We start from the raw sequence: 244620 nt of genomic DNA on the forward strand, positions 1-244620 counted from the left end.
ATAGGCAAATTAATGCTTATTAACACACGATTGATAATCTCGACCCATTGATACATGCATGAAGGAATGTTATGGAAATAAGTTCTAATCATGTGCTATGAGAGCGTGTTCAACTTTATGCCCTTAGAATTACGTCACGTTCTTTCTTGCTTTTAAACCCATGTTCTAATCGCCATCGGATGTCAATAATTAACTTCGATGAAATATTAACTCTAAATGTTTCTTCCCGATTATATCGAACAAACTACACACAATAGGAAGTCAAACTAAATTGAATAACATAAATTGGTTGTCCATCAAAGGGGAATGAAAGTATTCAAGACTGCTCATACACATTATTTTTGTTGAGTTTTTTTTATTTTTTATTTTTATGATTGGATAATAATTTTTGCAACAATCTAAGTGATTTTGTTAGAAGAATTAGTGATCCCACTTAATATTTCATGTTCAACATGTAAGATAAAAGAATATCAAATCTATTGCTTTGACTTAATATTTCACATTTAATAAATTAAACTTTAATAATTAACATTATCATCTCGAAATTATAAATTTGACCTAAACTTTATCTTATAGCTGAAACTAATTAATTTTAATACATCATAAAATATAAGCATGGGCGAGCCTTAAATCTTTATATTTAAACATTATATAACAATTTTTAGGTATTTTTATTATAGGGGATGAAATTTAACATTAGAATGGAATACATTTGGGCCCTCCAGCGGAACAAATCGCAAAAAAGATGAGATTTGGATTAGACCAAGAGCTAAAAAAAATTATCCAGAGTTAGCATATTTTGCATGTGACATATTTGTTGGACTTAATTTATCATTCGAATAAATTTTAATACCACAAGATCACAAATTTTGACTAGATGCCCATCTCAAATAAAATGTAACATTTGATACAAAAATAAGGCTACATATTTCAACAAGATAAACATGTGAATTATTTAATTAAAATAAAATGAAAAAAAAAAGAAGAAGTAAGAAACAAACAAGAAAATGCTAGGAAATTAGCCATGTATAGATGGTGTTCGTAGGTGATAGGCTTTTCTACTTCAACCGTCACCGACTGAGATCACATTACCAAAACTTTATAATATAAATAAATTAATGATATCCAAAAGTAACAAAAATGTTTGCCCAGAAACCGGGTCGGTGTAAAGGCTAGGGCAATCGAGGTACCACGTGTCGTGTCTTCACATCTGGGCTAGGGTTTGACTGGTCAACCTACCATTTGTTCATGTACCTCTTCTCTCTTGCAAAACAGTGCTTTGTGAGAGGATTTTGGCTGTAGTTTTGTGAAGAATACAAGTTAGTATTTTATTTGGTAGTTTAATGCTGAGGGGAAATGATAAAGAAACATGGTATTGCGTGTAGGGACTGACACAGAGAGAGAGAGAGAGAGAGAGAGAGAGAGAGAGAGAGTCATCTCTCTGTATTGTAATACAGCCCACTTGAGATCAGACCCCAACTTGGGAACACACACAACAGTATGGCGTATCACTGGAACTTTGATTCTCTCTTTTCTCTCACACCCATACAAATCTCTATTTAAATACAAGCTTAGCCCACTGCTTTCTTCCATGCACTTGTCTTCTCCACTCCCCAACACCCACTACTTGTGTTTTTGTGCTCTTTCCTTTTTTATCTTCTTCTTCTTCTTAAGAGAGAGCCACCATTGTGGTCTCTTTCCACCTCCATAAATTGTGTGTCTGACACTTCTGTTTCTCTTCACTTTCTTCTTTCTGACATTTTCTTTTCCTTCTCCTTCTTCCCATTTGTCTCGATCTCTTTGAATACTTCTCCATTTGTCTCTTGACTTCGTCTCTTCTCTAGTAATTACATTAGATTTGAGGTTACAGGGTAAGATGTCTAGCAGAAGATCACGCTCGAGGCAATCCGGAGGTTCCAGGATCACGGATGACCAGATCAATGATCTGGTTTCCAAGTTGCAACAGCTTCTTCCTGAGATTCGAGGCAGGCACTCGGACAAGGTGTGTATTTGTACACTTCTCCTTCACCCTTTAATGTTGGTTTATGTTTTGTTTTGTGAGCTCTAACTTCTCCCTATATATATTTGGAGAGAGTGTGTGCTTTGGAACCAAATAGCCGTTGTAATGATCTCTCATATTCCATTTCAGTTTGTTAAGGAGCAAAGTGGAGTTTAGAGAATAGATTTGTCAGTGATTTTAGCACAATGATCTCTATCATAAATCAATCCCATCTCACCTTGACCTTAGAAAGACCAAACCGTGAAAATGAAGGTGAATTCAAGAAGGCAGCAAATGGCTCCATCTTCTTCCCAAACGAAACTTTCCTTAAAAGGGGTTTTTTTTTTTTCAGAGACTTATAAAGAAACCAACTTAGGATGAAAGCTAGAACACATTTTTCTTTCAGTCTCAACCAGAATACAGCTGAACAGTATTGTTCATTTTTCGTTAAGTGCTTTCAGGAGACTATATATATAGCTAGTTTCAGATCAAATTCAATTATTTAGTTCATTAGAGAGATGGGATTTGCTCATCAGAATTATAACTAATGAACATTTGATTAATCTTTGTGGACAGGTCTCGGCAGCTAAGGTCTTACAGGAGACATGCAACTATATTAGAAGCCTGAACAGAGAGGTTGATGACCTAAGTGAGCGATTGTCCGAGTTATTGGCAACAACAGACTCTGCCCAGGCAGCCATTATTAGGAGTCTACTTACGCAATAGGCCTTTGTCTTTCTTCTTTTGTTCTCTCCCCTTTATCTAGGGCTTGTTACCAGACCCAAAAAAGAGAGTTGCAGTTGAGTTGCAAAGCTCTGCTAAGTTAAGGAATATAATAAAAAGGGCTCAAGCGCTTAAAAGGCCTCTCATTTTCCGACATAAAAAGCCTCTCATCCTCAGTTTTAGCATATTAAAGTACTATCTTCCATCAAGCATTCCTCAACCGATCATATCCTCTAATGGATCCATAACAAAGGGTTTTAGAATTATATTACTACTTAATGGTTGCATTGAACAATATTGTTGACGATTAATACATCACATATCCCAGGAAAAAAAAAAAAATTGTTTTCAGAGCTTAATATGCCCTAAAACCCAAGAACTCAGAGCTAAATCTTGTCTTCATACAACTGAACTAATCAGCTGCATGCTTGAGTTCTTTCTAGAATGTAACCTGTTATCGATCCATAATATCATTATCAGCTGTTTTAAACAAGAATCACATTCATCATGCCTTCAATATATGCCCCTTTCTCTCAATATCAATTTGAATTTTCCTCATATTTGGCAAGTCTTCCTGGATGTGCATGTACTTCTCATTACAAATTGAAAAAGTAAGTTTAAGAACTTTTGAACTTTTGTGTATGATTGTCCCAAAACTTGTTATCTTGTCGGAGTACTCGGCTCCACTGGAATTATAAGGGACATGAATTTAGGAGTTTGGCAGCTTGACACTGGTTCAATAAATAACTAAAAAAATTAGTCCTCATGAAGCTTTTCATAGAGCTTATATAAAGAGAAAAGTATGTAGTATACCATCTTGAGCAGCTAGCTTAATTGCCTAACTAATGGGCCACCACCTCTACTGCTTATTAATTAATCTCCCTTTAGAACTGATCATCAGAGGAGTGACATCAAATTAAACACCACATTCTTGGAAAAGAAAGGAAGCCCTACTCTATTCTTATTTGGAAGTATGGGCATTCCTGGTTCACGCACTCACAGGAAGCACAAAAGCGGGAAGGCGATAACCAACATTGACTTTTTGCTCCACTACCATTTGTAATCCACAGAAGATAAATAATTTTAAAGAGTGCTTACTGCATGCTACTTCATGGGTGAATGACACTCCATCCCTAGCAGATACCAAATAATTGTATATAGGGCTGAAAATGATAGAGGACCACTGTAATAAATGTTGGTCATCAATCAACTTCCAGAAGTAAATGAATGGAGCTAGATATATCATAGGTGTGAGAAGAAAAGACTTGTATAGTTTGACATAATTAAACCCTCAGATTCTATGAAAACCTAGAGTCTACTGCAGTCATCGGTATCCCTTCTTTAAATTAAGCAACTGAAAATTTTAAATTTTAGCCATGGAGCATGAAACCTAGGGACATACGACCAAATAGATTGCATGGCAAAAAGGGAGAAAAATATAATTAATATTAACATATATAGATTTGTAATATGGCCTAAATTAATTAAAATCTTGTGACTCCTTTAATGAAAGGGTATAGTCTTCCTCTTCATGCAGTTTTATGTATAGGTCTCTAACAAAATCCTTATCTTTGAGAAGTACATGCTTATATTTTGATACTAATATTGATAGGTGAAAGGATTAATAGACTTAATTATTACTAAACATTTTTTATTTTATGTAAATAATATTGTAAGAACAGAAAAAAAAAAAAGGCACAAACTGAATGGACAAGGGGATCGATGCTTGACGACAATTGTGAATTTATTCAGGGTTGTATACGGTAAGTTAATTTTAGAGGTTTGTATTGCTCCTCCTAATATTAATAGTGGGGATAAGCAAAAGCTATTTAGGAAAGGGAATGTAGTTCCTTCTTGTAAATATTTAAGCTATGTTTAGTTCTTAGAAAATTTGAGGAAAAAAGTAAGGAAAAAATAAAGAGGAAAATTAAAAATTAAAAAAAAAGTTTAAAATCAATAAATTATTTTTATATTCTTTTTCAAACTTATTTTACTTATTTCTCTCTATTATATAAATATTAAATAATTTTAAAATATTTAATTTTTAAATTAATTTTAATTATATTTTATTTTATTTTATATTTTTCACAGTAAAACCAAATAAGATAAAAACCTTTTTTTTTTTTTAGTACTTTTTAAGAATCAAACCTAACTTTCACGTTTTGAAAGATGGTGTGGTTTGTTAAAGCCTACGAAAGATTTGAAAGCAAATGAAAACCATGTCAACTCTCCATGTGAGAAAGGTTTCCTTTTAACATGAAAAATCACTCATGAATCTTAATTTGTTTGGAATCGACGATCCTCCTACTTGTATCATGATTGGTACTAAGATGCATGATAGCACACAAGTTTTCCTCTATATACATACCGAATTCTTGTGCAAAACTTCATTTCAATTTTTTTTTTGTTAATTAGTTTTAATCCAATATTTTTCTACATTATGTGATTCAAAGGGAAGATAATGTGAAACGCATAAGAAAAATTCTTCCAAATCATGAGTTCACCAAATGGAAGCATGTTGTCATGTGTTAATCAGATTGGCATATATCATTGGTCATTCTCCAACTGCCGTAGTTTAGCCCATGGTTTTACAATGCAGTAAGGATAAGTTAATTGCTGCTATATTTAATTTTCTTCTATAGCATACAATTCTAGCCACAATTTAATTTAATCGATTCAAATCATCGATTAATGAAAACATGTCCTCATTCATAAGTCATTGGAGAAAAGATTTGCGGTTGCTATCAGCCTATCACTCCCTTTCTACTTGGACTAGATTGATTAGTGTGGATGTACTGCAGATGCTTGCAATTGGGGCCTGTTTAAACCACAGAATTAAGGTTAATTCCATCTTAGTAAGGGGAGCTGGTCTTTACCATCTTAGTAAGAAGCTAGTTTTATACGTAGCTGTAAACTCAGCCCATGGTTTTGGCTCCCTGTTTATGGCTTATGGATTACTCCAAGGATCCTTGCTGTCACAGTAGAGGTTTTGGAAGCAGTGTTGTCAAGTTGATGAAATAAAACAAACTCAACTTCATGCATGCATGCAAGACTGCAAGTAGCTACCCATTTCTGAGACTAGCTGCTAGGTATATAGTAGAAAGTTAAGCAGATTCTACATGATAAGGTAAGAGGTCTCACTCCATCGTGCGTTGATTCCTCGTATCTTTTGCATGGCACATTAGAAAGTTACACATGGACACCAACACCTTTCAAATAGTAAATAATAATAATAATAATAACTAATGGGATGGCTGCTGTGGAGCAAAAGTTTTGGATACAGTTCCATGGACATTACAAAATCAAGGGCATAAGAAATGGACAAAGGGAGAATTGGAAAAAGGATGAGAAAATTGAGAGATGAGATGTCTATGGAAAACTCAACTTGCTTCGTAGGTGAAGAGTAAGACAAATTGGCAGGTGAAAGGATTGTGTAGGGCGTAGGGCGGGCTACCAAACAAGCTAGAATATTAATTTCAACGAAGTAGATGAAGGGTTGCTTTAGGTTGGGTAGTCTTGTGTTGAGGGTGCAGTAGGTTTGGTAACGATTTTCGAAAATAGTTTTTTAATTTCATTTTTTTTTTTTAAATTAGAAAACATCTTTAAGAATGCATCAAATAATTTTCAAATCTTAAAAATAGAAGATAAAGCACTTGAGAATTATTTTTTAAAACAATTTTTTATCCTTCAAAACAAAAAGTATAGAAAATATGTTTAATAACCTAAAACTATTTTATATTTTCTGTTTATTCTTAAGAATAAAAAAATAGGATATTTTTTTAAAAAAATTTTAAGTGTTTTTTGTTATTTTCATTTGCTTTCTAAACACCGTTTTAAAAAAAATTATATAAATATGTAAAATAATTAAAAATAAAATATTATATATAAAAATTATTTTAAAAATATTAAAAACATATGAAGTTTCTAAACATACTTTTATTTTACAAAAATCAAAAAACAAAATTTTAAAACCAATTTTTCAAAACTGTTTTAAAAAACAGTTATCAAACAAACTCAAAGCATTTCAAAAAAACATCTTTTAGTTATTTTTATTTTATTTTCTAAGATTTATTATAAAAATTAAAATGCATAATTAAAAATAAAATATTATATATATAAATCATTTTTTAAATATTTTTAAAAATATAAAAAACTAATTAAAAACATTTATTTTTACAAAACAAATTAGAAAACAGTTTTCAAAAACTATTTTTTAGAATTATTTTCGTAAATAATTACTAAGGTGATAGGATTTGATTAAGCTTTTTAAAACAATTATTGAAAAATAGTTTTTTAGAGGTGGTTTTCAAAAACAATTTATTGACATTAATTTTTAAAAATAAAGGTTAGTTTGAAAATATTTATATTGTTCTTATATTGTTTTTTATATTTTCAAATATATATTTTTGAAATATTGTTAAAAAATGTTTTTTTATAAATATTATTAAAATATAATTATTTAATAAATAAATAAATACTTTCAATCACTTCCCTTAGAAGTCATATCCTTGAAAGACTGAGTTAAATTTTTTTTTTTTTTTTGTAGTACACATTGACTCATTCCCTTTATTGTGTACTATGAGAATACCCACTTTCATCAAATCAGTTAATAACTTGGCAAGGCTCCGGGGTGGAAGGGGCCTAGACGCTCTAATAAGTGAAGACTAGCCTTTTCACTAGTCTTTCCCTTTCATCTTATAGCAAAGAGTCAAAGATCATATCATGTCTATTATTACTATTAAAAAACGCTTCCTCATATAAAAATAAAGTCATTAGTGTCACAACTTCCTTTCTTAATCCCAATCGCGACATTGGTGATCTCGTATCTGATAACCAATCTAGTTCGATTCACTTCACGTGCAAAGAGTATTCAAAATCTCATTCTTATTAAAGAATTTCTCATTCTTTAACAACCTTTTTTTTTTATAAGTGTGAGTTCACTTTTTTACATTAAACTTATCTTTTGAAAAAATAAGTTCACTTTTACATTAAACTCATCTTTTTAAAAGATGGATTTTATTTGAAATTCAAAAATATTATAATTTTAAAATTATTTTTTATATTACGATTTTTTTTTTAAAATACACCATGACAAAAAAAACCTTTAAAAATGTTAACTTCATTTGTTATATCATTTGACTATTGGTTTTCCATCCTTTTGGAACATTGAAACTAAAGTCTACATCTTTATTTTTAACATTAGAATGAGTTTGTATGGCGCTCCTTTCAAATGATGTCTAAAAATTGGCCAGAGAATTTTTTTTAAATAAAAAAAATGATTTTATCATGTTTGATTTAATATTAAAAAATATAATTAAAACTAATTAAAAAATTATATATATTTAAATTATTCATTGTTTTTTACATAGAAGAGGAAAAATGAATAAAACAATTTGTAAAAAATACATTAAAAAATTATTAATTTTAAATCTACTTATTATTATTTTTATTTGATATTTTCCTCCAAATTTCCAAAAACCAAATATAGAGTTAATTTTTTTAATTAATCTCTTTTACCATATTGTTTCACTCAAAGGTAGGTAATGTAATAGATAAACATGCTTTCAAAACATCAAATAATATCTTATTGAGAAGGATACCAACCTCAAGACAGCAATGGGAGCTGGTCATACTTATATCCCATTGGAGCATTGCTTATTTTCAATGGCAAATGCCATCCATTCATTTACTGAAGAACCTCATAATTTATATACCAAAATAAACTAAAAGGAAAATAAAAAGAAAAAACAAAGGCCCACTGGCCCAGCAGCTTAATCCAATTGACGTATGTGAGCTGTGCCCTCTTGAGCAGAGCCCATGTGGTCCAGCCCAAACCCCATTTGGAACAAGCCCGAATCAGAGCCGCCATAGAAGGGGTTCTATAAACTCAAGATTATATTTTTGAATCCTTGCCTGTACTTGCATTTCATGATACTTTAATTCAAGTAAAAGTTTACTGTGGGAAGAGGCTTCTAGAGCAGAAACAAGACCAACCCATTCAGTATGGCTTGAGAGAGACCTTCAAGCCAACTGCCTATATCCTTCTTCTTACTCTTTGGTTTCTTTAGTTCCTTTTTACACCACGCACAAGCACAACTGCCTCCATCCATGCCAGTGTGGGTGATGGACTCCATACCCTGAGAAAGGAATTTAAGTATAGGCGTAAGTCCAATTTAACGATTTAAACAAATTTTAAATTAAATAATACTTAAATTATTAATTTAAAACTTATTACTTAATTTTTATTTTAAATATTAAGGTTATTTTATAAAATTAATTTAAAATTTATTATAAATCATCAAATTGACATAGTTATCCTCATAAATTATAATTAAAGCAAATGAAATTGAGTAACAATAAAAATCGTGGAGTAATAAAAAACATTGTGAAGATAATTAAAATAAATGAAGGTAAAAAAATAAAAATGAAATTATGGACTTAAAATTTAAGTCATTGTTTTGCTTATTATTTATTAAGTTGTTTTTTACTTTAAGTTATACTATTAAATTATTTTATCAAACATACTTAATTTACTTAACTTAAATTAAGTTATTTTAATTTATTAAATTGGTTTATTAATTTTGCAAAGTACATTACTTAAATACCACACCTTTAGCCTATATTATGAATCCACTTGTAATTTCAAGCACATTAATTTCCACCCCCACTTATGAATCTTTTGGGATTTCCTCTTTAGAGAACCAACATTATTATTGATATGTGGGGCAGATCCAAATGTTACAAGTTACCAAATAATGGCTAGACAAATATTGCACTAAAAAAACAGCCCATCATTAATATTATATCCAGAACTAATTAATTAGTTGGGTAAAATTATGGTTGCTAAAATGGCCTTTAATTGCCTGCATCTAAATCATATTTGGCCACCATAATTTGAAAGAATCCAAATTAATCCACTTTAATATGTGTGAAATTAATAAAATTATCTATTGACAATGCTTAAAAATTAAGGGTTTGTTTGGAAACTGGTTTTTGAAAACAATTTTATATTCTCTAAAATAAAAATATAGAAAATATGATTTATAATAAAAAAAAATGTTAATAGTTTTTTGTTCTTAAAAATATAAAACTGAATATTTTAAGAAATAATTATATAAATATATACAATAATTATAAATAAAATACTAGATATAAAAACTATTTTTAAAATATATTTAAAAATATTAAAATAGATTAAAAATATTTTAAGTTTTCAAATAAACTTTTATTCTAATAAATGATTAGAATAATTTAAAAAAAAATATTCTCAAGAAAATATTTTTTTAATTATTTTTTAAAATAGGTACTAAACATGCCTTAGTATTTGGAATTTAAAAGCAACCATCTAATGTAATTCATTTGGTTGTAATTAAAATTTTTTAATGATGCTTAATTTTAATTTTAAACACACCCACACATCACGTCTCATGTGGAACCCACCTTTTTTTTCTGATACAAACACCCCGTTGTTTTATGGCAGCTGCATAGTCAAAAGTATCCCTCTCCACAGCCAAACTAAGTGCTAAAAAATTCAGCCTCACCAGGGTAAAATCGTCTTATCAATATGACAGCAACGGCTCCCAGCGGAGAAAATTAAGTGAAAACATGCACACCATTTTAGTCCTCACAATTACAACTAAACCCCGCTAAAACGTACGTTCCCCAGGGGTATTTTGGTAAATTAAGTACCGTACTCATATTTTCCCTTCATCCCTCTCGCTCTCAATATCTGCTGTAGATTTGAAAAAGGCTTCGTGTTCTTCGTCCCTCCTACAAAGAGGTGTGGTGTGAGAAGAATCCCTCAGAAGAAAGAGTTGAAAACTCGAAAACCTCATTGGTTGACAGATTAGAAGTAGGGGATAATCACAATGGGCAACTGCTTCAAGGCTCGTGCAAAAGCTAACGGCCATGAGAACGCTGTCACCAACCCTGCAGGTATTGTTTCCGTTCGTCTTCTTTACCGCATGCAGTCATATATCTTTTGTTTTTAGGGTTTATCCAGGTTCAAAAATGTGTTATCTTTGTGAATTCTGATGGCTATGCGTTTCTTTTCCTTTTAAAAAGATTTTCCTCCTGGAATTTGCAGCAAAATGAGAAATTTTTTAAGAGTTTAACCTGATGCAAAAGTGGGAATTCTTGGTGGCTGTGAGGTTTCATCGTCCTTTTTTTTTTCGTTCAAAGGTTTTGATAGGGTTGAGAAATGAGAACTATTTGTGGGTTTTTTCTGTTTTTACCAGGGAGGGTTTCGATCTCTCGTTTTCATGCATCAAAGCAAGAGCGGTGGATAGTGTTCTTTTCTTTCTCTCCTTTTCTCTCTCTTTCTCTCTCTCTCTCTTTTTTTCCTTCCATTTTTGTGGTTGGTTTTAATGATTTATTTTCACTCAATAGCTTCTCATTGCTTTGCTCACTGTGCTTTCTTTTTTTAGTTCATAATTCAGTATAGAAATCTAAGTCAGATTTGAATTCTAAAGTTGTGGGCATTCTACATTAATTTATGGACATTGTTAGGATTGTGTAAGCTTGCTTTTGTATGTTGTCTTCTTTGTTAACTTCATTTGTAGGTGTTGATCTCTACATTCATAAGTAGATATGAAGATGGATTTCTTGCTAGTTTTGATGGATTGGTTGCTACTAGCAAATTACTTTCTCCTATGGATAAGCATTAATTTATAGCTTTTGAGAGATGTTGATGGATTTTCCTTTTTATTTTTCAAAAAAATTTAAAATATATTATTTTAGTATATTTTTTAGTTGCTTTAACTTTTAAGTTTTAATTTTTAAAAATATTAATTAAATTAATTACTAAATTTTAATTATAATATATTTATAATATAAAAAGTAAACTAAAAATTTAACTTTATGCTTGTTTACGTTTCTATTTAATGTTTTAATTATAAAATATTGTTAATTTATGTAATAAAAGATATAAAATTTTATTTATTTATTTATTTAACTTTTTTGACTATATAATATTTATAATTTAGAATAGTTTTTTATTATTTTAAAATATAAAATTAATAAATTTATATGAATGAAACATGATTATTTTGAGTCCATCAAACAATCGATTCATTTTGACACAACTACATAAACAAGCTCAATGAATTCATCAGTCAAAGATAATACACGACTCATTTATTAAACATAGTATATGGGTTGAACATATACTTTTTCTTTAACTAATTTTATTGTATAGTATTAAAATTGTCATTTTTATTGAAAAGGTACCATAAAGTACAATTGTATCACATGTGTATTTAGATCTCATTACTTTGTATTTATTATTTTGTACTTTGGTTTTATTCTTTTATATTTGACTCCTATTTTTTAGGAGTTTCATTCTAAAAATTGAAATTTACATTCTGCCTCTTTTTATCTCATTTCAAGAAAAAAATATTCTTGCCATTTTTTTATTTTTTATTTTTTAAAAAATAATATTTTCTTTGAAAATCAACATGTAAATACTTAAAATAATAAAAAACATTTATGTAAAAAATGAGTTACTTTTCTAAGTAAAAATATGGAAAAGGTTAGGATTCACAATTTAGGAATTATCTCATCCCTAGCCAAATATTTCAATTTTTTCTTAGGCTTACTTGGAAATTAGAAGTTTGGTAGGAATCATACCTTAGTTTTTCACCGTGGGCTTCAGTTCTTGTTTCAAATTCCAATGGCCTGATCTCATTAGTTGGGTTTAGGCCCATCTATATGGTGGCCCGAGACCACTTCTTATCAGTGTTTGGGCTTCGGCCTACTTGGGTTTTTGAACCGATCTCTAGTTTAAGTAGGAGGTTTTGAACCATTTTAAATCTCCGGTCCCGTTAAGAAGGGAATAATATTTCAACACCATTCTATTCCTCCTTGTTCCTAATTCCTCTTCATCTTCGATCTTCCCCCAGATTCTAACCCTAATCTCTTTGCTTCCTGTTCTTCCTCTTCCCCATTTCCGTTCATTCCATTCTTTTTCTCTAGTTTAATTTCGAGAGAGAAAAAGAGAGGGAGCAACATGACCGCTGTGATGGTTAGTTAAAATTGAAGTGGGAGAGAGGAATAAGATGAATGGAAGGCGAAGAGGATGGGTAGGTAAGGGGGGAAGAAAATGGAAGTAGGAGTACGATAGGAGTGTGAGTGGCAGATGAAGACAAGTTTTTATTTTTGATGAAGATAGAAGATTAGAATCAGCTTTTCCTTCCTTTTTTTTTAACTCTGGAAAGATTTTTGGTGTTTCCCCAAATGAGTTCGGAACTTTGAGTTGCAAGAAGTGGATTTCTCCCTTTCGAGGTATTTTCCATTTGCTATATATTTTCTTGGTGTTAAAGATCGATGGTTTTTCCTTTAATTAGAAGGGTTTTCGATGTACATCTTGTGTTTTGTGGTTGATTGACCTATGGTCCTTTGTTCTTCCATTTTTTACTTGCTATTCTTGGTGGCTTTTTGTTTGGAAAAAAACCCCTATATCTTGTATAAGATGGGAGGGGCATTGCTTCGCATTAGGAAGTAGTGTTCGCTTTGGGCATAACTGGGAATGAACTGTAGTGGGCCAACTCACGAACATTCCCAGCGAGATGCTTCAATGGGTTTTTAGAAAATAAAGACGTCAATTTGGCTAATGTGTGGGAATGTGTTTCCACACATTACTTCTACCTCCTCCCATATTTTAACGGCTACATGATCAAGCCAAAAATGGTATTGGATTGAATGTGTTTCCGACGTGACTGCATTTTAAATACTGGTATAGTGATATGCAGCCATAAATTTTCATCATAAGATGGGTAGAAAAGGTGGCATACTCTGGTAAATTAGTATGTCCTTTGGATGTGATGGCATTGTGAATGTTGATGGTCATAAAAGGTCAAGGAAGAGGACAACCAATTTAAAAGGAAAAAATTTGATTTGTCTACAATCCGGCAACATTTGCAATATGGGTACACAATTGTAAACTTTCAACAGTGTGATGGTTGGAGAAGGAGTTGCTTGCTCTTATAGATTGGTAATTCTATGGGGGAAAAGACATTTTGAGTATTAATGGGAATCAGATGGAGATTCTAAGATTTGAGTTGACTTAATTCAATATGGCCATCTAATAAAAGTCAAGAATTTGCAGAAGCAAAGCAAGTGGGTGGGTGAGAGAAAAAGAAATTGGATCAAGCAAACAAAGTAGATGCAAAGAGACAAAAAAAGATGGGACTGTTGAGTTCACTAGGTTCTCTCATATAAGAATAAAATCTGGGAGTTAAAGAACAACAAAACAAAATAACAAAGATTTTTCTTAGTTGCATTGTCATTTCCTTTTCTTTTTTTCCCAAAATTTCCAAAATTTGTTTTCTAATTGTTGTGTGCCATGTAATTACACAACTTACTATTCTCACACCTCTTCCAATCACCCCATTGTACACACCACTAAGCACAAGCACCTTATTGCCTCAGCCATCCTACCACCTTATGACTGCCACCTATTTGTCACAACCACCTCCATCCACCACCATCACCCTGTTGCCACTGCCATTACCCATCTACAAAACAATTAGAAAAAAAAAAAGGTTTCATGTACCTTGTCTAAATATGCTTTTAATGTAAGGATTTTAAGTGGAAAATGATCATGAATAATAAACTTGTTTCATCATCTAAAAATAGAAAGAAAATGAAACGAAAAATAAATTTGTTTTTCCTATTTTTAAAAACAAAATAAAAGGCAAAGCAACCAAACACTACTTGAATGTTTTGATATGGAAAACAAGAGATATTGCTAACTATGCAATGCTATTCACTAGAGAAGTCAACACTTGTGGATTGCCTTTCTCTAATACCGAGGAGAGGGAATGTTAAGTTTATAGATTTATTTTATTAGCAATTTTTTCATTGATACCATAGAAGAATGAAATTAGGAAAGCCATAGTTGTATATTGTAATTGAGGAAGGATTTAGACACTCCTAAGAGGATATGATGTAATGAGGTTAGGAAAGTTCCTATTTTGGTGCTAGGAATATTTGTATATATGTATGGGTCTCTGTACAAATTAAAAATCAATGAAGAAATTTATTCTTTTACCTTCCAATTCTTTAGATTCTACATGGTATCAGAGCTTGGGTTGAAGATTTTTGGAAGAGCCAAGGAGAATAGAGCACACCAGATGATGATAAAAGGAATTTTTGTGTTGAAGGTGAAGTCGATTGTTCTTTTGTCAAATGTGATACAAAAATGCGTATCTTGGAGATATTGGAGATTAATTTAATGGAATTTGATTTAAGGTGAAAATTGTTGGAAAGTGTCTCAAATTCCCAATTAGTATAGATTTCTTTTGTGTAAAGGATATTGTGTAGAATATTTCCTAATATTCATTGGTCATTGTAATATTAGATTTCCTTATAGAATAAGGAAAATCATTAGGAATGTTTCTATAAATATTCTGGGCGAAGAGAGAAGAAGGTTATGAGATGGAGATGAACTTGTAAAGACTATATGGGGTGGATGGAGATGTGAGGAAGAATAGGACACCTGGTGAAGCGAGGTGGCTCGTGGTTCAAGGTGAAAATACAAGGAGTGGGGAAACATGAGATGTTTTGGGAACCTAATAGGTGTGTCTGGTTTTATCCTTTGTAATATTCTTTATGGTATAGTGAAATAATTCTCTCTCATCCATTGATGTAGGCATGGTTGGCCGAACCATGTTAAAACCTCGTGTACCTTTGTGTGAATTGTTTTATCTTTGTGTTCTTAAATTAACATTGTTTGTATTAAAACTTTCACCGGCACAACAAACTGGTATTAGAGCCCTAGGCTCATAAATCTAGGAATTGTGAAGGAATTTTCTTTGGCCTTCAATGTCGAGTTCAAAGTTTAGTGTTAGCCTTCATTGTTGATCTTTAAAGGTTTCTTGTTGTCTGTGTGGAAGAAAGGAATTAGGAAGGCCATATTTGTATAATTGTAATTGAGGAGAGATTTTGATAATCCCATAATTAAGGGGATTTTATGTAATTAGGTTAGGAAAGTACCTATTTTGGTGCTAGGAATATTTGTATATATATATGAGTCTTTATATAGATTAAAAATCAAGGAAGAAATTTATTCTTTTACCGTCCAATTCTTTAGATTCGACAGATACAATAATTTAAATAGATTTTTTTGAACAAAGAATGAAATTAATATGAAGTAGTTATCATTAAATTTTAACCAATATAGGCAACCCAAGTTAGTCTCTTTATCAATATTTCATGATATATGAGTACTAATGCAATGTATCTTACCTTCTTTATAATAATCAGATATGAAGACAAAATCGGAGGAAAGGAGTTATAGAGAAAGGTCTGGTTTTCTTTGGGATTTGACCATGTTAAATAACATAACTATTGCCAAAATAGTTTATTACAATGATGGTTTCAATAAAAAAATTAAATAGTTATAAAAAAATTTGCTATCTATGTTAGCTAACTGGAATCTCTTAGTTGGTAAAGTATGCAGAATATAATAAGAAAAACTATTATTCCATTTGACCAATGGCTAAGTGGACTTTGTCTGATAGTTCTGAAGGTGAAAGGCGGTGCCATAGTGCAAAGGTCGCTTGAGATCTAATAGGCATAAAAAGATGCATAAATTACCTTGCCTATTGACCATGAGTTGTGCAATTTGTAAGCCTTAAAATGTTCTATTTTGTTAATCTATCACTTTAAGGTGTATTGATGATGTGGTGCAAGTTTTGCAAGAAAATGGGACAAAAAACATGCAGGAAGGAGAAAAGTTAAAAGGCTGCCAAGTTTGCTAACCCCTACATCAAATTGATATGTTTGTTGTCACCATCATCATCAAGATCTAGGTGAAAGTGCAACTAAGGAATATGGTTGAGTGAAGAGTTCTTTTTAGGGCCAAAGGATATTTTTTTTGCTTTCACTTTTTTTTAGGGCTAAAACCAGGTTGCTTTTCCTTGAGAGGAGAAAAGATGAGGTGCACCTCTACGACAAGGTGTGTGTCTTGGCATGCAAGTTGCCATAGGTGGGTAGTCGCTACCCATTTGGCCTAGGCATGTTGAAGCGTGGCTTTAACAACTATGCTTTGTTGTGATGGGCTAAAGCCTAAAGGCTTTGATCATGTGGTCCACTTTTACAGTCACCCTCAAATTAATGCTATTGAGAACAAAAAGGTCAATTTGGTGGTAAGAAAATTGTGGCAAGGTTGCAAAATTGCTATAGTGAGGAGGTCTCCAATTGATTATGAGAAAAAAAATCAGGGATGGAAAACCCCTAAAAGGAGATGTGGTAAAATGAAATGATAATCTACTTGAATGTGCCCACTATGCTTATGAAATATAAGGTTCTTAGTGGACACTTCAATTAGAGAGGAGTAAAGTTAAAAATATAGTACGAAGAGGAGTTGAAGAAGTCATGTCACCCAACTACTAGCACAAGACATGGATATTTGCTTTGATTTAGTAGAAGATTTGAAGACTGAAGCCCTACTTATTTCAGTTTCAAGATTCAAGTGATGTGACTAAAACCATACACCGACCAATTATAAATTTCCATGTTTCCGAGCATTCAATCCTCATCTATAATTGTTCATATGGAAGTGGAAATAGAGGAGCACAAGATGCCACAATCATGAGTCAAGAATATCGTGAAGATAATGAAGAATCCAACATACCTGTAAGAGCTTGGTATTGTTGGACCTATCCTAGTGAATAAAGACCGAACTTCCAACAAGTTATTGATATAATTGAGTTAGTAGATGACTTTTTTTTTGTTTTACAAAATTTGAATTGTAACTTTATTAGCATATTAGTGTGTGCTTAGAATTGGTTGGAGAGACCAAAGGGGATAAATCCTCACGATACTCTCTTTCATGGACCTCAAATCTTTCATTTTGAAATTGCTCATTAGAGACTTTTTAAAGTGGAAATATTGAAATGAACTTTTCTTTAATAATCATATTATGATAGAGAATTAAGCCAGCGTCAAATTTCCCTATTTTTTGAGTCAACATTGAATGACCACGTGAAATTTGGTATAATTGTATATGAAGGAAAGTATTGGAAATTCTATACCATGCATCTGGACATGTTCAATCCATAGAGGGATTTTCAATTAAAAGTTTGTAGATTGCCTAGAGTATTTCTAGGGGTGGTTGCTTAAAAATTGTTTTTGAAGGTCCCCATGTGAAGGAATCTTTTTCTTTCTTCATTTCTTCTATATCCATTTTGACAAATAAATCAATTTACTGTGGCAACAATTGGTAGTACAGTGTGAAATATAATCATTTCAGCAACAAGCATGAATTTCTCTTCTTAATTAATGCCATATTTCTATTTAAAGGCCTAAACTATGAGATTAGTGTTGCATTTTTTTAAAAACTTCCATCAGATTCCAACTTGATAGAGCATACACATTTATTGCCAACCATCAATGCTCTAGCAAGCTGTGGAACACACTAAACGAGTCAAAATGAACAACACTTATCGTCAATTAACTTATTAATGGAAAAAAAGATTATTTTCTTAAGTAATAAAAATTTGATCATACATGCACTTGGTTGAATTAGGACTTTTGGCACTCTTGTATCTGTCCCATATACTTTGGTGCATCATTTTTTTATAGGTTTTAATACATTTTCGGTCTACTTATTAACAAAAAAAAGAAAAAAGAAAAAGAAAAACAATTCACAAGGTTGAATTGGGCTAAGATTATGTTTCATAGTATCATATAGTTAAGGGTGTAAGTGAAAACCAATCAAAAATCAATCTAACCCAATTAAAACAGATTAAATCAATTCCGTTTTTCAACAACTATAAAGGTCAGTCCGGTTTGAGGATTTTGAAAATTGACATTATTGGTTGGTTTTTAAATTAGTTCTATTTTCAACAATTATAAAGGTTAGTTTGGTTTGAGAATTTTGAAGATTGACTTTATTGGTTTGGTTTTTAGTTTCTTTGTTTCCTAACTAATAAAAATGGAACCAAAAATTGACATTTCAAGACTTTTATCTCTTGTGATTTATAATCGTTCAATGTTAGATGAGTTTTTTTAACATTTATCATTATATATGCTTTGTACACAATTAAAATAATTTATTGTTCTTAGATTATGGTCAAATTAGTTTCTAAATGCATTCATTATATTTTAGACTAGAAATTTTACATATAAACTATGTTAGTTCAACTAATTTTTCCTTCAAAACCCAATCAAGCCGCACCTTTTAACACCCTTACATATTGTTTGGTTGGAAGCTCTAACATGTGTGGGTAAAAAACAAGAGGTCATGAAGGTATGAAGGCTAAAAGAAACAAATTGTTGCTTGTTTGGACTAATCTTAGCATTTTGCTCGAAGGCTATAAGATATATCTAGAGATGACATGCATGTCTCACTTGTAAGTAACAACAATAAATTTTCTTCTTGTAATTCCTTGATATATGCCTAAAACTTTTACGAACTTAGCATCCTGATGTAATTTTCAGAGCTAGATTTTCAGATATAGGGTTAAGAATAATTTGCATCTTTAATAACATGCAATGAGATTGACACATGTTTATTCTTTCAAAATTCATGAACACCAATATCAAGACCTAGAGGTTCTTCCATATTCAATTGATCCACCTACCAAGCTCTATTCCAAGCCCTTGATTCATAGATACAAGGCAAGTATGAGCATCTTGTATACCTTGATGATCCAAGAAAGTGAGGTTGTTGTACATCATTCAAAATCGTGGAACAATAAATGAGCCAACCATTATAATAATTGTACACTATCTTATTCCCCTCCCTTTATTTAACTAATTTAATATCAAACTGAAATTTCTTGGCCTTACTTGTTTGGTGATATGTGATAGTGCTTCTTTGGATTATTCCAAATTCCTGAGGCATTAGCAAATGGTTGTTAGGAAAGATTATTGTTGGGTTTGATGAAATAAGTATCCAGGTAACTAACAAAGGATTATTTTGGGACTATGTGGTTATCGCATTATTATTAATGGCAAGGTTTGTGATAGTTCCATGAAGATATCCTCTGAGAATTTAACCCAAGTTTTTGAGGTAAAAAAATTGATCTTCTATAGGTTTTTTGTCATTTAAGTTAAGTATAATGGTCATGTTTGTCCATGACAGTTGGAAATGCAAATAATTCAAGTTGCGGTTAAAGAAAATTAAAGGGCAACAAAACTGAAGTTTTGATGCCCTAATAAAATTTGAGGACAAAGAAGATGCAATGTTGTGACAACTTGGATCAGATCATTGGCAAAATAGTTAGGTTTCGCATTGGAGTATGGGACTGAATAGATGGGTGAAAGGCTTTTAGAATGGAGATGATAATGGTAGCTGAAACTTGGGGATAATCCTGCAAATACTTTAGAAACTTAGGGTTGTCGGAGATGGATTAACAGAAAGGAATCATGGAAGTAGTCCTACTTTTCTAAGAGTGAACTTGCTACCTAAAATTAGCTTATTGGGCTCTCTTATAGCTGGTGAGCATGCACAATTTAATTAAGTTTTGTATGGGAAACATGTACCCTTTTGTCTGATGGTTGAGTAGGCTTTGGTTTACTAAGCTAGACAGCCTAGATCACATCACCCACGTCTACATTTATTATAGATTCATTCCCCACCATTGACACCCCGTGCCCTTATGAAAATGAATTCTTGATTTGATCTTCTATTTATGCATACTATAGCTTAGCATGTAACTAACGATAAGAGTTGTTCTTAAGTCCTCGAACAATTATGCTACGGTCATATTAAATTTCAGACTGCCGCCATATGGAAGCTGGGTTATGTTGCTTAGATTGTTCTAAAACTTAAGATAGGAGCCGATTGAGGTAAAATGAGCAGTTGATAAGAGTTGAATTGTCAACCTCTATCTTTCACATATGGTAAATTTATCCCCTGTCATCAAACTAACCATTTATGTTGTAATCAATTTTGCTAAGCATGGATCATATTTAAGATTCTCAAGATCAATTTAATTTCGTACGTATCCAACAAGGAGTACTTAGCCTAACCTCTTCCCTACCTTTTATTTTGTCACTTGCCCACCTAATTAAGAATTAAGGATGATAGTAAGGCTGCTTTTTTATTTATTTTATTTTTTGTGTTGTTAGGTTTGACCTCCTTCTAATAAAACGGATTTATGTATAGCCTCTAAGTAGGTTAGGGGTTAGGTTTGGGCCAAGGTATGGTATTGTTTTGCCTTGCCCCATTCTGTTCTAGATGGGTTGTGATTTTGCGTCATTACCTTTATTTTTCATTTCATTATAACAATGCTTTTATAAATACCAACTGTTGCTCAATTTTTTTCTCTTGTTGCTATCGCTCTTGTCACACTCATATTACTTCAACTGTTTCCATTTTATATATATATACACCATGCCCAAAAATCTTATTCGCAAAGCACGACTACTAGAAGATAGATGAAAGACTATGGCCTTAACTAGAATTGGTAATGCCAATGTAGCTGCAATGGTGGGAGCACTAAAGATCAAGAGCATAGCTTTAAGTACCAAATGGTTATTAATGGATGCTAGAAAAAGGGCAGTCTTAATAGGTTTTTTGTTTTGTTGTAAAAGTTGGATGAAATGCATTATTTTATACATCCTTCTTTAGAGGCACTATTGATCCTCTTTTCTCCTGCCATGATTGGTAGCATATTCCATTAATAAGTTGTTGCCTTCTTTACATTTGGCATTAGGGACATGTAAATTTTGGGACTAAGATCTTAACCTACCTGTTCTCTTTGCAAAATAAGATCAATCCTTCATCGGAAACAAGCTCTATTCAGAATGAAAAAATTGGCTTTAAGCCTTTGACAAAAATAAATCGAGTAGGTTTTCCAGATTTAGGGTGCTTCATTCTGATCCGTTCTGATCCAGCTAGATATATGAAGTGAGGTGACAGGTAGGAATGGGATTCGTAAACCTCTGTGCCTCTCTAAGTCTGAGCAAGAAACGGAGACAACATTCATTTGCTCTCATATTTTCTTTTCTTATCCCTTTATCTCTGCTTCTCTCATCTCTTATCTTTGAGAGGATAGAAGACCTCTCTACTCTCTGTGCTTCATTCTGATCTATCCTGATCCAACTAGATATATGAAACAAGGTGATAGATAGTGTAATGACCGGGTTTTTTTTTGGCCATGTTAGAAATTCTAGTTTGAAAAGTCTTCTTTTGAGTGGTGGTTGAAAAGTAAAAAAGAAAAGTGTTTGGGGAACATGTGTTAATTTTATTGGCGAAATTCGAATTATTTTGTTGGTTAACTAAGCGAGTTGAAAATTTTGTGCCACATCAGCCTTATATGGTAGAAAATTTCTTAGGATTTTAGAAATTGAAAATTTCCAGAAACGAAAAACTAAAACGAAAATGAAAAAGTGAATTAATTAAAATTAATTAGAATTAATTAAGTAAAAATTAAATTAAATTGCTTATTAATAAAATTGAGAAAATTAAATTTTTGGGTTGGTGCTTAATAAATTAATTTGTGTGTTGTAAAAAAAAAATGAAAAATGAAATGAATTGGAAATGAAACAAAGCAAATGGAAATAAAAGAAAAAGAAAATTAATTCAAATGGGCTTTTGGGAGTTGGGTCGTAGCTATGGATGGTTAAAAGCCAAGAAAGGGGGCTTGTGGTGGCTGGTGGTTAAATTAAAGAAAAAAAAAAGGGAAAGGAGTTAAAAAGTGGCAGAAGGGGGAGAGAGCCTCGGCGATTGTGGGAGAAGTCATCCTGTTGGAACTTTGGCCAACCATTTGGACGGCTGAACGACATCCGTTTTGCCTGAAAAATTGAGGAGGTGTTCTACTCGACAAGAGGAACGATTCTACGGTGGGCGATCATGATTTTAATGGTCGGATTCTTAGACCTGTGGTAGGGGAACCTAACCCTGAAACTTTAATTAAATGCGTTTTTCCTTAGAAAAAAATTATAAATCTTGTTATTATGAGTTAAGTAGGTAATATTAGTGTTGTAGGAATTTTTTTGGATGATTTGGAATTTTTGTAATTTCGGGAATTTCTTTTTGGTTAATAAATAATTGTTTTGGGTTGTTAAAAATTATTGGAATTGTTGGAATATTCCGAAATTGTGGTCTAATTTCAAATTTTTTGATATGTGAATTTTTGAGAATTTGTTGGAATATTTTCGAAAATTTTATTGTGGAAAATTTATTATTTTCGAATATTGGAAATTATTATAATTTTGGAAAATTCCAAAATTGTAGTATAATTTCAAATTTATTGATATGTGAATTTTTTAGAATTTGTTGGACTATTTTCAGTAATTTTATTGTGGAAAATTTATTTTATTGGATTTTTGGGAATGTTGGAATTGTTGGAAGATTTTGGGATTTGTGGCGTGATTGTAATTCCAATGATATTGGTGATATATGAATGAGAGTAATTAACCTCATGACATTCATTTGCATCATGGTTGTGTGAAGAAAGGATAAAAATTGTGAAAAGTGTATGAAATGGAAAAAAAAGAAAGAAAAAATGAAATAATGATGAAAAGTAAAAGCCCGTGTGAGGCAAATTAAGAAGGGAGAGAGATCCCTAGGGTGAAAGATCCAAAAGTTTACCATGGGAAGACTCCAAATGGGGAGTGTATTTGGGTGCGAATGCATATCCTTCGATGAAAGCCCGAGAATGACAGTGCATTGTATGACTGAGTGTCACACGTTCATATGCATTTCATTTAATTGTTGAATATTGTGGAATTGTGTATAATTATAGAGATTAATGTATGTGACTTGATCAATGTTGTTGAAATGCTTCTTTGTGTTCTTTGGAACTTAGTAATCCCCATTATCCCTTGGGTGTTAAGCACCCTATTGAGCAATGTGGAATGCTCACCCCTTTCTTTTTACATATTTTTAGATGCAGATATCACTCCTGAGGATCCACATGTGGGGTAGGGAGGACTTCAGGATGCTCCTAGAGCGGCCTAGTGAAGCGTATTGTATTTATTGTGTTTGTGGTATTGGGACTTGTTTTAGCAAACTGCGAACTATGGATTTGTAATGAAACCCTAATTTGATTAAGTTGTTTAACTATGAACTTTTATTTTTGGACTGTAATGATAATTAATATATCTTGTTGCTTTTGAGTAGTGTTTGGGATATTGTTAGTTGGTGAGAACTCTAGTGTGAGGTATGTGTAGAAAAAAAAAAAAATTCAGAGTGTTTTAGTTGACTGCCAGCGTGGAATAGGAGAAACCCTTAGGATCAAACCTTTGACCTGGGGTCATGGCTAAATTTTGGGTTGCTCGGAATTTGGGTCATGACAGCGTGGTATCAGAGCCAAGGTTGCAATAATACCTTGGGGTTGGTGTTTGTGGGTGTTTGTGTGTATTGTTATGATTTGTTATGTTATGATTTTCTGTATGTGTTAGCTAACGAGCTGATTATTAATTGAATTATTTAATTGTTGATTCTTGATGTTTGAAAAACCTTGTTTGAGATTGTGTGAAAGTGAAAGTTTTGATAGTTGTTGAAGTTGCTAAATGGTTACGTATGAATTTGTTTTGCTTACCTTGGAAGTGTGGTTGGATTAGGGCTTGTTCAATTTGAAATGGCGGGAAGGACCAGAAGAGGAAGATTTGAGAGAGATGAGGAGTTGGAGTCGGTAAGAGAAGAACTCCGAGAAGTAAGAAGGGAGTTGAGAGAGATTGCCCAGTTGATGAGAGGTCAGGGTTCCAGGAGGTCTGGAGGTACCCAGGGCCAAGAGGATTCAGATCACTTGCATAGGAGGAGCCGCTCTGAGAGGCCAGTAATGAGCCAGATGGAGGCGATGAAGAGATTCATGGTGATGCAACCTCCATCTTTTAATGGAGAACCCAATGCGGAAGCAGCTGAGCATTGGTTGAGGAGGATTAAAAGAATTCTGGTGGGACTAGACATACCTGAGGTAAGGAGGGTAAGTCTGGCGGCATACATGCTTGTTGACAAAGCTGATTTTTGGTGGGAATCAATGAAAATAGTGTACAACACAGAAGTGATGACCTGGGAGGAATTTGAGAGAATCTTCCTAGGCAAGTATTTTGGAGAGGTGGCTAAACATGCTAAAATGATGGAGTTTGAGCACCTCATCCAAGGAACTATGTCGGTGTTGGAGTATGAGTCACGCTTTTCGGAGTTGTCCAGATTCGCCTTGGGGATGATCAATGAGGAAGGAGAAAAAGCTAGGAGGTTCCAGCAGGGGTTGAGGCTTGCCATTCGGAATAGATTAGTCCCACTGGCAATAAGGGACTATTCTGAGTTGGTCAAGAGGGCTTTGTTGGTGGAGCAGGACATTGTGGAAACCAACCAAATTCGGGAGCAGAGGGGGAATAGAAAAGTGAAACAAAGAATGGGGGAAAGTTCCCAAAGGAGATCCCAGGGTCCGCAGCAGAGGCAGAGGAGTCAGCAGTTTGAGGGGCATTCTTCGTTCTATGCAAGAGGTGAGCAGAGTGCTCAGATGGTGGCTACTGCTAGAGTATGTTATAGTTGTGGAACGGGAGACCACTTATGGAGGGCTTGCCCATTGCGGGGCGCACAGCAGACTCGACCTCAGTCTCAGGGAGGTTCTCAGCAACAGTCGGTAGTGCCTTTCCAGCCCCCTCAGTTTCAGTTGTCTTACTACCAGACGCCACATTTACCCTCAACAGCGTCGGGAGCCAGGACAACTACCATGTGTAGTCAGACCCATTCTTCTCAGGGGTCGAATGCTAGAGGTAGGGGGAGGCAGGCAGCAGGAAGAGGTTTTGCCTTGACCCCAACAGAGCCAGAGGAGGACTCCCTTTTGGTGGAAGGTATGATTTTGGTATATAGTACTTGAGTGCATGTTTTGTTTGATAATGGTGCAACTCATTCTTTCATTTCTGCATCTTGTGCTAATGCATTGGGGTTGAAAACGGAAAGGGTAGGAAATCTGTTACTTATCGAGTCCTCTATGCGTACAAATTCTAGAGTTGATAGAATATGCAAGGGGTGCGTTATTACTTTGGCGGATAGAGCACTTAAGGTGGATTTGAGGATTTTGGACATGACTGGGTATGATGTTATTTTGGGAATGGATTGGTTGACGGTGTATAGAGCGCTTATTGATTGTCATCGCCGTAGGATAATATTTTGTCTACCAGATGGATTTGAGGTTTGCTTTGTTGGAGGGAAGTGTGTTAGTTTGCCTTTTTCGCAGTCCGATCCATGCTATCAATACGTGTTGAGGAAGGGATCAATAAATTTCCTAGCTTGCCTTCGTAGTAAGGAGAAAGCCCAAAAGGACATTACAGAAATTTCAGTGGTGAGAAAGTTCCAGGATGTATTCCCAGATGAGTTACCAGGTTTACCACCACATAGAGAGTTTGATTTCTATTGAAGTCTACCTAGGAACGGATCCTATTTCAGTATCCCCCTATAGGATGGCTCCTCTTGAGTTGAAGGAGTTGAAAACTCAGTTAGAGGAATTGCTGAGTAAGGGTTTTATTCGTTCGAGTACATCGCCATGGGGAGCCTCGGTGTTGTTTGTGAAGAAGAAGCATGGCACCTTGAGGTTGTGTATTGACTATAGGAAGTTGAATAGAGTTACTGTGAAGAATAAGTTCCTCTTCCAAGGATAAATGACTTGTTTGATCAGTTGAAGGGTGCGAAGTATTTTAGTAAGATTGACTTGAAAACTGGGTATCATTAATTGAGGGTTAGGGAAGAAGATGTTCCTAAAACCGCTTTTAGAACGAGATATGGGCATTATGAATTCTTAGTCATGCCTTTTGGGTTAACTAATGCCCCCGCTACTTTCATGGATTTAATGAACAGAATTTTCGTACTTACTTGGATCAGTTTGTGATTGTCTTTGTGGATGACATCTTGATTTACTCAAGGAGTTTGGAGGAGCATAAGCAGCATTTGGTGACCACCCTTAGAACTTTAAGAAGACATTAGTTGTATGAGAAGTTGGACAAAAGTGAGGTTTGGCTTACTGAAGTGAATTTCTTAGGCCATGTGGTTTCTAAGGTAGGAATAGCAGTGGACCATTCCAAGGTGGAAGCTGTGCAGGAGTGACAAAGGCCTACTAATGTATTTGAGGTTAGAAGTTTCTTGGGGTTGGCTAGATATTATAGGAGGTTTGTGGAAGACTTCTCTAGGATCGCAACACCAATGACTCGGTTGACTAGAAAAGGAGTGAAGTTTGAATAGAAGGAGTAGTGTGAGAATGCTTTCTAGGAGTTAAAGCGGAAATTGACCACTGCCCCAGTGTTAAGTGCTCGTATTAGTGGAGAGTTGTTTACGGTTTATTGTGATGCTTCTGTAGTGGGGTTAGGGTGTGTGTTAATGCAGCAAGGCAAGGTGGTAGCTTATGCCTCAAGACAATTAAAGCAGTATGAGCGGAATTATCTGGCACATGATTTGGAGCTTGCAGCAGTGGTGTTTGCCCTTAAGACTTGGAGGCACTATTTGTATGGAGAGATCATCTGTATTCTTCCAGTGGTGATCACAAGTAATAGTCATTCATTTTTACAACGTAATGACACTTGTGTTTGTGTTCATGTTATATAGGAGACCATCTGTATTCTTCTCCTCTTCCAGTGACTACATCTGGTTTTTGTCATGTTCTGAACATGATTTTAGTTCAAATGTTGGACCAGTCACATTCTTATTCTCTTTCAGGGGCCTACAAATCTCCCAATGAAAAAGGCCAACGTGACTGCAAAAAACCCAAAGCTAGAAGTTGCCCTACCTCAAGATCTGAAGTTGAAATTTTATCTTCATCAAATTTGAAAGCCTTCTCATTTAGTGAACTCAAATCTGCCACCAACAATTTCCATCTGGAAAGTCTTCTTGGCGAAGGAGGTTTTGGTTTTGTTTACAAAGGCTGCATAGATGCTGATACTCTTGGTGCTGCAAGGCCTGGATCTGCTATGGTTGTTGCTGTCAAGAAGCTCATACCGGCAGGTTTCCAGGGTCACAAAGAGTGGCTAGTAGGTTTCGTCCATCATCAATAACACTTATTTATTTTTTTCATCTTCTAATATTTGGCTCTGCTGACTAACTAACAACAATTGATTGCAGGCTGAAGTTAATTTTCTCGGCCAGCTGCAACATCCAAACCTCGTCAAGCTACTTGGGTACTGCTTAGAAGGGGAGGACCGGCTTTTGGTCTATGAATTCATGGCCAGAGGCAGCTTGGAGAATCATCTGTTTAGAAGTAAGTCAACATTATTCCTAACATATTCATTGAATCACAGTTCTCTTTTACTTCTATTGTTACTTTGTGCATGTAAGCTTCTATTTTGCTGTAACCCCGTTTCCATAATTTGGAAACGAACTGACCAAGTTATTGTGTGGATATCATGAGATTTCTGGTTTTAATCCTGCAGGGTATTGGTGTTCATTATTTTGTCGTGTCTTATTTGCAGGAACAGTCCCACCACTTTCTTGGGAAACAAGGATTAAGGTTGCTGTGGGGGCTGCTCGAGGGCTTGCCGTCCTGCATAACTCCCAGCCAGAAATAATCTACCGTGATTTCAAAGCTTCAAATATTTTGTTGGATTTGGTAAGCTGAATTAAAACCTGTTTGGTATAGTGAGCAGATGAACTCAAGAAGGCAAGCTGACATGAGTTTGTTAAACGTGAATTGGTTATTTACAAAAAATTAGAAGTCAACATAGCATGTTTTTCTGTCCTTTTAACTTTGTACCTTACACATAAGATCCAGATTTGGCATGTGCAACACATTTTTTTAATGGATGTAGGAGTTCAATGCGAAGCTATCAGACTTTGGATTGGCAAAGGAAGGACCAACTGGTGATCGGACTCATGTTTCCACTCAAGTGTTTGGAACACAGGGCTATGCTGCACCTGAATACATAGCTACAGGTTTTTTTGCCTTATCAATAACTTGTTCTGTTTGCATTGCTTTATGTTTATGGATATTTTGCTATCAGAACTTCCTTATTGGCTTTTGATTTGGATCTAATGCTGTTAGATAATAGTTTTCCAATGATTACTGCACTTACTGATATGGTCTCTCGAAGCTCTGATTCATAATCTCATATAATTTCCAGTGCTATTAGACTCCTGTTATCTAGGTAGTCTAGTCATATAGTGTTAACCAATCATCAATCTGATTTTTTGTTGTGCATTTTTTTAATGTTAAGGTCAATGGATAACCACCCCACTGTTATATAACTTTCTCCAGATTGGGACAACTCTTACCCACTTGACTACCCATAGAAATGGTCATCGATATTTTTGCAAATCCTTTTCTTCTCTTGGTCTGTGTACTTACTGATGTGTATCCTTTTGTGAATGTAAAAGGTTTCAAGTCATTTGAATTGTGCTAACAGATTTTTTAAAATTAATTGAATCTAATTCTGAAGATTTTTTCTAGTAGTTGTCATTAGGACCGAGTGTTTTATTTTAATCATTTACAAGAAGCCTATTGACAATTCTTTTGGACCAGAATTCATATCAGGAATAAATACACATTGAGCCATCTCATTATTCAGTAAAACTACTGCAACTTCAAACGGTTATTCAGATCAGTAAAGTTGGTGGAACATGCACCAAGGTTTGCGAAAAATTGCTTCTTGACTGATACAAATTCTACAGTATTGACTATTTTCTATGGTATAGTGCACTGGTATGAAATTGTTTGACATTCCAGTCATCTTGAGTTAATCCAATCATTCCTATAATTTGACCACCCCAGAACCATTAAATATTTCATGGGAAATTATCAGTTAAAACTTTAGTATAATTTATGGTGCTACTTCAATTGTTTGCAGAAGCTTCATCTTTGTTTTGTAAAAGTTTAATTTTAAAGCTTGGTTTTTCATTGAATCGATCTTCCCTTATTGAACAGGTCATCTGACGACCAGGTGCGACATCTACAGCTTTGGGGTTGTGTTGCTCGAAATACTATCAGGACGGCGTGCAATAGATAAGACAAAACCTCGTGCCGAAGAGAAATTAGTAAGCTGGGCAAGACCCTACTTGAATGACAAGAAAATGTTTTATCGAATTATGGATAGCAGGATGGAGGGTGGGTACCCAAAAACCGGTGCTTATATTGCTTCAACTCTGGCACTACAGTGTGTCTGTCATGCCAAAAATCGGCCAACGATGAGTGAAGTTGTGAAAATTCTTGAACGGATCTTGGCTGCCACAGACACTGCAGGACCATCCCAATCTGCGCAGCAATCAGCACCTAGTCCTGTTGGCAGGTCCACGGTGGGAAGCGGTAACCCTTCACCTCTTCCTCTATCCCCCGCAGAATCCCCATCACCTGCCCATTCTCCTCAGCCTCCCCAACAGCTAGGATGAGGGAGAGAAAATTTTGTATCAGGCTAGGAATTCAATGTCAAAGCTTTAATTATTTTCGTTATTTTTTATCTAATAGTTTTGTATAGGAAATTCCCTTTCGCCAAGCTTGCCAGCTTAGCATTTTTTGGTCATATAGATATGGCCGGTATCTGAGTATCACAGACAAGGTGGTGATGTCAAGAAAAGAAATATACGAGGTGAAAATCTCATTGAGGCTGATCCAGAAATTTCCCACCAGTCCAAGAAAGTGAAAATGCAAGTTGCTTCAGTTATTCCTTCATCCCATGGAAAATAAAGTACATATAGAGACAGATTTCTGTTGTTTGTCAAGGAATTTTTCCTAAATTCATAATAGGCAATTCCTTGATATTGCTTTGGAGAAATTGTCACACCTCATCCAAGACTTGAGAGATTTTCTAATTTGAGCTAAGCTAAAGGTAAGGTTTGAAAGAAGTTTTAAAATTATATTTTGGGATATCATTATGGATGATTTATATAGACCCAAAAATTAAAAGAATTATTTGATTAAAAATAATAAAATAATTAGATATAGTATATATTTCAATTTGAAAAGTAACCCATTTTTTATATTTTTAAATTTTAATGTGAAAGTGATTACTTTTACAATTCAAATATTATTTCATCATTTTAATCAAATAACTCTTATATAAACCCAAACAAGCTTATCGTGCTTAGTTTGATCACTTCTCCACTGTGATTAGATTTCTTGGCTTTCAAAGTATACATGATTATATACATAATTTGATTGGTAATGATCTTTCAAATGAGTTGCGTAGACAGTTTGAAGTGAAATATATTTTTGGCATTGCGGCTGTCTCTTCACCACATCATTTTTGATAATATCCAAACATGTTGTCTGCGTACGTCAAAGAGCTATCATTACTGACATTGAACCAGTTGATATACTCCATCCAATGGTGTTTCTTAATCTGACTTTAAATCATACTATTGTTGGAAGCTTCTACCTCACAAATAAATGGTTTGATATTGCATATGCAGCACACATTGTGAGTTAATTTGTCTCTTTCTAGGTGACTATCATTACTTTCTTGAAAATTTCTCAATGCTTGATGTTATAACATCTAAGTTTGTTGCAGTGTGTTAGACATATATATAATTTATGAATAATATTAAAAGGGTAGTTTATGTATAATTAAGGATTATGTAGTTTAATTTTTTTTGTGTTAAGAACATTGTATGCATATCGAATTTAAATTCTATATATTTTAAGAAAATTAATAGTTTAATATGCTATTAGAATTTGGTTTGACGTGAAATTGATAATTTACATGTTTGTAAAGAATAAAAAATGACTATTTACATTTGTTTACCTCTCTCTCTCTCCACGTGTGGTCTCTCTCACTTCACATATGTGAATTGTTCGCTCCTTTTGTATAGTTTTCCTCGCACTTGCATTAGGTGGATTTGTAAAAAGGTATGTCCGAATCTTTGTGTTTTCGGTGACTAAGTTAGCTTGAAGAGAATTTTTGACAAAGTTTCTATAAAAGTGGATTTGTAAAACTTGATCCTTATTACTTAACAATTTAAATTGACTTTAAGTTAAATTATTTTTAAGTTGTTAGCTTACAACTTATTATTTATTTTTGTCTTTAAACATTGAAATTGTTTGGTAAAATGATTTTAAAATTTATTTTAAATCATTAATTTTAACAAATATTTATCCTGATTGATTTTAATTCATATTTATTTTATTTTAAGCAATAAATTTATTTATAAAACATCTATATTTAAACAATTGTAGATACGCAAGATAACCATAAAATATTTATTATAAAAAATGAATTATGGATATAGAATTATAATTTGAAAATATACTTTCATTAGTGTAGGTAAATGACATAAATAGAATTTGAAATTAAGAATAAATTAACTATTTTGATTCTATACTTAAAGTTTAAAATAACTTTAAATTATTCTACTAAATATACTTAATCTACTTAATAACTTAAAATAATTTATTAAATTATATAAAATCATTAAATTGATTTACCAAACATCCTCTAAATTATTTATCAACATGATTAATCCACTTAATGATCCACTTAATAATTTAAATTAAATTATTAAGTCATATTAAATCATTAAATTGATTTACTAAACACCCTCATAGTTTAACTACTATCATATTAAAGAATCATATCATTTGAATTAGTTTTTGTCTTTTTTTTTTTTTTTTTTTAAGTTTAATGGGAATTTATCATTTATGGTAAAATTATTGGAACAAGAAATTTACAATTATATATTTTTTAATAAAATTGAAAAAAAAAAAAGAAAAAGAAGGAATTTAAATAAATAAATAAACCTACATGGGAGTAGGTAATGTAGATTTTTAAGGGCTTTAAAAAAAGTTGGATTAAAAATCAGTTTAATCCAATGATGCTAATCAATCATATATGCCATGGACCTTCTGTTAAACACCTTTGGAAAAAAAAAATGTGATATAAATCGTTTGAGTTCTGGGCGTTTGATGGGTGAGTTTGGACTTTGGGCATTGAGGTGTCCCTGACTCCTGAGAGAAGCAGAGAAGAATGGTGCTGGTGTTGGCCTTAGGGGATCTTCATATCCCTGATAGGGCTCCTGATTTGCCGCCAAAGTTCAAATCCATGCTTGTTCCTGGCAAGATCCAACACATCATTTGCCCTGGGAATTTGTGTATCAAAGTCAGTGCTTTTTCTTCTTTCTTTTCTTCTTTCATTCTTCTGTTGCTATTCCAGTTATTTAAATACTATTCTGGACTTGGGTTGATGAGCAAATGTAGGAAGGGAAAGGAAATCAAGATTTATGGGTCTTAGGTTTTTTCAGTGTTTGAGAGCTGAGAAAATTAACCTCCGCCCGGCCAAGCCTTGTAATATAACTATTGGGTCTGTTTTTTTTTTTTTTTTTTTCATTTATTTCTCAAGAAACTGATACAATTGGTAACATGGGATCTGAATTTTTTAGTCATTTCATTTTGTAAATCCGTCAAGGGATTCGGGAATCAGTGAAGGGATGGCGAAGTTTGGGTGTCTTTTTGAAATCGAGTTACCCCATTGACTTTTATATAGAATTTGATATGATGAATCTGATCATATTTCTTGACAAGTCTTTTAAAGAAAAAGAATTGATGTTCAGGATTACAATACAGGGATGATATTCTATGAGGATCACCCAAGTACTCTTTGTTGAATTTACCTTTCGAGTGCCTTATTTGTTGTGGCAACTGCTCTTAAGTTGTTTTTTGTTGTTAAGAATTTAAAATGAAAATCATGAGATGGTGTATATGAGTAGTCTGGTTGTATGTTCTTTTGTTCCATGTGAAGGTATATTTGGGTCTCTTGCTGTCTCCCTCTTTGGGAGATTTGATGCAAGCAACTGGTGTCCTCTCATCCCCTACCTCACCATACCACATGCACATAACAGACACAGGGCCTTTCTTGCAAGCTTTTAAGTTGATCTTCTTCTATGCACCCAGAATATCAGAAATTTTTAAATGTTGATTTGTGGGATAGATGAATGGAGTTGTGATAACTTTAAATTTCCTGGTTTACACTGCATTCATATATAATCTTGTTGTAATTTGGTTACTTAAAGCCATCCTTGGAACGAGTTCCATTAATGCCCAATTGTTGGGAACACTTTCTTGTTATCCTAGTGGAAGACTCTGAACATCAGTATTGTTGGATGTACAGTTCAAGTTGATTAAGGAAAAAAATAATAAACATAAAACATAAAACTGTATTGTTAAACTCTTTTCAGACTACCCTTTTTTCTTTTCTCTATCTTATTTATTTATTTATTTATTTTAAGGACTCCTTGTTGTGTATGCTGCACGTATTGAAAAGACTTCCTAATAACAGTTTGATGTGACTAGGTTTTTACTCAGACATGAAATGTGTGTGTTGGATGACTGTGAGCATCTGATTTATTAACTCTGTTCCTTGATGCAATCCAGACGATCACATGTTAACGGTTTGAATCTTCTTAATGGCCTTTTCTTTTGGGCATCTATGATATCCTTCTTAATACACATCTCTCTTTTGTCTTATGATGAAATAGGAAAGGAAATAGAATGTTATGGCCTGTTTGGTTTGGTAACGGTTTTGAAAATAATCCTTAAAATTCAGTTTTTGAGAGCAATTCTTAAAAACAGTTCTCTATTGGTTTCACAAACAAAATTTTTTTTGGAAACTGAATTCTAATAAATAACGAAGGGGGCTTTAGGGTTAGAGTTAGGGTTAAGTAAAAGTGATTTCTTTGTGTTTAACATGGACCCCTTAATTTTTCTCCAAATGGTTATGGTAAACAGCCATCTTTCTTCTAGCTTCATCTGAATTTTCATTAAGAACTATTACTGTATTCATTTGCCTTAGGCCCTATTATCCAGCCTTCCCATCAATGCAGATGTGAGGTAAGGGGGGCATTTCCTGCAGTTTGAAGCTTGTTGGTTTCTACCTGCTTTATTTTTCCTCCACATGTAGATGTTGCAACTTTTTATGCCTAGACCTGACATCTTTCTCATATATATACTCACTCAAATATTTATTGCATTGGCCAAGTTCTTACTTTCTTTGCCATATATAACATTCGACTTTGGGTTTAGGTGTATGTAAATTGGTTTTGGGATTGCTCTATCCATGTTTTGTTGTAGTTTACTTGATGTAAAACCTGATGTAGAAAAAGTGACTTCATTACATTCTAATGATGGTTTGCAGGAGGTTCATGATTACTTGAAAACCCTTTGTCCTGACATGCATATTACCCGAGGTGAATATGATGAGGAGACACGTTACCCAGAGACCAAAACACTGACCATTGGTCAATTCAAGCTTGGAGTATGCCATGGTCATCAGGTTCGATTTTCATTCCCTATTGGCATCTTTTCTTGATGATCACAAATCTGTGCATGTTTCTTACAAGTAAAACATCGAGATTCTACTGGATATGGATGGAAGTTAGACTAAGATTTTACTCTTCTGATTGAAATTTGGCCTCATGCACAACTCAACTTGACCTGGCTGCCTGATCTAAGTATTTGTTATCAAGTTCATGAATCTTTTTTCACACTTCTTATATATGGCCATATTCTCTTTTCAATGTAATATACATGTCTGTACTCACTACTTGAACCCATTTTCTGGTTGGTCTTCCCCGTATCTTTGCAGCACCTTCAATCTAAACCATATCACTTATTTTAGTGTGCCATCATTGATTCATTGGTCTTCATTTGATGCAGATGGCCAAGCCATCTCAACTTTGTTCAGCTTGTCCCTAATAGGTGCACCCTTTACTTTCTAACAAATGCATTATGTCATTTATTATCTTTTGGGTGCCGTTTATTTGGCTCAAGATCCTCATATCTGCCTTTAAAAATGTGTTTTTTGATTGCGGATATTCCATACTGTAAAACATTTACAGTTTTATGCTGATCCTGGAAAACTTGTCTTTTCAACTGAGTCATTTTGCAATTCATCTGTTCATTCCACCTTTCCTTGTTCAAGCTCTTGAAACACTTGTAAATAATGGAAGGGAAAAAAAAGTATGGGCCAAAAATTTATGCATATAGAGAAAGGTCAGGAAGAGTCTGTATTTAGAGCCTACAAAGTGTTTAGAGAATTTTATCACCCTTGTTTGTTGCAGAAAATTCACTTTCTGCTGATATAGCACCAAAGCAAAATTTTCATCAGCATGCCCTTTTCAGAATATTTACTAGTTTTCCATCACTCTGATGGTTTTCCCTGTTTTGTGAAAAATTCTGGAAAGAGGAGAAGCATGTTCACTGCCTTATAACTTTCCACTTGCAGCCAGTCTTGTTCTCATAAGTGATCAGGTGTTCTCTTCTGAATTTCTCATATTTGATTCAAATCACAATTAAGTTCTGCGTGGCTTATTGTTCTGAAGGTTATTCCATGGGGGGACTTGGACTCACTAGCCATGCTCCAGAGGCAGTTGGATGTAGACATCCTTGTGACAGGTCATACCCATCGATTCACAGCTTACAAACATGAGGGTGGCGTTGTTATTAACCCGGGTTCTGCCACTGGTGCCTTCAGCAGCATCACCTATGATGTTAATCCTAGTTTCGTTCTCATGGACATCGATGGTCTGCGTGTTGTCGTCTACGTCTATGAACTCATAGATGGGGAGGTTAAGGTTGACAAGATTGATTTTAAGAAAACAGCAGCCACAACTCGCTCTACTCAATGACAACAAATCTTTCTTTTGGGTGTTATGGACTGCCCTTGGGTTTTTTCAGAATCTGACTAGTCCGGTATATGTGATCTCGTTGTTTTTCCTGTTGGGAGTGGTGGAAGCTTTTGTTTTCATAGAGATTGGCCCAGGAATGATTTCTAAAGGCCAATCTCTAGTGTCCTTTTCTAGTTTCATAGTTAAAGCTGATAATTTGATGGTTCTTTTTCAAGCTGCAATACCCAAACTGTTTGGATATAACTGAACTGGAACATAGTGTTCAGACTTGATATAGAGATTCAATACTCTTGAAAATTGAAAAATTCTTCTCTCAGGAACTCCATTCATTTTCTATGTGCAGCCATAAACCATATGCAGGGAGGCTATGAAACCAAAGGAGAGAACTTTTAGGCTATGTTTGGTTATTGGAATAAAAAATAAATTTAAAATAAATAAATTATTTTTATTAACTTTTCTCTATTAAATAATTTTAAAATATATTAATTTTTTTATATAATTTTAATTATATATCATATTTCATATTTTTTTTGCATTTTTCTCATTAACATTTTTATGCTTTTCTGAGAACTAAATATGGTTTTAATATCTAGTCCACTCCATATTTGTTTACTTATCGATGGTTAGTGGTTTTTCATGTCCAGTGTTAGCATCCCAAACATTTTCTGTTTTTTTTAGAGCAGAAATTTATTTTTAAAAAATGTTCTAAATAGGCTTTAATTTTCTAACTCAAGAGAACATGTATGGTAAAAAAAAAAAAAAAACAAAAACAAAAACAGTTTATTTTTTTATAAAAACTTAATCTGAAAATAGGTTGTTTTTTAAAAGAAATCTTACACATAATTACATAGTAGCTTTATGGAGAACAAGTTGAGAAAGCTATTTTTCATATTTTAAAAAATAATTAAAGTATGTTCTTCACAATTAATTTTTTGAAACCTAATTTCAAAAGCCTCAAAAAACAAACCTTTAGGAGTTACTAGGAAATGTTTTCAAAAACAGTTTTTGAGAATTATTTTAAAAAACGGAAGTATATGTGGAAACTTGGGATGTTGTGGATCTACGTTTTGTATTTTCAAATATTTTTTAAAATGATTTTTACTTGTAATCTTTTATTTTTTAATCATTTGTATAATTATTTTTTGAAAATAACTTTTTAAAAATAAGTGAAAATAACTTAAAACAATTAAAATATGAATTTAGAACATATTTTATTTTCAGAATTAGTTATTAGAAAACTATTTTCTGTCCCAAATAAAAAATAAAAAAATTACTAAATGTGTTTTGAGTATGAAAACTGTTACCAAACATTAGTTTTTTTTCCCCCCTCTTCTGTTTGTTGAAACCCTTTCTTAAATGTTCAATATTAACACTGCATTTAGTACATGAGAAGGTAGGGGAATGGTAATTTAATTCATCTTCCCTAGTTCTAATACTAGTATACTACACACTCCATAGCCTAAGAGTGCAACCTACTCTTACCTAATGCCTCAATACCCTCCATTTCTTAGACTTTCAAACTCTCGTATCATCGAAACGTTCCACAATCAAATCAGACCAAAGATTTTCCAATCCCAGCCACCATCGGTCCCAATCTCCCAATACCCACTTCCAAATATCTTCACCCATTCTACATGCAGAAACAAAGACCAACTCAATCAAATCCATGCACACATGATCACCAATGGCCACCTTCACAACCCCACTTTAGCAAGCAAGCTTGTTGTATCTTTTGCCTCAATAACCCTCCCTGGTACTACTTCCGTTGCCCGGAGGATCGCCGACCAAATTGACGGCCTAGATACTTACACGTGGAACACTATCATCAGAGGTTATTTGGAGGGAAATGACCCTGAAGAAGCTATTTTGATTTATAACCATGTAAGGAAGAAAGGCCTGAAAGTGGACACATATACCCTTGTGTTTGTGATCAAGGCATGTGGGCTCAGGCCTGTGATTCTTGAAGGGGAACAGATACATGGGCAGATTTTCAAACTGGGTTTTGAATTTGAGGTTATAATTCAAACTGCCCTCCTTAGTATGTATGGTTTGTTTGATGAAGATTGTGGTTTGCAACAAATATTTGACGAAATGCCTCAGAGAGACTTAGTTATGTGGAATGCCCTTATTGCTGCATATGCTCATGGAAACTACCCTTACAAGGTGAGGGAAGTTTCATATGATATGGTTAGCAGCAATGTGAAACCCAATGGTGTGACTGCAGTCAGCATTCTTTCAGTTTGCTCTTCTTTGAGGGCCTTAAGAGAGGGGAAAGCAGTTCATGGTTATGTGACTAAAAACCTTATCGAATTTGATGTTTTTGTTCATAATGCTTTGATTGATGTCTACTCAAAATGTGGTTCTATCCGGGATGCTGTCCAGGTTTTTCAACTGATGCCAATGAGAAATGTGGTTTCCTGGACTTCTTTGATCAATGGTTATAGTGATAATAATTGTCCAAATGAGGCCTTAGGTTTCTTCAAACAAATGGAGGCTGAAAACATAAGGCCGGATGAAATTACCGTGCTGGGTGTTGTTTGTATGTGCAGTAAGTTGAGAAGTTTTGAGCTTGGAGAGTGGATAAGTCAATATGTTGTGAAGACAGGGCTCGTAAAAGAGAGTCCTGCTATAGCCAATGCTTTAATGGATATGCATGCTAAATGTGGTAACATCAAGAGAGCATGTCAAATTTTCAATGGAATGGAGGAGAAAACAATTGTCTCCTGGACTATTATGATACAAGGGCTAGCAATGTATGGGCATGGGCTTTCAGCTCTGGTTCGGTTCTGTCAAATGCAAAGAGAGGGGTTTAAACCGGATAGTCTTGTCTTTCTCAGCCTATTATCTGCATGCAGCCATGCTGGTTTGGTAGATGAAGGACGGAGATGTTTTAGTTCTATGGAAGCCGATTATCACATTGCACCCTGGATGGAGCACTACGGATGCATGGTGGATATCCTTTGTAGAGCTGGCCTAGTTGATGAAGCTTTTAAGTTTGTTCAGAATATGCCAATTAAACCAGACATGATTGTGTGGCGTACATTGCTTGGAGCATGTCAAACCCAAGGAAATATCAGTCTTGCAAATCAAGTGATGAACCATTTATGTGAACTGGGGCCTAAGAAGAGTGAAGACTATGTTCTGTTATCAAATTTGTTTGCTTCAAATGCAGAATGGGATAATGTTGAAGAAGTAAGGAAGGAAATGGGGGATAGAGGAGTGACTAAGCAAGATCCTGGCTGTAGTATTATAGAGGCAGATTAGAATGTATATGGACTGAGTTAAGGAGCATGATGGTTCTTTTAAGCCTTAGGTTATCCATGAATTTTTCAAGTCTGAAGTAATTCTGAGGATTCCATGCAGACACAAATTGGATTTGTCATCAGGGTTTACCATCTGCTATTGCCCTTTCCCTCCCAGAGATTGAAGATGACAACCCCTTCTGCAGGAAGAAGGCCCAAGAAGTATGAAGCACATTAAATTGGAGAACCAGGTGGTGAGGCCTCTGAAAACAAACATTGTGCGTAGGAGCAGGCAGTGTGGTGGCTCTTAATCGGCTGGGCCCCTGTAGTGGTTTGAAGAAGATCCTGGTGGTTGGAGGAATACATTGTGTGTTATATATTGGAGAGGGTTTTTGATGAAGAAGCATTTATGGGGGTGTTTATGCAGAAAGCAGGTTGCAGGGAAATAGAATGAATGTGGGAGGGATTCAATACTGTGTGGACAAACAAAACATCAAACTCTTTTTCATTTTTGTATGCCAAGGGATTCTGTAAAGAAAACACATACAGCAAAGATCAGTTCTATGAGCTCTTAAACAAAATACCTGCTCACAATTGATCCAACAGACAACTTAAAAAGTGATGGTAATCATTTATCTTTATACATTTTGAAGACTCTTTCTGTAGTTTGGATGGTGGGTGGGTGCGGGGATTGTCTGCTGATGCGAGGGATTTTCTGATTGGAGACTTAATGTTAAAGAAATGAAAGCTAAAACCACATTTTTCTCGTCCCTTTTTCATCTTTGCAGCCTCAAATTGGTCACGAAATGAAGGAACGGTTTCACCATCCTCAGTGCTGTATAACAAGGCATTTCAAATTAGAGTTTTTCCCTTCATTCTCACGCATCAAAGCCAAGACTTCTATACGGCAGAACTGAGTTTTGCCGTTTTCCATACACTCAATGGCAAGGTAAAACTACTCTCTCTCAACTAAAAGACAAAGAAATGAGAAGCCAAAAGTCTCTTTGGGACGAAAAATAAGCAGTTTTTTGGACTTAAAAATAGAGAAGACCCAAAAACACATTTTGTAATTTTTTTTTTATTTTATAGAAAACGGTTTTCTGAAAACAAGTTATGAAAATAGGGTATTTATGTGGTAAAAAGAAGTTTATACTTACCGTGCCAAGAACTTTCCCCCTTATTTGATGTAAGATGTCACAAATATCATTTCATGTAAACACAACGTTCTCGTTGTATCTCATGAGATTGAATTGCCAAATAGACAAACACCTTCGACATAACCAAAAGAAACTCTCACACCAGAGTCAGAAATTAACTTAGTCATGTAAATATTGTACACTTTAAATTCAAAAGTGTCTTCATGACTTTAAAATGCGTCTACATAGTTAAGTGAGGTCATACTTATTAAAAACTTTTCCCTCTATTTGATGTAGGATATCATAATTATTTAAGTGTTCATTTATTTTCTAAAAATAAGGTATTTTTAATTGTTCAATTATTATTTGGGTTGTTTTAAAAATGATTATTCAAATATTTTAGGATGTTTAAAAAAATAATTATACAAATATAAAGAAGGACTAAAAATAAAATTTTATATATAAAGTTAATTTTTTTTTAAAAAAAAAAAAATCATTTTAACCTTTCTCGATCACAAAAATCATTATGTTATGCACAAAATTGAAATACTTACCTATCCTATTCACAAACGGAAAGCTTACTCGGATCGCATGTGAGCTAAGTAATAAAGAGACTTTTGATTGTCTCTTCCATGGAAAAATATAGGTACTAATCTTGTTCATGAATGAAAAGCCTACGCTGATGGCTTGTTAGCACAATTATAGAGAAACTTTTAATTGTCTCTTCTATGGAGAAACATTGCCCAGTTTGATAACTATTTTTAAAGCCATTTCTAAAAAATAATTTTTAAAAATAGTTTTATTTCATGCTTAATAGAACAAAGTCTGTTTGGAAACCTAACCATTTTTAACCTATTTTTTATATTTTTAAATATGTTTTCAAAATATTTTTTATTAAATGTATTACTTTATTTTTAATCATTCAAAATATTTGTATAATTATTTTTTAAAACAATCTTCAAAAAACAAATAAATAAAATCTGAAAATGCCATATTTTAAAATAAAAAATAAAAAAAAATAATTTTTTGATTATTAAACATGTTTTTTTTTTTTCTATTCTAGAAAACAAAAAATTGTTTCGAAAAACAGTTGTTAAACAGACCAATAATTTCTCCGTTTTCTTGGTATAAATGAATAGTTTCTCCATTTTCCTATCATTGTTTTGGCATGTCTAATTTTTACTTTCACCAAAACGGTGAAAACAAAAATCCCATATCAATACAAAAATAAATAAATAAAGGTTGTAAAAAACCTCCATAAATAGAAAAAGGTCAGTTGTGTTGCTTGTGCTTGACTGTTATATACTACTAGATTCATTGAGTATTGTTATTTTTCCCAACAAATCCTCTTATTTTGTATATGGTCAGGAACAGAAATAGAGGAGAAATAGAATAAAAGTGGAGCGGAAAGCGAAGATGAATCAAAATCCTATATAGAAGAAAGAGATCAAAATCATATAAGAAAAATAATTATGAAAAATAGTTTTGTATAATAGCTTTTTAAAATTGTTCTTTAATTTTTGGAGAACAAAAATCTATTGGAAAACATGAAATATTTTTAACTTGTTTTTAATATTTTTAAATTTGTTTTTAAAGTAATTTTTATTTCTAATGTTTTATTTTTAATTATTCTATATATTTGTATAATTATTTCTTAAAACAACAAAAATAAATGAAAACAATAAAAAATAACTAAAATATATTAAAAACATCCTATTTTCTATAAAACAGTCCAACGTGGTGTTTTTTATTCCAGAGAATAGAAAACTGTTCTAAAAAACAGTTTCCAATCAGGCTCTACATCTCTACTTGCACAAATCTCAAATCTTCTACTTGGCTGTGAACCTGTAAACCATAAAATGTTCATAAATCTCCCCAGGATTTACGATCTGTGATGGGAAGTCTGGATGATTCACGGCGTCTGGAAACCCTTGTGTCTCCAAGCATATTCCATCATAATTGTTATAAGTAACACCACCTTTCCCCTTCACAGTCCCCAGCATGTTGCTGGTATAAAACTGCAGGCCAGGCTGATTAGTCCACAGCTCCATCTTCCTCCCCGATTTGCTTTCATACACCACGGCGGCCTTATGGAAGTGCTCATTCCCCACATAGTTAAGCACATAATTGATATCATAACCACTAGGTAATTCATGGAACCTAGTTTTAATTTCATGGATGTTGAGAAAATCATATGGGGTTCCCTCCACAGGGAGAATTTTGCCGGTGGGAATGAGCTCATCATCAACTGGAGTGATCTTGTCTGCAAACAGCTGAACCTGGTGTGAGAAGACATCGCCGCTGCTGTGGCCCCCAAGGTTCCAGTAACTATGGGAGGCCAGATTCACTGGAGTGGCCTTGTTAAGAGGTCTACCTGTCATTTTTATGACTAACTTGTTTGTTTGGAAGAACATATATGTCACTGAGACATGAAGATCACCAGGAAATCCTACATGATAGAAGAGAGAAAAAATTAGCTACATACAGAGACAACCAGAAGAAAACCCGAAAAATGAAAAGGCTCATCCTACATATACTATACCTTCTTCACCATCAAAGCTGTGATATACGAATGTAACGTGACTGTTTTTGTCATAGCTTTGAACATGCCATATCACATCACTGAATCCTTTGGGGCCACCTGAAATTTGTATACAACTAAATTCAATTAAATCAACAAGAAAATAAAGAAACTTCTGACAATGACAGTAACAGTAACTTCATACCATGGAGCATGTTCTTTCCCTCATTGGGAACCAACTTATATTTTTTGCCATTCAGAGTAAACTGAGCCCCTTTAATTCGGTTCGCCACACGTCCCACAATAGCACCGAAGTAGGTTGTATCGTTCTGAAAACAAAAGCTCTAGTTACTTGGTCTAAGACCTAAGTCAAAAGGACAAACCAACCATGAATCAAAGAACTTTCCCAGTTTAGGCAGGGAATACGATGTCGGCACCTCATTGTTGAACGTTCATTCTGGGCCCAACAGGCCGAGGCCCAATCCAAAACTATTGTTGCATTCTAGTCCAATTAAAGAGCTACAAGCATAATCTACTATTAGAGTAAAAATTTTAAAAGGAGCTTATGGGTCTAACCTTATAGTCTTCAACGGAGTCAAATCCAAGTACGACGTCGTCCAATTTCCCTTAAGGTCAAGAAAAAAAGAAAAGAAAAGAGATCAAAAATATAAATAAAAAATTGCTACAAAAATCAACACCTTCAAGATTTTGATTCTTTTTCATTCATTTGATTTCAGTTGATTAAAAAAATAAAAAAAAGTAACCAAAGGAAAAGAACTGAAAAATAGTTTTTAGAAATTATTTTTTAAATGTTTTTCTAAAATGAAAGTTTGAAATGTGAAATATTTTTAATATGTTTTTATTATTTTTAAATATATTTTAAAAATAAATTTTATGTTCAAAATTTTATTTTTAATTATTTTAAATATTTGTATAATTACTTTTTAAAAATGAATAAAAATAATTAAAAGATGTTCCGTGAAAACACTTTAGGGTATGTTTGGTTACTGTTTTTGAAAATTGTTTTGAAAAATAATTTTTGTTCTAAAAAATAAATAAAAAAAATGTTTGAAAGTTATTTTTTTTTAATTAATAAAGTATTTTCTTCCATCAATTTGATATTATAAATATATAAATAATTTTCATATACACAATTCATTTAAATTAAAAAAAAAATTCATATTGAAATTTTTACACTAATTATAATTTTTTTAAAAGTAATGATGACTTTATCACCATATGTTAGTATATTAATTTCAACAATTTAAGGAAAAAGAAAATGTTTGCGAGTAGGGGTGTGGTGGTTGGGTGGAGCTCACATTTATGAAAACACAAAAAACAGTTACGAAAACACAAAAGATGGAAAAGAAAACACAAAAAACATTTTATTCTTTCAACAGTGAAAGAAACATCTTTTTATTGTTCTCAAAAAAGTTTTTTAAAACACAGAAAAAAAAAAAACAAAAACAAAAACAAAAATACAACCCCTACCCAAAAAAGTTTTTTGTTTTTAAAAACTATTTTTTATTCTTGAAAACTGGAACTTTTAATTTTTGTTTTCAATAACAGAAATAGTTTTCTGATTATTAAACTTGTTTTCTAGTTTTTTTATTTTGCAAAACAGTTGCCAAACATTCCTGTAGTAATTATTTTCAAAGACAATGTTTGAGGAAGAGAAACAAAACATACCATTCCTATCAGGGAGAATAACAGAGACAACAGTGGCGCCATAGTTGGTGAGCTTGACAGAGAAATTTCCCCTCTTCAATTCATACACCCCGATTTCACTACTTGCCTCAGAAACCTTAGCAATCGCAAATGCCAGTAAGAGAAAGCAACAACACTCACGAATCTTAGCCATTTCAGATGAAGAGTCTTCAACGAAGAGATAATATGTTTATCGATAGGGATGGAGATCTGCGAGAGAATGCTGAATAGTCTTCAGTTATGATGCAATCGTATCTTGGAATGGTAAAGCGCACAAGGCGTGACGATAACGATCAAAAGCTCTTTTATTTGGAAAATTGCCTTCACTTTTGGATAAGGCTTCTGATATCAATCTGAAATTTGGATTATTTTTCCTTTCAGAAAATTCTCTTTCTTTTTTCTTTTTCACTTTTTTCCATAAATTATTTCAAGGGAGGTGACTAAAAATAAGATGACAACGATAATTTCTCTCAATTTATCAAGACGTAATATAATTTTTTTTTAAATATTAAATATTGAGGAATCATAGGAGAAATTATTAATTTTATAATAAATAATTATGATAGGCGTGCGAGTTAACGAAAACATGCATCATCGAATGAAAATCCTTGGAATCAAGTTAAAATTGTAAGTTCATCCGCCAAATTCAAAGAATCATCATAAAAGAAATTATCATAAATTCCAAAGTTAAAACTAATAAATTATATATTAATTATTGAATAATATTCAATAATTTTATCATTATCAACTAATTTAATTTAATCATATCAACATAAAAGTAAAATGGTCCTCTCCTCCGCTTATTTTCTATACCTCTTTTTATTTTTTTTTCTATACATCTTATTATTATTTTTTATTTTTTAAAAAAACATTTAAAAGTTTGGTTCTTAAAAATATTAGAGAAAGAAAAAAAATATTAAAAAAATTATTATTTCAACATATAAAAATAATTTATTAAATTTAAATTTATTTATTTATTTTTCTTTACATTTTCCCTCAAATTTTTAGAAAACTAAATATACTCTTAAATCAGATAGCTTTTCAAATTATAGTGTCGAATTTAAAAAACAATTTTGATACAACTTTTAAATGTAAGCTTTGTACTTTGGTGAGACATTTTAAAAACTAATGCGTCCCATGCTTTTACTTAATGGAAAATTTAAAAATGTTCAAATTATTTTTATATTTATATAAAGTATTTTTAAATGAAAAACAACTGAACATCAATTAATTACTTCTACTCCTCTTTGTAAATTGCACAATTATGCTTGGGTTTAGTTTTTGGGAAAAATAGATTTTGCCTCACTAATTTAAAACAATTACACTTCAAAAATACTAACCATTTGAATCAGTTTTATTCATTTCAGTCCTTAGCAGGAAGGGATCAAAGGAATATAGCACATGATTGGTGGCTGGTCATTGAGGACAAAAAGCATCAGACTAGACGGCGATTAAAGAGAGAGGGACAGGGAGTTAGAGAAAGGGCAACTTTCTCGTTTCTTGTTTTCGTTTGAGTAGAAAGTTAGAAACTAGAAAGACTGGAGAGGAGACCCAACTTCATTTCCCAACCAATTACACCACCTTTACCTCAAAAGGTGACCAAGTAAAGGCTTATATATGTGGCCATAAGCCATACACACCCATACTCTCACAAATAGTAGTGGAAATGCAGAGACCGGCTTCTAGCCACCACTCACCTCAGTCCAGATCAACTACTCTTCCACACTCATCTGTCTAGCACCCAAGTCATCCAACTATCTAGTATCCCTTTTCTTTCCTCCACCAGAAATAGTCTCCTTTCTTGCTAGGCAGGTAGCAGTGTAGCACTGAACCCAGATCAGGCATTACCCTTTCAAATACAAGGGCAATGAAGCTACATTATCAAGTGGCCTTGAGAGTTCCCCCAACCCCTCCAGTATGACCATCTCTCTTCTTCTTTTAATTTGTTCATCAAATCTTCTTCTACTATCTATTTCCAGGGCGATTTCCTCTACTGAAGAGTTTGGAGGAACTCTTGGTGCCACCTGATACTAAGGCATGTAAGCATGATTAGCAGGAACTTTTTCCTTGATTTAACCTTTCTTTTGTGTTTATTCATTTTGTCATATGTAGGTGTAGATATCTACCTTCGCATATGATGATGAATCAGTCTCTTTTAAAATAAGGCCTTCTTTCATATTACCTTTTGGGTTTAATGCAGACTGATTTGGGCCCTGGAAAAGACCCTAAATTGCATTTCTACTTCACACTGGTTTCTATGTTTTATAAGGGTTCCTCTGCCATGATAGTATGTGCTCATGTATGAGACAAAGCATTCATAGGAAATCTGTATATTTTATTATTCCAATCATTTGGTGCCACACTTATTTTTCATAGCAATGAAGTGGGTGGGCCTTTTGAATGGTAACTTGATCACAAAAATTACACTATCTAGTGTTTATTTGAATTGATGTTTCTATACAGAATACAAGTCTACAACACAGGGACCTAGTCAGAAACAGTGCTTTTAAGGGTATTGACATTGTGAAAATCCAAAAGGTAAATAAATGTGGCTGCAATAAAATGACTGGTGCGTTGAAGTAAGAAGAGTATTGGATCGAATGGTTGCAAAATCAAGGGAGCACATCGAATGCCTGAGCTCCGCGTGCAACCTTGATGAACACGTCCTCTAAAGTGGTGTCAGCCAGACCCCATGCTTGAACTGTGAACCTGCTCTTTGCATTCTCAACTGCTTGGAAAACATCTGCAATCCTGACCTCTTGCTTTGGAAGCTCAAACTTCTGGGTTCCAGAAATTTGGTATATTTTGTTAGTGTTTGGGGAGAGATGCCGCACCAAGCTCTCCACTTCTTCCTCATGATTCGAAGATGTTGTCATTGTGAACACATAAGACCCTCCATATCTAGCCTTCAGCTGCCATTCACCACAAGAACACCCATTAGAATGCCTTTGAATTAAATAAAATAAAAGCACTTGAAGCTTGTGCTTGTGTGAGGAAGTGAGGTAACATGTTACCATGCCTGAACTAAATGATACATGAAACTTGTGAATAGTTAGCGGAGAATTCTAACATTGCAGTGTTCATTATTGGATAAATCATGCTATGAAAAATAAGGGAAGTGTACTAAAGAAAAAAAAAATTATATATATATTTTAATATTCTCGAAAAACTTTGGAACTCGGGTGCAATTTGAAAGTTTTGCCTCTGGATACAATTCCAAGGAGCTTGCATGTTTTCATTGCTTCCCATAAATTAAAACTATGTGGCATACTAATTCGTGATTATGCTTCTTTGGGTCTAACCTAAAAATAAAAATTAGGTCAGACATCCAAATTTAGACCATGAGGTTTCATAAAGCAAGGGAATTTAATTTGAGAAATATTTTTATTATTATTATTATTATTATTATATTTAGTTTGTGCATCAATCAAAAGTGTCTATTGTTGTGTGGCATGTTAACGCAAAAGAATGAACACAATCTATCCCAATATAAAATTAAGGTGGAGATTTGGTAGAAACATGTCTAAAAGACAAATGAAAACATATCAAATTTAAGATACCTCTTTTGGGTTTCCAATACATTGCAGGCTGCCATCCACAAAAATTCCTAGTCGGTCACATAGAACCTCTGCCTCCTCCATTGAATGCGCTGAAAATATTCACACAAGCTTTATCAGTGAAATTATTACAAGGCAGACGTCTAACAAGGACCTAGTGCAGAACTAAACATAGGAATAGGACCATATACAACTAGGGTGTACTCCTTATTGATGCAATTCCAAATGTAATGAGGGAGAGAGAGTACTTGTTAGAATTATTGCTCGGCCTTGCTTTGCACGCTTCACAACATTCCACAAGTTGTTTCTTGAAGCAGGATCTAATCCGGTACTCGGTTCATCCATATAGACAACCTTCCAAAAATTCCAAGAATCATACCACAAAAAGTATACAGGAGGTAAAATATTTAAAAATAATTTACACAGCAAGATGGAATCATAGATGGTACAAAAGTTAATACATACTTTGGGATCTCCAATCAGTGAAATGGCAACACTAAGCCTCCTCTTCATTCCTCCACTGTATTTTCCAGCCTGCTTGTTCCCAACCCCTCCATGAAATAGGTTGACACTCTTAAGAGATTCTTCCACTGCCTGCAAAACAGGAACAAAAGATAGAAAATCAAGACTTGTATTGCTGAAAAAGACCACAGAATTAAGTGTTGCTCACATTTCTGCTCTGCCACAATGTTCCCATCTAATTAATTAATACTAGCCATCATTTATATACATTTGTTTTATTTGAGTAGAACAGGTAAAGGCAGCAAGAAAAAGGGATATCCTTTTTTTTTCTTTCCCAGAACAATATTTTAAGTTGCATCTCTCTAATTCTTGATAAGGTCAAAGTAGTTTGAGTTTTACATGTCTCTAATTCATGATAAGTTGAAACTCGTGTAAGCTCTTACTTTGGCAAATCAAATCTCTTTCTTGGAACTAAATAATGTAGAGGGACATGCTCACTTTCCAAGTAAACAATCCTCTCACAAGCACCAATTGCTCTTGAATCCAAGTAAATCTTAACAAGAAAATCTTGAAGTAAAGGCCTTGTTGACTTACTTGTGTTAAGGCAGCACCTTTGAGGTTTTTAAGTCTTCCATAAAATAGCAGGTGCTCTCTTCCTGTTAGTGTTTCCCAGAGAAGACTGTATAATTTTCCCCAAGAAACAAAAGGAAATAAGAAAAACATTTGAAATTAGTAGAGAGGACATAAAAAAGCTATGAAAATCCTTTCTTGAAACAAAAGAAAATTCTAGCTTACTCATGTTGTGGGCATACACCCATGCTGGTATATATTCCATCCATATCAGTCCGTATGTCCAGACCCTCAACAAACGCTGTGCCGGAGGTTGGTACTGTGAGCCCAATCATCTGTCAACGGATACATGTGAACACTTAAATATTGCCAAAAGGACCAAGCTAATGTAATTTTTAATTTCACCAAGGAAATAAAAGATGGCTCATATTAAGTAAGACTTCTTGCAAGGAAGCAATAAACCTTAGAACCTAGATATCCAAGATATCTCCAAAAATTTTCACTCTACTCAATTCCTAGAAAGAATGAGAAAAGTGAAAATAAAATGTCTTAAGACACCTGAGAAAGGAAACCACTTTTAAGCATGTTCTTTTTGTATCATTCTCTTGGGAAACTCCAGATACAACGTTAACATTCCACAAATAAGAAGACATGAAAGCAAATCTCTAGAATGGTATATTATTCAAAGAGTGAAAGAGCACTTTATACTTACCATACTAATGAAAGAGGTTTTGCCTGCACCATTGGGACCAAGCATACCAAAGCACTCCCCATGAGACAAAGCAAGAGACAATCCTTTCACTGCAATTTTTTCGGGGTTTCCATCCCTTCCTGGATACACCTTTCTAAGGTTATCACAGATGATGGCATGATTTGCACCAGATTCAAGTAGCAGCTGTTCAACCTTCTCCCTCTACAATAAATAAACAACTGAAATTATTATTTGCCTACATAACTAAGCCACATTCATAAAACATTAAGTATAAACGAAGGTATGCAGCAGCTAAGATCTATTAAATAACAGAAATGAACTGATCATACATGGGTGGGATTTAACCTAGTCATATTTGGTAAACTCTGAATATAATAAACGTATGTCATTTCTTTTTTTCCTGATAGGCAGTTCAGTAAATGAAGTTATTGCAAGTATTGTTTTCATCACTCTGTTTTGAATGGTAGAGAGAGGGAAGAAATGCAACAAGGAAAGGCAAGCAAGCAATAAAAGTAAAATATAATCATCAGAATGGCAGAGAGAACTGATTATTCAACTGTCAACATTTTCACACCAGAACTCTGGTGTGATTGAAGCAAGTATTTACCACCTTTACAGGTGCAAGAGATAGAACAGTGCTGTTTCTAGTTTACCATTTTTTAGTCTATCTAATGAATGCTTATAATTCCTCTTCCAAAACCTCTCCTAGAAAGTGTAAAACAACTATATAAAAAGTTACCTCTTGAGAAACATCAGCTTTCTCCATCTTAACAAAAACTTTGGATCCCTGCCTTTTCAAACTAGGCTTCCGGAAAGATGACATAGGCTTCTTTTTCCGAAAGTTTTGCAAGAAAAATAGAGGACTTCTTTTAACACCATTCCCTGATGATAAAACTTGGTCTATATAGTATGCAACAAAAAGCACTATCAACCATTCTACAAACATAATGATCAAGATATCTCTCATCCCATTTGTGCTATCACTCAGATCTCCCCATCGCATCCCATCAGTCCCCATATAATTCCCTGTGAAAGAGTACTGTGCAAACTCATATAAACCCCGATATAGAGAAAAACCAGGATATAACTCCATAACTATAATCCAGCCATCTGCAACAAGAAAAAAAAAGTTACATAATAGTTATTTCAAGACCTCACAATGCAATGTTACCAAAATAACCTAATGAAACTGACATCTTTAAATAATCAGCGAAAGTGTTCAGGTGATATTTCTAGATAACAAAAGATAGTGGAAGTAAGTAATGGAAAATAACGGGAATATAATATACAATGTTGTATTATCAAATGATCAAGACAGAAAAAGAGATTTTGAATGCTATAATAGATATAATGGCAGGAGCAACAGAAAAATAACTTGCATTGCAGTAGCTCAAATCCCAAGTAATAGTCAAATGGTCCTTAAAAATATCGATCCTTGTGGACAGAATAGAGTGGACAACCAGAGTCCACCCTGATTTCTATTTTCCTAATTTTGTTGCATGCTTAGTAAGGATATTTCTAAAAGTCAAATAAAATTTTGGCAACTTTATGAAAAGCATAAATGAGGAAAGAGCCCATAAGAGGCTGAAAAGGGGTAATTATTATTATTGCTATTTATTTCCTTTTGAGGGTTGAGACTGTTATAAGAAGTACAACCCTTGTGGGTTTCTAGAGTTTTGATGTAGGGCAGGAAGTTTTTGGCTTTGGCCAGTATAAAGAGACTGTATTGCTGACAGGAGAGGTTTCGGACTTGCCAATTAAAACATGAACACATTGTCACAAACAAAATGTTGTCATATTTGTGGCAGTAAAGTCTAAATGCACTCTCCTTGCATCTCACATCAGAAGTTCACCTACAGTAGTGGAACTTCAGTTCATTGTAAGAGAGATCCTACCCCCTCCATTCTGATGTAGGACAAGTCCCTGCACCTAACTCTTATTGGCACATGCATCTGCAGGCAGCCACATGAAAGACATTCAAAAAGTAATTTATTGGTGATCTCAGACAAGGACCTACCCTACCCATGCATCTTTATGTGGTCCCCACCTCATCCCACCATAGCTAGGATTTGCTGAGGCAGAATTAGGTGCCTGTTCTGAACCAGCCCATTGACAATTTGACATCATTAAAATCCCTTTCCTCAAGATTAAAACTGATATCAACATAATTCAGAGTAATTTTACTAAGATTAACAATCAAATTGATATCAAATTAAAAGTTTTACCAATAATTTTTTTGATAGGCAAAAGTTTTACCAATATTAAAACTGAAATTGACATAGCTTAGAACCAATAACCAAGTTTTTGCCACTTGGAACCAATAAACAAGTTTTAGCCACATGGAATTAGAATTGGCTCCTTTAGAAGAAGTTAACTAGAACACAAGTTTCTATCAGGAAACAATCTACTGAAAGAAAAAGGATCAAAGTATCTCTGGAAATCCATGAGAAATTATTGTCAGACTTTATTTTCATAATGTATTCCACTTACTCGGGAATGATGTATCTTGAATAAAGAACTGGAAAAGAAAGCCTCCTAAGAGCCCTGTTCCAAAGACACATATGTATCCTAAAACTGCAATCATCGAATTTCCATCAGAACATTTGTTAATTAAGTAGCTCTTAGGGGACAAAAAATAAGATCTTGCCCACAACTATAAATGACATCAATTAGCCATGGCCCAACCTGTGGCAGTCTTAACGTTTGAAAATGCAGCAGCTAGTAGAAAGGCCAGTGAAATTTGCAAGTTTATATAGATAAAGTAAAACACAAGTTGGATGCTGTAGTCATTCAAGGTGAAGAATTTTAAACCTGCAAAGAAGTCAAATACTTAGAGCTACTAGAAGCAAAGACAAAGAAAGAAAAGCAGTCAAACTGATTATATTATTACCTATAACTGAGCCAAATATCACAAAACATAACATGTAGATTGAAGATATGACAAGAAAATAAGCATAGGAAATCATCCAATAAGGCCCATCACCAAGTCCATGCATTTTCATCATGATTCTTAGATTTTGTTGCTTCTCATAAACCAGAGATGTCAACACAACCTACATCAAAGAACAGAAATTCTGATAATTAATCAACTTTAAAAAAGTTAATCAAACAAATATAATTAAAATAATAAATAAATAAAATAAAAAAGGAAAAGAAAGAAGTGATCAGATACTACTGCAACCACTGACTTTTGCTCTCAACCATATGGGCCTCAAACTCAAAGTGAGGATATTAAAAGATTAAATCAATAGCACAAAGATCCTTTTTCATGAATATCTATTCTCAGTGATCTACTCCTATAAATCTAAACTAGGAATTTGGGGCTTACAAGGACACTACTTTTGTAAACTCATGAATAAGCATAGATCTAAAATTCACATAAATTAGTATAGAGGACCCAACCACTAAATTAAAATTTAGACCATTTAACATAGAAAAAAAATCCTTAAAAGAATCTCTGTTTCTACTAAATAAGAGCCAAGTTACATTCACTTGTGAAAAAAGGATATATTCTCTGAATTGTAGAGCAATAGTAACTGGTTACATTCACTTGTACTTTCTGCACATGCAAACTCAATAATAATTCAAGTGACATCTATAGCATGCACTGTCAATTCATTCCTACAAATGAGCATTATTCAGGCATCAACTATATGAGCATTTTCATATACACCATATGAAATACTTATATGCAAGTACTAGTAAATAGAATAGAAAAATCTTCCATTAATAATTGTTTTAATACATGCAACCAATAATGAAAACATAGTAGTTAGCTGAAAAATACAAGGGTTATGTTCACAGGGAGAACAAATTACCACATTAAGAATGTCTATGAATATTATGGAAAATTTGCAACATCACTCAAGCCTCAAATTGTTATGAACATCTAAAGAGAATATCATTTGTTCATATACTTACAGGGAACAGTTGCAAAATGACCCACGTAAAGAAGAGTGTACCAAGAAGAGAAGATAAATCCAGCCTGACTTGGGTTTCAGGTTTGGGCATTTCTTTAATGAAGTCAAGTACCATTTTGACACCATCTCCTTGCACAAGCTGGAGGTAGGCATTGGATGCCTGTAAACATAGATAATGATATTGTCAGCAGTTTGGTTGTCGGTCAGTTGATACAGATAGGTAGATATAAATTAAAGATTCATAAACCCAAATCATGGGGTGATAAATTTAAAGAAAAAAAAATGTGAATAAAGAAAATGAAAACACATCTTAAGGGAGAGCTATGCCTTTTTCCTTTTTTTTCTTTTTTTCAATGGAATAAACTGAACCAAAATGCATAAGGTGCAAGACTTTACCAGAAATAAAATAGCTGCTCATGAAACTTCTTTTCGAAAGTTATTAAATGATCAAGCCATTAACACTTATATGATTTGGAGACTAGGGCTAAGCTAGCAACAGACCGCAAAAAGAACTGAATTAAGTCAATCACATGGTTCAGGTGACACAAACAGCATGTAAGAAGGCCTACAAGGTGAGTTTATGACCAACATAATTAGTAACCTTGCTGCATGGCAAGTCATGGACCCGGTCTGGCATAGGATGTGCGCTCTAAAACAGGTGGCATAAACAACTAGTCGAAATATAGGGTCCCAAGCTGGAAATATGAAGGGATATCCTATCAAAGGGAATTCTTTCCCACGAAAAGATAAATATGTAACTTTAGTCAAAAAAAGTGTTACATGTCACAGTTCTCTCATCCGAAGAGCATGCAAACCATTAAAAAGGATAACAAATAAATGGACAAGAGAATTTCTCAACCATAGGAACTCTTCCTCCATAAAGGATTGAACCTCCCAGAAATTGGGGTCATAAATAAACATATGATAGCCTTGATTGGCTCCAAAGATGAAGGTATCCAAAAAAAAGGCACTCATCATTCAGGAGCATGCTTAAAGGAAAAACAAAGAGAAAAGCCTCCAATAAAGGATGACTTGAGAACTACCAAACTTGGAGAAAAGAACAGAAAAGGAGAAATGGAGAAGCCTGTCTCCCTAGTAAATACAAGCAAGCTATAGGTGAAAATAATAGCCCGGGATTTGTCTTTCCTCCATTATAGAAATAAGATAATTGTCTTTATAAATTATATGATAGGAGCTATACCTCCTTTGAGACAGTAAGCCCTAACAAGTCACATCCAGGAAGATATCCACTTATTATTGTGACCTATCAAAAAAAAATATCTACTTATTCTTGTAGGATTTCTTTTGCACAAATCCCATCTTTTCACTCCTTAATGCTCCTATCTTCCCTATTAATAAGAAAAGTCCCCTCTCTTGAATCAATTTCTTTATCCACTTTTGCACAAGGCAGGAGAATCCCTACATATTATGGTTGCATCTTAGTGCCACAAGGAAACACCAATTCCAATTTCTAGAGAATGGACAAGATATCCCTTATTTGACTATCCAACTTCATTTTACTGGAAATTGCAGTCTCATTTATTTATTTATTTTTATTTTATTTTTATAAGTAAAGAGAAGTATATTAAAATGAAAGAGGAGACACCAAACTAGTGTCCTCTAGGTATACAGGGAGTATACAAAAGCAGCCCCTCGACTCTAAACCAAGGTAGCGGGCCGAAACCCCTACCTATAACTAAAGTCTAGCCATTCAAAAAAGCTAACAAGAGACCGCGGGCTCAAAACTATAAACACCCTAACCCATGACCACAGATTACATACAAAAGAATGTTTCAACCTTTGGATTGATAAGCAGTCTCATTTATGCAATGAACTCTGTCTCAAACAGACCATTCCTGAACGATGGAAATGTGCATCATGAGATTTCTTTTATTTTCCCTTATCCCTTCTACTTTTTACTCTGAGAACTGGAATGCAAGAGTTCAAGAGTTTCAAGGGTAGTATCCACCCTAGAATGGTGGCTAGAGGTGCTTAACAAATTCCCAGTGATCTCCAGATGCTTTTTACTCTGAATTTTTCACGTTTGTCCAAAAAGAAAAAGGAGAAATTTATACTAACCTAAACTAGCAAGAAGGGGTAAACAGTTGGTTATCTCAAAACCATTTCAAAACACATACCTGTAACCCACACAAGTTTTCCTATTAGACAAATCTAATAATAAAATTCACCACTGAAAACAGAAGAAGTTCACACAGTTATTTAGTTCAGAGTACATACGAGATTCACTGAGCGTGGAACCCTCACTAATGCGATAGAACTAGCACCTGCGTCATTCTTGTAGGTTGAATTGTACCATATACTCACATTAAAATTATTCCCGTTCGAATTTAAGAAATCATATGCTGTGGACAAAATAATCTGTAAGTATGGTCTAAAATACTATTTCAATCACATCAAATACATCGGTCAACAATATCAGGTAGACCAACCTGCAACAATCTCATTTATCTTCCCCTCTGAATTCCCTTTGTGGTAACCCTTAAACAGCTCATCATTAATCTCAGAAGAACTATTGCGCCACAAATGTAAGCCTTGAACACATTGTACCTCTATATTGAAGACAAAAATTAAATAAAGCATCAAACGCATTTTCAGAATGTTCTATTCAAACAGCAGTAAATACAACATGTGCACATATGTGCACAAAGAGACATACATAGATGTTACTCATCATGTATGCAAAATATTTCCCAGAGGTTTACTGATCATCCAAAGATTTTCAACAAACAGAAGAGTTGTATAATTGGGACTAATACTTAACTTGAGTTGAGCTAGGATATGGACTACAGTTTAACTGGTTGGAGTTAGCAAGGGAACCTCAAAAATAGAATCTACCACATGGAAGCTTCCTTAACTGAATTGCACAATGTATGTTAAACTAATGCCTTTACATAAACCACATGTGTAGCTCTAAGGCCCTAGATTCCTTAACTGAGTTGCACAATGTATGCTAAACTGATGTCTTTACAAAAACCATAAGTGTATCTTTGAGGCACCTGTACAGAGTTTTGACTATACCAGACACCCAAAGCGTGCCTATAATTATATTAGGAGGGACAAGAAGTGAACAGATCTGAGCATCATTGTATTATTTAACATAGAAAGAAAAAGTACATGTAAAAAGTCGAGCATAACAAGAGCTTTAACTAACATCCTGCATAAAAAGGTTATTGAAATCAATGGCGAGGAGAGGGTTGGCTCATGCCCCTTTTTTGTTTGCCAAGTATTTGGGTTTTTTTTTTTTTCCTTTTAGACGAAAATATGAAAAATTGCACTTTTATATGTTATTATCTCTCCATGCTTTGCCTTCTTCTTCAATGAATATTTTACAAATTGCATACAATGATTACTATTTACAAATAATGTAAAATAGAAACATAGAATTTTAGATAATTAAACCATCATGTTCAGCATCAACAATATAGTACTAAACATAAATAATATGGTTAATTCACATATCATATTTGCCTTGTGCAGAATCCACATCCCATCCACATGTTCATAAAGCATGGATGTGCATTTCAAAGTTTATTTGAGAGAATTAAGGATTTGAGAGAGTAACCATAGTTACAAGGGTCAAACTGTTAACCTTGCTGCACATTAGTGGATGCTAAGGAGAAGGACACTGAAAATGTTGAGTTTGGTGCACACTGAGGTTCAACATGATATATGGGAAGATCCGAGAAGAAAGCAGGATCAAGAAAATTGGTCGTCTCAGGCATTGATTCAGATCCCTAACGCATTCACAAAAGACATGTTAGAAGCTGATTCAAATATCATGACAGAAAAGATAAGCGAAGTACAGATGCAAAATAACAATATCATTACCAAAGATGAAAGTGAAAGAAGATACTTAAATAATCTAAAGAAATAAATAAATAAAATGAAAACAAAAGGAAGATGAAAAAGAACTTACAAGCACAAAATTGGATAAATTACCCAGAATATTGGAGGAATTTAGAGAGGAAGAACTCAAGAACATGTTCCCAGCCAAAGCTATCAAGAATTATAGATTAAGGTTAAAACAAATAGAAATCCATAATTGCATCATCCCAACAAATGAAGCAATCAAAATCAAATAATGGATTAAAACTCACAAAGGCATACAGAGATTAACACATACTTAATCCAAGAGATCGATTATTCCCAGTGAAAAGTATAGTTGCAGGACATGACCCTGTCCTCCTGCATGAGTCATCTGGCAAATCTGTAAATTGAATAAAATCGGCTCTCACTGCACGATATTCAGGAGCTGGTACTTGTAATAATGCAGGCCATTCTGGAGGGCTAGGAATGGGACAAGTGCCCACCTGATCCAGAGTTGAGTACTGAATCCCACACCTCTTTTCAGTTTGACCATTTTCATTGGTAACAGAAATGCAGCCACACTTGTTCTCAGCTTTATCCAATTCACTGTTGACCAATTTTTGGATGACAACAAGTAGCACACAGAGTAAAATAGGGAATGAAACGAGCCGAATATTTGTCCTGATATTTCGTTTCTGCAATAAACAGAAGGAATGTCATCATATATATATAAATTAACTGAATTTGAAGATCAGAAAATTGGCTCATTTAACTTAGTCCCTGCCAGATAAAAAATAATGACTTTGACAACTGAAATGATATTCCTTTAAAAAATTAAAGAAAAAATTGGCATGATCAAGGCCTGGATTTTCCAACAACACAAAAAAGAACGATTCAAGTTCCAATCATCAAACAAATTCAAATCATAATGACTTTGACAACTGAACTGATATTCCTTTAAAAAATTAAAGGAAAAAATGGCATGATCAAGGCCTGGATTTTCCAATAACACAAAAAAGAACTATTCAAGTTCCAATCATCAAACAAATAAAAATCCACTGCATGTTAACCAAATTTATTTGAAACAACACCTTCAAAAATATTTCCAGCAATCTGCCATTTTCTCAGCTCATTCTTTTTTAATTTTTCACATCAGATAAAACTGATTCATTCACACGGTTACTGAAAAACTCAATTTCCAGTAAAACAAAACCTAGAAAAATAAACAACAATAATTATGATCCTAAAATCAGACCAGCCCAGCTAGGGACTACCCATCAATTACGACCAATAACTCAGCCTATACACAAAACGATAAGGTGTTACGGAACAATCCATTTCAATTCAGTAACTAAATATGAATTCAAAATTTCAAACAACAAAAATTAAAAACAAAAAGTCCAAAAATAAAATAAAATTAAACGCATCCCACTAAATAAGCCCATAAATAGAAACGACAGACAAAAAAAAAATAAAAAAATCAATGTCTTAATAAACCTGGAAGGTTAAGTTCTTTCTGAGCAAAGCGTTGGCTTGGGTCCAGAAGCTCGCGGGACCGGAGGATGAATCCGCCATTGGTGCCTCTGAACCTTAGCAGATGTACGTCCAACTCAAAACTGAAAATACGACCGTTAATTTCAAAATTCGCGCCTAGATAAAGAAGTTTTGGGTTTGAGGTGGTGTTTTCTCTCTCTTCGCTGTTCGTGTTCACTGCTCAGAAGTCAGAAATGAAGACACCCCCTCGCCATTTTTTATGCACGAACCCAACCAGCATAAAATCACGAAATTACCCCCCTTCTTGCCGCTTTCCCATGTAATTGGTGGTTTTCAATACGATTTATTTCTCCTTATTTATTACTCGTGTCTTTTTATTGGCCGTCGCTCTCCACAAATCCAGTCGTAAACCGTGAAATTCATGTACCGAAACTGCCCTTGTTTAAATGACCAAAGTGCCCTCTACGCGTTTTCATGAGCCCTCTTGTAGGGCCCAGGTGAATGTGGGGTCCACGCAACCTGAATCCTATTAAAATAAAAAATAATAGAGCAGAAGCATATCTTCTTGATAATATTTAAACAAATTGACTACCTAACTAACAATCCGTTTAATTTGTAATTTAAGATCACGCTGCCTTGAATACGTTGTAATTAATGAAGCATTAGTTTTTACTTTTTCATTCCTCACGAGTCACGAGTCACGACCACGACCACACGCAACCACACACTGGCGGAGCCAGCCAAGGCTCATGGAAAAATTCCCTTACATGTAAAAAAAATTTAGGAAAATAAAAACCAAAATGGAAAATTTCCCCTCAATTTTCCAAAAAAATTAATAAATAAATAAATAAATTCCCTTATGTTGTAAAAAAAATTTAGGAAAATAAAACCAAAATGAAAAATTTGCCCTCAATTTTCCAAAAAAAAAAAATCCCTTACATGTAAAATCTTTTTTAAGAAAATAAAAACCAAAATGGAAATTTTGACCCCTCTATAAATTAAAAAAAAATATTATTTAATATTATTCTTACTTATTTTTTCTTATTGATTCAATATTTTCTCCTTTTATACTTATGTTTTATGGTTGAATGAACTAAATCATAAAAAATAATATTTGTTTAGTTCCTATTAATTATTTATATTTTTTTTAGAAGTAAGAATATAATATAAGTTTATTTTAAAAATATTTAAAACAAAAATTATTGAATTCTTTAAAATAATTTTAAAGGTTTTTGCTATGAAATGATTAAAATTATTAAAAAATTTAATGATTTTTCTTTCTATTTTTTTTTTCTTTTGAAATTTTCCTTTAAACATTCTTGATAATTTTTTTTATGTAAAACCTAAAACTTTGTTTAAGTGTTCACAGTACCGTGGTTATTTAATTTGATACATTTTCATAATTAATATTTAAAATTATTTAATTTTTTAATAATAATATAAAATACCATTAATTACCTTACAATTTATGAATGATAACTATAATATGATATTTTTCTTGGATGCCCCTCCTATCAAAAGTCCCTAGCTTCCCCACTGCTCAACCAGTAAGAACATGTATGACAATATATTTGAAAATAATTATTAAAAAACACTTTTTAAAATTAGTTCTAAGAATTTTTTTGATTCATCCCAAACTTGTATATAATCTAAAAATTCCAAAAGTACTCTTCACATCTATAATTATTATTGGTAAAAAAATAATTAAAAATATTTAAATTTTGTCTTAAAAAAACTTATTTTCATAACAAATTTTTTTAAAAAAAATATTTTCCATTAAAAGTTTGTCCAACTTATTCTTTTAATTTTAAAAACTATTTTCCACGATAAATTTTAAAAAACGTCCTAAACTCTTGAAAATGTCTAACAATTTTATATACAGAGCAATTATAGATACATTAAAACATAAGAATGTGTTTGACAATAATTTTAAAAAACATTTTTAGTATTTTATAAGATTACTATCAAACAGACTCAAAGAATGTATTTAATAGTAATTCTAAGAAACATTTTTAACCTAAAAAAATGTTTTTGAAAGAAAAAAAATTAGATGTTTGGTAAAATTTAAAAAACACTTCTAAAATTTTAAAAAATCATTTAAAGTGCATTTAAAAGTGATTTTCGAAAGCATTTTTAGCATTTCTAATACTTAAATAATAAAAAATTTTAAATATTAGAAATAATAAAAGCAAGTCAAACACAAGAAAAGTGAAGGGTGGCAAAATGGTAGTAGTTTTGTGGTCGAAACTCAAAGGACAAACTTGATCAAGTCCAGAAAACTTACTTTCCAAGAAAATATAAAACGTTCAAATGCGCGTAGTAGGAACTACAAATGGTGATGAATGCTGCAAGAAATTGTTTAGCGAGGGTCCAAACAATACCTTGTGGATGTGAAATAACAGTAATCGATGACGTTTTAAACAAAAACAATAGGAAGTATATCCAAACGGATACTAAGTTATTAGATTAAACTTACATATACTCGGGTCCAAGTCTAACAGCCACTAACTCTAACTAAGTTATTCTCACAGTTGAACTTCGTTATAAACTATTGATTGAGGTCAGTCCACCCACAGTATAAAAGCAAAATGGTCTTGCAAGAATATTTCCATTCCTTAAGTTCCAAGTATATGACATTTGGGATGTTTGGTTGATAAATGTTATAGTCAAAGAAGCGGACCACAGTTGCTACCATACCATCAATTTCATTATCATACACCTAAAACATAATGTAGTTTCTGAGAAATTCTACAAAAGATAATGACCACCTTAATGAGTCGTTTACTTTCTGAATTCCTCAGTAGACAATTGAAACACAAGAAAATAAGTGAAAAGGATGAGGAGTTCCTCCCCTACATGTCAGACCACCAGAATGAGTAAGCACTTGACCTAGTCGGAAAGCAGTTCCTATAATTTCACTGAAAATGATAGGAAGCTCCTCACAAGCCAGAATAACAGAATAAGCACTTGACCTGGAAAAATTGGGTACATCATGGTTGAGACAGGTGGAAATAAGCGAAAGGGTCAATGGTTTTGGTTTCTATTGGCTAGTATATCATATTGTTGGCTCCAAGCAAGAAGGAAAATGTCACGATATTTCTTTTGCGTTAGTGCGCTTGTACAGTGAAATCAATGTGCTAGTGCGCCTCCCCTTTTGCTTCCAAAGGGATTTGAAGGTTTGGAGTTCACTCTACTTGCCATAACTTGCCTTTGTTATATAATGTGCATTAAACTTATATATGCTTAAACTCATTATATAAAGAAAATATTAAAAGAATATTTTAAAGAGCAAATTAATTATAATTATTTTATAATTAAATGCAAAATTTTCTTTTAATTAATTACCAAAATATAAAAATTATTTAATTTTCTTTATAATGTTTTTAATATCATTAATAATTAATTAAATATTAAAAAATTATATATATATATATATATATATATATATATATATATATATATATCATAATTTATTTTATATTGTTTAATACAATTAAATTAAATGGATCATATTTTCATATTAATATATATTTTAAAATTAGACATATTATAATCAAATATCATAATATTATATGTAATTTAATAATAAATGTACACTTATAAAATTCATATTTTTATCGATGCATACGATATTATTATCAAATATAATAAATCATGTTATACATATATCAAAATTTTCAATAAAATAACTTTAACATGTTTATCATACTTCTAATTATATTATTGTGAGGTTTTCCTTACATTTTCATGAGTTTTTAACAATTTTAAGTTTACCAATATTTTTTTTCAAAATATCTACCGATATATCCGTAAAATCGAAATACCGATATATCCGTGATTACCGATATTTTCATCCTTGGCTCCAAGAATGTAGAAACCTTATATTTGTTCTGAAATCTAATTGGGCCTTTTGAGTGTTAGAACGGGTTAAGTATATTATCCATGGAGCTGAATAAGAATCAAATTGATAAAATCATTAATCAATGGATTAATAGATAGTACCTTCCAAATCCCATGAATCTATGATCATTAAGTCCCAATTATGTGCCAGAAATGATCAAGTCTGTTGCAGCAAATACTAAAAGAGTTATCAACGTGAATATTGGAGAATTTAGATAATATTTAAACCAAGGGGAAAAAAAGGAAAGAAAATAAAAAATAAAAAAAAAAACGACGTATGAGCAGCATTTTAGTATAGAAGTGACTCATTTCTCGTTAAAATAAATAAATAAATAAATTCTATTTAAGTGATATATACCTTTACCAGGATTTATCACCGGCTGAACTACCTTACCAGCTGCAAGACTCTGCTGCTACACATGAAACATTTCTATTAACAGCATTTCAGATAAATGAAACTAATTTTCATCTAACTGATTAAAAATTTATAAAATTACAAGTTGGAATAATCCATCTCCTCTCCCGGGACTGAAAGGCATTAGAAACTTACAGGAAATCCAGACTGTTCACTGTCTACTATTTGAATGAAGATACAGTATAATCAAAGAAGAATGGTAGCCAACCAAAAACCTTACCCTGGTTTTTAATCCTCTTTTGCTTGGATAGACAAGCAAGAGAAAAGGGTGGCCAAACTCCATCCAAACTATGAAAACAATAAAAGGTCCTAGGTATAACCTCCAATACACTTTAGCAGTTGCACTAGCAGGTTTCTTATGATTTCTAGCTTTTCCACTCATCAGGCCTCTATTTCAAAATCCAACTCATAACCAACCCAAGTCGAAAGCAATGCCAAACCATCAATGGTGCTATAAACCTCATCAAATCTAGGGTGGGATGTGTCACCGACTAAAAACTTATGCACCCTGTCCTCCACTTCTACCCAACTATACGCAGCTGCTTTCTGCACCCTCTTATCTTTCATCAACTTCCGCACCTTCAGTGCTTCTTGCCATCTGCCGGCACTGGCATATATGTTAGAAAGAATGACATAGTTCCCAGAGTTATCGGGCTCTAGTTCTAGTAATTTCTTCCCTGCAAGCTCAGCAAGCTCTACATTCAAGTGGATCCTGGATGCACTCAACAATGTGCCCCATATTACAACATTGGGCTCCACTTCCATCCTACATATAAACTCATAGGCATCTATTAGTCTTCCTGATCTACAAAAGAGGTCCACAATACAAGCAAAATGTTCAATATTTGGTGAAATGTTGTGATCTGACCTCATACTTCTGAAAAACTCAAGACCCAGTTCAACATGGCCTGCATGGGTGCAGGCTGTCAATAGTCCTACAAATGTTATGTTATTCGGTTTCACCTCAATTTCTTTCATTCTGTTGTAAAGAGAAATTGCATCCTCCGCAAAACCATTAATAGCTAGCCCCATAATCATTGAGTTCCAAGTAACATTATCTCTTTGAGGCAGCTTATCAAATATTTGGCGAGCCTTTATAATATTTCCACACTTAGAATGCATACCCAGTAGCGCTGAGGCAACATAAACATTTGAAATTAAGCCTCGACTCTCCACATAACTTCCAATGCGTTCACCAGTTTCTACTGAACCCAACTGAGAACAAGCTGATAGAACACTAACAAGTGTAACATCATTAGGTTTAATTTGTGCACTTTTCATGCTTTCAAAAAGCTCTAAGGCCTCATTTGATCTCCCATTTTGGGCATAACCTGCAATCATGGCACTCCATGCAACAACATCCCTTCTGACCATATGGTCAAATACTAGACGCCCATCATCAACAGCCCCACATTTGACATACATTTCCAACATCGCAGTTGAAACAATCATATTTGAACCCAGATTTTTATTGTCAATAAGCTTCTTAATCCTCAAACCCATCTCCAAATCCCCAAGTTTAGCACAAATAGAGAGTACAGTGGCCAAAGTAATTGCATCGGGCTCACACATTTCATCCTGCATTCTTTGGAAAATTATCCACCCTTTGTGATAATCCCCATTCTGAGCATAGCAAGAGATCATAGCATTCCATGAAACAATACTCCTATCTCTCATCTTATCAAAAAGTTCTCGAGCCGCTAAAACCTCACCAGATCTTGAATAAGCAGAAATCAAACAATTATAAGCAATTGTGTCCTTCACCAAAATCCCATCGAAAATCAATTCAGCAGAACCCAAGTCATTAATTTTAGCATAGAAATTAATTAAAGCATTCTGACAAAACACACTTGAGTGGAACCCATAACGTATCACCAACGAATGAACCTGTTTTCCCACATCAATAGCCAACAACGAAGCGCATGACTTAAAAATGGGCGGAATTGTGAAACAAACTATCCGGACATTGCTTTGGTGCATCGAAACGAATGTTCTTAGAGCTTCATTGTTCAAGGAAAGTCTAGAGTAGGCAGAAATGAAAGAACAATGAACGCCTTGATCTGGCTGAGGAATTTGATCAAACACTTGGCGAGCATATTGGATAAAGGACGCGTTCAATAGCCTTCTAATGAAAAGTGGGGTGAGAGAGAGGTACTTTATGATGATGAGAGCTTGGATTTGCTTCAACTGGTTTATGGGCAGAGTGCAGTGAAGTAAATCTATGAGATAGCGTTCCATTTACATCAACAAAATAGAAATGAGGTGAATGAATAATTTTTCGTTGATGTCTTCTTCGAGGAGAGTGATGGGAGTGGAGTGGATTTGTCTAATGTTGCTAATTAACATACTAGCCGTTGAGAAAGGGAGGGGATGAAATGAAATGGCGGGAATTCAATAGTCAAAAGCAAAAAATACAAGGAAATATTGAAGTCGATTAGAATATAGTCTATTAAAAGAAAAATGTTCTACTTCCCTAATAGATGGTTTTTTTGTTTTTTTGTTTCATATCTTAGTGTATTTTAAAAAAAAATTATATATATAAGAATAATCAATATAAATTTATAAATTCTACGCATATTCAAATCCTTCAAATCCTATTTTGAAAAGACAATTTAACCTAAAATATAATAAAAATAAAAGATGAAAAATGGGATACCGATTATGAGAAAATGGTTTTTTAAAAATATATAATTCTAAAATTATTTTAAAAATAATTTTTACAGGTAAAATTATTTTTCTTTTAAAAATATAAAATTACTCAAAAAAATATTTTTTTAAAAATAGTTGCCAACTATTATCATAATATTTCTATTATTTTTATTTTTAAAAATAATATTATTAAAACAAATTCCCCACACAATTATGTTTAATGCTCAAATACATTCAATTTAAAAATACAATCAATCAATTAGGTTTCGATTAAAGGAAATGGAAACGCGTATCAAACTATTGTTTTGTTTGGTTTTTAGCTCCTCCAATCCGTGTCTCAAATAATCAACAAGAAAATTCTTTTAATACTATCCCATCCCCCGTAAATCTCCCAATGGTGGAAGGCTTAACTAATTTTCAAATGGTTAGATGCAGGCCGATGTAAACACAACCAATTTTTAAACTTTGCCAACCTTTCAAGTAACCGCAAAATCGTATTCCAGCACCTCGCTTTCAGAATGTGAACGGACACGCGATTCCTTCTTTATATTGGACACATCAAAGTTCACACGTCCTTCTTTGTGAAGACCAAAATGCCCTTCACCATTTTCCACTCAAATGACCATAATGCCCCTATTATAATATACTTTAATTTCAAATGTCAATTTATAAGATAGAATTTCAAACTTAAAAAATGTATGACAAGACACAAATGCATTTTTTTTTTTTAATTAGTGTAAAAAATTTATGAAGGATGCCATGTTTTGATAGAAGATTAGTATGAGACAGGATGCTAAAAGACATGTCAAAAACGTTGACGGAGAGATTTCCAAGACGCGCTGAAACGGTGCGTTTTACGCGCCTAAAGCATATAAAAGGCAGAATCAGAAAGCAGTTTGAACGGTATAGAGCAGCTAAAACTAAAAGCTTTAAAAAAAAGATAGAAATCAATGGATTTGCAGAGAGGATTGCCACTGCTAATCCAACAATTCGGTGCACTGTTCAAGAAGAATTTCCTTCTCTCATGGCGGAACAAGGGGGCGACGTTTCTTCAACTCTTCTCGTCTCTCTTCTTCATATTCCTCATCTTCTGTATCGGGAAAGCCATTCGTTCTCGGTTCTCCTCTTCTACAGAGTATGAAAACGTCTTTGATCCTAAGCCTCTGGTCTCTCTTTCGATTCCTCCTTGCGAGGATAAATTCTACACAAAGCTTCCTTGCTTCGACTTTGTTTGGAGCGGTAATGGAAGCGCTAAGATCCAGTCTATTGTCAATAGAATCATGACCAATAATCCTGGCCGCCCGATTCCTTCCGATAAGGTATGAATTTTGGATTTCGAAGATTCGGATTTTTTTGTCTCTTGTTTTTTCAATTATTCGTGATTTGGTTAGAGAGAAAATGGAGGAAAAAGAAAGGGAATGAAGGATGAAATGTTTCTTTCTCGGTAATAACTAATGAGAATTTAGCTTTTTCTTTTTCTTTTTTCTTGTTTCCCCTTTCCATAGCTTTATCTGGAAACAGCCGGCTGAATCAATTGTGAAGTGTATTATGGAAGATAATTTTGCTGTTTGATTCTGTGAACCAGTTTTATTACTGTGAATTTTGATTATTCGTGAGATTTAGATTTTTCACTTTGGTCTGTTTGGTTGTGAGGAAAAAGAAAAGAAAACAAGTGGAAATATGATTTTTGTGTGTTAAAAATAAACCCGTGCTCTCAAGTTTTAGTGAGTAACTAAAACTTCTAATTTTTTCTACTAGGTCTATGAGAAACGGGAGGAAAATATTAAAAAAAAGAGGTGAGAAAAATTGAAAATTTTCACCATTTTTGTTTCGTGATAAACAAGTATTTCACAGTAATAGTTCACTTGAGACAATCAAAATTATATTTCATAGTAATAGTTCCGTCGAAACCATCAAAATTATAATTCTTTGTAGGGAAGCATGCTGGTGGAAATCTTTTTTTCTTTCTGTTATATTTAGGCTCTTTTTTGGTTGCTATCATGCTGAGAAAATGGAGAATTTCCTCAAGACAAACTATGGATAATTTCCTCAAACTAACTAAATAATTACATTTGGTCATTCAACTGGAATTTTTTTCTTCTCGTGAATCCTAAATGATGAAAGAATTTTAAGATTCTGTTATTTTTCTATCTTCTCTCAGCAATTAAAAGGAGAATTAGGATTTTTCCTTAGTAACATTAAGACTTGCCTCTGGAAAAACAGAAAAAAATAAAAGAAAAGGGAAACAGTTATTTTTTCTGTGGTTCTGGTTCTTAGCTGATTTTACTAGCTAACCAACTCCTGCAAACAATATATGATGATGGAAATTGGTTTTATTTGGATCTCTACCATGTTTTATTGTTGATAATAAAGAGACAAACAAAAATTTGAGTCAGTTTATCAGCAACCAAAATTTATTTTCCAAGTTTAGTTGGGTTAATCAAATAAGACTAAGGTGGTTTTTTTTTTTTTTTTTTTCACTTAAATCTAAATAGAATTTAAATTAATTTAACTTTAAATACAACTCAATAGTATTAAGCATTAAGTTGTTTTTTATTATTTTATTTCTATTAAGTATTATGCATTAATAGGTGAAGGTTGTGTTGAGATTGTGTTTTGGTTTGTTTCAAAAAGTTATCTTTAGCATTCAGCAAAAACCTAAGGTGGTGTTTGTTTTTTGGCTGAATAAAAAAAACCAAAATATTTGTCTTTTTCTATTAAGCTAAAAGTAACCTGTTAACATCGTCCAATATAACTAAAGTGAACTTGTTATCAATATATTCAGTTTACTTATATTGGACGATGTCAACAGTTTACTTTTAGTTGAATAAAAAAAGTCAAATATTTTGGTTTTTTCTATTCAGCTAAAAAACAAACACCACCTAAATATTTTGACTTTTTCTATTCAATAAAAAAATTAAATAAATAAAAAGTAGAAAAAAAAAAGGTTAAAAACAAATAATTTGAAGTCTGAAAACAAATTACATTCAACATTAAGTCAAAAAAACAAACACTAACTAAGTCAAGCTTTGTGAGTTATATCCTTCCTGCTACAAGTTAAGGTTCATAGTAAAATAAAGCTTTTGTCCGTAGCTAAATTGATGTAGACTTGTATTGTTCATTTTGTGACAGTCTATGTGTTCTTGTGTTCATCTACAGAAGGGAAAATGTAAAGTTAAATGTGAGATGGGGAGAGTAATCTGTGTTTTCTCAAAAATTGGTATACAATGCCCTTGAGCTATCTGGTGATGTCAAGTCATTGTAAAATGGCTTTTAAAAATTTTGTTTACCTTGACTTTTTTTTTTCAAGCAATTTCCATTTTAAATATAGCTGCTCTCTTCGTGGCTCCATTTTGCTCTTTGAAAAAATGAGACTCTTTTTTCTTTGCTATCATTATTTCCTGCAGCCAAACAAAGTAAAGTTTAATGTCACTCTCAGTGAATATCTTGTTGATGGTTTCGTCAATAGTTCAAGAAGGTTATGATAAGTCTTGTGGAGCACTTATCAAACAATAACTTAATAGGTTTAGGTCGTCTGTGTCACAAAAAAAAAAAGTTGGTGTTTCCAAAAATAAGGATTGGGAAACAAAGGCAATGAAAGTGTGTGCTTACCCATGACTCTTCTTCACATACTTTATATTGGCCCCTTCTTTAAGAGTTGAGTGAAAAAGTGAGATAAAATGTAAATTATTGGACAGTGAAGAAGCATGGTCAACATCTCTTATTATTACTCATGAGTTTTACCTTTCTAAAGCTTTTTCCTTTTGGTTTTCTTTTTATTTCTTTCTTTTGTTTCTATCTATGCATTAAGCAAATCCTTATTAATGAAACACTTATGAGAAAGTCCATACATTAAAGGACATATAACCATTCTATCTTTGCTTTATTTGCCTAGGTCAAATCATTTAGTACACGTGATGAAGTGGATGCATGGCTATATAGTGATCCAATGCGTTGCCCAGGAGCGCTGCATTTTGTAGAAATAAATGCTACTGTAATTAGCTATGGCTTACAAACTAATTCTACTCCAGTTAGTAAACGAGGGCAGTATGAAGATCCCACATTCAAATTTCAAATTCCACTCCAAATTGTTGCAGAACATGAAATTGCTAGGTCTCTAATTGGAGGTATCAAATTTTCACCCTTATTTTTGTTGTCTTTTAAAAATCTTCTATTGTTGGCCAATGCTATGATGTCCCTATATCCATTTGTCTTAAACATACATTTTATTCTTGCATATTCAGATGCAAACTTCAACTGGGCTGTTAGATTTAAGGAATTTGCACACCCTGCAATAGAAGAGTTCTCTGTTGTGGCTGTAGTAGGTCCAACATTTTTTCTTGCAATTGCCATGTTTAGTTTTGTTATCCAAATTAGTTCCTTGATCACAGAGAAGGAACTAAAACTTCGCCAGGTATTGATTGTTCAAATCTGCCTATCTAATAAAAATTTCAGCATTCATGCACTTTTATGGAATTATTCTCATGTTTGCTATTTTTGTGTTTTACTTCATAGGCAATGACAATGATGGGTCTTTATGATTCTGCCTACTGGTTGTCATGGCTCACATGGGAGGGAATTATCATACTTATTGCTTCACTTTTCATTGTTCTCTTTGGAATGATGTTCCAGTTTGATTTTTTCTTAAACAACAGTTTTTCAGTTGTATTCCTCTTGTTCTTCCTTTTCCAACTCAATATGGTAATTTTTCTTTCTTATTATCCTAAATTGGTCATTGATTTTATTTGTTCTTAGACATAAATAATCCTATTTCAGCATATATATCATTCATTCATCGTGTTGGCTTGTGATTCTAGATTGGTTATGCTTTCATGCTGTCGTCCTTTATAAGCAAGTCATCTTCATCTACAATTATTGGTTTCTGCATTTTTATCATCGGATTTTTTACACAGGTAAGGTTTCCACTTAAATTTATGGAATGGAAATTACACACTCAGTCATCACTAATAAATTCAATTTGGTCATTGCAGCTTGTTACAATATTTGGATTTCCCTATAGTGACAACTTTCCTAATTTCTATCGGATTATATGGTCACTATTCCCTCCTAATCTTCTTGCTGAAGCTCTATCATTGCTTGCTGATGCAACTTCCACTTCTCAAGATCCTGGGATTAGCTGGAGTAAACGAGCAGACTGTGCACCAAATGATTTGGATTGTGTCATTACAATTGTATGTTTATGCATTAAAGCTCAAAATCCTAACATTGACAATTTAGGTTGCTTGTAGCTTTTACTAAGACATCACCTTGGCATTCCATTTTCTTTTCTTTGCTCTTCACTTACTTTCTTTCATTATTCCTTCTTCACTTTTATTTTTAATCATGAAAGGTAATTATTAAGGTTTATCCTTTATATTATGCTCTCACTTCTTATATTCTTGACAGAATGATATCTATATATGGCTCACAGCCACATTTTTTCTATGGTTTCTTTTGGCCATCTACTTCGATAATATAATCCCAAATTCATCGGGTGTGAGGAAATCTCTATTTTACTTTTTGAAGCCTGGGTATTGGACAGGAAGAGGTGGAAACAAGGTGGAAGGTAATCAAGATCAAAATTTTAATCTATGCTCATGAACTTCCTTGTTGGCTGGTAGTTATAACTGACCTGACCCATCTTTACGTTTCTTCGTTTAGAGGGTGGCATTTGTAGTTGCATAGGTTCTATTCCATCTTTGGAGGACATCACTCCAGATGATGAAGATGTCCTTGAAGAGGAAAACAAAGTAAGACAACAAAGAAGGGAAGGTGTAGCTGATCCAAATATTGCAGTTCAGATATGCGGTCTTGCAAAAACATATCCTGGGACAACTAATATTGGTTGCTGTAAATGCAAGAAGACTTCGCCTTACCATGCTCTCAAGGTAATGAACTTATTTTACAGGGATATTCAGTAGTACTATCTGTCACTATTATAGGGGATTTATTTATTTGTGATAACTTAACTTTACTCATGAACAGTGGTGCAAAGAGTTACAATTTGATGTTTTCCATTAGCAGATTTTATGCCACATTGACCTAAGAAAATTTAGTTATTTTTTCCCTCTATATATATATATTTTGCTTGTTTGTTGTAACTTGTGTAGCATCTCTCAAGACATGTCCTTTGTTAAAATAAAAGGTAGGTGTGAGAGGCCCATCTCTCAAATGCAAGTAGGTGCAGGGGGCAACACTTCTCATCTAATTTCATGTATTTTTTTAGATCTTCAGATGATCAAGTGTGCATGCCATCTCCACCATTTGAAAATTCTTGTGTTAGGCAAGATGACAAAGGGGTATATCTTATTTTGTATGTGTCAATGTTGTAACCACTGCATATTTGCAAATCACCTTCAGGGATTATGGGTGAACTTTCCAAAGAATCAACTATTTTGTCTCCTTGGACCCAATGGAGCTGGAAAAACTACTACAATTAATTGCTTGACTGGAATTACCCCAGTCACTGAGGGTGATGGTAATGTTCAATTTTCGTGTTTATTAATTTCTTCTATGAAGTTAATGCAATGTACTTGAGCTACATTATGAACCGTCTTGTTGACAGCATTAATATATGGATATTCCATTCGAAGCTCTATAGGAATGTCAAACATTCGAAGAATCATAGGAGTTTGTCCCCAGGTGACCCTTTCTTTTTTTCTTTGGTTTCATCTTTATTCAAATAAATCTAGTTTTCAAGAGGACTGACTTAAATTTTTTTCTTTTCACAGTTTGACATCCTCTGGAATTCTTTGTCTGGTCAAGAGCACCTAGAGCTGTTCTCTAGCATTAAAGGCCTCCCCCCTTCTTCAGTCAAATCAGTATGTACTGAGCAAACCCCAATAAGGGGCCTTCACCTACTTGATTTTTCCTATTTATTGGAAGACTTGGTTTTTGTCCAATTATAAGTTTTTACACCAATATAGATGTTCACTTCATTCTTGATGAACTCGTGTCAGTAGAATGTCTCTCTTCTATTCATATTTCCTGGAACAAATGCTTCTACTTTTGTGCAGGTTGCTCAAAAATCATTGGCAGAGGTGAAACTCACCCAAGCAGCCAAAATGAGAGCTGGGAGTTATAGTGGAGGAATGAAACGCCGCCTTAGTGTTGCTATAGCACTAATTGGTGATCCAAAGTTGGTCATTATGGATGAACCGGTATGCAGACTAGAGACTTCTCCTTTCTGCATGTTTCTTTAATGTTCCTGTTTCATATGAAGTTTCTTTTAATTTGTAGACAACTGGTATGGATCCAATAACAAGGCGGCATGTGTGGGACATAATAGAGAATGCAAAGAAAGGGCGTGCCATTGTCCTAACGACACACTCAATGGAAGAAGCGGACATATTAAGTGACCGCATTGGAATCATGGCAAAGGGTAGGCTTCGTTGCATTGGGACCTCAATTAGGTTGAAGTCTCGGTTTGGAACTGGTTTTATTGCTCATGTAAGCTTCACTGGAAGCACGAATGGAAACACTCGCCCCAATGACGATGCAGTCTCCACACCTTATCATGAGGCCGTAAAGCAATTCTTTAAATATGTATGTGTAACTAATAGAGGTTGCTTACACATATCCTTGACCCCCCCCCCCCCCCCAAAGCTTGGTTTCTGATTTCTCAATGTTTTGTTACAGCATTTGGATATAGTGCCCAAAGAAGAGAACAAGGCCTTCTTGACTTTTGTCATTCCCCATGATCGAGAAGCACGGTTGACGGTAGACGACTCTCTCATTTTTTGCCTTGTTTAATTATATACTTACTCTGAACAACCTAATTTATCAGGATTTTTTACTATGGCTACCAATGAAGATTTTGAGTAGAATTTGGTGTTTGTTTCTCTTTTCTCCTTCGTGGCTTTTATATTCCGCAATAGAAATTCTTTGGAGAGCTCCAAGATAGAGAAACAGAATTTGGAATAGCAGACATTCAACTGGGGCTTACAACTCTTGAAGAAGTTTTCTTGAATATTGCAAAGAAGGCAGAGCTAGAAAGTGCCGCAGCTGAAGGGAGCATGGAATCTCTGACTTTAACATCCGGCATAGTGGTTCAGGTAGGTAAAGTTTATTTAGGCTATGTTTAGCTCTAGAATATTTGAGGAAAAATACAAAAAAAATAAAAAATAAAAGAGAGAGAAGAGAGAAGAAAAATAAAAGGGAAAAAAAGAAATAAAAATAATTTTAAAATCAATAAATTATATTTATTTATTATTTCAAATTTATTTGACTTATTTTAACTTTTTTTATATAAAAATTAAATAATTTTAAAATACATAAGTTTTTAATTAATTAATTAATTATATATAAAATAATTTTCTATAGCAATTTTTTTCTTTCCAACCTTGAGTCATCGTAACATAGCAAGCTCCTTATTCAAAAAACAACTATACTGACTTATTTTTACCTTTTTCTCCCCCCTTACAATGAAAATGCAGGTACCTGTGGGAGCCAGATTTGTGGGAATTCCAGGAACAGAGTCTGCAGAGAATCCCAGAGGAGTTATGGTAGAAGTACAATGGGAACAAGATGATACTGGTTCGCTCTGCATTTCCGGGCACTCGCCTGAGACTCCAGTACCTCCTAGCATCCCACAGATGCCTTCTTTGCGTAGAAGGTCAAGGACTGTTCAAGGGGTCGTGATTGACCCAAATCAAATTGTTTCAAATGATGATCGATGATAGATTCTAATATTCATACAGGTAAAAATACCATGTTTTGTTATCTTATACATTTAATTGAAGCGTGGCAGCGTTTTGTAATAATGTCCTAAATGTACTGTATAGCAACTAAAATAATGAAATGCCTGTTAGAATAACACCTTTTGAGAATAATGCTTTGATCTTCTGTATTCTCCTCATCATTGCCCAATGATTATCATGTTGAGTGGTTCCAGTTTGGTGTCTGGGACGACTTTAGAGACTTTTGCATATGAAAAAAGAAGAGTCCAAATGCAGGGGAAACCAACGAGTGATTAGCAATAATCTGGGAACTTAACAGAAATTATACTCTCATAATAGAAACCAAGCAGAAATTAAAATTAATGAATGATTGCAGTACGATGAAACTTCAAATCCTATGGATGTACATATACTCTCTCACACTCAAAAGCAAAAGAAACTTTTGAAAAAGCTCTTCGCACAATCACACACCTCCGAGTGGGAACCCATGTTCAGTTTTTTTACACAATAATCTTGCACCATAAAGACAAAGCCAACAAGTTGCTCACAAATTTAACTTACTGTAACTTTTCTTAAAATTTGGATTTCCTTCCAATCACCTTCTCCACTCTGTTTGGACTGCCACCTTTGCTGTAAAACAAAAACAAAAACAAGAACCAAGATATTAACGGGAAGGCCCAAAAACAAAAACAAAAAAGACAATGAAAAAGTGAGTGCATAAGAACGCCTGTATAAAATGTTGAAATTCTTATTCAAAATATAGGTTGAAAACACTTTTTCAAAATTTTGAAATTAAAGTAAAAATCACCAAGTTGAATTTTTATCTTTTTATAAGTTATCATTTTATATAGGAGTTTTTATTTTTAAAAATAAAAAATAATAAGCCACCTAGATGTTTGATGAGGTATGTCTATTCTACAAAAGCCGCAAAATTCTTCTTTCATACTGAGAATTTCTATTTGAGCTGATGCAAAGTTTGTTACAAAATATGACAAAGCTCTTTTTGGAAATTTACTATATATTGAGAATACTAGCTTTTACTATGCATCATAACTTGCATGCACAGCACTGTGGAGTGGCATGAAGAAAATCCCAATTCCAACCCATGGAGAAACAAACCAGTAATTAGAACTGCAACTCGGGTGGGTTGATAGATTAGAAGTCAACCCAAACCCAATCATACCTCACTTCAGATTAGAAATTTTCAACTCAAGTCAAATCTGTTGGATCATCAATCATATAGTTACTCAATTAAGGCAATATTAAGAAAATAAGTTTTTTCAAAATAATGCATCTATAAATATAAGATCAAATACTTACAAGCTAAAATAAAAATTAGTAGAAGGATTAATATGGTCAAAATTCTATATGACAGAAAAAAATTAGAATTAATATGAATTAAGTTATCCTATCTATCGTGCTTATATTTAATATAAAAGTTCATTTCTCTTTGCTTTTATATCTAACTCTATCTACTTTTTCCTTTTATTTCAATTTTTGAGTGCTATAAAATGAAAAATAATATATACCTATCATTAGTAAATTTTATAGATACCCAAAGGCTAAAGCCTCAATCCAAGCTCAACACAATCTTAGATCAAGTTAAAATTTCCTAATCCAAGTTTGGGATCTCACGGGTTAGGTAGGATCTAACTCACCAGGTTGCAGCAATACTAAGCTGACTATTCTCAGGGTGTGTTTGTGTGTGTTGTTAAAGGAACTGAACCAAAATTCTTGAAAAATGGGAAGCAGCATCGAATCAGGGTGTGCTTGTGTGTGGTGTGAAAGGAGTAGAACGAAAACTTTTGGAAAATGAGAAGCAGCATCACATGAGAAAACAAGAATCAGAAACTCCAATGAGATCACAAGTTCCTTACCGTTTCCATCTTTTGAAGACAAAATGGATCTGTCACTTCTATTTCCTCCTTTGCCATTTCCTTGAACCGGTTTCTGTGTCTTCGGTGACAATGAGTTCATTTTGCCATTAGTAGAGGAGGGCAGAGAATGACGCCTGGTTATGTTATTCTTCTCAGGCACATCTTGCCCCAACCGAGGGGAGCCTTGGGCTCGGAGCTTTGCCTTTGCAGATTGAGTTGTTGCCATATAGCTTGGCAACTTTGGACTGCTCTCTAGCCCATTTTCTGCACGTTCTGGCTTTGCTGGAATAGAAGCTTTCCTGCTTGATTTTTGGTTTTCATTGCTAATAGCATCCTCCTTAGAGCTCAATTCCTCATTTGCCACAGGAATATTTTCATCTTTTCCACTGTTCTCTACCGGCTGTAACTCAACTACAGTTTGGTCATTGTGTAATGAATCCGATGCCTCATTCACCCATATCACTGCCGGTGGTTCTGTTGTTGTTTCTACTTCAGGCAGTTTGGACACAGTCACAGGTGTCTCCATGTTCATCTTCTCTGCAGAATCACCCATGCTCTGCTCCAAAACATCATGTCCTGGAGTGCTCGATATCTTTTCCATACTTTGCTTTGGTTTCTCAGTTTCATTGCCCGGCTGGGCAGAGCTCTCCACAACTGGGTTATGAACTTTTCTCAAATTACGTTTAACTTTTTCAAGCTCATTTTGTGGATGTTCCAGTACTGGGTCTGCTGGACGGCTTGAAAGTTTCCTGAAGTTGCGCTTGGGTTTCTCAAATTCAGTGGTTGATTGGGCTGAGATACTGTCAACATTCATAGCAGGGATCCTTCTGACACTGCGCTTGGGCCTACCTGTTTCAGTTTCTATAGCTTGAGGGTTACCCTGCTTTTTCTGGGATTTTGAGTCAGGAACTTGCCTTGGTTGGGGAATCGGTTTCCAGAAGTGGGATGCTGACCAGCATTGCAACCAATAGAAGTCTGAATTTGGTTCATCAGAATCATATTGAAGGTGTAGAGGCATCACAGTGGGAGATGAAGCAAGAAGCTAAAGCAACAAAATAAGTAGTTTCAATCAAATGACAAAACCGAAATTGAAATCTATGTATTTTTTATTAGTGATAAACTGAAAGCACTTTTAGCCTGTAGTGCTTTTGTCAATAATACTTCTATTAGAAATGTTTTTATAAAGTCCAAAAATGGTTTTCAAAAATGGGTAAAATAACTAGTGATTATCTAGATTCTTAAAAGTGATTCTCTAGATTCTTATGAGTGTTTATCAAACTTTTTCTAAATACCTAATTTTGGCAAGAAAAGTGCTTTTTAAGTATTATGTAGTATTTCTAATTCTCCTAGGATCAATCTCAAATGGGCTCTAAAGGTTTATTTCTTATTAACCTTATAGTGAATCCCAAGAATATGATGTGCTCAGACACAGCATTGAGCAACCCAGGGATTACCATATGATTCAGGGATGGAATAAAGCTACTTAAAATTTTAGCCAGGATGCCATAACAAATGAAATTATATCGCTTGCTGTATTAGGTTTCAATGTCACTAAACTTAAATTAATTCTACTATTACGGCATTGAAACCTTGAGCATCAGAAATGGTTTGGTACAACTCAGTCTCTGAAGGTTCCAAGTAAAAATAAGAAGGTGGAACTAAGGTACAGGTCTCAACCACTGGCTAGTGTGTGCCAAGACCGTATGAAAAATTTTCAAGTATTTGTTAAGCAAGCCCATTCCTCATGCACAAAACACAAAAACAAACTACAACCCTTTTCCAAGCATAAATTCCTCAAAAGCCTATGTGAAATCTTACTTATTCTGGAATGTAATTCTATAACTATGGAAATCAGATCGGGGCACATGTTTCCAAGGCCAGGCTTAATTTTCAGATCACGATGCATGGAAGAGAACAATTGTAGGCTAATAAGCCGCTACAGGATATGATAAAAGCACAATGGACAAAGTATACCTCATCTTTTAAAGTATCACATACTGTTATGCTAGCTCTGTTTTTGTCTATTTCAGAATATAGAAATTTCCACGCCTGCATCCATGGACATGACATGATCCAGAGCTCACCTTATGAACAAAAGTATTTGCGGTTCGCTTTGCTAGTTGTGTGGATGAGCTAACTCCAGCAGGATCCCCAAGCTTGCCCTTCTGATAGAGAAAAATATAAAGAAATTGGTAAATAGAAGCATGTGGCAAACCAGCTGGTTTAACTCTGTGATAGAGATATAATGTACTCACTTGGAACTAAATGCATTCCATATCTCACTCAAGAAGGCCCTATCCTAACTACTTGGAGTATCCTATGTAAGAATTTGCTTTAAGTTCTTATGCTGGCTATTCAATCACCCAGCAGAGTACAAAATTTAACATAGATATATCATAGTATGTTCATTAAGGGAACAAATCAGCATGGCCAATGAATCTAAGTGCCACCTAGGCATGGGGGTCTTCCTAAGTGATGAGCAGCCAAGGAAACCAGATACAATTCAATAAAACCATATATTTACAAGATGCCTGGATTCCTCAACTTGTATGTCCACCTCTTATTCCTAGTAAAGGAATTTTAATTGTCCATATTTGGGTAAATTGAAAGGTAGAACCAAGAAGATAATTCAATACCTTTGGTTACAATATATAATAACGATGTCCATATTTCAAAAGGGTGCCTGTACTCAGGTTCCTTTATCATCTCATATAGTTTCTGCTGCATGTATCATTATTCAAATAGAAAATAGGTACCTGATAGTTGAAAGATCCTACTGATTACTACTCAAAAACCACATATTTTAGATACTAACTTTCATGTGTTTTAGACCTTTTTGAGTAGTAATTATGCCTAATTTGCCCAAGTAATACATTACTACCCTTACAAGTGATACTAATGGTTTTTGTTGAGTTTTGGAGATATTTTAAGGTGATTTTTGAAGCATGGAGTGACAAATGGAAAATGAATGGAGGAGGGTACATAATGTGGTCATGAGGAAGAGGAAATGCACTTGAACCAAGCTTTGAAGCTTAATTGAAGGTGGTGGAGATGGATTAAACATGAAGAAATGAGAGAAGTTGTAAAGAGGAGCCGGAATAGCATAATTGTCGGTTTCGCATGACCATGCGAAATTTTCGCACAGTCATGCGAAATGAGACAGAAGGGAGGTGGCTGCAGCATAAGAGGAAATTTTGAGGAAGTAATTTCGCATGACCATGCGAAATTTTCGCACAGTCATGCGAAACGCTCCAGAAGAACGAAAAGGAAGCTGTTGCATTCTCCACTTCGCACCATCATGCGAGATTGCTAGGGCTCGTGCGAAAATTCATTTTCTCCAGCTTCCTTGATGAAGAAGCATCCGGAAGACCTCTAGAATGTTGCCAAGTGTCATTTTTACCTTGGCCTATAAATAGAAACGGGATTAACTCATTTAAGGACTTTTGATACATTTTCTAATTGTAGAACTTTTTAGATTTCTTTTCTCTATATAATTCTCTACTTTCCTTTATTTTCTCTCATTTTCTCGGTAGCCAAACATGTCTTGTGAGATCAAATCTCCAAGCATGAGTGGCTAAATCTCGTTTTTCTCGGAGGAAGGAAGATCTAAAGGCAAGATCTATGGTGAATTAGAGAATTGAGTTTGATTTGCAAAGGTAATTTGATCCAATTGATTGATTAATTGAAATTTGGGGATTTTTCTCTTCAAATTATCTTGGATGATTACTACAATGCAAACTAGGTAGATTCATCAAATTCTTAATGCTAGATTTGATGAGATTGAATAGTTGCATTGTGTGAATCATTGAAAGATAATTTAAGATGAATTGAATATATGATTTGAATTGATCTCTTGGATTAGATTACCTAATTTTAAGAGAAATTAGATCTAGATCTAAAGCTAAATCAAAAATCGGTTTAGATGAAAATTTAGGTTTTCAATCTAACTTGATGAAAATTAGATCTCAACACCTATTCACCATGGAAATTGCTCTCTAGAAAATCCTAACTCCGAGAATCTCACATCTTGTAAATTTTCTTCTCTTTTACACTTCATTTTCAATTCAATTTGAATACATTGCTATCTTGAGAATTTATCATGCAATTTCAAGTAAATTTCACTTGATCACCATCATTTCTTATCATCTCGTTCAAGCCTTAATTACCGAGAATAATCCATCCTTGTGGACGATACCTAAATACCACTATACTACGGTAGTTTGTACTAAAACCACTTTTTGATCGGGTACAAATTGCTATAGAATAGTGAATTAGGTTATAAATTTTGTTTTGATCCAATAAACGACAAAATCCGAGCGATCACCTACCTTATTAAAAGTAGCATGATCCAAAGATTCAGGATCACATCAATTCTTATCAAATTAGATTGTTCAAATTTTTCAAGCAGAGATTACAACGGTGAGCGGCTTCACTTTTCCTTGTTCTGATAATAAGAATTATGAAAAGAAGAACTATGATTCAAAATTGATTGCTGGCATTGTCACTCAAGAAATTACCAGAGGTTTCACTTGAATGCATTTCTTATTCACTCTGAGGCCAAGTTCAGAATGCCTGATCCTTCTTCCACGAGCAAGGGCCTGTATCTTGACAATTCCCAGCATACAGTATAAGGTACAAATAGCTTGTCTCCTCACCAAGTGGCCACGGATAAGAGCCTGCAACCTTATTATCCCTTTGAGGGCCCGAAATGCACGGCGAGCCTTCACACAGTAAGCTTACATCAGGGCAGGTAAAGTTTTCACTATTATAGATATTAAGACAATGGACTGGAAGAAAAAAAGTAAATGAACTAATTGTCAAGCATAAGATATTACATATGGTCAGAACTCATTCAGGATGATAAATACAAACAATCAGGGCCAGATGTTTGGTGGAAGTGACCAAACAGCTAAAATTCTAGTACAACTACTGATGTATATTAAACATTATAATATCTGAGGCAGTAAAGGAAGCTGGAGGAAGCTACTCTTGCCTAGGAAATCCTCTCTGAAAAACAATTTACAAGTTGAGAAGCTATACCCCTGCATGTGGTTTTCAAACAGGAAACATGCAGGCAGTCAGATGACCCTAGTAGGCCCACATCTACACTCTAAAGACTCGAGGGAAAGAAAGAGATTCAGGTGGCACATATTGGATGAAGAGAGAAAAAGATTAGACTTATCATTCAGTATTATCGTTCTTTTCCATGGATAAAGAGTTATGAGAAACAGTCCAGAAAATGCTTTATGAACTGGAAAGCTACATCATCCAATAGAGGTTTGCGATTTGGGTGGGTTGAGGCGGACCAGAATTATGAAACACTCAACCCTCAACCCAATCCCATCCTAATATCATATTTCTAAGCTCGGGTTGAGTTTTGGTCAGATTAGATTTGGATTGATCAAGCTGTATATTCAAAATCCACTCCACAAAGTTTTAAAAAAAAAAATCTATATATTTATACCAAATTTAAATAATAAAGGAGACAAATTTTCAAGATAATAAAAAAAAAGTAAAAATTAAATTCAAATAAATTTCATATACCTTTTGAAAAAATAAAAAAGTATATGATATAATTCTAATTAGCTATTTTTCCTCAAAAATCTAAAATAAAATAACTAAAATGAGATCAGTGGCGAAGCTAGAAAATAAGTTGAGGGAGGGGCAAGAATACTAATTTATTTTCAGAGAAGGCAAAAAAGAGCAAAAATCAATTGGACAGTTGAGTGGTGACCAGGTTTCCTTCTAAAACGAAGGGTAATGGTTCAAAGTTCAAACCCTCACACAAGAAGGTTTTTTCCCCAAATTTCAATATAAATATAAAAGAATCTTAAATTGGATTCGGGTTAGGCTCAAGTTGCTTGAATCTTAGCCTTAGCCCAAGCCAAATCGATTTCGGGTTGTTAACACCTTACCCAACCCAACCCAAATATTAAAAATGATTATTCAAGCCCATTCAAAGGCCAGGTTGGGTTCGAGTTAGGTCAAGCCAACCCACCCAAGTTGCACCTCTATCACCCAATAGGTTAATTGAACCCATTGGATTTAGATAATTAGATATTTTTCCACAAAAATCTAAAAGAAAATAACTAAAGTGAATATTACTATATAGGATAATTTAAATATAAATAAAACAAAATCTTAAATTGGGTTCGGGCAAGTTGTTTGAGCATTAGCCTGAACCCAAGCCAAATCGAATTCAGATTGTTAACACTTTACCCAACCCAACCCAAATATTAAAAATAATTGTTCAAGCCAATTCAAAGATCAGGTTGGCTTTGGGTTGGGTCAAAGCCAACCCACCCAAGTTGCACCCCTATCACCCAATAGGTCAATTGAGCCCATGAGATTTGATTTCACAGATGAGCAAGCAATAGAAAAACAATTTTTGCATAAACAACAGTAAACATGTGCAGTCGAAAAAAATATATATATATCCAAAACATAGAATGAGATTTATAAATATTTTTAACATAGTCGAGTAAGTGCTAGTACTATCACTTCCCATTTTGAGCAGGCTGTGGATTGCATTAGAAGTCAGATCCATATCCCATCCAATCCCTACAAATAGGAGGGATGTTGCACCACCATACCCAAGACGGAAAAAAACTACAGCAGTTTTCATTTTGTGTTGCTTGTCCATCAACCAAATTAGCAGCAATTCCAGCAATAGAAATTTACCAGATAACCCCTAAAAGCAGCCTGGGCCTTTGTAGCAGCTCGCTCCTGTCTTATCCTTTCAGGATTATTTAGTGTACTGAGTTGTCTGCACCCTTGAATATCTGCATCCAGATCCCCAGACAATATTCCACCCGCAGAAGCTTCCCTGTTCTCAAATTCTAACATCTCATTTTTGTCAATAATATTAGGAGCCTCTGATGACACATGGGGATCCAAACCCAAGTCAGCTTCTGGTGCCTTGGCAGCAACCCACACTTCTCTCTCATTTGCAACTTTCTTCACATTGGGATCAAACTATCAATTAGAACTTGTATATTTAATAATCTTAATACAGATGCAAGCAGGTTAACATCAAATTGAATCCGCTTGTTTAGTTAAAACAACTCCATAGGAGTCAAAATGATACTTGTATGAAATAAAAGGACTGCTAAACTTGTACATATCATGCAGAAAAATGTCTATGAGAAAATGCTGGTCTTATTAAACTGATAGTTACCAGAAGTTTAAATTTCTAATAGTAATTTTTACAATTGTTGATATTTAAACCAAAGCCAATGGTAGAAGTTAGCTGCACACTGAATGATGCAGAACTGGATGAAGTCACAACTGAAATATGGTTGTCTACAAGCAACATCAGCTTCCAGTCATTGAAATTATGATGCTAACATGCACTAAAATCCCCAGTTAGTGTTAACGTAAAAAAATGTGAGATAACGTGAAGCTTAATTTTGAAGTGAGGCATTTTATCATTTACTAATACAGCCTTGAAAACCACCAGACCAACATAAAATATATTTTGATGTCATTAATCAGGTACTGAGTTCAGAATAAAGCCTGAATAAAAAATAAAATTTATTGGGTCATATCTTCTGTATCAAGATTTGCAGTAGTGCAGAATGAATCTTATGCTGCTGCCAAATCTATGACAGACCAGGTAACCTGTATAGTGATCAATTTACAAATACCTCTCTTCCTTTTGAAAAATTAGATTTGGATGCTTTCTTTCCAAAAAGTAGGGTCTTGATCCATTTTCCTGGTGATTTGCCCATTGTAGGAATACTGCAATATAAAATCACAAAAGCCTGCACTCCCCTCCCTGCATTATTTCATATGATTACAGCTCAAATTTACATAAAAGCAAAATGAGAAATGAAACATAAACTAGTGACATGCAACCAAAATGATAAATGAAAAAAGAATCACACACACTATTCATTTTTTCTTTTCCATTTTTTTTTCCTGTTGGAATTCTATGATAAATGAAACAAGAATCACACACACTATCCAAATTTGCACTTAACTAGTAAAGATTATAATGGACCAAATAAGATGTGGAAGTTGGCCAAATCAATATTCTTGTAGCCATAACAAAAGTTTATAGTGGATTAGATTTGAACATGATTTTTCCCATGGGATTTTTTTTCCCATTTGGGGTTCTCCTTGGTGCCTTGCTTTCTCTATAATGTTTTTCTTTCTTTCTTTTTTTTTTTTTCTTTTTTTTGATAGGCAAAGAATCAATATATTAATAATATCTAATAAAAGGGAGCACAAAAGTATACATGGCATATACAAAGGCGCCAAAAGGCCAAACAAAGCAGAGGGATACACAAAAACAATTCCTTCACACTACATGCTTTCTAATTTTCCTTCTTAATTACTCTGTATGTTATGGTAGTTGCATGAATAGGAAGTAATTAACAGGGATTTGATTAACACATTAATTAATTTTTAAAAACCCTAAAATTGTATTTGAGACCTTCACTCTCCATGCCTTTAGGTCAATCCAAACTACCAATACTTAACAATGTTCCCATGATCAATCCAAGAAAAATTCTAATGTTACACAAGTCCACATAGCAGAGGATTAAATCCTAGACATACAGTTCTGTGCACCCACATATTAGGCCCTATATAATTTCCTGCACAAGGAGGAACCAACATGCCTAAGCAACAATCCAGTGACTCTATTTCAAAAATGACTTGAGAATCTCCTTTCAAAGTTTGGAAGGAACATCCTTGAGGCTTTCACTTTAAGTTTTGATGAGTAGACCCATGCACTGTGCCCACTTACATTTCTCTTGCCAACAAAACTAGCTTGCAAATACTGTTCTCTTCCATTAGGCTATTCTCTAAAACTTTCATTTCTTTTTGCTAGTGAATCTAAACATACTTATCACTTATATTTCTCTTGCTAAGGAAACTAGTTCTTAAATATGGTTTTATTCCACTAGGCTATACTCTTACACTTTATTCGATTTGTCTAGTGAATCTAAAAATTTATGTCTTGCTATGTAGTATCATATATTGAATAATTTTTCAGTTGGTGTTGATAGAAATCTGTGCTAGTGAGCCCAAATACAGAATCATTTCTTGGAATAAATTCAAAACCAACTGCAACAATTGTTGCAGCTCTTCTTTCTCTTTTTAATAATTATAGAATCATTGGCTTAGTTTCTATATGCATGTATAATTCATTATTATAAATCTCAATGATCCACCTTTTACAGTTTTACTCATTGTCATTTAACTAATTAGAGTTGCAACCATTCGATTGTTTGAGATCCTGATGCTAATGCCTCATTGTTAAAGCTTATACCTTGTATCCTAGGGGTCCCAATACCTCATATTACACTTTGCTCCTTTAAACAGAATTTTTGAAAAATAGTCATGCAAGACTCATAATTGTCTGCATTCTTAGTATGAAGTTATCAACAAGTGTTATATGATGTCCAGTGCGTCCTTTAAGTATACACATTTAATTAGTTAGAAAGAAAGGAGTGTGTTATTAGGTTTTTTGATAGTTACATCACTATCACTAGCTATGTTTTATCTCATTATACTATAAAAATATTAATCACAATGTCTACCAGCATTTAGATAAATAAAAATAAAATACAAAAATGAGCCCCTTTATTGTTGTATTGTTAGCCAATAGAACACTTGTGCAAATTGTTTCCAATGTTTCTTGGGAAAGCACTTGCAAGAAGAACAAAAGATGGCACGGCCTACACCAAACAAAATATTATCTGAAAACTTTGTACAAGTTAATAAAAACACAAGCAAGCAAAAGTCATAAAAGCAAAAAGGAAAAGTCATCAAGAAATTATCATGAAAAATATTCAAATCCAGACACTCAGCAAGATGCAGTTACTAGTCCACAACACATATAGGAATCACTATGCATCATTTGGCTCTCAACTTGTCGAATATCCAACTACATGGACCTAAATCTTCCGACCCATTTCAAGTAGGCAATAGCCATGTAAAAAACTTTAGAATAAAGAAATTACGACACTTTGTTAGTTTGATCCGGGTATGCCTAACATATAAATAATACAGTAATTTCTGTTGGGCTTTATGGAGCCTAGTTTTGTTTGATCCAGTTTGACGACCCGACCCGAATAATATTGCATGGCTTTTTAATGGGAGATTTATTGAGGCCTGTTGGGCCCGTTTAGCCCATTGTGGAACCACCTTTTGTAATTAGGGTTTTTTAGTGTGGTGGGATTGTCGTGTTATATATATAGAGAGAATATTGTAGCCGCAAGGTAAGTACTCTGTATTCTTCCCTGATAATAGTGATATCCCTGCAACTCCGTGGACGTAGGCAAATTGCCGAACCACGTAAATACTGTTTTGTGCGTGTGATTTTTTCTTAGGCGTGTGTTTTCTCTAATTTTTTTGTTTCTCACAGGTTGGGAATTCGGTTTAATTCCCTACAACTGGTATCAGAGCCTAGGGTTAGGTTTGAGTGGGAGCAATGGCAGAGGAAGCAGGAAAGGCATCTGGAATAAAAAAGTTTGATGGCACAGACTTTGCGTATTGGAGGATGCAGATTGAAGATTATCTCTATGGGATGAAATTGCATCTGCCTCTTTTGGGGACAAAACCTGAGAGTATGAAGGCTGAGGAATGGGCGCTTCTTGACAGACAGGTTCTAGGAGTTATTAGGTTAACTCTGTCTAGGTCTGTTGCACATAATGTTGTAAAGGAGAAGACCACAGCAGATTTGATGAAGGCTTTGTCCAGTATGTATGAAAAGTCGTCCGCAAACAATAAGGTGCATCTGATGAAGAAATTGTTCAATTTGAATATGGCAGAGAATGCATCAGTAGCACAACATCTGAATGAATTTAATACAATCACAAATCAATTGTCGTCTGTAGAAATTGATTTTGATGATGAGATTCGTGCTCTGATCATCTTGGCTTCTTTGCCAAACAGTTGGGAGGCAATGAGGATGACAGTAAGCAATTCTACGGGAAAGGAAAAGCTCAAGTACAATGATATACGAGATTTAATTCTGGCTGAGGAGATTCGCCGAAGAGATGCAGGTGAAACCTCAGGATCTGGTTCTGCCCTAAACCTTGAGACAAGAGGCAAAGGTAATGACAGAAATTCAAATCGGGGTAGATCAAATTCCAGAAATTCTAATCGGAACAGAAGCAAATCTAGATCAGGCCAACAAGTACAATGTTGGAATTGTGGGAAAACAGGTCACTTTAAAAGGCAATGCAAAAGCCCTAAGAAGAAAAATGAAGATGATTCTGCTAATGCTGTAACAGAAGAGGTACAGGATGCATTACTTCTTGCAGTAGATAGTCCACTTGATGATTGGGTTTTGGATTCAGGAGCTTCGTTTCATACCACTCCACACCGAGAAATCATACAAAATTATGTTGCAGGTGATTTTGGTAAGGTGTATTTGGCTGATGGTTCAGCCTTGGATGTTGTGGGTCTGGGAAACGTCCGGATATCGTTGCCCAATGGGTCTGTTTGGTTACTGGAGAAGGTTCGACATATTCCTGACCTGAGGAGGAATCTGATTTCTGTTAGACAACTTGATGATGAAGGACATGCAATACTATTTGTTGGTGGTACTTGGAAGGTTACAAAGGGAGCTAGGGTATTGGCTTGTGGAAAGAAGACCGGTACTCTGTATATGACCTCATGTCCAAGAGACACAATTGCAGTTGTTGATGCAAGTACTGATACAAGCCTATGGCACCGCAGACTTGGTCATATGAGTGAGAAAGGGATGAAGATGTTGTTGTCAAAAGGAAAACTACCAGAATTGAAGTCCATTGATTTTGACATGTGTGAAAGTTGCATCTTAGGAAAGCAAAAAAAGGTGAGCTTCTTGAAAATTGGCAGGACACCGAAGGCTGAAAAATTGGAACTAGTACACGCTGATTTGTGGGGGCCTTCTCCGGTTGCATCCCTAGGAGGTTCAAGGTACTACATCACTTTTATTGATGACTCAAGTAGAAAGGTATGGGTTTATTTTCTGAAAAATAAATCTGATGTATTTGAAACTTTTAAGAAGTGGAAGGTCATGGTTGAGACAGAAACAGGTTTGAAAATAAAATGTTTGAGATCAAATAATGGAGGAGAGTACATAGATGGAGGGTTCAGTGAGTATTGTGCTGCACAGGGAATTAGGATGGAGAAAACCATTCCTGGGACACCACAGCAGAATGGTGTGGCTGAGCGCATGAACAGAACTCTCAATGAGCGTGCTAGAAGTATGAGGTTGCATGCTGGACTACCAAAAACTTTTTGGGCTGATGCTGTTAGCACTGCAGCTTACCTGATAAACCGAGGACCATCAGTTTCCATGGAGTTCAGACTTCCTGAGGAGGTTTGGAGTGGTAAAGAGGTGAAGTTTTCACATTTAAAAGTTTTTTGTTGTGTTTCTTATGTTCATATTGATTTTGATGCTCGTAGTAAACTTGATGCAAAGTCAAAAATATGTTTTTTCATTGGCTATGGTGATGAGAAATTTGGCTATAGGTTTTGGGATGAACAAAACAGGAAAATCATCAGAAGTAGAAATGTGATATTTAATGAACAGGTTATGTACAAGGATAGGTCAACTGTAGTGTCAGATGTTACAGAGATAGATCAAAAGAAATCTGAGTTTGTCAACTTAGATGAATTGACTGAAAGTACTGTCCAAAAAGGGGGTGAAGAAGATAAGGAGAATGTAAATTCACAGGTAGATTTGAGTACACCTGTAGCTGAAGTTCGCAGATCTTCCAGGAACATTAGACCTCCGTAGCGTTATTCACCTATTTTAAATTATCTCTTATTGACTGATGGTGGTGAGCCAGAGTGTTATGATGAAGCCTTGCAAGATGAGAATTCAAGCAAGTGGGAGTTAGCCATGAAGGATGAGATGGATTCCGTGTTGGGAAATCAGACATGGGAACTGACTGAATTGCCAGTAGGAAAAAAGGTTTTGCACAACAAGTGGGTATACAGAATAAAGAATGAGCATGATGGTAGCAAACGTTACAAGGCCAAATTAGTTGTTAAAGGGTTCTAACAGAAGGAGGGCATTGACTACACAGAGATATTTTCTCCAGTTGTGAAGATGTCAACAATTAGACTTGTACTTGGAATGGTGGCTGCAGAAAACTTACATCTTGAGCAGTTAGATGTGAAGACAGCATTCCTTCATGGTGACTTAGAGGAAGACCTTTACATGATTCAGCCAGAAGGGTTCATTGTTCAGGGACAAGAGAATCTAGTTTGCAAACTGAGAAAGAGCTTGTATGGCCTTAAACAAGCTCCTAGACAGTGGTACAAGAAGTTTGACAATTTTATGCATAGAATTGGGTTCAAAAGATGTGAAGTTGATCACTGTTGCTATGTTAAATCCTTTGACAATTCTTACATCATATTACTATTGTATGTGGATGATATGCTTATTGCAGGGTCTGACATTGAAAATATTAATAATCTGAAGAAGCAATTGTCCAAACAGTTTGCAATGAAGGATTTGGGAGCTGCAAAGCAAATCCTTGGTATGAGAATCATTAGAGACAAGGCTAATGGTACATTGAAGCTTTCACAGTACGAGTATGTGAAGAAAGTTCTCAGCAGGTTCAACATGAATGAAGCTAAACCAGTAAGCACACCCTTGGGTAGTCATTTCAAACTAAGCAAAGAACAGTCACCGAAGACAGAAGAAGAAAGGGACCATATGAGCAAGGCGCCTTATGCCTCAGCTATTGGCAGCTTGATGTATGTTATGGTGTGTACAAGGCCAGACATTGCACATGCAGTGGGAGTTGTGAGCAGATTTATGAGTAGGTCTCAGCTATTGGCAGTTTGATGTATGTTATGGTGTATACAAGGCCAGACATTGCACATGCAGTGGGAGTTGTGAGCAGATTCATGAGTAGGCCTGGAAAACAGCATTGGGAGGCAGTCAAGTGAATTTTAAGATATCTGAAGGGTTCATTAGATACATGTCTTTGTTTCACAGGTGCAAGTTTGAAACTGCAGGGTTATGTAGATGCTGATTTTGCTGGTGATATTGATAGTAGAAAGAGTACTACTGGGTTTGTTTTTACTCTAGGTGGTACAGCTATATCATGGACCTCAAATCTACAGAAGATTGTTACTTTGTCTACTACAGAAGCTGAGTATGTTGCAGCAACTGAAGCTGGAAAGGAGATGATTTGGCTACATGGTTTCTTAGATGAATTGGGTAAGAAGCAGGAGATGGACATTCTACACAGTGACAGTCAGAGTGCAATTTTTCTTGCCAAAAATTTGGCTTTTCATTCAAAGTCGAAACATATACAAACAAAATACCACTTTATCCGTTATCTTGTTGAGGATAAACTGGTAATACTTGAGAAGATTTGTAGATCTAAGAACCTTGCAAACATGTTGACTAAGGGTGTCACTGTTGAGAAGTTGAAGCTGTGCGCAGCTTCAATTGGTCTTCTAACTTGAGGACAGGAGGATGAGTTGTAGGGATGAGGGATTGTTTTTTGGAGAATAGCGGTTTAATGTTGGTGATTGGACTAGTCTCCAAGTGGGAGATTTGTTGGGCTTTGTGGAGCCTAGTTTTGTTTGATCCGGTTTGATGACCCGACCCGAATAATATTACATGGCTTTTTAATGGGAGATTTATTGAGGCCTGTTGGGCCCGTTTAGCCCATTGTGGAACCACCTTTTGTAATTAGGGTTTTTTAGTGTGGTGGGGTTGTCGTGTTATATATATAGAAAGAATATTGTAGCCGCAATGTAAGTACTTTGTATTCTTCCCTGATAATAGTGATATCCCTGCAACTCCGTGGACGTAAGCAAATTGCCGAACCACGTAAATACTGTTTTGTGCGTGTGATTGTTTTTCTTACGCGTGTGTTTTCTCTAATTTTTTTGTTTCTCACGAGTTGGGAATTCGGTTTAATTCCCTACAATTTCAACCAACTCAATACCACAAAACAGACACAAAACCAGATAGAACTAATAAACAATGAAAAGAAAACAAGAAACTAAAACAGAATTCAAAGATTACGAAGTCATAGAGCTGGCCAAGATCTGTAAACCAAACGAGCACTAGAACTGCTACACACACCAATACAAAACTAATGCTCGGTTCAGTTTCTGAGGAAACGTATTTGAAAAATATTAATATGTTGAGCTGCACGTTTTCCTTACAAGATATCTTAAACACCAAGTGAATTCAAAGTTCCTTTCATTTTCCTACATTTTCTTCAGCAACCAAACAGTAATAGATCAGGAAGGAAAGTGAAGAAATAACACGGGAATTGAGACACATGAGCTAAGACAGAGTCAGATCTGGAACTTACCAGACAAATGTAGTCCTTCCAAGGACGAAATCTACCATGCCTGGGCTCCGAACACAGCGGAGGAAAACATCAAAGAATCAGAAGAAAATGCGAGAAAATAAAGGAGAGAAAGCGTAAAATAAAGTGAGAAAAAAATGAAAAATCAAAAGCCAAATGTACCATGAGTGGAGTGAGCTTGCAAATCAAGAAAATGTGATGAAGAGATCCATCAATATTTCCTTTGCTTCTTCTACGCATACTCTGTACTCCTACCGTTGATGAGAGAAAATTTCTATAATTTTTGGAATTAGAGATGAAATAAAGGAAAATGATAACGAGTGGGAGGTCTCATTCTAGTACACGTGAAGCCCTCTTCTCTGCCGCCAGATTGTTTGATTTTGACCGGGATTCTAAACTTGATAAGACAGATCAAGAGAGTAAGTCGGATCGGAGGGCCGAGAGGGGGGGATCACAGTGAGCAAGCGTTATTGGCGCGACCGATTAGCGATGCAATCAAGGTGCAGTTACTTCGATTCCAAGTGTGCAGATTCTTTTTTCCGACGCATGGTGAAAGTACCCATGTGCCCTCCTACCTAAACTTAGAAGCTCACGCTCAAATCAGCGCGTGATGACCTTCGCCGACTTCGGTGCGTGAAACTCGCGGCGCTCAGGGGATGTTGTTTTGATGTTGCCACGCTGGCACTGAGATGCCTCTTACTGATGTGCTGTGAGCCCTACAGCGAATCTCACTTTTAGCATTGTTGTTGTTTTATTCGTAATAAAAAAAATATTTACGTGGACGATAAAGTTTAACCAATCGAAATTTTTTTGCCATGTATGATTAAAACATTCAAATAAAAAAAAAAAAAATATATATATATATATATATACATCCACCAAAACAAAATGGCTTTCTTATAAATAAATTAATTAATTTGAATAATTACCATAAACGTGAAAAGTGCATTTTTCATATTAATTAAATATTTGGTAAATCAATTTAATAATTTAAAATGATTTAATAATTTAATTTAAGTCATTAAATAAATTAAATATATTTGATAAAGTCAAAAATAATTTTTTAATAATTATTAAAAATATTTAACTTAATTTTGTATTCATGTTTTTATTTTATCTTTTTATCTTCAGTTATCTTAATTATTTCAACGATTTCTTTTACTATTTTACGACTTTCATTATTATTTGATCTCATTTACCCTAATTATAATATATGAGGATAAATATGTCAATTTAATTATTTATGATAAATTTTAAATTAATGTTATCAAACAATTTTAATACGTAAAGTAAAAATAAAGTAATAAGTTTTAAGTCAATAACTTAATTATAATTTTATCAAATACCTAATAAATTATACTCTTAAATTTAAATAAGATATGAAAATTATTGACATATTTTATTTTTTTCTTAAATATATCATAATTTCAATGTGGCCCTTTGACAAAGACAAAATAATTCTTTGGATGGTTTAGATTTTATTTGTTAAATGATAAAGTTCTAATAATTGTTTTAATTCAATGATGTGGATGGAATTTGTCAGAATTCCTACAAAATTGATATTCTTTTAACTTTAACTTTAGCTCCAAATTTGGAATTTATCTTTCGTATTTTTATTGTCTTTTCTTATTGTCATCGATATATATTGGATTTTTTTTGTTTTCCTTGTTACATATTGTTTTTCATAAGTATATTATTGTATATATAAATAACAAAAGCATTGAAAGAAAAAAAATTGTAATGATTATTGTGAGAGAGTGTCTTGTTGGGTATTTTAGTGATTGTCTGTCTACATATCAATATTATACATATATATTCCGATATTATTATCTTATCGATTTAGTATGAGGTTTTGACATATTTATCATCTAAATTTTTTATTGGATGAGATCAGATTTTATTATCTATCCATGAAATAAAGTTTTGTTATTTATCTAGATGACGATTAGTTTTTAATCATCATTTTATATGATTCACGATTCTCCATATTAGTTAAGAGATATGGGTGAGAGTAGTACCCCTTTAAGTTGAGATTTTGTGTGGTTTATTGTAATGCATGTTTTGTTGCTAAGAGGAGAGACTCTTGGCGCTCTATATGAGACAAACAATTTTTTTCAAGTTATGGACTAGTCCAACACAACTTTCTTTCTTTCATGTGTTTTAATGGTTTGAATGGAATTCAAATACTTAAGCATCAAGTCTGGATGAGGTATGTATATGTAGATAAATAAATTTGGTGATTATGAATAAATTTTAATTTTATTTTATTAAATAATTTAATATTTAAAGTAAAAATTAAGTATTAAGTTTTAAATTTAAATAATTAGAATATTTTAATTTAAAATCAACTTAAATCATTATATAATAATTAAGTTTTATCAAACACCTTCTAAGTTAGCAACTTAATATAACTTAATTTAAGTCATAGAGTATGTTAAATATATTTAATAAAATAATTTATCATCAACACTTAAAGTTAAAAATAATATTAAATATTAAACCAAAATAGTTATCTTATTTTTAATCTCAAATATCTTTTACCTCATTTATTCATATTTAGTGAAAATATATTTTATAATTATGACTTTACATTCACAACATATTTTTCATAGTAAATATTTTTATAATTATCTCATATTTTTATAACATTTATGTGAAATCAAGGTTTTGTTAATATCGGTTTTGATGATAACAAAATAAGGATTAAAACTAATTATTATATTTCAAGTGTGACTAGATAATATGATTTTTAAGTGGCAATCACAAAAACAAAATCAAACCAAAAGGAAATCAATATGAAGTAGAAAACATCATATAAGTGTTTTTCAAAATTTAATCTTCATAAGATCTCTTTATAAGGTTGTTGGTACACTAGGTTTTTCATTATTTACTTATGCACCAAAATCATAAAAAAGTTATTTTGTTTTAAATCTTTTAAAATTGAATGATTTCATATTTTCAACTAAAATCTTGTGTCAAATATTTTTTCAAACTTGTTTAAAAGGTTTTAAACTGAAAAAAATAGTTATCCAAGATAGTTTAGAAGCCTTGAATTAGTAAAACTTCAAGTTTGGGATTGAAACTAGAGGAAAATGGATGTAAGTCGGTTTGCGTCGAATTACTATAAAAATCTTGTGTTTACATTCTCTCTTCTCTACTATTTTATTTTATATGTAACCATCTTTATATTATTTTATTATGTATTTGTATATAATTGTCTCTTACATTCACATAATTTAAATTTGCAAAAAGATACCATCACCCTATTGGCCTCCCCCCTTCTTCTTCCTCCTCCTCCTCTAGGGTGATTACTTTAAGTTGAATTAGTCAATTTTTCTAACAATTTCAAATATGAATATTTAACAAATATTTTGATTGCTTGAGATTAATAAAAATATAAATGTTAATTAAATTAATGAGGGATAAATATGTTGATTTGATGATTTAAAATAAAATTTAAGTTAACTTTACAAAACAATCTTGATATTTAAATGAGTAATAAGTTGTAAGTCAATAATTTAAGAACAACTTAAACCTAAAAATAACTTAAATCATGAAGTAATAAGTTTAGTATTTTAAATATTAATAGTTTTTATTTTCGAAAGTGACAAATAAGGTTGCTCCAACCAAGAGGGTGTTTGGTAAACCCAATTAATGATTTAATAAGTTAATTTAAGCTATTAAATAAATTAAATATGTTTGATAAAATAATTTAATGGTATGTTAGCTTGTAATCTATGGGAATCCAACGCCCAATAATTTCAATTTTATGATAAATGATAGTAAGAATTCTCTTGTTAAGCGAATTATAATTTAAAAATAATTTTAAGTAAATAATTAACTTATCATTTATCTTAATCATTTTTGCCTTATATGTCCACCTTAATCAAAGTATATTTTGCAATCATAACTCGACATCCATGACTTATTTTTTATAATAAATATTTTGTGGTTATCTTTATATATTCATAATACTTTAAATATGAATATTTAACATATAAATTTATCACTCAATATCAATAAAAATAAATAATAATTAAAATTAATTATAATAAATATTAGTTTAAATTAATAAGAATAAATATGTCAATTTAGAATACATTTAAAGTTAATTTTATCATATAATCTTAATATTTGAAGTAAAAATTAAATAATAAGTTTTAAGTTAATAATTTAAGAATAATTTAACCTAAAATTAATTTAAGTCATTATACAATAAGTACTAAGTTTTACTAAATACTCTTTAAGTCTTCTTTGACATCTTGATCAAAGTAATCAATAGTGATTTTGAAGGCTAATGGTTTTTATTTTCAAAAGTTACAAAACCTTAAGAAGTTATTATTTATTTGTTGAAAAGTTATTCACCTCTTTTGAGTACCATTGTATACCAAAGTGTCTCAAAATTTATAATTTAGTTGTTCAACCAATTGCATTGTTGGTGCACGACGAGCAAAGAAAGTGTTTGACTAGCCTCCACGTGACATAGATAACAATTGCATGTGCACAAAAGAATGTTCGAATGAGTTTTCTGAGCACATCCCTATGAAGCTTAAGTCAGAGATGAAATACTCGAGTAAGAGTTGTTTTTGGAAAAAAATGGCAAAATACATTTCTTGTGGTGAAGAAAAGATATTTATCCTTACTCAAATGTAACGTCTTCTCGGATGCCTTAATTGTGTATTTGATTGTGCATTACCGTCTTTAATACCAATAATTGTTAGCTCATAACGATTGTTATGCCTTGATGAGTCTTAAAGTATGATGTTTTTAACCTCGTAATTATTGCTTTAATCAATACACTTAATGCTCATTATAGTTAATGTTTGACTGACGAGTATGCATAGTGCCTAGTTGATTTGTTTTTGTCCGGACCATTAGGGTGGACGAAAATGCCACATGGCTCTTTTATAGAATATGCATTATTCTAGACGACGTTAGGGATCATGCTAGATGACGAAGAACGCCCCACATGCATGAAATTCTATTCTAAAAAATAATATTATTAACAAATTTATTCTTATTGGTGTATGTACATTTAACTTTTGCCAATTTTAAATTTCATTAGTTAACATCTATATAAATTTGTTTCATTTATAAAATTTACTTTTTAGTGAAATTTTAGGTAAATGAGTTTAACAAATTTATAAAACATAAATTATATTATCTTAATAAAAAAATAAATTTATGATATATAAGATATGTATATTTTATATATTAACTTAAAATTTACATATCTCATATAAAAAGGATATCATAAGTAATAATATAGCTTATTATATCTCATTATCAATCATAAAATAAAAATATATTATCTTCTTTTATCATATTTTATACTATATCAAATCAATCAAATATAACCTTAAATTTTACCATATACTTTCAAATCGAGATTGCATATTCGGAGCATACTAATTCAATATCCTAAAATTTTCTTCCTCTTTTTGTAACAGACATCAGATTAGGAATCATTTTAGCGTCATGCATTTTTTTATGAAATAATTATTTTATTCCAAAACTTTCATAGAATTTATAATTCTTGTTTAGGAAGTGCTTTTAAAAACAATTTTGAAAAGTAATTTTTTAGAATAATTTTTGAAAATTGTTGGACGATGTTTATAGGATATTTGATGTTTTTGTGGTTTTTAAATGTGTTTTTTTTTTCTTTTTTGTTTCTAGAGAGTAAAAAACTATTTTTAAAAAACAGTTACCCAACTGTTCACTCACGCCTATAGCGCCTCCTGGTCTTTCTAATATGCAATCTCCTGTCTCCACCAGAAAAAAGGCCATTACGCTATTAACCAAGGCCCAGTGCATTGGCCCATTTCCATCCAACCGCCTCTCGCTATTAACGGCAACAATTCGAAATTTGAAATTCGAATTCACGAGCGTCTGAAATGGGACCCGCAAAAATGGAGCCGTTCAAAGAATTCAACTCGCATCATAGACCGTTCTTTATCCGCAGTGCTTCACCTTCATCCCTACTCGCACAAAGCTACTCTCTACCACTGACTGCCACGCATTAAAAAAAGTGATCCAGATACACCTCAGCGTAACTCAGACTCTTGACTCATCCTTTTCTTCAAATGATATCCCTCCACGTCAGAGATCCCAAAAGGTCTCACAGCGGCAGCGCGAGTACCAAAATTCGGCTACGCCTGCGAGTATTACGAAAGCATCCCGAGTTTGAGTTTTCCCGCTCAAGACAGAACCCAGAGAACTTCAATTATAAATGGCTCCCTTCTTTCCTTCGTCATCATTAGCAATTTCATTTGATCGCAATCCCACAATCGAAGCCATTTCTATGGAGGAGGCCATCAAAGATCAGCCCTCTGTTCATGGTAAATGCTTTGCCCTAATATTCCTTTTGGACAATTGAAGGCAATCGAGTGTTTAATTGCTTGATATTGTCTGCTTTTGATTGCTTGATTTAATATTTCTCTCTATCATGGAAGATTTTTTATTCGATTACTTAATTTAGTTTTAATTTCTCTCAGTATCATGTGTTGATATGAAAATTTGGTTTCCAGGGAAGTCTAAACTTCGGTATCCTCTGAGATCCGCGACTAAATCCAAGGAGGAGAAACAATCGACGGCAGATACTTCAAACTCTTCTGCAACCAAGAGGTCCTTTTTTTTTTTTTTTTTCTAATGATATATATATTTTTATATATTTTAAATTTGTGCATTTTTTGTAATGTTGTTTAACGAGTAATACAGTCCTTTTTTAACGGTTTTTTTTTCCTATGGTTGGATCCATGAGAAAAAATTGTTATTTTTTGGGGCTGATTTAAAGTCTACACCTTTATTTGATTTGGTCGGAATTTCTTTCTTCCTCTGAGAATAAAAAAAAATGATGGTGGATGTGTTGCTTTGAAATGGATACAAGAATTGATGGACTGCTGGAAATCAATTCATTTACTTTGGGAGATTTGTGGTTAAATAATTAAGGAATTAATTTCAATGGCCAAAAACAAATTCAAATTAATGAAGCAGAGAATTAGGAATTTTTTGATGGAGTTACTAGAGATGATTTGAAAATTTCTTCTGCTTTCCTCATTTGTGTAGATGTAGTGGGAAATCTGTATATATACCTCTATATATATAACATCTTAGGGGTGGATATCTGTTTGCTAATTCCCACTTAATTATGAGTCAATGACTGTCATTCCCTTGTGTTTTCTTATTAAGTCAATTTCAAATTTCATCAAGTTGGGGTACCCTGTTGGTGTTCAGTCATATTTTCTACTTACAATAAAGTAAGTACTCAATCCAATATTGTTAATTAAACCAATACCCACAGGTATTGTGTTCAATATTCTTGTTAGCAATTCTGTTTAAAGCATCCACTTGCAGCAGATCAGTCAAGAAAAAAATGCCACAGTTTTGAATTGGTTACAAATTTTGAATTGAAATATGACTCATTTATGTAAGCAGCTCTGTCCTAGGCATCAACTGTTGCAGAGCATCACCCAAAATTGATATGTTTAAATATCTGACACACTTCTAATATTGGTAACAAGAACATGCAGATGTTTACATTTTTATATTTTCACTTTCAACCTTTTACCACCACCATGCCATATTCAAAAGAATTGATTTCAACTGGGATTGTGTTTGTTCAGGGGAAGAATTGTCTCAAAGGTCAGTCAGAGTGCGAGTGTCCTCGACAGCTCTACCAAGGACACAGCAGCCAAGCCGCCTAGAAGATTTTCTATTCCTGCCAAGTCAAATGCCAGCCCCCACATGAAACCGGCTGGCAACATTACTCCAATTTCTGAGACTAGGGCCAAGAGGTCTGTTACCAGTCAAGGGAAAAGTGCCACACCAGTTTCTGATGTTTCCAAATCAGGGAACCGCAGGAACTCCAGCTATATATCCTCAGCAACATATTGGTTGTCACAGATTAAGCTATCTGAATCTGCTGCTATGCACTCAATTTCACTTGGTTTCTTCAAACTTGCCTGGGAGGCTGGATGTAAGGTATACTCTTTTAGACATACTAATCAATCATTGGTTAAGTTCAATTATTGAAACTTGTTTCAAGAAACATCCCTTTTTCCATTCATATGGACACCATGCTTTGAGCTAGCCAGCAACCATTCATTTCAAATCAGAAAGTAATCAATTCCAACCTGTCCAAATTCGAGGAATGTTCAAACAGAACCCCATTTACATCAATGTGGTAGAAAGCTAAATGCCTACAGTAGGTCTCCTTATTTTTGTTTAGGAGGTTGTGAATTGATCATCTGCTTTCTCCAAGTTTGATGCTTTTTTTTTTTTTTTTCATGTAAGATTTTTCTAGTTCTTTATTTCTTCCTTTCTTTTTTCTTTAAATTCTTCCTTTTTAAAAGGCCATTCTCTTATTTTCTGATTTCAGTAGAAAAGCTCAATGTTTCACCATCTAGCTGATCAGTCCAACTATTAATTCTGTTCTGTATGAAGCACGTTTGTGCTTTTATTTATGATGGGTAGGTTACTAAAAGTGCAAAATAAGATATCTATTCATGAATGTTTGTGAACTTTATTTCTGCATATGTATCTAGTTCTGAGCCCTTTTTTGTATTTTTCCTTCGTTTAAATATTGAATTCAGCCTCTCCAGCGAATGCGGGAAGAGCTAAAGTCTTATGCACGCCGGAATAGCCTTGGTGAACTCGGAGAATCTGTGAAAGAATTATTCAATAGTTATGAAATTTCAGAGAACTTGGAGCAGTTGCAGGTTTCTGAAACTTGTTCTCAGGTGCCTGGAGAGGGAACTCGATCATCTGATGATGATGTTCACAGCACTTCTTCTACTAGGAGCACTAGGAAACTGAAACCAAAGTCCTTGAACACTGATGCTGCTCAAGTTTCTTCAGTCACAGAATCCGCCAATAAGGAGACTACTCAGAAGAATAATCCTGCAACTAGAGTCAGGGGGTCATTGAATAAGAATTCAGTGAATACAAGATCGGTTTCTGACTCTGGGAGCCGCAACTTACAAAGGAAACCCCAGAAGCCAAGTAAGCAAGATTCTAAAACAGAGAAGGTTGTGATAAAGAAACAAGGAAAGAAATCTGCAAATGAAGAAGGTAAATGCAGAGTGGGACTTTCTTTGTAATTCTTTAACCTCATTGTGTACATTTGAGTTGAGAAACTCATGAGTTGGTTTCTCTTACAGGTCCAGTCAATTCTTTGCCAACAGAGGAAACAACACTTCAAGAAAACAAAGAAAACATGGTAAACTAGCTACTTTCTTTTACTTGTTTGAAATTAAATATTAAGAATCTGAAATTCATCCATTGCCCCTGATATGTTATATAATTGAAGTTAGTGTGGATTCCCTGATATTAGCAAAGGTCATTTCATATTTGATCATGAAATAATATGTTGTATTCCTTGTCTGCTTGTAGGATGCCCCTCTGATGGAAGAAACTAGTTTGACTGAAGTAATGTAGACATGCTGCACCAAACATGCTGTGAACTCCTGATAAAACTCTTTTACTCTTGTTGGATTTTGTCTTCAGTGTTTTTTAGTGAGGGCTTTTCCTTTGTATAGAAAGGGTCAATGTGAAAGTGGTGATCCTGTCTGGTGTGAAACTAAGCATTTACTATTCATTTTCCCTTCTTATTGTTCAGTAAAACTGGGATTGTTTGTGTCTAGTATCATACAGTTATTCTGGCGATTTAAATTGTATCGAAGTACTAAGCTTCATTTTTGGTGTCCTGATATAAGATGATATATGTTTGCAAGCATGACTTCTTTACCTTATATACTTGGGGTTTACTCTACTCCTATTCTGTTTCTCATTCAAAATACATACTGTTATTGACTTTGAACATCCATTCCTCGGCTGCTTTCCTTCCTGTTCAAAGCCGAGTCTGATTTGGGCTGAATGGATACTAACTTGGTACTTGGAACTGCTTTCCTCAGCTCCCTTCCCACACTAGCAGCCTTTTGTGAATTGGACATCATTCTTGAAACATACGTGAATCTTATTCCGAGTACAGGAAGCGATTTTTGTGTTGATTGTGTCAAATCTTAAACATTTGATTAGATCAACCCAAACGTGACATTGTTAAACAGGTCAGCCTAAACATGATACATAGGCACCATTTGATTAAATAGGTAAACAAATTTATTTGACATGGTTTTTTTTTTTTTTTTTTGGATATTCGTGGATGTTCGGGCTAGCTTATGCCCATCTTGACTAATCCTACGGGGCCTTGAAGTTAATAATCAGGTAAACCTTTAAGGGCCCTCAGGGGACTCGAACTGGTGACCATTGGGGAGCAAACCCAAGGCCGCAACTAAACTACCCCTCAAGGTTAAGTTTATTTGACATATTTTATGACTCATTGAGTCTAATACGACTTAATCAGGTTAGGGTTACAATCAAATTAATCAACATAATTTATTATATAGATAAAACAACTTGTTTATTAGGTGGTGTAAGGTGACACAAATTTAACTCCAGCATGATTATACTCAAACTAATGAAAAACATGTTGAGTTTGGATCCCGTTGTATCAAATTTTGGATTAGTATCGTTTGAACAACAAAAAGCAGCTGCAAACAGGATAATTTCATTATCTAAACAAGGAGAGCAAGTACGCAGGCAATTGCATAGGCGAAGAGAAATTGGTTGATCCTAGAATCATTGGTACCCTTGCCATCATTTTCATGTTGGGCATCATTAGTTTATCAAATAGTTAGTTATATAAAGGCAATAATGTAGGACTTACTATTTTTGCAATCAAACAATCCCGATTTTTCAAATAGTTCATAATATTCAAGGCAGTTGATTCATACAATTCTATTAGACACGAATTTAAAACACAAATTGCTGCAAACATAGTCCTAAGATTCAGACAAGGAAAATACAAGATCTGCAGTACATGATTAAAGTGAGACCTTTTGCACAGCACAAGGTTCTTAAAGTGGCATCATCACTGAAATCAAACCTGCAAACTTAAAGACAGACAGGAACTGCCATGCCTGTGCACCAATGGCAGAGTTAGTCCGCTGTCCAGCTCTGCTCAACAATTTCCCTCACTCTTCTGTTGTACTCACGCTTATTCTCACTAAACATCCGAGCAGCTTCTGAATTTGCAGGAGAATTGGGGTTGGGATCACAGAGCAGTGACTGCAACAAGAGGATGAAAAGTTAGAACATCATGTAGAGTATTTGCATGAGGTAACTTGAATTATCCATCTTACTTGTAAGCAATCCAGAGTTTAATACTTTATTAAAAGTGACAATAAGCTGATTTTATAGTTTCATTCTCTATCAAAATCAATATGCAGGTAAACAGGATCTTGGAAGCAAGCTCATTGACTTATAATGGTAGTCCTAATAGCAATTTTTTTTATAGGTTGAAATACACAACATGAAGAGGCACTGTAGGGGAGTAGCCCAAGTGCACTAAGTCTCCATGGTACACCCACAGCAGAAACTGAAAAGAGCAAAATGAAAGGCCAAATTAAACATCACTCTACAACAACAAAACCCCACAACACCCGTTCCACCCCAACATTGACACACAGAACAACCCGTATAATTAATGAAACCCGTATTGAATGTCTGCCGTCGTCCACAATCTTCTTCATGGAGGCATGCATCAATTTCTTTTAGCTTTCTTTATATATCAGCCACCTAAAAAATCTCCTATTACTAAACTGCTAACAAGCAAAAGGATTTGCAGCTCTGTTATATATCAATTGCTAGAAAGCACCTCTTAGACCATCTTCAAGACTACAAAAGGAAAACCCCAAACAATGAGAAGAACATAGCATTCCTTCATGATTGAAGGGTAGACCAAAGATTGTTTACTGACCCTTAGGGTTTGCACATGCAACAACAATTAAACAACACACTTCCTCCACTCATCAAACAATTCCACACATCAAAGGCAGAATCAGATCTGCTGCTTTGCTTAAAGTTGTTAATGTGAAAGTTTGTCAACTCTTCCCACACTATTAATCAGGCAAAGAAATGCCACTTCGTTGAGGAGATGTTCTCCTTCCTCACTGCCAAGACCCACACACCACAACCCACAACTCAAAAGACAGGAACACTGATGAACCACTCAAATCAGCAGCAGTCTCATTTCTTCTACTTGAAAGATAAGCAACAAGGGATGGAGCTCAGACTACCACATCAGGGGTTAGCATTGTGGGTCAAGGAAATAAATAAGAAACATCATGCTTGATTTATTCAACCCTGAAATTCTAAATAATTCATGGTAACAACAACAGAAGAGGCAGGGCAAACCAGCCTTTTGAAAGAAATAAGAATTAAACAGGAAATGCTTTGATTAGTTTCTAGGATTACAAGAACTATGGGGTCATCAATTTGAAGCAATATGTGACAGATGAAAATAAGGCATTGATTAGTTTCAAGCATTACAAGAACCATGGGGCAGTCTGAACCAATATGTGACAGAGATGAAAATAAGGACTTCATTTGTGACAGAGATGATGATGATGATACTGATGATGATAAAAACAACAATAATAATAATAATAATGACAGAGATGAAAATAAGGCCGTCGTTTGAGAGAGATTATTAAAATTATTATTATTATTATTATTATTATTATTATTACATGCAATGAAAATATCTAATAAGTAAAGAACACTTTTCTACATGATAGTCTTTGTTCTTGTTTGAACAAGTTATTGCCACATGAGCTGCACCATGTTCAACTCAAACCCCTATTACATTGCGCACTCTCCTTACATGCCTTGTTTAGACTTGAGAGTGCTTTTTATTGCATCAATTTCATATTTTTTTAAGGCACACCCCAAATACACAAAGGGTATATCAAGGCGCACCTCAAATACATACAAAGGATGACAATAGGAGGAAAGGAGACAAAAACAACTCCAACTCACACCCATCCCCTGTTTGCAACCCAACCCATCAATGAATCTATCAAAAGAATAAGCAGCTTGAAGAGGTTCATGAGTCCAAAGGAAAAGGGTGCAGACCAGGAAATCTCTTAGTGATAGATCTGACTGCTCCACTCATTCAAAAGAAATTTTCGCGAATTCTTCCCCCAAAAAACTCTCATGTCATCCCAATAATAACTCTTTCACCAAAGAAGGGAGCAACCAAGAGATATCATGAGGAAAGAACAAAGGATGCCACAACCACCTAGCTTTCCCAGAATGCACAAGTAGATGGTTAGGTGATTCTTCTGCACTTTTACACATACAACATATTCACTAAAATCCATCCCCTTATTTTGAATTGATCCAAGGTTGGGATCCTCTCTGAGCTACCTCCCATGAAAAAAAATAAAAATAAAGATAAAAATAAAAATAAATACAACCACCTTTGAAGGAGCACAAGAGGCCACACTTCTTTTGAGTGGAATGCAACCCTCCATCCAACTCCAATCCAAAATAGAATGATTTTTAGTGAAAAAATCCCATTCTTATTAGCTTCCCAAACCAGTCTATACTCTTCCCCACTAGGGTCCTGGTCTCATTAAGCAACCTAAGCAAAGCGTCAACATTATATAATTCCCAAGCTTGGGAATGTCTTAAGAATTCCCATTCTTATTAGCCTCTCAAACCAGTCTATACTCTTCCCCACTAGGGTCCTAGTCTCATTAAGCCGCCTAAGCAAAGCCTCAACACTATATAATTCCCAAACCTGGGAATGTCTTAAGAAGAGAGGGTTCCAAAATCCTTGCCCTCCCACTACCTCTCAAGCATTAGCCACCTATGCATTCCCACACGTGGCATCCTACCAAGATTTGATTCTCCTTCCATTACGAATTACAAATCTGGTTTTAGCCTTAAAAGAACCCCAAATTCCTTTTATCATCTTTCGCAACCCAACTCCACAACTCTCTCTCCTAAACACCACCATCTTGGTCCCTCATTGTATTTTCCCACAATCACATGTCTCCACAGAAGATCCCTCTCTCAAAGCCAATCTCCAGCTCCAGGTACCAAGTAAGGCTTAATCTAGAGAAAGATAAGACTTTGATGCCAAGTCCCCCAATTTTCTTATGCTAAGTTCCCCTTTGGATATTTTCCAGCCTTAGGTCCCCACCCTATGGATGACAAATGGGGACATGAAGCTTTTTCTGCATCAATACCATGCATTATCATTTATAGTGCATTAGTCCACATGCTAGCCTATAGTTTTGTTTTATTAAAACAAATATATAGATATTTTTTTCATAAGTAAAAGCACAAAAAGATAGCATATATAATGAATAAAGGGAGCCCAAAATCCAACCCAAAGCATACAGGGAGTATACGACAAGCACCTAAAGGCAAGAGCAAAAAAGAAGAGGGGAAACCAAAAACTTAACCCCCCACTCCTCATCTCGAATCCAACCAATAAAAAAAATTGATTAAAAATAAAGGATCATCATTTATAAACAACTTAGTCCAAGACCAAAAATTACAAACAAAAGAATTTTTCATCCTTTGAATGAAAAGCTCTTCATTATCAAAGACAATCTTGTTTCTTTCTTTCCAAACCATCCAAAAGAGACATAATGGAGCTATCATCCAAGCCTTTTTACGCTTCTTGCCCACAAAGGAACCATGCCAACCTATAAAGGTCTCTCTAATCGACAATGGGAGGACCCATGTCACACCAAAAATAGCAAATAATAACTCCCACAAAACCCTAGCCATGGTACAATGGATTAGAATATGATCAATTAACTCTTCTTCGGAACAACAAGGAAACATCTATTAACTATGGACCTCCCCCTCCTCTTTAGTTGATCCAAAGTCAAAGTCTCCCCTCACGGAACTTCCCAAGTGAAAAAGCCCGCCTTAGTAGGAACACAAGGGCTCCAAATTATGCTCCTTGGAAATGGGGCTACAATTCTCAGCTCCAATGCACCATAAAGGGACTTAATAGAAAATTTCCCATCCTTGGTCTTTTTCTAAAGCACCCCATCCTCCAGGTCGGTAATCACCCTCTTCCTTTGTAATGTCACAAGGAACCTCTCCACCTCTCAATCATGGAAAGGCCTAGAGAATTGAGGATTCCAACCCCCCTCCTCACCTAAAGTGTCCCAAAACCTCTGCTACCTACGCCTCTTTTGAAGTCACCAAGGCATACAAAGAGGGGAAAGAATCACATAAAGCATCATCCCCACACCACTTATCCTTCCAATATCTCACTCTCTTCTTCCATCCCCACTGAGAATGCAATTTTGCTATTCAAAAAAGACCCTTCCTGATTTCCTTCCATAACCCCACGTCATACCCCTCCCTCACTTCACAAGTACACCGCCCCCCTTCTTCCACCTCAAACTTCCTACTAATAACATGCTTCCAAAGAGTCTTTCTTTCTTCTGTAAAGCATTAACTCTATTTATACAAAAGGGCCCTGTTATGTGTAGAGAGACATCCAACACCCAAGCCACCCTTACTTTTATCCGAAGAGACAATCACCCACTTTACAAGATGAAGCTTCCTCTCCCAAGCCCCCCCACCACATAGAAAATCTCTTTGGATCTGCTTTAATCTCAATCTAACCACTCTTGACATACGCAACAAAGACATGAGGTAAATGGGTATGCTAGACAATGTACTCCGAATGAGAGTGATTCTCCCTCCTTCAAATATAAATTGTCTTTTCCACATGGCTAGCCTCTCATAAAACCTTTCCTCCATCCCATCCCAAACAGCCACAGATTTATGCGGACCACCCAAGGGAAGCCCCAAGTAAGAAGAGGGAAGCATCCCCACCTTGCAATCGAGCTCAAGTGCCAAAATCTTTGAATTCTCTACCCTCCCCACCGTTTATTAAAACTAATATGAATGGTCACATTTTCTTGTAGTTAAGTCCCTCATACAATTGTTAACTAAAAACAATGGCAACATTATCCACATAATAATTGTATATTGACAATACCTGAATAGACGTAAGTATAGCTGCTACATCATATATAGGACTCCACTGATTTTGTAGAATATCGAGACAAATACTTCCATCTGCATAGACTGGCCAATTCAAAATAAAAGGTAGAAGTAAGAAACCGCAGCTAAAGATATATTTAACATGAAGTGACACTAATTGCAACATAGTTCCAACTTACTATTTGGATGGAACATACGGGAAACAAATCGCACCGTTGGTGGTTTGTTTGGATACTCCTCCGAAAACTGAAGTGTCAATTTAAACGTACCTGAAGAACTCAAAAGGATATCTTTATAGATTTGAATGGAATTGAACTAAAAGAATGTTCCATGCCTTTCTAACAGTTATAAAGGAAAATAGAAGATTAAAAAAATCAGAAAAATGAACACAATAGTATGACTTATTTTTTTTCTTTATGTTAAGTCACATTAGAAGACGATACAACACAAAAACAAATTGTAATTGTTCTATAGCAAAAACGTACATGCATGGTCTGGTAGACTGGCAGCATTGATTTAATAACACATCATTCTTATCCATACACAGAAACACAGACTCGGTTACATCACTACAAAGTCAACAATACACTTAGTGTCAACTTTCAAACATACATTGTACTTGCAGCACCAGCATTAGCAGGTTCCCTGATTTTTTATTTATTTTTTTATCAGAAACAAGAGATGTAAAAAATTTATGTTTATGAAAACATGAGAAGGATGAGGAGTCTTCCCCATGATTACAAAAAAATCAGATTATAATATGATTGACCAGCAGGTTCCCTGATTTTTGAGGCTGAATAAAACTTCAAACAGATACATGTGGTAACTAACTAACTATTAGGCCACAATACCTTTAAAGTAATACTGTTTGATGCAGCTGATGCACCTTCAGGAATGCTAATACCACACACAATGCCATCCACACAGTGAACATGCTTGTGATAGTCAATTAATATAAAAAGAATGATGTATGAGAAGGCAGTTACATTAGCAATATTCAATTAATCGAAGCCATCTAATATTTTCGAATTTTTTGTTATGTGCAAATCAAATTTGCATCAAATGATAAGGCAGTAGAACTCTCATCTTAATCTCAAATGACAGTACAAAGAAAGATCAAAGAGACAACAACAATATGCGTGCGTTTGGGTGGGTGTGTGCTGCCATAAAAGTTGCCAATTCGAACAACTATTAGAAGAGGAGAAAATTCGAATTGTTTTCTAATATGGGGGTATTTGAAAATCCCATGCATCCCATTGTCTATAAGTGTATTAACAACAGATTGTGAACTCAACTTAACAAAAGCTATCACTACCATCACCAAAATGATATTGTGAAATAAAAATAGTTCAATCCCCAAGATCCTAACATGAACTTGACTCAAACAACAGTTATGGAAAATAAATAGACTCAAACTCGTAGATGTAATGGGTAGCACAATGTTCTCAAGTCATATGACATGCAAACCATGTGAAAAGATTGCATAACGTCACCACAAAGTTAATAATAAAAAATGATCCTTAGAGAAAGAATAGACTCACCTCCATCCCATGGAGTGTCATCTGGACTGCAATCCAAATCAGAAAAGAAACCAGAAATGGCTTATCCAACCATACTTAAACATACTGAGAAAGTAAAAGGCAAATAAATAAACACGTAACATAAGTAAACACAATAACAGTTTTCATGAATTTTGTTGCCCATTACCCAAATATAACAGCATTCCAAAGCATTATATTGTTGTCTTGGGGAGCTCCACTGATGCCGGCAGGGGGGTCCTGTTGCAACCTCTTAAAATCTCTCATCAACCTCTTCCTAGCTGGGGTCGACATAGTCACCGCCTATAAATTTCAATCAACACCAACCAAAAGAACCCCAATTCACTAACTGTTCTCTCAAACACTCTTGAAGATACATACAAACCACAGCCTTCTGTTTGATTGTGGAGAAAATGGAGAAAAGAAATGAAAGCAAAATTTTGAAAATTCAACTAAACTCAACAATGCATATTGCTTGTACTATCATGTTTCGTTGAGACAAAAATTTGCACTATCTCAGGACTTCTAAAATCAAAGCTCAAAAATTAAAAGAAATTAACAACAATTCTCTTCGCCCACATTTTCTCAGCAACCAAACGCGACCTTATAGTAGTATTTATTAACAATTTAGACTACCGGTGAATCCACATAGATACTGAGAACTAGAGCTCAAGCTACAGGAAAAAACTACAAAAACGCATCAAAAAAGGCAACAAAGCCAAGCTTGAGATTAGGGTTTTCTATGGTTCCGTATACACGCCAACAAAAACAAGAGCTTTCACCAATAGCCCGCCACAGGAAAATCCCGTTCTGTGTTTGGGATATAGATTTCCACTCATCCAAACACACCATCGGGTTTTGGTGTCACCAAACACAAAATTGGTCCTTCTTCTATTCTCATCAAGATCACAATAAACAACAATTCCACTAAAAAAATGACAGGAATTAAAATTACCCACGAAATCTCTATGCTGCGAACCAGATGATTAGAAGAGAGGTTTCGGAGTCTCTCCAAAAAGCGTCGAACCCAGACAAAGGAGGAATCGCCGAACGCAGAGAGGGAAACGAAAGCTAGAGAGAGAAGCTAACGGAGGCCTGTGTTTGTAATTGGGAATTGGGATTTGAAAGAGTAAGATGGAGTTCGGGAATCGGATTGCTACGTTCACTGTCCCCACACTACCACTTCCCTCAATTTTTTACTTGTGTGTACGAAACTTTTTTTCTTCCATTACCGTAATTAAGGTGGTGATCATTCCCACATAATTGTTATTTTATTTTCTTAATCAAAATTTCAACAATTTTATTTTTATTTTTTATTTTTTGAGACATGCCTAAATTTGAATAAATTTAAATCTGTCTGAAATTCAGACATTCATGTAAAACGCATATATCAACATTTAAATTTCTTTTAAAAATTAAAAATATTTTTAGCTTTTTATATTTGGATAAAATAAATTTTAACTTAATAAAAATAGTACTAAATTATTTAAAGCTCATTAAAGCAAATCATTTTTTGAATATTTAATAAAAAATCATTTGATGAAAAAATTTTGGGTGATTAATTATACAACAAAATAGAATGATTTCAATTCATCCCTATTCTAAAATCAATATTTGATTAATCTCGATTTTAATAATAACAAAACAATGTTTGAAACTAATAATTTAAGTCAAAAAGATTTTTGAATAAACAATTAAAAATGTATTGAGTTCAAGGAAATCCAGAAGAGAATGGAAACTTAAAAAAAAAAAAACCATTAAGACTTATTTACTAGGATCTCTTTATAAGGGTATTAGTATATTAGGATCATACATTTCATTTTTACTTAAGCACCTAAAATTGTCCGAGTATTAGATTGTTTTCAATTCTTTTTATAAATTGGATAAAAAAATTGAAGTGAAAAAAAAACACTTAAATTTTAATGTGGCTAAAATTTTTTCAAAGGTTGAGGAGATATTAACCAAGGTTTCCTAACCTTAATCCAATTTTAATAATGTATTTTTAAAGCACCTAGTTGAGATAATGGGAAGCAATTGATTTGGTTAATCTCAACAAATCAAGGAAACAAAAATACTTAAAATTGACAAAATTTTGCTTCTATCTAGGCTAAGTCTCGATCGAATGAGGCTAAACTTAAACTGATAAAGAATCAATTGACTTGGTTGGACAATGATAACATCAATAGTTAGTAGTCGGTTAATCGATTAGTCAATCGTCAAATTGTGTATAACAATTAGTTTGAACTTCTAACTTCTATTTAAATGTTTCAAATTTTTTGTATTGATGTTAGAAAAGTTCTTAATCATTTTTGAAAATTATTTGAGCTTGAGAGAGTGTTTTTAAAGTGCAATTACTTTTAAACTTACACATCGTCTCACCATTCAACCCTAATTTCATTATATTTCATTGAGCTAAATTATAAATTAAAAATTTTATTCTTATCATATGTTTTTTCTTATAAATCTGTGAGGTGAGTTCAAGAACAAGGTATCAATCGAAGAAAAAAATTTTAAATGTAAGATATTTTTTAAGAAAAATTGTAAGTACTCATTTGAGCTAGTTAAATAAAGTGTAAAACTTGAAGACTTGATTTGAAAGTTTTGATACAGTGAAACCTCAATTTCGGAATTAAAGTTAGAAAAAAGTGGAAAGGGGGCGGGGTTGAACTATTCTCTTCCCTATTTTCTTTATTTATTTGTAATTACTTTTATATTAGTTTTTATCATATTATTACTTATACTATTGGTTATATTTTATAATTATTAAATTTATAAATTAAAGTCATAATTTTAAAATATGAGTTATTTTTGCCATGTTGGGTCCATATATGTCATGTGATGGGATGATGCATTTTGGAATATGCGGATTGAGTGATCACTGATTTTGGGATTGAATATGTTGTAGCCACCGATCACGAATAGAAGGCACCTTTGGATTCACTTCCTCTTCGATCGTAAGGTGTGTGATTGATCAAAAATCAAAATGAGGCTCCAACATAAATGAATGGAATTGCATATATAGGAATATTTCTAAGTGAACGAGTGCGTGTGCATGGGAGGGAAGGCGTGACGTGGAACGGTGCATGTGACTTTATTCCTCCTTATCCATATTATCTTCACACAAGTGTGTAGTGTGTACTTCTGCCAAAGCATCAATTGAATGTTTAGGCAAATTGGATAATTGGCTAAAAGTTGTATCGAGGTTGACAAGAGAATGGATTGGTGCATGTATGCCATGCCCATACAATTTTATTTTTATTTAATATTTGTCTACTCGTTTGATTGTGAATGAGACAAAATATTTTATCGGACTTCAAATATTTATATTTTAAAGAAAGTTAAGAAAAGAGATTTTTTAAGGTCTATTTGGTAACATTTTGGATAAAGTTTTTTTTTTAGAATTAAAAATATAAAAATACATTTTCTGTCATAAGAAAGAAAATGATTTATTGCTCTTAAAAATATAAAATAGAGTATTTTTAAAGAATATTTTTTAATTATTTTTTAAAAATTGTTTAAAAAAATAATTAGATGAATATGAATTATGATGTATAAAAGTTATTTTTAAAATATATATAAAAGTTATTTTTAGAACATATTTAAAAATATAGAAAGTATGTTAAAAACACTTTAAATTTCTAACAGATACTTATTTATAAAATATTAAAGAATAGTTTTTAAAAACTATTTTTTAAAATTGCTTTCCAAAATAATTATCAAACAATACTTTAATTTCCTATAATTTTTATCATTATTTCTATTAACTTATTAGGTAAATTAAAAATAATTTTTTTTATATATAAAGCACAAAAACTCTTATACAAGAAATAGAAATTTATCCAAAAATTTTATAGCATTGAATATGTACCATCCAAAGGATTTAATATTAATCATTGGATTTGGAGATTCAATCTATACCATTCAATGAGAAAAAAATGATGTGGATAAATTAATAAATCAGAAATAGGAAAAAGAGGTAAAAACCTTTATTATTGAAGAACTTTATGAAATGGGGAAAAGAAGATAGAAGATAATGATAACTTTTTAATTTTTAATTTTTATCTTTTTCTTTTGTGTATATGTCATGTAAATTTGTGCTATTGTGCAAGTTCTCACAATTCTATTTTGATTCACATTTTTTGTTTAATGATAATAATACTAACAATGAACAAAATAAATAATAAATAAATAAACAACTAATTGTTATTATAAACAATTTTAAATTAGTGAAAATTTGACTAGAATACAAGTAATATGACCTTAATATGAAAGTTATGACAATGAACAAAAAACATGATAAGGTGTAAAAATTATAATACAAATAAGAAAAAACTAACCAAATATAAAAAAAGTGATTAGTCTACAAAGTATGTAATAAGAGTACAAATAATGTGATTGATGAACTAACGTACCAAAAAGGTGACCTAGATACGAGTAATATCAAATATGACCTAGGTATTAAAAAATATCGATACTAAGATGCAAAAAAAAGTGATCTAGATATGAAAATTTTGATCAAGTTCCAAAAAATATAATTAAGGTACTAAGTTACAAAAAATGTAACCAAAGTATTGAGGTATAAAAATGTGATCTAAGTATAAATAATGTGACAAAATTATAAAAAAATTTGACTAAGATACGAAAAATATGACTAAAATGTTAAGTTATGAAAAATGTGATTAAGGCACTAGGGTATAAAGGTATAAAAATATTAGACCAAAGTTTGGTTAATTAATCTTGGTTTTGATGATTAAAAAAGAAAAGTTAAATGCACTAATGAATTTATTGGTTTAAGTGCATAAGTTAAAAAAAGTCACATCATTTTATATGCCAAAACTCAAGTGTCTCAGCCATTTTCAAGAAGTAAGAAAAAGTGCAATCCAAGAAGAAGATGATTTATACTAAGAATATTTCTTTGGAGCAATTAAGGAGATATATGAAAGCTAAAATGAAAATTAAGAAGAAAATATTGTGAAGATTAAATTAGATCAAGTGTACTTTAAGAAGGTTGATTTATCAAGTTTAATTTTTAGAATATTTTATTGTAATGAGTGGATTTGATTGCATACATATTGTTGATTAATGCTCCAAACTTCATCCAATTAAAATCAATTGTTGTTTTAAATCTTTTCAAAAATTTGATGAAGCATCTTCCATATGAAAACCGTATTTGATTTATGTATTTTATACTTAAATTTTTTTAGAAAAGATATGAAATCAAAAAGCTTTGAGTATAAACGATGGATTTTACAAAATGAGCTCAATTGGAGGCATGGGGACCAAGAGGCAATTGACCGAAAGGTAGACTTGATTGGCATGGTACTGCCCCCTTGCGTGCTTCATCTGATAGTGAGTTATGATGATCTTTGGGAGAATTGTGTTTTGGGCCCAGCTGGGCCCAAAAATTAACATTTGGTCCTCCAACCACTCATATTTAAGCCCAAGGATATGAGATAGTAATTGACAAAAATACCCACTTGACTCATTTTTGTCTTTATTCTACTACTTGCTACTCTTCTTTCTTATTTAACCATTTTTGGATTTTTCATTTTTTTAAAACTCTTTTATAAATAATTGAAAATTTACATTATTTTTTATTTTTAAATTATAAATAAACAAAAATTATATTAACAATTCAAAGACTATTTTGGAAAATATTTTCTAAAAAAATATTAATTTAAATAAATAAAAATTATCTTTTACATTTATTTTTATAGTTTACATTTTAGAAGTAAATAATTTAATGATTAAAATACCATTTAAAATAAATATATTCACTATTTTAATTTTTTTATACTAAAAAGTATTTTAAAGTTTTTTTTTTTACTATTATAAAATAAAAAGTTCAATTTTTTTTTTTAATCTTCTTCCTTCCTTATTTTAATAACTTTTTGAACATGACTTTTAGTAATAAGTTATATGAAATGCTATAAATTTGTTTATTAAATATTTTTTTTTAATGATTTGAATTAATTGAAAATTTATTAAAATAAGAAAAAGAAAAATAAAGAAAGTGAATGGATTGAGAGTTTTTATTTTAAGTACTCGATTAAAATGATGATGGATGGAGAGTTTTTATTTTAAGTACTCAATTAAAATGTTTTCATATGACCTAATTTTAGAAGTGGATTATATCAATACATAGTAAAGATTTATTTATTTATTTTTATATAAAAAGGGTTGAAAGGTATATTTACTTGTTTTAGATGAAAACAAATAACTAAAAATTATATAGATTATATTTGAGTTTGGTTTTAAAATATTTTTCTAGTTTTTATTTTTATTTTTTTTTATTTTCTATATTGTCTCTTTTTGAAAATACGTTTAAGTTATGACAAATATGAAATTTGTGTCATTGTACAAGAGTATTACACTAATTGTACAAGGGAAATGTGCTAAGTGTACAAGGGTGTACAAGGCTCCTAATAGGTTTTGTACGATTTTTAAACAACTTGAATTTGATATTAAGACGATTATTGATAGTTTTTTTTTTCTTTTTTTTACCAAACTATTCCATTAAGACATTCCCTACAAAAATTAACACATAAGAAATAAAATTTTGAGTTATTTGAGTTATTGTACAAGGGCATTACACTAACTGTACAAGACAAATTTATTAATTGTACAAGGGTGTACAAGATTACTTTTTATTATGGATTTCAAGTGATTTTGAAAAACTTTCCTATTTTTTTCCACTCAAAGATTTTTCCCCCACTCAAATTCTCTCACTCAAGAATTGTTTTGAATTTTATTTTTAAATTTCATCATCAAAATTTTGTAATTGCATATTTTGTTTTTGTAGTTTTAGCAATGTTCTTTCTTTTCACTATTTTTTTTTTTTTTTTGTGAAATTTTATCCAAATGAATCTATATTTAAAACTATAATCATATTTATCAAAAATTTTACTTAGATTATCTTTAATTCTTTTAATATATTTATACTCATTTATTTAAAAAATGAAAAACTATTTTTTTTTTTTTTAAACATGTTCTATTGCCTTTCAAGTAAAAAATTAGATAAATTTGAAAGTCAATAAATAAAAAAATTAAATATCGCTTTCAATAATTTTTAGATAAAATTTTATATAATATATTTTATTTGAAACTTAATTTTTAAAGTTTAACTAAAAAATTGTATTGACAATTTTCTTGTTGTGGGTCAAAATACTTTACATTAATGTATCTAGATAAGAAAAATTATTAATATAATATTAGAACTTCATATCTTAGTTATTTTTTTTCAACAAATTTATCTTTTTAAAAATTTTAAAATAAAAACATTAAAAATTAAAAAGCTATATATATATATAAAGTGAAGTGATAGTTAATTTTAAAAATTTTTAAAATATGGTTAATGTAGAAAATATAAAAAATAATTAAAAATAAGAGAAAAATATAGATGAAAGGGTAATATAAATTTAAAATAAAAAATTAAAATTAAACTAAAAGATAAAAAATATTTGAATGAAAAATCCCAAAATTTTTATCATTGCTTTTAATAAGAGCAAAAAGATTCAATATCTTTAAAAATGAAAAATAAAAAAATATTATTGCTTTTTATTTGACATAAAATGGAAATATATATTGGAATAAAAAGGAAAAAAAAAGTTAGAAATGAGTAATATTTAATAGGGAATAGAAAAGGAAAAAAAACACAAAACAAAAAATTAAAATTCACACTCACTTGTAGGCATACAAGGGATAAGGGTATTATAGGAATTAATGAAAGACAATATCCTTCATCTTAATTTTCATACTTTGTTTGGGTCTTGGGCTTAAATATGGGTGGTTGGAGGACCAAATGTTAATTTTTGGGCCCAGCTGGGCCCAAAACACAATTCTCCCATGATCTTTCTAGTTCAACCGTACAATTGACGAAATGAGCACGCAAGTCTCCTATGATCATGTACAACGCTTTAGATGTCTAGTGATTAGCTAGGTAGTTGACTAGACGATCAATTGGGGCCTAAAAAAAATGTATCTAGTGACTTGTAGACCTCCAATTTATATATAAAGACTCGTTAACTCATTTATATTTTTCCAACTATTATTTATTGAATATTAGTCATTGTGATTTCCATCTTTTGCTTTTTTTTTAAATGTACTGGGTGTTTAATTAAGTTGATAATTTCAGACAAAATTTTTAAGTGTCCCTAATTCGATTTTCCAATTCATCTTCGAACTAATTAATCTTTGAAGATTAAGACTTTATTAAGAGACTAATGTATGTAATTAAGTGTGTGTTAAATGAATTTAAATCAACCATGTTTTTTAATATGATCGATTGTCTTGAATTATTTAAAGAAGTGTCGGGGAAATTGGAAAAAATAATTTTTGTAAGTTCTCATGTTTCTGGATAGATCCAGGTACATGAGCAATCTAATTTACCTGTTTTTAAAATCAGTCATTAGATCAAGGGTTTCTTTTACTTTTCTCATTTCTGATTAAGAGATATTGCAGCAACTATGAGAGAGAGTTTATCATTTCTTACCATTTTGAGGTTATTTGCATACTAAGAAAACCCCATCCAAGTTTTTCAAGAAAATTTTTAAATGGATTTTCTAAAAAGAAAAGTGGGTTGATTCCTTAAATATTAATTTTTCATGGATTTGTGTAAAAACCTATTATCTTTTTGTGTGGATTCAAGAAGAGGTCGAGATGGAGTTTGTTGTGACTCCAAGTGTGCTCCAAAAGAAAAAAGGTGAGAAGCTAAAAGCGAAATGAAAATACTAGTCAAGTGGTCCGGGAAGGATTGGTTGACTTGAACTAAGTAAAACTTAGTATTTAGATCTTATTCTTCATAATGGATGTTTTCAATTGGTTGTAACTCTGTAGTTTTTTATCTATTCGAAAGTTTTTCATGTTAAAATTATGTGTTAATTGTCTCTTGTCTCACTTTATTATTTGATTTATTTTCAATTTTTGATATCATTGGTTACTTGGACATAAATGTTGAATGGAAGATATATGAGCTGAAATAAGTGTTATTATCCATGGAATATTTTCAATAATTTTTCTGTTCATTTTGGCTAATAATATATTGTAGTAAATTAAAATGGGTCAAAAAGATAATTGTTCTTTTGAATTACTTTTGAGAAGTGTAGAAGCATTTGCATGTGAATTGCATTTACAAATTGTTGGAGAGTGTTGATGCATATATACTTACCTGTAAATTTTATGTTTTGTTGAAAAGTTGTTGAAAGAAAAGTTTATTGATATCGAGAAATTCTAAGGTTAGGTAATCTTTATTAAGAATTTTTTTTTTTTTTTTATAATTCAATAACATCTATTCACCCTCCTTCTAGGTATAGTTCATTATTTAGATTCATGTTTCACTGTTGTTCAAATATTTGTATATTTATTTATGCACCTCAACCTTAATTTCATTTGTATTTTAAGAGTCAAATTTGTAAACTAGTAATTTGATTTAACAAGTTTATTCTTTGTATTTATGTAAGAGAATAATCTAAATGTGAGGTATTACATAAAAATTTTCAAATGTAAGGTATTGATCACTTGAGGATAACCGTTCATGAGTGAAACGTCTCTTGATAAAATTTCAAAGATCCCTTCAAACCGAGAATTTTGAAGACTCAAGTGTGTAAGCCTTATTGACATACATTAATTGACATATATATAATATAATATTTATGCTAACAAATGATTAATCTCGCTTTTTCAATTTAATTGCTCTAGCTTTATGGTACGAGTGGGCCTCATGAAAGTTTGTCAAAGCATTAATTGTGTGAAGCTAGTATTTTCTTTGATATGAAAGTCCAATGGTGGCAGTTTGATAAAGTAGTGGGTTCCTTAAAACTATTGCATTGAAGGCAAGCATGGATGTGGATCCGGAAAAATTCAATTCTATGAAGTCATTGAAGAGTTGAATACAGGAAAATCAGAAAATGTCTACGAAGAATTAAGAGGTAGGCCCTAAGTTTGTCCTTTACAAGGGGTCCATCTCCTGACACATGCACATGCACCAGGCTGTCAGTTTTGATCGCAACCCTCATTCTATTAGTTGGAGAGCCCTTTTTTTTTTTTTTGTACTTTTCAGTCCATTAATTTAGGGTGATTAAATACATGAAGGAAAAAAAAAAAAGTGGTGAAGAATAATTAGCAAAATTTTAATTTTCATGGTTGAAAATATACCCAAAAAAAATTAGATTATTGGATATATAAATAATTAGGTCAAGGTGTAAGAAACAAGATCGAATATAAAAAAAATTATAAAACTAAGTTTAAATGAATAGTATCAAGTATAAAACAACATATACCCATTTTTGTTGGAAATTGTCTTAAATTATTGAGTAGTAAATTCTAAAGAATACCCATTTTATGGTTAAATAATTAGTTCAAGGTATAAGAAACAAGATCGAATATTAAAAAATTATAAAACTAAGGTTAAATAAATAGTATCAAGTATAAAACAACATATACCCATTTTTGTTGGAAATTGTATTAAGTTTTAATTAGTAAATTCTAAAGAATATTTTATAAAATATTTTTTAAGTTAATATATTATTATAATATTAAATTTTCTTATAGAATAAGAAAAATTATTAGAAATATTTTTATAAATATTTTAGGTTATGAGGAGAAAATGTTATAGAATGAAAATATGTTTATAAAAATTATGAAAAGTAGATAGAGATGTGAGAAAAAATAGGAGATACATGGTGAAAGCAAGAGACTTGCAGTTCAGGACGTGAATACAAGGAGTGGGAAAATATGAGATATTTCAAGAACCCAATAATTATATTTGGTCATATTTTTTAAAATATTCTTTATGATACAGTAAAATGATTCTTTTTTATTAATTTGTTAATATAAGGATAATCGACTGAACTATATTAAAACCTTGTATATCATTATATTCGATTGTTTTATTTTTATATTCTTAATCTAACACAATTTGCATTAAAACTTTCGTTGACACGATCATTTTAATGCTCATGTGATATGAAATATATTCTTATTCACAGTTTAAACCCAAATGCAGATCAAACGTAGATAGAAAAATGGATATCAAGTGCTTCATAAATTTGTATATATATTTATGAAAAGTATATTTGTGATTTTTATATTTTATATGTCTAAAATATTTTTAAAAATAAAATAATATATTATTTTATTTATAAGCCGATTGGGATATTATAATACTTGAGCCCAAAAGCATAAAATAAAATCCAACCATTCCAAAGTTGATTAAATAAGTTCAAACTTTTTCTATTAGCGGCAAGACGGTCTATACAATAGTGCTCATCTTGTTGTCATCTCTTATTCATATACAAAATCATATGAACACTAACTAGTTTTAAAAGCATCTATACAAAGCCAATTGATTAGTTTTAATGAAGAGAATTGAAACTCTCAAATCTGTTAGTTTATATTATCCGAAACAAACTACAAAACATTTCAGCAGACATGACGGACATTGAAATGGTCAGGAAGGATGAGCCAAATTAAACCTTAAGGATAAACCCTACACAAAGAAAAAGGAAAAAGGGTTACTGGGAATTTATCCAAGCCCTAGAATTTAAGTTGATCAATTATATTGAATATGTCAACTTTCCTTTCTAGGGTTTTCTCTTTTGATGATCATCCACCCTGGCAAACTATTGAAATTAATTTGAGTGAAGAAAACATCATTGTCATTATCATATGTGACTGGTTGCAGATTAAGGGGAGTAGAATTCCACAAATCTAATCAAAATTATAGAAGTTACACATGAGTTTCATGGCTTTTAGTCATTGATCAATCCCATGAATATTTATCCACACGCTGACATTAATATTAAGAGGTTATCACAAGAAAGTAATACTATAAACAAAGAAGAAAGAAAATATTCATTCAACTTCCCTAGCTCGCTGTCTTCATCATCTCTCCATGCACAAATTCTTCGCATGGTATGCCATAATATTATTGACGAAGAAAGATTATTTTGAACCCCTGATCAACTAGTGTGCTCTCTATTTTCAGCAGGGGATGCAGATGCATTCTTAGAGATGGAAAATGGCAATGCAGGAGGAAGAAACATCAAGCTTCCCGGCTGAGAATTTGTGGGTGGCGATTTGTTCAAGTAGCTGGATGCACATCCATTTCCTTTAGAGGTTGACTGATAGGTAGAAACAGCAGGAAGGGATTCACTACCCCACATCAATTTCTGGCCAAAGGCCTCTCCTCCACTATGGTTAGCATGGGTTCCACTATTAGGACCCATTATTGATGTAAGGGCAGCTGCTAAAGCAGATTGGAAACTCGGGTCTGATGCGATTGCCTTTGTTGCAGCTGCAATAGGATCTGGTAGAGGCTGTTGAACAGGAGCTGGGGTGTTCTTTTGGACGTGGGGATGAAAGAAATTTTCCTGAGTATGTCGTCCAGAATTTTGGGATCCAGTATGGTTCCTGTTGTAGGGTTGAGTAGTAGTAGTACTGCCATAGCTAAGCAATCCATTGCTCCAGGAGATAGGCAGAGAGTTGGATTCAGAAGAAGTGAAGTTGAAACCTGTAGAAGGAAATCTTGGGGGAGGATAATTTGAAGATAACCTATTGAAATGGGATGAGGAAGAGGAAGAGGCTGAGGCTGTTGTAAGGTCAAGTGTAATTGTTGGGTTTGAAGACACAGCCGAGAGCGACGAGTTGATCGAGTAGAATTGCTTTGATTTTGAGCTGTCAGATAGATAAAAGTTCACCCCATGGAGATCAGCACTAGTGGCTGATAACGGGCAGGAGCCAGAGCCAGATTGAGAGCTCGAGGCGCCGGACATGAGCATGGAAGCAGCTGCTGAAGTGGTGGAAGCCATTGCAGTGGCTGAGTAAGGGAGTGGATGGTTGTGTGTCCCTTCATAGGTGGTAATCAAGATGGACATGTCTTCAGCAAATCTTTGCACCTGAAATCCAAAAGGCAACATGATAAGCTTAGAACAGTTAGAAACTATACAGATATTATCATACTTTGAGGTTCTGTAGGAGATCAATTATCATAATTTTCCATCATTAGGGGTAGATTAAAATTCGATTATGAGAATATATATCAAGTCGTTATAGACTACCTGTTTTCTAACTGGGCAAGATGGTGCAACTGTGCAGCGATAGTATGCTCGTGGACATGGGTTTCCTTTTGCAATCTTCTGTCCATATTTCCTCCATTGACATCCATCATTCATCTGTATCGGAAAATCAATGACTTTTTTTAGTTAATCCAATCTTAAAACACTATGTTTCATTAATCCATGAAAGTAAAATTGAGTTGATCATCTCTCAAAACCTTTGTATAGAAACTAATACTAACCGTTGGGGTATCACATCTAGCTCTCACAGAAACCCTACATCTCTTCGCGGGGTTCTGTTGTGAAATTTCATCATCTCCGGTTCTCATTGTCTTCAGGCTTTTACTAGGTGGCCAAGTCTCTCCGGCATCTTCCTTTGGTCCTCCAAAGCTATTCTCAGGGCTTGGATTCAGCACTTCAAATTTGCAGTCAAGTCCGAGACTAAGGCCGCCTTTGACTCCGTCATCCTCCATTTTGCTAGTAGCTTTGTTCTTCTCATCCTTTTTTGGGTCACTTGAAACTCTTCCCAGGCTAAGGGAAACAAACTCGGGTTCCTCAATTTGTAAAATGCTCGCCTTTTCTGTGGATTCCTTAGTTTCTTGTCGGACAACGTCGTAGAATTGCATTTGAAGAGTCTTGTAATCCTTCATAATTTGATCCAAATACATCCTTAGCCTTTGATTTTCTTCTCTCACCTCGCCCATTTCAGCTTTGGCTGATTCAAGCTGATCATCCTGGAACCCCAGATATACGGGAAACTAAATTTAGTGTTACATACATTCAAATATTGAACACATCATTTCTTGCATTAAGTTGATGCTCCACATGCAATAAAGAAAAATAAACTCCTTTCAAATGCTATGCTATGTGAAACAACCTTATATAATTGATTCTATTTCGATGGAGCATGATATTCAAACAAGATGACAAGTGATGAAAATTCCAACATCATCATCTTTAGGTTGAAAATGCCTGAACTGCTTCATGAACAAAAGATGGAAAACGATGCTAACCTGATCCTTGTGGCTCGAGGAACTCGCTCCTGAGTCCGGTTCAGCAGATGATATCGATCTTTCCATCTTACTTATTGCTGGTAACTGCAGTTTAGCATCATAGATTAAAGCACTATCCAAATTAAGGTAAAAACTATTAAGAAATGGCTAGAGTTCACACAGACAAGGTTTTGCCACTATTTGTTTTTTGATAACCAACATATAATTCTGAAAAAAAAATTGAAACCACAAAGTTAGTGATGTGTCTATTTCGGAAGTTATCTGTCATGCATGAAGTGATCCCAAAAAATTAAATTCAAGCCTTATATGTCATGTGTGCAATGGATCAGGACCTATATATCCAAATTGAATTGGTCATATGCTGAAATCCATGGTCTAAAAGTCCTATGTTGTCTTCTTCTAAGTGTATGATCACAGCCAAAATTGAAATTAATTAATCAAATGTTAGGCAAAATTGAAAGTATTAGGACTAGCTCCTAGCTGATTACCATTGACTTTTGGACAATCAGATATCCAAATTTGGCTGTCTATTACATGGATTTTGTGAAAAATTGTGCGCTTATGCATTAAAGATTCACTAGCAAAAGACACGATCTCAAGAAATCATTTTCTCTTCCATTTAGGTCAAAAACCTTTTATAGATGGTATTCAATCCATGCATACATCTAAAATATTAATTATAAGAGGATCTACTTCTGGAAAAAAGGAATTCCTCCTTATAACCCAAGAGTACTACACTTCTTATGATGAAATATATTTAGGAAAACAATCCGTCCTGCCTGCAAGCATCAAGCAAAAACCAAGCATATATATGCGGGAAGAAAAAATAAGAAGAAGAAAAAGGGAGAAAAACCATGACATAGTTCTAGGTAAATCCAATCAATTAATATTCTAAGGGAAAATATAAATTAATTCTTAATCAATTGAGCAAGAAAACTAACATCCAAGAAAAGGGTTGGTTTCTTTACCTGCACAGAACTGCAGTTTAAATCCTCGCGTCTGGGGGAAGATGACTTCGTTTTATCAGCCTGAAGGAGAAGAATCCATCAGCAAATGGAAATTAATTTTAATATTTATAACAAAAAAATTAGGATGTGGATAACCTTAACACTTTACAGAAGAAGCATTTATGAGAACCGCATGTGAATTCTGGGAGATCGTGAAGGGTCAAATATCATACAGGCTATTAACTAATAGAAAAGGACTGAAACCATGCTATCATCCACAAAAATATCATATCCACAACTTCTTCAAAATATCTTTTTAATACGACTTCCATCAGGCTATGAAATCCTTCCTGAATATTGAAAATTTCAAGGTCCTATCCAAAGTAAAAGACCAGTTTGATCGGCTCATGTGAGCCTTCATAAAAGATGAGAGAGAGTAGATAGCTTTATGATGTAGACCAGAAAACGGTAGTCTTCAGAAAACCCAGAAGTGGATGACAAGCAAGGGATAAAGATCGATATTAAACCTAGCTACGATTCTTCCATGAAAATTTGATTTTCTTTCTTGTGAAAAAGATATGTACAAGTTTGTCAAATCAACCAAAAGAGAAGGATTGAGAAAAAGGAAAGGAAAAGGAAACTTAAAAAACAAAGCAACCCCTACGGCCTACCCCCACAGAAAGAAAATTCCTACGAGGAGAAAGCTTCACCTTGGCAGCAGCCTTGTCTCTGCAACCTTCATCGTCATCGCATGGTGCTTCAGGTCTCCTCTCTTCCTTCACAACAACCCCATGACCAGATCTTCTCCAAGCGGCTTCCATAGCTCTTTCTTCCTTGTTCATCCCTCCAATTGCACAACTCTCTTCTTATAAGAAGTGCCGCCCGCACTTTGACTCAGCTTAAACGAGTTGAAACCCATTATAATAGCCACCATCGATCACACCCGCTCAATGTCAACAGCCCCATTGCACTCAAAGAAACAACACTTGCACACCCCTCCAATTTTTAAACATTTTTTAATATCACACGTTAAAAAAAAATGAAGAATTCAACTTCAACGTTTACCATAACATGTCAGACAGCATGCTGAAAACAAAGAAAAAGAGAGAGTATCGAGCCGCAATGACCGGTCCCCACGGACCCTGTCCATAAGCCTTATACATGCAACCACTATCGTTGAAGTTTCGTACATAACAAGAGTCACATGGGCCACTGGTCCTGGGTCAAAGTTTTGGCACCGTCTTGTTGCTCTGGCGACCGGCGTTTGCGGACCAATTTAATTCAGTGGATTAGGGTTTCTTCTGTTAGCTGTTTCAGGTCAAACCTCAGTCTGTATTCTCTATTGATTTTTCCTCCATTTTTACATTATTATCATAATTATTATTATTTTTTAATAAATAAAAATTATAATAGATGGGTATACAGGACAACTCATCTCTTTCAGCCATAAAGCGTGCATGGCATGGTAACCATGTTCATCGTGTTCAAACAATTGTAATAAAGACTAAAGAAAGGAAAAATTAGTCAAAAAAGTAGAAGTTTTCAGCGGCTTCACATTCACTTTCGAAACATGGTTTCTCCTACAAATTGATTCGTGTGTTTATGGTAAGTTAATTCAAAATTTCATGATAGTTTTTGTTTTCTCTTTTCAACTTCAAATTAATCACGATATTAAAGTCATAATTTTTAAAAATTTATATTAAAATCATAAATCAAAATAAAATTATTAGATAAATTTTTTTTTTTCTAATATTAGATAAGTATAGACTTCTATTAATTATACAGAAATATTATACATCATTATAAATGGTATCAGAATTAATCTCGATCTCGATATAAATATTTATTATTTATTTACGATCGTAAAGATAAATATAATAATAATTACATTGAAATAATGTATTACATTTCAAATATTTCACCTAAAGCCATCATTATCATTTGGTAGACCAGATACTACTAAACGATGGAACCATTGATAACATGGCTGAAAGTTTTGCACATCAATCACTATACGTTGAATCTTGTGCACATTATTGCCTGTTGGTTTTGAAACTTAGACTATAATAATCACTCTCACACGGAGGATTATCTAATTTGATACTATTAAAAAAAATGTAATTAAGAAAAATTAAACCGTGACTTTAGGTAAGTGTAATTGAAATTTGTGTCTTAATTTTAAAAAATATCTAATTTTAGAACAAGTAGTTGGAGGGAGAGGACTTATGCTCGATGAAATATAGGATATATGTACTTTATTCTTGGAGGTCCAATTTAAACATTGGAAAATTTAGATGTCGACACACTTCAACTGAAGCTTAAAGTTCCACCAATTGCTACTCCTCATTTGACCCTAAATTTAATTTCTAAACAGAAAATTCTTTCTAGCTCCTTGAATAAAATGTTTCTGCTAATTTTCTAAGAAATGCTATGTTTGATTTTTTAAAAGTTTTAAAAAAAATACGAGAAAATGAAAATAAAAGAAAAAAGAAAAAGAGAAGAAAAATAAAAAATAAAGTTAAAATAAATAAATATTTTTATATACTACTTCAAATTTTACTTATTTATTTAATTTTTATATATAAAGATTAAATAATTAAAAATATATAAATCACTTAATAATTTTAACTATATTTAACTTATTTTCATATTTTTCATACGAAAACCATATATGAGAAAACTTTTTTTCTTAAATTTTTTTCTTTTCTCATAACTTTTCGGAACCAAACACGGCCTTAGTCAAATATAAGAAAAACGATAAAAGTCAAAATCAAGACATTCAAGCAGACATTTAGTCTTATAACCTTAACATTTTAAAGTTTTTATATATTAAGTGAATTTCTTTTTAAGTAATGTTTGACTTTTTAGTGTTGCTTGTGACACAATCCTTAATTTGAAAAAGACTTGAATTGAATATTTTTTTGGTTTATTTAATGAAAAAAATGAATAATAATTAGAAAATAAATTATTTTAAAATAAAAATAATAATTAATTAACTAAGGGAAAAGCAATGCATTGATATTAATGGATGGCGCAGAATATTTCGACTCATTTGATGATCGAAATCCCTATTGGAAGAGGAGAAATATGTGGTTATTTCCTCCGTATTACTCGTTACAAATTTACTCAATAATTATTGCATGAATACAGCGTGGTCAATAATATCCAGCTTGGATGTCATGCATGACTTCTCAATGCCACCTTACCGATTGACCAAAAAATAATCTTGTATTAATTTTTTATAACATTTTTTTAAAGAAAATTTAATCAACTTTTATAGCAAGTTTAAAAATAGATTTTCCATAAAAAAAAATAATTTTGAAACTCATGACACTCCTAAAACTATGGTTTAGGAAAGACTTAATGTTTTTCATGATAATTAAATTTTATTTTAGTGAAATTAAAAATGATTTTTCCAAAAATTAACTAACATAGTAAACTATAGTAAAGTTACATTGTCAAAAAATTACTTCGTGTGATATAAGATTTTTAAATCTTGTTTGATGAAGTTGAGGTCAGAGACCAAATTACTAATATAGTAATATCGGTATTATAAAGTTTAGGTTTTATTAATCCTAAGAGTTGTATAAATCAAAATAAAGCTTTAAAAAAAATATATATTTTTTCTTAATTTTTATATTAAGTTGTTTTTGTTAAATTATCATTTTTAAAAAAAACTTAAAGTTGCATTCTTTGAGTTTAATACCTGGCATGGAGGGATTAAATTTGGAATTTGGAATTTGGAATTTGGATTCATATCCAACAAACAAATCAGGAAACCGAGACCTCGTATTAAACTGATCTCTAATATTTGCTCAACTACCAATTTTTTTAAAAGTTTAAACTTACCACCCTTAGACTTTATATGCATATTATACTCTTTAATATTTTTAAAAGTTATAAAACAAATTAATCAAACAAATAGAAAGAAGCTTTTAAATTTTCAAAAGTGAATTCAAATAAGACCTTAAGATTTCAACGTTTTTCTTAAAAGCACTTTCAAACTGCTTTTAAATATGTTTTGAACAGCATTGAAAGAATAGGAGCTTCTGGCGTGGCCACAGATTCAAAGTAAAAACTACTCCAAACTCAATGCTATTTCAACGCCTTCCCACTGTGTTTTTGGGCAGTCGCACTCAAGATCAAATGCTTTTCCAAGCAACAAGTTTGAGATTTGGGTTTTGAACTTGTTAAAAATCAAACTGCATAATCATTAGATGGAAGCATCAGAGAAGATGAATCATTTTTTTTCAGAGCTTGCCAGAAAATATTTGAAGCCCGCCTGAGGACTACGTTTTCGTTCAGTGGTTCCCAAGGTTTTTTGGTGGGTCAAAAGGCTTCGAGAGGACTTTTGACCATTTGAGGTGGGGATCATCAACGGCGGTGTCGACAGAAATGGGCGGTCGTTCCTCAAGATTCCTGTCCCTATATTCTTTCTTCTATTTCACACTTGCTAGACCGTCAAGGTCAAATAATTTAATCCTATTAATGCAAATATATTTAGAGTGAACTTTTTATTTTTTATTTTAATTAATAATTCAACATGCTCATAAATACAACATAAAATAATTTTTTTTTTCTCTAAAATGAGGGAACTTTTTTTTTTTTTTTAAAAAAAATGATTTGCATATCTTATCAGTAATTTATTATTGTATATAGTAAAATGATAATAAAAGTATTACCTCTTTTGTATAAATGGATGATAAAATAATAATAAAATTAGGGTTTGTAATTTGTGTTTATGTATCGTGCTTATGTCATTCCAAAGTCTAAGTATTTCATTACATAATTCAACCAAAACTCGATACAAATAATAATTGTATTAAAAACCTTAATTTAGATACTATCTAACAAATAAACAGGTAATGTGTCGTATAATACATTTAACAATCACATTCTTCTATTAATAATTAGGTTAAGTTGAATCTTATATATGTTTACATCATTAATATCTCAACTAAACCTATCTTAAATAATCTATTTATTTAAAAATAAATTTAAATGGATCAACCCCAATCAAATTCAAGTTATGCAAGTTAACTCAAAAACCACCGACTTAACAAAGAGGTTCATAAATTTGACTTAAACCTAATTATATTCAATCCAAGCAAACAAAAAACATATCAGATTGAGTTGTCTGGCAAATTGCAGAGGACTTTGTCACCTTTAATAAAAAATAGTTGTCAATCTTGTATTGGTCAAAAAATTTTATTATGTTTTCCTTTTTGTCAATTTAAAAAGGTGTGAATATAAATAAAAAAGATAAATTGATATTTTCTCCAAAAGTCTTTAAGTCAATTCATTTCCCCATCTTATTCTCGTACTACACACAATTAGAATTAAAAACAAAAAAAACAAAAAACTTAACTTTCATTCATAAGTAATTCAAAAAAGAATTATTATTTGAAAAAAAAAATAAAAATCACATAAATAGGCATTCAAAGCAAATATTTAAAAAATAATAATCTTATACCCATCTAGATAAATAATTAAAAAAAAAAACCATTTTCAATGATCGAACGTTGGTAGCTACTATGTAGGAAAGACAGGTATCAAAGCAACAAATGCCTTGATCTTCATTTAACATCTAATTAGGTCAAGGGTCGTACTCCATTCTCCCCTAATGATAGTTGATTGAAAAGCATTATCTTAGTCTAACGTGCGCATTTTTTAATTAATTCTAAAATATGATCTAAGAGAATCATTTTAAAAAGATCTAGGGTTAAAGAACTTTGACTTCTAATGCTAGTCATACAAGCCCCATAAAATAATAATGGAATTTGGGCATACAACCCGATCAAGATGAGGCAGCCCCGATACATTGGATTTAGGCAGCCATCCACATTTTCTTAAGAGCCTTCAACCTTAAGGTTATGTTTGGTTATTATAAAATATTAGGAGAAAAAAATGTAAAATAAAATAATTTTCTTATATTTGATTGTGTTATAAAAAATATCAAAGAAAATCAAATATAATTAAAACTAATTATAAATTTATGTATTTTAAATATTGAGTTAAAATAAGTAAAATGAATTTGAAATGACAAATAAAAATAATTTATTAGACTTTTAATTTATTTTTTATTTTTCTTCATCTTATCTTTTCTTCTACTTTTCCTTTGTATTTTTTTCCCTTTACATTTTCTCATAAAATTTCCCCAAACTAAACATATCCTAAGACTTTTGCTAGATTCTTAGTTATTCAAGCTAAGTTATCATTATAATAATGAATTAGGCCCATGCTTCATGATCAGGCATTGAATTCAACATTTATAGTAAGGATTTCATTTTTATTTATTTATTTATTTAAGAGGTAACTATGAAAAATATTTGGATTTTTTTTTCAATTTTTTTATAAATATATTATTAAAATACAAATGTTTAAAAAATAAATATAAAAATATTATACTTTTCATCACTTCTTTTATTTTTATACTAAATTCGTCTTTTTAAAAGACGAATTCACTTTTATATTGAACCTGTATTTTCAAAAGACGAGTTCATTTTTTGTGCTAAATTTGTCTTTTTAAAAAACAGTCTCATTTTTATCTTAAAACCTTTTATATTGAAATGATGAATTCACTTTTATATTGAACTCATTTTTTCAAAAAACGAATTCTACTCAAAATAGAAAAGTATCGCAAATTTAGAATTATTTTTTATGTTACGATATTTTAAAAAATATTTTTGAAAAATACACTACTCCCATAGAAAATCCATGAAAATTTGAGCTTTCATCAGGCATGTTCAGTCTGCACCATTGTAACTCAAACAACTAGGGTTTCATATGACCTTTGGTTTGTTCCTTGAGACACTCTAATTTATCATTGTGTTTTAATTTTTATTTATTTTTCTATTTTATGTCATTTTTTTGTTGATCAATATCATATTTTTATTATTATAAAATTGCTTTAATATTTTATTATGTTTGGTAAAAGACTTAAAATTAAAATGATTTAAGGGTTGAATGCATGAAGAACAAAATATTTTAAGTCATAAGAATTATAAGAAGTTTCAAAACTTAAATTTTTAATTATGTTATAATAACATTAAAATATGTTTGTTCTTTTTCCCGAGTTGAACAAAAATCAAATTTCAACCGTTGAATTTATATTGCTTACATTAGAAACAAATTAGACCAAGTTATCTTCCAAAATCGATTATCAAATTTTTTTATACAAATCATTTTAATAGACATTTCGATAAAATCATTCTTACGGTCAACATACATAAAATATGAATCTTTAATTTGTTATTCTACTATGGATCGAGTCTTAAATGAATTATATACTCGAGTTCATCGTGGAAGATTTGGAACACCAATTAAAAATTGTAAGGTGTAATTTGGATATATTTATTTGTTAGTATAAACAAGTTAAGCACGTTGGATTAAGAGTCCAAGCAACCCACTTAGACGAAGTAAATTGATAAAATGTAGTGGTTATACAAAATGACATCACCATGATGTTCTCAATTATTCAAGCATTTTTTATATGCCATTCCCCATTGATATTCAAGTCAATATATTTCTCATATATATTTTTTTTTGTATCTACTTTAGGTTAAGCATTGAAATTAACACAATAGAAAAAGAAAAGAAAAAATAAAAATAAAATAAAAGGAAAGAAAAAAAAAAGATTTAAAATAAATAAATTATTTTTATATACTATTTTTAATTTATTTATCATGTTTTACCCATTTTATATAAAAATTAAATAATTTTAAAATATATATTTAGTTTTAAAAAAATAATAAAACTAAACAAGAGAAAATAACTTTTCTTAATTTTTTCTTTGATTTTTTTTTTAAAAATCAAACATAGTGTTGATTTTTATTATAAAAAAATAAAATGAATTAAATAAGTTTGAAGTACCATATAAAAAATTTATTAACTTTAAATCTATTTTTTATTTTTCTTTTCTTCTATTTTTTCTCAATATTTTTTTCTCTTGAATTTTGTATATAAAAAAAAATGACCTAAAGTTTTAAAAATATTAAGAAAAGAAAAGAAAAGAAGGTGTGAAAAAATAAAATAAAAAAATAAAACATTAATTTAGAATTCATAAATTATTTATACACACTTTTCAAATTGATTTCCCTTATTTTTACATCATCGATATAAAATAATCCACACGGTTTTAAAAAAACATTTCCTTTTCAAAGAAGCCGGTTTCTTTTTCAAAAAACAAGAATCACTTTTTTGAATTAAGGATTATTCCATCATTTTTTTTAACCAAAAATTTCTAAATAAAAATAAGAGCCAAGTGGACTTTACAAGGAGATTCAAAGAGGATGATGAACCAACTTTGAGGAATTGGTCTTGATATTTAAGAAGAAAAAGAAAATTAGATAAGTAACGGTTAGATATTGAAAACGTAATGTTTGATTAAATAAATGAAAGTCAATGGGCTAGATCTTGTACAAGAAGGCAACCCCATAACTAAACCCAAGTACAATGATTAGAAAAAGTCAATTTTCTTTAGAGCTTTGTACTAAGATTTAATTTATTTTAATCAAGGTCGTACCAGTTCTCCTTGTCAGAATCGATTTCTACTTGGTCAATTCTATCCAAAAAGTTAAATAAATTTCTAATTATGGATGGATTTTAAAGGATTTTGAGATTTTCCCACTTGTTCATGGATTTTTTTTCTACGGGGGTGGGTGGGTGTGGTGTGGCGTACGTACCCATAATTGTTAATTATCTGGACAGTCGACTTCCTTATGGGTGGGACCGTGGGAGTTTATATTAGAGTCAATTTGACTAGGCATTTTTAAAAATAATTACAAAAAGTTGGGGTTTGATATTTTGTAAAACAAAAATTTTGGAATTTGAAATGTTTTTAATACGTGTTTTTATTTTTTTAAATATGTTTTAAAAATAATTTTTATATTTAGTATTTTATTTTTAGATATAATTATTTTTTAAAATAATTCTCAAAATATAAATGAAAAATAATTAAAAGATGTTCTTAAAAAAATCTTATTTTTTGTTTGATTGTTTGAGAACTATTTTTTAAAATAATTATCTTTTCTCCAACTAAAAATATAGGAAATACATTTGACAACAAATAATATCTTTTAATTATTTTATATTATTTTCATTTATTTTTTTAGAGTTATTTTAAGAAATAATTATCGAAATATGTAAAATAATTAAAAACAAAACATTACATATAAAAATTATTTTTAAATATATTAAAAATATGTTTAAAATGTTTTAGGTTTCTAAACATATTTTTGTTTTAAAAAATCAAAAAACAATTTTCAAAAACTATTTTTTTAAAACAGTTACCAAACAAACCTCTAATTTCTATTTTTTAGTTTTCAAATGTGGTTTTTTTTTTTGTTTTAACGGATCAAAAATCATTTTGGAAAATAGTTACCAAAGGTAAAATAAATATACATGAACGGAGAAGTCATGGACATTTCAAAATGGGCCTAGGCTTTGCATCCGGGATTATTAAGAAACAAAGAGGCCTTCGTTTTGTTAGGTTAGTCCAACCGAGCAGCACGTCAGACTCGGACTCCCTCCTGTAGTATAGCCCAACCCACCTACAGTACCCATGCAGCTAGTGACCCAGGCCTAGTGAGTAAAAAGGGAACTAAATTCTTTCTTAAAAGTCTTTTTGAGTGATTATGATTAATTTATGTATATATTAGTTTTTAATGTAATTAAAAATTTTAAAATAAAAAAATTTAAATTAGAATTGAATGATTATGAAAAATTCTTGCACCCACCCACCTCTTCAAATTTTTTTGGGATGGGAATATGGATAGGTTTAAATGATGGGATGGGATTGGATGGAGTAACCCATCCAAACTTGCCCTTATCCTAATCTTACTTTATGATTTTTAATTATATAAATTGTTTAAATATTACGAGTGTAGAATGGATATGTAATGCGTATCGACATCAATTATAAAAATTAATTTAATTATTGAAAAATATCAATTAAAATAAGCCACGAAAATCAAGAAATGCCCACCCATACCTAAGCCACGCATCTGAGTCATCCACGTCACCAACGGTGGGTCCCTTGCCGAATGGCGGTCACGTGTGCAAGATGTCGTGCAGCTAAGCTCGATTGCGGTCGATCGCTTGGTCCCGTCCTAACCGCTTGATTGCTTCGTTACATTCACAGACACCAATCAGAGGGTTCAAAACTCAATATCGACTTTGATGTGTCAGCTTTCACCGCTGATTGCGAGTTCCAATGGGAGCAGAGTGGGTTACAGCACATCAGATCAGAACTCCGGAAAATAAGCATACGGATGACAAGTGGCAGCAACCCGAAAACTGCAAAATCCAGCTCAGCCCTCCATTGCAGTGAGCATAATTCGTGAGTTGGAATGCAGAAGAGAATTGAGAATTTAGGACGAATCTGTAAACCCTATATTGAGTACCGGCCGCCATGTATAGATTCGGAGTATGCAGAGAAATGAGGGGTAGAGTTCCCCAAATTGCTGCTTTGAATTGGTTAAGTTCTCTCAGTCTCTCAAGGTGTGTATTAAGTATTAACTCCTTTCTGGTCCCAAGCTCCATTGATTTTCAGTCATGGCGTGGGAAAATCTATGGATTTGTTTTGCTTTTGAATACCAATGCTTATTCAGGATGGCTGGGTTTCTGTTTGTTGTTTCTTTTTTTCCTTTTTTTTTTTTTTTTTTTCATGGTGATCTTAATTTATCAGTTTTTTTTTTTTTTGGGTTGATTTTGAGTCAATATAGTCTGATCAGTTATGTATTTATTTATTTTGGTGTTGTTTTACCATTTGTAAAAACATGTTGCCACTCCATTTGATTTTGAGTCAATATAGTCTGATCAGTGAAGATATTTTTGCCATTTTTGGAAATTATCAGTCGGGTGGAAAATATTTTTGTGGCAGATTTGAAGTGGGGCTTTGTTGAGTTGAATTGAGATGAGTGCCATGATTTAATTTATTGATTAGTTTTTGGTAGTTGCTCTGTTTAACTAATGGTTTGGGATTTGGGTGCCTTTCTAGTTTCTACTACTACTTGTTTTTGTATGATTAGGCATCTGTTATTTTCACCAATCCAGTTATAGTTGAACCTGTTCTGTTCTATCTTCCCTGTTCAGAGACATTGAACAGAAAGGTTTTTCCCTAAAATGGTCTTCCAGTAAATATTGTCCATCTTCTTTTTAGAAGGGTTACCCAATCAAATATTTATTGAGCATAAATATTGAAAAAGTGATTGAACTTGAGCCGTGGAATTTTATGGGTATGTTTGGTTCTGTTCTCTGAAACTACTTATTTACTCTCAAAATCAGAAGACACTTCTGAAAATGAAAAAAAAATGTTTCTAGAAAACAGTTAAAAAAAATAGGTTATTTTAAGAGAACAATAAATTGATGTCAATGATTGTTTTCAAGAATTGTTTTCAAAACTAAAAATGAAAATGTGCGGAACACGTGGAAAACCATAACTAAATTGATTCTCAATACTAGATAAACAGCTCTTCTACCAGGCCTTTTATCATCACTATTGGAAGTTACAGCCTGAGAGAAAAGAGTTTTCTGCCCTTACAACTTGAAGAGGTGATTTTTTTTTTTTTTAATAAGAGAAATATTATACTAATCTATTTTAATTTCTCCCTAAGAATTTTGTGAACATAAAAAAAAAAAGTGAAAGAGTGACTATTTTGCTATAATTATGATTTTCTTATTTTTCTTATATTAATGAAAAAATATTTTCCAATCACTTATAGGTTTACATCAATTAATGTTCGGGAGTTTCATTGTGAGGTGTGTGAACTTGCAAAGCTTCATCGTGTATCTTTTCCTATTAATAATTCAAAACAAAGTACTCCTTTGAGTTTAATCTATTATGATGTATGGGATCCTTCTTGTTTGGCAACTATTTCAGGTGCTTGTTGATTTGTTACATTTCTTGATGATTGTACATGAACAACTTGTGTCTCCTAAAAACAAAATCTAAGGTCAATTCTATATTTCCCATATTTCACAAAATGGTAGCCACTTGTTAATGCAAAAATTCATAACCTAAGATCAAATAATGGTCAAGAGTATTTTAATGAGAGGCTCATTAAATACCTTGATCTATCATTCCTCTTGGGTTGATACCCCTCAACAAAATGAGGTGGCAGAAAGGAACATTAGACATTTGTTAGAAATGGCTAGATTTCTCATTTTTCAAATGAATATATTAAAAAGTTACTAGGGGGAAGCAGTACTCACTGCTACTTATCTTGTGAATTGTATGCCTACCGGGGTCTTGAATTCTAGATCCTCTATTGATAGTCTTTTTACAATATTTCCTCCTTTTTAGGGTATTGGGAATCTTCCCCCAAAAGCATTTGGGTGTGGCCTTTATTCATGTCCACAATCACTCACAGAGTAAAGTTGATCCAAGAGCAATTAAATGTTTGTTTCTTGGATATTCTTCCACTCAAAAAGGGTAGAAGTGCTATCACCCTCCATATAGAAAGTTATTTACCTCAATGGATGTCATTTTTTTTATGCATTGATATTATCATATTCAGAGGGAGAATTCTATGGAATTCTATGGAAGATGGGATGTCACAGTTATACTTGAATTCCACCTTATCTTTTTCTGATTTTGAGTCTCCTTTAGCCTTTCCTATGACTTCAACTTTCCTATGTCTAATCTGTCCCCTAATATGTTACACTCTCAGCCTTCTAATGAGCTTGACCAGGAAAATCAAGTTGAAACTCTTCTTTAGCTATCTGAAAAGCTTAACCAGGAAAATAAAACTGAAACTGTTTTTCAGCAATCTGAAACTTATGGATGACCGAAGAGGCTAAGGTTTCTGAGTCTATACAAGGAAGAAAAAGTCCATTGTTCCTCTGCAAGGCTAATCATCTGAACCTATGGTAGGTATGGCAAATATAGCTACAACCCCTATTTCAGATATGTTCCTGTTTTATTTGAAGACCTTGATATTCCTATTGCTCTTAGGAAACCACTAGAGAGTGTACCCAACACCCTTCTTCTAATTTTGTATCATTTCATTGTTTGTCTCCTACATACAAAGCTTTTTTTTGTGTAATCTTACTACTATTGAGATTCCAAAGAACGTTTATCAGCCTCTTGGGAATAAAAACTAGAGATGCCACGAATGAAGAAATGCATGCTTTAATGAAGAATGGAACTTGAGAGATGATAGACCTTCCTAAAGGGAAAAACCCTGTGGGTGTATACCTTAAAATGTAATGCTAATGGTAGCCTAGAGAGATACAAAGCAAGGCTTGTGGCTAAACGGTATACACAACCATTTGGAATTGATTTTCAAGAAACCTTTGCACCTGTGGCCAAAATGAATACTATTCAGATCTTGTTGTCTTTAGCAGCTAACTTGGATTGACCCTTGCAACAATTTGATGCGAAGAATGCATTTCTTCACGGTGAACTTGAGGAAGAGGTGTACACGAATAAAGCACCTGGTTTTGAAAAAATATCTTTTGAAAATAGAGTATATAAGTTGATGAAAGCTCTTTATGGATAGAAGTAGTTTCCTAGGGCTTGGTTCAGGTGGTTCAATAAGTCTATATGTTAAAAAGGGGATATCACCAAAGCCAAGAAGACCACACTTTATTTATCAAACATTCCACAAATAGGAAGGTAATTGCTCTTATTGTTTATGTAGATGATATTATCCTTAATGATAGTGATTTGGTGGAAATGAGCAACTTGAAGTCTTATGCTCAAGAGTTTGAAATTAAAGACCTAGGGAAGTTGAAGTATTTTCTAAGCATTGAAGTAGCATTGGCAAAGGGTGGGATTGTTATTTCTCAACAGAAGTACATTGGGGATCTCCAAAAGGAAACTGGATTATTGGGATGCAAACCTGTCAAGACATTGATTGAGCGAAATAACAAACTTGGGGGCTCTAAAGAAGAACTAATGGTTGCTCGAGGTGCCTATCAAAGACTAGAGGGGAAGTTGTTTTACCTTTTTTTTTTATAGGTAAGGGGAAATTGTTTTACTTATCACACACAAGACCTAACATTGCCTATGCCATAGGTGTTGTGAGTCAGTTCATGCAAAATCCTTACAAATCTCACTTAGAGGTAGTATACTGCATCATTCGTTGCTTAAAAGGAACATTTGGTGTGAGAATTTTGTTTCGAAAATAAGGAAAATATCTCTAGAAGCTTGTGCCAATGCAAATTGGGCTAGATCCATTGTGGACTGGACATATACCACAGGATATTGTACAATTTTGCAATGCCAGATGTAGCAAGATGAAGTGCACAGCCAGAATTTCAAGCTATGGCACTTGGAATTTGTGAGCTATTATGAATTAGAATTTCCTATGTGGCTTGAAGATTAATGTCAAGAGTCCTATGAAACTATACTGTGATAACAAGGTAACAATAAGTATGACTCACAATCTTGTCCAACATGACCACAAACATGTAGGAATCGATAGACATTTTATCAAGGAAAAGCTAGATTCTAGATAATTTTGCACTTCTTATGTCACTTCCTCAAATTACTTGCCAGACATGCCAATCAAAGAGCTGGTGGGCTCTACATTTCATCAAATCCTAGACAAGCTGAGAATGCATAATATATTAGCACTAGTTTGAGGGGGAGGGTTGACAAATTTCAAGAAATCAAAGGAGATCCAGAATTGACTAATTGATTCTAAGATCTCCTAAAGTTTTAGAATCATGTTCATTCCTTTTTTAGAGTGTACAACTATTCATTTTTTATTTTTTATTTTTTGTTTGATAGGTAGTGTACAACTATTGTCTATAATGTACAAAACCAAGAAATGACTGCTTTATTTTTTTACTTTTCTAGAACCATAAGTCAACCTAGGTACTTATGTAGATCCAATAACTTGTAATCTTATCAAGGGAAGTAATACCAATTCAATTTCTCTGGCTTGTTTCAGAATTGAAGAATATTTTAGGGATAAGTAAGAAAAGATAAAGATAAAGAAAGAAAAATATAAAGTAATTTACTTTTACTTTTAATTGATTTCTAATTATTTATTTATTTTTTTTGTTTTTTTATTATATCCTATCCCTAAGAAGGATAGGAAGTTCTTATCAAAGATATCTATACTTTTATTTTATTTCTAATTAACTTTTTTTTTTTGCCTTTTATTATGCAATTCAATTTCTCTAGCTTGTTTCAGAATTGAAGAATATTTTAGGGATAAGTAAGAAAAGATAAAGATAAAGAAAGAAAAATAGAAAGTTTTTATTAAATTTACTTTTACTTTTAATTGATTTCTAATTATTATTTTTTTTTTTTGGCTTTTTATTATATCCTATCCCTAACAAGGATAGGGAGTTCTTATTAAAGATATCGGTACTTTTATTTTATTTCTAATCAACTTTTTTTTTTTTGCCTTTTATTATGCCAATTGATTTTTTTCCCTTTTATTATGTTGTATCCGTATATCCATATCTAAGTTTGGTGATTATCTTAAATTTTGGAGTTAAAACAATCCGATTCCTTGACATGCACCCACACCTGAGTCCCAAGCAACATAGTCTTGAACTGAACTATTGTGCGTGCATTTTGTGATGGATTTGTTAATTGGTACAGGAAAAATGTATGTGCTTTATTATAGCTCATTTTTATGGGACAAGTGATAACCTCATGCTATATGTGCTTAGCATATAGAATTTTTTATACTTTGTCTGATCTCTTCCAGCAGTCAATCTCTCTCTCTCTCTCTCTCTCTCTCTCTCTCTCTCTATATATATATATATATATATATATATGTATATATCTTTCCCTTTCATTCATTTATTTTGTGTGTGTGTGACAGATCTATTCATAGTTTACCTTTTGCAACCATAGAAGTTGAAGAGATATCAGGTTCTCAACCTGCTGAAGTACAAAATTTGGGTAGGTATGTGAACTTGAGTGGAATGTGTCCTGCATTTCAAGCAAGTAGCTAAATGGATATCAACTAAATGGAGTAAAACTAGAAAAGACATGCTATCTCCTGCTTGATTGCCAAGAAAGCAGAGGAAGTTAAACAAACACTTGGAAACTTCTAACAGATTGGGACTGGATGGCTGTTGACCTATAGGAAGTTGACATGGCATCTTGTAACTTGAAAATTACCTTGTTCTGTCATGTTCACTCTTTTACATGCATCACTGAATGAGTACATTGAGAAAACTTGGATTCATCTGGTTGGATCATACTTGATGTTTGACAGGTGAAACTCAATAACATTCTTTTGATTTAAAACAATGTGTAAAGGATGTTCATCATGCATTAGTTATTGGATGTAAAGTTGGGACATGTAGTCATTGTTTGATATTGCCCTACAATGATCAAATATTGATAAAATGGGATGTTTTACTTTTAGTGCAAGGCAAATGGACAGGATCTACTAGTGGGGAGACAATTGTGGATCCTTTAAATGGAGAACCATTCATCCAAGTTGCTGAGGTAGATGAAACAGGAATACAGGTATGATTTTGGAATATGTCTTATAATTCTGCATTCTTTTCCAATAGAGCTTGCCCTTTTCTGAGTGTAGAGTATATGTTTCAACTAATGAATGCACACCTTGGTTTGTATACTTAAGGCTGTAGATTTTCGTTGTGTTAAATAGTTAAAAATGTTTAGTAAATGTCAAAGTACATTAAAGATTTTGTGACTGTATGCAGCCATTTGTGGACAGCTTGTCCAAGTGCCCCAAACATGGTCTACATAATCCATTTAAAGCACCTGAAAGGTTGTACGCACGTCTTCTTCAATCTTACTCTAATTCTACTTGTCTTTGCTTACTTTTCTTTTTGACTTGTTGGTACTGGATTGTTACAGGTACATATTACTTGAGAATATCATTGTTACTGTTCAGTTGTGCAACTGTACTAGAAGATAAACATACTCATTGTGTCTCTCAGGTATCTCATGTTAGGAGACATATCCAACAAGGCAGGTCACATGCTTTCCCTGCCCAAGGTAGCATTTTCAAAGAAGGATGTTAGTTTGAATTAAGAGTTAAGCAATGTTGTTTGTCAGTCTGTCATAATCATTTATATCTGCAATAATTTGTATTTTGTATGACTTTCAGGTTTCCGATTTCTTCACTAGGTTAATACAAAGAGTTGCTCCAAAGAGTTATCAACAGGCTCTTGGTGAAGTTTATGTTACGCAAAAATTTCTGGAGAATTTTTCTGGTGATCAGGTATATGATGATAATTTAGCAAACAAAACCATTTTTCTGTCAGTTGAAAAAGAGGACAAAAAAGGAAAAGAAAAGTCTGTGAAATTGCATAATTGATGTTAAAAGGCCTCTAAGTGATAATCTTATCCATTTTACGACAAATTTCTGTGTTTATGCCTGTTAATATCATCAGTTTACCTGTTCTTCATCATCTTGTTTTTTGTTTTACTTTTTAAATTTTTTATTTGTAATTTTCTTGTTTTTCCTAATTTCTTTGACTCCTTTTATCTTGGAAGAATCTACTCTAAACCTCGATAAAGTTGAAAACTTTTATAATCAAATGGGCATTTTTCAGCTCATAACCTATGGTCTCTTGAATTAGTGTGCTAGGGTTAACTGCATTTTATCTTTTCTCATTTCTCCCTTTCACTGTATCTGGCAGGTTCGTTTCCTGGCGAGGTCTTTTGCAGTGCCAGGAAATCATCTTGGGCAGCAAAGTCATGGTTTTCGTTGGCCTTATGGTCCGGTAAGGCACTCTCTTTGAACATACATCAATCAATTTGGTAGAAACTATGTTGCAAGATTTCTGAAGTTGGTTTTCAGTGATTATTGAAACCATGAAGTGATCGAGAGATTTTTATGAAGGGGAAAATTAAGCAACTTTATGGATGTACAGGAGCTTGTTTATATTTCCACTAGGAATTGTTAAATATAGAGCCTTTTTATTATTGACTTTATACGACTCAAGTTAGCAAAAAAAGTTGTATTCCAAAATGAAGTTTATTGCATACAAAAACATGGTGGTTAAGAATTTCTATTGTATATTGAAGGGCTTCCTTTGTTTTCTTATAACTATTGACTGAACAACAAAATGTCCTATGAGAATAATTCTCAATATGTAAATTGTAGGTCCCAATTGAAAGAAAATGTCACTTTTTGGGTCTTTCTCTCTCTCTCCCCCCCTCCCCCCCTCCCCCCCAACCCCTCTTCCTCCCCCCTTTTTGTCCTTGTTGAAACTAGAACCTGGAACCTCTCATATCACACCTTAACCCATTGCCACTTGAACTAGTCCTCAAGGACCTATATATATATATATATTTGTGCATCAATATGTTAAAAAATTTTGTTCATTGCAAAAGTAGACAGCCACTCAATTTATATGTTTCAATTTTCACTTTTGAGAAATCATTGGTGCAGGTGGCAATTATTACACCCTTTAATTTCCCTTTGGAGATTCCTGTCCTTCAGTTGATGGGAGCCCTTTACATGGGCAACAAACCCATTCTTAAGGTTGATAGCAAGGTATGCTCTCAGAAATGTATTTAGGCTGTCTCGATTTGATAGTAGGAGATTCTAGTTCTTTGTCATCATATTAATTATTTATTGGAACACTATTTCAGTTTTATTATTACTATATTTATTTGGTTGGGTTGGGATGGAGGAAAATATTCAGATGTTTGTGGAAGTGGTAAAGAGGAATGATGTACTTGGTCCGCGGATAGATCAACAGATAGGTCTTTACTCGGTTTTGTAGTTTAAAAAATGCAACAGCTAATGTCAAATTGTCGGCTTCCTTCTTCCTTTTCTTTTCCTTTTTAAAATTTTTTATGGTATTCCTGCAGGTATTAGCCACCCTTACTAAGACTCTATTTCTATTTTTTTCCATTAGACATTCTTATTAAAATATTTTATATGCAGATTATCATATATACTAACTATTTTTTTTTTTCTCAGGTGAGTATTGTTATGGAGCAGATGATTCGATTGCTTCATCATTGTGGGTTGCCTATGGAGGATCTTGACTTTATAAATTCTGATGGAAAGACAATGAACAAGCTATTATTGGAGGTTCGTTCTCAAGAACATCCTGTAATCACTAATTGTGCATCAACTAAGGAGGGATCTCAACTTTAATCCTTCTATTCATCTCTTTCTTTGATTAACTTTAAATGAATGTCTTCAAGATTGTGTTCAATTTTAATGTTCAAAATTAAAATTGCAGGTTTTATATCTCTTAGAATTAATTATAAGTTTATGATAATAGTGTGGAATTGCCAGTCTTCAGAATGTTTCATCACTTTTTTATTTATTCTTGTCACTTCTGGTTTTTAAATCTATTTTACTATTTGGGTCTTCATCTCCTAGGGACTTATGGTTGTGCAAATTTGAGCCTTTTTTTTCTGATGCTCAGTTTTCAATTGAGTTTCTAAGCCTCTTTCACTTTGGCTTTCCTAAGATGGACCCTAACTTAAGCTCTTAACAAATTGTCAGTTTGGCTTTTGAGAACAGTTGACTGTGGTCTTTCCCCTTGGGGCAAAAAGCATGTCATATGTGCTTGAGCTTCTGGGAGTGGAGTTAACAGTTTGATCTTTGAGCTGTTGTACATCAACCTAAAAAGTGATGCACTAGTCTTCCAATGAACAGAGAAGGTTCTCACATGTCACAAAGTCATCTGACAGCCCAGTTCATGTCTTAATCGTAACATTGTGTTTTTTACCATCTGTCTTAAATTTTCACACTCGATCATGCTTTTCTAGAGTATTTCAAAAAGCAACAAAAGCAATATGTATACAAGTTTTTTGTTCTGTGAGTGTGTGTGTTGCCTGTTTGAAACAAAAATACAAAGCTTGTTTGGGGAAAATATGCTAAAATGATAAAGAAGCATGCTTTGGCATGGTATTGATGTGTCTGTGACAATGGTGGCTGTGGATTGGTGCTAGATGCAGTAGCACTGCTCGTACTGGTAGAAATTACTGTGGGTGTTTTGGAGTGGTGATGGTGGTTTGGATTGTGGTATTCACATGAGTGAAAGATGAAAATGAATTCTATTGTAGTCTTTTTGACCTGTGGGATTACTTTTACAGGCAAACCCACGAATGACACTCTTTACTGGTAGTTCCAGAGTGGCAGATAAGTTAGCTGTTGACCTAAAGGGTCGGATTAAATTGGAAGATGCAGGATTTGACTGGAAAATTCTGGGACCAGATGTTCAAGAGGTTTCTTAAATACAATTTATGACTCTAGTTCATGCAGTTTCCCATCCATATATTCTCACATTCTAACTGTAAATCCCTTGTTGAGTCATACCCATTTTGTTCTTGAATGACAGGTGGACTATGTTGCATGGGTCTGTGATCAAGATGCATATGCATGCAGTGGACAAAAGTGCTCTGCACAGTCAATAGTATTCATGCATGAGGTTAGCTGCTTCACTCTGACAACTCTGTAGGTTTTGCATTTGTTTATTTGGAAGATTATGGTTGTAGGCTGAAGTAATTGTTCTCTCGGTATTTCTCTCTAGCAATTGCAAATAGAGTTTGTCATTATAAAGAATATGAAGTATTGGAAATTCTAGTCTCGAGTGGTTATTATCCAAATTCTTTCTTTTCTTTTAATTATATCATATTCTTATGCAGAACTGGTTTAAAAGTTCACTTATTTCCAGAATGAAAGATCTTGCTGCAAGAAGGAAGTTAGAAGATCTAACTATTGGACCTGTTCTGAGCGTAAGCATGGTGTCTTTTTTCTCATTATTCTATTATCGCTCAAATAAGCTTGCTCAGCTGATTGTTGTTGCACCTGATCTGGCTGATATTTTTTTTTATTACCATCTGACTGGTAAGTTGCACCATGCTGTTAACAATTTGGAAGGTAAGAAAATGTAAAGAAAAATAGTCAAGAAAAGCAAGTATGATAGAATTGCATCATCTAATTGGATAGAACCTTTTTTCAGATATGTTAGATGAGACCTGTCAGCTGGCTACCAATTTGCATGCATATTATGCATAGCTAACAGTGCTCCTGGGACATGTTCAATTCTGGTTCTTACTGATTGGCTGGCCATAAGCATACTCCTGGAATTGAATCTTCCAAATAGATCAAACTTCTTTTTAAAGATATGTTAGGTGGAACCTGCCAAATGGCTACCACTCCAGATCCGTAGGCTGTGGCTAACAATGCTTCTGGGACAATGTATACAACTTGGATCTTACTGATTAACTAGACTGATTGATAGGGACTGGCCTCTCCAGTGGGTCAGGCCAATCATGGTTAAATTAAACCAAGAAGCCAGCCAACTTGGTGTGACTGGACTTGCCTGGGGGTTTAGAACTAAGCCTGAATGAAACATGCATCTTAAGAATTAATTCTTACTTTACAATATGTTGGTGAATTCATACATTTCAACTTGGTTGACCTGCTGATGTTTAAAATTTGACTAGCTGCTCTTCTTTGTTTCCATGGCTGGGTTTGATTTTAAAAAATTGTTTGAGTCTCAAGATGTACCTGATGTTTGACCTCTGCATTTGCATTCTGTTAGGTGGAAAAAAAAGAGTGGACCATGCGGCAATTAGTAGGAATTTGTGTTATCTGTGGAAACGAGTATAAAATTTCCTGCACTTGTGCTGAAAGGTGTATTCACTTTGAGGGTTGTGAAGACATTGAATGCATCATTAGATTGTTTGCCTGGAAATTAGGAATATGGTTTGGCTCACAGCCAAGAAATACTGTTTTGCATTGAGTGATGTGCAAGTGAGCCATACATTACCTTGTTATTTATCTTCTCAACAACTTTTTAGCAAGAATGGCATGCTAGTGGTTAGCCAACAATGTTGTTAACAAGCAGGATATATGGCATCATTGGGATTTGCCCAGGGCTCTATTCTGTTTGTCTGATCTTTGTAATTGCCCTTACCAATTTTCTCCCTACACCCTGCAAACTCTATTTGGATCTGTTTGTATGGCAAAGTCACAGCCAATATCCCTTTTGAAATCCTATTGATATTTTTTTTAATATGTTAATTTGTGTTTTCTTTTATTGCAGTTCACAACTGAAGCAATGCTAGAACATATGAATAAGTTGCTTCAGATACCAGGATCGGAGCTACTATTTGGTGGCAAGGCTTTAGAAAATCATTCTATCCCTCCAATTTATGGTGCTCTAAAACCAACAGCCATTTATATTCCGCTTGAAGAAATGCTGAAGGATGGCAATTATGAGCTTGTTACAAGAGAGATTTTTGGACCATTCCAGGTAATTAAGAGGGAACACTGCACCAAACTTGATCACATTTCAAATTTTGTTTGCTCATGAGGACATAAAAAGGTACTTGGTAAACTAAACCTTTAACCTTGGTTCTTTAAAATTTAGTTATAAAAACTGTTGAGCTGGTTGGAACTTGAAAGCATCCTCCTAATGGTGCTTCAACAGCTTTCCTTTTTTATTGGTTTAAATTGGCTTGGGTTGGAAAGCATCAATCCACCACTAAATCTGGTTTAGACTTGGGCAAATGTGTTGAGCAACCCATCTGAACCTGAACCCAGTGTGGCCTATGATAGTAACAAGTAACAATAGCAACATAAAAACAACTATTTTATTGCATGAACTTCTTCTTCCAAGGTGATTTTTTTAATCATCAAAATCTAAGAAATATCTTGACTTGAGGATTTCTAAAATGATCTTTTTAAGTTATGTTTGGTTTTGGGAAAGTACTAAGGAAACGGGATTTAGTTTACCATGAAAAATATGAAAGAAAATAAAAAGTAATTAAAATTAGTTGAAATAAATTAAAACTTATATATTTTTAAATTATGCAATTTTTATATAGAAGTAAAAAATAAGTGAAATGAGTTTGAAGAAAATATCAAAATAAAATATTAACTTTAATCTATTTTTTATTTTCCTTTATTTTTTTCTTTCCATCTATTTTTTTTCTCTTTTTTCTTTCCCTTGCATTTTCCCTTGAATTTTCCAGAAACCAAACATAACCTTATTGTTCTAAGCACATATTTACATACTGTGAAGCAACAACGCATGTTTCATATTGTTGTAGTGCCAGATGCCAAAAATTCTTGGCGAACTGGGCCAAATGGAAAGTTGTAGAAACTGAGAATCTAGCTTTGTTTGTGTGACTGTATGCACACTTGCATGATACACTTACCTTTATTTTATTGGATTTTTCCCAAAGGTATTACTGACTATGTCTTTGCCCTTAGGTTGTAACTGACTATAAAGACAATCAGCTACCCAGGGTGTTGGAAGCACTTGAGAGGATGCATGCACATTTAACTGCCGCGGTGGTTTCTAATGATTCCCTGTTTTTGCAGGCAAGACTCCATCACCATTCTTTTTTCATTTTCAGTCAAATTTTGGATTGTGTACTGCATCCTGACCATCAGCTTGCCATAAAGTGAAGTGATCTTACCTTTACATATAAAAAAACTACTCAGACAAAGTCAATCCAACCGTGGTGACAAGATGCTTTGGTTATTGAACCTTTCAGTTATGGCTGTTTGGGCTCAGAACCTGTTAATCTGGTTCCCACAAGCTTTGACTATTGCTTTTATACCATGGGCATATAAATAATCAACTTCAGAATGGGGAAGTTTAGCCTTACACATGCATGTCCTAAGAGACAACAGGAGGCATATCTCAGATGCTGTTCTTCCCACCATTTGCTTAAAGTTTTTAGCTCATCTAAAACTGGGTTGGGTTTAGATTAACTTAGGTCAGTTCCATTCATAAACAGATTTAATTTAAGTAGGTTCCTTAGTCCTGATGATTCTTCAGTGTTTCTCCTGTGTTTCTGTTTTTAAAGCCGAACCTTCTCTCCATCTTCTAGCTCAATGTTGTGAAGCATCAGTTGGCATATTTCCAAGCTATCAGTTTCCGTTGTAGGTTTAATGAAATAGATTGCTGTATTCAAATTGTTTCGAACTTATTTCTTGTAAAACCCGGTTGTAGGAAGTGATTGGGAAATCAGTGAACGGGACTACTTATGCTGGACTAAGGGCAAGAACAACAGGAGCTCCACAGAATCACTGGTATGTAGAAGATCCAACACTTCCTTTCTTGCCTGCTTCACAATGACATTGTCAAAAGTACATCAATATATGTGGAAAACAATGGTTTTGTGGCAGGTTTGGACCAGCAGGGGACCCAAGAGGGGCAGGAATTGGGACCCCAGAAGCAATAAAGCTTGTTTGGTCGTGTCATAGAGAAATCATATATGATATTGGTCCCCTGCCAAGTCACTGGGAAATTCCACCAGCTACGTGAAGATTGACAATTGACGTCAAGGGAAGGGAGCTATATGGCTAATCTCAAATATAAAATGCAAACATCTGGCATAGTGCGAGAGGACAATTTAATAATAGCATGTCGATGCTTGTCGTTTTCTGTGGTCTATCGGTATTAACAATTTTATGCAACCACTAAGTGATAAAAAGTAATGCAACCAAAAGATGATGTAAAATAAAGCAAGCAAAAGATGTGTTTACTTTCAACAGTGGCATCTGGATAATCACCAGCGGCATTTGTCTTTTCGGGGCGGCAAGAGACAAAACTTAGAATCAAGAAATCAACAGAACAAATTTAAAAGAATGGAATTGTATTGCACAGAAGCTTTCAAGGTTATCTGTGAAGTTTTCTACCGTCAACCTCTTTGAGATCCACAGACAAATTTTTTTCTTCATTTGCTTCCTTTTGTTTTTGATAACCAAAGCCTGTAGACTCTCCATGGTGGGCAAAGCCCTGGGGTCATGGGCCTCAGACCTTGGGACCAGTTCCCATGGGACCGAAACCTTGAGGTCTTGGGACCTCAGGGTACGGACTGCATCACATTAACCAGCACTAACTAATTTATTAGGAAATTCAACCAGTCATAGGAATTGAACCCGATCCAGAGCAACATGGAGGCAACCTCACGTTTCCAGAATCCAATTCAGCGAAGTGACTATTAACAACAAAGTATGAAATGAATAGTTCATGTGCTGGCGCTTGCCTAGTGTATTGCTCTGTTACTCCAAAATGAAATCCCATTATGGGACCAAAACAGGGGTGTTGAAAAAAGCAATTAAACAACCAAACTCCCATCTCAAACCAGGACAAGAGAGATTGATATGCAAACTTCTATTAACGACAAGGGCCAGCAACAAAAGAACAAGGTAATAATCTACGTAAAAGAACCATAAAGATGACAAGCTCCCTACAATCTATTTTGGATGTCACTTTTCGCTTTAGTTGGGCATCTACACTAGAGCCTATGCGAGGGTAAAGTTCCATCACAACAGAAAAGACCGCAGCCATTTACAAGGTGCCTGGGAAGGCAAGTAAAGTCAATTCTCCACAAACTGTGGGCCTCTATACATTGCTCCAACCACGACAAAGCTCTCGGGTTTCTCCATTTCTTTAAGCCACCCACATCCTTCCATCTCCTCTGCTTGTAATGATCCCGTATCTCCTGAACAGTGACACGCATCATCAGACAAAAAAAAAACCATCTGGGTTGGCCAAGACTGATAAAATATATTATTTCTAAGAAAAAATGCAACTCCGTCCCAACCCCCATCCCAACTTTGCAGCTATGTCACCCCACTTGCTATATATAATATATGTAAATAGGGGGAGCAGGTCAAGTAAAAAAAGGGGGCATCACATGGGATTCTTATAGATTGTCGTAATTGATGCCAACCAAAAGTAGGCATTTGACAAGTGTGATTGAGATCATTGATGCCAGCACAGATGGGCGCCCAACAAAGAAGCTCCATCATAAAAATAAAAAATAAAAAATAAACTAACTTAAAGTTCTACCACCACTTCCTACATTACATTGATCAATAATGGCGTACCTGAAAATGTGGCATAAGGAAAATCATTGTAGTATGTACAGTGGCGGCCTTCATCATCGGAGTAGGGTGGACCCAGCACATCTAACATGGCACATGGAGTCAATGCTGTGAAGCAGTGCATGTTGCCTCCTGCATTTGGATAGAGAACTGAGGTTTTGCAAGGTGCAGTCAGATCAGAGTCAGCATGAACCTTGGCTAACCGGGGTTCATGCTGGAGTGCTGCCACTGCCGACAACAACATTGTCATTTTTGCATCAAGAGGAATAAATGACATAGAAATTGGCCATTCATTGGGTCCATGCATTAATGGAAAAGAAGGGGAGCACTTACAGTCCTCATGGTGTGTATTCTGGTTCTTGCTGTACGGAACATCGGCCACCCAATCATATGATTTGATGTGCATCGACCCAAAGAGGAGCTTACTGAAAACAGTCATGCCTGGATGATTATGAAGGGGAATAACACCAGATGGCGGCAAGCAGAAGATCCCAATCTACAAAGTGAAATTTGTAAGAGGCCAAAAATAATTCAATTTACCAGGATCCAGAAAACAACATTAGAGAGGGTTTGGGAGGGGGGAAGGGTTGTGCTTATAATGTATATGAGAGAGACAGCAAAGGGGTACCGAGAATTTATCACATTCATAGATATGTAGGTATGTCACTAGAGGAGGAACTTCGTCGGATCCAGTTGCCCTGAAATATGGCATGTCTGCTGACAGGCCGACATTCTCCGGTTTCAGGTTATCTACAGAAAGAAAATTTGTGCACACATGTCAGCATGAAGGAGATTACAAAATCACTAACGTGAATTCTATAATAAAACAAGGATATCGTTCCAATAGCCAGTATAGCAAACAAGCTATAAATCCCTTGAACTGAAGGAGGATCAATGCAGTGCATTTACAAGCAGGATAAAGAACCAAAAAGAAAAAAAACATTGACAAATGTTAGTTAATGAATCTACTTTCTTTTTAGATATCTATGAAAATGAAATTACAATAATCTGATCTTATCTTGTTATAACACACTGGATTATAGGTTTTCTTCAACTTTATGCTCTTAAATTTGGTAGCAGAAGGAACTTGCAAAAAGGGCTTTCTGAAGAAAACAGAACCTTACTGGTATCCGCTGTGTTACCCATCATACAAAACAGGAAATGATCAGAGAAGAAAGAGCTACATACTAAACCAAAACTGTACTTCCAAACACACACATGCAGAGGTAAGCAGGTGAAAAGATAGAAACAGAAGGTTAGTTAATATAAGCACTTAATATGAAAATCGAGCTATAGATTCTGTTCAAAACATTGAAGTAAACTGCATTTTTATTGCAGTTTAATAGTGATTTTGCTCTAATTCTTTCACAGATGCCCCAACAATCCTAACTTCATGATTTCATCTGCATAAATGCATGCACAATTGACTAAAATGTTATCCCAAATTCAACGTGACTACTAAAATCAAACTAAGACGCGACTAAGGAAAGCTTACTATAAAAATATGGGTACACTTATTGTGATTGCTTCAGAGGTTCGGTTTGTCACGGGACAGCTTCAAACTAAAACCTTGAGGAGAGGACCTGCACTGGTTTATGGCGCCCTTTATGTTTCATCCATTATTTTGAGATACAAAATATTTGTTGGTTGTTACATCAATCATGCTGATTAGAAAATCTACAATCTCTCATGGCACCATGAGTTGCACGAGGTTCCTGCACCCTGAGCAGAAGGTTTTTTTTTTTTTTTTTCCTTTTGTTTTTCCCCCCATAAATAAAATATACAGTAGACAAAGGAAAAGATTCCCAAGAAGGATCATGGAAATATCTGAAAGCCTTTAATGATTCGGTTGCACTGGTTTTCCACCCATCTACAGATCTTAATACTTTTAGAGATTCTCTTTTTCATATTACTTGTCTGGCCACCATTTCTCCAACAAAAAACTTGATGGCTATCAACCATACATTCAATTCTTAATATAACCATGATAAGTCTTTATTTTCAGTCCAGTAGAACTAAAATTTAAACATGGGGGAACCAAAGAAAAAGCATGACTTTGCAGGGAAGTTGATAAAAAGTCCTACAATATATCTTCCCCCGTTCCAGAAATCATTTGCAAAAGCCAAATGGTCATAAAAAGGAAGCAGAATTCAATTATATATTCAGTAAATCCAGTCCAAGTAGAGAACTGATAGCAGAAATTTTGTAATTCAGAACCAGCACTTGAGCAAGAAACCCATCAAACGCTTTCATGAATTTACGTGATAAAAGAGCTCCAAACACAGCAAAAATTCGAACTTGAGAGAGACCCGGAAGCAGAAACCGACAATTCAAAACTTTAACGGCAGAATCGCATATATACCAAGGAAATCCAATCATCAAATAACATTTTTTTCATTCATTCTCACATAGAACACCTAAAACAATGTCAATTATTCAAACCTGCAACTAAAAATGTAACATCAAATCTTCAAACGATCAAAATATGACATAAGAATCACAGACAAAACCATGATCATTACGTACCCAGAACTGATTTCAGCCGCTCGATATCCTTCGGGGGCGGAACAAAGCCAGCCTTTCCATCAGCAAACACTTCGCTGCAGGTCTCATACAGATTCTGAACTGGACTCAGCATTAGTTTCCGGCTTCTTCTGTTCATAGACCCCTTTCTTCTCTTCTGCCTCGCCAGCTCAATCGTCATACAAAAGTACACCAAGCCCAGATGGACGCTGCAGAAACCCCTCCAAAAAAAAAAAGAACAAAGAACCAAGCAATGGGTTCCTGAAAAAAATGTCCGGGTATGGAGGAATTAGCTGGCGCTTGTATCACAGAAATGGAGGGGACATATATAGCGTGGGGTAGACAGTGATACCTTGTGTCTTCCCTTTGTTTAGTTCCTTGTATAATTCTGGTGCTGTAGAGGAGATAAAAAGGAAGAAAAGAGAGAAAGAACATGTAGAGATTTGCTTCACTGTTGAAGGAATGAGAGAGAATGGAGTACAGGAAGATAGTAGAAATAGGCTCGGGGGGGTCGGGGTTTTTGGAGAGGTAAAAATTGTTGGTATGTGGGGAGTCAAAGGCCAAAACCAGGGGCCATGCAGAGGTTTCCAGTGGGCGGATTTTAATCCATTCCTACCACCTTTCAAAAAAGGCGTATGGAAGACCATTGACTTTTGCTGCATCAGCATGCATTTACTCCCACTCTTTAATACCAATGTACCATTCAGTCTTATTCATCATTCCTTAAAAAAAAACAAAAACTAGGAGAGAAAAACAGTGTATTTTGAAACTTGGAAAACAAGTTTGATGTTTTCTTTAATAGAAAATAATTTTTTACTACTTATTTTGAAAATGAAATATTTTTTATAATATATTTTAATTATTTTTAATATTATTATAAATAAATAATTATAAAAAAACTGACAAAAGTTACTTTTTAACAACTATTTTAACACACAAAAATTATATTAAAAGCATTCTAATTCTCGTTTAGTCTTGTGTTTTAAAGTATATAAAAAAAATATATTTTTAAAAACTATTTTTTTAAAACCCAACTAGTAGATAAAAATAAAAAAGTAATCAAACTTAAATATACAAATATAGTGGGTGTTTAATAAATTGATTTAATAATTTAAAGTAAATAATTTAATTTAGGTTATTAAATAAATTAAATATAATGGATAAAATAATTTAAAGATATAAATTAAAATAAAAAATAACTTTAAGTAATAAGTAAAAATAATTAACTTATTGTTTAAGTCCATATTTTCGTTTAACATTTTTATCAAATTTTCTCATTGTTACTTGATCTATTTTGTTCTAATTATAATTTATAAGAATAAATGTATTAATTTGATCCTTTATAATAAATTTTAAGTTGATTTTATCAAATAATTTTAAATTTTAAAATAATAATTAAGTATAAATTTTAAGTTAATCACTTAAATATAATTTAATTTAAAATCAACTTAATTTAGTAAGTATGAATTATTACTGAAATCCATTGAAATTTGTATAATGGTTATTTTAGCCAATCACTTCATGAGTCCTAATCTCCAATTCTCCAAGTTGTTTTTCAAAACATTTGCGACACTACGCCTGATACTCCGTCGCATTGGATACCGATGAAAATATCTATAATCATAAATATATCAGTACTTCGATTTTATGGATATATATAAATGAATATTTTGACATAAAATATTATAAAAATTAATAAAAATATTAAAAAAAACTCTAAAAAAATTATATAAGAAATAAAAATAAATATTTTAAAGTTATATATTTGTCATATTTGATAATAATATCCTCTACATCATAAAAAAATATAATAAATATATATTTATTATTAAATTGCATTATAGATTATTTTATAATATTATTATGATAATATGTCTAATTTTAAAATATATTTAATATTAACTTATGATAATATTCAATGATATCAAATAAATAATAATATATTTATATATTTTTAATATTTATATTTATTATATTTAATAAATATATAGATTATATAAAAAAAGACCTATTAAAAAAATTATGTTTTTATATTTTTGATAATAAATTAAATCAAGATATAAAATTAAAATAATTATAATTTATTTATTTAATAATAAAATTTTTGAAAATTCAGTAAATTATCTAAAAATATCGATGAAGTATTGATTAAAACATGAAAAAATGGATATATTGATTGACGGATATATCCTTCCAAATTTTGTATGGTCGGTGATATTTTAATCCTTGTTACCCTTCATGCATCCAAAACTTCAAAGGAAATTCTATTTTCTGAATTGTCAAGGCCCCCGCAAGTCACATCAGTTAGTTGAAAATTGAAACCATGGGGCGATACAATTAATTTTTGAAAAATAGTTAAGGGCAAAGCCTGAGAGATGAATAAATGAAAATTACAAGTAAAAATAATTATTTAATAAAATTTTTAATCTTACGCTTATTTAACCAATTTTAGGCTTATTTAATCAAAATTTTAAAAGAGATGAATGAAATTAATTATTTTATTTTATATTTAGGAATGATTTAAATAATTTTATAATTTTTGAAAGTTAGATTTTCAAAAGTTTGTGACACCCATGGTATGACATTCAGACCTCCAAGTTCCAAATCACTCAACCACCTCTTAAATTATATGTTCTTTAATAACATAATACAATATTTTATTTATTATAAAATAAAAAATAAATTATGTAGTCACCTCCAAATAATGTTAAAAATCAAAGAAATATTCGTATTTATATTTATTTAAGAGAATTTATTTTTATTTTATTATTGATATTTGATTTTCGAAATGAGTCCAATGCCTGACCAGAGAAACTACCTTACCGGCCTTCTCAGCTGCAGGCTCCAAAAACCCTAAACTTAGTCTAGGGTTTCTTCACTTCTCCTCCTCCGCCGCCGCTACCGACTCACCGCCGTGTCGGCCAGTTGGTTTGAGGTTATTGCATCGTCTTCCGCTTGGCCATGTCTCTTCTGGAACTTGTTACCAAGGCCGCCGCCAATCCCAAAACCCTCACCGCTCCATCCACCTATCCAATCATTCTCAACCCAGAAGACTCTCTCCTCAGCTTAAACCCCAATGTCGAAAACCCAGATCCCAATTCTCTTGTCGTTCCCGTTTCCGGGTTTCAAATCTCGCAAACCGATTCCGAGATCATCGACTCGGCTAACAAATTCTTCAAAAAGCTCAAGCGGAAGCTCAAAAACCCTAACAGTTTTAATACTGATGATTTGATCGGGATTTTGAGTTCTTTTCTCGAGAAAAATGGCAAGAAAGTTGATGTCTCTGTTGGTGTCGACCCATCGAGTGAAGGGTACACACGGGTGTTGATTGAAAAGCTAGGGTTTTTGATGGGTCGGGATGTGTCGGAGTTGGTTTTGGAGGCGTGTCTTGTTTTGGGGAATTGGGAGTTGGTGGAAACACTGATTGTTAATGGGCATGTTGCACATTCTAGTTATTCGAATTTGGTTTCAGTTTTGGTGGAGAAAAGGAGGTCAGATTTGGTTTGTTTATGCATTAAGCATTTTACAGATCTCGGGTCTTCTGAACTACTCTGCATTTTGAAATACTTCCTATTGCCGCCTAGAGGGGCTTATAGCAGTATGGTTGCAGTGAGGAAAGATTGGGAAAGCCAAGCGAAATTGGCTATAGAAAAGGCAAGCAATAAGGATCTCAAAGGGAAGAAATCGCATGTAGCAAAGGAGGCTGCAGTGTTGCTTGTGATTGCCCATGATGAGTTTTTGGCTTCTGAGTTGTGTCTGCATTATCTGTTATCTTCCCCAAATCTTGATGATGTGATATTCCCATACTCTATTAGTAAATTGAATGGTGAAGAGATCATGAGTTTGATTCGATACTTGGGAAAGTGGTTAAAGAAGTACGAGAGGTTTCCACAAGCAGGTCCATGCCCAAAGGCATCCTCAATGTTGGGGTTGAAGGCTTGTGATTCGGTTCCTACCCTTGAAGCAGTGGTCAAATGTTTTGGGCTCGTTCTGAACGAGCATTTCTCTTCATTAGTGTTGAATTTGGAGTTCCATGAAGAGCTGAGATCCATGAAGGCAGTGGTTACTTCTTTAGCCTTGGAAGCAAGACTGTGTTGTTCTGTGGCAAATGTGGTTGAGGATTTGAGAGCTGAAGCTGAAAGTGCCTAGTACAAACTTGGAGCCTCTGCTAGTATTGCATTTTCGACACTGATCATCATCTATACTGTTGGTGTACCTTTAGTACAATTTTGGAATGAATTGAAGCTTATTTTAAATAAGTTGTATGATTGCCTTGCTATCATTTTGGTCTTGGCCTACAAATTCCCCTGTTTCTCTATGTTTTATGTTTGGGATTGCAGTTTCAATTATTTGACCAGTTTTTGATCTTCATTACAACTTGTGTTCTTCCCCTGTTTACAAGAAATATAGGCCAATGGAAAATTCCACATAAGCATTGTAGTTTAGCCCTGAAAAGTCAGGAAGCAGGATCACATTGGTTTTTTCCTTTAGGAACTGATGCTTCTAGTTAGGATGACTTTTTTGTTATCTACCTCACCAAAGTCCATGTATGATGCTCTATAATTATTTTTTTTCATTAATTTACAATGTATTTCCATATTGAAGTTGTGTTAGTTCATGAGTACAATATTTTTTTTTTCTTTTACTACAAGGTGTTTTGGTGAAAAAGTTGCCCTAGTGGACCAATATTTTTGCTTTTATACTTTTCCAAGATGAACATGTGTCATGTCTTAAAAAGACGTCCATAACGGAAAATATTCCTTTTTGTTTTGAATTTCAATACGACCTATAGTTCATTTTCATGAGAACACGGGAGAGTTGTTCGTTTTCTCCAGCACACGGGTGGTCGTGCTCAAAACCTATATCCATTACACCAAGCAGCTAAATTTGTATTCATAGTAATTGTTGAAGGCTGGCCTTATCAGGATCACTCCAGTTTCCTGATTTGCTCGCCTCCTCAATCGAAGAAGATGTTTCCTTCCTTTGACTTGCAAAAGATATCCGGACAGGGGGTTCGGACACACCCTTCGATGCCTTTGTTAGTTTTGCTCTCTAGCATATTGATATTTTTATGGGGCTCTTTTCCTTAGAAGAATGCTTACCTTCTTTGACTGTGTGGGGGCCTTTTATAGCGCCAGGAGCTTTGTCCCTTTGAATGGTAAGAAGACTTTTTGGTTGTCATGATGGTGCTTAGAGGGTGACAGAGCCATCATTACCCTGCAGGCGGCTTTCAGAGATTGCTGGAGGGATGGTTTGCCGTCATCTTTGTCTTTTCACTCTGCAGGCGGCGCAGGGCAGGTGATGGCAGGTTGCCTGGTGCTGTCGAGCATGCTTTTGGCAAAATGAGTAATGATTGACCGTGAAACGCGGTCAAGAATCTTGTTTAAGACGCTAACCATTGGGTCTGGACTGGACATCCGGATAGGTGGTATGTACCGCATATTAGTCCACGTGATCGTTCGGATAGCGGGTTGGACGTGTCACGTGTCAGTCCATATGGACATTCGGACAGAGGGTTGGACGTGCCATGTGTTCAATGGAGGAGTGTCTTGTGAGGCGTACGCTTAGGGGTGGTCCCCAAGTTAAATTTGGCATAAATTTGGAAATTTTGGGAATTCAAGTAAACCAAAATGGTTGAAGCAATAGATGGCGATTCAGATCACGATGAATTTGGGCCAGGAAATCTTCCGTATCCAATTCCAAATGAGAGTCATGGTGTAGAGTTATCTTATTCCACACAACTGGAATCACCTTCCGGGGTCACCACCCCACTATGGTTCCAGCTTCAATCTCATTAGGGACAACTGGGCTAGCTGTTGCCTGTCAAATGGTATAGCCCCCCTTGCTTATACGGAACTTTGGCTAGTTGTAGGGAGGTTGTTGGCAGATCAAAATCAGTTCAGATGAATAGCAAGATTGCGATGAGGCGGAAGTCGTCCTTGATGATGAAAGATTCTCAGATTAGTTATTGTCAGAGTTACCTTCTTCCTCTATTAATTTCTTGGTAACTTAAAACTTTTTGACTAAATGGCTTCTCTCTTTCTAAACGTACACTGAGGCAGGAGTGCACAGAGGAGGAAATGTACCAATGGCAATAATTGAGCTGTTGCTTGCTGGTCCGTTTCCCACCATGCCTACTTGTGCAGAGCTATTGTGACTTGTGAGCGAACCCGGAGTATGAAGGGGTGTAAACAAATGGTTTAGTTTCATCGGTTTTTGGAAAAAAAAAAAAAAGGCGTACTTATGCTAGAATAAGAACCGAACTAAGTTGTAAATGATAAAAATTGGAATGAAATCAAATTGTTTAAGGTGATTTTGATTCATTGCTTGGATACAAGTCGATTTAAATCTTGTTTTTGGCATTGTAGGATGGATGTATTTATAATAAATTAATTTGGCTACAACCGAATGACCATGAATTATGTGATCAGTGTTAGTTGGATTGATCAACTTTTCGATTTATCACTTCAACCCTAATGTCTAGCTAGGTTAATTAGCTCGCGTGCATCTATTGGATGAAGCTTTTCAGTAGGTACAGAAAAGCGAGCCTTCGGTACCTGACCCTAATTTTCCCATCTCTATATCCACGTCTTGGGACCCAATCGCATACAGGGATGAAAAGATGTCTTAACTAAGCCTGCCAACTATTTCACCCCTGTAGTCGCGTAAACTCTCAGGGAGGTACTTCATTGTACTACAATATCATGGTGATGTGATCAGGCTACAGTTATGCCACATGCATCCCGTGCTCTTCAATAAGAGAAGGGTTAATAATCGTAATTTCTTCAATTACTCCTACAATTAAGTCAGATCTATTTCTCTCTCTCTCTCTCGTTTCAACCTTCTTTTTTGCCTTTCATGCAAGAACACTTTTAAAAACTACTTAAATATTCATTTTAATCTTTCTTTTTCTTGAATTACTTTAATTTATTTGTTAAAAAAATCTTTGAATATTTATACCCCTAGTTCAGGCTCAATAATTGCATGAATAATCCAACCATAAGCATTCAAAATTTCCTAATAATATTCAGATTTGACCTCTCTTTTTAGTAAGAGATGAGTTAATTTGAGTGAAAATATATTAACGAAAATTCAGACATGGAAAAACATCACTGCCCATTGCATATCTAGGTGTTGAAAACGAAAGCAACGAATTTCACTAACCGCAACTGAAAAATGTTATATAGCTTGGGCTTTTAGCATTTGCCACCACCTAATTCCCATTTCTGTTGTGCATAATAAGTTTAAGAACTACACCCTGTGGTGTCTTTGTATGTAAGGCTTTGGGTTTAGCAAAACAAAATTGCAGTTGCAAGAAGCCAAATCTAACTTTAATGTACACACTTGACAGGTTTGATTCTCAACTTCACTTTCCATCAAAATCCTTCTGTAAGTGCAAATACTCGACCTCCCAAAGGCGGAGGCAATGCAGAGACAGCTTCTTGAATTTCCTGGTAAACATGACATGTTAAAATCTAAACCACTTCTATACAGTAAACAAGATCATTTACAACCTAGTCCTGTTATTCTCTTACTACTGAAAGAAAAAAGAAAAAAGAAAAAAGAAAAAAACCCACAAAAAAAATTGAGCATTGTTAAAGAAACTTACATTTGTTGTATAACGAGCAGAGAAGTGGATCAGAAGAATTGCTTTATTCTGAAACCTATCTGCATAACTGACTATCTGAAGAGGATTATCCAAGGATAAGAGATGAATAAATGGTGAGGACAACAACATAAAAGTAAAGGCATAATAAAACATAAAAGTTTCTTCTATGAAAGCTATGGAGATCTAACCTCAGACAAATGAGTGTGGCCATATTCTCTTGCATGCTCCACCGTCACTGTGTTGTCAACAAAGGTGCTCTGCACGAAGAGTCATCAGGAGGAAAAAAAGAGTCATTTAACAACAATGTTACAAAAATTCCATACTGAATTCTAGAAGCAATTACCAGAATATTTTCAACTTCTTCAAAATTCCATATAATGTTTCCACTTCATTGGATACAATTTAGAACTAAAAATATATTAATACTTTATACTTGATGATTTTGTAATTAATACTTTGAAGGCAATATCACATTGAGGAACAATAAATATGTGTTTCCTTTCTTTGTTCTTTTATTTCCCTCATTTTTTGTGTGATTTTTTTCTACAACCATCACTACAAACTATTTATTCCCTAGTAACTTTGACTTTCCAGAAGCCCTCAGTAGTTTGCTTCGATGAAAGTGTTAGATCATCTGATGGTTTTGTTACATCAACAGATACTGTCTTGAATGATTATCTAATGCTTAAATCCAATAATTTAGTGGAAGATAAACCCATTAGAGCAGAATGAGAGGTATGGATGGTGCCAACCCATGCAGTCAGGCATGTGTCATTATTAGGATGAGTTGAGTGTTTCTAATTCATAATATCCCTACTCATGCAGATAGTGAATCTATCTCCATCTTTACTAGAATGTGCCCAAATTACACCTTGTTTAGAAGTGAAGATATAAGCATAACATCTAGTGTCATTTCAGAACACTAATCTCATTTCTACTTATTTACTAGGGTTCCCCCTTTCCCCTCTAGAACAGAGTAGAGACTACACTAGACCACTTTAAATGTTGCAATACCAGGAAAAAAATTCTTATGAGCTTCCCTTCCAAAAGAACCCCAGAATCCATCACTTCAGACCCCCTAAATTGTATAGGGTAACCACATCAAGTTGTTATGAATGTGATCCTAACATTGGTGCCAAAAAATAAGAGAGCTAAGAAATGGTAAGCCTAAGCCAAAAAGCGACATCCTTTAAATAATTAAATGCGATATCTCAATTATAATATATCATGAACTAAAGAGCCTTGAGGCCTGACTCAAGTCGTAAAGGTTTGGGAGGGTTTGTGGGAGGTTCTAGGTTCCAGTTCCAATGACGAAAAAAATTTAACCATATATATAATTGAAGAGGTGGCCTTTTATGTTTCCTCCAGTGGTCAAAGTTCCTTCTTATCTTTAGCATCATTCTAACAATTCTCTATTAATGAGGGAATACAGGAAAATCAGGGAAATTAACATACTACAAGGGAAGGAACAAAAGCACCTGTCTAAATTAGAGGTGCAAAGTAGGTCGAGTGGCCCAGCTTGCCCAACAGATAGTTCTAATATTATTTTTATTTTATTCAACTGCATCCAAGATACCCCTCCCAACAGCTAATATTATAGTTAGTTTGAGGGGTAAATGTGTAACTTGGTTATATAAAGATTTTGTATAAACAACAACGGCCACCCACCCCAAAAAAAATAATAAAACACACAAGCCTAGTTTCGTGGTCACAGCTATCTACTCCCTCTACAATCTCTCCAGCGTCAACCTCTCTATTCTTGTTTTCTACAGGTCTACATTATCACAGACTTGAGGTTTTATATTAATATTCCTTTTACATTATTATTTTATTACATATTTATTTAATTTTATGTTTTCATTTAGTTATCCTCCATTGTTGAATTTTCTTAAAATATTTTGATAGCTTTAAGAATCAAGATGGACCTTGATGTTCTAGATCTCGAGAGCCTTAGATGTGGAGGAGATGAGTATGATGAATTAGTGGATGATGAAACCCCTACCCCCACTAGTGACCCTTGCCCCATCCCTTCCCATAACTTTAGAGAAAAGAGACCTTGGAATAGTAGAACATAGATGTGAAGTGCGGAACCACTTCAGTATAGTGCAAAATAATTAATATAAATACCTCAAGCTTGTTGCAGACTGCGCATATTGAAGAAAAAAAACAAAGGATGTAGGATGAGCAACATGCTCACAAAAGAAAACCCTAGCTTTTCCTTCTTTTTTTTCCCTAATGTCCTTATACCAAGCTTTTTTTCTTTTTTACTACGTAATTTTTGTCCCCATTGGGACTTGAACTTGGGACCTCCCACAAACCCTCCCCAACCCTTTTTACCACTTTAGTCAAGCCTCAAGGGCAATTTCCTTATACCAAATTGCCATACATGACGTTCTTTTGGGCATTTTCTATGAGTTTGAGATACAAAATAAAAATTACACTGCCTTTGATTACACTTTGAACAATATCAATGCTATAGATAAGTTTGTGAGGTCAAGTAGAGATCCATTTGGTAAAATTTACCATATGAGATGTGTTTGCCATCTGGTTAATTCAATTGTGCTAGATGGTTTAAAAATAATTGCTCCATCCTTAAATTCCATGTGATATGCTATTAATTATATTTCTCACTCATCTAAGTTGCAAGAGTTTCATGTGGTATGTAAAAGGCTAGTTTGAAGAAAAAAAATCGTCTTAATGCAAAGTACGGTTGAAATTCTACCTACAAATAATAGCAATCCTTAAATTCCATGCAATATATGCTATTCATTATATTTCTTACTCATCTACGTTGCAAGATTTTCATAAGCTATGTAAAAGGCTAGTTTGAAGAAAAAAATTGGCTTGATGCGAAATACGGTTGAAATTCTACCCACAAATAATAGCATCATGTGTAGGGTATGACCATGCAATAGTAGATTATGTCAATGACAAATTTGGAGGTATTGCACAGTGTGCAGAGAATTGACCAGTAACTTTCACTTTTACGGACTTCTTGAGGAGATCACTACCATGTTAGTATCACCGCTGAAGTCTTGTTTAGAACTTAGGTGTATCTGTAATATTAGAGCAGTGGTTGAGCAGTGCAGGAAGTCTAGTGAAGGCTTTAAAGAAGTTTGTAACCAAATAGTTATTGTTGGGAGAAAATGCCTCTAATTCTTCTTTAGCTGCTTGAATGGATCCTAGGGTTAAGTTTCATGGTGCAGAGATCACATTGAGCTTTATAGCTGAAAATATTTTTTTTTATTTATCAGAAATGAAGAATTTATAGCTGGAAAATATGGAATTAACATTCACACTGAAGGAAGGTATGATAGAGAAGAGTTTAACCAACCTATTTAAATACTGAGTCTAAATGGGAGCTGGGTACTCAAGTTCCATATATTCATGCCCATTTGGAGATTGTCTACTCTTTAGACAACTGACTAGGGGAAAGGGAAAGCAAAAGTTTGGTGCTTCAAGTTCCTTCTCACACTTTACCCTAGATGAAATCCAAAATTGTGATATTTAGCAATGGTGGAAAGAACATGAACCCACCTTTCTATACTGTCTAGAATTATACAGGATCTACTAATAACACTAGTGAATACTGCAGCATCAGAATTTCTACAGGTTCAAACATGATTGAAGATACGATTTTCTAAGTAGCTTCCGTGAAGGATGGGCATGACTCAAGGAGATGCTAAAATTAGAAAGATGGCATGGTAGAAATGTTTAAAAATATGAATGTGGATAGAAATCAAGAAAGAGATGGAGCTGAAAATGAAGAAATTCAATTTTAATTTCAAGTTTCAAGTATGTATCTTTTCTAGTTTTTCCAGTTTTAATAATGAATTATAAAGGTTGAGTAATGCATATGTTTCATAGTTGGGTGGGTGCCAACCTAGTTGGGATGTTCCCAAACCTATAATTAACCAATTCTCACATCTTTTTTTCCTCATAAATTTTAGTAATGTACTTTGAGTTTTATTAAAAGAATGAATAGAGTGTTTCATTTTGTGTACTTCGCTTTTTCTTATTACAAAATTTTATATTTTTACTTGTTTATTGCATTAATTTTACACCAAAAAAGAAGAAAAGAATAAAATTAGGCCAACTTGGCTCAGCTGACACCAGGCCTGTGGTATACTGGGCCATACTGGGTTAGGGATATTGCTTGGGTAGGCCGGCCAGGCCCAGCCTAGTTTTCAGACAGCAGCCCGATGAGCCCAAGCTTCCACGAAACCAGGCCCAGCGCATTTGACATCTCTATGTCTAAACTGAACAAACTTAAAATTAGATGAAACTACAAATTATTTCCAAATTCCAAGAGGACATGGGCAAAACACGTCTCTATGGTCAAGTAGGAAAGTAAGACTAAATATGATCAATGTAGCGCACCTCCATGATGAGAACTCTTGCCATCAAAGCATCAACATTAGTGTGATCCACAATGAAGTCTGACATGGTATCTCCCGTAAAGGCAATTTCAGGTGTTGTCATTGTATACGTAATCTGCATTGTGCAAACTCAACCTTGCTAGATATAAACTTAACATAAGGAAAAGAGAATGCTGGTGAGGCAGGATAAGGGAATGTGAAAAACAAAAAAATGAACCAAGGGGCAGACTGTTAAAAAGTACTGATCAGCAAGAACAAGCCAACAATGTTTTGCGGAATATAAGTTTAACCCAGAGATCTACTCGCCAGCTCCTGTTGTTTCAGTATCATCATTTATATTATATTGACAACTTTATCCAAAAAGATCTATTTTGAACAGTAAAGTATTAAATTGTTCTTCCATCTCAAATTAGTTCAACAAGAAAACAAATTTCAGACACAATGAAAGAAAAATTCATAATAACTGACCTAAAAATTCCTATGGCTAAAAACCAAACATTAAAATGGTTTTTCTTTTGCAAACTTTTTTTGATAGGTAGTTTTTCTTTTACAAACTTGGTTCTTCTTCCGTCTCCTTGGGGAAGCAACATATGCTCTCATGGTTTTGTCATCATGCACTACACAGATTTGTTATATGGTTAAGAATTTGTCAAAGTGATCATAAGTTAAAGATCAAGGCCTCAGAGGTAAGGTTTGAAGAAAAGGTCAATCTTATGGAAAGTTGTACGAGCTTGCCTTTCTTGCAAAATTCCCAGATGCTACTGTGTTTGTAATAATCCTTTTTGTTAAAGAAGAATGTAGTGAAAACGTACCAAAATCTGTGATCAAGAGGAAACTAAAATGTGTCTAAGATGTCTATAAATACAACTGTTAAGACAGACCTCCACACCTGATAACTTCAAGTTCTTAATCTCATTCCCAGGAAGGCCAACATACTCCTGCTTAAGTTTCTGCTTTACAGAATAAACTACATAACCCTGAAACAGATCATGATGGGAGCCATTAGCAGTATAATATGATTCAGAGAAATACATCTCAGGCTAGTCTTATCTAAAAGACCAGGGAGTGAAATAACTTTTTACCTGACTTGGTATAACATGGTAGGTTCTAAATGCTCTTACTTTCAAGTCTTTTCTTAAGTAAAACTCTTCTCCTGAAAATATAACAATATACATTTTAGGTGGAATATATCAGAAGATATCCATTCAGACAGGCAAAATTAACAAGCAGTTATGTAGTCAGAGTAGTCAGTACCAGGCACTAAATTACATTTCTAACATCATTTGATTGACAATAGGACATTACCCACATTCAAGCCAATTAGATTATGCTTCAGCTCTGACTCATCCATTGCTCTGTGCACCTGAAAAAGCATCTCCACATTTTCTTTTATAGCTTTTGGTACAATAATTATTGGGGGCTTCATTCTATACAACCCACGAGTCGCAACATACATGGGCAGTCCTCCCTAACAAATAAAAGATTGGGGCATAAGCAGCAGCACTAAAACATAATAAATGATAATATATCCATCAAAGAAAAAGATCTATCAGCAAAATATTGTGGCAAAAAAAAGGACGGAGAGCAATAAATTTTCGTTTAAGGGTTCTATACTTAAATATGTAATTCGTGACACTAGAACTAGCATAAAAATCTAGTGAAAATATGAGAAGCCCAAAGGTAGTAGACAAAATTTAGAAGAACTTAGGAATCGTTTAGAATGATATATATATATATATATATATATATATGTATGTATGTATAAAATAAATCAAGAGTAAACTAGTGCCTTTTCCCCTGGGGTTGTGTTTTTATGGGAAAGAGGGGGAGGGTTGGTTCCTCTGTTGCTGTTCCACAATTACCCAAGATAATTTAGAAACTTGATGAAAAGTTCAGCAATTGTTTGCAACATCAAGTGAAAAAAGTGGAGTATGCAAGCAAAAAACATCCCTATCATTTTTAACAGAATAACTATGATATACTTAAGAAATAGCTGTCTATATATTCTTTAACGATCCAGTAATTTAATTTTTCATTGACATCATAGCACATCCATAACTAGTACTCAAGCCATTGGTTCATCTTAAAACTATGAATCATTGATTGTTCTTGAAGATTATTCGGATTTAATCCCATGTCTGTAAACTTATCATATCTCAATGCAATAAAGGACAAATTGTTTACAACACAATTATATTTTTAAATTTAACCCAAGTCAAAAACTTGTAAATGAATGCTTCCTCCAAATCAAACCTAACAACCATTATGATGAGTATGAATCTCTAAGATATATATCAACAAAGGGAATTAGTAAGGAGATATCAAATACTCTCATTAAGAAGAAATTCAGAGTTACTAGTAAGGAGTGAGAAATAATAAATAATGAATCTAGAATGCAAGAGGTGATGATTGATGGCAAATATGAAGAATCTTATGATATAACAAGAATTGTTGAAATTTCTTATATAATTAATTCAAGAATCTTATTCTTCTGCAAGAGAGTTTATAAGAAGAGTGTGGGAAGCAACTCGTCATAAGCTTATTGATGACACATAGTTATTTTGAGAATTATGAACTTGTTTCACAACGTTGGAAAATCTTTTGAAGTCTGGTACTTGTCTTACATGAAATTGAACAAGTTCAAGAGATCTTCAAATCCTGTTTGACCGTAATAAAATCAATTGATTGTGGAAAATAACTAAAACTTGAGGTCGAGTTATTTTTCATGTCAACTATAATTAAAGTAGGATGAATATATTTCAAATTACATTATGATTAGTATTTGTTGGAGTTAAATAAGGAGTAGGTAATTAGGTTATAAGACAATAAGAATTAGAATCATAATAGGTTATTAGGATCCTAATAAACTTCGGATTTCTAAGAGAAACCTATAGATAAGTCTAATAGGTTATGGAGTTAAATAATATTAGTTTTTTTTTAGCAAGTGTTGCAATTCTCAATGGTGAGACTTCATTGATTTTCTTCTAAGTGAGACTATTGTAAGGCCTCAATGAGACTCTACGTTTTCTATCTTCTTCGTATCTTCTTTCTCTATATTTTTTCTTTTATTTTTTTCTATCATAAACTTTATCCCTTATTCCTCACCTAAATCCTAAAAAATAAAAACCATAGCCCCACCTATTTGATTGTAGGCAACCATCCAAGGGTTGTCCTACATCACATTGTTTTCCAAATTGAGTATTTCATAGGGAATTGTATGGGTGTGAGGTGTTGATTTCTGTTGAATTAAATGATTCTAATAGAAAACGGAGACAAACAAAAGAATATGAGTAAGAAGAAGAACTGACAATGTGATCCATGTGTCCATGGGAAATGAACAGGAAGTCCTGTGAAATTGCACGCTGGGGACATCTACCAATGTCAAAGGCTAACTTGAGGGACGGGAGGATTATGCAAGTTTCTTGCCCTCCTATCGACAAACCCTCAACTGGGTATCCTTCGATGTGTATTCCCTTCTCCTTCTTCTTCACATTTGAATTTGCCTCTGAATTTTTCATTCTCCTAAATCAAAATAGGGTGAAAAGTCAACTCAGAGAAGTTTAATTTTCCTTGAATCAAGCAAACTCAGCGAGAAATTTTGGATTGAAAGAAGAATAAACTTTTGGCATATAATTGGGAAATAGCGTGTAGAGAAAAAGAAATAAGAAATGGAATTACAACTGATATTCGCGGGAGTGAAAGCATTCCCAAGTAATAAACCACTCAGAGTGAAATCCGTGTTACCAAAAAAATGAAGAAAAAATAACAGAAAACGACATTTTGATCCCTATGTTATCTCCCTCACTTTCTTTGATGCCAAAAATCCAAAACCAAACCAAACCCACTCCACCATCCCCAAATAAATAAATAGAAAAAAAAAATCAACTAAACCAAGGAGTCATACAAGTTTTAGGTAAAGTGCCATTTTCTGTATTCTCGAGCCCTAGATGGTGAGCAATTTACAATTCATTTTCTTATAAATTGAAGGATTACATCTAAATTAGAAGCACTTTCTCAGCATCCAAACGATTGAATCTACCCTAGAAGCCGATAGATTGAATTGGGAATAGGGAATAGGGAATAGCGATTGGAGCAGTACCTTGAACTCAGAGATGGATTGAAACACAGCGTTAAATGATTCAATGCGTTCGTGTAGATTGGAGATAGGGGCTTTTTATGCTGCAAGTAAAGCCTAAAAAATGTCAGTATCATATTTAAGCTTCTTTATATTTGATTCTTCTTCCTATCTTCCGTCGCCATCCAAACAAGGTTGCTTCAATTTTTCTTTCTTTCCGTTCAATTAAAAATAATTAAAAATAGAAATAAAACTAAAAAGGCAAAATTAAAAACTAATCATGGGGAATAAATTTCCAATTAAAATTTATTTATTTTTAATTTTTTTTCTATATATAAATTAAAAAGTGTTATGATTTTAATTTTTTTACATGAAGGAAACAATAACAAAAAAAAATGATTTAAAAGAAGACACATTTTGACATAAAGTAATTAAATAATAAAAATATTTATTTAAAAAATGATAAATATGAAATAAAAAAATTATAAAATTAGTTATGATGAAATTTCTTAGTATAATGTTTGGATGCAGACAGAAAATAGGAAGAAAATTGTTTAAAAAGTATTTTCAACTTTTAGGGTAGGTTTGATTGGTGGTAGGATAAAATATATGTAGTTTAGGGTATTATTAAAAATGGTATGTGATGGAATTTGTATCCTAATCATATCTATTTTTAGAAGGAATAAAATCTATATTGTATTTTTATATTGATGGGCATATGATTGGTTCCCAATACTCCTGAATTATCCGTTTGATTATGTACCAAAATCCACTTTCCAAATGTAATCCTAATTCGAATGAAATTTTGAGTAAGAGTTCCAATCAAAAAAGCTTTCTAAAATTAACAGAACAAATAGGCTTGTGTAGAACTCAAATTTCCCCACCTACACTTCTCTCATTCTTACTTGTTTTTCTCTTTTGTTACATGATGGTAAGGCGAGGTTGCCACTTTGAATTACGACATCATGATGATATTGTTCCTAATGATGAATCAATGTTAGCATAGACTACAATCAAAGTCTTCTAATACAACAAGAGACGTTTATGGTTCAATGTGAGTATATATCATATGACTTTAAGGGTGCCATACCTCACATATGTTTGTGGCTTTTGCGAATGAGAATACCATTAGAGCTTCAACTAGCTATCACTAAAAATATCCTTTGTTTTACAGTTTCCATGGTGAATTAGTCTCACAATATTGCTCGTAAGATACTTCCCATTCTTATGAATTTTACTACATTATGATTTCACCCCAATATTCAAGATGAGTCCATTAATCGTCATTTAGCCATGCAACTTGAACATCCCATGCAGAAGACTATACTTACAACTAAAACTTCCATTGACGCGCTTGAGAAAGTTAGACTAGAGTGTTTGGATTTACCTACTAAATGTGTTATTTGCCTTGAAGAATTTTCGAAAAAAAGTGGAAGTAACAAAAATGTCATGGTCACATGTATATCATGAAAATTGTATTTTTCAGTGGGTGAAAAAAAGTCACTTATATCCTTATGCCAATTGGAGATGCCTACCATATATAATATGAATACTATATACTATTTCATAAAAAATTTAAAGGGTTTATCAGATTTGTTATGTAAAGGTACATTTTATCATTGTATTCTTGAAATGTACATCATATGGTATTGTTTCAAATTTTGTTTTTGGTCATTCATATTCTAATCCAATGAAATTAGACAATAAACAAGTATGCCATAGTTCGAAAATTATTCAAATCTAAATTCAAATTTTCACTCGATTTGAGTTGGATTTTTAGATTTAAGTTTGCAAAGAAGTTATTCAATGTCGCTTACATTCTTAAATAATTCAAATAATAAATAAACAATTGTGATATTCTTTTTACAAAGGATGTATAAAATTTCTATAATTTCTATCTCACCCTTTATCAAGTTATAATGTTTAAGATTTGTACTCCCAACATATTTACTATGTTTGATCATCATTTTTTATTGGAAAAATCATAACTAATTTTTTAATAATCTAATTCACTAAATTTTTGGTCTTTAAGAAGAGTCTATAAAATGAATGAAAGCAATAACTCAAATTTTTCTCTTTTCAAATTTCTTCAATGTAAAGTTGGAATGATCTATAATAGATTAAAAATATTTTTAAAATAAGACCAACTTTTGACTTTTTCAAAAAATATATATATATATATATAAAAGACTAATTAATATTTTAAAAATAAAAAATAAAATGATTAAAAAAACCCTTATTTAAACATTTTTATAAATTTTAAAAAATTATTGACTTGCCCGTGATGGACGTGGAATGATACATGTTTTTTTTTTCTTATTTCCATTGAATATTATTTAACTATTAATTAAACTTGATGGCGTAAACTTTTTATTTTAGATTTTTTTTTTATATTAATGATAACTATTATATAAAATTTTAATAAGAAAATAACATTTTTTAATGAAAAAATTATTTGATTATTTTTTAAATGATGATGTTAAACTATATAGACCCTCTAAGAAAGAAAAATACGGAAATTAAGAATCGAATTAGGATAGGATCTCAATTCAATCTGTGCGTTAAATTTTTTTTATCTTAATTCTTGTTTTCCAAAATTGAGAATTTTACTCATAAAGTTTATTCTTATTAAACTTAGAAGTTAAAATCTAAAATTATATATATATATATATATATATATATTGTAAAAAATTATGTTCCCATTATTAGTGGAGATAGTAAAATATTTTTTTTTCTTAAATACACATCAAGGATTTGAGTTAAAAAAAAAAAAAAAAAAAGTTTGTCCTCGACAAAGCTGATTTATTTTTGTGAGATTTTATAAAATAAAAGAAATTACAAAATAGAATTGAAAATTTGATCAAAATTTTATTGTATTAATGTGAACTTTGAATATTAAAATTAAAATAAAATAGAGAAATCGTAAGAAGATAAGTGTAACTACAATTGGGGAATTATAAGTTAAAAAGGAAATTGAATCTACCAGAGCTTATCACGAGGGAATTATAAGTTAAAAAGGAGATTGAATCTACTAGGGCTTATCCTAAAGCAATTTAACAAAGAAGATGACTGCCCTTTTCAAATCTAGTTTGATTGGATAAGTTGGTTTGAATTAAATAAATCAAGTAATATCATAAGTCCTAATTAGAATATAATTTGGAGTAAAAGAGTTCCTATTCTAATAACATACTAGTTTCTAACCTAATACCATAAATATAAGGTCCTAGAAACCAAACTCAAATTCACATTCTCATACTTTCTTGTCATTAATTTTCTTCTTTATTATAGTTTCTTTTTATTATTTCATGATGTCAAACTATATTGACTATATGTACCCTGAATGGTGGAAAGAAGATGGTGAAAAAGAAGAATTATTCAATGTATTTGAAGAAGAAGAATTCATTGTGTTTGAAGAAGAAAAAGAGTCATTATTTTTGTATGATTTTGAAGAAAAAGAATATGATGATGATGATAATGATGATGACAACGAAGAGGAAGATGATGATGATGATGAAAATGAAGAGGAAGAAGAAGAGGAGGAGGAGAAGGAGGAGGAGGAGGATGAAGAGGAAAAGGAAAAGGAAAAGGAAGATGATGATGGTGAGGAAGAAGAAGAGGATGATGATGATGATGATGAAGAGAAAGAAGAAGAAGAAGAAGAGAAGGAGGATGATGATGAAAAAAAAGAAAACGAAAAGAAGGATGATAATGAAGAAAAAGAAGAGGAGGAGGAGGAGGATGACAGTGAAAAAGAAGAGGAAAATGATAATGAAGAAGAAGAGAAGGAAGAATATGAAGATAAAAAAGAAGATGAAGATGAGAGCATCATTTAAGTCTCAAGTTTGTCAATGAATCAATATTACATGTAACAGGTTGAAAAAGTAGAATGAAAAGAGTTTGATCATATTAGATGAGTTTTCAACTCAATCAAGAGTTGTCTAAATGTCATACTCTCATGTTTTTTTTTTTTTTTTTTTTTTTTATCCAAGTTGAATTTCAAGATCATGTTTTAAATATAATTTTTATTAATACTTATTTATGTTTAACATTTGAAATTGTTATATCCATTAATGGTTTGTTTGATTATTAGGAATTTAATAATGGTTTGAATTTAATATTATGTTTCTTGTAAACTTAAAATTTCAACAAAATTAAATAAAGTAATATTAACCTTACTTTATTAATGTATTTATTTCACCCAAAGAAATTAAACAACAATAAAAAAAGTTAAAAAAATGTCATGCCATGCACGATAAATCATATCTTAAAAATTCTAAATATGTCTCATGCATTATATATATTTTTAATATATATATATTAAAAAAATTCCTAATTAATAAATTTAATATATTTTTCATTTCTTATCTATTGCTCTAAAATTAAGCCTAACAACTTTTTTACGTAGTCAACAAAAAAAAAATTAAAATGTATTTTATTAAACATAAAAGACTAAACAATATTGTTTAAATATAATAACCAAAATATCCTTATTTTAACATTTTTTTTTATAAATTTTAAAAAATTATTGACTTAAACATCTTTTCTCTTTTATTTGTTTTTCTTTTTTCAATTGAATATTTTTTTTTAATTATTACTATCAAAATAAATGTACTATCTATAATTTCAAAACTTGTAGATGAAAACTTTTTATTCAATTTTTTTTATATTGATGATCTAGGGTTTATATTTTAGGTTTTATTTTATATATCAAGTTTTTTTAATGCATATAAACTATTATATAAAATTTCAATAAAAAATAATACTTTTAATGAAACATTAATTGAATATTAAAATATATATATACCATTTTTAATTTTATTATTTATTATTTTTTAGTAGTATTACATGCATGAAATGTTCTATTTGCTTGTAAAGTCTAATTATTTTTATTAAACCTAGAAGGTAAAATCTAAAATTTTATATATTTGAATCTCAATTAGAATATAATTTGGAGTTAAAGAGTTTTTATTCTAATAACATACTTTTTTCTAACCAAACACCACAAATATCACATAATCGAACTCAAATTCACATTCTCATACTTTTTTACGATTTAGTCTTTCATCAATACATTCACTTCAAATAAAGAAATTAAACAACCAATTTTTTTAAGTCATTTCATAGTACGAGAATATAAGTAATGTGATAACTTATCAAACTATCTCCTTTATATGGTCTTAATAGTCATAGGTTGAAATATAAGATTCTCATCTCATTTATTTATTTTATAGTTTTTAAAATTTTTAGTTAAAAAAGAAAATGATTAAAAAAATGTGTATAATACAATTTAAAATAATGCTTATAGAAAATATTATTTAATATGAAGGAAATAAATGATTCTAGGAAGGCTATTCCCCAAAATAATAATCATTTACATATTTAATAATATAATGTAATATTTTTATTTATAAATTGTAAATATTTTAAAGATGAATATTATCAACAAAAAATAATTTTTTTTTTACTAAATCATATATTTTGAATAATTTTCTATATTAATAAATATGAGAAAGATTTTATATTTTTTAATAGTAAATATTAAACTCTGATATTTTTTTATATATATATTTTAAAACACAATTTTTTATTCTATTATTTATTTCTCCTACAAATCAAAAAATAAAATTAACATAATAAATCTCATTGGATATGATGGGTTAGATAGGTTAGAATATCATTTTATCATATCTCATCTCAATGATATCCTTAATATTATACATGTTAGCATCCACGTGGATGTTATGTTTATGTTAAGTACCCCTCATGGGGAAAGAATTCTCATTTTCAATGATATCCGAAATACTGTCCACGGTAGCATCCATGTGGATACTATGCGTCCGTTAAGTGTCTCTCACGGAAAGAATTCTCTTTTTTAGATGGATAGGTTTGTTGTTCGTAGAAAGCAAATGAAGCGTGAGATAATAAGGTATTTTTTTATATGTAAATTTAATTTAAAATATTTAATAATTTTTTTTTAAAAAATGATAGTCATCTATTTTATAGTTGTATTTGAATATCTTTTATCTTAAAATATTTATATTGGTTAAATTATTATATTAATACATCATATCATGTTTTTTTTTCAAGATAAGATAAAATTAAATTTTATCTATTACTTAAAAAAAAAAATTTAAATCGTAATTCAATAATATACCATCTATATTAAAATTGGAAATAAGTTTTATAATGAATTAATAAAATATTTATTTATTTTCTATTGTTTTTAATATAAAATTTCAATATGAAATGAAAAAGTAATTAATTATTTTTTAATTAAATTAATTAATTATAATGAGTAAATTATAGTTAATTTAATTTATTTTCATTATTTGATAAATAAACATATTTTATTATTTATTGAAATATAAAAACATTTATAACTCTTATAAAACTAATATATATATATATATGCTCTTCTCTCATATCTTTCTTTGTTAATGATCTGACATGAAAATAAAAACATTTATAAATAATGAAAAAAAGTTTTACCGTCGTGACACCCATTGTAATTATAAAATAAGCATATTTTAAATTAAAAAAGTTAAATTTTAAATTTGGTAAATATTAATTTTACTATTACTATTATTTGTCTGTGATGAATTTTTTTATTTTTATTAAAAAAAGATGTGATTGAATAGCAGACGAGTAGATATCCAAAGGGAATGGGGCTAAAAAACAATCACAATAAAATTAGCCGCATTCCAGCTTTTATACATATAGTATAGATTTCATAAATATTATCCACTTTACCATTCATACGGATATTGTGTCTCGATTAAGCGTCCCTCATGGGAAAGCAACATGAATCCTAAGATTTTCTACTTTGAACAATAATATCCATATAAAATATAAAAACTTTTCTACAAAATATATAGACTTACCTTATATGCTTAAAAATTTTTAAATTTAAGATGGAAATTTTATTTGTACTTTTCGATTTTTAATCAAAATTTTAAAATCACTATCCTTTTAATCTTAATCTTTTGAACTTCTCGTACTTTATGTAGATTTACAAGTATTTTCTATTTTTTATTTTTAAGATCGTTCTTAAAAAATAGTACGTAATATAATTTTGCCAAAAGACTATTATAATGAAAATATTTTGGTACTAGTTTACATTAATTTAAAGTTCTAAGACAATTCCCTTATACAAATTTAATCTTATACTTATCATATGATATCTTTGAAAATTTTAAGTATTAAGATAGATAACCAAGGGGCCTCCCTTTGAGAATTTCATCTAGTACGACTCAAATAGAAATACCAAATACTAGTTGAACAAATATGTAACGGAGAGTTTCAAAATTTTAAATCATCTTAATAAGGATTCGATTTTACATGAAGATACAAAAAAATAAAAATTTGAAAGCTCTTATTTGTCATCATAATGCCAAAATATCAAGTTTGGGCATTAGTCTTTATATTTGTCTTTACAAGCCGAGGTACCTTGTCTTTTTTTATTTCTATTTATTTGATTTGTTATTTTTATTTGCTTAAACCCTATGTATTTGAAACCTCATATTCATACTAAAACCATGATGATTAAATAAAACCTTCAACCTCATATTCATACTAAAACCATGATGATTAAATAAAACCTTCAATCTAAACTCAAAACACCTTGAGTAAGAATCAAATCATCACTTAGAAATTTAAAAATTTTTGGAGTCCGATCTCTATCCTCTTAGCAAGGAAAAAGTTCAAATCAAACTTTCTTTAATATTTTCTTAACTTCAAAATTTTAATTGTGAGAATAAAATTAATTAGATAAAGTTTTTATTTAGAATCTATTATTATTTTATATATAAAAAAAGACTTTATTTTTTAAAAAGTTCAATTTTTTTTAAATCAATATACTTTTCATAAATCCAACATTTTTTTACTTTTAAAATTTTAATTAATTTAATTATAAATAATCAATGAATGATATGTACATTTATGATTAAGGATAATTTAACTTTACTTTAAAAAATATATCATAAAATGTAAATAACAATAAATAAATAAATAAAACTTGAATTATTTGATTTACTTCTCATAATATATTTTTTAATAAAAATTTAGGTTATGTTTGGTTCCTGGAAAGTACAAAGGAAAGAAAAAAAAATGTTAAGGAAAATGATTTTCTCATGTTTGATTGTCCTATGAAAAATATCAAAGAAAATTAAATATAATTAAAACTAATTAAAAACTTATGTATTTTTAAATTATTTAATCTTTATATTGATGAGTTAAAATAAATAAAATGAGTTTGAAGTAACAAAAAAAATAATTTATCAACTTTTAGTCTATTTTTTTATTTTCCTTCACTTTTTCTTTCCTTCTACTTTTCCTTTGTATTTTCTTTCCCTCGCATTTTCCCTCAAATTTTCCGGGAACCAAACATACCCTTAGAGAATGTCGGGCTCCCAAAAATGCTTTGAAAAAGGAAAAAATATTAAGAAAAACCATTCTCCTAAAAGAAAATAAAATATAAAAAATAAGAACAAAAAATATTATGAAAATTTTAAAACTAATTTCTTAAAACAAATAAGGAAAGTACTTTATAATATTTAGAGGAGATAATAGAGCAATATGTTGGATAATCAGGACTTAATATATATCCAAATTTTTTTATTACAATCATCCCAATAGAATAATAAGACATTCGAGGTCTTCTCTTTTATAACAATTAGTTATATCAAATAATTACAATTATAAGCAAATTATTGCAATGATTACAAATCAAGTAGTTTAGAAATAAAAACAAAAAGAAAACTATGCATGAATCAATCAATGGACTTTGACATTCATATCGGCACAATGGACATAGGTGATTATACTCTAACCACTTTACGATGCAATGAGTGTGATAAACATGTGAGCATGACATCCGTGTAACTTTTTCCAACCCACTTTCAAATTTTTCCAAACATATTGAACACTGATCATCGAGTTTCATCTTTACCTTCTCCAACTTATCAATTGATGATTTAGTTGTAGGAACAATCTTGATGACTTCCTCTTCCATTGATGTCCTAATGGTAGTGACAAGCACCTCATTATCAACCTCTTCAATTATACGCTCCATAATTCGTCTGCTCATATAAGTGATAACTTCCGAAATGATGACAAAGATTGGTCTCACATTGGACATGGTCATGGATCGAGCTAATGCTGTGACTTTACGCATCATTAATCGACGGTATGCACGAGAGAGTCCTTGTAATTTAAGCATCCGATAAAGGATTAAGTCTTGAGGATTAGTTGAAAGTAACTCCTCATGGCGCATATTAATTGTGTGTTTACTCACCAAGTGTTGCTCTTTGTTGATAGCGGTAGTAGTTAAGCCTCCATCATTGTCTCGTGCTTGAACCATGCGTTGGGACGTCTGGATGCTCCAAATATGAACTGGAATTGCATGCCAGTGCACTTCCCTTTCATTGTCACCTAGAAAAGCTTTGTACAACCAATTCCGTATCCTAAACATCGGCATCTTTGACAACACAAAAAAATGAATAAAATTGAAAGACTAAAGACAACAATCTTCCACCTGAGTAACGAAGATAGCAATAATGAATTTGATATCTAGTTGTATATATTTATATTGGTTTAACATTTTTATTTTTATTTTTATGTCACAACCGACATAAATATCATAATTTATAAATATTATGTTAACATATATAATATATTAATACAATGTAGAAGTTTATAATATTATATCAAATAAAAAAAAGAACAAGATATTTTCAGGTATATACTTATTGGAAAGACTCTTTTATTAAGAAAAGTTGTTATTATTTTTAGAAATATATATATATATATTTTAGAGTTAATACTTATTTTATTTATTTTTTAAAAGGAAATTAAAACAAAACCATATGTGATTCCCAAAACTAAAAGATAAATGAAGTTTTGTTCACCATTTTCCTTTTTTATATATATAATTTTTATTGATTTTATTTAAGTAATATATAATAAAAAAAATCAATAAAAATAAATTATGAGTAAAAAATAAAACAAAAGGAAAAAAAATCTTTTAGAACATAAATAATTTATGGTTATTGTTCTCAAAATCATTAATGGAAATATAATTGTGACATTAAGTTGTTTTCATTCCTCGATAAACAATTACTTCTTATAAATAAATTAATTAGCGTTTACTTCAAATTCTAATTTCATTGTATTAAATATTAAAAAATATTTTGAAATAAATTCAATTTTAACATAAATAAATTTGGATTTAATATAATTCGTAGGACTTAACTAAAACAAGTTTTTTTTTAGATTCATTTGTATTGACCATATTTTACTTATACTTGACTTAATATTATTTATTTGATGGACATGTGTTTTTTTTTTTAAATATTTATTTATGATTTCACACATATAAATTTTTTATTTTAATAATAATAACAATTTCATTTTAGTTATGTTGGTTGATGTCAGCATATTATTTTTTGTTGAATAAAAAAAGTTAAATATATTATTTGATTTTTTCTATCCATTGATTATCTTTTGATGGATGATATAGATCACATACAATGAAAATATAAAAAATAAAAATTTAATCGAAGATAAATACTCCATCCTTACATTACTAGCTTTAATTTTTAATTTAAATTGTATTTTTATTTTATTTTATGGATGATGGAAGCTAATAGAGTTTTTATTTCAATTTTAATTGAAAGTAATAAGAAGATGAAGTGTTTTTTACAATAGACCATCGATGGATATTATGTGAGATGTTAAGCAAATACAAGCCATTTCTTTATCAATATTTATTTTAAATCTTTTCCATACTGGATTCTTCGAAATCTTTATAACTTTTGTGAAAGACATTTCAATTCTCTCCTGACACTAGTTATTTGATTAAAATAATAATAATTAAAATTTTTTTAAATAGTAAAACTAAATAATAAAAGTTTTAACTAGACTTAAAACTTATCACTTCTTGGTAGTTAATCTTCTTTTTTTTTAAAAAAAAAATTATTATCTTAATATTATTTGTGTAATTTTTTTTTCTTTTTTATGTTAGTACGGTATTTTAAAAAAAAAAATATGATAGTATTTTTGTTTTTAATATATTCTTAGATATTTTTATTTTGTAAAATGGTAATAATTAGTTCTATGAACTTTAAAATTGTGTACATACTCACTATGTTAAAAACATTAATGAGGTTACAAATTAAGTAGAGCTAAATTATTTGGCTTATATTTTTCTTTAATTTCAAGTGCATTTTAAATATTTTAATTTTTATTTAATTATTTTGAAGTGGGCTCTTTTTTGACTCAACATCCACTTGTGATTGATTATGTGTTAAAATCCACTTTCCAAATAAAATATAATCCTAATCCGAATCAAATTTTGAGTAAGAATTTATATTATTATAAAGACAACTTCTTTCTAAAATTAACACAATAAATAGGCTAGTGCATAACTCCAATTATCCATTTACATGTTGGAGCTAAAAATGTCTTGAGCAGTAGTTTTTTTCTCATCGCGTGTTCTCTTTTACCTACCACACAAGGTTCACCCTTGTGTTACCCTGGAATAACCTTCTCTAATGGTTAAGTCAATTGAGGTTTTTCTAAAAGAAAGAGTAATTTTTTTATACTGTTGTTTCTTACCTCCTGCAGCCTAACCAATTGCATTCATATATTTCACCTACCAATAGGCGTAGAGATTGTGAGGGCACTTTCTTTGTCATTTCAAGCCGTTACAACCCCAAGCGCTAACTGCCTCCACTACTCCTTGTGGATAGCTCTTCCACGTTCTATATTGCCACTTTTCTTGTTGGACTATTCAAGCTAATCGAACTTTAATCCTAACTCAAGCTAGCCCAACTCAAATGATAGTCTTAGATAGACCCATTACCCTATTTATGGGGGTATCCATACTACACTTCTCTAATTCTTTCTCCTTTCTCTCATTTGTTGCATAATGGTAAGACTCTTCTGCAACTTTGAATTATTGCAACAAGATGACATTGTTGCCATTATCCCCGATGATGAATCATTGTCATTATATGTGTTCTTCATCAAGTTTTGTATTTGGACCAAAACAGTAAACTCTAATGAGTAGATTAACTTATATTGTTTGATACAAGAGGAGACATCTGTGGTTGAATGTGAGCACATACTATGTGATTTTGAGATTGCCATGTTTCATATGTATTCGTGGCTTTTGTAGATGAGGACACTCGTAGAGCTTCAATTGACTATTACTATAAAGATGTATCATTTTACTTTTTCCATTGCGAATGAGTCTCACAACATTGGTCATAAGATACTTCCCATGATTATGAATTTTGTGACGTTGAGGTCTCTTCCCAATGTCCAAGATGACATTACTGCTCATCTTTTGATCATGCCGTTTTAAGATCCCATGCAAAAGGCTACACCTGTGAATAGAACTTCCATTGAAGCGCTCAATAAATTTAGGCTAAAAGACTTGGATTTGTCTACAAAGTATGTCATTTGTCTTAAAGAATTTTTAATTAGAGCAAAAGTAACAAGATTGTCTTGTTCGCATATATATTATGGAGATTGTATCATTCAATGGTTAGAAAAGAGTCACTTATGCCCTTTTGCCGATTTGAAATGCCTATTGCATCAAGTTAAATATTTGATCATATTTTTATTATATTTTATAAGAATTTTAAATGGTAATTTTGTTTTTGCTTGTTCATAACGATAATATAATGAAAATATGCTACAAGAAGCATTGTTTTTGTTATTATTTTTGAATAATAATAGATATAATTTTTTAATATAATAAAAATATGCTTGATGTAGTGGTGACTCATATCCGAATTAGAATCTAATATGGAGATAGAGTTTGCATTCTAATAACAAAAAGTTATTTGATTATTTTTTTGAATAATAATAGATATAATTTTTTAATTTAATTATTATTTTTTCAATAACATAACTATTTGGTCATAAAGTCTAAATTATTTTTATTAAACCTAGAAATCTAAATCCAAGATTGCATTTGGTTTGGAAAAATATTTTAGTGTTTTCCTTTTTATTTTTATTTTCTAAAAACAGTTTTTATATTTTCTTTTATTTTTGTCTTGAAAATAAATCTGGTTAAAAAATGAAAACCAGGAACCTTGGTTAATACATAAATATTTTTTATATAATGTTACTTCAAAAAAAGATTGATTTGTTTTTAAAGTTTATAATTTTGGAATTATATTTATTTATTTATTTTATCAAGACATAATTGTTGATAAAGGTAAACAACTCTTTTCATTAAACTTATCATTCTTGCAAACAATTTCAAATATTTTAAATATTTTACAAGAGAATCAAGGTCCGTTTAATTATATTTTCTAAAACTTATTTTAAATAAAAAAAATAAAAAATAACTTTTAAAAATAAGTTTTAGAAAATACAATTGAATAGATCTATATTTTTCTTTTATTTTTAAAAACTAATAAAAACAACTATTACTTGCTTTTTGAAAATTGTTTTCTATTTTACTTCATTTTTAAAAATTACTATTTTTAAATCACTGGCTATTGTGTGTGTGTGAGTGTTTTTTTTTTTTTTTTTTTTGTGTTTTTCTTTGTTTTTGTTTTTGTTTTTTTTGAAGTTTGTAATTTTGAAATTATTTTTATCTACATTTTTAATCGAGACATAATTGTTACTAAATATAAACATTATCAAACTGCCATAAATCTGGAGTTGCTGCAATGCGAAAACCCTAGAATCATTCTTCAAAAGCCTAATGCGATATCTCTGATCATCTTCATCTTCTCTGGGTTTCGATCCTTAAGCTCGAAAAATGGACCATCAATGGCGGCCTCGACCAATTCAAGGTAATATCTGTCCTATCTGTTCAATTTCTCACTTTCCATTCTGCCCTCCACATCCCTCACTTGATCAATACCCAAGATTTTCTTTGGAGAACAATCGGTTATTTCAAAGACCCGTTTTGGATCCGCTTATTGATAATCGTGCACACCCGTTTGTGGGTTACCCGAACGATGGGTATGGGGATCCGCGATTTTGGAATAGAAACCCTAATTTAGAGAGGGATGCGTATGTGCAATTTCCATTTCAGCCTCAGATTGGTGGGGTTCATAGGGATGGGTTTGGATCGACGGTTTATGATTATGGTAAGAATGATTTTCTGAGTGGAGGTGACAGAAATAGTAAGAGGATGAGGTTTGATGAGACGGCTTCGGGTTCTTTTTCGAATGATTATCATTTAAATCCAACAAGGGTTATGTCGGAGGATGAGCGAAGGTTGAAGTTGATACGCGATCATGGGGGCGCCTCTAGTGGTGTGCCACATGGTGGGACAGTGTCGGGCTTGGGAATTAGTGCGGGTTTTAATGGCGAAATTAAAGAGTATAGTCATGAAAACTCAACTTCAGAGAGGAATTTCGGGAACAGCGAAGTTGTGGATCGTGGAAAATTTGATGACTTCCGGGGCTGTAGGGGTGAAATTCAGATGAACAATATTCATGACGCAGGGTTTGGTTCTGTTGAAAGAGAAGGGTCATCTTTTAGAGAGGAACATGGTTCGACCTTTGGACAACAATATATGCAGATTAATAGAAATGGATTTCAGTCTAATGTAGACCATAGTGTTTTCAGAAATGAGGGTGATGGAGTCCATTCTCAAAATGAAGGACTGAAGCAATCTCAATATTTTCAAAATGAGCATCCTCCGCATCCTTCTTTGCCAACCTATGGACATAATGGTCTCCCCACTAGGGTTTCCGACAATGTTGGGCTATCCCATTCATCACAACATGGGCCTTATCCCATTCTTGAAGTTCAGAATGAGAACTATAATGGTCACAATCTTCAACATCTTCAGCTTAAGAATTCCGTGTCAGTGAAGGAGCCTCCGTATTCCCATATACCAAATTGGCAGGTGTCGTCAGGTTTGAGTGTACCATACCATGAAAAGAGAGATAGTCTAGCAGGGGATGGTGCTTCTAACAATCTTCCTGGGCAGCCTTACACATTTGAACATCCAGTTAAGCAGAAACAAGATTTCCAACCCCATGTACAGCTAAGTGATGTGCGACAGTCATTTGAAGTTAGATTTCCATCACAGGAGGGCAATCAGGGTACAGTTTTACATCAAAATTCACCTCTAGGAGCTCAATATGGTAGTCACAGACAAGGTGGTTACTTGCCAATCCACACTGGTAGTAACATAGTTTCGGAAGGCCTGAGTCAGATGCAGGCGTCCCGGTCATTTCATGTCCAGCCTCCACTTCCTGCCTCTCCGCCACCACCTCTTCCAGTGGACCCGCCAGGTCATACTTCATCAAAATCAAAAACTTCATCCTCAGCTCCCATGAAATCCTCTCCACTCTTTCCAGTTCCTGCTGGTTCTTTGGCTATGGCACCATCATCATACCCTCCAGTTCCTGGAGCCAACTCCTTGTCGCAACCCTATTTTCATAATAAATCACATCTACATGCCTCAACTGGCTTTGCTACAGAGGTATAGCTACTGACTTGTATGCTTTTTATTCACTTTGGTGCTGCTCTGCTGTTGCGTCTGTCATGTATATTTTAAGCCATTCATCATTGTTATTTGTTCATATCAAGTACAATAGAGTCCATGGAAAATGCTGTTTTTAGGCATGTACTTGTACTGAGAACTCATAAATGATTACTTTATCAATGAAACTTTTGAAAACAAAGGGATAATGCTGGTCAGTTTGTTCTTAATTGGAGAGTCATAAGCTGCATTAGTCAGTGTGGGCTCTGAACAAGTTTTCTGCTTGTAGTGGTAAACTACATCAGTCAGTATAGAATCTGTACAAGATCTTGGTTTTATTTTATACCTTAAGCCTCTTAGAGTAACAAAACTGAATATGAAATCGAAACAGGACAAATATTGTTGCCCTGTAGTTGGTCCTTGTTTTTGCATTTTTTTCACCTTTATGTCCTTGAATCATATGAAACTATTGTCCATTCTTCAGTAGTAGCATTGGGATTTTTTCTTTCTTCATAAAATAGGATTGGAGTTCCTGTTCCCTAGAATTGCATGTGTTTTTCTGACCATTGTTAAACAGTACATTTATTGTTTGATTGGAAGCTTCAATCAGCAAAGCAGGAAGCCCATTGTTTGACCAAGAGAGGATCCATCTCTCTGGTTGACTTTGTTTGAACTTTATGTCCTCTTAAGTTTGTGGTTGATTTTTATAAGGAACTTCTTCTCTCCCAACCGTTTCTAGCCTCCTTGTTCATGTACTGTTTCACCTCTCAGTGGCCTCTCATCCTTCTTATTTGTCTTTCTTTTGCTTAATACATATAAAAATGTAGTTTCTGATAAGAGAAAAGTATCTTCATTGTTTGATGTGGAGGCTCATTGTTTGGTTCTTAAATTTGATGTTCTTGTCATTTTGTCTACCTACAATACATTATGTCTTGCTAAACTTCTTCATTTCTATGTTTTTAGGAACCTCAGGATATCCGTGGGACATCTTCTAAGCAATATCTGGCAGAAGGTCAACCCTACCTGATGAAGCATCCGTCTTCAGAGAAGCCTAATTCTATTGATGCTTCCCACTTATTTAAGCAGCCACATCGAGTTGGCCGCCCTGATCATGTTGTGATAATTCTTCGAGGTCTTCCAGGTAGCTTTTCTATTCATGTGCTTTATATATATATATTCTGTGTTTACTTATCCATTGGCTATGTAGGAATACAATAGGGAGGGGTATGGTTCAAAATTTCATCTTGGGGTTAGTTTTTCCATAAAAAAATTATGGTTTTTAACTGCTAGGAGTGAAGAAATGGAAATTTATTGATACTTAATAGAATTGTCATACTTACAAAATGTTGGAAAAAATCTGGAAATGTACTGTATGGGTTAACACATGTTTAGATGTAGCGATGGGCTTGGAAAAAAATTGTAAATACACCGGAGATCCATATGCCCAACACTTGGTAAGGCAACAATTTGAACTTGAAGAGAAGGGGTTGTTTGTAGTAGGTTTTGGAACTTTTTTTTTTTTTTGATAGGTAAAGTAGTAGGTTTTGGAACTTGTGGAACCAAAACTTTGTTATATGAACCAAAAATATTTCATTGGTAAATCAATGTACAAGATATTATGCAAACACTAATTATACAAAACATCAGTTCAAAACTAATAATTTTTTTTTTCCTGATAGGCAAACAAAAAGAAATATACTGAGAATTGCATAATGAAAAGGGGGCTTGCCCAAGTACATTATTCCAAAACGAATCATGTAGCTATTTATGGCCTTGGTTTCTTATTGCTTGGATTTATAAAACTGCATAGATGCATAGGCATGACCAGATTCCTCATTTGAGTAAAATTTGAATAACCTTGTTGAGGCTTGACCAGATTCGTCACTTGACCAAATCCAAATCCATGATTTTTTAAGTAGTATTGTTGTTTATTTCTCCTGAGCTGAGGCTTCAATTAGTTTCAGCTAATATTTACCACTATGAGCAGGAATTATCATACTTGCTTCAATTGTAAATAAGCAACTCTTACTTTTTTAAAGCATGGATTTGGAGTGTTTTTGGGAACTTGAACAGTTTTTTTGCTTCCTTTGTTCTCAAAAGTTTCTAACAGACTAGGGCACATGCTATGTGAAGAAATCTGGGTCATAATTCATAGTTTGTTATATTCTTTGATGGGGTAAATACGATCTATAAAACTGCTATATTTGCAAATTTTGCTCCTCATGTCCCTTGATTGGTGCATCTACGAGATACTAGAATTTCTTTATTCTTTTGTACCTCTATGGATTTTCCGTATGATAATGAGGAAGGAGATGTTATGAGATGCTTTTTGCAAAGTTTGGTGAAACCAGATAGTAATATCTATATTTTCTATAGGAGAGCTTTTTTTGGCCAAGGTGATCATTAGATCTCTTTTCCTTTATAATTTCTAAGATGAATGCATGATCTATATCTACAAATAAAAACTTTAGAATGCATTATGATATTATTATTAGCATGAATATGTGATTAAAGGCATTGAAGATTTCATTTTAATTACAGCGTGTGTGACAGTTTTTATGGAAAACTTATTGCATGTGTGACACCTTCAGGTAGTGGAAAGAGCTACTTAGCTAAGATGTTACGTGACCTTGAGATTGAAAGCGGTGGCGATGCTCCGCGAATTTATTCCATGGATGATTATTTCATGACTGAAGTTGAAAAGGTTTGTGTTTGGTTTCATGCCTTGTTGATCTTTGACATAGGTGACTTGACTCTGATCCTCAAATTTTTTTTTTCCTGGCTGCTCTTTGTTTTACAGATCATATGTGTACGTTTTGTAATTTTTATTGTAAGGTGTAGACAGTATTGTTTATGTAAATTAAGTATTGCTTTTTGCTATAAAGGTTGAGGAGAGCGAGAGTATGAAATCTTTTTCAGCTAGAGGCAAGAAACCAATTGTGAAGAAGGTCATGGAGTATTGTTATGAACCTGAAATGGAAGAGGTACTACTTGTCATTTTCTCTTGAATGTTAGAAATTTAGTTGTTTGGTCTATCTACTATGATGTTTCTTTGTATTTCCAGCTTTATCTTTTTGTAGTTTTCACTTGATCAGAAGGAGAAATCTGTTGCAACGTAAAATGTTTTATTATTACTTACTATATCCCAACAAATCTTGACAATGATCTGGAAGGTTGTCCTATTGTGTCTTTTTTGGACGTAAGTCACACAATGGAAGAAGAGGAACTGAAGATCATTTGAAAGCATAAAAATGTCTGATCAAGAACTAAAACTCTCATTTCTTTGTAACCTTTTGTTATGGGTTAGGTTGTACATAGATGAGAGTTCCCTAACCATGTTAATTTTATGGATTGGTTAGTGTCTTCATGAAGGGCTCTTGTTTTTATTGCCCTTACCTTTGCAACTTTGCTTTTTGGTGTCCTCTGTATTTGACTTATGTACCTTGGTGTGCTTTTTTCTAGGTGTTGCTTTTATTTGCCTATCCAAAAAAAATTGGGTCTTGACAATGGCTGGACATTGCTGTAGCCTATGCTTCTGAGCTTGATTTGGCTGAGTTCAGCATTACTTGGAAAAAAAGATAGAAAATATGACGATGACTAAAACATAAACTGATCTTTGATGAAGACGATTTTCCTAGTAGTTTTGAGAAAAGCATTGTTCACTTTGGAGAATATTTTCCAGAGAATAAGATTAGCTTGTACTAGATAAATTATAATTGGATTATTTACAGTGGCGACCATGAAGCCATGATCTTCTGATGAAAATATTTTGTTGGGTCAACTGGGAACTCCTCAATTCTTTTGTTTTGTATTTTTCCTTGATAGTTTGCTGCTAAATAATTTAATTGAGTTTGCTAATTGCCTTGAACCATCTCATGGGTTTGATTTTTCATCTTAAACCTATTTACCCATGGTTGTTAACTCGTAAAATGTATCATCTATCGTTTTTCTATTTTTCTATATTGTATATTGTATTGTATAGTGTATCATAAGTGTTTTTATATGGTGAAAAATAAATAGAAAAAATATGGATGTGTGTATATTTATAGAAAGTATGAAATACACAATAATATATGATCAATATTATAGAAGATATTAGGATCTAAAGAGTTAAAATATATCATATCATATGAAAACATTGAATGTTAAAGTTTTGAAAAGTTCAAATTAACAAAATAAGACTTTGATGTATAGATTCATCACATAATCCATAAAAATAAACTTCTTCAATTTTTAGCTATGATTTTTTGTTCCAAATTGTAGTTGGGCATATTGTTAAAGTTTTGATAAGTTCAAATTAACAAAATATGACTTTAATATATAAATTCATCACATAATCCACAAAAATGAACTTCTTCAATTTTTAGCAATGATTTTTTGTTCCAAATTCTTCAAAGTTCTAGCTTCTTAGATTTGTCATCATTCCTTTTCCACCAAAAAAGAAAAAAAAAAAAAGAAGCTATATCAAGTAAAAAAATTTATTCACCAATTATCATCATTTTCATTGTCGATACTTAAACCATTCAAATAAAAATTCTCTAATATTCATTGTAAAAACTAACTTACTTGACTTCTAATATAGCATTTGACAACAAGAATGTAGATTTTCATATAAGATTATTTTACCTATTTCTCATTTTTATGATCAATTTTTAATCTTTTAGTATATTTTAAACAATTAATATAATAAATTCTTTTAATAAAAAATAATTAATTTGATTTCTTTTAAAAAAATTATAGAAAATAATTGAAGATGTATGTATTGTTGTATCATAATATCACATTTTATTGTGTATCATATATTTGTTGTGAGATACACTTTAAAATGAGTATGGATTGCGATACATATCGATTTCTATAAAAAATTGTATTGTATCGTGTATCATAAGTTTTTAACAACTATGTGTTTACCTAATTTAAAATTTTTTTTTCAAGCAAGTTATATCACGTTTCAGTTGTTGTTATGCCCATGGATGATGGGTTTTCTGACCCATATTTTCGTTGTCAATTATGGATTTGTTTTGCTTGAGCCTACTTGGCAAAGATGCTACCATTTTTTCCTTTGTTTCTGGAGACAGACATGAACAACACCTACCCATATATTATGCAGTTAAGAGTTTTTTGACCTAGGAGCATTTTGAGTACCATCTATATATCCTACTTTAATAACTACAACCACTGGGAATAATTCTTTTGATAGGTACAACTATTGTGAATGGTTTTAGTTTATATGAAATTTATGATTGGCTCCCAATTTGTGAAACATGAACTAAAAAAATACAATATAGATTTTGTTTATGTAAGTGATTCTGCAATACTGAACAATGAATGATTTGTGTGTTGCATTATATCTGATTTCATGTCTTAAGTGTACCATTTTCCTTATGCCTCTAATACATGCCAAATGAGATTAGTAAACAGGTCTTTTTGCAGCATGACTGTAAGTATTCATTTATCTTCAGTTGTTGTTGCTTTAATTTGTGTTTGTAATTGTCCTTCGGTCCTCAAAGCACTTCCTATAACACACTGTGAAATTCCTTTGGTGTTAAATTTTTTGACATGTTTGTTTGCATGACTTAGCATGAATATCTATTAAATATTTGCCTATTGTAAGATGTTAGTTTTATTGTTTCAAGCCTTGATGTTATGTCTCTACAACAGGCATATCGAGCAAGCATGTTGAAAGCATTTAAGAAGACCCTTGAGGAGGGAGTTTTCACCTTCATAATTGGTATGAATCTTCTATAATGGAACTTCCAGATTAACTGAAATAGGAATGTTTGCATTGTTTACTGTTTATTGTTTTTCATTCTTTATATTGTTTCCATTTGCAAAGTTCTGATTGTTGTTTAGATCTTCATTTCTTTTGGGATGGAATCACTTGCATTATTTGTTGAAAAATATCTTAGTCAATTTGGTGACATGGTTTGTTTTGGTTTGCTGATGTTAAGAAGTGCCAACTTTTGTAATTGATTGCTTATTTTTCAGTCATTTTTCTTCTATAGATCATTAGCTTGTCTAAACCTTCCTGGACTTTGTTTAATTCAGGAAACTGAATGGGTTTCCTATTTTTTTCAATAAAATTTAAACCTTAGGTATAAAAGAAGATAAACTAATGAAGGGTTCTTACCATTATGCTAGCTTGTTTCAATAGTTTCTTTATAGATTAAGTGGCAATGCAGTGCCTGCACACTGCCTTCATTTTCACTAACCACAAGATGCAGTTTGTTCGACAATTGACCCATTTGTTGCTGGTATGTGTGCCTCGTCTTAGTGGATGACCGCAATCTGCGGGTAGCTGATTTTGCTCAATTTTGGGCAACTGCAAAGGTATACCCTCAATTCTCTTTCTCAACATCTCTGCAAGTATTTCTGTTCTCATTTTGTGTTTCCTGGGAATAGCTTGAAGGTCTGCAATTCCTCAACTTCATATATTGATCTGCTTGCAATTGGTTGCAGATCCTTTTAATATACTGCATGCACTTGCTGTCTTTGTTTGGATTTAAAAGCAGTTAACTTCCCCACTGCTTAAATTGTTGAATAGTGGTCTCTTTGACCAAAAAATTGTTTTGGCTTGTAGGTTGCTTCTTTACTTTCTCCTTTTTTTAGTTCTACCAACAACTTTCTATGTTTTGACTTCCTAACCTTTAATTCTAGAAATGCTTTTTTGTATTTACATCGAAATACAGTTTTGTAATGAGTTGAAATACTGGAATGCAAATTTTAGAAATTTTTTAGAATGTATTAAAAAGTTCCAAACAATCGTAGGATTCTTGGGTTTCTTAAGGGCCCAATTCAAATGTCTGTCATATCTGGGGGGGGTGCATTTCAATGGGCCTAAGGATGATTAGTATTTGATATACATGTAATGTTAGGCCATTATGAGTGTTTTTAATGAATGTACCAAATTATCTGCTGAATGTTTTGAGCATTCGCATGTTTTTCAAAAAAATTTTTAAAAATCAACAGACTTCTTAATTTCTAGTATGAGAGAGGAAATTTTGGTTTTAAATGAGTTCCAAGCCAAGAGTTCGGAACATGGTGTGGTTTAACTTGATTGGTTTTCGGTGTGTAGTTTGAAAGGTGTGGGTTGGTAAGGAGTGATCGCTTGAGAGGAAATTATTCATTTTCAGAGCTGTGATTTGTTTTTGTATATTCCCATGTGGTACTTTACTGTTGCATAGGTTTACTTGGTACTGTGAAGGTTCCAACATACCTTTTGTTTAGTTTTTTGTTTTTTGGGAGGAGTCTTCATCCCTTTTTAGTACTTCTTGATACCTAACTTAATTTAATAGATTGTTGTTTCTGATAAAAAAAAATGAGTTTGGAACATGGTTAGTTGGTATTGCTTGTGTAAGGGGAGGGAGGAGTCTGTGAATAACATGCTTATCAATTGTCCTATCGCTTGGGAGATATGGTCTTAGGTCATTTCCTTATTTCAGATTTGTTGAGTCGTTCCTTGATCTTTTAAAGACGGTTATCATGTTAACTTAAGGAAGACTGTAATTAAAAATTTAGAAATTAAAAATAAAAATTAATTAAAATTTTTTGAAAGTAATAAAAATTTATAAGTTTATCCATATTTCTATTCTTTTTAAATTTTAAAGTTTTTAATTTTTATTTTTAAATTTTTTATTCACCCATTAAGGCCTGAATTCTTAAACCCGAAGTCCATAAGATTACGTGGATGGAATAGCTATTCCTTAAAATTAAGGATTATACCTTGGGTTTTGAAAGGGAATTGCTACTCCTTAAAATCATCTGAAAGTTATTCATTGGAATACAGGAGATAGTAAACAGTGGAATAACTAGTCCCAATTCCTTTTCTTCACCTATTATGTGTACCAAACATGTTCTTAGCATTGCATATTAAAGATGCTACTTGTTAAAATGTTGCTTTTTTGGGTTAAATTGGTTTTGCATATTTCAATCATCCAGCCTTAAATACTTAACTTTGCCTGTGCGGATCTTTACTTTGATAAGTACTGCCCTTGAGTCTCTAACCTTGGGACTGAGCGATTGTAAGTACTAAAATTAATTTCACTGAAAGGTATATATTGTAATTGCCATTTTTTTAATTTATAATATTATCAATGTCTTAAAATGAGAATACTTTTGATTTGTCTTGTATGCCTTTAGTCAAGCATTCCTATCAGCATTACATCAAAATCCCTTTTATGGCTCCATGAGTTAAAAAATAATTCGTCAATTCCTTAGTATTCCAACAGTCATAATGTTGTGCAGACATCCTAGTTCACTTCTATGCATCACATTGAGAAAGCTGAAAATCCTTAAGGATATATTAGAATATAAAGGGCTGTCTTAAAAACAAAGGTATTGGTGTTCTGTCTCATCTACTAGTGGAAAGCGTTTAGAATAGGATCTGCCTCCTGTGGGTTCTGCAAAATTAAATTTTGATGAGTGTTCACTGGGTAGTAGAGTTAGGGATTGGATGTATGATTAGACATCATTATGGATCATAGTTGAAAGCTCATTCCAAACTTGCAAGAAGAGTCTGGTTATTGAGGCAGAGATTTGAGCACTGGTGGAGAGTTTGCAGCAGGACTGTGAGTTTCTTCAATATTTCTTGTTGGGGGGGGGGGTTCCCATTTTTATGTGTCTAAAAGAGAGAGATGTCCATGGAAGGATGATGTATGATTGTCAAATAGTGGATATTGCAAGTGGAGTGGATTGCCCTTTCAGTTAGGCCTGCAATTAGCAAATCACGTTGTTGATTGTTTAGCCATGGGAGGAGTCGGGCAGTTGGTGTCATCCATAGGGCTGTATAGTTAGTTTTGGTTATATGGTGGAGCAGATTCTTCTTTGTTCCCCCCCGCCCCCATTTTGTTGCCCTTCATTATCCTTTTTAGAGATCAATGAATTTGTTGTTTCTAATCCCAAAGGGGAAAAGAGAGTAGTCTAGGAGGAAGTGCATAATTAAAGATGTTCTAGTAGTCATTGTGAAGGTAAATAATAAAGGATGGTCTTCCATGTCATGAAATGTTTTCCCCCTTTGTGAAATTTTATGTTGTTTTATTTTCTTCATATATTTATGTAACAAATTGATTGAGCCCAAAACATGAATGCTGGAGTGATATATTAGAATGCTGCATGTACAAATCAGTACAGGCTCAAACCATATTTTGTTTGAGGCACCGTAATTCTTTCCTGGTTTAACTGGAGCATACCACTAGATTTCTGAGGGCAAGCTTTTTCTAGTTTGTGTTATGAAGAGAACAATTAGCTGGAGGAGTACACACTTTTATGAGGTCTTATTTTTACATTGTTCGTATGATTCAATAGGAAGCTTGATTAGATGATCGATAACTGAGTTTGTTCTTTTCTAGTATTTAATAATATATAAAAAACATGTTGTTGTAAAGCAAGTTGTTCATTGTCATTATCATAAGAATACTCAAACATCCAGTGGCATACTTCCAGAAGGATTTGTGTGACAAGTGAAATGTGATTGCAGGTTGTTGCTGATGTGTTCATGTGCCATATTGCTTATATTTAGTTTATTAACTTCCATTTTGTGGGATCACTAAATTTCATTGCATGTAGACCTATTGACGAATTTGAGTACTTTCTAAATTACCCCATGTCATGGCACAATTTCCTTTGCTTTTTCATCAAAATTGACCTCATGGACATCTTCCTTGAGCCCTTGACAGTATTACAGATGAGCTCTTACAGCTTTCTGCTTAAAGTAGCCCTTGAAAATCTAATTTTCCTTCAAACATATTGTTTAGCCTTTCCCCTATCCCTTCACAGAATGTTCATCACAATGGGGAGTAATGTTTTGAACATCATGCTTTTATGTTGAGCCACTAAAAGAATTTTGAATATTGTTTTTTAAAACTGGTTGAAGTTAAGAGTGGACTCCAACAGATGGATGATATTTCTTTACCTTAAGCTATGACATTCTAATAAAATTTCAAATGAAATTGTTGCTTTTGAGTGAAATTAATATCATTGTTTTATTTGCCCTTGAGGCTTGACTCAAGTGGTTAAGGGATGGGAAGGGTTTGTGGGAGGTTTCAGGTTCAAGTCCCAATGGGGACAAAAATTTACCTATCAAAAAATAAAATAAAAAATTAGCATTGTTTTATTATATGTGAGAGTCATGATTACTGCCAAATCATGTTACATTGCTATCGATCTTCTTATGATTTTCACTTATGGGGCCTTAATCAATACCTGAAGTAGTGTTTTCATCCAAAACCATGCATTACTCATCCTAGTTTCAAACCTGGAGTTCCTGACAAATTTTCCGAAATATATTAATGGTCTCCACTTGAACTGTGGATGTCAGTGGTTTACCACTTTTGTGCTGCCAGAGTTCATGTTGAAGATAATACACTCTAATTTTACAGGCTTGCTGTACAACTCTTATATTGTTCTTGCTGCTTACCATGTATTTTATCAAGTTTGGCTTCCTCCTAGATACAGGGTTTCCTACGTAAATCTAAGGGGAGGTGGCTTTTCCAACCAGTCCAAGCTGCCCATATCACACCTAGTTAGTTCAATATGCACTTGGCTTCTTGAATGTCAAGTTCATAACATAGTTATACGACATGTGAAATTTTTATGCCAGGTTAAAGTTTGGGAAATTATCAATTAATATTTTGATTGGCATATATGTGTTGACTTATTTTGTTAAGAGAGAGAGAGAGAGAGAGCAAGAAAATGACCATTTTCCACTGTTGGGAGAGCAAGCCCTCCATTTGTGCAATTCAAGCACTGATTCACACTGCCTGGATTTTTATGTGGGGTTGCTCAATTTCAAATTAAGCTTGTAGCTTTTTGGTGTTGATTTGCTTGGTCTTGAATCATTTGGCCTATTTAGTGTGAATGGCCAGATGGCCATGGGGTAGTGAATAAACATGGGTCCCTTTGTCTCTTGGAGCTCAGCTGTCTCATGGAGGAAGCTGATTCATTCAGCACCTTCCACAAGATTTTCTCCATTAGTGTGCCCATTTGAAACTGTCTTTTCTACCATAAATATTGTTATTTTTGTCATTATTGTTATGATTACTATTTATTATATCTTAATCTCAGAGTAGATGCTTGCAGTTTTCTTGTCTATTATTTGATGCTTGCTCATTTCCCTTGTTTTCATGTCAGAGATCGGGATATGAAGTTTACCTTTTAGAAGCTTCATACAAGGACCCTGCGGTGAGTTAATATGTTATATTCCAGTTGTTTGTATATGGGAAAAAAATGGCTCATCTAGCATAAATAGGGCAACTTTGCTCCCTGTATTATGGATTTATGTTGATATCCACATGGTATTTCAGGGTTGTGCAGCAAGGAATGTGCATGGTTTCACCCAAGATGACATACAAAGGATGGCTGGACAATGGGAAGAAGCTCCGTCCATGTACTTGCAGCTGGACATCAAGGTATATTTAACCAAGGTTTGAAAATTTTATTTTGGGCAAAAAACAAATTTGTAGGTTCAGCAAAACATTGTCCATATAGAGAAATGGTTTAAACAACTGCTGGCCAAGCTCAGTCTCATAAAGGAAGAAACTCTAATCCATTGGGGAGTGAATTTAACTTTTGAAAGTTTAAGAAAGTTAAAATGCTTTTTCTACTTTATCATGACGTGTGTGCTTGGATTTTAATGTAATATTTTTTCTGACATGACAGTCATTATTCCAAGGGGATGATCTGAAGGAAAGCGGGATTCAGGAGGTAAAAAATATAGTGCTCATATTCAGTTTCTGTTTATCAAGAGTAAGAGCAGTGTTTTTGCATTTCTTTTATTTTGACATGCTTGAATAGCTAAACTTAGATGCCTTAATTGTTGGGGATGGGAATTGCATCTGATGTAATTCTCATTCTTTTCTTAAACTTAGATTACAACTCCTTTTTGTTTTGACGATTGTCACATGAATTATTTAAGGACAATTATGAACTACTTAGGTGTGGGCAAATGGAGATTTGTAAGAATCAGGCTTGATAAGAATCATTGCAAACATGAATTGACCACAGTTACACATGTTGCAGTTTTATTTGACTCTTGAGTTATATATCTGGAGGTACTATATTGTAGGTACTCCTAAAAACACTTGAGTACCCTTTTTGAACACTACATATGATGGTGCATGGACATGGGATGGGTTTGGATGGGCAGACCAGCATGCATGTCTGAAAAAGGAAGTGAACAATGTCTAGACATGTGGCAGCACAATGAGGAGTCATTTTTGGTCCAATAGTGTCTAAGACATTGTATGTATATACATACATATAACCACATTAGATGTCCAAGTCCATTGACAAGTCAATTTTGTCTAAGGGCTTATTATGATAAAATGATGAAATGCTTATATTATTCAGATGCATCCCATCTATAAAATTCCGGATTGGATGGATTAGACCATATATACACTAGCCACATGTATTATGTATCTGGTCCATGGACTGACTTCCTTTTTGAAAGCATCCTTGCCAAATTTGTGGTCTAAAGTAGTAGTAGACCCTCATAATGAGCTTGGATTAGTTAGGGTCATGGTTTGATCTATTAGAATCCCCAATAAGGCAAAGGGGGGATGAGACACCTCTTTTGGAAAGCCTGTAGATTTCTTGTTTTGCCAATCTAGACTTCCAAGCCTGTAGACTTCACTGGAAATACATGCTATCTTCTGCAGTCAGTTGCTGTATATACATGGCTTCCCCTTATCCACAAGAAAGCAACAGTTGTGACCGCCCTTGACCAATGGGTTTTAGACAGCTGAGAATTTGACCTTTTTCAGTCCTAGTAGTGCATGAAATATTATGCTATAGTGATTTTTATTTTACAAATTTATGATTTTAATTTATATGATATTTGTGTCTAAGCTCCTGATGGTAGTGGTTGATTTGTTTTTTAGTTAAGAGATAGGAAACCTTTTCTACCCTGATGCAATACTTCTTATGGCTTCCTTAAGAATTGGGGAACTTCAGCTGTAGAAGTGTTAATTTAGCTAGTTTGATATCAGTTCATTTCTCATGTCATATTTTCCAGGTAGATATGGACACAGAGGATGGGGATTGTGATGGATGTCTATCCGGATCACAAGAAGAGAAATCTGAGAAGGTTGCAGCACCTCCTGTGGAAGATTATGCACCTGATGGTATGCAATTAATTAGTCCTTGGTTTTCCAATGCTTTTCCTGCTAATGATTACTTGTGATATGGCTTGAGTTAAACCTGTTTCAAACATAGAGAAGGGTGCACAAATGGAAACAGTGACTTTGTGTCTGGCTGCTATTTCATTGAATCATGAGAATCATGAAATGTTCCAGTTTATCAGTGAATTCAACATGTACAATCTATATGGAAATGGAAAAGCATTTATGCAAAAGAAAATTTTCAATAGGAATATGTAACATCTGATATGTCTGCAGCTTAATTTGTCTAATTGAATTTTAATGTTGAAGTGTGAGGAGCAATACTAGCATCCAAAAAATGGTCTTAAGTGGCAGTTTTCTTGGGATTTTATTACTGAAACTTAAACAAGTTTTAATAATTTTTTATCCAACATCCTTGTTGAATTATCAGAGAAATCTTCTTTTTGGTGTAAGCCATGCAATTAATTTGTCTGGCTAATTTGTCATTGAGATAACAGATTCCTTATCGCATCTTATTTGTACATCAAGAAATTGCCTGTGGGAAATCCATACTGAGTTCTCTTGTCACCATCCAGGACAAACACCAAATTTAGTTAAAACTTTGGCAATGTTAACATCAAATTTAGTAATAAGACCCTTCACCATGCTAATTTTCCATTACTAAACTTTGTTGTTTTAAGCTATAGGTTCTTCAAAGGATGGCAAGAGATGGGATGCTGAAGGAGACCATCCGGCAGAAGTGAGAGAGTTAGGTTCAAGTAAATGGTCAAATGATTTAGATGAAGATGATACTGAAAAATCTAGAGGCCCAAAGGAAAATTTAAACGCCCTGTCTGGGTTAATTCAAGCATATAGTAAGGGAGGTAAATCTGTACATTGGGGTGACCAGGTATGTATCCTACTTCATCAAGTTATTATTTTGTAACTCTTGTTCAAATGCTGTATTTATACATCAAGTGATTTCTGAACTTAAGAGAATTGAGTTTTCTCTTATGAAATATTTTCAATTTTTTTTTTAAATTTTTAATTATTATTATTATTTTTTCTGATAATGCGGGAACCCACTAGCCCATCTTCGCAGGACAGAAGTTCTTATGAAATGTTTCAAATGCAGCATATTTATTGTATTATAATTTAATCCTGGGTTCATAATGTATATGAAAAATATAACTTTAGGTTGCTGATAAGCTTCAATTATACCTGAGTTACATGTTGAGATGCCTTATAAAATTATGTGGGTGGTGGGGGTATTTCGAGGATAAGTTTCATTTAATGCTTGGTGGGACGATAGAATTGGGCATTTGGGAGATTTGAGTTTGAGTTTGGATTTGAGTTTGCTACATTTGTTTATCAGAAAACTTAATTTCTATCTGTAGCTTATATATTGTAAATTTATGTCATTCAGGCTGGGAATACTGGATTCTCAATAGGTACAGCAAAGAAGGCAAACTCTTTAGTCATTGGACCTGGTGCTGGATACAACTTGGTTGGTTACCCAGCTTTGCCTAGTCAATTTCATACATTTTCAATTTCTATACAATTAACCAATTTTTAAATTATCCTGGTTATTGAACCAAACCTTTGGTTGGGATTTATAGACTGCCATGCGTGTTTGAGTACATGAACTCAGGCTATGTTTGATAAGGAAAAAGTAAAAGAAAAGGTTTAGGTAACAAATTATTTTTATACGCTTGTTTAAACTTATATCATTTATTTTCCTTCATTATATAAAGATTAAATAATTTTAAAATATATATAAATTTCTAATGAATTATAATTATAATTGATTTTTTTTTTTTTTTTTTTGGTATTTTGCATGATAAAACTAAATATGAGAAAATGATTGTCCTCTTAACATTTTTTTCTTTTCTTAATATTTTTCGGAACCAAACATACTCTTAGGGTTTCGTGTGTATCCTTTCTCATCAGTTGAAAGATTTAACCTGCTCTTATTATTTCCACAGAAAGTCCAACTTAAGTAATCTGTTTTTGTTTGCTTCTCACACTCACGCTTGCGCAGAAGTCAAATCCGTTGCGTGAAGAGGAGAATTCAACCTCAAGCGGAAATACTGGAGGGTCCAAGAGGACAAGTATGTTCCAAGAGCAACTCCGAGCAGAGCGTGAGTCCTTCAGAGCTGTTTTTGACAGGAGGCGACATCGGATTGGTGGACTCGATGCAGATGAGGAATCATAAAGCATGTATAAACTACTGGTGTTTGATTTGAAACTTGATCATGTATTTTTCTTCATTTGATTTTTATTTTATTTCCATTTCCTGGCTTAAGTTGGGTAGTGTTTGGAGGACAATCAGTCCATGAAAAATGCTGATTCAGTCCCTGTAATTTTATAATTTTAACAAGATGGAAAATGTTGTTCAATCTGTCGAGAGGAAAATGGCTTTCTTTCCCCTTAATGAGAAATTCTAAGCATGTTTTCCTTTTTCTTTTTACTCTCCTTATTCTTGTACTTAATTGCCCATTAATTCCCTTTTTTACCCTTTTTATTTTATTTTTTGGTGTCAAATGGTTTTCTTTTTTAATAAAGAAAGTGAGCTCAAACAATTTGGGAACTTCTAATGATACACAGTAAGGTTTAAGAACCAAGCAGAAAAAGAGAGGAAAAAAAAAAACCCTCACGCATAACACTAATATTCATTGATCACAGTGATTAATTTGCGTGATATAAGAAAATTTTTTAAATAATTTCTATGGTTTTTTAAGGTTATATTTGGTTCGGGAAAATATGGGAGGAAGAAAATGTGAATAAAATGTTGATAGAAAGAAAAAGTAAAAGAAAAATTTTAAAAATATATTTAAAGTCAATAAATTGTTTTATATGTTTTTTCAATTTCACCTCACTTATTTCCCTTCATTATATAAAAAAATAAATAATTTTAAAAGACATAAATTTTTAATTAATTTTAATTATATTTGATATATATATATATATATATATATATATATATATATATATATATATGTTATATTTTCTATAATGAAACTAAACATAAATTTTTTTTTTAACATTTATTTTTTTCCTTAATGTTTTTGGAGAATCAAATATAACTTAAATGTTTTCTTCATAATTTAATCTAAAATGCCAAAAAAAAAATGTTATGTGAATCAAAATTTAGAATTAATTATGGTTATGGTTTAGCCCTCATCCAAGGGTTAAACCCGATAGTTTCCCACCTAATATAAATTCCCCTAGAAAGTTAAGTTATCAAGTGTATTTGCACCATAATCAAAATTAGTCTTAATTTCAAATACACTTTATCATTATTGGTTTTAAATTCCATCCTCCTTTCCTGCTCCAATTGGCGACTTTCAAAATTTACACGGAGAATTTTCGAGGCAGTGGCCCTTCGAGGGGCCGTCTCACTAATCGAATCTCGCGGCTGACTGTCTTCCATCGCCTAGCTTCCAGCTCCAAACAAAAAGAAAAGGGTTGTACGTCAAGTTCAGAGTGAGAGTGATATTACGACGTACTTTCCCACAGATGACGCCAGTTGTTGGAGCTGAATTTCCCAAACTGCAGTCCTCTGCTTGCCGCACGCCTTTACCTGCAACCCAAGGCTCACCCGGTGTTGCCACGAGTTAACCTCCTTCGATGGTTAAGTTAGCTGGGGCTTTTTCCAAAGAGTATTGTTTGCATCAACTATTTATTTTTATTTTTTATTTTTTTTACCTCTCTTTTTTATGGCCCGACCAATTGGATTCATATATCTTTTATCTACCGATACGTGCGGAGACAATGGGGGCATTTTCACTCCTCGTCATCGCTATCCACTTTGCTACTTCCAAGCAGTTATAGCTCCCTGCACTAACCGTCCCCACTACTCCTGGTGGTTAACTCCTCCACGTCGTATCTTACCACATTTCTTTCTCGGTCATTCACGCTGACCAGACTCTAATCCTGGCCCAACTTCGAGAATGCAGAGGAGGGCCTTAGGCCCATTAACCCTATTTATGGGGGTACCCATAGGAACTTATTTTATTTTTATTAAATAGATATTGAAGTGATATTATAACAAGACCCTACATGTAGGAATGACAAAATTTAATATGATTCACAAATATGAATCCAACCCAATATAATTTTATGGGTTTAATTAAGTATAATTAAGTATAATCGTGTTTGAGTTAAATTGACATTAACTTGCATAATTCACTTAATAAATATGTTATTTTTAAACTAGTCCATATAATGCGAATTTAACCCAAATTAATCTATCTAACAATCATATTAATTAACATAAATATGCTCTATTAAGAGATTAGTTATTTAAATTTATACAAAATTTAACTTGATTTGATTATTAAAAGACGGCCAACATTTCTATCAGTGGAAATTACTTATTACTTTGTGGGTTATAATCGTTATCTTATTAGGTTCAACAATTTAATAATTATATTGTATTTATGTTTATATTTTTAATCGGATTGTTATTTATGTGGTGTATGGATTGAACTAACTAATCCAATGACGGAGGTTTGACACGACCATCAACACGAATTGTGACCCCTTCCTACATGGCGACCGGATCCCTCAGAAACGGGTGGGAGATTTAAGTTCTATTGTTTATAAATTATAATGATCGTAAAGGAAGGAATTGGGAATCTATATAAGATGAGTTGACAGCAAGCCTGGGAGGAAGCGGATACCCAAAAATAGTCATCATGGCAGCAGCAGCAGCTGGGCGGTTCATGGATCTAGATTTAAGGAAGGGCCACCTCGGAAGCTCACCGCACCCTACCAGCCACTCGCTTCATGTATTCCATCGAGTAAATTAACATCGGCTTTCTTGATTCATTTTATTTCATTTGAATGTTTTCGGTGTTATAATTGTGTAAAGTAACTGTAAGGTTGTGAAACGGGCGCAGAGGTATGAGTCGTGTTCACTGTCGATGAATGGTTGCCAAGGAGACCCCAAAATTCCCATTGGAACCATCCAGACTCGGACATTTCCAGGCGTTTCAACGCACTCACTCGCCCTCGACACCCTCAGCTCCGCCATCTCCCACTTGAAATCCGACCCACCTCCCTTCACCTCCGGGATTCTACGTCTCCAGGTATGCTTCTCCTTCCCCTTCTCCTTAGTCCTTCCATTTCCCTGTTCAGTTTTTGAGTACTGAAAAAGGGAGGCCGGAGTGAGACTTATCTGCAGTAGGCTAATAGCTGAAAGCTGAATCCAGTTGGGAAATGGGATTTTGCCAAGTGGTTGGCTCCCGTCCAACCACGTGGAATGAAACCTTACCCTTAAGAATCACCAATTGGGGTTCAAACTTGAAACGCATGATTTCTTCATCCTTCCTTCCAAAATCCCACCTCTCTCCATGCAATGTGTTTAGGTAACATACAAAGAATGACATCTTTGTACCATATTTTGTTCTTATATTCATTTGAGATTTATTTCGCTTTTTTATTTGCTATAAATATTAAAAAAAAAAAATTAAAATAATAATTTTTAATGTAGTCATGATGATTCATAAAAGAGTTTAAATGGGATAAACCTGTGAAGTCACATGCGTAATATAACATAATATTGATCCAAAGTTGCGAATACGTCAAAGTCCAGTGGCTTCGATGCAAAATCATAGAAAATAGGCCTTTCCCGCGTAAATAATAGGTTTCAAAACCCTAATTCTGACGGTTGGTGCAAATCCTGCAATTGGTGTTTGAAGGTCCCAATTCAACAGAAAATTGAAGCAATTGATTGGCTCCACGCTCAACAAGAGCTTCTTCCCCGCTGTTTCTTCTCCAGTAGAAGCCAAAGTAGCAGTTTTGATCCATTCATAGACTCCGTCAACGGAGATGGCAACGGTTTAGAGGACCACGATTTGGTTAGTGTCGCCGGCATCGGCGCTGCAGTGTTCTTCCGACATATTCATCCATTCTCATTGGACGATTGGAAGTCCATAAAGAGGTACTGCTTTTGAATGGTTTTCGTTTTATTTGAATATGAAATTCTAGGCTTGGATTGCTACCACGTGTTTGTACGCTTGATTGACTTTCTTTACTAATTTTGAAGGTTTCTTTCCAAGAAATGCCCTTTAATTCGTGCATACGGGGCTATTCGGTTTGATCCAAGAGCTAATGTATCATCAGAATGGAGGGCTTTTGGTTCATTCTACTTTGTGGTTCCTCAGGTGCACCATCTTTATATAAACTCCTATCAGACTGAAATTAAAATGTAAAAATAACTGAGTTGCCGAAGTCTGAATTCACGATACACAGTGTGGTTGTTCAATAGTTAGTGAACAAATACTGTACTTCCACTGCCTAAAAGCTAAAGAGGGAATGACTGAGAGAAGGCTCACAGCTCGTTGTTGTTGTCTTCTGACAGAAAGAGTGTCCCCTTTTTATAGACCTTCCTGGATAGGACAAACTTAGAATATAGATTCAACTGTGAGATATATCAGATATGGAAATCATCTTCATTTGGTTCAAATATTGATATCAGAATTAGAGTCTATCCCCACAATCGGGACTCTTTTTTGATGTGCATTCTTGGGCTCTCAACCAATGAGCCCATCCCATGTAAGAATAACTCTATCAGTATACAATTGGCATTGTGTATTTTAAAGCATACTAGCTTGAAGGGCACATGTGATGCATGTGTTATGTTGGATAGTTTTTATCCCATGTGTTCAGGTCCATAAAAAATTTAATAAATTAACCATGAGACAAAAGAAAAAAATGGAAGTAGCTCGATTTCTAAACCAGAGATTCATAGGGAAAATATGCATCTTTTTTTTTTTTGGATATTTGGAAAACAAAAAATAAAAATATTACATCTTACTAAATGACAGGTGGAGTTTAATGAGCTTGAAGGAAGTTCAGTTCTTGCTACAACTATTGCATGGGATAATGCCCTTTCATGGACATGGGAAAAGGCAATTGGAGGACTTCAAGCTACAATGTGCCAGGTTCATAAGATTGGGATACAGTTGCCATTTTAGAAGTAGCTGATTTGTCAATTTTGAGTTACATATTATAAGTTTTTTCATATCTAAATGCAGGTTTCTTCTATTGTTGGGAAGTTGAGGAAAGAAGTTTGTAAAACATTTGTCCTCAGCAATAGTCATGTTCCTAGTAAGGCATCTTGGAATCTTGCTGTTAATAGAGCTTTGCAGATAATTGGCAGAGCTGACTCACCCCTCATTAAGGTATTGAAGAAGCTATATGCTACTCCCTTTAATTTTGCTGGCCTCTTTTTAGGGTCAACCAGTTCTAGTGGCAGCTAGAAAGATGCTCCAACCACTGGTAGGTGATACAATAGTGCCTCTTTTTTGGCTGATGGTTAAATTTCTACCATATTCATTCTACATTTTTTTACCTTATTTCCTTGTAAGTTATCCTTAAGTGCATCAACTTTTCCACGGAAATTTTTAGGTGGTACTTGCACGTAGCAGCAGGGTTGTGACTACTTCTCATATTGACCCTATAGCATGGTTGGCTTGTTTACAGGTATTTTTTTTAATCTTAGTGTCATATTCAGTGGAAACTTCAACATGTTCTGTATAGTTGTGAAATTAGCAAGCATGATTGACCTAAGCTTCTGCAGGCTGAGGGACAAAATGCTTACCAGTTCTTTCTTCAGCCACCTGATGCACCAGCATTTATTGGGAACACTGTAAGCTATCTTTATCTTATTATGTAACAATAAAGCTTATTTACTCCTTTCTCTGCATGGTTGTATGCTTTTATATGATTATTTGCTGTTTATTCCAGAAAACTTTTCTGATAAAATAGGTTTTGCATTATTTCTGGTGGTCCTTCTGGTTGTAGTTGAGAGGTGTTCTAAGTAGTTGGGCAAAGCAATTCACCTAAGGATAATCATTTGGAGTCTGGACTCACTCCTTTGTCCCACTTAATTTTATGCATCTTGATAATATGTCATTTGGTGTAGCAACATATTAAGTATATGCCACCACCATATTGAGTTTTGTGATAGAAAATCATACCTTGAACACACATTCATTTTTTCCAATCCCTGGGATCAATGATACACGATATTCAATTCGATTAGACCCCATGGTTAGTAAATGAGAGAACAGAAAGCTAGAAAACTTTAGTTCATACTATTTTCAAAACTAGAAACGTTTAGATCTGAAGATTTTTTCTAAATCATTTGTTATTACAAATCTATCATATATAACCAATAAAAGTTATTGAAAAAAAAATTATATTTTTAAAATCTTCTGTAGTAAAAAGTATTGAAATATCTAGAATGTAAACAGAATAATATATGAAACAATACTAGTCTTTTGAAGGAAACTTATACTTTTAGTCAATGGGGTAATCATTAGATCCAAGGAATATTAATGTTAGGTCTTAGGAAAGCCAATCAGTTAAAATTGATCATTGTTACAATGATTGACATATGATTTCATGCTCATAATGTAGTTGTTGTGATTGTTTAATTTTGTATTTAGTGCTAGTGATATTGTACATGCTATGACTGTGAAATTCTTGTGATTGTTTAAGTTTTGTAATTACTAGTGACATTGCGCATGCTATGAATGTGAGAAAGGTGATACTATCTGGAATATGCAATTTCCATAAAACAATCCTCTGATGGAGTGCTTTTGGTATCAGACTTTAAATTACATTATTTATCTTACTTAAAAACCTAATATATTGCTTGCCCTCAGATAACAGTAGATAAAAAAATTATGCCCTAAAATTATATTCAGTTGTAAATATATCTGAATTTCTCTATGTTCAACTTATGAAGAAGCAGAGCTTTTGAAGATATCCAGTATACCTTTTTACGATTGATGTTGAGCTTAAGTGGCTACCTTCTAGTATTTACTTCTATGGAACTCTGTGAATAGCCAGAGCAACTATTTCACCGAAAACGGCTTTGCATCCACAGTGAGGCTTTGGCTGGAACCCGTGCTAGAGGTGGATCAAAGGCTCAGGATCTTCAAATAGAACTTGATTTACTTTCAAGGTTTACTTTTGTCATTTTAGACTTGGAGAAAAAAAAAAAGAACAAAAGAATACATGGAGAGATTTATCATATTTAACAATTCAAAATTTTTTGCCCTAACCTATCTTTGACCACTCGAACTTCTAGTTATATCACTTCATTGTTATTTATTTTTGCAGCCCCAAGGAAGACTTTGAGTTTTCTATTGTACGAGAGAGCATACAAAGAAAGCTGGAGGTGGGATGACTTTGGGATACATTTTCTAGGAAATCTATAGTATTTCTTTCTTATAGAGATATTCTTTTGTCGATATTTAGTTTTTTGTTTTAGCTAAACTATCGGCTCGGAGCCTTTTTGAATAATTGGACATTGATTGTTCATGCATCCATGACACACATGCCTCTAACTTTGTTATGGCTTGTGGAGTACACTATATTAACTATTTAATGAGTGAATATTTCTCTACTTGTTTTCTGCTTTTCAGGCCATATGCAGCATGGTGTGGGTTGAACCAAAGAAAGCAATTCGAAAACTCCCCAGAATTCAACATCTATATGCCCAATTGTCAGGACGATTGAGAAGTGAAGATGATGAGGTGAATATCAATGTCCTGTACTGTTCCATGATCAAGTTCCCTTCATGATAGCATGTTTTGATGGACTTTCAATTCAATTTTAATCTTTACTTCCTCAGCTCTGTATTTGCATTGCCTTGAATACTGTTTTCTTCCTGAGCTTCAACTTTCCATGGATGTAGAGTGTGTTCTTAAGTTTTTTCTAGATGTTGAATGTTTCAAACTGTTCATCCGTGGGAGATCTCAACACCAGCTCTAGCTTAACTTTTGTTGATTACAAGATTCGCTTGTTTGCTCTTTTTTGTTTTCCAGTTTGACATCTTGTCTTCTCTTCACCCAACTCCAGCAGTTTGTGGGTTTCCTAGAGAAGAAGCACGGCTTTTAATCGCTGAAACTGGTATGCACGTATAATTTTGTTTTTTTCCATGTTGTAACCATTCTTTTTCCTTCTTGGGTTAATTTACTAATTACTCCAATGAATTCAATTATGATTTTAATTCTAAAGAAGAAATTTGTAACTTTAGCCAAGTTATAATGTGCAAAATAATGGGAGATGATAGTAACTTCTAGTTTCCTTCTTGTAGAAAAGGGAGTACAATATACTTACAGTCAGCCTCACCTTGAATGCAATAAATAACTCACATTTCAGAGACTGAAGGGTCATGCTGATGTGCTTCACAACCTCGAAAAGTGACATTATAATTTCACTAGTCATTTAACCTTGTCATGTATAGTCCATAGTAAGTTTACACTTGAAGGTTTGGCATCATGGTTTGTAGGTGAAAGATTGGAGGGTGCGTTACAGTGTGATAGATTCAGCATTCACTGAAAAGTTGTCAGTAATTTTACCAACATTGTCATCTCATTTTTTTCTTTTGTGCTTAGCATCTTAGGGTGTTTTGCATTTTATTTGGGAGAAAGTTGGATAACCCAAACCGTATAATGATTGGAATTAGTCTGTGTAGGGCAAATTTTCCAAGGACAGATTTTCTAACACATGCCTCAACCTCCATCCATGTAAATTCCATTTGTTTATTATTATTATTATCATCATCAATTATTATTTGGTACTTTCACAATTTAAGTTGACGTTCCTGCTTGTTCCATAGTTAGCCATATTTGATTCCTATGCATTTATGCAGTTAATTGTTTGATATGTTAATTCAAAATAGTTCATAAAAAGAAAAAGAACCACATAGTTGACCATAACAGAGGCTAGATTTCCACCACTGAGTGCAGAGAACTTAAATTGCTCAAAATTTCCAATTCTAAGAATTGAGCCTATAAGAATCTGAAAATTCACAAAATTAGAATTATACCGTTTAAGGGAGTCAATGCTATTTGTTAATATAGTTGTTGTGGTTGCTGAGCTGTTGCTGCTTGTAGTGATACTCTGGTAGTGGCTTTGATGGGCTAGTGTTATTAATGTGATGTCATTAATGTGGTGCTGGCAGTAGTTGTGGTTGTGGTTGTGAATCTGGTGGTGCAAAGAGGAAATGGGGGTGGTGGTATTTTTGGTGGATGTGATGGGGAAGTAATTTGGTGAAGTCATGATGGTACTAATCACACGGCTGTGACATTGGTGAAGTAGTAGTTTGTCCCAGGCCTTCATTTCTATTGAGCTTACGTAGGGTTTCGGTTTTTTTCCTTAAATCCATTAATATTGCAACATGAATAACACTCGTCTCATTAGAAGTTGTGAAGCTCTCTTGAAAATTGAAGTTCCATCCTTGAATCTGAGTTGGAATTTCAGTTATGCCACAGAACCGTGCCTCTGTTATGAGTTATGGGATTTGGGATTGGGGGTTGTAAAATTCAAATTTAAATCTCACCTCAATTTCATCCCTAAGTTATGCACCAAAGATAATGTAGAATTAAATTAGAAAACATTGGGTAGGCATGGTATCTTACTATTATTTTGGATTTTAGGAATTTAATCTTTTTCTCCCTTTTTACTAGCATGTATTTCCACAGTACAGGTGGATTAAAAACCATTTGTGGATCTTATGGTTATTGTTCTTTAATGAGTCAGAACTGTAATTTTGATACACATAAGAAACAACCCATGGATTGTTTTTTGGTTCCTTCCAATGGAAATCAAAGTTTATTCTTAAATATGTTTTCCAGAAATGTTTGACCGAGGAATGTTTGCCGGTCCAGTTGGATGGTTTGGTGGAGGAGAGACCGAGTTTGCAGTTGGGATCAGGTCAGCCTTAGTGGAGAAGGTAAACTAAGTAAATCTTTCTTTCTTAGCTACTACCTTTCTCTTAGATTTGCAAATTATGCTGTTGGAGTAAGAATTAGACTTGTTCCATGTTACTTCCAAATGACAACTCAAATTCAACAAGGTTTTGAATAAATTCATTGTAGTTACCATTAAGAGGATTGGTTTAAGGTCTCCAAAGTACTTCAAGAACATCTGTTTAATTGTTCATAAAGTTTTTTGGCATGCTTAAGCCAGCCAATTTGTTTCCCAGGGTTTTGGTGGATTAATCTATGCTGGAACTGGGATAGTTAGAGGAAGCAATTCATCTTTAGAGTGGGAGGAGCTGGAGCTCAAGATATCTCAGGTGTTTATTTTGTTTTTTAAAGAAAAGAAAATTTAAAGATGTGCATGTAGGCATGTGTATCTCAGGTCCATTTTTCCCCTTCTATTTAGATATACATGTATGCATGTGGATGGAACTCTATCTTATAGTTTATAGGCATTGCAAACACAATCATAAACAGAATGTAAAAGGGTGTGAAGAATTGATAACTTTATGCCATTGATGTTTATGATGAACAACAATAATGGATGCTAAAACCCATTCTATGTGTCTTGGTGCCTCTTGCAGTTCACCAAACCAATAAAAGTTGAGGTGCCTCTCTCCTGATACAAGGACGTGATAACACAGGCAGAATCAACTAAAAGGTTAGTGGTTCTAACAGAAAGGTTTCTGGTCAGTGGGGATCTCTTTAAACTTTGTTTTTGGATGGTGAACTGAAAAGGCACGATTTTCTTTTTGAGGTGTTGGTATGCTAAGAAATTTGATTGAGAATCCTTATCATGTTTGGGTTTACCACCAAATATCTTCTGAATTCTGCATCTTGTGTGTTTGAACAACACAAAACTTCTCTTTATACTGTTCCTTGCATTAGTACCTCAATTCCTTCATATGCTCTGTTATCACGTAAGCCTTGCATTAATTCTCCTGCAATGAAGTAAAATAAAATAATGACAAGAGCCAACACTGATGATATTAAACTTTAGAATCCTCAGGACTGCCAGAATTCCTTGCATCCAGAAATCGGAGTCATGAATTTATCTTCACATTTATTTTGTTCAAAATATATTCACTGAACTGGTTCTGGTTTGCTTGAGCTATTTTCAATTTGACTGGTGGAGTCACTAGTGCAATGCCCAATTTATTCTTGAAAATATTTATAGGGGACCCTTGAAGTCCTAAATACCATGATGACTGGTATAATGGAATTCCTTTAAACCAAGGTCCATTGGTGGTGCATATAACTACAGGAATTGGCCAACCTTACCAACAGTAAACTTGAATAGTCTTATCCATTCTTTTGGTCATTGACAAGATTTTAGGTTGTTCAGTGTGATCATTATGTCATTAAGCTACCGCAATTCATGAAATTTCCAATTCACTGGTTGGGAAGTATATTTTCCTTTTATTAAAATGAAAACAAGTAAGTATGAGACTTTGTCCGATGATCCAATGATGCTTCTGGGATATTCATTTGCATTTATGCATATCTTTGCTTCTAATTGGGGGCATTAACCATTTGCACATCACAGTCAGATGTTATCCCAAGGAATCATGTGATATCAAATTTAATGTCCTTTTCTTTCAAAACATCAGAGGAAAGAGATATTTCACAGAGAAATATTCATACATTAAATTGTTTTTCTTTCAAGTTATAGGCCATAAAGAAATCAAATCTTAATCTTTACCACTAATCAAAATTGTTAGTTTGTGGGGTGGCAGATATCCTGAAGAGATGACATTGGGATTTTATCGAAGGGAAGATCATTTCAGCCAATTGTTTCATATCTCATGTTCTGGTTGCCCGGTTTCAATTTGAACTGTTCTTATGTGAAGAAAGAGTTTCAAGACAGTCTGTTTGTAGCTTTGGATGGAGTTATTAAACTGCCAGTTTTTTGTCTTTGGCTGGTTTCCACTGTCTCCATTCATGATAAATGGCCTGGATATAAGTACATTCTCTTGTAACTTGTTTCATAGAAAGCCCAACTTGGGATATTTGGTAATTTGATTGAACATTTATTGGAGTTAATGAAATAATTTGTGCATTACTTTCTAATGTGAAACTTGTATTTTTGCACCATATTATATTATCATGAGCAGTATGAGTGTTTCTTCCATTTCATACTCATTCTTGCAACTGAAAATGACTGGTTTTGGTGTGAGGATCCAGGAATCTAAAAAGAGGGCCATTGTTGGATTGACATTACTCAATTAATCGATCTGAGTATTTGCCCTAGTATTAACTTGCAGAAGTCAGATGTCACCACCTAGCAAAGCAGGGGCTATCTGGCGAGATGAATTTGTTTGGGACTATTTCTTGTACTGCCAGGGAGTTGGATGAAAATCAATTTTCTGTATTTAATACACACCACTTTGCTCAACTTGTTATATCATCCTTGGTATTTCCTCAGAACAGGTCTTCCTTTGTATCATTCTAGACTCTCAATTGGCAATATAAATCTGATTGTTGACTGATCCTATGTGCTTTACTGATGTTGTCCATGAGATATTTGATCCCTCAACATTATTCTTCAATTATTCTATATTCACAAATGGAATGAAAATACAGTATATCAATTTACAGGTAGTATATATCAACAGGGAAAGTTGAACAAATGATCAACTGATTCATATGTACCTTTCTGGAAACTGCTATGCTTCTTCCTGGTGTCATCCTTATGCCAGTCTTTTTCCCTCATCTCTCTCACTCAAAAACAAAAGAAAAGCAGCAGCAGCGACTATACATTGTTTTTTGCTCTGCATTTTCTACTCTAGTTTCTCTTTATGGGTATATATACTAACATGGCATCCCTTCGCTGCAGCTAAGAGCACCCGAAAAGCGTGTTAGCCTGGTGACAAATTCCCCAGGTTTTGCCCTGATCACATATTTGTTTGAGAAATCAAAATTAGGGTCTCCAGATTCAACGAAGAAGGCCCCATTCATCATCAGATCCCCCTGTGATCTCCACGTCCAACTCTTCCACACACTCTCAGGTGAGTAATCCCTCTTTGTCACCTGCACCACACCAAGCATGGAACACTGAGAACAGTCTGAACATGATCTTCACGTATTTCATGTTACTTCTGTTTGCATGCTTGTGCTTACCTCTTTAGAGTTAATGTCAGGAGGAGCGATGAATCGGTTACCCTGGCTGAGTATGGTAGGATGTTGGCTACCCCCTATGGCGTACATCAGCCAATGTGTGTAGTCATTGTTGACAACATGGAAGAATCCCCACCGGCATCTTGGCATCCTTTGTGTCAACCCCTGGCCGAAGTGGTTGAAAGTAATTGTTATTTGCATGATTGCATCACCGGAGTAACCGTCGCTTGCACCAAACAACATGACCTGTACAATCAACATGTAAGTTGATATTTCATAGTCATTGAAAATTAGGATTCATTAATTAATAATACTACCTCATTATGGTGAGTGAAATGGCAGTTGGAGATGGTAATAGCAGTTGATGCCATGATGGCATCTATTAGTCCATCAGCACAATTCGACATGGAAATATGATCAATCCAAATATTTGTGGCCCCGAAAATCGATATACCATCCCCATCGCTTCTTGTGCGGAAGCCATAGTGGCTGGCCGAGTCCCGGATCAGGCCACCATTGCCGACCTTAATATCATGAATGTGGAGGCCATGGATGATGATATTATGCACAAACTGCAGAGTCAAGCCAGCACCATTGGCAATGTGCACATTGGCTCCACGGGCATCAATGGTTTTATTACTGGTCATGATCAGCTCCTCATTTAGCCTGATTGCCATGCTATGGGCAAATATGATCCAAAGTGGCTCCTCCTGGATCACGGCATGACGTAAAGTCCCGGGCTTGGGGTTCACCATGTCATTGTCAGACGGATCCGTCACCACATAAATTTTGCCACCTTTGCCTCCAGTTGTCTGCTGCCCAAACCCAAGCACACAATCAGCTAGTTTCATGCGGTTGCTAGCCCAGTCACTTCGGCATCTCCAGCACCTGTCGATTGGGTTTGTAGCCATGCATGGTCCTGAAAATTTACTCAAATTCCTCCTTGTGTGGTTTGTGCTATCAAAGCTCCTGTCCCATAAAATGTTACGTTTTTATACCAAGTCACAGCCCCATTGTGATCAAATATTGGTTAATAATGCTCAAAACCTGAAATATGCATGATGTAATTGAGTTAATGCTTTAGCAAATGGACTTACTTGTGGACCTTCTTGTTGAAATTATCTGTCACTTTCTCTGGATGGGGGTTATAGGCCTGGAGGGCGGCCTTTCTGGCTTCCTCCGCTCGAGTTTGCCACACCTCATCGAAGTCGCCTATGTTGGCAGTCACGGCTGGAACTATAACCAAAAATGTTATTAAAATTACTAATCTCATGTTAACTGCTTCCATTACTTTTTCTCACAATATTTTTCTTCTGGGTTTTGCATCAATTGTTTTTCTTTTCTCCCACTTTTTTGAAACCTTTTTTTTTTTTTTTTTCTCGGTGTAGCACAAAAGATGTGGTCTAACTCTACGTGTTTGAAAGCTAACACCCCGGTCGTGGTTGGGGTGGGTTGGCCTTTGCCTTTGTGTAGGGACTTAAATAATAATGAATTGCCCATTTAAAAATCAAAGCAACTTGTCTAAATCAAGAAAAGAGATTTAATATGAGAAGCAGGGAGGGAAGAGAGGGGAGCCACTTCACCACAACTGTCAGGTGCTACTCCATTTGCTTTGTTCTTCCTTTATTTGGATAAACGTAAGGTCAATCATGGGCATGTTTTTGGGTAGTTTCTTGCAACACGTGGAGGAAACAATTCTACATATAAAGAATAGGATGCTAATTTTTGTTGGGTTGATCAGCACCCAACTATATGGTTTCCGTTATCTGTGGGCTCCATTTCCTTTGATGGGTAACCCATGTGGGTTACATATATTTGGGCCTTTTGGTTGAGGTTTTGTTAATCTTGGGCTATATATGTAAACCCATTTCCTTTGTTGTGATTCAAAATTGAGTCTCTGCAATCCAATCAATGATTTCTTTTTGAGGTTTTTATTGGATAGAGCTTTCCTATAGCCTTCATGCTCTATAATAATAATAACAAAAAAAAAAAAAAATTAACTTTGAAAATTGTTGGAATCTTTCAAATCCTTACAAAAAGATTCTTTTATTAAATTCCCAACAATTTGTGGGATTTCAAAAGCAAGGAATGGTACCTTTCGTCTGTTAGAGATTATGATGAGTTAGAATCCTAGGTCTAAACATTCAAGAAAGAAAAAAGTTTGGAATAAAATTCACATGGTTGAGCAAGAAAAGTTGGTCCATTTTCTAGCTATACATACAAAGTTGGTCCCTTTGCTTCCTTCATACCTTATCAATGCCAAGCACAAAAGAAGGGAATATTGCAGATGTTAGTAAATGGGAGGAAAAAGATCATGTCAAAATCAACATTGCAGGTATTGAATAAATTTCTTCTCACCAATCTGTTTTATCATCTTTGGAGGCTTACTTGGTGAAGTTACTTTGAATTTTTTCTTCTTATTAGAGAATAAATCATCTGGTAAATCTATGAATCATAGTTTAACTGCTCTTCTTATTAGCCTATATTCACACACACAATATTTATTGAAACAAATGTATTCAATGGAAAAGTAGAATGTTGTTAATCTTTAATTTGTTCTTCTTATTCTAAGCCGATCGGAAAGACATAGAGCTGAGCATTGAGGACGCAAGCAAGCTAAAAATCAAATATAAGAAGCGTCTCCAAATGATCATCCCAAAGCAGCAAGAATCTAACAGCTCTGACACCAATGAAACTCAGCCAGTGAATACTACTAGCATCCCAAAGGAGCAAGAATTTAACAGGACTGACATCGACAAAACTCAACCAATGAATACTACTAGCATCCCAAAACAAGAAGAAGATAGCTCTGACACCAACAAAACTCAGCCTATGAATACTACTAGCATCCCAAAGCAGCAAGAATCTAACAGCTCTGACACCAACAAAACTCAGCCAGTTTATACTACCAGCATCCCAAAGCAGCAAAAATCTAACCGCTCTGACACCAACAAAACTCAGCCTGTGAATACTACTAGCATCCCAAAGCAGCAGGAATGTAACAGTATTGACACCAACAAAACTCAGCCTATGAATACTACTAGCATCCCAAAACAAGAAGAATCTAACAGTTCTGACGCCAACAAAACTCAGCCTGTCAATATTACTAGCATCCCAAAGCAGCAAGAATATAACAGTTCTGACACCAGAAAAACTCAGCCAGTGAATACCATCAGCATCCCAAAGCAGCAAGAATTTAACAATTCTGACACCAACAAAACTGACCAGTTTGTGAATACTACTAGCATCCCAATGCAGTAAGAATCTAACAGCTCCGACACTAACAAAACTCAGCCACTGAATGCTACTAACAACTCTCCGGCTGCGAATACTTCTTACAACCCGGAGGTCACGATTGATGAGTCAGAAAAAGGTGCTAGGAAAGGAGGGAGTAGTGAACAAAAAGGAAATGAAACTATGTTAGAAAATGTCATGACCAAGTTGAAGTTGTGCAAGGGGACCGTTATAGCGGGTTTTATAGCCTTTTCATTAGGGTTTTTGCTGCGTCCAAAATTCAAAGTAGCTGGACATTGATGGAAGGAGTTGGTGAATCAATCAACCTGCAGTGTTTGTTTATGATGCATTTGTATATTCACTCATTCATCTCATGGTTGTACCCTTTACGTATGATCCACATATTGAATGAAGCGACTTAATAAGAATCCCAATTCGCCAATGAGCTTCTGTTTGTCTGCTTGCCATATATCTTCTTTTAAATTTTTGTCAGCATAAATTCAACCACTGATCATGTGAGCTCTTTGAATTTTGTAGACAACAACATATACCCATCGAAAGAAAACCCCAGAAAATTCTCTCAAGCCATCAATTTTCAATCGATTTAATTTTCAGTTTAAATTCCAAAGCTCTCTGTGGGTTGTATCTGTTCAATTGCGGTCTGCAGAAATTGATCAATGGATGAACCTTACAAAATGATAGATAAATCAATCTGTATCAGTTCATTTACCAAATAACCTCATGCACCCACTGCTCTCTTGTTGCTTCCTCAGAAACTTGGTTTGTGTCCTCAGTGATGGGATTCAAAGTTTTTTTTTTGTCTCCCTCCATATGAGTACTAACGGTTGATGATCATGAGCACTCCAAGATATAATTCCAATAGCTCTCGACGATGTCTTCTCTATGAGCATGTTTAAAGGAAAAATTGATCAATCTATCTAAAGTAATAATAATAATAATATAATAAAGAAACTTTGAGAGGTGTTTGAACCTTTCAAATACCTACAAGAAGGAAAAAGGTTCTTTTTTATGAGTAGACGGGTTTTGAATATCACGGATTAATTCCCAAAAGTCCATAACTTCTAGCCTAAAGGTTGGAAATATCTAAGGTGCTCAATTACAAGCTAAAGGATTTTTGGCTTATCAAATCAAGTGAAGTTATTACAGACTTATCAAATGAGTAAAATATTTTATTCCTTTTTTTAAAGTTTGAAACATTCTTTTATCAAATTCCCAACAAGTGGGATATCGAACGCAAGGAATAGTACCTTTCCTCGGTTAGAGATCATAATTGAGTTACAATCCTAGGTCTAAACATCCAAGAAAGAAAAAAGTTTGGAATAAGATTCACATGGATGAGCAAGAAAAGTTCCATTTTCTAGCCATATATACAAAGCGATAAAACTGATTCAGTCACCATCACCACAGGCTACTAATATTGTATCAGCTCAAGGCCTAACATCCCTCTGCTTCCTTCATACCTTATCAATGACAGACAACACAGCAGAAAAAGGTATTTCAGAAACACCAATTTCAGATGTTGGTAATTGGACGGAGGATGGAGATCGTGTCCAAATCAATATTACCGGTATTGAATAAATTTCTTCTCGCCAATATTCTGCTTTGTCATCTTTGGAGGCTTACTTGTTGAAGTTACTTGAACTCTTTTCTTCTTGTTAGAAAATAAATGATCTGTTAAATCTATGAATCATTGTTTAATTGCTCTTCTTCTTAGCCTCTCTATATATACACTCACAATTTATAGAAACAAATGTATTCAATGGAAAAGTAGAATGTTGTTAATCTTTAATTTGTTGCTCTCATTCAAAGCTGCTGGGAGAGAGGTAAAGCTGTGCATGCCATCCCCTACGAAACCTCTCGAGATAACCATCCCAAAGAAGCAGGCTGATGTAAAAGGGACTGTCGAAAAGCCAACGCCTATTTCAAATGTTGGTGAATGGACGGAGTATCAAGATCATGTCCAAATCAATATTACCGGTATTGAATAAATTTCTCGTCGCCAATTTTCTGCTTTGTCATCTTTGGAGGCTTACTTCTTGAAGTTACTTGAACTCTTTTCTTCTTGTTAGAAAATAAATGATCTGTTAAATCTATGAATCATTGTTTAATTGCTCTTCTTCTTAGCCTCCATATACACACACACAATTTATAGAAACAAATGTAGAATGTTGGTAATCTTTAATTTGTTGCTCTCTTTCTAAGCTGCTGGGAAAGACGTGAAGCTGTGCATAGACCAACAAACATCCCCTACGAAACCTCTCGAGATAACCATCCCAAAGAAGCAGGCTGATGTAAAAGTGAAAGGCGAAACCCCAAACGACGGAAGTGACAAACGGACGGGGAAAGTCGGAAGTGACCAACAACAGAAGGGATCAAAAAGAGATGAAACTATGTTAGAAAATGTAATGATCAAGTTGAAGGCGTACAAGGGGATCGTTATAACGGCTTTTATAGCCATTTCATTAGGGTATTTGCTGCGTCGAAAATTCAAAGTAGCTTGACATTGATGGAAGGAGTTGGTGAATCAATCGACCTGCAGTGTTTGTTTACGATGCATTTATATATTCACTTATTCATCTCAGGATTATACCCTGGATATATGATCCACATATTCAAGAAAGTGACTTAATAAGAATCCCAATGCACCAATGAGCTTCTGTTTGTCTGCTATATGTATCTTCTTTTTAATTTTTGTCAGCACAAGTTTCAACCACTGATCTTGTGAGCTCTTCGAATTTCATAGAAAACAACATATTCCCATCAAAACAAAGCCCCAGAAAATTCTCTCAAGCCATCAATTTTCAATGAATTTAATTTGCGGTTTAAATTCCAAAGCCCTCTCTGGGTTGTATCTGTTCAATTACGGTCCGCAGAATGGAGAAGAAAATGATCAATGGATGAACCTTACAAATGATAGATAGATCAATCTGTACTGCCCACTTGTTGCTTCCTCTGAAACTTGGTTTGTGTCCGGAAGAAAATTCTAAGCGATGGTTTCATAAACTTTAGGGCTATGTTTGCTTTCGAGAATTATTAACAAAAGAAAAAAAATAAAATAAAAATAAAAAATGATTTTCTTCGAATAAAAAATATATAATTAAATTTAATTAAAAATTTATATATTTTCAAACTATTTAATTCTTGAAGAGTTAAACTAATTAAAATAAATTTGAAATAATAAATAAAAATAATTTCTTGGTTTTAAATTTATTATTTATTTTTATTTTATTTTGTCTTTTTTTTTTCTTATATTTTCCCTCAAATTTATGGTGAACCAAACATAATTTAGAGATTCATAATAGGAAAATAAGAAGTTGGACATAATTATCATTTGTTGGGAAGTTGGAGAGTGCATGCCTAATGAGTTGAAAACTTAATGGAGTGAAATCATACTTCTAATTTTTTTTATTGATTATATATTTTCTAATATGGTTCAAACCCAATTTTCTCGGTTCGTTAAAGTTCATACCATCAGTAGTAACCCAATATTATGGATATATGAACAACCCAATTTTATGGATATATCGAGATATATTGAGAATAATGACAGATATTTTTACATAAAATATCAATGAGATGAAAATTGATAAAAACTTGTGAAAATATTAAAAGAAATTTTAAAAAATTATGTAACAAGTAATAATAGATATTTTGATATTTTTTTATTAAAAAAAATAATATATGTAACTGTAGACCCCTCTTGGAACCAACAGTTTTTTTTCACACCGAAGGGAGAGCTGTGTTTTTCATTACGAAAGTGGGGGCCGGTTTCCACGGGAGCAAGCATACATGGACGTGGTGGTTGAGATGGTGACAGATTGGCTAAGGAGGAGTAGAGAGCAAGACGGGGGGAAAAGATAGCTAGAGAGAAGAAGAAGGAACCGGAGGAAGCAACTGGAAATCTGACTAGGCTTCTTGGAGAGGATTGTCTTCAGACATCAAGTGCTACAGGTATAGAGACTAGGAGGCTCAAATGACATTGGATGGAGGTCACTCTTAATCTGCCAGCTAAAGAATGGTGTCCTGTAGACCCACCAAATACAAATAACATTAATTTATGTGATGGGAATGAAAATATCACAATGAAAATAGGCCCCACAAGTTCAATTCTCTCGTATGCTTTTGGGTTTGGCTACTAGTACCTTTTTAGCTCACTTTTCCAATTACACTTACCACTTAGCACCTAGGTAACACGTTGCATGGCAAGCTACCAACCACTATTCACCATTTTATTTATTTATTCCTTCATGTTTTAATATTAAAGTTCAATTCTCCAAAAATTCATATTTCTTAATTTAATTTCTAATTCTCAAAATCCCATTTTTTTTACATTCATTTATTTAATTTTTATTATTTCCGAAATTATTATTATTTTATTTATTTATTTTTCAAATTTTCAATTCTTAAATTTAATTTTCAAAACTCTGACTCTCAATTAATTTTCAAAACTCCGTTTTCTTTCAGATTTAATTTCTAAAATTTCATTTCCTAAATTTAATTTTTAAAACTCCAATTTCTTTCAAATTTAATTTTCGGAATTCCGATTTCCTTCAAATTTAATTTCAAAAATTCAAATTCTTCAATTTAATTTCCAAAATTTCATTTCTTTCAAATTTAATTTCCAAAATTCTGATTTCTTTCAAATTTAATTTCCAAAATCCAATTTCTTTTAAATTTAATTTCCAAAATTCCATTTCCTAAATTTAATTTTTAAAACTCCAATTTCTTTCAAATTTAATTTTCGAAATTCCGATTTCCTTCAAATTTAATTTCCAAAATTCAAATTCTTCAATTTAATTTCCAAAATTTCATTTCTTTCAAATTTAATTTCCAAAATCCAATTTCTTTTAAATTTAATTTCCAAAATTCCATTTCCTAAATTTAATTTCCGGAATTCCGATTTCCTTCAAATTTAATTTCCAAAATTCAAATTCTTCAATTTAATTTCCAAAATTTCATTTCTTTCAAATTTAATTTCCAAAATTCTGATTTATTTCAAATTTAATTTCCAAAATCCAATTTCTTTTGAATTTAATTGCCAAAATTCCATTTCCGAAATTTAATTTTTAAAACTCCAATTTCTTTCAAGTAATCTTCGAAACTCCAATTTTTCAAATAAATTTCAAAAATCCAATTTTCTCTCAAATGGTTTTAATTCCACTTTGGTTTTCAAACAATCTTCTGCTTCTTTTGATTTTAATAAGTATGAATGAATTTTTCATAATTCCAGAATAATGGAATCTGTGATATTAATTCATGCAAAATAAATGGGCTTTGGTGGGGGGCCCAACATATGTGATTTTATGATTGATTGATTGATTTGATTACTATACATGATTGATTTACTCTATTCGACTTTATGACATGTATGCAATTATTCTGTGTCTGATTGCTAACATTTGTTTCCCTTGAAGTAAACCGGTTCATCACTCGGGTACATTCTTTGCCTCTCCTATTTATTCAGTTATTTTGTCTTGAGTGATATTCATTTGGTATCCATGCTCGATTAATCAATTGCCATGATTGCTTCATTTTATTAGTAGAGACCCATTTTTAGGGACTTAGAGGGGTGCTAAGGTCTTTACTGTACCTTCCCAATAAGTAACCTGATCCCCGAACTTGATCCGATTTTTCGCAAACCATCTTTTCCAAAATAAGGAGTCACACTTAGGGTTTTCTTTCTTATTTTGTTTACCCTTTAAAAGTAAAACAAAAATAAGTGGCGACTCCAAGTCATTTTCTAATAAATAAAATCATTTTTCAAATCAAAATCGAGCTCACCATCGAGTGAAAACGCATAAGCCGAAATACGGGGTCCACAAAATGGCGATTCCACTGGGGATTGTTTAAAGGGTCAAGCTTGAACTTAAGATGAAGTAAATGTGGCATTTGATGAGTCGATCAGTAGGTACCTGTCTCTTGATTGCACATTGTGAGTTTCCAAGTTTTCACTTGGTAAATTGGCATGTTGATCGTGTTGGTTGATCATCTTGATTGAGGATTTTGATATAGTGATTCTTTTTACGCTCCATTGATAAATTTGTTTGAGATATTTGACATGCTATTTATGATGATTGATTTGTCTTGGTTGAGGATTCTGAGATATCTATTTCTTCTATGCTTCATTGCCATGCTCGTTTGAGACATTGATATGCTGGTTGTATTGATCGATTATCTTACATTGTTTAGTATAGCAACTCTGATTTTGCTATGTTTGTTCTAATCATTTCACATGTATAGACTCATCATTGTATATCCCTTGACTTGACATGTTGATTCACTTACTTGTGTATTCTCTCTATTGTCTTTGAGCATGATGTTTGTATCACTTTTCATCTGATTGTCATAGTTTGTATGTGTGCATGAGTGATATATTCTGTCCACTGCTTGACTGCATGCCACATGACTGCCCTTCTTCTGCTTGATTGCATACTGTTTGTCCGTGTGGGCCACACATCTATCCCTCTACCTCCAACTCTCTTGGTCTTGGTCATTCTCTTCATTCTGTTCTTCACTTTTGCAAATGTGAGGCCTTGTGTGTGCTTGTTCTCTGACCGAGCTAGAGGTTTAGGAGTAGGGTCTAGTGACGGACTATATCGATGTACGGGATCATTATGGAGGAGAGCGACACTTTGATGTCGATTAGAGTCTGATCATTGAAGACCTGTATAGCCCGGAGCTAGGTTTCATGGATATTTATGTGGCTAGTGTGCTTTCTCTTCTATTTTAGCTTCCTAGGGTTTTCAGATGCACCCATACCATTCACTGTGCACTCTAGTCGACCATTGAGCGTTGAGAGTTTGAGAGGTTTCGCCATAGGAAACCCCCCTGGGATGTCGAGGTAGTGCATGTGTGGAGGTGATGACCACCTTGCATGGAAGCGTCCCGTTTCTTCGGAAGCTTGCAGAGGGTTGCGTACCATCGGAGGGTACGATCGCTTCTGCTAGGGATATTTTAAAGTCCACCCATTTCCTTTTAGGGCCACCTTGACCTCGTAGGTTGAGCCGTAGATCCTTCGATTAGGACTCCCTCCTTACACGTGGGTGCATCTAAGGGCTTTCAGAGCCTCTATGGTTATAGTTCGGATTCAACACTCCCTCTTTTTAATCTCCAGTTGAGAGTGCTCAGAGATCGATGTGAGTTTGAGTATCGGTTGGATCACCTTTGTCGTGTCACCTTGGATTATGCTTTTCACTCAATGAGTTTGTCATGCTTTTTCCTTAGGGCTTTCATTTTTCTTTCTTGGCTCGACATATCCTTTCACTTTGCTATCATTTACTTGATGTTTCGGAATATGTTCATCGATCATGATCATCTTGTTTTTGCATTGTACACCTATCACGGGCTCAGTACCTCATTCTTTGTTGGATGCTTGATTCAATTTTCAACTTGATGCTCATATTTTCACTACGGAAAGGTGAAAGGCACATTTTCTCATCCACTCTTTTTTCGAGAGATTCGTCTTGATTACCTTATCATTTTTTCTCTTATGGAGCTCAGGTTGAAAGTTGAGTTAAAGATATGTGTTTATAGATGGAGTATTGATCTCGTGATAGTGTGTTTCTCACATCTCTTTTATCTTAGATTATTGATGGGAATTCTCTAGTCAAATTTGTAGCCATCTTGCAGTGGACACCTTTATGACTTTAGAGTTCTCATCATAAATCTAGATTTCGGATTGCCACCTCAGGATTATGTGCTTGCATGTTGTACTGTTGTCTTTTAAGGTCTTATTTTGTGTCCTTCATCCATTTCGTTTGCGTTTTAGGGAGTCATTTTAGGAGTTGTTTGAGTCTGGAGTTACATCATTGGAGGAGAGTTGGAGGTCGATTGATCAGAGCAGATTCACATCAGAGTTCAGACCATTCGATCGAGATGTCAGATGAGCTAGCTTCCACACTTGCTTCTATTCAGGAGTTCATGGTAGGGGTTAGTAGACGTTTGGATCAGATAGAGAGTTCTCGCCAGGATTATCATCTAGTTGGCATTAGTACTGACAATATAGTTCCCCATGTACCTCAGACAATGTAGGTTTTTCCACTTGGGACTTTACATGGCGTTCCATTCCATTTATCAGATCATTGTGAGACTGCTCCACCACCTGCTGCCACAGTGTCACCTCCCATGGTTCCTACTACTGATGATGTTAGATTGGCCGAGCAGGAGACCAGGTCGAGAGGCTTGAGTCCAAGATGAGACAGATCATATTACAGGATGGAGGTCTGACTTGGGATGATAGGGATGGTATACCAATGGCTAGCTTGCCCGCCAAGTTTTGCATGCCAGCGCTATAGTGGGATTGGTTGTCCCAAGATCCACTTGAGACTATACAGCACAGTCATGAAAGCACATGGGATAGATGATGCACAGTTGGTGACTCTCTTCCCTATGTCACTTAGTGGGGCAACTCAGAGATGGTTTCCTTCAGTTGAGCCTTTGAGACTCCGCACCTGGGAGGATGTGGCTCACGAGTTCCTGACCCAGTTTGCTTTCAGTGCTGATATTGATGTATCCAAATGAGAGTTAGAGGCCACCAGACAGAGGCCAAACGAGTCTATTTTATCATTTGTCAGTCGTTAGAGGCAAATGTGGTTGGTATAATAGACCAGCCTAAGGAGCAGGATCAAATTGATATGGTTCTTCGGAACCTACAGCCGAGGTTCGCTAGGCGTCTTATGGGCATTCCATTTCAGGATCTCATGAGTCTAGTTCAGGCAGCTTTCAGTGTTGAGGAGGCCATTGCTCGAGGATTATGAACAGATGCTACTCTTTCCCCTAACAATAGGGAAAAGAAGTCATTTGGATCATCTAGTAGACTTGGAGAGGTTGGCGCTATTAGCTATCAGCATTGAAGGCCTGCGCATCACTCACTTTATAGGCCTCCTATAGTCAGAGCTCATTTCCCTCATCCATAGTATCAATATCAACCGGTTTATGTTCAGGAGCCTTACATTGCTCAGACCAGCATGCAGCCACGATCGTCACATCCGAGAGCCACTACTCACCCACTACCTAGACCATATGCACAGAGGCCCGCGAGACAGTTCACTCCCTTGGGCATGACTTTGACTAGAGCTTTTGAGAAGCTCAGAGATGGTGGTTTGATCATTCCTTTGGCGCCACGCCCTTTGCCACATCCTATTCCTCCACATTTTCGCTTCCATGAGCATTGTTTGTATTATCAAATTCATGGACATGATACTGAGCGTTGTTCAGCACTCTATCATGTGATACAGGACTTGATTGATTCGGGGTTGCCAAGTGTGACCACCAATCCCCTGCCTACGCATTCTACACATGCAGTTCCCCTTCCTCCTAGCCTTCAGTAGATTTATTTGGATGTTGATGATATTGATGGTCATATGGTATTTTGGGATATTCCGAGTTGAGGACTTGGTTTAGTTGACATGGGTACATCATTTTGCAGCGGTTTAGTTCATAACACCTTCCATTTTGATTTATGGTCGTCATCGGAGCCATTCCCGTTCTGTCGAGTCCAGTCTTTAGTTCATTAGAGTTGCTTTGTTGAGTCCAATTTGGTTTAGAGTCGTTGTTTATAGTTCATGTCGAGAGTCTAGTTGTTTGTAGTTCTTTATCGCTTCACACATGATGTACTCATTTGGTTCATTTAGTGATATGATCTTTTTATTTTGAGTATGTGTTATTCTATTTTCTAATGAGTATGTTTTGCATATCTTGCGTTGATGTGCTATGCTTTCGATATGAGACATATTTTCACTTATGCATCATGATCACTTTGGTCTGACCTATCATGGAGGATATTAAGCCTATTGACCTAGGATTAAGAGATCGACCTAAGGAGTTTGAGACTGTGACCCATTTCACCTTCTAATCAGAGCAGTACCATATCTATATCTATATCCTAACTTTTCAGGCTTGATGACCTACCCATTTTAAGCCTAACATGACACCACCCCTTAGTACCATTATACGACCTTACCATCCCTATTTGCATTTGTATACCACAGTACCATTACCTATTCTTTCCATCATTTCCTTGATCTAACCAGGTAGAGTCCGAGATGTTTAGACCTGAGGTGAGCTTTCCATGATGATAGATGGATCGCGATGAGAGGGTGGTTTGACTGCTTGATGATATTATTGAGGTAGAGGATTTATCATGGAGCATCCAGATATGAGCCATTGCATATGACTTTAGAGAGTCGGGATGATTAGAGATGGTGATTTTATGAGATGATGGTGAGTGGCTTGTGATGATAGAGTGAGTTGATTTTCAGAGGACATTGATGGTTATCACATAACATCAGTGGGAGCTTTCACACGATTTCAGAGGAGTTGACATGACTTTGTTGGACGGATGCCAATCTTTAGTATTGGCCATGTGAGATCTTGAAAGCACGATGTTCGAGGTTGTGGTCAAAGGATGGGTGACCATCATTTCATGAGCCCATTTACCCTATCACCCTCACATATAGAGTTACCCGTTGCTAGCCCTTTGAGCCTCACACGAGCATCATAACCTTTTTTTTCATCACCTCATTTACCTATTACACCGGGTTGGGGACCCTGTAGTGCTTGCATGCTATGATTGGATACGTCATGAGTTCCAGATCTGACACACATATTCAGGCCTCATTTCTCACTCTTCATTGTGATATTTTCCACTTGAACATTATTTCATCACTATTTTCCGATATCACATATCACCACTTGTGATATTCGTTCTCTGTCTTTTCTTTCATCATTGCTTACTCGACATTATCCTTATTTCACCTTAAGTGGTGGTTTCTCACACGTCACTGCATGGAGGATTGTCATGTTCTTCTTCCTGTTCGCCTTATGAGCAGTGGTTCAGAGATTTTATTTTGAGAGGTTGTCTTGTTAGTGAGGATTCATGTTGTATCAGTACATGAGGAGAGTTTATTCATTTGACTATGTATTTCATGGGAGATTATTCATTATTGATCAGAGTATGCGCAAAATAAGAATAATAATAATAATAATAATAATAATAATAAATAATAATAATAAAATAAAAATAAAAATAACGCATTGTTCATTTTATTATTCTCCATTGGGCATGTGTATGGATGTGCTAGTTTGCTTCATTGAGTTCATGCATTAGAGAGAGTTCGTATGAGAGTTTCTTTTTTGAGATCTATCTTGGTATATTTTGGGTGAGGGTATGAGTCGCTAATTCGTTTTTTGTGAGACAGGCGAGCAACCTTTCTTTAGTATCTCTGGATCCTTGCTCTATCCATCATTCCATCTATTTTAGATGTGACTATTTTTCATGCTTTGATGCGGGTTGACCATCACTTATTTTTCTATCTCTTCGCATTCTTCTATCTTTAGTTTATTTCTCCATTTCACTCTACCTCATCTGATTTCATTATTTTCTCGTCATGCTTGATGTTTGACATGGGTTCAGCATCCACACTTTATTCTTACTTATTCGATTGTGACCATTCATTTATTGTCACTTTTTGTGTGAGGACCCCTAGGTCTGGGACTCTTGATGTTTTCTACGCATTGCATCTCATGCATGAGGGGTATGGGGATTATATCATTGGGGTCTTTGAGCCTAGTTTCCTTCCATTTCTTTCACCCTATTACCTTGGCTTACGTTACCTCCCATGTCTGAAGACCACCCTGAGGCCATTACTTCACATTGTGTTTGACAGCTCACACGTGGACAATACTCGAGCTTGGTCAGAGATTATTTCTTGGAGCATGATGGATGGGGAGTTGAGATGATGATTTACACTGGGGCATACTCCTCTTATCAATGATGGATTTTCAGATGTTTCCATTTTTAGCACCAGGAGTAGAGATTGATTGATTTGTTGACTCAGATACACTACTTTACACTAGGGCATAGCCATTTCAGAGAGCGTTTTTATTGGAGATATAGTCACTCTACTCGATACTCTGCATTGGGACACACTCTACTCATTGATGGTTGATTCTTAAGATGACGATTTATTTTGAGGCGTAGCCCTCTCATTAGTGATGGACTTTGATTTTTCATTGGAGCATAGTCACTTCAGGTGGTTTATACTGGGGCATAACCACCTCATTCACATTCATAGAGCCCTACGATTCTGATTCATATGGATTATGTTGAGATGTTTTCGTTTTGGCACCAGGAGTAGAGATTGATTGATTTGTTGACATACACTAGCATGATCTTCTTCAGCAGTTGTCGACTCGGATGCATTGCTTTACATTGGGGCATATCCATCTTTTGGAGAGAGATCAGATTGGTTCTTTACATTGGAACATCTACCAGATGATATGGAGATTAGTGGATTGTTTCATGTTGTCCTCATTGCATACTGAGGCATAGCCACCTAGTTGGATGTTTCGACATCGAGATTTGACTTTTTGTTTGTGATTGCTGCTTTCGATGGATTATGGAGCTATTGACACCTTGGGTTTAGTCTTCTCGGCATACCTAGATGATCTCAGATACTTACATACCTTTTATTTCGTACTCAGACATTTCACCCTGGATACTCTCATGCCTTCTATCATACTAGAGCCTGATCATCACCTTATTTTATCTTACATATCCCACCGTGACATATGACCTCACCCCTATCTTGATTAGGAGGAAACGTAGATCAGTCATCGATCACCTTGGTTGTGTTTTCATACATCTTTTGGACTTTAGGTTCAACATCTTCCATGATAGCAGGGCCTGACAGATTGTTGACTTATTAGTGATGATGCTTTCATTTTGATAGTTGGCATGTTGAGTGTTGATTTGCTTGCTCTTTTCATTTTGAGCACTGGTCATCATTGTTGTTGTTATTCATCAACTATTTTTCTTTTGTCAGCATGGTGTCGTGACACATGGTCCTGTTTGGCATTACCCATCTGAGGTTGGACATTTTCATTACATGATGGATGAGCATATTTCAGAGTATAGTGATTTGGAGGCATTTTGCATCTCTGTTTGTTCGTCATTGCATACTGGGGCATATCCCCCTTCCCTAGGATCATCGGACCTTCCATAGGTTTCATTCACTTTTTGATCTAGTTGTTGACTCCCTTGAGTTGCATACTAAGGCATACCCTTCTTCCCTAGGATCATTGGACCTTTCATGGGCTTCGTTATCTTTTGACCTAGTTGTCGATACTCATGAGTTGTCATACTGGGACATATTCCTTTTAGCCGAGTTTGCTTGCATCGTTATCTTGGTTATCCTTTAGCTTTGGGCCACTTGATCAGATCTTTCATCCTATCAGTTTGAGTTCATTTTGAGTTTTTGGGACCACACCTATATCGATCGGTCATCATCTTGTCAATTTAAGTTTAGTTAAAGTTTCGGGGCCGCACCTATATCGATCGGCCATCTTCTTATCATTTCCTTGTTTGTTTGAGTCTTTTAGGGTCGCACCTATATCGATCGGTCATCTTCCTATCATTTCCTTGTCTGTTTGAATCTTTCGGGACTGCACCTATATCGATCAGTCATTTTTCGTGTTGGTTTGAGTTTTCGAGGCCGCACCCATATCGATTGGCTATTTTCCTATCATTTTCGTGTTCAGTTTGAGTCGGGGTTGCACCTATATCGATTGGCTATCTTCCTATCATTTCCTTGTCTGTTTGAGTTTTTCAGGGCCGCACCTATATTGATCGACCATCTTCCTATCATTTCCTTATCTGTTTGAATCTTTCGGGACTGCACCTATATCGATCGGTCATTCATTCATCTTGTCAGTTTTGTTTGAGTCTGAGTCGGGACCGCAATTATATTGATCGGTCACTGTCTTATCAATTAGAGTTTGGGGCCGCACCTATATTAATCGGTCATTCGTCATGTCAGTTTGAGTTGAGGCGGCACCCATTTCGATCAACCATATTCCTATCAGTTTGTGTTCAGCTTGAGTTAGGACCACACCTATATCGATCGGTCATTCATCGTTTTGTCTGTTTGAGTTTGAGTTGGGGTCGCACCTATATCGATTGGCCATTCCCTTGTCATGGTTTAGTTTTTGGGATCGCACCTATATCGATCGGTCATTCATCGTTTTGTCTGTCTGAGTTTGAGTCGGGGCCGCACTTATATCGATCGACCATCTCCTTGTCATGTCAGTTTAGTTTCTGGTACCGCACCTATATAGATCGGCCATCTTCTTGTCATGTCAGTTTAGTTTCTGGGACTGCACTTATATCGATCGGTCATTCATCGTTTTGTCTATCTAAGTTTGAGTCGGGGTTACACCTATATCGATCGACCATCTCCTTGTCATGTCAGTTTAGTTTCTGGGACCGTACCTATATAGATCGACCATCTCCTTGTCATGTCAGTTTAGTTTCTGGGACCGCACCTATATCGATCGGTCATTCATCGTTTTGTCTGTTTGAGTTTGAGTTAGGGTCACACCTATATCGATCGACCATCTCTTTGTCATGTTAGTTCAGTTTCTGGGACCACACCTATATCGATCGACCATGTTCCTATCATTTTGTGTTCAGTTTGAGTCGGGACCACACCTATATCGATCGGTCATCATCTTGTCAGTTCGAGTTTGTGTTTTGGGGCCGCACCTATATCGATAGGCCATATTCCTATCATTTTGTGTTCAGTTTGAATCGGGACCGCACCTATATCGATCGGTAATCATCTTGTCAGTTCGAGTTTGAGTCGAAGCCACACCTATATCGATTGACCATTTTTCTATCATTTTGTGTTCATTTTGAGTTTTCGGGACAACACCTATATCGATCGATCATTCTTTCGTCTTGTCAGTTCAATTTGAGTCAGGGCCACACCTATATCGATCGGTCATCTTCCTATCAGCTCAGTTCGACGTCCAGAGTCTTTGTTCAGTATGACATTCAGAGTCACATATTTAGTTTTGGCGTTCAGAGCCGTTGTTCACATTCGTTCGCGCACTTTGAGTCACCACTTTCTATACAAAGTTGGTCCCTTTGCTTCCATCATACCTTATCAATGCCAGGCACAAAAGAAGGGAATATTGCAAATGTTAGTAAATGGGAGGAAAAAGATCATGTCAAAGTCAACATTGCAGGTATTGAATAAATTTCTTCTCACCAATCTGTTTTATCATCTTTGGAGGCTTACTTGGTGAAGTTACTTTGAACTCTTTTCTTCTTATTAGAGAATAAATCATCTGTTAAATCTATGAATCATAGTTTAACTACTCTTCTTCTTAGCCTTTACACACACACAATATTTATAGAAACAAATGTATTCAATGGAAAAGTAGAATGTTGTTAATCTTTAATTTGTTGTTCTTATTCTAAGCCGATGGGAAAGAGATAGAGCTGAGCATAGACGACGCAAGCAAGCTAAAAATCAAATATAAGAAGCGTCTCCAAATGATCATCCCAAAGCAGCAAGAATCTAAAAGCTCTGACACCAATGAAACTCAGCCAGTGAATACTACTAGCATCCCAAAGGAGCAAGAATTTAACGGGACTGACATCGACAAAACTCAACCAGTGAATACTACTAGCATCCCAAAACAACAAGAATCTAACAGCTCTGACACCAACAAAACTCAGCCAGTTTACACTACCAGCATCCCAAAGCAGCAAAAATCTAACCGCTCTGACACCAACAAAACTCAGCCTGTGATTACTACTAGCATCCCAAAGCAGCAAGAATCTAACAGTTTTGACACCAACAAAACTCAGCCAGTGAATACTACTAGCATCCCAAAACAACAAGAATTTAACAGTTCTGACGCCAACAAAACTGACCAGTTTGTGAATACTACTAGCATCCCAATGCAGTAAGAATCTAACAGCTCCGACACTAACAAAACTCAGCCAGTGAATACTACTAACAACTCTCCGGCTGCGAATACTTCTAACAACCCGGAGGTCACGACTGATGAGTCAGAAAAAGGTGCTAGGAAAGGAGGGAGTAGTGAACAAAAAGCAAATGAAACTATGTTAGAAAATGTCATGTCCAAGTTGAAGATGTGAAAGGGGATCGTCATAACGGCTTTTATAGCCTTTTCGTTAGGGTTTTTGCTGCGCCCAAAATTCAAAGTAGCTGGACATTGATGGAAGGAGTTGGCGAATCAATCAACCTGCAGTGTTTGTTTATGATGCATTTGTATATTCACTCATTCATCCCATGGTTGTACCCTTTACGTATGATCCACATATTGAATAAAGCGACTTAATAAGAATCCCAATTCGCCAATGAGCTTCTGTTTGTCTGCTTGTCATATATCTTCTTTTTAATTTTTATCAGCATAAATTCAACCACTGATCATGTGAGCTCTTTGAATTTTGTAGACAACAACATATACCCATCGAAAGAAAACCCCAGAAAATTCTCTCAAGCCATCAATTTTCAATCGATTTAATTTTCAGTTTAAATTCCAAAGCTCTCTCTGGGTTGTATCTGTTCAATTGTGGTCTGCAGAAAATGATCAATGGATGAACCTTACAAAATGATAGATAAATCAATCTGTATCAGTTCATTTACCAAATAACCTCATGCACCCACTGCTCTCTTGTTGCTTCCTCAGAAACTTGGTTTGTGTCCTTCTCAGTGATGGGATTCAAAGTTTTTTTTGTCTCCCTCCATATGAGTACTAACGGTTGATGATCATGAGCACTTCAAGATATAATTCCAATAGCTCTCGACGATGTCTTCTCTATGAGCATGTTCAAAGGAAAAATTGATCAATCTATCTAAAGTAATAATAATAATAATATAATAAAGAAACTTTGAGAGGTGTTTGAACCTTTCAAATACCTACAAGAAGGAAAAAAAGGTTCTTTTTTGAGTAGACGGGTTTTGAATATCACGGATTAATTCCCAAAAGTCCATAACTTCTAGCCTAAAGGTTGGAAATATCTAAGGTGCTCAATTACAAGCTAAAGGATTTTTGGCTTATCAAATCAAGTGAAGTTATTACAGACTTATCAAATGAGTAAAATATTTTATTCCTTTTTTTTAAAGTTCGAAACATCCTTTTATCAAATTCCCAACAAGTGGGATATCGAACGCAAGGAATAGTACCTTTCCTCGGTTAGAGATCATAATTGAGTTACAATCCTAGGTCTAAACATCCAAGAAAGAAAAAAGTTTGGAATAAGATTCTCATGGTTGAGCAAGAAAAGTTCCATTTTCTAGCTATATATACAAAGCGATAAAACTGATTCAGTCACCATCACCACAGGCTACTAATATTGTATCAGCTCAAGGCCTAACATCCCTCTGCTTCCTTCATACCTTATCAATGACAGACAACAGAGCAGCAAAAGGTATTTCAGAAACACCAATTTCAGATGTTGGTAATTGGACGGAGGATGGAGATCGTGTCCAAATCAATATTACCGGTATTGAATAAATTTCTTCTCGCCAATATTCTGCTTTGTCATCTTTGGAGGCTTACTTGTTGAAGTTCCTTGAACTCTTTTCTTCTTGTTAGAAAATAAATGATCTGTTAAATCTATGAATCATTGTTTGATTGCTCTTCTTCTTAGCCTCTATATATACACACACAATTTATAGAAACAAATGTATTCAATGGAGAAGTAGAATGTTGTTAATCTTTAATTTGTTGCTCTCATTCTAAGGTGCTGGGAAAGACGTAAAGCTGAGCATAGCCCAACCACCTCCTAAGAAACCTCTCGAGATGACCATCCCAAAGCAGCAGCCTGTTGTGACAGAAAAACCAAAAGAAGAAAGTGACAAACAAAAGAAGGAAGTCGAAAAAACAAAAGAAGAAAGTGACAAACAAAAGAAGGAAGTCGAAAAACCAAAAGAAGAAGGAAGTGGCATAGAAAAGAAGGGAGGCCAAGAATCAAAAAGAGATGAAACTGTGTTAGAAAATGTAATGACCAAGTTGAAGTCGTACAAGGGGATCGTTATAACGGCTTTTATAGTCATTTCATTAGGGTATTTGCTGCGTCGAAAATTCAAAGTAGCTTGACATTGATGGAAGGAGTTGGTGAATCAATCGACCTGCAGTGTTTGTTTACGATGCATTTATATATTCACTTATTCATCTCAGGGTTGTACACTGTTTATATGATCCACATATTCAAGAAAGTGACTTAATAAGAATCCCAATTCGCCAATGAGCTTCTGTTTGTCTGCTATATGTATCTTCTTTTTAATTTTTTTCAGCACAAATTTCAACCACCGATCTTGTGAGCTCTTCGAATTTCATAGAAAACAACATATACCCATCAAAACAAAACCCCAGAAAATTCTCTCAAGCCATCAATTTTCAATGAATTTAATTTGCGGTTTAAATTCCAAAGCCCTCTCTGGGTTGTATCTGTTCAATTACGGTCCGCAGAATGGAGAAGAAAATGATCAATGGATGAACCTTACAAAATGATAGACAGATCAATCTGTACTGCCCACTTGTTGCTTCCTCTGAAACTTGGTTTGTGTCCGGAAGAAAATTCTAAGCGATGGGTTTCATAAACTTGAGGGCCATGCTTGCTTTCGAGAATCATTAACAAAAGAAAAAAAAAATTAAAAAATTATTTTCTTCGAATAAAAAATATATAATTAAAGTTAATTAAAAATTTATATATTTTCAAACTATTTAATTCTTGAAGAGTTAAACTAATTAAAATAAATTTGAAGTAATAAATAAAAATAATTTATTGGTTTTAAATTTATTTTTTATTTTTCTTTTATTTTGTCTTCTTTTTTTTCCTTATATTTTCCCTCAAGTTTATGGTGAATCAAACATAATTTAGAGATTCATAATAGGAAAATAAGAAGTTGGAAATAATTATCATTTGCTGGGAAGTTGGAGAGTGCATGCCTAATGAGTTGAAAACTTAACAGAGTGAAATCATACTTCTAATTTCTTTTATTGATTATATATTTTTTACTATGGTTCAAACCCAATTTTCTCGGTTTGTTAAAGTTCATACCATCAGTAGTGTAAATATTGATTTTTATGGATATATGAGTAACCCAATTTTATAGATATATCGAGATATATTGAGAATAATGGTAGATATTTTTACATAAAATATCAATGGGATGAAAATTGACAAAAACTTGTGAAAATGTTCAAAGAAATTTTAAAAAATTATGTAACAAGTAATAATAGACATTTTGATATTTTTTTATTAAAAAAAAAATAATATATGTAACATATAATTTATGATAACCAACAATAATATTCATAATTTAATATATATTTTATAGATATTTATCTTATTTGGATTTATTCAATGACATAAAAGAAATGGTGATACATGTATCAATATTTTTTTATTTATTTCAAATATTGATAATTTTATTTATAAATTTTTATTTATTTTATATTTAATTATTATACAAAATACACTATATTTATAATAATTTTATTCTAATTAATTTATATTAGGTATATATTATGACATATTTATAATATAAATACATAAGATATTTATATTTATGAATCTTATATATATATATATATATATATACATAAAACATGTATATTTTATCAGAAACAACAAGGTTGGCTTAATGGCAGAGGCCTTTCATACTGAAGGGTTCAATCTAATCACTCAAGTTAATTTTTCACTTTAAGGATGTGATGCAATTCTACATTGGCCAGCGACAAGATTGAAATCTATTATTTAAGCAAAGTGTTGGTGATGTACGTTCAAAAAGAGCTTGTGAGTTGGGCTGGGATTCTACGTGGGAATGGCCCAAGATGCATGTTTCAATAGATTTGGACAATCACCAAATATATGTTCTCTCAAAACACCAAACACATGGTTCTAAGACCAAAATTAATGCTATTGAAGATCTTATTTAACTATAGAGTAATTGATGTTCTATATAAGACTCATGGAATGAGTGAAAACTCATCTACTAGAAAATTGAAGAACGATATTTTCAAGTATGCATATTCAAAACTCTAAAGAAGGCTTTGTACCCCGTGTTAGAATATTGAATCATAAAGCTTTCTATTAGTGCTTAATTTGCATAGAGTTCTAGCCTATATCAGTTCTTTCTTGAAGTACCTCAAGGTTTGCTTATGCTTTTACATGAAACCTAGGAAATCAATGCAAGAAATGTAAGCTCCTTTTGTTATTGCTTATAATACAAACATAGTGTCTCAGGCAAACTCAATCCTCAACATTTTTGTGAAGTGTAATAAAACTAAGACTTCACGATTCAATATCCATTGTGCGAAATAAAATTAACTTAGACTTCACATTCCAATACCCATTGTGTAGTTGTTCCTCAAGCTCCACATCATATGAAAAACACCCTCTTTCATGGGTTATTTTGTGTTTTTTTTTGGTTTTTTTTTTTCATATACTTTTATTCTCCAAACTTCAAGCATTCTCAAAAATTGGTTAGGTTAGTGATTCTATATATCAATGATCTACTCTTTTTGTTTTTTTTTTCTTGGTGATTCCTTCATTTCATGCTAAATTAAATAGGAATGACAATAGGGCAGATTCAGGATGGGTCGCCCCCAACCCAACCCCGCCCCGTTTATTCAAAACAATTCACATCCCTGTCCCATTTAAAAAATTAAATGGGGTGGGGTGGGTATGATAAATTCTCATACCGCCTCGCCCTATTTAACTTTTTTTTTTTTTTTAATTTTTTAAAAATTACTTTTAAAATTTTTAATTACATTAAAATAAATATATTTTATAAATAATTAAATTATTATATTTTTTATAACTTATTTTATTAAAAATATTTTTTTATTATTTATATATTAAAAATAGTAAAATAAAAATTTTAATTAAATTAATTTTAAATTTTAAATTAAATTAATTTTAAAATTAATTTTATATATAATTAAGGCGGGACGGGGCGGGACGAGGCAATACCCGAACCAGCCCCAGGTTTTAAAAAAAAAAATCCCAAACCCGTTTATTAAAATTGAACCCCATCCAATTAGGGGTGGAGCGAGGTAGGTACCTAAAAAAACCCGCCCCATTGCCATCCCTAAGATTAAGGAGTGTGATCATCTCTTGCCAATACTATTTTAGAACTATCATAATTGCATTGATTACTCTTGAAAATTTTCTTCAATTTATATGACGAATGAGCATTGACAAAGCCCCCCTAAAAATGTTTAAAAAAAAAAAAAAATCCACTTCTTGCATTAAGAGGATTCGAATGCAAGACTGATAATGCTGCCTAACAGTGACATATTTGGACCATTGGGGTAAGGCCATAAAGAATTTTAGATTTGGACAATCACCAAATATATGTTCTCAAAACACCAAACACATGGTTCTAAGACCAAAATTAATGCTATTGAAGACCTTATTTAACTATAGAGTAATTGATGTTCTATAAGACTCATGGAAGGAGTAAAAACTCATCTACTAGGAAATTGAAGAAAGCCTAAAAGAAGACTGATATTTTCAAGTAAGCATATTCAAAAACTTCTTTATAAATGTTGTAATAACTGCAAGAAACTCTAAATAAGGCTTTGTATTGCGTGTTAGAATATTGAATCATATAGCTTTCTATTAGCGCCTAATTTGCATAGAGTTCTAGACTATACCGGTTCTTCCTCGAAGTACCTCAAAGTTTGCTTATGCTTTTACATGAAACCTAGGAAATTAATGCAAGAAATTTAAGCTCCTTTTGCTATGGGCTTCCAACTATGTATAGGAGCACTCACATGTCATAATAACCCAATGGTTTTACCCTAGTAATTTGATGTATCCTCTTAAGGGTAAATAGCCATGACTAGGATGCAAAGTCTATTCCAAACGTCCTAATCCTTGATCTTGTGTGGCCCTCAATATTGAGGTGCAAAAATACTTGAGGATGGGTGATTTAAATAATATAAGTCAAATGTCTTAAAACATAGAAGCAAATGACAAAAAATAGACAAATAAGAAACTAGCTTAATAAAGTGTATGAATGAAAATGTCATAATGAAATCTGTACTAAAAGGCTTCATAAAGTTAGAGAGGAAGAAAAATAGGTGAAAATTACAAGAGAATGATCTTATCAAAGAGAGTTCTCGAGTGTTGAAATAGAAAAATGAAGAAAATGGAAATGTAATGGGTATTTAAACTATTAGTGTGCATTTCAAAATAGGGACATTCAAATGTTGCATAGGGGAACATTTGAATGTTCCAACTTAAAATCGATGATTAAAACATCTTTGTAAAACCAAGGTTTGGTTAATCTCGATTTTGATGATAATAAAACAAGGCTTAAAACTAATGATTGTATTTCAAGTGTGATTAGGCAAGACGATTTCCAAAGTGGCAATTATAAAGACAAATCAAGTCAAAGAGAAATCATGAAAAAGAAGACCACCTCAAAGAAAAGTATTTTTCAAGACCCAAGCTTCATAAGATCTCTTTGTAAGGTTGTTGGTGCACTAAGATTTCCATGCATTACATTCTTTACTTATGCACCAAAATCATCCAAAAGTTATTTTGTTTTAAATATTTTTAAAATTGGATGATTTCATATTTTCAACTAAAACCTTGTGTCAAATGTTTTTCCAACTTGTTTAAAAGGTTTTAAGTTGAAAAAACTGATTTTTTTTTTTTTTTTTTTTTATAGCCAAAAACAGCTCAACCGGTTAAACCTGGTGAGGAATAGGTCGACCGCCAGCTCAACCGGTCGAAGTCTGGGTCAACCCCAACTTAACCGGTCAAGGGTATGAACAGTAACCGGTCGACCCCTAGCTTAACCGGTCGAGAGTGCAAAAAACTTTCATTTTCTTCCAGAACAGTTGTTCAACAGGTTAAGGTTCGGTCAAGTTCTAACGATCACTCGTCAAGCATTAAATGCTAATGGCTAGTCAACCAGTCGACCCGCAGCTTGATCGGTCAAACCCCCAACGGCTAGTTTGACTTTTTTCTTCTATAAAAAAGCTCCAATTGTTATTGTTTTAAGAGCTTAACCTTCTCAAACCTTTCTTGAATATAATTGAGTCTTGGAAGAGTGTTTTTTTAAGTGCACCATTGTTTTAAAACTTGCATATCCTTAATGCATCATTCAATCCTAATTTTCTTGTATCATTTGAGCCTAAAGTTTTTGTATTATGATTTTGTAAGATTATTTATTTGTATATCTTTGAAAGGAAGATTCTTAAGTGTTGGGTATCACTTGAGAGGTTATTCAAGAGTGAGGTATCTCTTGAAGATTGTGGAGGGTGCTTGGAGCCAAAAGTCCAAAAGGTGAATTGGAACTATAATCCACTTGTATTGCTTGAAGGCTTGGTTTGGAAGCCTTGAATTAGTGGAACCTCAAGCTTGAGATTAAATCTAGAGGAGAGTGGATATAGGCTGAGTTGCACCGAACCACTATAAAATTTTGTGTTTGCATTCTCTCTTCCCTACTCTTTTAATTTATATGCAATTGTTTTTATATTGTTTATTATATACTTACATATAATTGTCTCTTACATTTACATAGTTTAAATTTGCAAAAAGAGACCATCACCCTATTCATCCCCCCTCTAGGGTGATTACCATAGGTTGGATTAGTCTAATTTTTCTAACAATTTTTATCATAGCATTCTAATGTCTAAAGCTAAACCGTTGTACTCTCTCATGTTTTCATCATTTCAAATGTCCATTGCAAGTATCCTACATTCAAAATGTCCTAATTGACATAAACAATCACTCAAATTAAATGGGCTAACTATGATAAATTTGCTTAAACAACTCTAAAATTTGGAGGAGCAAAGTGAAACTCTTTCATGATTATTGTGAATAGAAAATAATTAATTAAGAATCCAATTAATTAAGTCAATAGGAAAGAATGAATTTGTTGTATTCCATGATGAATAAGAAAAGTGAATCATAGTAAAGTAATTTTCAAACTTTAAATTAATTTATTTGCTTAAAGTAACAATTCTTGACCTTAAAATCCTACTAAATTTACTTAAAACTTATTAAAATTAAATCCAGGCGATTTGATCACATTTTGTTGGATTTCTATTTAACATGATATGATTTATTTTACATAGATATTCATATATGTCCTGTTAATTAATCTTTTCCTTAAAATTTTAAATTCGATATTTCTATCTTATGTGGTGGCAAATGATGAAGGGACATTTATCTCAATTTCCCCGTTTTAGGTCTTGACCACATTTTTGGGGAATTTCCTCCTTTTTGTAGGCGAAGCTATAACATTCAGCTTAATGATAATGAATTTTGGAAATATATTTTTAATTTTAAACATGAATGATCAAACAAGTATTTTATAATAAGAAGTTAGACATAAACTTGATAAATATCTTAATCAAGAGTAACATTAAGAACAAGCAGATAATGAAAATAATTGAAGAATATCACAATACATAATTTTCAAATAAAGTATTTATAGTGGTCTTTACTTAATTCCATCAAAATATTGGCTATTTAAGAGAGTTCCCATTTACGCTTAAGCTTCATTTGGGATGACTTCCTATTTTTAGCTGCAAAAGTTCGAGCCAAAGTTATAATTTTTAAAGGATAATATTATTGATATTGCAAAATTTTTATTAAACATAAAACAAATAAGTCAAAATACAACTTACACCAAAAGTAATATTTTCTTAGCTCGTATATTAAGTTATTTTTTTAAGTCGTAAGGTTTTTTTGAATAAAATTAGTCAAACACGTATAAAAACTCTAATTTAGCTTAAAAAAAAGGTTTTAGCTTCCTAGAAGTTAATCTAAATAAGGTCTTAATGAACCAAACTTAAATAAGAATCATCAAAATAATAAGAAACCCGAAAATTTTAAGTAAACAATAATTAAAGAAGAATTTGCCTATTCTCACAAGAACATTCTTAGACCTAGACTCATCTTATTTTATTCCTATCCTCCCTATTAAATGCAGATTAATATGTAGATAAGTAGAAACAACTTTTAATTAATTGATCTACTAGGCCTCCTTACTCTAATTATAGAGTGGAGCAGCCCCTTCAATTTTGAAAAAGTTGGGCCTTGTAACAGCTAATAACAATATCCAGTCATGCACGTATGCCAGGCTCTCTGGATATAGAATAATAATTGGTTCCACCGAAAGAGGGGTTCATAAGGCAAAAGCCAAAGCAAAGAATAGTACCTTTCCTCTCCAAACCCAATAGGCCACCAACCATATTTGACACCACCAAAGAATTAAGTTTAGAATAATTCAGATTGAACGGTTGCAGAAGAAATGAAAAGCTATATGAATTTGAATGCTTTGAAAGAGGTTCACTTCATCAAAGTTCTCTCTTTATACCACTTTATATATACAAAGACTCCGTCTATCGCCATCACAGTGATCCAATATTGGGCTTGTTCTTCTATCTATTTCACATATACATTAATTAGTTCATCAATGGCAAGCGTTGAAGGGGCAAAAGAGGGGAAGACGAGGAGGAACTCTTCCGATCACCTGTCGTTCCAAGATATTGTTCCATCTTCTGGTTGGAGTGAGGATGAAAAATGTCATTATCTCCTTGTTGATCTTCCTGGTATTGAATTTTCATCTTCTTACATGCATTTCAGTGTTATGTGTTGAGCTTAATTTATGGTTTGATATCTATATATATATATAAAGTTTAATCACTACAATTACAAAACTTAAAGCTTGCATGGAAACAAATGCATTCTCTGTGATTATAAATATGGAAAAGTAGAGACTTTAACTTTTGTCTCTCTTATATTAAGGTTTCAAGAGGGAGGAGGTGAAGCTTCAAGTTGATTATCAGACCAACCAACTGATGGCCAGTGGAGAAAGGCGGGTAAGTGAATTAAAATACATCCGGTTTAAACAGACCTTTAAACTGCCAAACAATTCAGATATCGAAAAGATCACTGGAAAATTTGAAGGCGAAATTCTCTATGTAATTGTCCCTAAAGTCAAGGAACAGAAGGAAGAACCTAAGGAGGAGAAAGGGACTGCCAGCACCGTTGCAGAAGAGAATGTGAATGAGAAGCCCAACAATGGTGATGACAAACAAGGTGAGAATATAGATGGGGAGAGAAACAAACAGTGTGAAGGTGTGGATAAAGTGTTCAAAGAGAAATTAGGGCATGATGCTGGTCTATTGGAATGCGTGATATCAAAGTTGAGAAAGAACAAGGGGATTGTTATGACAGCCATCTTAGCATTTTCTTTGGGGGTGTTTATCACTCGAAAATTTGAATCAGGTGGGGAATGAGGAAGTTGTGTTCTACCTGCATCTTTGTTTATAATGTGTTCTTATCCCATGATTATGCTTCTCAGTATAGTATATGTTCACATTGGCATGACATATGCCCATGTACAGAATAAAAGTGCTTCATATTGTTTGTATTTTTTTTCTAATCCTAGGTTTTTAAGGTCTTTGAATCTTCCTAGCCCGCGATTCTTGAAATGTTGGGGAAAAAAGAGAGATACAGGACATTCCCTCAAAGGAAAACTCAGGCTTGGTTTTCCCTTGCCAAACAAATAATGGAAAGTTTGTCTCACAAAACCAAGGGACAGAGCCAGGCTGCAACTAGTTCACTATAGTTGTATGTATATATAACAGAACATGATAATTCATGATTAAAAAGAATGGAGGAATATAGCTAAAGCTCAAAATTTTCCATTCTGAATCATAAAGATGAGGAGCCTTTTATTGTCAACAGAAGATGAATAATACATCAGCAACATACATATAAAAGCACTCAGATGTATGGTGATCGAAAATTGAAGGACACAAAGCCCCCAAGTTATAGGTTTTAATTTTCAAGAACTGCAATAGCCAACCTTTTAACATGGTAAATTGAGCTGGAGAAACTGAAGAATCCCTAATAGATCGAGGAAGAAGAGCTTGTAGCAGAACTGAATAGATTGGACTTGTCAAATGATCTTAAATTGTAGGAATTGCTCATAAGTACATTAGAAACTAGCTAGTTGCTCTTATAAATAAAGCTCAGTTAAATGCCAATGGACAATTTAGCTACAAATCTTTATTTTTTAAACCAGGCTACTAGACAGAAAAATTGGATCCTCCAACAATTTATGCCACCCTTGAAGTACAATTCTATTAACACAATCATAACTAGGTAAACTAGTCGTATGCCCATACTCAGACGGCATCAGTAAGCTTCAGTAGTGAGTTTGTCTGATCGTTGTCACACCCAAAAATATGCCAAAACATGTGGGACATCCAAGCAAAAATCACTTTGTAACAGGATCAGATTCTATAAGCAGTATAGTTCACCACTCCACAAAAGGACACCAAATCAACCTATAGATGACGCGGGAACGAGAAGCTTCTTTGGAATATGCATGCCCAAAAGTGATGATGTGTGTACAATGTATCCTTAGGAGAAAGGGGAGGTTTCACACAAGTGTAAATCTTCTTTATTTTAACCAGTGATGGATACTACTTGCTGCATATGTCAAGAGGAGGCCTTCAGGCCTTCGTTTCTATCCTGTGTAGAGGAAGGGAAAAGTCTAGATTGGGAGATTTTTTTTTTCCTTTTTTAGACTTGTTTTGTTACGGAAAAAGATGGGGGGATACAATAGAAGAGATGTTATATGATCCAATTGGGTTGTCCAAATTCGTTATAAGAATCACAGTAAAAGGATGGATAGAGAATATCGTTCTCTAATTCAAAAAATAAAATAAAATAACCATTCATTACAGCATAAATGACCCTTTCTACACATCAGATGAAAAAGCAACAAGGATGGTCCACACCAGATTTTGCAACTGTGGAAAAAGTAAAGTTGAGAAAACTAATATTAAAGGTCAAACTGGGGCTGTCAATCGATAAGATCATGATCTGAATCCCACAAAAGATAAAATTCAGTTGGCTTCATCTCAAATTGGATGCATGATATCCAATTATAAACATATTGGACTTGATATAGGTAAATTCAATCTGATTAAGATTTCAGTTCCAATAAATATTGGAAGTAGAGAGGACTCAAAAGTCTCAGTGACAGACCTTTCAATGAAACTTGGATCCCACATTTACCAAGGTTACAGAGGAGGGCTATCTATCTACCTTGGAAGTCCATGAACCTGAATGGACTTCCTTGCTAGATATTTTTTCTTTTTGCTCTCATTCATGGCAGAAAGATTGAAATCTTAAGCACCAGAGTGACAATCACAAGTAGGAATTTCCCCAAGATGTGTAAGGCAAACAAAATTAGTGGAAGTCGTACAATAGCAGCTCCAAAATTCAAACCTGTCACAGGTCATGTAATGGTAAAAAGTAGACTTCACTCCTCAGCATGTTGTCAAGGGATATAGGAGAATAAGAGGTAAAGGCGATGCTTTGTTCTTAAGCTTTATTCAAAATGAGGTGGGTGCTTTTGACAAAAAGGAGGGGGGCCAAGGTTAGAAGGTGGAATCGTGTGCCTTGCAGAGGCATCTTAGCTGGGCGCTATTACTATGCTGCGTAGTGTGTCTTTCGCAAGCTTTCCACTTTCATACTATGAGGGAATGATTGAGATAAGGAATACCAGCTGTTTGGGTCTCTCCCCCCTTTCATTACAATAAACTGGATTTATTTTACATGGGATGTTAGAAGGATTTCACAGTATAGGGGGTGGGTTTTTTATTTCTAATATCATATCAAAAAAATATATGCTTTTGTCGCCGTGATCCAAATCACTTTCACACTTGTTAAGGAATTGAGGAGAATAAACCACTGCAGCATCTGTCACATGTGGCCATATATTAATCTGATCCTGAAGGTCATGTGTTCTTCACATTACCATAAATGATTGGGCAATCTGATGAAATTAGGATTAGGACTTATGAAGATCTCTCATTAATTCTGCACTTACTAGCAGCTTCCATTGTGGTACCAGACCATCAAGCCAGCGGCCAGTCAGCTTTCGATTGCTCTCCACATGCTTTCAATCATAACTGCACCAATCATGAACTCATCTCTCTCAATACTTTAGTTCTCTGGGTGAAGTTGTGAAATAAGTAGTGGGCATTTGGGGACCAACACAGTGGTTGATCATCCACTGATTTCACTACTCTGCTCTACAGGGACAATATCCTTCAATTTCCTCCTCAAAGG

At 33.4% G+C, this 244620-nt stretch overlaps 23 protein-coding genes across 46 annotated transcripts; 14 read left to right on the plus strand and 9 right to left on the minus strand.

Moving 5' to 3' along the window:
- Window positions 1-1496: 1496 nt before the first annotated feature.
- LOC117904942 (transcription factor PRE3-like) lies at window positions 1497-2884 on the plus strand. The gene is made up of 2 exons (XM_034817768.1): window positions 1497-2002; window positions 2576-2884. The coding sequence occupies exons 1-2, from the start codon at window positions 1877-1879 to the stop codon at window positions 2723-2725; spliced, it is 276 nt and encodes a 91-aa protein (XP_034673659.1). The 5' UTR covers window positions 1497-1876; the 3' UTR covers window positions 2726-2884.
- A 9671-nt stretch (window positions 2885-12555) lies between these two features.
- On the plus strand, window positions 12556-30270 carry LOC117904645 (probable serine/threonine-protein kinase PBL3). Of its 4 annotated transcripts, none has more exons than XM_034817344.1 (7): window positions 12556-13003; window positions 23566-25477; window positions 27333-27643; window positions 27735-27870; window positions 28082-28218; window positions 28418-28541; window positions 29530-30270. In XM_034817344.1, exons 2-7 carry the CDS (start codon window positions 24259-24261, stop codon window positions 29988-29990), a joined length of 2388 nt encoding a protein of 795 aa, XP_034673235.1. In that variant the 5' UTR covers window positions 12556-13003; window positions 23566-24258; the 3' UTR covers window positions 29991-30270. The 4 variants fall into 4 exon arrangements, with proteins under 4 accessions (XP_034673235.1, XP_034673237.1, XP_034673239.1 ...); XM_034817346.1 differs by having other exon boundaries at window positions 24242-25477; XM_034817348.1 differs by lacking the exon at window positions 23566-25477 and having other exon boundaries at window positions 12862-13003.
- Window positions 30271-32479: 2209 nt separating this feature from the next.
- LOC117905203 (vacuolar protein sorting-associated protein 29-like) lies at window positions 32480-36544 on the plus strand. Its single transcript, XM_034818147.1, has 3 exons — window positions 32480-32692; window positions 34724-34861; window positions 35910-36544. Exons 1-3 carry the CDS (start codon window positions 32561-32563, stop codon window positions 36213-36215), a joined length of 576 nt encoding a protein of 191 aa, XP_034674038.1. The 5' UTR covers window positions 32480-32560; the 3' UTR covers window positions 36216-36544.
- A 1345-nt stretch (window positions 36545-37889) lies between these two features.
- LOC117904115 (pentatricopeptide repeat-containing protein At1g08070, chloroplastic-like) lies at window positions 37890-39685 on the plus strand. The gene is made up of 2 exons (XM_034816634.1): window positions 37890-39456; window positions 39579-39685. Exons 1-2 carry the CDS (start codon window positions 37890-37892, stop codon window positions 39683-39685), a joined length of 1674 nt encoding a protein of 557 aa, XP_034672525.1.
- Window positions 39686-42275: 2590 nt separating this feature from the next.
- On the minus strand, window positions 42276-45170 carry LOC117904884 (aldose 1-epimerase). Its single transcript, XM_034817692.1, has 5 exons — window positions 44804-45170; window positions 43691-43740; window positions 43320-43443; window positions 43136-43234; window positions 42276-43042 (listed from the first exon to the last, which is right to left on the minus strand). Exons 1-5 carry the CDS (start codon window positions 44973-44975, stop codon window positions 42423-42425), a joined length of 1065 nt encoding a protein of 354 aa, XP_034673583.1. The 5' UTR covers window positions 44976-45170; the 3' UTR covers window positions 42276-42422.
- A 1965-nt stretch (window positions 45171-47135) lies between these two features.
- On the minus strand, window positions 47136-59640 carry LOC117904630 (ABC transporter A family member 7-like). 2 transcript variants are annotated; one of them, XM_034817324.1, is made up of 18 exons: window positions 59368-59640; window positions 58187-58565; window positions 57980-58059; window positions 57653-57797; window positions 56493-56612; window positions 56281-56405; window positions 54044-54202; window positions 53013-53175; window positions 52808-52933; window positions 52613-52696; window positions 50862-51232; window positions 50123-50323; window positions 49636-49745; window positions 49435-49519; window positions 48844-48972; window positions 48627-48732; window positions 48382-48470; window positions 47136-47733 (listed from the first exon to the last, which is right to left on the minus strand). In XM_034817324.1, the coding sequence occupies exons 1-18, from the start codon at window positions 59443-59445 to the stop codon at window positions 47434-47436; spliced, it is 2850 nt and encodes a 949-aa protein (XP_034673215.1). In that variant the 5' UTR covers window positions 59446-59640; the 3' UTR covers window positions 47136-47433. The 2 variants fall into 2 exon arrangements, with proteins under 2 accessions (XP_034673215.1, XP_034673216.1); XM_034817325.1 differs by lacking the exons at window positions 52613-52696; window positions 52808-52933 and having other exon boundaries at window positions 59368-59639.
- A 4092-nt stretch (window positions 59641-63732) lies between these two features.
- On the minus strand, window positions 63733-66088 carry LOC117904407 (pentatricopeptide repeat-containing protein At1g08070, chloroplastic-like). The gene has a single exon (XM_034816993.1). The coding sequence runs from the start codon at window positions 65915-65917 to the stop codon at window positions 64061-64063; it is 1857 nt and encodes a 618-aa protein (XP_034672884.1). The 5' UTR covers window positions 65918-66088; the 3' UTR covers window positions 63733-64060.
- Window positions 66089-67243: 1155 nt separating this feature from the next.
- Window positions 67244-75159, plus strand: LOC117903947 (ABC transporter A family member 2). Its single transcript, XM_034816461.1, has 16 exons — window positions 67244-67647; window positions 70224-70455; window positions 70573-70742; window positions 70844-71029; window positions 71146-71241; window positions 71320-71520; window positions 71735-71894; window positions 71990-72216; window positions 72689-72806; window positions 72894-72970; window positions 73060-73149; window positions 73345-73488; window positions 73568-73873; window positions 73967-74047; window positions 74206-74382; window positions 74764-75159. Exons 1-16 carry the CDS (start codon window positions 67279-67281, stop codon window positions 75004-75006), a joined length of 2877 nt encoding a protein of 958 aa, XP_034672352.1. The 5' UTR covers window positions 67244-67278; the 3' UTR covers window positions 75007-75159.
- Window positions 75160-75331: 172 nt separating this feature from the next.
- Window positions 75332-92631, minus strand: LOC117903948 (protein IQ-DOMAIN 31). Of its 2 annotated transcripts, none has more exons than XM_034816463.1 (8): window positions 92336-92631; window positions 92177-92216; window positions 84530-84660; window positions 83565-83840; window positions 81401-81604; window positions 78968-79048; window positions 76884-77925; window positions 75332-75636 (listed from the first exon to the last, which is right to left on the minus strand). In XM_034816463.1, the coding sequence occupies exons 3-8, from the start codon at window positions 84611-84613 to the stop codon at window positions 75602-75604; spliced, it is 1722 nt and encodes a 573-aa protein (XP_034672354.1). In that variant the 5' UTR covers window positions 84614-84660; window positions 92177-92216; window positions 92336-92631; the 3' UTR covers window positions 75332-75601. The 2 variants fall into 2 exon arrangements, with proteins under 2 accessions (XP_034672354.1, XP_034672353.1); XM_034816462.1 differs by having other exon boundaries at window positions 83565-83858.
- Window positions 92632-98370: 5739 nt separating this feature from the next.
- Window positions 98371-101922, plus strand: LOC117904597. Its single transcript, XM_034817282.1, has 6 exons — window positions 98371-98511; window positions 98701-98797; window positions 99796-100153; window positions 100765-101242; window positions 101332-101390; window positions 101564-101922. The coding sequence occupies exons 1-6, from the start codon at window positions 98403-98405 to the stop codon at window positions 101606-101608; spliced, it is 1146 nt and encodes a 381-aa protein (XP_034673173.1). The 5' UTR covers window positions 98371-98402; the 3' UTR covers window positions 101609-101922.
- A 950-nt stretch (window positions 101923-102872) lies between these two features.
- On the minus strand, window positions 102873-110741 carry LOC117904598 (ubiquitin-conjugating enzyme E2 2-like). Of its 2 annotated transcripts, none has more exons than XM_034817284.1 (6): window positions 110553-110741; window positions 109763-109896; window positions 109597-109622; window positions 108235-108324; window positions 108051-108139; window positions 102873-103297 (listed from the first exon to the last, which is right to left on the minus strand). In XM_034817284.1, the coding sequence occupies exons 2-6, from the start codon at window positions 109885-109887 to the stop codon at window positions 103169-103171; spliced, it is 459 nt and encodes a 152-aa protein (XP_034673175.1). In that variant the 5' UTR covers window positions 109888-109896; window positions 110553-110741; the 3' UTR covers window positions 102873-103168. The 2 variants fall into 2 exon arrangements, with proteins under 2 accessions (XP_034673175.1, XP_034673174.1); XM_034817283.1 differs by having other exon boundaries at window positions 110549-110740.
- Window positions 110742-121267: 10526 nt separating this feature from the next.
- Window positions 121268-125462, minus strand: LOC117904273 (WRKY transcription factor 72A-like). Its single transcript, XM_034816794.1, has 6 exons — window positions 125316-125462; window positions 124627-124686; window positions 123659-123742; window positions 122888-123379; window positions 122649-122762; window positions 121268-122486 (listed from the first exon to the last, which is right to left on the minus strand). Exons 1-6 carry the CDS (start codon window positions 125445-125447, stop codon window positions 121551-121553), a joined length of 1818 nt encoding a protein of 605 aa, XP_034672685.1. The 5' UTR covers window positions 125448-125462; the 3' UTR covers window positions 121268-121550.
- A 9322-nt stretch (window positions 125463-134784) lies between these two features.
- Window positions 134785-149133, plus strand: LOC117904493 (probable aldehyde dehydrogenase). Its single transcript, XM_034817121.1, has 16 exons — window positions 134785-135105; window positions 140394-140473; window positions 140946-141049; window positions 141250-141317; window positions 141490-141547; window positions 141660-141773; window positions 142195-142278; window positions 142950-143054; window positions 143487-143600; window positions 144617-144748; window positions 144862-144951; window positions 145169-145258; window positions 146575-146784; window positions 147747-147857; window positions 148495-148574; window positions 148671-149133. Exons 1-16 carry the CDS (start codon window positions 135017-135019, stop codon window positions 148807-148809), a joined length of 1668 nt encoding a protein of 555 aa, XP_034673012.1. The 5' UTR covers window positions 134785-135016; the 3' UTR covers window positions 148810-149133.
- Window positions 149134-149486: 353 nt separating this feature from the next.
- LOC117904494 (plant cysteine oxidase 2-like) lies at window positions 149487-153399 on the minus strand. 2 transcript variants are annotated; one of them, XM_034817122.1, is made up of 6 exons: window positions 153253-153399; window positions 152904-153161; window positions 151006-151127; window positions 150711-150873; window positions 150381-150605; window positions 149487-149992 (listed from the first exon to the last, which is right to left on the minus strand). In XM_034817122.1, exons 2-6 carry the CDS (start codon window positions 153079-153081, stop codon window positions 149868-149870), a joined length of 813 nt encoding a protein of 270 aa, XP_034673013.1. In that variant the 5' UTR covers window positions 153082-153161; window positions 153253-153399; the 3' UTR covers window positions 149487-149867. The 2 variants fall into 2 exon arrangements, with proteins under 2 accessions (XP_034673013.1, XP_034673015.1); XM_034817124.1 differs by having other exon boundaries at window positions 152904-153399.
- A 2295-nt stretch (window positions 153400-155694) lies between these two features.
- Window positions 155695-157332, plus strand: LOC117934386. Its single transcript, XM_034856039.1, has one exon. It carries the CDS (start codon window positions 155862-155864, stop codon window positions 157047-157049), a length of 1188 nt encoding a protein of 395 aa, XP_034711930.1. The 5' UTR covers window positions 155695-155861; the 3' UTR covers window positions 157050-157332.
- Window positions 157333-160032: 2700 nt separating this feature from the next.
- LOC117934468 (tRNase Z TRZ1) lies at window positions 160033-169117 on the minus strand. 2 transcript variants are annotated; one of them, XM_034856164.1, is made up of 9 exons: window positions 168988-169117; window positions 168197-168410; window positions 166194-166356; window positions 165971-166041; window positions 165770-165865; window positions 164890-165003; window positions 160698-160766; window positions 160510-160584; window positions 160033-160351 (listed from the first exon to the last, which is right to left on the minus strand). In XM_034856164.1, exons 1-9 carry the CDS (start codon window positions 169098-169100, stop codon window positions 160277-160279), a joined length of 990 nt encoding a protein of 329 aa, XP_034712055.1. In that variant the 5' UTR covers window positions 169101-169117; the 3' UTR covers window positions 160033-160276. The 2 variants fall into 2 exon arrangements, with proteins under 2 accessions (XP_034712055.1, XP_034712056.1); XM_034856165.1 differs by lacking the exon at window positions 164890-165003.
- Window positions 169118-182625: 13508 nt separating this feature from the next.
- Window positions 182626-199990, plus strand: LOC117903920. Of its 2 annotated transcripts, none has more exons than XM_034816428.1 (13): window positions 182626-184423; window positions 185387-185564; window positions 187015-187127; window positions 187309-187407; window positions 190085-190154; window positions 190698-190753; window positions 195551-195601; window positions 195724-195828; window positions 196079-196123; window positions 197436-197544; window positions 198222-198430; window positions 198947-199027; window positions 199562-199990. In XM_034816428.1, exons 1-13 carry the CDS (start codon window positions 182741-182743, stop codon window positions 199733-199735), a joined length of 2973 nt encoding a protein of 990 aa, XP_034672319.1. In that variant the 5' UTR covers window positions 182626-182740; the 3' UTR covers window positions 199736-199990. The 2 variants fall into 2 exon arrangements, with proteins under 2 accessions (XP_034672319.1, XP_034672320.1); XM_034816429.1 differs by having other exon boundaries at window positions 182627-184423; window positions 198228-198430; window positions 199562-199983.
- A 1911-nt stretch (window positions 199991-201901) lies between these two features.
- Window positions 201902-213556, plus strand: LOC117904864 (isochorismate synthase 2, chloroplastic). Of its 15 annotated transcripts, none has more exons than XM_034817656.1 (18): window positions 201922-202313; window positions 202407-202613; window positions 203226-203467; window positions 203573-203690; window positions 204354-204470; window positions 204564-204710; window positions 204937-205011; window positions 205109-205177; window positions 206382-206500; window positions 206659-206716; window positions 206964-207074; window positions 207366-207450; window positions 209181-209278; window positions 209531-209623; window positions 209891-209967; window positions 211028-212314; window positions 212447-212684; window positions 212766-213556. In XM_034817656.1, the coding sequence occupies exons 1-15, from the start codon at window positions 202221-202223 to the stop codon at window positions 209927-209929; spliced, it is 1671 nt and encodes a 556-aa protein (XP_034673547.1). In that variant the 5' UTR covers window positions 201922-202220; the 3' UTR covers window positions 209930-209967; window positions 211028-212314; window positions 212447-212684; window positions 212766-213556. The 15 variants fall into 15 exon arrangements, with proteins under 15 accessions (XP_034673560.1, XP_034673558.1, XP_034673561.1 ...); XM_034817657.1 differs by having other exon boundaries at window positions 201924-202325; window positions 202425-202613; window positions 211043-212314; XM_034817655.1 differs by having other exon boundaries at window positions 201924-202313; window positions 211043-212314.
- Window positions 212095-213839, minus strand: LOC117904866 (pectate lyase-like). The gene is made up of 4 exons (XM_034817671.1): window positions 213521-213839; window positions 212741-213392; window positions 212427-212669; window positions 212095-212336 (listed from the first exon to the last, which is right to left on the minus strand). The coding sequence occupies exons 1-4, from the start codon at window positions 213709-213711 to the stop codon at window positions 212118-212120; spliced, it is 1305 nt and encodes a 434-aa protein (XP_034673562.1). The 5' UTR covers window positions 213712-213839; the 3' UTR covers window positions 212095-212117.
- An 825-nt stretch (window positions 213840-214664) lies between these two features.
- On the plus strand, window positions 214665-216042 carry LOC117905193 (dentin sialophosphoprotein-like). Its single transcript, XM_034818134.1, has 2 exons — window positions 214665-214758; window positions 214996-216042. The coding sequence occupies exons 1-2, from the start codon at window positions 214680-214682 to the stop codon at window positions 215682-215684; spliced, it is 768 nt and encodes a 255-aa protein (XP_034674025.1). The 5' UTR covers window positions 214665-214679; the 3' UTR covers window positions 215685-216042.
- Window positions 216043-217062: 1020 nt separating this feature from the next.
- LOC117904909 lies at window positions 217063-218327 on the plus strand. The gene is made up of 3 exons (XM_034817720.1): window positions 217063-217245; window positions 217488-217655; window positions 217881-218327. Exons 1-3 carry the CDS (start codon window positions 217146-217148, stop codon window positions 218177-218179), a joined length of 567 nt encoding a protein of 188 aa, XP_034673611.1. The 5' UTR covers window positions 217063-217145; the 3' UTR covers window positions 218180-218327.
- Window positions 218328-232822: 14495 nt separating this feature from the next.
- LOC117905004 (translation initiation factor IF-2-like) lies at window positions 232823-233748 on the plus strand. Its single transcript, XM_034817859.1, has 2 exons — window positions 232823-232998; window positions 233239-233748. The coding sequence occupies exons 1-2, from the start codon at window positions 232899-232901 to the stop codon at window positions 233592-233594; spliced, it is 456 nt and encodes a 151-aa protein (XP_034673750.1). The 5' UTR covers window positions 232823-232898; the 3' UTR covers window positions 233595-233748.
- Window positions 233749-240776: 7028 nt separating this feature from the next.
- Window positions 240777-241915, plus strand: LOC117904920. The gene is made up of 2 exons (XM_034817740.1): window positions 240777-241079; window positions 241276-241915. Exons 1-2 carry the CDS (start codon window positions 240779-240781, stop codon window positions 241767-241769), a joined length of 795 nt encoding a protein of 264 aa, XP_034673631.1. The 5' UTR covers window positions 240777-240778; the 3' UTR covers window positions 241770-241915.
- Window positions 241916-244620: the final 2705 nt, after the last annotated feature.

Source organism: Vitis riparia, chromosome 17, assembly GCF_004353265.1.
Source record: "Vitis riparia cultivar Riparia Gloire de Montpellier isolate 1030 chromosome 17, EGFV_Vit.rip_1.0, whole genome shotgun sequence".
NCBI lineage: Eukaryota > Viridiplantae > Streptophyta > Magnoliopsida > Vitales > Vitaceae > Vitis > Vitis riparia.

What these genes read in the sequence shown, in the direction of transcription:
- LOC117903920 (XM_034816428.1), top strand. Translation starts at nt 182,741, where the DNA reads ATGGACCATCAATGGCGGCCTCGACCAATTCAAGGTAATATCTGTCCT. An exon ending in CAACTGGCTTTGCTACAGAG is followed by an intron (nt 184,424 to 185,386) that starts GTATAGCTACTG and finishes CTATGTTTTTAG; the next exon opens with GAACCTCAGGATATCCGTGG. An exon ending in TCATGACTGAAGTTGAAAAG is followed by an intron (nt 187,128 to 187,308) that starts GTTTGTGTTTGG and finishes TTTGCTATAAAG; the next exon opens with GTTGAGGAGAGCGAGAGTAT.
- LOC117905004 (XM_034817859.1), top strand. Translation starts at nt 232,899, where the DNA reads ATGACAGACAACAGAGCAGCAAAAGGTATTTCAGAAACACCAATTTCA. An exon ending in TGTCCAAATCAATATTACCG is followed by an intron (nt 232,999 to 233,238) that starts GTATTGAATAAA and finishes TCTCATTCTAAG; the next exon opens with GTGCTGGGAAAGACGTAAAG.
- LOC117903948 (XM_034816462.1), bottom strand. Translation starts at nt 84,613, where the DNA reads ATGGGCAAATCACCAGGAAAATGGATCAAGACCCTACTTTTTGGAAAG. An exon ending in GCATTCAAGTGAAACCTCTG is followed by an intron (nt 79,049 to 81,400) that starts GTAATTTCTTGA and finishes TTTCTCTATCAG; the next exon opens with AAGGGCAAGCTTGGGGATCC. An exon ending in GTCTTCAAAAGATGGAAACG is followed by an intron (nt 75,637 to 76,883) that starts GTAAGGAACTTG and finishes TTTGTTTTACAG; the next exon opens with CAAAGGTGGCAGTCCAAACA.
- LOC117904864 (XM_034817656.1), top strand. Translation starts at nt 202,221, where the DNA reads ATGGCAGCAGCAGCAGCTGGGCGGTTCATGGATCTAGATTTAAGGAAG. An exon ending in CTGACTCACCCCTCATTAAG is followed by an intron (nt 204,711 to 204,936) that starts GTATTGAAGAAG and finishes GGAAATTTTTAG; the next exon opens with GTGGTACTTGCACGTAGCAG. An exon ending in CATGGTTGGCTTGTTTACAG is followed by an intron (nt 205,012 to 205,108) that starts GTATTTTTTTTA and finishes AAGCTTCTGCAG; the next exon opens with GCTGAGGGACAAAATGCTTA.
- LOC117905203 (XM_034818147.1), top strand. Translation starts at nt 32,561, where the DNA reads ATGGTGCTGGTGTTGGCCTTAGGGGATCTTCATATCCCTGATAGGGCT. An exon ending in CTGGGAATTTGTGTATCAAA is followed by an intron (nt 32,693 to 34,723) that starts GTCAGTGCTTTT and finishes GATGGTTTGCAG; the next exon opens with GAGGTTCATGATTACTTGAA. An exon ending in GAGTATGCCATGGTCATCAG is followed by an intron (nt 34,862 to 35,909) that starts GTTCGATTTTCA and finishes ATTGTTCTGAAG; the next exon opens with GTTATTCCATGGGGGGACTT.
- LOC117904494 (XM_034817122.1), bottom strand. Translation starts at nt 153,081, where the DNA reads ATGACGATTGAGCTGGCGAGGCAGAAGAGAAGAAAGGGGTCTATGAAC. An exon ending in ATGAATGTGATAAATTCTCG is followed by an intron (nt 150,874 to 151,005) that starts GTACCCCTTTGC and finishes TTCACTTTGTAG; the next exon opens with ATTGGGATCTTCTGCTTGCC. An exon ending in GAATACACACCATGAGGACT is followed by an intron (nt 150,606 to 150,710) that starts GTAAGTGCTCCC and finishes TGTTGTCGGCAG; the next exon opens with TGGCAGCACTCCAGCATGAA.
- LOC117934386 (XM_034856039.1), top strand. Translation starts at nt 155,862, where the DNA reads ATGTCTCTTCTGGAACTTGTTACCAAGGCCGCCGCCAATCCCAAAACC.
- LOC117904598 (XM_034817284.1), bottom strand. Translation starts at nt 109,887, where the DNA reads ATGTCGACCCCAGCTAGGAAGAGGTTGATGAGAGATTTTAAGAGGTTG. An exon ending in TGGAATGCTGTTATATTTGG is followed by an intron (nt 109,623 to 109,762) that starts GTAATGGGCAAC and finishes TTTGGATTGCAG; the next exon opens with TCCAGATGACACTCCATGGG. An exon ending in TGACACTCCATGGGATGGAG is followed by an intron (nt 108,325 to 109,596) that starts GTGAGTCTATTC and finishes TGAGTTCTTCAG; the next exon opens with GTACGTTTAAATTGACACTT.
- LOC117904407 (XM_034816993.1), bottom strand. Translation starts at nt 65,917, where the DNA reads ATGGAACGCTATCTCATAGATTTACTTCACTGCACTCTGCCCATAAAC.
- LOC117904115 (XM_034816634.1), top strand. Translation starts at nt 37,890, where the DNA reads ATGATCACCAATGGCCACCTTCACAACCCCACTTTAGCAAGCAAGCTT. An exon ending in GACTAAGCAAGATCCTGGCT is followed by an intron (nt 39,457 to 39,578) that starts GTAGTATTATAG and finishes GATTCCATGCAG; the next exon opens with ACACAAATTGGATTTGTCAT.
- LOC117904920 (XM_034817740.1), top strand. Translation starts at nt 240,779, where the DNA reads ATGAAAAGCTATATGAATTTGAATGCTTTGAAAGAGGTTCACTTCATC. An exon ending in TCTCCTTGTTGATCTTCCTG is followed by an intron (nt 241,080 to 241,275) that starts GTATTGAATTTT and finishes TCTTATATTAAG; the next exon opens with GTTTCAAGAGGGAGGAGGTG.
- LOC117904909 (XM_034817720.1), top strand. Translation starts at nt 217,146, where the DNA reads ATGACAGACAACACAGCAGAAAAAGGTATTTCAGAAACACCAATTTCA. An exon ending in TGTCCAAATCAATATTACCG is followed by an intron (nt 217,246 to 217,487) that starts GTATTGAATAAA and finishes TCTCATTCAAAG; the next exon opens with CTGCTGGGAGAGAGGTAAAG. An exon ending in TGTCCAAATCAATATTACCG is followed by an intron (nt 217,656 to 217,880) that starts GTATTGAATAAA and finishes TCTCTTTCTAAG; the next exon opens with CTGCTGGGAAAGACGTGAAG.
- LOC117904645 (XM_034817344.1), top strand. Translation starts at nt 24,259, where the DNA reads ATGGCGGGAAGGACCAGAAGAGGAAGATTTGAGAGAGATGAGGAGTTG. An exon ending in AGGGTCACAAAGAGTGGCTA is followed by an intron (nt 27,644 to 27,734) that starts GTAGGTTTCGTC and finishes AATTGATTGCAG; the next exon opens with GCTGAAGTTAATTTTCTCGG. An exon ending in ACCTGAATACATAGCTACAG is followed by an intron (nt 28,542 to 29,529) that starts GTTTTTTTGCCT and finishes CTTATTGAACAG; the next exon opens with GTCATCTGACGACCAGGTGC.
- LOC117904597 (XM_034817282.1), top strand. Translation starts at nt 98,403, where the DNA reads ATGGCTCCCTTCTTTCCTTCGTCATCATTAGCAATTTCATTTGATCGC. An exon ending in AGATCAGCCCTCTGTTCATG is followed by an intron (nt 98,512 to 98,700) that starts GTAAATGCTTTG and finishes TTTGGTTTCCAG; the next exon opens with GGAAGTCTAAACTTCGGTAT. An exon ending in CCTGGGAGGCTGGATGTAAG is followed by an intron (nt 100,154 to 100,764) that starts GTATACTCTTTT and finishes TATTGAATTCAG; the next exon opens with CCTCTCCAGCGAATGCGGGA.
- LOC117934468 (XM_034856164.1), bottom strand. Translation starts at nt 169,100, where the DNA reads ATGATACTGACATTTTTTAGGCTTTACTTGCAGCATAAAAAGCCCCTA. An exon ending in ATGGACACATGGATCACATT is followed by an intron (nt 166,357 to 168,196) that starts GTCAGTTCTTCT and finishes TTTATTTGTTAG; the next exon opens with GGAGGACTGCCCATGTATGT. An exon ending in CTGCTCGTTATACAACAAAT is followed by an intron (nt 160,352 to 160,509) that starts GTAAGTTTCTTT and finishes CATGTTTACCAG; the next exon opens with GAAATTCAAGAAGCTGTCTC.
- LOC117905193 (XM_034818134.1), top strand. Translation starts at nt 214,680, where the DNA reads ATGCCAAGCACAAAAGAAGGGAATATTGCAGATGTTAGTAAATGGGAG. An exon ending in TGTCAAAATCAACATTGCAG is followed by an intron (nt 214,759 to 214,995) that starts GTATTGAATAAA and finishes TCTTATTCTAAG; the next exon opens with CCGATCGGAAAGACATAGAG.
- LOC117904493 (XM_034817121.1), top strand. Translation starts at nt 135,017, where the DNA reads ATGTATAGATTCGGAGTATGCAGAGAAATGAGGGGTAGAGTTCCCCAA. An exon ending in TGAACAAGCTATTATTGGAG is followed by an intron (nt 143,601 to 144,616) that starts GTTCGTTCTCAA and finishes TTACTTTTACAG; the next exon opens with GCAAACCCACGAATGACACT. An exon ending in ATGATTCCCTGTTTTTGCAG is followed by an intron (nt 147,858 to 148,494) that starts GCAAGACTCCAT and finishes ACCCGGTTGTAG; the next exon opens with GAAGTGATTGGGAAATCAGT.
- LOC117904866 (XM_034817671.1), bottom strand. Translation starts at nt 213,711, where the DNA reads ATGGAAGCAGTTAACATGAGATTAGTAATTTTAATAACATTTTTGGTT. An exon ending in TTCAACAAGAAGGTCCACAA is followed by an intron (nt 213,393 to 213,520) that starts GTAAGTCCATTT and finishes TTTATGGGACAG; the next exon opens with GAGCTTTGATAGCACAAACC. An exon ending in CTGACATTAACTCTAAAGAG is followed by an intron (nt 212,337 to 212,426) that starts GTAAGCACAAGC and finishes GGTGTGGTGCAG; the next exon opens with GTGACAAAGAGGGATTACTC.
- LOC117904884 (XM_034817692.1), bottom strand. Translation starts at nt 44,975, where the DNA reads ATGGCTAAGATTCGTGAGTGTTGTTGCTTTCTCTTACTGGCATTTGCG. An exon ending in ACTCCGTTGAAGACTATAAG is followed by an intron (nt 43,444 to 43,690) that starts GTTAGACCCATA and finishes TTTTGTTTTCAG; the next exon opens with AACGATACAACCTACTTCGG. An exon ending in GGGAAAGAACATGCTCCATG is followed by an intron (nt 43,235 to 43,319) that starts GTATGAAGTTAC and finishes TACAAATTTCAG; the next exon opens with GTGGCCCCAAAGGATTCAGT.
- LOC117904630 (XM_034817324.1), bottom strand. Translation starts at nt 59,445, where the DNA reads ATGGCGGATTCATCCTCCGGTCCCGCGAGCTTCTGGACCCAAGCCAAC. An exon ending in GAAAGAACTTAACCTTCCAG is followed by an intron (nt 58,566 to 59,367) that starts GTTTATTAAGAC and finishes TGTTTATTGCAG; the next exon opens with AAACGAAATATCAGGACAAA. An exon ending in TTCCACGCTCAGTGAATCTC is followed by an intron (nt 54,203 to 56,280) that starts GTATGTACTCTG and finishes CTATGTTTACAG; the next exon opens with GCATCCAATGCCTACCTCCA.
- LOC117904273 (XM_034816794.1), bottom strand. Translation starts at nt 125,447, where the DNA reads ATGAACAAGGAAGAAAGAGCTATGGAAGCCGCTTGGAGAAGATCTGGT. An exon ending in CTAGATGTGATACCCCAACG is followed by an intron (nt 122,763 to 122,887) that starts GTTAGTATTAGT and finishes TTTCCGATACAG; the next exon opens with ATGAATGATGGATGTCAATG. An exon ending in CTTGCCCAGTTAGAAAACAG is followed by an intron (nt 122,487 to 122,648) that starts GTAGTCTATAAC and finishes TTTGGATTTCAG; the next exon opens with GTGCAAAGATTTGCTGAAGA.
- LOC117904942 (XM_034817768.1), top strand. Translation starts at nt 1,877, where the DNA reads ATGTCTAGCAGAAGATCACGCTCGAGGCAATCCGGAGGTTCCAGGATC. An exon ending in GAGGCAGGCACTCGGACAAG is followed by an intron (nt 2,003 to 2,575) that starts GTGTGTATTTGT and finishes CTTTGTGGACAG; the next exon opens with GTCTCGGCAGCTAAGGTCTT.
- LOC117903947 (XM_034816461.1), top strand. Translation starts at nt 67,279, where the DNA reads ATGGATTTGCAGAGAGGATTGCCACTGCTAATCCAACAATTCGGTGCA. An exon ending in GCCCGATTCCTTCCGATAAG is followed by an intron (nt 67,648 to 70,223) that starts GTATGAATTTTG and finishes TTATTTGCCTAG; the next exon opens with GTCAAATCATTTAGTACACG. An exon ending in TGCTAGGTCTCTAATTGGAG is followed by an intron (nt 70,456 to 70,572) that starts GTATCAAATTTT and finishes TTGCATATTCAG; the next exon opens with ATGCAAACTTCAACTGGGCT.